Source organism: Lissotriton vulgaris, chromosome 6 (assembly GCF_964263255.1).
Source record: "Lissotriton vulgaris chromosome 6, aLisVul1.2, whole genome shotgun sequence".
NCBI lineage: Eukaryota > Metazoa > Chordata > Amphibia > Caudata > Salamandridae > Lissotriton > Lissotriton vulgaris.
In genome coordinates, this window is record NC_141694.1 from 1,827,753,350 (window position 1) to 1,828,041,707 (window position 288,358).

Here is a 288,358-nt window from a genome sequence, read left to right on the forward strand (position 1 = left end):
ATTTATATATGTCAACTCTCACATGTACTGTGTTTTACATATGTACTTACTTTGACATGTAGCACTGAGATATCCATTCACTCACCAATACACTCATGCGCACAGTCAACCGCCCATACAGCTGTTTCCACATGCACTTTTGAAACCATACATCTAGTGAATCAACTGCTCACACATCTATGCACAGAGTCATACACCTCCCAGCCACCCACACACACACTCAGTCTCCCATACAAATACTTGGGCAACCAATCAATAACCCATATAGTTACTCATATAGCTACTTATCAACACATGCAACAGTTTACAGAACAACAGACATAATGATGCACAAATTAAGACAGTTTAGTCACTAACCCATGCACTCAGTGAGACACATTTAATCACTCACTCATTACAGTCAGTCATGCACCTACTAAATCCTTCATCCAGACACTTATACATCCACTCATTCTTCAATATGTAAGACATATTTTAACTTTACAGAAACATACAGTCACTGGATGTTGTCATCAGTGATGTCATCAGTGATGTCATTTGAGATGTCATCAGTGATGTCATCAGTGATGTCACTGACCATGTCATGAATGATGTAATATGTGACATCATCAGCAGTGGATTGCGGGTGCGCGATATATAGTTAGTGCAACTAACTATATATGGAATTTCAATGGTTTTGTGTGAGTAAAATAAGGTTTTGTAAATGCGAATTCCTAACTATATATGGTCTATAACCTATGGTTTTTTCAGTGAATTTTCAAGGTTTTGTAAATGCTAATTCCTAACTATATATGGTCTATAACCTATGGTTTTTTCAGTGAATTTTCAAGGTTTTGAAAATGCTAATTCCTAACTATATATGGTCTATAGCCTATGGTTTTTTCAGTGAATATATATATATATATATACATACATATATAAACATATATCATCTGTATATCTATATAAATACAAACATAAATGCATGCATACATATACTTATATGCATACAGATGCATGTTATTTACATGAAAGTTGAAAAAACACTAATAAAAGCAAAGCTAAAAAGCCACCTCATTACAAACAGAATGGCTTTAACTTAAACGAGGGCGAGATCTATTGCATTTTCAATGCTTGTTTACTTTGGTTCCATCAAGAAGGCATTCAGATGTGTCACACATTTGCCATAAATTCTGAATGTTAGCACTCTAGTTGCACATTAGATCACTGTAGTAAAGCTACTGCTCACCAGGGACGTCTGCTGCTGGTATTCAAAGTGCATGTTTCAGTCTGCATGTCAGAATTTTTTTAATGAAATAGAAGAGGATTTGAGAAGTCACTCAAAATGATCCCTAATTTTTCTTTCTGAAGCACTAATCATACTTTCTATGGCAAAATTAACCCCCTCATGTTGTTCCTTTTTAAATTGAGTGTTTTCAGACTTACCACTTCATTCCAATCAAGATGGCTTCTGGTGTGCCATACTTTTGTCATAAGTAAGACTGTTAGCGCTCTAGTTGTTCTTTAGAACACTCTGGGACATTCTGTCATTGGGCTATACTTGGGGTACATCTGGGTGATATTTGGGCTACATTTAGGCTCTTTTGTCTCTGGTGGCCATCTTGGGAGACTGTATGTCAGAATTTTTTAATGAAATTGAAGAGGGTTTGAGAAGTCACTCAAAATGTGCCCTAATTTTTCTTTCTGCAGCACTAATCATAATTTATATGGCAAAATATACCCCCTCATTTTGTTCCTTTTTAAATTAAATGTTTTAAGAGTTACCACTTTATTCCAATCAAGATGGCTTCAGGTGTGCCATACCTTTGTAATAAGTAGGACTGTTAGCGCTCAAGTTGTTCTTTAGAACACTCTGGGACATTCTGTCATTGGGCTATACTTGGGCTACATCTGGGTGATATTTGGGCTACATTTGGGCTCTTTTGTCTCTGGTGGCCATTTTGGGAGACTGCATGTCAGAATTTTTTAATGAAATAGAAGAGTATTTGAAAAGTCACTCAAAATGTGCCCTAATTTTTCTTTCTGCAGCACTAATAATACCTTCTATTGCATAATATACCCCCTCATGTTGTTCCTTTTTAAATTAAATGTTTTAAGAGTTACCACTTTATTCCCATCACAATGGCTCCAGGTGTGCTATACCTTTGTAATAAGTAGGACTGTTAGCGCTCTAGTTGTTCTTTAGAACACTCTGGGACATTCTGTCATTGGGCTATACTTGGGCTACATCTGGGTGATATTTGGGCTACATTTGGGCTCTTTTGTCTCTGGTGGCCATTTTGGGAGACTGCATGTCAGAATGTTTTAATGAAATAGAAAAGGATTTGAGAAGTCACTCAAAATGTGCCCTAATTTTTCATTCTGCAGCACTAATCATACTTTCTATGGCAAAATATACCCCCTCATGTTGTTTCTTTTTAAATTAAATGTTTTAAGAGTTACCACTTTATTCCAATCAAGATGGCTTCAGGTGTGCCATACCTTTGTAATAAGTAGGACTGTTAGCGCTCTAGTTGTTCTTTAGAACACTCTGGGACATTCTGTCATTGGGCTATACTTGGGCTACATCAGGGTGATATTTGGGCTACATTTGGGCTCTTTTGTCTCTGGTGGCCATTTTGGGAGACTGCGTGTCAGAATGTTTTAATGAAATAGAAAAGGATTTGAGAAGTCACTCAAAATGTGCCCTAATTTTTCATTCTGCAGCACTAATCATACTTTCTATGGCAAAATATACCCCCTCATGTTGTTTCTTTTTAAATTAAATGTTTTAAGAGTTACCACTTTATTCCAATCAAGATGGCTTCAGGTGTGCCATACCTTTGTAATAAGTAGGACTGTTAGCGCTCTAGTTGTTCTTTAGAACACTCTAGGAGGCTGCAGTAGAACACAAAGGAATCAACTGACAGTCTCTGTCCTTGTTGGATGTACATGTTTTACTGAGAATGTCAGACTTCATTTTCACATGACTGAGAAAGATAATGTGAATTTACAGAAAATATGCTTTCAGTTTAGCTTATAGATCCCCTTCCAAACCACTGTGGGAAAATCATGAGATATTAGTTTTCTTTCAAACAATATTCATGATATCACAGCAGAAGGTTTTTTCACATGGTAAAATCACCTTAGAACCCACCACAATTCCTAAAACGAGTATGGTACCATCAACAAATTATTTATAATGTAACTAAAGTCCTTAAACCCTCTATTAACTACAATGCTTTTTAATGAGGTGCTATCATGTATATTGGTCCCAAGATGGCTGCCAACACTTCTTGGATGAAGTGCTGACAGCCAATCAGATCAGATGTGTGGTTAGGCTCCGCCCAGATATATATCTTTTTTTGAACCTAAATTACTCAAAATCCACTGGAGCACATATATTGAGACCTAGCAAAGGCACATCGGGCTAACAGTCCCTACAATTTTGCCAAGTTTCGTGCAAATCCATTCAGCCGTTCGAGCTAAAAGTGAGGCCAACCGCCCTATGGAAATTAACATGGGAAAAACGCGTTTTGGGACCCCCCTTTTTTCTCGGCCCCCCCTTGATGAAACCCCCCCAAATTGTCAGGGGCTGCTCAGAAACAAAATGTTCCATTTTCCTGAAAATTTCAGCCAATTCCGTCCACAAACGCCAAAGTTATTAGACATAGAATTTTCAAAAATCCCATAGAGAAAAAATCCTAACTATATATACCTACTGGCGACCGCCAGTAGGTAATATATATATATATATATATATATATATATATATATATATATATATATATATATATATATATATATATATATATATATATATATATATATATATATATATATATATATATATATATATATACTGCAAGAACTCGTCTCAGTCTCCCAAACGAAACCGACAGCCAGAACACGCAAAAGACGAGGTAGACCCAATTCGGTGCTTCTTTTTTTATTTTGCTTTACAGTGCAACCACATCAGCCACGACGCGTTTCGGCAGATCCCTGCCTTGATCACATGACAACAGTGTCGTGGGATGCACTTCCTTTTAAAGTGCAAGTGCGTGAATTGACATAGAAAGTTTACTATTAACAGATTTCTTTCTTTCTCGTGTGATACGTAAAATACAGGTAATAATTGTAAAATACATTTTCCAAAAAATTATGCATAAAAGTTGAACCACAGAAATTTCATGTATAATACATTAACTTATTGTCAACTGTATTTCAAATATCCATTCACTGAATACTAAAGTGCATCACCGTGAATCCAATAAAGAGAAATTGAGACTAAAACATGAATCATAACGTGATAAAGAAAACCTCTTTTTTCCAATAGACAAAAATAATACCCTATGTGAAAAACAAATATAATAACACAAAATAGTACCCTACCAAAAAACAATTCATTTTCTTTGAAAAGATAAATACAAGGAAAGACATATATCTAAAGGGTTCTTCCAATTAACTGCAAACCAATATAATTTTCTAATGAGTGATTCCCACAATTGACAAACATCAAAAAATTCATTATTTGTGTTGTTCAATCCACTCATGGTTCATTTAAAATTGCATAAATAATTAAAACCCTTTTAGTATCAAATATATATATATGTTAATCTTTCATCTTGTAAAATCCACTATTTACAATATAAACAAGCTAACAAAGTATTTACATCTAAGAAGTTACGGATATTTCAAACATTACATTATATTGCATTGTATTGATGAAGACCACATGGAATTCTAGTGCAAGCTACCAAACCGTCATCCTAATAATCATTCTAAAAATGTGTATAAGTCTTCAGTCATAATAAGGCCATTTGGCTGCTTGGTATCTAAGGTTAGAATGTAGTGTGTTTCAAGCCTGCGGAGCATACCTTCCCTATCCCCTCCTCTTCTCTGTATGGGGACTGTGTCGATGATGTAATACCTTAGATCTTTCAGGTTTCCACCATGGACATCATGGAAGTGCCTCGCCACAGGGTAATTAGGGTCATTGTTGTTAATCGCCCTAATATGCTGTAGGATCCTCTTGTGGCTTGGAAGCTTGGTACTGCCTACATATTTTAGATTACAAGTGCACTCTAGTATGTAAACCACAAATTCACTTCTGCATGTTAAATGGAATTTAATGTTTTGTGGTTTCGAGCTGAAGGCTGTTAGATAGGAGGTTTTATTTACCCCATATGAGCAAGCCTTACAGCTGGAGCATTTGTAAAAACCTTTCCGCGCTAGGGACAAACCTGTGTTTTCCTTGTACTCTGGGCTGCTTTTTACCAACAAATCCCCCATTGAAGTGGCTTTTCTATATGTAATTGATGGGTATTCAGGGAGAGTATCACCTATTACAGGGTCTTCCTTAACAAGGTGCCAGTTGCGTTGAATGATTTTGCGCAGTTCCCTATGCTGGCGATTATAGCTCATGCTTAATCTGGGTGCCTCCTCAGATATTGTCATGCTACCCGTGTTTTCTAACATAGGGGTTTCTGTGTTGCGCAAAAGTTCATCTCTTGATTTTAATCTTGATTTGGCCATTGCCGCATCAATTGTTTTGGCACTGTAGCCTCTTTCCAAGAATCTGCACTTGCTCTCCTGTTGATGTCTTCTTAATTCTCCCTCATCACTACATATTCTGCGTAACCGCAGCATCTCCCCGTACGGGATGCTGTGGATAAGATGGCTGGGATGTGCACTGCTTGCGTGTAGCAGGGTGTTCCCTGCAGTTTGCTTTCTGTACAAGGTGGTCATGATTTTGTCTTCATCAATCTTAACTAAGACATCTAGGAAGGAAACTTGACTATTACTTATGTACGATGTAAAGCATAAGTTAATATCATTGACATTGATGCTATCGATGAAAGCCTGTGCGTCTTCTTTGCTGCCATTCCACACTATTATCAAATCATCAATGTACCGTAACCAGGATACAATGTTATTCGTACAGATGTCCCGGTATTCCCCCCTGAGGACCAGCTCCTCCCACCAGCCCATAAATAAACAGGCATAGCTGGGGGAGAAGCTAGCCCCCATGGCGACACCTTGAACCTGACAGTACATTTGTTTATTGAAAAGGAAAAAATGATGGTCTAAACAAAATGATAGCATGTCAATAAGCATTCTGTTATGCATTGTGAATTCAATGGGTCTCTTGGATAGAAAATGTTGGACAGCTTTCACTCCATCCATATTCCGGATACACGTATATAATGAGGAAACATCAAGGGTTATTAGGTGATATCCATTTTCCCATCTAACCTTTGCTATTTTTGACAAAAAGTCTCCAGTGTCCTTTACATATGACTCCAATTTAAAAACATGTTCTTGTAAAAAGAAGTCTATGTACTGTGACAGATTTTCAAGAGGACCATCACATGCCGCGATGATCGGTCGTCCTGGAGGTGTTTCCTTGTTTTTGTGTATCTTTGCTATGAAGTAAATCACTGGCGTGCGAGGATGTTCTTTTTTTAAAAATTTAAACTCCTCCATATTCAAAAGTCCTGAACTTTTCCATGCCAGTAGTTTACTGCCCAATTCATCCTGCATCTGTTTGTACTTAATGGGAGAACTGTGGTGGTAGCATTGTACATCGCTGAGCTGTTTGTTTGCTTCAGTGAGATATTGTGAAAGGGGCCATAACACGATGTTTCCTCCCTTATCTGAGTTTCTTATCACCACTTGGTTCTCTTTTTTTAGTTTTTCCATTAAGAGATCATACTGAATTTGTTCCTTTGTTCTTCTTTTCTTTGTCATTTGAATTTTAGTGTGTAGTTTTTTTACTTGGGCAACCACAGTGTCATTGAAGACATCTATTGAGTCTTTGGTTGTAATGGGCACAAATTTAGATTTTCTTTTGAATGGTGTTTCCGGTTTTTTATTTACCAGACTCCTAGCTTGTTGGGAGTTGAGGATTGGAAAATCCTGCGAACTTTCCATATTCCGTGACTCCATATCATTCTGGAAACTGTTTCGTGAATTAATTATGCCTTGGACAGAGGTTAGCAGCTCATAGTCTTCGGCTGCCAGGTTTGGAGAATCTGCCGGTTGGTCTTCTCTGGTCTTGTTTTTTGATTTATTAGCAAGTTGGGTTTTGTGGAACTTTCGCAATTTTAATTTGCGTATAAATTGGAACACATCCGCCCTGGTTTTAGTATAGTGAAAGTTACTTTCAGGGCAATACGATAGCCCTAGCGACAACAACTGTTTTTCCGCCGTTGTCAAGTCAATATTCGCCAAATTTATTATTGTATTGGCGTCTGTGCTCATCTTTTGTGTTCCTACGTTTTTTTCCCCTGTTTGTTCTTCCAGGAACCCCGGCCCCGTCCCCCTCGCTTTGTTGCGTTTCCTCTGGGCGGCCCTCCGCTCCCGCCTGCTCCTTGTCCGTTTTTTGCCGGTTGTTGTTTGCCTGCTGAGCGTAATGTATCACGCCTGGTCTTGCTGATATATTCTAACTCCTCACCCATGGTTAATCTTGTGGTGTCTTCATCACCATATTCTGATCCACTTTCCGTATACACACTGGAGCCTGATGCAGAGGACATTTCTAATTGCGGTTCACTCTCAGCTTGTGCAGAATTAGAGGGTTGCGGGGTTTGGCGCGTTTTTTCAGTATTTGGTTTACCAGAATTGTTTTTTCTCATAGAGTCATATTTCCTAGAAAATGTGAAAACCCTTCCGTTTTCATAGTCCTCTTTGTCCCTCCTAAATTTGTATGTTTTACGATTTTTTATTTTGTCTTCTTCCTTTTTCAGTTTGTGTTCCATTTCCTCCTCGAATTTTACCTTGGAAGCTTGTGGGTCACTCATTGCTTGAATTTCGCTGCGCAAAGCATCTATTTTTGGAAGATTTTCCCCTCTATCATTTTCTGCATGCTTCACTAATAACTCCACTAGTTTTCTTGAGGAGTCTAGATTGCATTGCGCCCACTCCGCCATTAATACCGGATTTGGAGTGTCATATGTGGGCGCTATCATGATCCTTAAACCTCTGGGAATTCAATTCACCTCGAGATACCGACTGAGGGATTTCGCCTCCCACCATTTGACCATTTCAGTGCGCATAAGCTTCTCGAGTGCCTTATATTTATCTTTTAAATCAGTCCCTTCAGGCAAGTTTTTATCTGTGCCTGTAGTCTTTGTTTTTGGTCTAGTTGCCTCATTAGAGAACACTTCCTTCGCAGCGCTCTCTCGATCCTTCACTGTTGCCGCTGACATGGTTGCACGTTTGTTTAATAAATATTGTTAATTTTCACCCGTTGCATTTGTATTGCTTTTAAGAAGGTCCGCTAGTTATCAGCTTCCTTTCCGCTTTCATACAGCTCACACGGGTTACTTTTTAGCACATACCTCCCACCTTCCGATCCATATCGGGGTTGCCAGGTACCTGATAGAGTTCGTTGTCCGCTTTCACCGTCCTACACCCGCTCCTCCGAGCTGCGCCGGACCGCTTCACGCAGACGCCTTCTCCTCCACAGACCTCGGCAATGCTTCCACCGCGGAAGGGGGTTGAGCAGGTTTCCGGTGCTTTCCGAATGGACGCCTCGCTCCGCAAAACCATCCGCAGAGACTCGGCTACCGCTGCTTTCCTTCTTTCCGCTCAACCACTTGCTGTGAGGGGGTCTACGTCGCTGGGAAAAGCAATCCAGCGAAATATGCTGCAAGAACTCGTCTCAGTCTCCCAAATGAAACCGACAGCCAGAACACGCAAAAGACGAGGTAGACCCAATTCGGTGCTTCTTTTTTTATTTTGCTTTACAGTGCAACCACATCAGCCACGACGCGTTTCGGCAGATCCCTGCCTTGATCACATGACAACAGTGTCGTGGGATGCACTTCCTTTTAAAGTGCAAGTGCGTGAATGGACATAGAAAGTTTACTATTAACAGATTTCTTTCTTTCTCGTGTGATACGTAAAATACAGGTAATAATTGTAAAATACATTTTCCAAAAAATTATGCATAAAAGTTGAACCACAGAAATTTCATGTATAATACATTAACTTATTGTCAACTGTATTTCAAATATCCATTCACTGAATACTAAAGTGCATCACCGTGAATCCAATAAAGAGAAATTGAGACTAAAACATGAATCATAACGTGATAAAGAAAACCTCTTTTTTCCAATAGACAAAAATAATACCCTATGTGAAAAACAAATATAATAACACAAAATAGTACCCTACCAAAAAACAATTCATTTTCTTTGAAAAGATAAATACAAGGAAAGACATATATCTAAAGGGTTCTTCCAATTAACTGCAAACCAATATAATTTTCTAATGAGTGATTCCCACAATTGACAAACATCAAAAAATTCATTATTTGTGTTGTTCAATCCACTCATGGTTCATTTAAAATTGCATAAATAATTAAAACCCTTTTAGTATCAAATATATATATATGTTAATCTTTCATCTTGTAAAATCCACTATTTACAATATAAACAAGCTAACAAAGTATTTACATCTAAGAAGTTACGGATATTTCAAACATTACATTATATTGCATTGTATTGATGAAGACCACATGGAATTCTAGTGCAAGCTACCAAACCGTCATCCTAATAATCATTCTAAAAATGTGTATAAGTCTTCAGTCATAATAAGGCCATTTGGCTGCTTGGTATCTAAGGTTAGAATGTAGTGTGTTTCAAGCCTGCGGAGCATACCTTCCCTATCCCCTCCTCTTCTCTGTATGGGGACTGTGTCGATGATGTAATACCTTAGATCTTTCAGGTTTCCACCATGGACATCATGGAAGTGCCTCGCCACAGGGTAATTAGGGTCATTGTTGTTAATCGCCCTAATATGCTGTAGGATCCTCTTGTGGCTTGGAAGCTTGGTACTGCCTACATATTTTAGATTACAAGTGCACTCTAGTATGTAAACCACAAATTCACTTCTGCATGTTAAATGGAATTTAATGTTTTGTGGTTTCGAGCTGAAGGCTGTTAGATAGGAGGTTTTATTTACCCCATATGAGCAAGCCTTACAGCTGGAGCATTTGTAAAAACCTTTCCGCGCTAGGGACAAACCTGTGTTTTCCTTGTACTCTGGGCTGCTTTTTACCAACAAATCCCCCATTGAAGTGGCTTTTCTATATGTAATTGATGGGTATTCAGGGAGAGTATCACCTATTACAGGGTCTTCCTTAACAAGGTGCCAGTTGCGTTGAATGATTTTGCGCAGTTCCCTATGCTGGCGATTATAGCTCATGCTTAATCTGGGTGCCTCCTCAGATATTGTCATGCTACCCGTGTTTTCTAACATAGGGGTTTCTGTGTTGCGCAAAAGTTCATCTCTTGATTTTAATCTTGATTTGGCCATTGCCGCATCAATTGTTTTGGCACTGTAGCCTCTTTCCAAGAATCTGCACTTGCTCTCCTGTTGATGTCTTCTTAATTCTCCCTCATCACTACATATTCTGCGTAACCGCAGCATCTCCCCGTACGGGATGCTGTGGATAAGATGGCTGGGATGTGCACTGCTTGCGTGTAGCAGGGTGTTCCCTGCAGTTTGCTTTCTGTACAAGGTGGTCATGATTTTGTCTTCATCAATCTTAACTAAGACATCTAGGAAGGAAACTTGACTATTACTTATGTACGATGTAAAGCATAAGTTAATATCATTGACATTGATGCTATCGATGAAAGCCTGTGCGTCTTCTTTGCTGCCATTCCACACTATTATCAAATCATCAATGTACCGTAACCAGGATACAATGTTATTCGTACAGATGTCCCGGTATTCCCCCCTGAGGACCAGCTCCTCCCACCAGCCCATAAATAAACAGGCATAGCTGGGGGAGAAGCTAGCCCCCATGGCGACACCTTGAACCTGACAGTACATTTGTTTATTGAAAAGGAAAAAATGATGGTCTAAACAAAATGATAGCATGTCAATAAGCATTCTGTTATGCATTGTGAATTCAATGGGTCTCTTGGATAGAAAATGTTGGACAGCTTTCACTCCATCCATATTCCGGATACACGTATATAATGAGGAAACATCAAGGGTTATTAGGTGATATCCATTTTCCCATCTAACCTTTGCTATTTTTGACAAAAAGTCTCCAGTGTCCTTTACATATGACTCCAATTTAAAAACATGTTCTTGTAAAAAGAAGTCTATGTACTGTGACAGATTTTCAAGAGGACCATCACATGCCGCGATGATCGGTCGTCCTGGAGGTGTTTCCTTGTTTTTGTGTATCTTTGCTATGAAGTAAATCACTGGCGTGCGAGGATGTTCTTTTTTTAAAAATTTAAACTCCTCCATATTCAAAAGTCCTGAACTTTTCCATGCCAGTAGTTTACTGCCCAATTCATCCTGCATCTGTTTGTACTTAATGGGAGAACTGTGGTGGTAGCATTGTACATCGCTGAGCTGTTTGTTTGCTTCAGTGAGATATTGTGAAAGGGGCCATAACACGATGTTTCCTCCCTTATCTGAGTTTCTTATCACCACTTGGTTCTCTTTTTTTAGTTTTTCCATTAAGAGATCATACTGAATTTGTTCCTTTGTTCTTCTTTTCTTTGTCATTTGAATTTTAGTGTGTAGTTTTTTTACTTGGGCAACCACAGTGTCATTGAAGACATCTATTGAGTCTTTGGTTGTAATGGGCACAAATTTAGATTTTCTTTTGAATGGTGTTTCCGGTTTTTTATTTACCAGACTCCTAGCTTGTTGGGAGTTGAGGATTGGAAAATCCTGCGAACTTTCCATATTCCGTGACTCCATATCATTCTGGAAACTGTTTCGTGAATTAATTATGCCTTGGACAGAGGTTAGCAGCTCATAGTCTTCGGCTGCCAGGTTTGGAGAATCTGCCGGTTGGTCTTCTCTGGTCTTGTTTTTTGATTTATTAGCAAGTTGGGTTTTGTGGAACTTTCGCAATTTTAATTTGCGTATAAATTGGAACACATCCGCCCTGGTTTTAGTATAGTGAAAGTTACTTTCAGGGCAATACGATAGCCCTAGCGACAACAACTGTTTTTCCGCCGTTGTCAAGTCAATATTCGCCAAATTTATTATTGTATTGGCGTCTGTGCTCATCTTTTGTGTTCCTACGTTTTTTTCCCCTGTTTGTTCTTCCAGGAACCCCGGCCCCGTCCCCCTCGCTTTGTTGCGTTTCCTCTGGGCGGCCCTCCGCTCCCGCCTGCTCCTTGTCCGTTTTTTGCCGGTTGTTGTTTGCCTGCTGAGCGTAATGTATCACGCCTGGTCTTGCTGATATATTCTAACTCCTCACCCATGGTTAATCTTGTGGTGTCTTCATCACCATATTCTGATCCACTTTCCGTATACACACTGGAGCCTGATGCAGAGGACATTTCTAATTGCGGTTCACTCTCAGCTTGTGCAGAATTAGAGGGTTGCGGGGTTTGGCGCGTTTTTTCAGTATTTGGTTTACCAGAATTGTTTTTTCTCATAGAGTCATATTTCCTAGAAAATGTGAAAACCCTTCCGTTTTCATAGTCCTCTTTGTCCCTCCTAAATTTGTATGTTTTACGATTTTTTATTTTGTCTTCTTCCTTTTTCAGTTTGTGTTCCATTTCCTCCTCGAATTTTACCTTGGAAGCTTGTGGGTCACTCATTGCTTGAATTTCGCTGCGCAAAGCATCTATTTTTGGAAGATTTTCCCCTCTATCATTTTCTGCATGCTTCACTAATAACTCCACTAGTTTTCTTGAGGAGTCTAGATTGCATTGCGCCCACTCCGCCATTAATACCGGATTTGGAGTGTCATATGTGGGCGCTATCATGATCCTTAAACCTCTGGGAATTCAATTCACCTCGAGATACCGACTGAGGGATTTCGCCTCCCACCATTTGACCATTTCAGTGCGCATAAGCTTCTCGAGTGCCTTATATTTATCTTTTAAATCAGTCCCTTCAGGCAAGTTTTTATCTGTGCCTGTAGTCTTTGTTTTTGGTCTAGTTGCCTCATTAGAGAACACTTCCTTCGCAGCGCTCTCTCGATCCTTCACTGTTGCCGCTGACATGGTTGCACGTTTGTTTAATAAATATTGTTAATTTTCACCCGTTGCATTTGTATTGCTTTTAAGAAGGTCCGCTAGTTATCAGCTTCCTTTCCGCTTTCATACAGCTCACACGGGTTACTTTTTAGCACATACCTCCCACCTTCCGATCCATATCGGGGTTGCCAGGTACCTGATAGAGTTCGTTGTCCGCTTTCACCGTCCTACACCCGCTCCTCCGAGCTGCGCCGGACCGCTTCACGCAGACGCCTTCTCCTCCACAGACCTCGGCAATGCTTCCACCGCGGAAGGGGGTTGAGCAGGTTTCCGGTGCTTTCCGAATGGACGCCTCGCTCCGCAAAACCATCCGCAGAGACTCGGCTACCGCTGCTTTCCTTCTTTCCGCTCAACCACTTGCTGTGAGGGGGTCTACGTCGCTGGGAAAAGCAATCCAGCGAAATATGCTGCAAGAACTCGTCTCAGTCTCCCAAATGAAACCGACAGCCAGAACACGCAAAAGACGAGGTAGACCCAATTCGGTGCTTCTTTTTTTATTTTGCTTTACAGTGCAACCACATCAGCCACGACGCGTTTCGGCAGATCCCTGCCTTGATCACATGACAACAGTGTCGTGGGATGCACTTCCTTTTAAAGTGCAAGTGCGTGAATGGACATAGAAAGTTTACTATTAACAGATTTCTTTCTTTCTCGTGTGATACGTAAAATACAGGTAATAATTGTAAAATACATTTTCCAAAAAATTATGCATAAAAGTTGAACCACAGAAATTTCATGTATAATACATTAACTTATTGTCAACTGTATTTCAAATATCCATTCACTGAATACTAAAGTGCATCACCGTGAATCCAATAAAGAGAAATTGAGACTAAAACATGAATCATAACGTGATAAAGAAAACCTCTTTTTTCCAATAGACAAAAATAATACCCTATGTGAAAAACAAATATAATAACACAAAATAGTACCCTACCAAAAAACAATTCATTTTCTTTGAAAAGATAAATACAAGGAAAGACATATATCTAAAGGGTTCTTCCAATTAACTGCAAACCAATATAATTTTCTAATGAGTGATTCCCACAATTGACAAACATCAAAAAATTCATTATTTGTGTTGTTCAATCCACTCATGGTTCATTTAAAATTGCATAAATAATTAAAACCCTTTTAGTATCAAATATATATATATGTTAATCTTTCATCTTGTAAAATCCACTATTTACAATATAAACAAGCTAACAAAGTATTTACATCTAAGAAGTTACGGATATTTCAAACATTACATTATATTGCATTGTATTGATGAAGACCACATGGAATTCTAGTGCAAGCTACCAAACCGTCATCCTAATAATCATTCTAAAAATGTGTATAAGTCTTCAGTCATAATAAGGCCATTTGGCTGCTTGGTATCTAAGGTTAGAATGTAGTGTGTTTCAAGCCTGCGGAGCATACCTTCCCTATCCCCTCCTCTTCTCTGTATGGGGACTGTGTCGATGATGTAATACCTTAGATCTTTCAGGTTTCCACCATGGACATCATGGAAGTGCCTCGCCACAGGGTAATTAGGGTCATTGTTGTTAATCGCCCTAATATGCTGTAGGATCCTCTTGTGGCTTGGAAGCTTGGTACTGCCTACATATTTTAGATTACAAGTGCACTCTAGTATGTAAACCACAAATTCACTTCTGCATGTTAAATGGAATTTAATGTTTTGTGGTTTCGAGCTGAAGGCTGTTAGATAGGAGGTTTTATTTACCCCATATGAGCAAGCCTTACAGCTGGAGCATTTGTAAAAACCTTTCCGCGCTAGGGACAAACCTGTGTTTTCCTTGTACTCTGGGCTGCTTTTTACCAACAAATCCCCCATTGAAGTGGCTTTTCTATATGTAATTGATGGGTATTCAGGGAGAGTATCACCTATTACAGGGTCTTCCTTAACAAGGTGCCAGTTGCGTTGAATGATTTTGCGCAGTTCCCTATGCTGGCGATTATAGCTCATGCTTAATCTGGGTGCCTCCTCAGATATTGTCATGCTACCCGTGTTTTCTAACATAGGGGTTTCTGTGTTGCGCAAAAGTTCATCTCTTGATTTTAATCTTGATTTGGCCATTGCCGCATCAATTGTTTTGGCACTGTAGCCTCTTTCCAAGAATCTGCACTTGCTCTCCTGTTGATGTCTTCTTAATTCTCCCTCATCACTACATATTCTGCGTAACCGCAGCATCTCCCCGTACGGGATGCTGTGGATAAGATGGCTGGGATGTGCACTGCTTGCGTGTAGCAGGGTGTTCCCTGCAGTTTGCTTTCTGTACAAGGTGGTCATGATTTTGTCTTCATCAATCTTAACTAAGACATCTAGGAAGGAAACTTGACTATTACTTATGTACGATGTAAAGCATAAGTTAATATCATTGACATTGATGCTATCGATGAAAGCCTGTGCGTCTTCTTTGCTGCCATTCCACACTATTATCAAATCATCAATGTACCGTAACCAGGATACAATGTTATTCGTACAGATGTCCCGGTATTCCCCCCTGAGGACCAGCTCCTCCCACCAGCCCATAAATAAACAGGCATAGCTGGGGGAGAAGCTAGCCCCCATGGCGACACCTTGAACCTGACGGTACATTTGTTTATTGAAAAGGAAAAAATGATGGTCTAAACAAAATGATAGCATGTCAATAAGCATTCTGTTATGCATTGTGAATTCAATGGGTCTCTTGGATAGAAAATGTTGGACAGCTTTCACTCCATCCATATTCCGGATACACGTATATAATGAGGAAACATCAAGGGTTATTAGGTGATATCCATTTTCCCATCTAACCTTTGCTATTTTTGACAAAAAGTCTCCAGTGTCCTTTACATATGACTCCAATTTAAAAACATGTTCTTGTAAAAAGAAGTCTATGTACTGTGACAGATTTTCAAGAGGACCATCACATGCCGCGATGATCGGTCGTCCTGGAGGTGTTTCCTTGTTTTTGTGTATCTTTGCTATGAAGTAAATCACTGGCGTGCGAGGATGTTCTTTTTTTAAAAATTTAAACTCCTCCATATTCAAAAGTCCTGAACTTTTCCATGCCAGTAGTTTACTGCCCAATTCATCCTGCATCTGTTTGTACTTAATGGGAGAACTGTGGTGGTAGCATTGTACATCGCTGAGCTGTTTGTTTGCTTCAGTGAGATATTGTGAAAGGGGCCATAACACGATGTTTCCTCCCTTATCTGAGTTTCTTATCACCACTTGGTTCTCTTTTTTTAGTTTTTCCATTAAGAGATCATACTGAATTTGTTCCTTTGTTCTTCTTTTCTTTGTCATTTGAATTTTAGTGTGTAGTTTTTTTACTTGGGCAACCACAGTGTCATTGAAGACATCTATTGAGTCTTTGGTTGTAATGGGCACAAATTTAGATTTTCTTTTGAATGGTGTTTCCGGTTTTTTATTTACCAGACTCCTAGCTTGTTGGGAGTTGAGGATTGGAAAATCCTGCGAACTTTCCATATTCCGTGACTCCATATCATTCTGGAAACTGTTTCGTGAATTAATTATGCCTTGGACAGAGGTTAGCAGCTCATAGTCTTCGGCTGCCAGGTTTGGAGAATCTGCCGGTTGGTCTTCTCTGGTCTTGTTTTTTGATTTATTAGCAAGTTGGGTTTTGTGGAACTTTCGCAATTTTAATTTGCGTATAAATTGGAACACATCCGCCCTGGTTTTAGTATAGTGAAAGTTACTTTCAGGGCAATACGATAGCCCTAGCGACAACAACTGTTTTTCCGCCGTTGTCAAGTCAATATTCGCCAAATTTATTATTGTATTGGCGTCTGTGCTCATCTTTTGTGTTCCTACGTTTTTTTCCCCTGTTTGTTCTTCCAGGAACCCCGGCCCGTCCCCCTCGCTTTGTTGCGTTTCCTCTGGGCGGCCCTCCGCTCCCGCCTGCTCCTTGTCCGTTTTTTGCCGGTTGTTGTTTGCCTGCTGAGCGTAATGTATCACGCCTGGTCTTGCTGATATATTCTAACTCCTCACCCATGGTTAATCTTGTGGTGTCTTCATCACCATATTCTGATCCACTTTCCGTATACACACTGGAGCCTGATGCAGAGGACATTTCTAATTGCGGTTCACTCTCAGCTTGTGCAGAATTAGAGGGTTGCGGGGTTTGGCGCGTTTTTTCAGTATTTGGTTTACCAGAATTGTTTTTTCTCATAGAGTCATATTTCCTAGAAAATGTGAAAACCCTTCCGTTTTCATAGTCCTCTTTGTCCCTCCTAAATTTGTATGTTTTACGATTTTTTATTTTGTCTTCTTCCTTTTTCAGTTTGTGTTCCATTTCCTCCTCGAATTTTACCTTGGAAGCTTGTGGGTCACTCCTTGCTTGAATTTCGCTGCGCAAAGCATCTATTTTTGGAAGATTTTCCCCTCTATCATTTTCTGCATGCTTCACTAATAACTCCACTAGTTTTCTTGAGGAGTCTAGATTGCATTGCGCCCACTCCGCCATTAATACCGGATTTGGAGTGTCATATGTGGGCGCTATCATGATCCTTAAACCTCTGGGAATTCAATTCACCTCGAGATACCGACTGAGGGATTTCGCCTCCCACCATTTGACCATTTCAGTGCGCATAAGCTTCTCGAGTGCCTTATATTTATCTTTTAAATCAGTCCCTTCAGGCAAGTTTTTATCTGTGCCTGTAGTCTTTGTTTTTGGTCTAGTTGCCTCATTAGAGAACACTTCCTTCGCAGCGCTCTCTCGATCCTTCACTGTTGCCGCTGACATGGTTGCACGTTTGTTTAATAAATATTGTTAATTTTCACCCGTTGCATTTGTATTGCTTTTAAGAAGGTCCGCTAGTTATCAGCTTCCTTTCCGCTTTCATACAGCTCACACGGGTTACTTTTTAGCACATACCTCCCACCTTCCGATCCATATCGGGGTTGCCAGGTACCTGATAGAGTTCGTTGTCCGCTTTCACCGTCCTACACCCGCTCCTCCGAGCTGCGCCGGACCGCTTCACGCAGACGCCTTCTCCTCCACAGACCTCGGCAATGCTTCCACCGCGGAAGGGGGTTGAGCAGGTTTCCGGTGCTTTCCGAATGGACGCCTCGCTCCGCAAAACCATCCGCAGAGACTCGGCTACCGCTGCTTTCCTTCTTTCCGCTCAACCACTTGCTGTGAGGGGGTCTACGTCGCTGGGAAAAGCAATCCAGCGAAATATGCTGCAAGAACTCGTCTCAGTCTCCCAAATGAAACCGACAGCCAGAACACGCAAAAGACGAGGTAGACCCAATTCGGTGCTTCTTTTTTTATTTTGCTTTACAGTGCAACCACATCAGCCACGACGCGTTTCGGCAGATCCCTGCCTTGATCACATGACAACAGTGTCGTGGGATGCACTTCCTTTTAAAGTGCAAGTGCGTGAATGGACATAGAAAGTTTACTATTAACAGATTTCTTTCTTTCTCGTGTGATACGTAAAATACAGGTAATAATTGGAGGGAAGAAAATGCGACATCATTCTGCACCACAGGTCCCATAAGGCAATTCGTCATCCAAGGAAGTGATTTTCTCATAAAACTCCATCAGAGGAAATGGATTCAATTACAAACAATGGACCTGGGAGCAGAAACGGCATGTCGATGATGTAAGGCGTACCTTTGAAAAAGTTCCATGGGTGAACGAAACGGGTCAGGACATCGCCATATGCTGTTGGAATCCTTCATTAAAAACGGCAAAAAAAAATATATATATATATATATATATATATGCAGGTCCACAGAACGTAGCAAAACTACGTAAAAATGCACTCCCCTTGAAAGACCAGGAATCAAGATATCCTCAGCAAAGTGCGCTTTTCCAAAATTTCATATTTATTTAAAGTGCAGCATCGTGACAAGTCATGGAATCACAAAACCCAACGCGTTTCAGCGAGGAACTCGCCTTGATCACGGGTAGTTACAGATCCAATGAACAAACATTTAAATAAAGTTTCACCTGGTAAGTGCAAAATAAACAAAGGACTCAAAGCTTGTGAATATGGTGGCCATCTTTGAATGGAGTATAGCCATTAGTCACATAGTTCAAAAGAATAATACAAAAGAATAAATGTCTGGTTCCAAGGCACCTAATTAAACAAATTATATGTGGCCTAAATGAGCCTAATATTGTCACATTTGTGTCTTTATAAAGGAAAATAAATGCGTAACGTTATTTGCACTTTTCTTAATTCGGTCGACATCATGACTTAAAAAATAAACCGGTTATTATAATTCAAATCCACATTAAACGTAAAATTGACCAAAGGCATCAAATTGTAAAGTTACCGATCACGTGTGAACCCCCAGTGAGGTTTTGCAATTGCCCTGATAGGTATAACAGGTCAACCAACATGCATTCTCGGTCTCTATTTGACTATATGTGGCTTCAGTGAAAAGTTACGATGTACAACTTCACAGTTGACATAGCAGAAAGGTGCCCAATACATACAGTGCCTTGCATTCTACATATGGAATCCCAAGTGAGGTAATACGTTTAAGGCAGTCATTCGTGTCAATCCAAGTCTATAGAGGCTTAGGTGGATGTCTCTCACTGTGCATCATAACAAGTCAGTACCTATAAAAGAGACACAAAGGAAAAGAGAAGGTGCAGGTCAGAATCTGTATCATGCAAATGCAGAGACTAATAGTTTAAGCTAAGAGTTTTAAACTAAGTGAGTGATAGTGATGAAACAAAATTAAATTTACACATTATGATTAAAAACAGCAGCAGGCACTTAACAAGACTAAGGGCTAAAAATCAATTACATTTACATTCACATCCAAGGCAAAGAACTAGGTCATAAAATCCAGATAACAGTCATCATCAGTCTCCTAGATGCCATTTCATTTCCTCTTCCGAATTTAAACCTCTAGGCATCAGGGTGTCGAGCTCAATGATATACCTGTTCTCCATTTGCCTTAATTTGCGGATCTTATCTCCACCTCTCTTCATGGCAGGGAGCTTGTCAATAACGAAGAACTTGAGCAGATTTCTGTTGCTCTTGTGTTGTTCCTCGAAATGACGTGCGATGGGAGAAGTTTGATCCTTGTTCTCAATGGATCTCATATGTTCAAGAACACGTTTCTTAGCAGGGAACATAGTGCTCCCTACATATTTTCTCGAACATGGGCATGTCAGAACATATACACAGTATTCAGATAGGCATGTTAGGTGCTTGTTAATCGGTTTTTCAACCGCTTCTACAGGAAAAAAGACTTTTTTGATGTTTTGACTATACCTGCAAGCTTTGCATTTCATGCAGGTATAGAAGCCCTTAATGTCACTGGGTTTAGTTGTAATCATGCTTACCTCATTTTTGCTCAGTTTGTCCTTAAGGGAATGTGCTTTCCTGTATGTCATGCTGGGATTCTCACCTAGGACTTCAATCAGAGTGGGTTCAGTTCTCAATACATTCCAATGGCGTTTGAAGGTCTTAAATACTTGCCATGACTTGGAATGATAGGTGGAAATATGCCTAACTACTTCTGTCGTTTTAGCAGTTTCAAGACATGTATTGGACATAAGCAGGGATTGATGGCTGATTTCACTGGCCTTCGTGAAAGCAGCATCTATGATTGAGGATTGATATCCCCTTTCAACAAAGCGCTTTCTCATGTTAATGCTTTCAATCCTGAAATCTTCATCCGTACTACAATTCCTCCGAGCCCGGAGGAATTCCCCAAATGGAATGCTCTTAATCAGGGTTTTAGGGTGACCACTGTCTGCGTGTAACAACGTGTTACCAGCAGTTTCCTTCCGGTATAGGGAGGTCTTAAGTTTACCATTCAGAACCTTTACCTGTAGATCCAGAAAAACCATTTTCTGGGTGTCCATGTGGCCCTCTAGCCTGACATTAAGATCATTACCGTTCAGGTCAGCTACAAACTTCTCTGCTTCACTCTGTGTACCATCCCAAATGATGAAAAGATCATCAATGTAACGTAGCCACATTTTCACATGGCCACGGTACATTGGATGAGTCCTCTCTACTTGCTGCTCCCAGTCTGCCATGAAAAGATTAGCAAAACTGGGAGCAAAACAAGTTCCCATCGCCGTCCCCTGCCGTTGTCTGAAATAGACATCGTTGAAGACGAAAAAATTGTGTTCCAGACAAAATCTGATCATTTCGATTATCATCTCAGAATGATTCAGATAGGAAATGGATCTGGTGCACAAGAATTTCCAACACGCTCCAATACCATCCTCATGTCTAATAGACGTATACAAACTGCATACGTCTAATGAGATAAGAAGATAGCCTTCCTGCCAATCAAAGTTGGTGATTTTATTGATAAAATCCCTACTGTCTTTTAAGTACGAAGGTACATTCTCAACGAAAGGTCTCAGAAAATAGTCAATGTACCTTGACGTGTTCTCTAATAGAGAACCAATCGAAGATACTATCGGCCTGCCAGGGGGGTTTTTTGGGTCTTTATGTAACTTAGGCAGTACATTCCACATTCCCCCCTTTGTCAGAACATTGAACCAGCAAGTGAAACTATTGGTGAAATAGAGTCACTTATTGCTATGAAGGATTTGGAGTTTGGTACACCTGTAAACACCCCTAATAACGCTACTTCTTTGGGCTATAGAATAGATTTGAATTGTCCAAATCATTTCAAATCTAAATCGACCTTTAATCCTACTATACCTGCCTGTAGCATTGACACCTTTGAAACCCTTGTCATTAATGACCTTAAAAACTTGGCCAAAAACAAATGCTGGTTCAAAGACAATCTGAGTAAAGCAAAAAGAGTAGCCATAAAATCTTTGGAAGAGGACCCCTCCATTGTCATTCGTCAATCTGACAAAGGGGGGAATGTGGTTGTGATGAATGTTAATGACTACATTAATGAGGGCAACAGACAATTAAGTATAAAAGAGTGTTATGAAATCTCATCTTTACAACAGATTGAAGAAAGCAATAACAAATATTTTGGAATGTTAACAAACTGGCGGACAAATGGTATCATCGAATGGGATGAGTACTCCTTTTTGTTAAACAGACATCCGAAAGTGGCAGTTTTATACTTACTGCCTAAGTTACATAAAGACCCAAAAAACCCCCCTGGCAGGCCGATAGTATCTTCGATTGGTTCTCTATTAGAAAACACGTCAAGGTACATTGACTATTTTCTGAGACCTTTCGTTGAGAATGTACCTTCGTACTTAAAAGACAGTAGGGATTTTATCAATAAAATCACCAACTTTGATTGGCAGGAAGGCTATCTTCTTATCTCATTAGACGTATGCAGTTTGTATACGTCTATTAGACATGAGGATGGTATTGGAGCGTGTTGGAAATTCTTGTGCACCAGATCCATTTCCTATCTGAATCATTCTGAGATGATAATCGAAATGATCAGATTTTGTCTGGAACACAATTTTTTCGTCTTCAACGATGTCTATTTCAGACAACGGCAGGGGACGGCGATGGGAACTTGTTTTGCTCCCAGTTTTGCTAATCTTTTCATGGCAGACTGGGAGCAGCAAGTAGAGAGGACTCATCCAATGTACCGTGGCCATGTGAAAATGTGGCTATGTTACATTGATGATCTTTTCATCATTTGGGATGGTACACAGAGTGAAGCAGAGAAGTTTGTAGCTGACCTGAACGGTAATGATCTTAATGTCAGGCTAGAGGGCCACATGGACACCCAGAAAATGGTTTTTCTGGATCTACAGGTAAAGGTTCTGAATGGTAAACTTAAGACCTCCCTATACCGGAAGGAAACTGCTGGTAACACGTTGTTACACGCAGACAGTGGTCACCCTAAAACCCTGATTAAGAGCATTCCATTTGGGGAATTCCTCCGGGCTCGGAGGAATTGTAGTACGGATGAAGATTTCAGGATTGAAAGCATTAACATGAGAAAGCGCTTTGTTGAAAGGGGATATCAATCCTCAATCATAGATGCTGCTTTCACGAAGGCCAGTGAAATCAGCCATCAATCCCTGCTTATGTCCAATACATGTCTTGAAACTGCTAAAACGACAGAAGTAGTTAGGCATATTTCCACCTATCATTCCAAGTCATGGCAAGTATTTAAGACCTTCAAACGCCATTGGAATGTATTGAGAACTGAACCCACTCTGATTGAAGTCCTAGGTGAGAATCCCAGCATGACATACAGGAAAGCACATTCCCTTAAGGACAAACTGAGCAAAAATGAGGTAAGCATGATTACAACTAAACCCAGTGACATTAAGGGCTTCTATACCTGCATGAAATGCAAAGCTTGCAGGTATAGTCAAAACATCAAAAAAGTCTTTTTTCCTGTAGAAGCGGTTGAAAAACCGATTAACAAGCACCTAACATGCCTATCTGAATACTGTGTATATGTTCTGACATGCCCATGTTCGAGAAAATATGTAGGGAGCACTATGTTCCCTGCTAAGAAACGTGTTCTTGAACATATGAGATCCATTGAGAACAAGGATCAAACTTCTCCCATCGCACGTCATTTCGAGGAACAACACAAGAGCAACAGAAATCTGCTCAAGTTCTTCGTTATTGACAAGCTCCCTGCCATGAAGAGAGGTGAAGATAAGATCCGCAAATTAAGGCAAATGGAGAACAGGTATATCATTGAGCTCGACACCCTGATGCCTAGAGGTTTAAATTCGGAAGAGGAAATGAAATGGCATCTAGGAGACTGATGATGACTGTTATCTGGATTTTATGACCTAGTTCTTTGCCTTGGATGTGAATGTAAATGTAATTGATTTTTAGCCCTTAGTCTTGTTAAGTGCCTGCTGCTGTTTTTAATCATAATGTGTAAATTTAATTTTGTTTCATCACTATCACTCACTTAGTTTAAAACTCTTAGCTTAAACTATTAGTCTCTGCATTTGCATGATACAGATTCTGACCTGCACCTTCTCTTTTCCTTTGTGTCTCTTTTATAGGTACTGACTTGTTATGATGCACAGTGAGAGACATCCACCTAAGCCTCTATAGACTTGGATTGACACGAATGACTGCCTTAAACGTATTACCTCACTTGGGATTCCATATGTAGAATGCAAGGCACTGTATGTATTGGGCACCTTTCTGCTATGTCAACTGTGAAGTTGTACATCGTAACTTTTCACTGAAGCCACATATAGTCAAATAGAGACCGAGAATGCATGTTGGTTGACCTGTTATACCTATCAGGGCAATTGCAAAACCTCACTGGGGGTTCACACGTGATCGGTAACTTTACAATTTGATGCCTTTGGTCAATTTTACGTTTAATGTGGATTTGAATTATAATAACCGGTTTATTTTTTAAGTCATGATGTCGACCGAATTAAGAAAAGTGCAAATAACGTTACGCATTTATTTTCCTTTATAAAGACACAAATGTGACAATATTAGGCTCATTTAGGCCACATATAATTTGTTTAATTAGGTGCCTTGGAACCAGACATTTATTCTTTTGTATTATTCTTTTGAACTATGTGACTAATGGCTATACTCCATTCAAAGATGGCCACCATATTCACAAGCTTTGAGTCCTTTGTTTATTTTGCACTTACCAGGTGAAACTTTATTTAAATGTTTGTTCATTGGATCTGTAACTACCCGTGATCAAGGCGAGTTCCTCGCTGAAACGCGTTGGGTTTTGTGATTCCATGACTTGTCACGATGCTGCACTTTAAATAAATATGAAATTTTGGAAAAGCGCACTTTGCTGAGGATATCTTGATTCCTGGTCTTTCAAGGGGAGTGCATTTTTACGTAGTTTTGCTACGTTCTGTGGACCTGCATACAACGAAGGGGGACCTTTGCCCCTACATGCACCGCGGTCACGGTGTCCCGGCGTTACAAAGGATGTGGATCTTATATATATATATATATATATATATATATATATATATATATATATATATATATATATATATATATATATATATATATATATTCACTGAAAAAACCATAGGTTATAGACCATATATAGTTAGGGATTAGCCTTTTCAAAACATTATTTTACTCACACAAAACCATTAAAATTTCATATATAGTTAGTTGCACTAACTATATATCGCGCACCCGCAATCCACTGATGATGATGTCACATATTACATCATTCATGACATGGTTAGTGACATCACTGATGACATCACTGATGACATCTCAAATGACATCACTGATGACATCTCAAATGACATCACTGATGACATCTCAAATGACATCACTGATAAAATCACTGATAACATCTCATTTGACATGACTGATCACATCACTGATGATATCATTCATGTGATAATACCATGAACCTCTTCAGACTCTAATATAACCTTAGATACAATCAGTGTAAACAGACAGTCACAGATTCCATGGAGTTACTCACACACCTAGTCAGTTATGCAAAAAATCAATCACACCTCCATTTTCTCAACTATACAGTTATACACACCTTACTTATTCAAACATATACTAACACATATTTACTCTCTTATATAATTCCTGATACATGTTCACAATGATCCATACAGCCACTCACACATTCACTGGCTCTTATGCACAGTTATTTATATATGTCAACTCTCACATGTACTGTGTTTTACATATGTACTTACTTTGACATGTAGCACTGAGATATCCATTCACTCACCAATACACTCATGCACAGTCAACCGCCCATACAGCTGTTTCCACATGCACTTTTGAACCCATACATATAGTGAATCAACTACTCACACATCTATGTACAGAGTCACACACCTCCCAGCCACCCATACACACACACTCAGTTTCCCATACAAATACTTGGACAACCAATGAATAACCCATACAGTTACTCATATAGCTACTGATCAACATATGCAGCAGTTTGTAGAACAACAGATATAATGATGCACAAATTAAAACAGTTTAGTCACTAACCCATGCACTCAGTGAGACACATTTAATCACTCACTCATACAGTCAGTCATGCACCTACTAAATCCTTCATCCAGACACTTATACATCCACTAATTCTTCAATATGTAAGACATATTTTAACTTTACAGAAACATACAGTCACTGGATGTTGTCATCAGTGATGTCATCAGTGATGTCATTTGAGATGTCATCAGTGATGTCATCAGTGATGTCACTAACCACGTCATGAATGATGTAATATGTGACATCATCAGCAGTGGATTGCGGGTGCGCGATATATAGTTAGTGCAACTAACTATATATGAAATTTCAATGGTTTTGTGTGAGTAAAATAATGTTTTGAAAAGGCTAATCCCTAACTATATATGGTCTATAACCTATGGTTTTTTCAGTGAATTTTCAAGGTTTTGTAAATGCAAATTCCTAACTATATATGGCCTAAAACCTATGGTTTTTTCTGTGAATTTCAATGGTTTTTTAATAGCAAATATCAAAAGCTGTAAAATGTCAAGTACGTGATAGGTAAAAACTTTTTCGTGTTTATGCACGCTGATGTGCTTTGAACGCTGCCCCCCCTCCCCTCTTTTCTCTTAGTAGTACTCTCTCTTTGCAGATAGTGAAGAGTAGTTAACGCAGGCCTTTACCCCCGTTGTAATCCGTCGTGCCTGCTTGTCTCTCCATTTGATTGATTGTTATCCAAGCATTTACTGTTTTACAATTGATTCTCTTTGGTTCATTCTCTATTTACAAACAAGCACAAAGTCGCAATACTCTGTTTAGTCTTTGCAGATAGTGAAAAATCGTGAAAAATCATGTAAAAAAATTAAATTAATCGAGCAAAATCAGTAGGCCACTAATTGGATCTCTTTTTGACCTCGCTAAAATAGAAATATTAGGAACAACCCTTCATGAGAAATACGAAAATAGTGAGATGAACTGAGCTCCACACCATGAGGGCTGCAAGACAGCACGGCTCCGTCACCCACCCCGCCCAAAATAACGACAAACCCTATGCAAATATTAAAAATATATTCAACACACCAGCAAAGTAACAGGGTAAAACATTTTATTAAATAACTATTTACATAACTATTTTATACTTTTTATTGCCCGATCCGGCTAGCTCAATCGATCGAGCATGAAACTCATGCACTCTGATAGCAAGCGTTGCTACTGATGCTATGCAGACCAAAACTGTTTTTCAGTTTGTACATTTTTCTAGATTTTTCCATCCAAGGTTGGTTGAGTTTGTAGAACGATGGCTTCAGATTTTCAACATACGGTGTGGTGGCGCGGACTGGGAGGGGGCGGTTCCCCCCTGCCCCCTCCCCAAGTAAGATTTTCATACGTGAAAGTACGTTAATGGTTTTGGTCCCTGAGTTGCTTCGATGTCACTGCCATTCTCAAATGGCATAAGTTCTGGATGTTGGGTGCCATAGTTCAGAGTTCTGAGCAGCGCTTGTAACACTGTCTGAAGCTTATTTCCACCTACTGCAGCTTCACTATTCTCAAAGTAAGTGAGGGTCGTTTGTGGACCTGACTGCATTTGAAAACAATGTGATATGGTACCTCCCTAAACCGCTTGACGGAGGCCCCCGAGGGGCGGTGTGATGGCACGGACTCGGAGAAGACGCTTGGCTCCGACCCCCTCCCCAAGTCTTATAGCACCGGTTTAGCCTGAGATCGCCCCGACATAGGCGGCCGGCTCCCGGGGTCCGGCGGAACTTTTTGCCTTTTGATGACTCTTCTATTCTGGACCTTGTCCCACAATCCGTTTGACCTGAAGACACGCTGTAGTGGGGCGCCCCTTTACCGTTTTAGTTGCCATTCCGCCCGCTTTTGCTACACTGTGCCTCTTCCGCCATTCAGCTGTTTACCGCCCGCTCTTGCGACTACAGCGTCTCGCTCACCATGTAGTTGAGTTGCTCCCGCTCTTGCGATGCAACGATAAGCGACTGCCACAGGACTCTCAAAATGGCGGCCGGCTCCTCAGATTTGGGCGTGGTCCACTAAAATGGCCCTGGGACACCTTGGAACTCGGACGCTTGCCTGCTAGGGCTTGGGTCCCATTCTCGAAAGCGTCCCCTCAGCCGTGAATATTCTACAAAAGTCTTGGGGGCCCCCGACTCCCGCAGGCTTCTGGTGGGGAGCGGCTGCCATGTTTGCTCGTGGAATGGCCACGACGGACCTACGAGATGGTAGTGCTCTCATGCTGACGCCAGCTTTAGTCTGAAACATCCAGAAACACTGTAGACTACCAATTCGATCAGTTCCGGTAGCGCCCCAACATGACCCGGTAGAGAAGAACTTGCCCTCCCCTCTTTGACTGATGGTTCTTGTTGCCTGTCCCCTCTGTTGTCATTTAACAGAACTTTTTGGACTGCTGAAAGGGGTTGTGTTCCGAACGCTGGTTGGTGGAGACATTTTGACTATATTCTTGACCTACGTTGTCGCATAATGCGTTATATGACACGCCGCGTTAGTGCACCCGGAAGTGATCCGGGGCGCGGCGCGCAGCGCGTAACGTAAGCATAACAGGTCATGTGACTTGTTAATAAAACTTTTTATTGGTTCATTTTACTTTTGTTATTTTAATAATGAAAAGCTTGGTCATATGACCTAAAAAATACGCTTTTTATTGATTTCGAACTTTTTTTTTTTAAACATATATGTTATAATATTCCAGGCTAATGTACTTTCCCGGAAAATTTACAACTGTCCTGCAAGTAAAATATATTCCTTTTTCGAGAAAAAGGGCGTTTCTTCGTTCCATGACGGAGCCGTTGAGTAAAAGAGACTCGGCCTGCTGTCTTAGTCGCCGATACGCCTGATTATCAGATTCTTATCGATCACTTTATGTTGCAGGAGTGGAAAACACAACTGCCCTTGACCATTTATCTTTACTGCGTTCTTACGTATTATACCTTTTATCCGTCATGTAATTGGACTGCTTTATTTCACTTGCCTTTTACTGATTCGAAAACAGTGACTAAAAGTAAAAACTTTACCAATGTAAATACTACTACCATGTTTTGTTTTAAAAACCTTTATTGTGAAAATGTCAGTATACAAATACGGGCCTATAACCACGTGGGCCGGCCACGGAGCAAACTGAAATCGTATATGATGAGGAGACATTTACATTATAGAGGAACGTAACGAGCGGGCCATTAGGTTGCAAGAACTAAGGTGTCTAACAGTTGCGGAATCGGTGGATGTACATTTTGTAATTAAATTACGACAGGGCCACTTACAAAAAAATCATCTAGATATACATTTGCGGGCAAGTACCATGGGTGACGTTAATTCGAACTTTCAATACTACAGTAATCAATAACACATCAGAACTTAATATCAATAGGGATGTCAAAATATTCAATCAATTCTCGTCCCCGCCCGCCATGAGCATCAAAACTGCATTCATATCTCGTGATATCAAGGTTGTTTAACCAGTACACAACAAGGAGTTACGAGTCCCATTTATACCGGCGCCATTTTGGGCGAGGCCGGGCAGGTCCAAGATATAGTCAAAATGTCTCCACCAACCATCGGCCAGACCAGAACCCATTTCGGCGCTTTATGCTACAAGATGATGTCTTCCATTCAGAAAATATTGTTGGCAGCATTTTAAAAGGAAAGATAAACAGCCGTTCTCCTAGTGAGTCTCACATTGTTACATTCAGGAAGAATGTTGAAGAGTAGTTTGTGGAAAATCTGAAGCCATTTTTCTACAAACTCTCAATCAGCCTTGGATGGAAAAAAAAATCCTGAAGAATGTACAAACTGAAAACCAATTTTTGTCTGTATAGCTTCAACAGCAACGCTTGAGTCAGCTTTGTGTGAAGCCGCCATTTTGATTCAATCAATAACGTCCCCCTGCACACATTCAGGGACCTGGTCGTGTCTTCAGGTGAAACGGATTGTGGGACAAGAAGCAAAAAGAAAAAGGAAAAAAGTTCCGCCGGACCTCGGGAGCCGGCCGCCTATGTCATGTGCGATCTTTGGCCACACCAGGGCAATAGTGAAGCTGCAGCAGGTGCAAGTAAGCTTCAGACAGTCTTACAAGCACTGCTCAGAACTCTCAACTATGGCACTCAACATCCAGGACTTGCCATTCGGATCTTGGCGCCTTGTGCTGGTTCCGACCTATTCACACATCGGTCCACTACTGACATCACCTCATAAGCCAACGGGGCACCCCACGCCGACTTTCGGCGCAGCATTGTAGGATGGCCACACCAGTGCGGCAACTTGCTGGACACCACCTCGGTGCCATCCGGATCTCGGCGCGTTCGAGTCACTGTACCGCAAGAGTGACCGCAACTCAGCTGGACACGCCGTCTTTTGGCGCAGCATTGTAGGATGGCCACACCAGTGCGGCAACTTGCTGGACACCACCTCGGTGCCATCCGGATCTCAGCGCGTTGTGCTGCCTTCGGCCTACTGTAGCCGCAAGTGCGGACGCAACTCAGTTGGACGGCGAGTGAAACGCTAAGGGGCGCCCCACTGCAGCCGAGGAGCCTCCATCTTGGGGGAGACGCACAGCCCCCACTGACTGACGCGACCTCACAGGCCAACGGGGCACCCCACGCCGACTTTCGGCACAGCATTGTAGGATAGCCACACCAGGGAAGCAACTTGCTGGACACTAACTCGGTGCCATCCGGATCTCGGCGCGTTGTGCTGCCTTCGGCCTATTCGCACATCGGTCCGCTACTGACGCCGCCTCACGTGCCAACGGATTTTCTACGCTTTTTGTAGCCCTATGCCGCATAACAGGTCATGTGACTTGTTTATAAAACTTTTCATTGGTTCATTTTACTTTTGGTTTCCTAAAGATGGAAGGCTTGGTCATATGACCTAAAAATAACACTTTTCATTTGTTTAGAACATTTTTTTTTCCCAAACAATGAAAGCCCCACCTTGTTTCTGGATGATTCAGACTGAAGCTGGCGTCAGCATGAGAGCACCACCATCTCGTGGCTCCGTCGTGGTCATTCCGCGAGCAATCATGGCAGCCGCTCCCCACCGGAAGCCTGCAGGAGTCGAGGGCCCCCAAGACTTTTGTAGAATCTTCACGGCTGAGGGGACGCTTTCGAGAATGGAGCCCAAGCCCTAGCAGGCAAGCGTCCGAGTTCCAAGGTGTCCCAGGGCCATTTTAGTGGACCAGACCCAAAACCGAAGAGCCGTCCGCCATTTTAAGAGTCCTGTGGCAGCCGCCTATCGCTGCACTGCAAGAGTGGGCGGAAGTCAACTACATGGTGGGCGAGACGCTGTAGCCGCAAGAGCGGGCGCAACTCAGCTGGATGGCCGCCACCTGGGGAGGCCCGTTCACGCCGCCTCCCCCACGCCCCCCCCGGGCTGCCCCACGCCAATTTTCGGAGCAGCATTGTAGGATACCAAAACCAGTGCGGCAGTTTACTGGACATCACCTGGGTGCCATCCACATCTCAGCGCGTTCTGCTGCCTTGGGACTATTCGCACAACAGACCGCTACTGACGAGGCCTCCCCCTGCACCACCCGGGACGCCCCACGCTGTTTTTCTGAGCTGCATTGTAGGAAACCAAAAACCAGTGCGGCACCCAGGTGACATCACCTGGGTGCCGTCCAGAACTCAGCACGTTGTGCTGCCTTGGGACTATTCGCACAAAAGACAGCTTCTGACCATTGTTGCTTTTTTTTGTCAAAAAATGTTTAAATGTATTTACAGTTTTTGTTGCGTTCGTTATATTTAAAAGTTAATAAAGTTTTATAATCCTACTTTGTTGGAGTGCTATATATTTTTAAAAAATCGGGTGAATGGGGCCTTGAATCGGGTTATTGTCATGTGTGGGCTTTGCAAGTGTACTGCTACAGGATCGGACATTTCAAACTCAAATGCACGTTCTTTTTCTTACCTTTCCGAAGCATGGAGCGCAATAGCAGGCAGAGAAAGGGTGATGCAAGTGTTGAACACTGCCTGGCCTGGCAAGTTGCTGGCAGTGCCCCCCCCCCGCCCGCTCCTGAAAGAGGGCACACACACACCGCCGCCCCGAGTACTTCACAGATCTTTAAAAGACCATGCGCTTGTTCATGAGGCTTAAATGGTTTATCACCCCTTCTAGAACCCCTGCATCGACCCTCTGACGTTTCCTGGAAGAATTACCACGTAACACAATACCAAGCCCTGTCAGCTGAAACCCCCGGGGAATCGTGGGGCATATTATCAAGGGGGTTTATCTCCGCTTTTTTGGCTTTAAAAGCCAAGAAAGCGGAGATAAAATTATCTCCCTATTACCAAGCTGTCGCTAACACCAGTTAGTGACAGCTAAAAGGAGATAGCGACCATCTTGGGCCCCGCTTTGCATGTCAGTGATATTTATCACTAATGACATGCATAGTGGGCGTGCCAAGATGTTAGCGACTGGAAACAGTCCCTAACATCGCTATCTCCTATTACCAACTTTTGGAGATATTCGCGCTAAGCGCGAATATCTCCAAAAGCTAACACCTGCCCTGAGCAGTTCTTAGCCATGTTATCCAATGGGAGGTGGATAACATGGCTAAGAGCATTTGCTCGATAATGCATGAATATCGCTGACTTTTCAGCGATATTCATGCATTGCGGCCGTTTTTTATCGCATTTGCGATAAACCTTGCTAATAGCAAGATTTATCTGCGATAAAAATCGCCGATGTGCGGCGATAATTTTTGTCTCTAAACAAGTTAGAGACAAAAATTATCGCTAGTTGTTGGTAATATGCCCCCGGGTTTTTGCTTGCAGAAATCGGGAGGCGGGAGACTAGCACTGAAATCAGTAGTCTCACGCCTCAATCGGGAGGGTTGGCATGTCTGGATTCTCTACAGCTGGGGCCATAAACTACATCCGCAGGGCGAGGTGATAGCCTGGGACCGGCCTGGCATCTAAAATGGCTGCCGTGCACGACAAAATTGTGGCATTGGAAAAAAGGCAAGATGGCGCAGACAATGTTTATCAATAAGGATTCATTTATAACAAAATATTTTATCGCACTGACAAATTGGCGGTCAACACTTCCTGATTTCCATCGAATCGAACGTTAACAGACGTCACGCAGCAAAAAAAAAAAAAAGCTCACGCACAGCCGCTGGAAGACATGTATCAACATATATGAGCCTCCTCAGCCACCCTCAGAAAACATAAGGGATCAGGATACGTCTCCTGCACCCCCTTATACCTAGTAATTTAATTAAAACGAAACACAAAATGGCGAATTCCCGTTTCGCTACCAGTTTGCGGCCCGGGAAGCGCTTCTACCGTGAAAAATCAATTTTTTTTTCCCCACGGGACCCTTTAATAACCCCAACATCATTCCTAGGGGGTCAAGAGGGGAATACCTTGCCCCCTTTCATTAAATTCCCCCTTCGTTTTTCACCTCTTCTCTCTCGATCCTACCGAGAGACAAGATGGCGCACGCACAGCCGCTGGAAGACATATATCAACATATATGAGCCTCCTCAGCCACCCTCAGAAAACATAAGGGATTAGGATACGTCTCCCCACCCCCTTATACCTAGTAATTTAATTAAACCAAAACACAAAATGGCGAATTCCCGTTTCGCTACCAGTTTGCGGCCCAGTTCGCGGCCCGGGAAGCGCTTCTACCGTGAAAAATAATTTTTTTTTTATTTTCCCCACGGGACTCTTTAATAACCCCAACAACATTCCTAGGGGGTCAAGAGGGGTCTACCTTGCCCCCTTTCATTAAATTCCCCCTTCGTTTTTCACCTCTTCTTCTCTCTCGATCCTACCGAGAGATAAGATGGCGGCCGCTCCGGACTGTTTAGAATGTTGACAGACACCGGAGAGCCAATCAGCTTCGCATCGCAAAGTTCCGTTTCGCGAAAAGTAAGCGGACCGGAGCGCAGCCCGGAGCGCTGTTACAGATATATATCTTGTTTTGAACGTTAATTTCTCAAAATCCACTGGAGCACATATATTGAGACCTAGCAAAGGCACATCGGGCTAACAGTCCCTACAATTTTGCCAAGTTTCGTGCAAATCCATTCAGCCGTTCGAGCTAAAAGTGAGGCCAACCGCCCTATGGAAATTAACATGGGGAAAACGCGTTTTGGGACCCCCCTTTTTTCTCGGCCCCCCCTTGAGGAAACCCCCCCAAATTTTCAGGGGCTGCTCAGAAACAAGATGTGCCATTTTCCTGAAAATTTCAGCCGATTCCGTCCACAAACGCCAAAGTTATTAGACATAGAATTTTCAAAAATCCCATAGGGAAAAAATCCTAACTATATATACCTACTGGCGACACGCCAGTAGGTAATATATATATATATATATATGTATAATATATATATATATATATCTGCCTTGATCCCGACGATGGCACCAGCTCCTGAGTGCTCCCCCTGCGATGAGGCAATTATATATATATAAATATCCCAAAGACGCCACATCGTAGTATACTGCGCAACACACACTCCATCCAGAAATAGATACTGCAAACTTAAAATAGATTCCTTAGTGAGTTTAGTTCATGGCCAAACAAGCCGTGTTTCGGCGTCTATATTGGTGATATATATATACATCCACAAAAAAGAACTCCATCACCGGGGGCCTCCAACCCTGCAGGCCAGCTTCTGCCTTCAGGAATGGGGAATCCTGTTACAGCATGCAATGCGAAAGAAAATTGCAGAAGCCCAACTCCGATTTAAAACCATGCTGTTAATTTATTCATCATAAAAGTGGCAACAAGTTCACTCATTCTGTCCTGACGCGATTCGGCAATCGTCCCTTGTTCACGGGTGGGTCCATTTAAATGACCTAAAATACCAGTACTTAAATCCATGTGCTCACGTGGCCTGAGGTACCCTCCCACAGGTCCCAGAATGCACCTATAATGTTTATCCAAATTTGTTCTGTGGTGCACTATTCAATATTGCCTAATAGCTTCTCTTTAACACCAAAGTTCGAATGATAATGATTTTATTTTCAGTGCAGACTGTTCAATTTAAAAATAGCTAAGTGCATATTGTTGCTGCCACTGAACCTCGTTTGCACGGGATACGGAATCTCCAGAGAGAGGAAAACCTCCCTCTTCGCCCTTTCTCACCTGCGTAATCAGAAATACAACAGAAGTCCAATGCCTGGTACGCTACCAAGCAGGTCATGCCCCCTCATTAATGTCCACAAAAAAGGACTCCATTACCGGGGTCCTTTTTAGTATTTTACTTGTGAGATTAGTAAATTAAATAAGAAAATTATAATATAAATTATAATTATTTGTACTTTTAGTTTTAATTTATATATGCATACATCAACATACACATATAAATATATGTGTGTGTTTAAATAAGTATTTTATTACCTACTGGCGTTCGCCAGTAGGTATATATAGTTAGGATAAATTCCCTATGGGACTTTTGAAAATTCTATGTCTAATAACTTTGGCGTTTGTGGATGGAATCGGCTGAAATTTTCAGGAAAATGGCACATTTTGTTTCTGAGCAGCTCCTGAAAATTTGGTGGGGTTTCGTCAAGGGGGGGCTGAGAAAAAAGGGGGGTCCCAAAACGCGTTTTTTGCATTGAGTTTTCCATAGGGCGGTTGGACTCACTTTTAGCTCGAACGGCTGAATGGATTTGCACGAAACTTGGCAAAATTGTAGGGACTGTTAGCCCGATGTGCCTTTGCTAGGTCTCAATATATGTGCTCCAGTAGTTTTTGAGAAATTAACGTTCAAACCAAGATATATATCTGTAACAGCGCTCTGGGCAGCGATCCGGTCCGCTTACTTTTCGCTTATCGGAACTTTGCGCGCAGAAAGCTGATTGGCTCTCCGGTGTCTGTCAACATTCTAAACAGTCCGGAGCGGACGCCATCTTGTCTCTCGGTAGGATCGAGAGAGAAGAAGAGGTGGAAAACGAAGGGGGAATTTAATGAAAGGGGGCAAGGTATCCCCCTCTTGACCTCCTAGGAATGTTGTTGGGGTTATTAAAGGGTCCCGTGGGGAAAATAAAAAAAAAATGATTTTTCACGGTAGAAGCGCGGCCGCGAACTGGTAGCGAAACGGGAATTCGCCATTTTGTGCTTCGTAAATTAAATTACTAGTTATAAGTGGGTACGGGAGACGTATCCTAATCCCCTATGTTTCCTGAGGGTGGGTGAGGAGGCTGATATATGTTGATACATCTCTTCCAGCGGCTGTGCGTGAGCTTTTTTTTTTTTTGCTGCGTGACAGTCCGGAGCGGCCGCCATCTTGTCTCTCGGTAGGATCGAGAGAGAAGAAAAGGTGAAAAACTAAGGGGGAATTTAATGAAAGGGGGCAAGGTATCCCCCTCTTGACCCCCTAGGAATGTTGTTGGGGTTATTAAAGGGTCCCGTGGGGAAAATAAAAAAAAAATGATTTTTCACGGTAGAAGCGCTTCACGGGCCGCGAACTGGGCCGCAAACTGGTAGCGAAACGGGAATTCGCCATTTTGTGCTTCGTTAATTAAAGTACTAGGTATAAGGGGGTGCGGGAGACATATCCTAATCCCCTATGTTTCCTGAGGGTGGCTGAGGAGGCTGATATATGTTGATATATCTCTTCCAGCGGCTGCGCCATCTTGCCTTTTTTCGAATGCCACAATTTTGTCGTGCACGGCAGCCATTTTAGATGCTAGGCTGGTCCCAGGCTATCACCTACCCCTGCGGATGTAGTTTATGGCCCCAGCTGTAGAGAATTCAGACATGCCAATTCTCCTGATTCAGGCGTGTGAGTACTGATTTCAGTGCTAGTCTCCCGCCTCCCGATTTCTGCAAGCAAAAACCCGGGGGCATATTACTAACAACAAGCGATAATTTTTGTCTATAACTTGTTTAGAGATAAAAATTATCGCCGCACATCGGCGATTTTTATCGCAGATAAACCTTGCTATTATCGCAGAAAAGTCAGCGATATTCATGTATTATCGACCTAATGCTCTTAGCCATGTTATCCACCTCCCATTGGATAACATGGCTAAGACCTGCTCAGGGCAGGTGTTAGCTTTTGGAGATATTCGCGCTTAGTGCGAATATCTCCAAAAGTTGGTAATAGAAGGTAGCGATGTTAGGGACTGTTTCCAGTCGCTAACATCTTGGCACGCCACTTTGCATGTCATTAGTGATAAGTATCACTGACATGCAAAGCCGGGCCCAAGATGGTCGCTATCTCCTTTTAGGTGTCACTAACTGGTGTTAGCGACAGCTTGATAATAGGGAAATAATTTTATCTCCGCTTTCATGGTTTTTAAAGCCAAAAAAGCGGAGATAAACCCCCTTGCTAATATGCCCCACGATTCCTTGGGGGTTTCAGCTGATAGGGCTTGGTATTGTGTTACATGGTAATTTTTCCATGAAACGTCAGAGGGTCGATGTAGGGGTTCTAGAAGAAGTGATAAACCATTTAAGCCTCATGAACAAGCGCATGGTCTTTTAAAGATTTCTGAAGTACTCGGGGCGGCGGTGTGTGTGTGCCCTCTTTCAGGAGCGGGCGGGGGGGCACTGCCAGCAACTTGCCAGGTCAGGTAGTGTTCAACACGTGCATCACCCTTTCTCTGCCTGCTATTGCGCTCCATGCTTCGGAAAGGTAAGAAAAAGAACGTGCATTTGAGTTTGAAATGTCCGATCCTGCAGCAGCACACTTCCAAAGCCCACACATGACAATAACCCGATTCAAGGCCCCATTCACCCGTTTTTCAAAAAATAGATAACACTCCAACAAAGTAAGGTTATAAAACTTTATTAACTTTTAACGATAATGAACAGAACAAAAACTAAAAACATTTAAACATTTATTAACACAAAAAGCAACAATGGTTAGAAGCTGTCTTTTGTGCGAATAGTCCCAAGGCAGCACAACGTGCAGAGTTCTGGACGGCACCCAGGTGATGCCGCCTGGGTGCCGCACTGGTTTAGGGATCCTACAATGCTGCTCCGAAAATTGGCGTGGGGCGTCCCGGGTGGGGCGGGGGGAGGCCTCGTCAGTAGCGGTCTGTTGTGCGAATAGTCCCAAGGCAGCACAACGTGCAGAGTTCTGGACGGCACCCAGGTGATGTCGCCTGGGTGCCGCACTGGTTTAGGGATCCTACAATGCAGCACAGAAAAACAGCGTGGGGCGTCCTGGGTGGTGCGGGGGGAGGCCTCGTCAGTAGCGGTCTGTGTCCAGTGTCACATGGCTGACACAACATGTACGACAGGCACCCAGGTGATGTCCAGTAAACTGCCGCACTGGTTTTGGTATCCTACAATGCTGCTCCGAAAATTGGCGTGCGGCGGCCCGGGGGAGGGGGGGCGTAGGGGAGCCGGCGTGAACGGGCCTCCCCAGGTGGCGGCCATCTAGCTGAGTTGCGCTCGCTCTTGCGGCCACAGCGTCTCGCTCACCATGTTGTTGAGTTGCTCCCACTCTTGCAGTGCAGCGATAGGCGGCTGCCACATGGCTCTTAAAATGGCGGACAGCTCCTCGGTTTTAGGCCTGGTCCACTGAAATGGTCCTGGGACACTTTGGAACTCGGACGCTTGCCTGCTAGGGCTTGGGCTCCATTCTCGAAAAGCGTCCCCTCAGCCGTGAAGATTGTATAAAAGTCTTGGGGGCCCCCGACTCCCGCAGGCTTCCGGTGGGGAGCGGCTGCCATGATTGCTCGCGGAATGACCACGACGGAGCCACGAGATGGTGGTGCTCTCATGCTGACGCCAGCTTCAGTCTGAATGATCCAGAAACAAGGTGGGGCTTTCATCGTTTGGGAAAAAAAATGTTCTAAACCAATGAAAAGTGTTATTTTTAGGTCATATGACCAAGCCTTCCATCTTTAGGAAACCAAAAGTAAAATGAACCAATGAAAAGTTTTATAAACAAGTCACATGACCTGTTATGCGGCATAGGGCTACAAAAAGCGTAGAAAATCCGTTGGCACGTGAGGCGGCGTCAGTAGCGGACCGATGTGCGAATAGGCCGAAGGCAGCACAACGCGCCGAGATCCGGATGGCACCGAGGTGTTGTCCAGCAAATTGCCGCACTGGTGTGGCCATCCTACAATGCTGCGCCGAAAGACGGCGTGTCCAGCTGAGTTGCGGTCACTGTTGCGGTACAGTGACTCGAACGCGCCGAGATCCGGATGGCACCGAGGTGGTGTCCAGCAAATTGCCGCACTGGTGTGGCCATCCTACAATGCTGCGCCGAAAGACGGCGTGTTCAGCTGAATTGCGGTCACTGTTGCGGTACAGTGACTCGAACGCGCCGAGATCCGGATGGCACCGAGGTGGTGTCCAGCAAATTGCCGCACTGGTGTGGCCATCCTACAATGCTGCGCCGAAAGACGGCGTGTCCAGCTGAGTTTCGGTCACTGTTGCGGTACAGTGAGTCGAACGCGCCGCGATCTGGATGGCCCAGATGTTGTGTCCAGCAAGTTGCCGCACTGGTGTGGCCATCCTACAATGCTGCGCCGAAAGTCGGCGTGGGGTGCCCCGTTGGCTTATGAGGTGATGTCAGTAGTGGACCGATGTGTGAATAGGTCGGAACCAGCACAAGGCGCCAAGATCCGAATGGCAAGTCCTGGATGTTGAGTGCCTCAGTTGAGAGTTCTGAGCAGTGCTTGTAAGACTATCTGAAGTTTATTATAAGAATCAGAGTAAGTTGAAGACTGTCTGAAGCTTATTTGCACCTGCTGCAGCTTCACTAGGTCCGGCGGAACTTTTTGCCTTTTCCTTTCTGCTTTTTTTCCTACAATGCGTTTCATCTGAAGACACGACCAGGTCCCTGAATGTGTGCAGGGGGACGCTATTGATTGAATGAAAATGGCGGCTTGACACAAAGCTGACTCAAGCGTTACTGTTGGTGCTATACAGACAAAAATTGGTTTTCAGTTTGTACATTCTTCAGGTTTTTTTTTTCCATCCAAGTCTGATTGAGAGTTTGTAGAAAAATGGCTTCAGATTTTCCACATACTACTCTTCAATATTCTTCCTAAATGTAACAATGTGAAACTCACTAGGAGAACGGCTGTTTCTGTTTCCTTTCAAAATGCTGCCACCAATATTTTCTGAATGGAAGACACCATCTTGTAGCATAAAGGGCCGAAAGGGGTTCTGGTCTGGCCGATGGTTGGTGGAGACATTTTGACTATATCTTGGACCTGCCCGGCCTCGCCCAAAATGGCGCCGGTATAAATGGGACTCGTAACTCTTTGCCCGCAAATGTATATCTAGAAAATGTTATTGTAAGTGGCCCTGTCGTATTTTAATTACAAAATGTACGTCCACCGATTCCGCAACTGTTAGACACCTTTGTTCTTGTCACCTAATGGCCCGCTCGTTACGTTCTTCTACAGTGTAAATGTCTCCTCATCATATACGATTTCAGTTTGCTCCGTGGCCGGCCCACGTGGTTATAGGCCCGTATTTGTATACTGACATTTTCACAATAAAGGTTTTTAAAACAAAACACGGTAGTAGTATTTTCATTTGTAAAGTTTTTACTTTTAGTGACTGTTTTCGAATCAGTAAAAGGCAAGTGAAATAAAGCAGTCCAATTACATGACGGATAAAAGGTATAATATGTAGGAACGCAGTAAAGATAAATGGTCAAGGGCAGTTGTGTTTTTCATGTCTGCAACATAAAGTGATCGATAAGAATCTGATAATCAGGCGTATCGGCGACTAAGACAGCAGGCCGAATCTCTTTTACTCAACGGCTCCGTCATGGAAGGAAGAAACGCCCTTTTTCTCGAAAAAGGAATATATTTTACTTGCAAGACAGTTGTAAATTTTCCGGGAAAGTACATTAGCCTGGAATATTATAACATATGTTTGAAAAAAAAATATTGTTCGAAAATAATAAAAAGCGTAATTTTTAGGTCATATGGCCAAGCTTTTCATCATTAAATTAACAAAAGTAAAATGAACCAATGAAAAGTTTTATTAACAAGTCACATGACCTGTTATGCTTACGTTACGCGCTGCGCGCCGCGCCTCGGATCACTTCCGGGTGCGCTAACGCGGCGTGTCATAAAACGCATTACGCGACAACGTAGGTCAAGAATATAGTCTAAATGTCTCCACCAACCAGCGTTCAGAACACAACCCCTTTCAGCAGTCCAAAAAGTTCTGTTAAATGACAACAGAGGGGACAGGCAACAAGAACGATCAGTCAAAGAGGGGAGGGCAAGTTCTTCTCTTCCGGGTCATGTTGGGGCGCTACCGGAACTGATCGAATTGGTAGTCTACAGTGTTTCTGGATGTTTCAGACTAAAGCTGGCGTCAGCATGAGACCACTACCATCTCGTAGCTCCGTCGTGGCCATTCCACGAGCAATCATGGCAGCCGCTCCCCACCAGAAGCCTGCGGGAGTCGGAGGCCCCCAAGACTTTTGTAGAATCTTCACGGCTGAGGGGACGCTTTTCGAGAATGGGACCCAAGCCCTAGCAGACAAGCGTCCGAGTTCCAAGGTGTCCCAGGGCCATTTTAGTGGACCAGGCCCAAAACCGAAGAGCCGGCCGCCATTTTGAGAGTCCTGTGGCAGCCGCCTATCGCTGCACCGCAAGAGCGGGCGCATCTCAACTACATGGTGAGCGAGACGCTGTAGTCGCAAGAGCGGGCGGAAAACAGCTGAATGGCGGAAGAGGCACAGTGTAGCAAAAGCGGGCGGAATGGCAACTAAAATGATAAAGGGGCGCCCCACTACAGCTTGTCTTCAGGTCAAACGGATTGTGGGACAAGGTCCAGAATTGAAGAGTCATCAAAAGGCAAAAAGTTCCGCCGGACCCCGGGAGCCGGCCGCCTATGTCGGGGGCGATCTCAGGCTACACCAGTGCTATAAGACTTGGGGAGGGTGTCGGAGCCAAGCGTCTTCTCCGAGTCCATGGCCATCACACCGCCCCTCAGGGGCCTCCGTCAAGCTGTTTAGGAAGGTAACATATCACATTGTTTTCTAATGCAGTCAGGTCCACAAACGACACTCACTTACTTTGAGAATAGTGAAGCTGCAGTAGGTGGAAATAAGCTTCAGACAGTGTTACAAGCGCTGCTCAGAACTCTTAACTATGGCACCCAACATCCAGAACTTATGCTATTTGAGAATGGTAGTGACATCGAAGCATCTCAGGGACCAAAACCATTAACGTACTTTCACGTATGAAAATCTTACTTGGGGAGGGGGCAGGAGCGAAGCGCCCCCTCCCAGTCAGCGCCACCACACCGTATGTTGAAAATCTGAAGCCATCGTTCTACAAAGTCAACCAAACTTGGATTGAAAAATCTAGAAAAATGTACAAACTGAAAACCAGTTTTGGTCTGCATAGCATCAGTAACAACGCTTGAGTCAGCTTTGTGTCAAGCCGCCATTTTGATTCAACAAAGCACAGGCATTGAAAAAGGCTGAAATTCAGAACTCTAAACTATGGCACCCAACATCCAGGAGCTTGCTATCCGGATCTTGGAGCCTTGTGCTGTTTTCGATCTATTCACACATCGGTCCACTACTGACATCATCTTATAAACCAACGTTATGTAAATAGTTTTTTAATAAAATGTTTTACCCTGTTTCTTTGCTGGTGTGTTGTCTATATTTTTAATATTTGCATAGGGTTTGTCGTTATTTTGTGCGGGATGGGTGATGGAGCCGAGCTGTCTTGCAGCCCTCATGGTGTGGAGCTCAGTTCATCTCACTATTTTCGTATTTCTCAAGAAGGGTTGTTCCTAATATTTCTATTTTAGCGAGGTCAAAAAGAGATCCAATTAGTGGCCTACTGATTTTGCTCGATTACTTTTATTTTTTTACACGATTTTTCACTATCTGCAAAGAATAAACAGAGTATTGCGACTTTGTGCTTGTTTGTAAATAGAGAATGATCCAAAGAGAACCAATTCTAAAACAGTAAATGCTTGGACAACAATCAATCAAATGGAGAGACAAGGAGGCACGACGGATTACAACGGGGGTAAAGGCCTGCGTTAACTACCCTTCAGTATCTGCAAAGAGAGAGTACTACTAAGGCAAAAGAGGGGAGGGGGGGGGGTAGCGTTCAAAGCACATCAGCGTGCATAAATACGAAAATGTTTTTATCTATCACGTACTTGACATTTTAAAGCTTTTCATATTTGCTATTAAAAAACCAATGAAATTCACAGAAAAAACCATAGGTTATAGTGGATATATAGTTAGGAATTTGCATTTACAAAACCTTGAAAATTCAATGAAAAAACCATAGGTTATAGGCCATATATAGTTAGGAATTAGCATTTACAAAACCTTATTTTACTCGCATAAAACCATTGAAATTCCATATATAGTTAGCTAACTATAAGCGCTAACTATATATCGCGCACACGCAATCCACTGCTGATGATGTCACATATTACATCATTCATGACATGGTCAGTGACATCACTGATGACATCTCAAATGACATCACTGATGACAACTCAAATGATATCAATGATGACATCTCAAATGACATCACTGATGACAACTCAAATGACATCACTGATGACATCTCATTTGTCATCACTGATCACATCACTCATGTGATAATACAATGAACCTCTTCAGACTCTAATATAACCTTACATACACTCAGTATAAACAGACACTCACAGACTGTCACTCATCCATGGAGTTACTCACACACCTAGTCAGTCATGCAAAGAATCAATCACACCTCCATTTCCTCAACTATACAGTTATACACATCTTACTTATTCAAACATATAATAACACATATTTACTCTCTTATATAATCCCTGATACAAGCTCACAGTGATCGATACAGCCACTCACACATTCACTGGCTCTTATGTTCAGTTATTTATATATCTCAACTCTCACATGTATTGTGTTTTACATACGTACTTACTTGCACATGTAGCAATGAGAAATCCATTCACTCACCAACACACCCATGCACAGTCAACCGCCCATATAGCTGTTTCCACATGCACTCTTGAACTCATACTCCTAGTGAATCAACTGCTTACACATCTATGCACAGAGTCACGCACCTCCCAGCCACCCACACACACACTCAGCCTCCCATTCAAATATTTGGGCAACCAATCAATAACCCATATGGCCACTCTTATAGCTACTGATCAACACATGCAGCAGCTTACACAACATCAAACATCCTGATGCACGAATTAAGACAGTTTAGTCACTAACCCATGTACTCAGTGAGACACATTTAATCACTCACTCATACAGTCAGTCATGCACCTACTAAATTCTTCATCCAGACACTTATACATCCACTCATTCTTCAATATGTGAAACATATTTAAACTTTACAGACACATACAATCACTGGATGTTGTGATCAGTGATGTCATCAGTGATGTCACTGACCATGTCATGAATGATGTAATATGTGACATCATCAGCAGTGGATTGCGTGTGCGCGATATATAGTTAGCGCTTATAGTTAGCTAACTATATATGGAATTTCAATGGTTTTATGCGAGTAAAATAAGGTTTTGTAAATGCTAATTCCTAACTATATATGGCCTATAACCTATGGTTTTTTCATTGAATATATATATATATATATATATATATATATATATATATATATATATATATATACATATACATATATATATATATACATTTATTTGAATATTATTTAATTAACATTAGACTAATTTTACAAGGTAAATATTTACTATTTTTAAACTATATATGTATTTATTAAGAAACTGTATTTTTGTATACATTTTTCTGATATTAGTGTATAACAATATTTTTTTTCTGAAATATTTTTGTACTTACTATTATATGTATAGAAAAGAGATATTTTTGTGATCGATATTTTTCGCAGGATATTTTGGTAGCACGATATTTAGGGTTTCCACGTACTGTCAGTGAACCATCTGGGGCTACGTGTGAACTTCACAGATCCATGATTAATATTCCAATGCTGGCCAAGGGCCAGCTAGTCCAAGGATCAAGAAGAGTCACTAACATTTTCTTTGTGGATTAACTGAAGTGCTGCTCCAAGGAGTCCACGTCAGTCAAATGAAAAACAGAACCCACCTGCACAGGCAGACAGGTCTAAAACTGTGTGCAAACCATTTCTTAAGCCTTTTCTTCTTGTCTTAAAAAGTTTGACGCAATAGGACCTGACCTGGGTTTATACTCTAGCTTTGAAGGCGGATTTCTATTTGGCAGAGAAGAGAACTATGAAGTTAAGCTGTTGCACAATCTAATATAATAAGCTCATTATCGAATATTAAATGCTCAACAAAAGCCCTGCTGCCAGACAACATGAACCACACAGAGCAGATACAGGCTGTTAGATACTTCCCATAGGCGAGATCTATTGGCTTTTTGTCCAAAGTTCCTTTAAGGCAACCTGAGTCACTTACTGTTTGCCTCTGTGTTTTTCATATTTCTATGGTTGTTTCATTAGCTTAGCTGTCATTTTAAACCTTAAAAGGCCAAATCTGTCTCTTTCACTGTAATTCAACAAAATAGTTGCACTTGTCCGATGCCTTACTCCTAAGATTTGTGTCTCTGTGTTACTTTCTTTTTGTCATTCAATGTTTGATGTTTTACGCCACCCATCTTTCCTTTTAACAATTGTTCTTATTGGAGACACAACACTGTCACAGTAACAATAATTAGGTGCCCAAATACGGCTAAAAGAAATTCTGATTCACAACGACAATACCTCGGACCTTGGGCATTGCCAAGACCTATTGGCTTTGCCTGTGCTTGTTGGTAGTACCAAATGTGTGTAAATAACACAGCTAATGGGGTTAGGAGACACTTGGTGCAAGTTCAGAAAAATTATCTTTAGGATAATTACTGTAATAAAGGAAGATGCACAGTCCACTGTGTAAGAAGGATTCTTTATTCTTAGTTTCTTCCAAGATGTTAAGTACAGGAGTAGACCCCACCAGGAGCCAGCTGTTAGCAGCTCAGCCTCAGATGACCAACTGCCAAGTAAGTTATAGAGAGCCACTGAGAGCCAGAGGGACACCCAGGCATTCTATGATGTCATAGTACAGTCTATCTAAAGGAGAGCAGTGGAGAGGACATTTACTACACATCCTCTTCCCTTATGGAGAAAGAACAGAATAAGAAACAATTCGGCAAAGTACTTTAAAGGCAACAAGTACTGCATGAGATAACATTAGCATGAACGGATACAATAACATGCTAGATTTTAAATGAACAAAAACAACTAAATGCTACTATATGCCACATCCCCTTCCCTTAGAGTAAAAGCATGGTTCAAAATGAAAGAGAACCAAAGTAGCAAAGAAAGGTGGTCATGCTCACAAAAGGGTACACCAGAGAGTAAACACCCTGATAAACAAAGGCGAGCGTAGACACAAACCCTTCACAAAACAAGGTGACAGTGAAGAAAATGATAAAACTTCTTACAAAGTCGCACCGACATGAAACCCTTGGCCACGAATCTCAGGCAGGTAGACTTAAATAGAAGCAGAGTGTCAAAAATAAATGATGTTTAACAATCTCCACCCAAAAAAAAAAACACAGGGTACTAACCCTTTAAAATCACAACCACCTCAAAGTAGGGTACACCAGAGTATAGCCAACCAAGGAAGTGGAACGGGGCATTGACTACACACAAAAGAACAACATCCCCTAAGTAGGGTACACCGCAGGATAGTAAACCTGGGAAATGGGCATTGACTACCCACAAATACATCACCTACCTAATACACAACTTCCCCTAAGTAGGGTACACCGCAGGGTAGTGAACCTGGGAAGTGGACATTGACTACCCACAAATACACCACCTACCTAAAACACAACTTCCCCTAAGTAGGGTACACCGCAGGGTAGAAAACCTGGGAAATGGGCATTGACCACCCACAAATACACCACCTACCTAATACACAACTTCCCCTAAGTAGGGTACACCGCAGGGTAGTGAACCTGGGAAGTGGGCATTGACTACCCACAAATACACCACCTACCTAAAACACAACTTCCCCTAAGTAGGGTACACCGCAGGGTAGAAAACCTGGGAAATGGGCATTGACTACCCACAAATACACCACCTACCTAACACACAACCTCACCTAAGTAGGGTACACCGCAGGGTAGAAAACCAGGGAAATGAGCGTTGACTACCCACAAATACCCAACCACACTCAATAGGAGCACGACTAAGAATACACACCCTTGGAACTCAAATCAACAAGGTCCCCTAGAGTACACCATAAGGTCCTACATGACCCTAGGACACAAACATGGGCATTGACTACTTCAAAGACGTGTTACACAAAGCGCCCACACAAGAGTCAACAACAAATACTAAGTGCCCCCACACCTAACTGACAAACGAGGTCAAGCAGGCAACAGAAAAGTTGTACTCAAACTTTCACTCAATGGATGCCCCTACCCTCTACACACAAAACAAAAGAAAGAAGGCATAGGAGACAAAAACACACTGTAAGACTCGTCTCAATCTTTCTCATCAAGTCCACCCAAGACTTTACGACGACGCGGTCCAACACGAACCAAAACGTCAGCACACACCAAACACACAGCAAAAACAGAGCATGCAGTGAGGTGAGAGATTCAAGCGTAAAATAAGATAAAGAAAAACACAGCTCCGGTGAGCGATCTCTCACCCGAGGTCTTGAAAGGAACTGACTTCGGGAACAATTCACCAGTGTGTAGGCTATCCTTGTCCCTAACGGAGTCCTGAAGGAACACTGGAACAGTGATGACTTCTGCAGGGTTGTTGAGTTTGAAAATCCTTTGCCCAGGTCCCACCTTTGCTTAGCCAGGTGCACATCATTATACAAGAGGCAGAACTCCACAAGAATGCTCTTGTCAAAAAAACATAAACAACAGCACCAAACACGCTCGTAGCGATTACAGGAAAAGCACTGAACAATCCAAGATGGCGGCACGCTGTAACGCTTGCGCCGCATGGCTCACGGCGAAGACGTCCAGAGCAAAGCGTGCACCAGGAAGAGGCAGCGTGATGATGCGCTTAACATGTCTTCGCAGGGAAACGTCACCAGAAGAAGGAATTGGAACGCGAAGATCCTCGCCAACTCCCCCCAGCATACCAAAGACGTCATCATTCGGATGGGAGGAGAGGAGCACAGAAGAGCACTGCAGACCAACCGTCAGCTAACCGTCAAATGAGGTAGGAAAGTGAACGCCGCACTGTGCTGCAAATACAACAAACTGGGCAGTTTACCTCAAATAGCGAGTTAACCTCTGCACACTACAGATCTGCCCACAAGGGGTGTGTGTCGGAAATACCACAAGAGAGAGTGGTTAGCGAAAACGTGCCACAGAAGTCAAGTCGGGCCGGTTGGAGACTGAATATCCCCGATGTCTCGTTAGTCCGGTTTCAACCAACAATAAATTAGCTCACCTTCAGAGCGATATGTTTAAAGACGTGGCAAATACAAGGGATGATGCTTGAAGGAGGTTCAAAAGACGTTGAGAGACAGCAGGGTGATCAGGCCAGCTGGAACTCCAACGCTTTTTAGGCTGAAGCAGTCAAACACTTTTGTGCCTTAAAACACCTTGTTACTTCAAAGCAATTGGCTCCTTGACAAAAGAACGCAGGTTGCAGGCTGTCCATAGACAAATATAGACCAAAGTAAAGACGCACGCCCAGGGTGCAGGCTGTCTAGATGGAGCACGACACTGGTGGGGTCAGCTGGGCATTACGTTTTGGTTTAAAATCGAATTTCTCCACAGTTCATGATGCTTTGGGTTCTTTTGTTTGTAGTTGCTAGGTTCCTTAATCTTAACTGCACGCGTAGGTTAATCCACTTCAAAATGTCGCCAAAATGTAATAAAGGAAGATGCACAGTCCACTGTGTAAGAAGGATTCTTTATTCTTAGTTGCTTCCAAGATGTTAAGTACAGGAGTAGACCCCACCAGGAGCCAGCTATTAGCAGCTCAGCCTCAGATGACCAACTGCCAAGTAAGTTATAGAGAGCCACTGAGAGCCAGAGGGACACCCAGGCATTCTATGATGTCATAGTACAGTCTATCTAAAGGAGAGCAGTGGAGAGGACATTTACTACAATTACCTCATCACAGTAGAGCAAACAGAACGTTGAAACTTACTTTTGTTTAAAAGAGGAAGTGGTGGGGCAAATAAGGAGTGGGGGAGGGTAGCAAGTAGAGAGGAGTAGGAGGATAACATTTTCATCCTCACCTATGCAATGATAGTTAGTTTCTAGGGGGAAATAAGAGAAGCCTGTCAGTTTGAATTAAAACTTACTTGCGGTCGTTAGGGCACACATTTTTGTTCAGAATGTAGGGCATTACTCATTTGGTCTATGAAGACCAGTGTGGGATCAGACCGGGCAGAGGGAGATACATGAATTTGAGGCGAATCTCCCACATTTTCTTAAAACACATTAGAGAGGCAACTTCAGGCAAACACATGAGTAAAAGCAATGTGCTAAATGTTCAATGCAGATAGATGAATTGAGAGGTAATTTTCTTCGTTTTTGCAATTCTTTATTCAAGATCTTCTGACTGGAGAAAACAATTCACCGCAGCCAACGCATTTCGCCCAGTAATGGGCTTCTTCAGCTCTGAAAACATATACAGAAATGGCTTACAATATTTTCTTGTACAAACAGTGCGGTTTATATTTAATCCCTACATAAATACAATCAAAGAAAAACTTTTTTTAATACAATAATCGTCGCACACCAATAATTTCTGAGCCCATAATTTCACCAAGATAACAACAAATAAACCAACACCTCACCCACCAACCCATAATGTGGGAGGGTTCAAATGCTTCAAACTGGGACAGGGGTACACACATCACGTGTGATGTCCTCATATCTTATTACGTACAGAAAGAGAGAAACCAAACCATCTAAAATGAACCCAAACTTCAGGGTAAAAATAGAGGCATTCAGAAGTGAAATGGTATTGTGTATGGGCGCTTAGTTCAGCGTCCCAAACCCCGACTCTAAAGGTTTTACCATGCAGGTTAACTATTTCAGTTCACTTACTCCAAAAAACAGTCATGTATTCATTTTTTTTTTAAGTTTGTTTTTATTGCAGAATTAGAAACCATTGCATACAATTGCTCAACCAGTACACTCATGGTGTCCCCCCGCATCAATCGTAGGAGCTTAGATCATACACAGCCATTCAGCCCGCATCCCGGAGGCCGGGCGGCACAGCGTCCCAGTTAGTAGCAAGACATCATGGTGAGCGTCCCTGAGGGACAATGGTCGAAATCGCTTTACGTATCTGCATTTTACCCCCCAACCCCTAACCTATCCCCAACATCAGCCATCCTAGTCCAACATTCCAGTGCTACGGAGCCGCTGCAGTCCCGTTCCCCGTTCCCTACGAGGGCCTCATCATGTCCGTCCCATGCTCCCCTGCCGCCCCCCGCTATCCACCCACTCTCCACAGACCCAGTAAGCAGTCCCAATCCAGAATCGCTGCCGTATCCCATCTGCCTCCCGGCTCCTAGCCCACCCCTCAACAACCCCTAAACAACCCCTCGTCCCACCCCGCCTGCACCCGCTAATGGTGTGTGCCATGTTCCTGACCATTGCTTGGGTCCCGCTACAGATCCGCTGATACCACCGTACCCGTAAGCCTCGCGGTGTCCTCGAGTCCTATCCATTCAGTCCTCATCCTCCACCAATGAATCACGCAAGGCTTGCACTATCAATTCCCATGCACGCGCTGATTCTAAGGTCTTTTCATTATCAAGCTTGACAGCCTGCCTCATTCGGAGCACACTCTCGCACTCGGACCACCTCAACAAGTCATTCGTCCACCTCCTCACAGACGGTCCCTCCCTGGACTTCCAGTGCCAGGTAATCTCTCGCTGCGCCAGTATCAGCCCTAGGTCAATAAACTTACTTGTCACCTTAGTGTGTTTGGTGTGTGGGAACCAGAGCAACAAGCACGCCGCCATATCAAACTCCACCTCCCTGTCGGTCACTGCATTGAGAAGTTCCCCTACCTCCGCCCAGTAAGCTTCTAATTTCGGACAGCCCCAGAGCAGGTGATCCATATCTGCCTCCGACGCCAAACACCTCGGACACCGCGCTTCCTGCACCTGGAAGTACCGTTTGATCTTCTCCGGAGTCAAGTAGGCCCTATGTAATACAAAGAAGTGCACCTGCTGGAAGCGCGCGTTCCTCGTGCCCTTCCACGTGCGCTTAAGAATATGGCTCCACACCGTGTCCGGAATGGGCCTACCTACGCTCGCCTCCCATTTCGCTTTCAGCCCCAGGAGCGGTTCCAGCCCCTCATGCAGCATCCTATTATGTAGGCAGGTCACCGCCTTAAAGGTGCCAGCGGCCATCACTACGTACTGGCATGCCATAGTCGTGTCCGGTTCAATGAGCCCCCCTTTCCAGTGCTTCTGAATGGCCGCCACCACCGCCGCATGCAAGAGGAAGCTCCCCTCCGGCAACCCAAACTGTTCCTGTAGTACCCCGAAGGGCACCAAGGTCCCGTCAACATACAGGTCCCCTACCACTTGCAGTCCCAACTCCTCCCATTCCGACAGTGGGGACCAATCGCCCCCGTGCGGCAGTGCAGTCAACATGCCTATCAGTATCTCCGGTGCATACGGTCGGGTCGCCTTCGCCCTCCTCAGACTCCTCTGCCAGCACGACCTGAGCGTCCGCTCCTCCATAGTGAGGCCTCGCAACTCCAGTTTCTGCTGCATAACGATATAGGCCAGGACATGACGTTGTATCCCCAACTCTCGGTCGCACTCCGGCCCTCTGAACACCCTAGCCACGTGCTGTGTAAGAACCTAAAGCTGCGCCGCCAGGTAATACAACTCAAAATCAGGGACGGCCATCCCCCCCTCAATCTTGGGGCGAAGCAACGTGTTCAGTGCCACTCTACGGCGGCCATGCCCCCAAAGGAAGTCAATAACCATCGTCCGCAAGTCCCGAAAGATCCTCTGAGGAATCCAGATGGGCAGCGTTCGAAAATAATACAGGAGTCGTGGGAGCGCTACCATTTTCAACAGAGCAATCCTACCTAACACCGTCAGGGGGAGGGATGCCCAAAGGGACATACAACCTCTCAGCGCCCGTACGCACCGTCCAATATTGCCCTCTAATAGGTCCGCGGCCTCGTGGTAGATACGGACTCCCAAATAAGTAAAGCAAGATGGCTCCCAGACCACCCCCAAGTCACGTGCGGGGCAAGGTGCATCCGCTCGAAGCGGAAAGACACAGGTCTTCGCCCAGTTAACCCTGAGGCCCGACAACCGGCCAAACTCAGACAGCATTTCCATCGCCCCTTCCAGAGCCCGTTCCGTGTTCTCCATATATAGCAGCAGGTCATCCGCGTACAGGGGGATGTGGTGCAGCTGCCCACTGCTTGCAATCCCTGCATACCCGTCTCCCGACCTGGCACGCACCGCCAAGGGTTCCATCGCCAGTGCGAACAAAAGAGGGGAAAGGGAGCACCCCTGTCGCGTTCCCCTACCAACTGGATAAGACGCGGACACCAAATTGCCCAGGCGTACTCGCGCCGTTGCCGAGGAATACAGCACCTTCGTCCACCTGCGGAACCCTTCACCAATACCAAACCTCACTAGCACTTCATCCAGATAGACCCATTCCAAACTATCAAAAGCCTTCTCAATGTCTACAGACAACACCGCCTGGGCACCATCCGTATCCACTGTACCATCCAGTATCCCAACCAGGCGACGAATATTTAACGCCGTGCTTCTCGTGGGGATAAACCCCGCCTGGTCCCTGTGCACCAGGCCAGTCATATGTGGGGCCAACCTGGTGGCCAAAATCCGGCTCAATATCTTGTAGTCCACCGTCAGCATGGACAATGGCCTGTAGGACCTCACATCAGTCGCTTCCCTGCCGGGTTTTAGCAACGGCACTATCAGTGCTTCCCTCATTGACCCGGGCAGACCCCCCAACCTGTAAGCCTCCGTGTACACCACCAGCAGTCTGGGCGCCAAACTATCAACGTACTTCTGATAGAACTCTATTGGTAGGCCATCCACACCGGGCGTTTTATTTCCGCCATGTGCTTAATGGCCGTCCTGATCTCGGCCAGCGTGATAGGCCCACCTAAGTCTTTTGCATCGTCATCGTCAAGGACCGGAAGCTGCCCTGACTCCAGATACGCCGCGATTTCGTGGGCCTCTACTCCCAGCTGACTCTCGTACAGCTCCGCATAATAGGCCCGAAAGCACTCCAGCACCGCCGTTTGGGAATACACCGTTTCCCCCTGTGCATTTTTGATGCTTAGGACCGGGCAGCCTCTGAGTTCGGGATTAGCAAGCCTGGCCAGGAGCGTACCCACCTTATCCCTTTCGGCATGCGCTCTAATGGCGTGTTGTCTGTAGTCATAGCTCCAGAGCCGTTCCGTTTCGGTGGCTACCACCTCCTTCGCCTCCATCAACCGGGCCTGCAATTCCGGTCGGGTCGGCCTACGCCGCTCCAGTTCCCTCAGTTTTTCCTCCGCACTGGCAAGCGCATTCAGCACCGACAATCAAGCATTCAAAAACCTACCCAAGAATACACCTCTCACCACCACTTTCATCGCATCCCATTCAGTGGACCTGCATATAGCTGTACCCTCATTCTCACTGAAATACTGATCAATGCCCTGTTGGACTGCGTCACTGAACACCGAGTCCTCCAGCGTGTCGGGCCGGAGCCGCCATGTTGGAATCGCAGAACGCTCCCGCTGCCATTGGACATGCACCAGCAGAGGATTGTGATCCGAGATGGTCCTGGCCAGATACTCCGTGTGAGAGACCAATGGGGCTAGGGACCCGCTACACAGTACCGAATCAATTCTAACATGTAGAGCATGGAGTGCTGAGAAAAAGGAGTAGTCCCTAACATTCCTGTGTTGTTCCCGCCACACATCCAACAGCCCCCACCTATCCTGCCAATCCTTCCTATGCATGGCAAGCTTGCGTACCGGGGAGTCAACCAGGGGAGGGTGATATCTGTCTAAGGCCACATCCGTGACCGAATTAAAGTCCCCCCCCAATATCACAGGGCCCGCTAGGAAGGAGGCCAAGGACCCGGATAAACCATCGAAAAAGCGGGCCTGATCAACATTTGGAGCATATATACAGCTGAGAACCACATCCCGACCATATAACCTCCCCTCCACCGCCACATATCTGCCCTCGGGATCCACCACTTGATTCAGCACCTGAAACGGTATCCCCGCCCTCACCCATATCAGTACCCCTCTAGCGAACGCTGAGTAAGTGGTGCCAAAAACCTGACCCCGCCATCTCTTCTGTAGTGCGGTGCATTCCTGTTTCGTTAAATGAGTCTCCTGCAACATGGCAACCTGAACTCCCCTCCTCACCAAATACGCATGCACTTTGCGGCGTTTGACCATAGTTCGCAGCCCTCGGACATTCCACGTCAGGCATTTCAAGTTAGGTAACGTCCCCATACCAACATAGAGCGATCCAGTTCAAATGCAGCCAGTCAATGTCCACACCATAGCAGTTGCCCCCCCAGAACAAACTACTGAAAAGAAAACTCCCCGAACCCCACTCCCCCGGACAGAGCCCACAAACCCGGTGTCAGCCCCGATCCAAACCTGAAACCAAACACACATCTGACTAACCTGTGGTCGCCACCACAGAAGGCCTTAAGGGCCCTGGGGGGGGGGTGAGTTATCGCCGACCCCGGCAAGCGGAGCCCGCGCCCTGCGCTCTCCATCCCGCCATGCCAACGCGGCACCCTGCCCTGCGACCCACCCAGATCCAACAGGATGCCATCCTACCAAAAATCGTGTCCAAGTCCCAATGAAAAATCAGCCATGAAAAATCTCATCAGATGTCTGGGGGGTGACCACCGGCCCCTTCGAGCTTTCCGCCTCCGAAAGTTCCTCACCGGTCCTGCCGCCGTCGTCGCCAGAGTCCGTCGCTGCCAGTTCACTCTCCGGCTGCGATCTCGTAATGGCCGCCGTCGCTGCAAGCGCCTCTCTCTTGTCCGCAGCCATTTGGGCCTCCCGTTTCTCTCGCTGGCGCCTATTGCGGGAGCGGATCCTTTGGGACTGCCGGACCTGAGGCGGTTTAGGCCGATCTCGCCGACTTTTGTGATTCCTGTCCGTGCCAGCTCTGTATGATTCCAACCACAGCCATGCTTCATCCGGGGTCTGAAAAAAGTGCGTGGCCCCATCCAGGATTATCCGCAGCTTGGCCGGGAAGAGCAAGGAGTACTGGATGCCCTCCTCCCTCAGTTCCTTTTTCACTGCCAGAAATGATGCCATATTCTTCTGGACCGCCTGAGTGTAGTCCGGGAAGATCGTGACCCTGCTGTTTTCCACCTCATATGGGACCGAAGCCCGAGCTCTCTGGATTAGGAGGTCCCGGTCCTTATAATGAAGGAGCCTCACCACCATCGGTCGGGGGGGGCGGCCAAGCGCTGGCGGGCGAGCCGGCCCCCTGTGAGCTCGTTCCAATGTAAAGAAGGAAGTAAGTCCCTCCGGTGCTACCACAGTCCGGAACCATTCCTCCATGTAGGCCACCGCATCCTCCCCCTCAATCCGTTCCGGCAGGCCTACGACCCGCACGTTGTTCCTTCTGTTGCGGCTTTCGGCATCCTCCGCCCGTCGTTTCAGGATGCCCAGCCGGGTCAGGATGTCTGTTATCTTATGTTCCGCGGTCACCACCGCCGGTTTCAGGTCCAATAAGAGCTGTTCATGGTCCTTCACCTTATCCGCCAACTTGGCGTGATCCGCTCGCAGGAGCCCCAGCCCCGTAGCGACCTGCGCAATGTCCTGCTGCAATGCCTCCTTGGTCGAGGTGATAGCATCCAGTATGGCATCCAAGCGTCGGTGTAGCCTCTGCTCCTGATCCATCATCGGCGGGGGGCCCTCGCCGACTTGGGTTAGTGTGGCCATCTCCTCCTGGCCCTGCTCCGTGGTGGTCGCTCCCCCAGCAGCCGCCATCTTAGGTTGCCCCGTCGCCTCTGCACGGGCGGAGGGCCTCGCCCAGTCCCAACAACCACTGTCCAGTGGGACGTGCGTCTCAGCAATGATCGCGACAGAGTGCCACCACAATGCCCGCAACTCCAGGGAGCTGGAGGACCGGCGCCGTTCACCTCACTGCCACCAGGTCCAGGGGGTGGGGGAGGGGGAGAAGGAGTAGAGACGAGTAGCCGCCCCCAGTTGCCCTGAACAAATGCTGGGCACCCAACTCCCCGCCTTCAGGACCGCATCTACAGCTCCCACAACTCCGATCTCGTAGAAGCGGGCCACCCCGCCAGTCGAAGCCAATTCCGCTCAGTTTCGGTTTCCGAGGCCATCGGTCCGCGCCGCCGCCATTTTCTTCACACTCCGGGCGACACCTCGGCCGTCGTCTTACGAGGTCTCCACGGGGCCAGCGAACCCCAAAAGTGCTTTCCGCCGCTCCCCAGTGGCTCCCCAACTCTTCGTAGGGCAGTCAGACCGACCAGGGGTCGCTCTGGGTGCTGATTTCAGGAGAATTAGCGGGACCCTGCGTGGAGCTGCAAGCTCACGCCGCCATCCCGATCGGCGTCCAAGCCACGCCCCAAAACAGTCATGTATTCATCTTCAATTTCTAGAGGAAGTCTTGTCCATCAAGTACTCTAAATCCATACATATTTTCGGTACATGAATTCTGTTGACCAAGAAATCAAAATCCACACGGAGTGCTATCGCCTACTTCCCATATTATAATAAGGATTCAGCGCAGTCCGTATTCTCTACATCATTGGGGTCAAGTTATGTTTAATAACATTACTACTTCCATTATTAGGCAAAAATGGGAACTAGTACATCAAGAAATCTTAACAGATGGGTTATCTCCAATATCGCCCAAATGTTCCCAAATAGAATGTACAGCTATCTACTTTAAAAACATGTGTGAACCATAAATCGTGCAGTAAAACCAATTTCTATAGAAAAGAGGAGGGGGAGGCCCAGGTACAAGTGTGAGTACATACACTGCTGAGCATATTGCCCAGCAGCATAGTTGGACCCTCCACATTTTATCAGGACTATTTCTGTTTAGTTTGCCCAGTCATCTCAGCTGTGTGAACACAGAAAATAAACATGTGCATCGGTTAAAAATTGCCAAGACCTCACGTATATGACACGTTTAACCCGTTGGCCATGGCGCGAATTCCGCCGCGGTGCGGGCATTTTAATGTTTATGTTTATGTTTATGCGATTTTTATAGTGCACAACTACCCGGGGGTGTCTCGGCGCTCAGAATACAGAACCGTCACTGTGGCAGAAATTATACTGAAAAAAAAAGGTTTTTAGTTTTTTTCTGAAGCTGATGAGAGTGGGGGCGGGTTTGATGTGAAGGGGTAATGAGTTCCAAAGTTTGGCTGTGGAGATAGTGAAACATCTGTCACCCCAAGTGGCCCTTTTTGTACGCGGGACTTTCAGCAGATGAGCTGAGGATGAGCGTAGTGTTCTTGAATGTTCAAGCGGGCAGAGTAAATTTTTGAGAAACTGTGGGCCTAAATTGTTAATGGCTTTGTATGCGATGCAGAGTGCCTTGAATTTTGTTCGGCTCCTGATTGGGAGCCAATGCAGCTGTCGAATGTAAGGGGAGATGGAAGTGAACTTAGGAATGCTCAGTAGGATTATGGCTGAGGCATTTTGGACTAGCTGCAGTCTGTTGAGGACTTTTTCCTGGGCACTCAAAAGAAGGGCATTGCAATAGTCTGTTTTTGAAAAAACCAAAGTGCTAATTAGGGTTTTGCCAGCCGAGGAGGGGAGGTATGGCATCAGTTTCTTTATTTTTCTCAAGATGTAGAAGGATGAGGAGACCACGGAATTGACATGTTGATGAAAAGTCATTTTATTATCAAATATGACTCCAAGGTTACGAACCTTGGTGACAGGTTGAGGAGGGGCTCCCATCTCAGATGGCCACCATAGGGGGGACCAGATTGGTTCCAGTTTCCCGAATGTCATCACCTCTGTTTTGTCAGAAATTAATTTAAGACAGTTTGATGACTTCCAGGAACTGATTGCCCGCATTCCCTCTTGGAAGTTTGCCGCAACTGATGTGCCATTGTTGTGTACAGATAACACCAGTTGGGTGTCATCAGCGTATGTTGTAAGGCGATTCCGTAAGATTTTATTACCCTCGCTAAGTCCGAAACATAAATGTTAAAAAGTGTCGAACTTAGCGAGGAGCCCTGTGGAACCCCGCAGGGAAGGGTAAAGGTGTGGGAGGTGTACTGATCCATTTTTACTGTCTGTGGGCGGTCAGCCAGGAATGAGGCGAGAAGTTCTTTAGCCTTATTCTGGATTCCTATTGATGAGACACGGTCGATCAAGGTGACATGATCGACTGTGTCGAAAGCAGCAGAGAGATCTAGCAGTATTAATACTGCCGATCCTCCCTTATCTAATGTCATCCTTATTTCATCTGCTGCTTTTAGTAACGCAGTCTCGGTCCCGTGACCCTGTCTAAACCCAAATTGGGTGTCGTCCAGTAGGTTGTTATTGTCTATAAATTTCGATAGCTGTGTGTTCATTATTTTTTCGAAGATTTTTGCTGGAAACGGAAGACATGCAATGGGTTGATAACTGGCGGGGAGGAGGGGATCGAGAGTGGATTTTTTTAGAAGGGGTTTGATGATAGCTTCCTTCCAAACTGATGGATATATGCCTGTTGTGAACATAGCATTGCAGATGGTAGTGAGGACAGGGGAAATAGCTTCTGGAATGAGGTTAAGGATGGCGGGAGGACAGGGGTCTAGAGGTGATCCTGATTTTGTGCCGGAGATAAGTCGTTGGACTAGTTCCTCCGTAGCAGTTTCGAAGGCTGAAAAACTAGGTGCATTACTAGGAGGAGGTGGCAAGATGGTGACAGCAGAGTGAGAGTGGGTGAAGGCTGAGAAGATAGTGGTAACTTTGTCTTCAAAGAGCTTGGCAAGAGAGTTACAGAGATCCTGTGATCCGTCAGAGCGGGGGGTGGGAGGGTTAGAAAGATGGGTAACCACCTGAAACAGTTCTCTTGCGGATTTCTTTGCCTGATTGATTTGGGCGGTGTAGTAGCGTGACTTTTCCAAGGTGATGAGTGTTTTATACTTAGAAAGGGCACTTTTATAAGCAATTCTGTCTGTGGAATTGTAGTGGCGGCGCCAGTGCCTTTCCAAATTCCTGCAGTGTTGTCTCTGCAGTCGTAAGGATTCTGTGAACCACGGGGCCGTGGGCAGTTTTCGAAGAGAGATTTTAAGGGGAGCTAGAATGTGACAAGCTCTGTTTAAGCAGTTGAGGTAATTGGTGGACGCTAAAGAAGGATCATGTTCATTAGTGGTCAAGCTGTCTAGCAGCATAGCCGATAATTTAGGGGGGTCGATATTTTTCCAATCTCTGAAGGAGATGGGTGAAGATAATGATGAGGAGAGTGGAAGGGGGGTACGATTTATTGTAAAGCAAACGGCTGAGTGATCAGTCCAGATAAGAGGGATTACAGTCGTAACCAAGATGTGAGGGTTGCTGATAAATAGCCCATCTAATATGTGTCCCGCTTTATGAGTAGGCTGATTGACAATTTGCTGGAGACCGGCAGCTGCTAGGTCATTTATAAGCACCGAGGTATCGGGATCGTGAGTTGCTTCTAGGTGGGAATTGAAGTCTCCTAAAATAGTGAAATGAGGCGTTCCTGCTGATACCTAGAGTAGACTGTTAAGGTTGTTAAGGAATTTCAGTCTGGACCCAGGGGGGCGATAGAGTAACATGCCTGTAACTGATTGATTACCAGAGATGCTGATGGCAAAGAAGAAAGCCTCACAGTCACTGTATTTGGAGTCCGTAATTTTGACTTTGAGATGGTCCTTATATATGATGGCTAACCCTCCTCCCTTCCGCTTTATTCTGTCCAGTCTGCAAACGCAGTAGTTAGGCGGCGTTGCTACTTTGAAATCTGGGCCAGAGGAGTCATCGGCCCAGGTTTCAGTGTTGAATAATAAATCTAGATTATGTGATTCTATGAAATCTGAGATTTCAATTTTATGTTTAATCAGTGAGCGGGGTTCGAAGGGCCCACAGCCGTCCTCCTCACACGCCCACTGTCACGTGGGATGGCCAGGGGCTGTCCGCAGCTCCAAACGAGTTAATGGATTTCGTAAAAGTACATTCTTGTTTTCATCATACAGTGCTTTACATCAGGAAAGACTCAGCATGATCAGGCAAGGAGTACTTCACCACCCTCTGCCCACATTTGGAGAGCCACGTCATACATTCAAATTGTTACGACCTCACATATATGACAAGTTTAACAGACTTCAGGCAAGTATGTGCTCGTTTATAACATACAGTGATATACATCGGGTAAAACTCAGCATGATTGAATGAGGAGCACCTAGCCACCCACAGCCCGCATTTGGTGAACCACGCCATATATTCCTCGTAGGTCAGTCATATTATATTATATCACCCACTCCCTGTTGCCATGGCATACGTTCAACAAGTCAAAAGAATAAGCAGATCCCTTACTACTCTTTTGTGTTCGGCCATTAAAGTCGCATCCATGCGAATTTGGCATCTTGGAAAGTTTGTCAAACCGACATTGTTTTTGGGGCTGGCTTAAACACCCAAAAAACATTTCCCGCCATAACAACTAGACCGTGAGTTCGACCTGCTATTGAGCCTGAGTAAAGGTGCCAGTTCTTGTGAGATCCTTGCCTATTGCGCGTATGTTATCGTTTCAGGGTCTTGACTACGTCGGGAAAAACTCAGCATGATTGAATGCGGAGCACCTAGCCATCCGCAGCCTGCGTTTGTGAACCACGCCATATATTCCTCACACTGCCTCGTAGGTCAGTCAATATTATATCACCCATTCCCTGTTGCTGGGGCATACCGTCAACAAGTCAAAAGTATAAACATGCCAGCTCTTGTGAGATCCTTGCCTATTGCGCATATGTTACTGTTTCAGTGTCTTGTCTACTAGACCGCTGACTCTTTCCCTTACTGCGCATGCGTACATCCTACGTTTTTAGGTCGAGCTTATAGCGGCAGTGCACATGCGCTGCTCGCTTTACGAGGCATGCAGTAATGGAGTATGGAGTGGAAACTCTGTGGAAGCTCCGCCCACTCTCCTCACATGTTTTTAATTGGCTCGTGTCATTGTCTTTTGTAAATGCTGCCTTCTGATTGATTATGAGTCTTGTTAGTCCCTCCTTATTATGGCTATGTCATCATTTGTAGCCTTCCATTGCTACTGGCCCCTTTACTACAAGTGTTGCACAGTATGTGTTATTTCGATTGTGAGCACTATTTTTCTTTAATAAGGTTCTCTTACTACACAGTAAACGGAAGGAAAGTTCAGTGGCTACAGTTCTATATATTTTATATACACAGATTGGTAGTGGTGTTTCCAAAAAGTTGGAAAGGACCGCACATTCACTAGTATTAGTAGAAAATAGAGAGCAGTACTGGACAGTCAATGGAATCTTTCTCAATATCAAAGACGGAGTGCTACATAGACCAATATCCCCCACTACCAGGAAGGAACACAACTTCTCAAGCCAAAGGATTGACAAGTAAACATGTAGGCAACGGTGATCAGGAGAGCACAATTCTATAATGTAAATATATTATGGACTAATACAGTGTAAAGTCCAGGCAACAACAAATCCAAATGATGTCAGTAATTCCAAATAGGATGCAGGACAAATAGATAAGTAAAGTTCATGTTTTGGTTCATCTTTTTCTTTATTGATTTCTTAAAAGTGATTATCCAATTGATAAAACGACAGCCGACACGTGTTTCGTCCGTGAATTATGTACAAGGACTTTTTCAAGGCTGTAAAGACATGACAAAGAAAATATATACATGAAATTACCAAATGGCAGACTTGAGTGATTAACAAAAATAATAAAAATTGAAGAGGGCCTGAGCAGAAACCAGAGAAAACCAAAAGTGCTAAAAGTGAAAAGTATACCAGAAAGACAAAAATAGATGTATGAATTAAGAAAGGAAGAATACTTGGAATGCTTTGACCAGGACTCATGCGGTATGTTTATTTCCGAAATCTAGTATATTTTCACATTTTTTATCTTAACTTTTTTATCTAAATATTGTGCTGCCAATTGGAGTCCATAATACAATAGGCACTCAGGCTCGTCTTCTGTGCATTTACAAACTTGAGCCATGTACTGCCGATAGGGTTTTTATGTTATATTGGGCATATATGTCTGATTTATTTTAGGAATGATACTAGCTTACCATGTGAACACTGCTGTTTAACCATGGTTTATAAGCAATTTCATGCTCCCTTATTAATTCTTGGTAGGGTTACCCTATGATTACATTGTACTGTATATATGATGTCGGATTATTTTCCGTTGTTTTTCTCACACAGGCAGTCTACTTTTTATCACCTCAATCCTCTTGCCCGACTGTATTAGTTCTTGGTAGAGTTACCTTATGATTACATTGTACTGTATAAATGAAGTCGGAATATTTTCCGTTGTTTTTCTCACACAGGCAGTCTACTTTTTATCACCTCAATCCTCTTGCCCGACTGTGGAACATATTTAGCTAACTACTGGTGAGCTTCTGAGTTCTGACTCCCCGCGATGAATATACTGATGTTGTGGATTCACTTTTGATACTGCCGTATTCTTATGGTATAGAATCCATCTATTTGGTTGCAGGAGCTAATTTTGGCGTTTCATTCACGTGCGTTTCACCAGATTAAATAAATACCATCTACATAATATGTGAGAATTCTTTCTCCCATTTTAAGGCCTCCTTTTTCTTTACTTGGAGACTTTTTAAGTAACTTTGCTAGATTTATTAATCGAATTGCCGTATCTACTATCGTTGGTGCTTACCGGCATATATCTGTTTTCATTTACCTCATAGAACTGATGGTTAAAAATCCCCAATTTGATATTCATCCAGCAGCATACTTTTCAAACTATTTAATCGGGCCATTTGGACTGTGATTACTTATGGTGAGATTTCTTTATTGAAACAACATTCTCTTGTTGTTTTTCTGACCATCTCTAGACTAATATACTTCCCTAAAACAACGAGTTTGATCAAGTGGTGACATGTTTCTTATTGTGGACCACTACCCTGTATTCTAAACTTTACAGGATATTATATGTTGATACAACTATACTTGTACATGACTTACTACCATTTTACAGCCGTTTATTTACATATACTATTTTCTTCCAGCATTCAGGAGCATCAAGTTAATTATATTTTACACGTGATTTGGCAATACACATGCGGTAATACCTTACCCCATTAGGTCAGTTTAAATTTTTACTATTATTTTCCTTGGTGGTTGCTACTATTAAACCACTTTACACTTTGGACCCATTTGGGAGTTTTAACACAATCACATTTCTGGTGTTTCAACTACTGGTGTTCACTTTTTAGTCACTTAAGTTCTTTTACTTTACTTTTCTTCTTCAGATTCTTTCGATTCACCATCGTTTCACCATCTGATCACATCAGACTTCTATTCTTCCTTTCTTAATTCATACATCTATTTTTGTCTTTCTGGTATACTTTTCACTTTTAGCACTTTTGGTTTTCTCTGGTTTCTGCTCAGGCCCTCTTCAATTTTTATTATTTTTGTTAATCACTCAAGTCTACCATTTGGTAATTTCATGTGCATATTTTCTTTGTCATGTCTTTACAGCCTTGAAAAAGTCCTTGTACTAATTCATAGTACAGACGAAACACGTGTCGGCTGTCGTTTTATCAATTGGATAATCACTTTTAAGAAATCAATAAAGAAAAAGATGAAACAAAACATGAACTTTACTTATCTATTTGTCCTGCATCCTATTTGGAATTATTGACATCATTTGGATTTGTTGTTGCCTGGACTTTACACTGTATTAGTCCATAATATATTTACATTATAGGATTGTGCTCTCCTGATCACCGTTCCCTACAGTTCTATATATTTGCAGTTTTTAAAGTGTAACAGTAGCTTGCTGTGGACTGGCTTGCTGCCTATGGGTGAATTGCGGCTTCGTTCACCTCATGTTCTTATTGGAAGCTGAGCTGTGGGCAGCAAACGTCAAACAGACTATGAGGCCGCAGTGGAACATGTGTGCTCACATCATGAGAAAAACCATATCGGGCACCAGCACTAGACGGAGCGGGACTACACTTTTTTAAGGGGGAACTCAGAGGAAGGAAGTACTGCTTCACAAATAAATACACTTTTCAGCGTAATGGAGCTATGTCACACGCCTGTGCGCTCCATACATAATTTTTTCAATACGAGGAGGAAAGGCCTGTACACAAAGGTCTCAATTTAGCGGGCATTTGGGTGCAATTTAACCGCTGTCCAGCACTGATCGATTAAGAAACATCTGGGTTCAGCCAGAAATGTTCAGAAATTTCATTTAAGAACCATGTTTTTCAATTAATAAGAAGGCACACAATTCCCACATGGATGCCGTCTTGTAAAAGATGTTAATGCACAATATAGTAACTGCGCAAGGTGCTCTGGGCTGTCCGCACAACAAGCGTGTGATTTATTGGCTTTAAAGGCGAGCAATTATCGCCCTTCCAGGTGTCTCCTATTGTTTTCATAGGCACTTGTCCCCAAGGAGGACTCGCGCCTCCACAGGGGGGCTTGAGAGTGAAAAGAGGTCTGTTTAGCACCCCTTCTGGAAAGGCTAGCACTGTATTTTGGTTTCTTTACAGACATGGAAACCTATAAATAGTAGAATGGGGGGCTGAAGAGGAGCAGTGCTGGCAGGATTCCTGGGATTTTCTATGGCTTATCTATTGCTCCCAGGAGTCTAAGACCTTGCAAAACAAGCATTTGCAATGCAATAAGTCATGCAATTCCCCAAGTTTTAGCTATGGGCATTGTAAATGATAATGTCTTTTATTTATGTTTTGGTTTTTAAAACATTAATAAAAGGCATTGTCATTTACAATGCTAATTGCTTGAACAACCGTAAATGCGAGACCGATTGAATTGCAAATGCTTGTCTAATCGATAATCATTACTTACAGTTACATACCCGCACAACCAAATCTATTGTTTTCCATACCATATTAACAAGATCTCACAAAACATGTTCAGACCTCCTATAAATTCCAGTAATCCCTTGGTGTGCGGAACCGAAATTCAGAGCTCAGCACTAAGAAGTGCCACCACTCTTAAGAACAATTATATATAAGCAAAGGACATCTTAAATTAAAAATAACCTTATCTTCCTATTTCACATGTCTTGCAGCTTGAGCTTGTCACAGAAGAGATTTTACCACTCATTATTTCAACGTGAGAAATGAACCCTGTACACCTCTAAACATTAATCACTTATGCATCCAGGATTTGGCATCACTTTTCAAAGAATTCATCACTCATTGTTTTATAATTTCAGATGACCTCTAAACCTCGCTAATCATTAATCAGTTATACTTCCAAGAATGAGGATCATTCTTCAAAGACCAGTAGATCACACACAAATCACGATCCTACTCAGAAAATAATGAAGCTCATGGTCTAAGTTGAGCCCTTCATTAATTGATCTCAATTCACCGATCCACTTGGCTTCTAACTGTCAGAGGAAAGTTCTTGTTTCCTCTTCTCCGATTAGGAAGGGCTAGATCTTTGGCATGAAATTTGAAATTGGCTCTATTCGTCCCTGCAGTGCATTCATGTGAAACTAAGGAATGTAAATGATCCCTATTTAGCCAGGTCCTGTGATGTTCCATAATTCATGTTTTAAGTGGAAGCATAGTGCACCCCACATAGATCTTACCTTAGACACACATAATTGCATAAATAGCATAACATGATTGACAATTTATGTAGTGTTTGATGGTGCGTTTTCGTTTGGTGTTTTATTCGAACTTCATAGTTTTTTGTCCCAGGTGACACATCTTGCAATTACCACACAGAAAAAAAGCCGTAGGCAGTTGTAGCCAAGTTTCCTGTGATTTCGGATCAAACGAGTAACTGAGACAGCTCATTTCCCTGATGGTCCTTCACCTTCCATAAGTTATGCAAGGTCTCTTAGTGAGAGGTTGACCTAACCCAGGCACAGCTTTTAACAATGCCAAGTGTCTATTAAAAATCTTAAAGACTTCTTGGTTTATACAAGAGTACCTGGTGATGAACGACAGACGTTCCATTGTATTCTGATCTCTAACCTTCAAAGTGTCACTGCATTTAACATTTCAGCGTCTGGCTGCTGCTTTTTGATGGTCATTTTCCTTGTAACTCCTATTATTAAGCCTCAGGATTACTCGGTGGGTTTGTCAAATAGTTTTTCCTCACTGCAATTTCTACACATATCAATCATTTCTCCATATGGAATAGCCCATTTTGTACACGGAGGGTGTGCACTTGACAATGTTGTATGCTATTAACTGATGTTTCCTTTCGGAACAGGGTACTGTGTACGGTATTGTCTTGTGCATAGAATTCCACATCCAGGAACTGAATACAGGTTTGGGACATATTCAATGTGAATTTCATGTTGAATGGGTTATTGTTTAAATATTCAAAATAATACCTAAAACCCTAACCTGTGCCTGTCCAGACAAAAATATTATTGTCTATGTATCATCCTCAGTAGTGAACATCCTTTGACTAGTGTGAAGCTGACGAAGTGTGAGAAAGTGCCCTCTTTCTGCATGGTAGAACCCACGTTTTGCTGAACTGCTGATGTGCTTTGACTGAGTGTGCCCTGGGCTCCTGTCAATCAGGTACCTAGGGCCTATGTTTTCTTCCCTAAAACTGCATTGAAAACAAAACCCAATTGGCATTTCTGACCACAGGTCAGTCCCTGGTAAATGGTACCTCAGGTACCCAGGGCACTGTGACCAGAGAAGACCCCTAAGGGCTGCAGCACTTATTGTTCCACCCTTAGAGGCCCTGTACCACTACACCCACTCAGTGCCTTTGCAGGGTGCATGTTTTGGTGCAGAACAAAGTGAAGAGTCGACATGGCACACATCCCTGTGTGCCATGCCTACAAACAACTGTCCTGGCATAGACCAGTCACCCCTCCAGCAGGGCAAACTATACCAGTGGTGAGGGTACAGGTGCATGAACCCTGTACCACTAAAGTGTCTAAGTCCACTCTTAGACATTGTAAGTACAGCACTGCCATCTAGAGTATATAGTGCTGAGAGTTTGTCATTATGAACATCACAACACCATAATGGCTACACTGGAAACTGAGACGTTTGGTATCAAAATTCTCAGCACATTAAACCCACACTGATGCCAGTGTGGGATTTTCAGCTGCCACCACCAGACATATTTCTGGACCCCTGGTTCAAGAGCCTGCTGCTCTCGGGGCCTGAAACAATGCACATCCAGGGACAAGCCTCCTCCCCCAGGATGGGTAGGGTCCATGAAGGGGTAGCTTGAAAGTCTTGCTGCATTTGAGAGCTTCCCCAGGCCACATGCTGCTTTCAGCAAATGGTCCCCACTGGTTCTGAACCCGACTTTAGGTGAGAGAACGGCGGGAAAAGCAGGTGAGGAAGAGAGGTGTGCCTACCTCTGCCAACTCCATCCCTCAGGTGGGGGGGCGAGGTGAAACACAACTCTTAGTCCCTGCCATCTTGCAGATGGGGGACTCAGCCAACTAGGGAAAGCTTATGCTCCCCTCCCAGGGAGGGGACCCATTAGTCCCAACATTTTACCTACCTGTAACGCCCCTAAATCTACTATTTAGGGGCACCCCTGAACCTTGCTTCCTCCGACCAGAACCTGCAGGAAGAAAAAAAGAAGAAGGACCAAACAGCTGTGCTGAACAAGAGGAGGACGCTCACTGACTTGGCCTCAGCCTTACCGGCCTGTCCCCATCTCAAACCTGCTCCAGCAAAATCCCGGTGTTTCCTGCAGCCAGCAACCTTGACAAAGCTGGAGGTCTACTCAGCGATCCTGACCCAAGAACCGGTGACCCCTGACCAGCCTCAAGCCTCCAGCTGACGCCTGTAGCCTCAAACCGGAAGGTCCCCCCAACCGCGACCAGGAGCTGGTAAGAAGATCCGTGTTAGGGTTTGTGCACAGCAAAGAGCATGTCCTCTCTCATTGCACTAGTGGTCTCTGTAATAGCTCTCTTTAAACCTACTACTGAAAGCCTTTCTTGTTATCTCAGCCCCTCCCTAAGACTTCTGTGTATGTTGCTCAATGTATTCACAAGTTTGGACATTGCTGTCTTGTTTGCACATTGGACCTTGCTTTTACCAAGGCTTATTTAGAAAACATTGGACCTTGCTTTTACCAAGGCTTATTTAGAACACTCCTTCCTAGTCCATGTGTTAATTCAAGTTATTAGCATAATAACTGAAGCTCTGCACACCTGCTTGTGAGAACCACACCCAGTTCTTCAAACCACACCCAGCTCTTCGAACCACACCCAGCCCTGTCTATAAAAGGCAGCCCCTGAGCCTCACCAGTGCTTGTGCTTGTCTACCTTCCACTTACCTGAGAACAGATTCTTCGGCGCTGGCACTCATGCTCTCTTCAGACCTTCATTGACTTCAACGGGCTCGGCTTCTGGCTCTTCCTTCTTCTGGTTTCCGGATACTTCTTGCCTCAGCCCCTCTTCTGTCCACTGCAATCGACCTGTAAAAGAGAAAGAGGTCAAGGTTAGACCGATCAGTATCCCTTTTCAGCAACAAGTAAGTTGAAAACCTTTTATTACCTGAAAGAACTTTATCTGCGATTTCTGGATTCATGTAAAGACAATTTGGAACAAGATATCTCCCACGAACTTTGTGGTTTAAACCCTTTGTTACAAGAATACTTTGTGGAACTTTGTGAAATAAACATTGTTTTACATAGAACTTTTTTAAGAATCGAACAGAGGAAACCATTGACAGCAAGGCAAACAGTAAATCAAGGACTTGCACAAATTACCTGCTGTATTTTGATGTCAAAGTACAGTATTTGTATTATAAAAAGTCTGGAAATGTGTGAAAAGTGAGTTTGCTATTAAGAATTTAGGCTTTAGTTATATTAAGGTGAATGTTAGACGTTGGTAATTCTGATAATGATATTAATTTGATTTTACAGAAGTTTTACAGTAATAGAAAGCACATCCGAGAACAGTTACACATTCCAAACCTGGAAGCTTGAGACCAGGATCCTAGTGGTACTTTTAGAAGAGAATTTCTAATAAGATTAAGGTTTAGTCAGGAATACATTTAGGGATAGGTTGCACTTATCTGTTCTTTGTTTATGTTTCATTAGGCACCAGTTTCTACAGAAGTCAGAGAGGGCCACAGATTTTAGCAGCTCTTCTACAGTGGAAACGCAAGAACGGTGTTGTCTCTCTTTTTTTATTTTATCCACTTCCCCCCTTCCCTTGAGCTTCTGGTTCTTAGTGCACTGTTTTAATACTAGTGTGCTGGAACAAGCAGTTTCAGGGTGGGGTTGGACTGTCTTCAACCTCCATCAGAACTGAACAGAAACTCAGGTGAGCTAGGCTTTGACAGAAGCACAAGCCTTTAAAATATTCAGTTCTGTTGGACGATGAATGCTGGGGAAGAAACAGAGGGCATTGACGCCACGGATATGGCGCAGGCCCTCAACGAGGACTTGGTATCTTGCAACATATGCAAGAGGAAATAGAGAAATTAAAGTTGGAAAACACCTTTGTAAAGCAGGATTTAAGCAGGTATAAACCTAGGGAATCTCAGTGGAACACAGCTTTTACGCCTTTGTTTAAAACCTCTTCAGAGACAGGGGCGCAAGCAAAACATGCAACTTTCCTCCCCCCCCCCCCCCCCCCCCCTCCCCCAGTTGAGGTTACTGTTAATATTGCTGTGCCTTTAGCAGCACCTGAACTTTTTCATGGAGATAGTAACAAATTCCATGTTTTTATCAATCAATGTCAATTACACTTTGTTTGCAAACCACAACAGTTCCCTACTGATGCTACGAAAGTGGCATTCGTCTTGTCTTATTTGGGCGGTACAGCAGCCAATTGGCCAATTCCTTTCGTGGATAGAGATGATCCCATCCTCCGTAATTGGAATCAATTTAAACGTACTATGACCAACCTTTTTGCAAAACACACTTTTATGCAGGCAAGCGATAATGAGCTTTTAAATCTTAAACAAGGTAACAAGGATTTATTGACCTATCTCACTAGTTTTAATCGTTTACTCACCGAGACACGTTGGGCAGAAGAAAAGCGTGTCTCCCTTTTTTTTTTTGTAAAAGTTGTTTTTATTGACAGTTTGATAAGAACCAAAAAAGAAAAGCGACAATCCCGCTCAACTTCCCTCGCACAGGGGTACGGTATCAGGCACATAGATAGCAGTGAACACAGCGAACATGTGCATCTGGACGAAGAACGCCCTCAAGCTAAACAACAAGTTTGGGAATGCAGTCTAGGCTAGAAGCAGGAAGGCAAGGCCTTCGGAGGACTACAGTCCGGGGCGGGCGTACCTCCTAGAGCATAGATTAGCCAGCAAGGACATCTATATTCTGCCTCCTCCACCGTCCCGCTAAACTACGCTGCGGGTGTCGCCAAAACCCAACCCACAACACCCCTACCTACCCCGCTCCCCCCGCTCCCACCCCGTACCCCAGTGGTGGTAACCTACACACACACTTACAGTCAGTCAGGCAGAGTTAATCAGGTCTGGAATAGGTGAAGGGCCCGTAATGAGGGCGGATAAACCGCAGAGGGCAAGCCGCTGGAGAGGAAGCGGACCAGAGGACCCCATCGGAAGGAAAAGTTCTTAAAATCGCCCCGAAAAATGTCTGCCATCCGTTCCATACTCAACAGCTCCCATAACCTTGCATGCACAGGCTGTTGCTAATGTCAGCTTGGCCGCCCCCGTACATAGCCAAAAATTCTTTTTGTCAGCTCGCGTCTGATGCTCAAGGTCGGAGTCCCAAAGCCCCAGAAGAACATGGTCCAATGTGTCCTTGATAGGATAGCCCAAAATCTCCCTGATGTGGGACAGAATTTCAGCCCAGTAGAGACGGATGATCGGGCAATCCCACCAGATATGGCGAAAATCACCCAGCAGTCCGCAGCCTCTCCAGCATCTATCCGAGGAATCCGGAAAAATTCTCCGTAATTTAGCTGGGTACAAGTACCAATCCATCATAGTCTTAAGATGGGCCTCCCTAAGGTCTAGTTAGTGGTTGTGTTTCGCTATGTCATGCCACAGGTGGGACCATTCCTCGTCCGATATGGAGCGACCTAGGTGTTTCTCCAGAGGCCCATGTACTGCGGTCTAGGAGAAATAGAAGTAGAGAGAAGGAGGCCATACAAAAAGGAGATGGTACCTCGCATGGTGGAAGTTTTAGCGAGGAAAGCCTCAAAAGGAGTGGGCGGCCTGGTGGCTGCATCTCTAACCGCTGGCAACGGCGCCCAGTGGAGTAGCTGGGTGTGGTGGAATTGCTCTAGGTGCGAGACCGAGTAGTCCTGCACACAATTGGCAAATGTGAGTGGGGAAAATCCATCGAACAAATCTGTAAGGACGAAGCAGCCCCCAGCTCTCCAGGCGTCAAAGGGACCTTCTCGCTCTGCATGGGGAAAAGCCGGGTTAAAGTGAATCGGTGTGTATGGGGACGGGAAGGATGTCCAACGTTCATCGTGGGAGACCGAGTCCCAAACCTTCAGGGTGGTGCTCGTGGGGGTACTGATGTACGCATTTTTGGGTCTATCCCCTTTGGGTTTCCACACTAAGTCCCAAATCGTCCTCCCCGCCACCGACCGGTCCATATGCAACCAATGCTTCTCGGAGAGGGGCTGGGACCACTCTACTAGGACCCGCAGCTGTGCCGCCTTATAATATGGGTGCATATCCGGGAGGCCCAACCCCCTCCTTCTGTGGGCGCCGGAGGATGACGAAGGAGAATCGAGCCCGACCTCCCTGCCAGATAAAGCAGAGCATCATGGACTTGAGACGACTAAAGAAATCGCTCTCAAGGACGATGGGCAAGGCCTGGAAAAGGTACAACAATTTAGGTAATAGGGACATTTTGATCGCGTGGACCCGTCCCAGCCAAGACATAAACATAGGTTTCCAACGGGCCAGGTCGCTCTGAATCCTCATCAGGAGTGGGGAAAAGTTGGCGGCAAACAGTTTCCCAATAGTGTGGGTCAGGTGAACCCCTAAATACACTATGGAGGTGAGGGACCACGGGAGGGGCGACAGTGGGCGTAGGGGGTCCACTTCAGCCGAGGGGAGCGTGAGGCTAAGAATGTAAGATTTATTGTAGTTGACCTTAAAGCCTGCCACTTTCTTGAAACACAATAGGACGTCCTGGACTTAGGGAAGGGAGTGAGCAGGGTCCGCTAGGGACAGCAAAACATCGTCCGCAAAGAGAGAGATCTTATGTTGTTCCCCCGTGAAGGGCAGGCCCCGAATGTCTGGGTTCTCCCTCACCGCCAGCATGAGTGGCTCAATGCTCAGGGCGAAGAGCAGGGGCGAGAGGGGACGGCCCTGCCGAGTGCCGCGGGAGTGTGGGAAGAAAGCAGAGCAGTGACTGTTCACCGTGACTCTCGAGCGGGGGCTACTGTAGTTCGCTTCTAACATCGCGAGAAACCTAGCCGAAAAACCAAACGCCGATAGGGTCCGGAACATGAAGTTCCACTCCACACGATAGAAGGCCTTCTCGGCATCGCGGCCTACCAGGACCGCCGGGATCCTAAAGCGGTTGGCCTTCTCGGCTAAGGGTGTCTCTTGGTAGCAAGCCCTGTCCTTTGTATCTATGGCTCAAGAGTGCTGACCTTGAGTAGGCGCTGGGACGGGCGGCATGGTCTGCCCCTGGTCCCGGCCGGTCGCGGACGAGCGCAGCGGGCGCGTCGACGGCGCGTCGAAGACGCGCCTAAGACAAGCCCGTCTGCGCCCGTCCGCGACCGGCCGGGACCAGGGGCAGACCATGCCACCCGTCCCAGCGCCTACTCAAGGTCAGCACTCTTGAGCTATAGATACAAAGGACAGGGCTTGCTACCAAGAGACACCCTTAGCCGCCTTTGCTCCAATGGCATCCTGTCCCAGGGCTGTCATTTAACCACCCCGACGCTACAGCATACGCAGAGAGACGCACCCCCGCCACCGCTCACAATCCTCTACCTAAACACTCGCTCCCTGGTCAGACACCAGTTGGACATATTTCTCCTATTAGATATAGAGAAACCGGACATCCTCCTACTCACGGAGACATGGCTAAACCCTGACTCTGCCCCTGACATTATTGCGGCACTACCTCCCAACTATTACATCATCCACGCTGACCGCACCAGCGGGAAAGGGGGTGGAGTTGCGGCTATCATTCGCTCCAACCTCTCCGTCACCCACCTCGCTGGCCTCTCGCTGGAGGGATCAGACAATCTTGTGCTGAAAATCACCACTTCGAACTCGACAATTACATGTGTTTTACTGTACAGGCCCCCGATTTCAATGCCTACTTTTCCCATGAACTTGGCCGACCAACTTGCTAACCTAGCACTCGAGCACCCCAAAATGTTTCTGATTGGAGACCTAAACTACTGGTACAAAGACCCCCTAGAGGGCCCCCACTCAGCCGAACTGTCGGACCTTCTCACCAATCTTAATCTCACCCAGCTAGTCTCCTCTGCTACTCACTGTAAGGGCCACATCCTCGACCAGCTGTGGTCCAATACCACCTGCACCACCGCTCCCACTATAACACCATGCATTTGGTCTGATCATGCCCTCCTGCAATTTAACCTCTGCCTCCCCCCTATGACCACCGCCACTCCTGCTGGAGGCGGTTCAGCCAGGAATTGGAATCCAACCAATAAATCTGCTTTTTTGGAGTCCTTAGCCAACACCATCCCACCTACGCAAGACGAGATCAACCCCTCGGTCTCCTCGCTTACCAGCTGGCTCAACACAGCCAGGGACTCTCATGTCCCTCTCAAAAAAATCAAACGGGCAAGACTCGCTGACGCCAACCGATGGTTCTCCACTGACCTCAAAGTAAAGAAATTGGCCCTACGACAACTCGAACGCCAATGGCGTAAGAAGTACGACCCTGACTTAAAAGAGACCTTTACGAAAGCTAGGAAAGAATACATGACAGCTATCCAGACGGCGAAAGCATCCTACTTTTCCTCGAAAATTCTGGAATCCACAAATAAATCTAAAGAGATCTTTTCCATCCTCAACGATCTTACAAACCTCGACACAGTCCGTCCTAAGATCACCCCGACCCAGACGCTATGTGATTCACTTAACGTCTATTTCATCGATAAAATACAGGACATTAAAGCCAGCATCCCTCGACCAGTGTGTCTTCTCACTTCTGGCATGTCAATTAAACCTAACCACCATATCCTGAGCAGTTTCCCACCCATCACACAGGACCAATTTCAAGAACTTTTATCTAGAGTAAAATCTGGCGCTCCTTCAGATAGTTGCCCGCCCCACATTTTAAAAGAGTGTTTCCTGGCCCACCCAACTCCTGCCCTTACAATTTTGAACAAATCCCTGACTCTTGGCCTAGTTCCGACAGCCTTCAAAGAAGCCATAGTCATCCCACTCCTAAAAAAACCGGGGGCTGACCCAGCCTGCAAGGCCAACTTTCGCCCGATCTCACTGTTGCCCTACCTGGCAAAAGTCCTTGAGGCACATGTGGCCAAATGTTTGTCCAATTTCCTCGAGGAATCCTCCTGCTTCAACCCCCATCAGGCAGGCTTTCGGCCGGCCCACTCAACCGAAGCAGTAGTCACGACAGTCCTGGACACCCTGCGCGACTGTGCGGACAGACGCTCTCCACAAGCCCTGGTGCTCCTAGACCTCTCGGCCGCCTTCGACACGGTCGACCACAACATCTTGGTCGACCGTGTCGAACAAGCCGGCGTCAGGGATCTTGCAGCCGGTTGGCTGAGATCCTTCTTGACTGGCCGTAACCAAACTCTACGCCTTGGTGACTTAATGGGCACCAAACAGGACATCACCTGCGGAGTGCCACAGGGCTCCTCCCTATCCCCTCACCTATTCAACCTGTACATACTCCCTCTGATCCAGACCTTGAGAGACAATCAGGTGAGAGTCTTCAACTACGCAGACGATTTACAGCTGCTGTTCACCATCGACAACACCGAAGACTCTATACGGCACTTCCAGTCCACAATGAATTTCATTAAAACCTGGATGGATCAAAACCAGCTTAAATTAAATCCGGGCAAAACGGAACTAGTCCTGACCGGCGAAAGTAGCAAGTTCTGGGGCCCGCATTACTGGCCCCCCGAACTAGGCCAAGCCCCAACACCCTCCTTGTCAGCCAAAACACTAGGAGTCACTGTGGACCGTGACTTATCCCTCAAAACTCAAGTTGGTCAAGTGGTCTCCAAGTGTTTCTTCCAACTGAAGAAAATTCGGAAGGTACGCCGCCTGCTTACATCCGAGGCACTCACCCAAGTGATGATCGCTACTGTATTGTCCCATCTGGACTACGCTAACTCCATCTACCTAGGTCTTCCCAACTACCTAGTGAAGCGACTCCAGATGGCACAGAATCATGCAGCAAGGTTAATTTTGAACCAACCTAGGCGCCAGGCAGCCACTCCCCTCCTTAAGAAACTACATTGGCTCCCTGTGGCCCAGCGATGTGCCTTCAAAACCGGCTGTATAATCTTCAAGTCCTTACACCACAAAAGCCCATTATTCATCAACAACCTGATTTCCAAATACACCCCATCCCGCAACCTTTGCTCACTCCACCAGAACCTCCTGCAGCCACCTTCCTTCAACTTAAAACGCGCAGGAGGCCGCAGGTTTGCTACTCTTGCCCCCCGCCTGTGGAACTCCCTTCCGTCGGAGACCCGGAATTGTCAGGATCTCCTCTCTTTCCGGAAAGCCTTGAAGACCTGGCTGTTCAGACAAGCATTCCAATAATCCTCTTCCCTCTATGTTCATGTTATTACTGATCATAGCGCCAAGCAACCAATCGGTGATAGTGCGCTCTAGAAATACTTTTATAACATAACATAACATAACTTCTCAATGAGGTGGATCACCCTCCTGGTATTGTCGTGTGTTTGATGGCCCTTAATGAAGCTGGACTGATCCGGATGGATAAGGGCCGGCATTAAGTCCTGGAGTCTATGTGCTAGAATAGAGGAGTACAGTTTGGCGTCCACATTAAGTAGTGCTATGGGCCTATATGAGGAGCATACGGTAGGGTCCTTCCCCGATTTAGGGATGACCGATATGACAGCCTCTGCCAAGGAGCTTGAATCAATCCCGTCTACCCCATTGTATTGAACAACTGCACCAAGAATCCACTAATGTCCGAGGTGAAGGTTTGGTAGAACAGCGCGGTGAACCCATCCGGCCCTGGCGCTTTATGAGGTTTCAGCGCTTTAATAGCCGCCCGTACCTCTTCATCCATAATGGGGGCCGCGAGAAGGCCGTTCCACTCTGTGGAGACCTGGGGTAGCGGGTGCGCCCGCAGGTACTCCTCCTGATCTTCGGAGGACAGAGCCTCTGCCGAGTAGAGAGCGGCATAGAAGTCCCCAAAGAGGTCCGCCTTAGCCCCATCTTGGTGTGTTATAGTGCCCGCCGGGCCCTGAATACCTCCTATGTAATCCTTCTCCCTCTTGTCCCTGAGTTGGCGGGCCAGATGTTTCCTGACTTTGTTCCCCTGGGAGTAGGAAAGGCGCCTTAGCCTCAATAAAGTAAACTCCGCCCGATTATTGTAGTGGGCTCTAAGTTTGCTCCTGACAGCCGTCAGGGGCTGCAACGTTGCCCTAGAGGGGTTCTGTTTATGCGCCCGTTCAAGAGTTGAGAGTTCACGTTCTAGTTCGTCCCATTCTGCTCGTCGTAACTTGTTAAGAGCGGAGTTGAGGGCGATGCACTTGCCACGTATGGTGGCCTTGAAGGCGACCCATAAAGTGAAGATAGAGGTGTCTCCCTCGCGATTGAGGTAAAAAAACTCACGAACAGCCTTACGCAGTTCTTTACAGTATGTGTCGCCCCGGGTTAATGATGGTGGGAAATACCATCTGAGGTGGACCGTCGTTCCCGGGGACCATGTCAGACAGAGCGCCAGCAGACTGTGGTCCGATACCGATAGGGGAAATATGCCGCCCTCCCAAAGATCGCCGTGCAGGGATTGACTCACAAAGATATGGTCTAACCGAGAATAAGAGTGATGGACATGGGAAAAGAAGGTGTAATCCCTAGCGTGAGGGTGAAGGGCACGCCACCCATCCAGAAGGCCTAAGTCCACATACATGTCCTGAGTGTCCGCGGCAAAGAGGCCGGTGTCGGACCTCTGGTGGTGGGAGCAGTCCAAGTCTCTGTCCCAGATCAAATTGAAATCCCCTAAGACAACAAGTTCACCTTCCACGAAATCCCCCACCTCCCGCAGTAGGTCCAGCAAACACCCGTTTTGACCAATATTTGGGGCGTAGAGGACAAGGAATGTGCAAGATCTGCCGAGGAGCTCCCCTTGACCATTAGCCAACGTCCCTCCCTGTCACTCCGGACCCCCAGAGGTTGAAAATGGAGGGTGGAGCGAAACAATAGGGCCACCCCTCTATGCTTTGTAGCAGCGGAAGATCGATAAATAAGGGGGAATTGTTTATGCTTGAGACGGGTTTCGTCTTTACGGGCAAGGTGCGTCTCCTAGAGGCCCAGCACATCTAAGTGATGGTCATCTATGTACTTCCAGACTTTTTGACGTTTCTGCGGGAAGTTCAGACCTTTCACGTTCCATGTGCCTATGATTAGAGGCATTACATATCAGGAATCCCCACTTGCTCTCCCAGATGGCCCACAGCAATCCGCTCAGGACCCTTCAACTCAAGGCAGACACGCAGCAAGTCCACACACATCGAATCATGACCGTCACTTCTCAGCACCACACAAATGACAGCGCAGTGCAGCCAGTGCGCAAAGTCCGGTCTCCACCCCCCCCCGCCCCGTCCCCCATCACCCCGCAGCCAGCCTCGAGCAAACACGGATGCCACCCGACACCCCTCCTCCCACCCACACCATGCCACCAAACCACCGCCATCAGCAGGATAAGTCCCACATCTCTGAAGCCCCGCGGTTTATATAAAATCCACCTCGGTGAGCAGACCACAACTATACCATAGACAGCAAGATGGAATGCACGCACACATACACACCCCAGTTACCACCCATTCCTCCCGGCCCCCCAACAGGCCCCCTCCCTTCCCCCCACTCCCAAAAACAGAAACACACAAACCAAAAGGAGAAAAGGAACCGAAGGACCCAAGAGGCGTGCCACTATAGGTACCTTCAAAGCACGTGGGTCAAGTCCACAGTCAATGTTCCTCCAGTTCCTCGGACCGTGGTGTCCTTCCAGAGAGAACATATTATCCCACAGTACCTGAAGGGTGAAGGGGGTCCCCCCGACGCCAAACAGTTGCCCCTCTCGGGATCAGGCGGCCGACGAGCTGTGTAGCGAAGGTGCCACTGTTACTGTCGCCACTGCGGCGACTGCTGCTCCTCGCTCCTGTAGGCCCGCCGCGGGGTCCGGCCTCACCGGTGCCGCCGAGCCCCCCACTCTCTGCCAGGATGGGGAGCGCCACCGCCGACGCGAAGGGGAGCTCCCACCCCTCAGGGAGGAAGTGGTGTCATCCAAGCCAAGGAGGTCCTTGGCAGCCTGTAAGGACCTGATTTGGACCAGCTTATTTTACCACCTGAAAATAAGCCTGAATGGATGGCCCCAAGAGTAGGCCACATTTTGATCACGAAGGAAGGCCGTCACTGGTCGGAAGTCACGTCGCTTCTGGAGCGTTGAGGCAGCCGGATCCTGGAACAGCTGGGGACGATGGTCTCGAAATTGCAGGGTGGGAATCCCTCGGGCTTTCCGCAGTATCCGCTCCTTTAGCTGGAAGTCATGGATGCATACTAGGATGTCTGGAGGCGGCGCCCCCGCTCCCCTCGACAAACCCACTTTGTGGACCCTGTCCATACGGATCTCTCAGAGATCATCTTCACCCAGTATCTGCAGAAATAGGGCCTCCACATAGCCCCGCAGGTCTCCAGCCTCACCCTCACATGGTACTGCCCAGATGCAGATGTTATTCTGGCGGGACCGGTTTTCTAAGTCCTCAGCGTGAGCTTGGAGGTCTAGATTCTGCTCCGTGAGTCTGAGCACATCTTGCTGTAGTTGATGCACATTGCCAGCTAGGCCCAGATAGTGTTCCTCGAGTGTTGCCACCCGCTCACCTATGCCATCCACGTCCCTCCTCACCTCGCGGAGATCCGAAGCAAGCTGGGAGCGGAGTTCCGAGATGTCTTCTTTTATGGCCGAAAAGAGTTCCAACATAAAGGCCTTGGTAGCCGGTGCATCATCGTCCTTCTGTTTAGGCGAGGAGCTGGGTCCTGGCGAGGACGACGACAGGGTTCCTCTAGGCTGGCCATCCTTGCCCGACTTGTCCTTCTCTTTCCGAAGTCTGGTGGCCATCATGCAGCCCCCGGCAGGCCACGCCGGTCAGGATCCAAGGTAGAGCGCGCCCCACACCTCGCGAGCAGCACCCCACTGGGCAGGGCACGTGGGGCCCCCTCCAGTCAGGCAAAGAACTTCAGACTTCTCAAGCATCGGGTATTCCAGGCCCCAGGAAGGCCGCTGCTGTAGTACTGGTCAGTGGGGGGGGCACCGGCAAAGATGGTCCAAGGGGCAGACAGACCCCAGTAGAGCCACGCAACTCCCCCCTGCGAGCGGTGCGCCGGAGCGGCAGCCGCAGTACATCCCACAGCAGGGCCAGTTGGAGGCAGGCGGGGGGTAGACCCTCTGCGGCAGTCGAAGCGAGCCGAGTTAAGAAGGCCGGAATCACCCCAGCAAGAGAGGCAGGGGTCGCCACGCACCTCCGGTCGCAGGTCGGGTCCGCGCCGGCCACACAGGTGGCGGTTCGGGCTCAGCGCTCCCTCTAGACCACCCCGGGGGTGGGCAGGCAGCAGAAGCGATAGGCGTCCCCCTCAGGGGTAGGTAGGCGCCAGCAGTGACCCCGGAGCACCCAGCCTTACCCCACTGCAGTGGACAGCACCGCAGGCCCTAGGGGTGGAAAGGATCAGCAGGCCAGGAGTCCTCGGGCTAAAGTTCGCCCCAGCGAGTACTGTTCCCGGCCTCGTATGGCAGGTGCCCTGCCAAAGATCCAATCTTCCATGCAGACGCACTCCCGTCTAGGCCGCTCCGCACCTCCAGTAACCCATGGCACCACAGAGGCCGGGACCTCAAGGCAGCACACAGCCCACGCAGTACATGGAGGTCCGCACCAGGCAGGTCACACTTCTCGGTGAGCAAATCGAGGCGGCAGTGCTCCAGGAGGCCTCAGGCAAATGCCCCACTCATCCGCCGCAGTAAAGTTTCAGCGGTTGAACTCGGCAGAGGGGCCCAGCAAAGCCTGACTTGGCAATCTCTACGCCGACCAGGCCTCACATCCCCGGTCTCAGGTGGCTCCATCCGCCGGTCCCCTCGCTCCCGACCGCAAGGCTGAACAGCGAGCAGGGTGCCCCAGCCACGGGAGTCATGGCACCAGCTCGGCTCACCAGCCGCTCGATGTACGGGGGCAGCAACCTCACCGCCGGACCATGGGTCGGAGATCGCAGATATCAAGGGCGGTATAGCGGCCTCTCCGCCGCTCCCCACACTTCGGGGTTGACACGCCAGAAGACCAGCAAGTAGGCCGCAGCCGCTATCTCCTCGCTCCGGGCACCGGGGGACACCGGAAAGGTACCAATCGAATCCACGCAGCAGCGCGGAGCTCCCTCAGTCGACCCAACGGTGAGTAAAAGCCCCGAGAGGGCGCCAGGCAATGCTTTAAGTGTTGTGGCGCCGGAGGGACCTGGAGGAATGTCCTACTCCGTCGCCTTCTTGGACACGCCCCTGTGTCTCCCTTTTTTATAAAGGTTTGAGAGACAAGTTAAAAGACGCGCTGGTTCATATCGTTGATTTGCCAGAAGACTATTCTGACTTTGTAGATTTAGTCGTGAAATTGGAACACAGACTAGGAGAAAGAAAGGGAGATAAATCATAACTGGAATCGCGGTTAACTTTTATTAGACATGAGAAGAAAGACACAGATAATAAACTCCCTGAACCTGAGCCTATGCAAATATGGACGCTCAGAGGTCCACCCACGTCAGAGGAAAAATAAAGAAGGAGAAAACTTCAATTATGTTTATATTGTGGCAAGGCAGGTCATTTTGCCAGAGAATGTCCAGTAGAACCTAAAACTTCACGAAAGGGTACTGTTTCCTCTATCTCCTCAACTGAGTCGGGAAACGATTAAGCTCGACAAGGGGGAGGTTACTTATTCAAGAAAACATCTTAATCAAACCTCTAATTCTGCAGCCTTCATGGTACCGCACATACCTAGACATTTCATAATTCAGATCTTTTTAATTGTTACTACCCAAGTTAGACATTCTCTCCCTGTCTTACTGGACTCAGGAGCAACAGGAGATTTTGTGGATAATAAGTTAGCTAAAACATTAGGTCTTCCTGTTTGCCTAAAGCCTTGTCCAGAAGCAGTATTTGCAGTGGATGGGTCAGAATTGACCTCTGGATTTATCACAAAACAAACAAGTCCCCTTGTCATGGTCTGTCAAAACGGGCACACAGAGATGATTAGCTTTGATCTGATAGATACCCCTAATATTGGCTTGATTCTCGGGGTACCCTAGTTAACAACTCATAACCCAAAAATTGATTGGGTGAACAGAACAGTTACTTTGGATTCCTCATTCTGTAGAACCAATTGCTATCAAGAAGCAGGTACAGAACAGAGCTCAGTAATACACTGTGCTAGTGTTACACAAGACGAACCAAGTCTCCCTCCTGAATATTCTGACTTTAAAGACGTTTTTGATCCAGTGAAGGCTAGTGCGTTACCCCCACATCGGTCATATGACTGCCGTATAGATTTCATCCCAAGGGCCCCTTTACCTAAAAACAGAGTATATGCTTTGACTGACGAAGAGACCAAATATTTAAGAACCTACCTAGACGACCTACTACAGTCTGGGTTCATCCGACATTCCACATCTCCGGTGTCATTTTCACTTTTTTTTATCCCGAAGCCGGTTAAATCTCTGCGCGCGTGTATCGACTTTAGAGGACTAAATAAGGCTACAATAAAAAATAAATATCCTCTTCCTCTAATACCTGTGTTGTTGGATCAATTAAGACATTCTACTGTATACACTAAACTAGATCTGCGGGTAGCTTACCACCTGGTCTGAATAAAATAGGTGGATGAGTGGAAGTCAGTTTTCAAGACAAAGTTTGGTCTATTTGAGTACACAGTAATGCCCTTGGGGTTGTGTAATGCCCCTGTGGCCTTTCAATTCTTTATAAATGAGGTCCTACACGAATTCCTGGACGTTTGTGTCATAGTATACATAGACGACATCCTCATTTACTCTAAGAACCCGGAAGAACATACCCAACATGTTCGTGCAGTATTATCAAAGTTAAAAGAAAATCATCTCTTTGCTAAATTAGAAAAATGTACTTTTAATGTCAGCAAAGTGGACTTTTTAGGATACTGCCTGTCACCTCAAGGAATAATTATGGATGAAAAGAAAATTAGTGCTATTACTGATTGACCAGAACCATCATCTGTGAAGGATGTTCAGAAATTTCTGGGTTTCGCCAATTTCTATCAGAGGTTTATTTCTCATTTTCAGACATTGCGGCCCCAATAACCACCGTGTTGCGGAAAGGGCAACGATTTCTTTGGTCTGATGAGGCGGCTCAAGCCTTTCAACTCCTGAAACAAAAGTTCACTTCAGCCCCAATTCTGAAACATCCTGATCCTGACTTTCCATTTTTTGGCGAAGCGGATGCTTCACAAGTAGCTTTAGGAGGAGTTCTCTCTCAGCGAGATGCAGTAGATGGCCAATTACATCCTATAGCCTTCTATTCCAAAAAGTTATTACCAGCTGAACAAAATTACACCTTGGCTGAAAGAGAACTATTAGCTATCAAAGTAGACTTTTCTGAATGGAGGCACCATTTAATGGGAGCCAAGTACCCTGTTACCATCTTTTCTGACCATAAGAACCTACAGTTCTTTGGATCACTAAAACCATTAACTCCACGTCAGATGCGTGGTTAAATTTTTTTGTACATTTGACTTCGTTATAACCTATAGACCAGGTGCACAACAAATTCAATCTGATGTGTTATCTAGATAAGGACATACCTCAGACATGAAACAAGACAAAAAAGGAGAACCCATTCTTCCTCCCAAAAAACTTTTGGTACCAGTACAACAGAAGGATTTCATCACATATCTATATAATGCACACATGCAAATGGCACCTCAAGATTGGTTAAAGGATTCCCATAACTCAATACAACGAGGTTTATTGTATCACGACAACATGCTGTTAGTGCCCACCACAGAATTACAAACACAGGTGATAATTTGGCATCACGCCTCACCGTTTGCAGGTCATCCTGGCTGGGTAAAAACCCTGGAAAATGTGCGAAAACACTTTGGTTTGGACAATATGAGTAAGGACATTAAGCAATTTGTCACTACCTGTCCAGTTTGTGCAAGACATAAATCTTCTCATAAGGCCCCTGACGGTTTGTTAATACCAATGCCATCACCCAAACAACCTTGGCACACTGTGAGTGTAGACTTTATTGTAGGTTTACCACCATTAAAATCCTTCACAACAGTACTAGTGATAGTGGATTTTTTGTCTAAAATGGCAAATTTTGTACCATTACGGAAATTGCCAATTGCGGCAGAATTTGCCGATATTTTTATAAGAGTAATTGTGCGTTTACATGGTTTGCCAAGTAAAGTGGTTTCAGACCGAGGTAGCCAGTTCAACTCTAGATTTTGGAAAAAATTATGCGAAAAAATGAAAATAGATGTGGTATTATCCACTGCTTTCCATCCAGAAACAGATGGACAAACTGAACGAATGAACAAAACCTTACTTCAAACGCTATGTTGTTTATTGGCTGACTATTCTAGTGAATGGTTGGAAGCTCTCCCTGTAGCGGAGTTTGTTTATAATAATACTGAGCATGCAGCTCTACTTTGCTCACCATTCTATTTCATGCAGGGGTATCATCCGAGAGCTATACCCATTTTATTAGAAGATTCCCTGTTGCCTACAGTAACAGATAGACTAACGAGATTAGGTGACATACAAGACAAGGCCAGGAAACATTTATTAAAGTACAAAGAAAGCATGAAAAAAAAAGCAGACAAACACAGATCTGAGGCCCCAATGTATAAAATCGGTGACAAAGTATGGCTCTCCACAAAGAACCTAAATATAGACGGATCCCGAAAGCTGCAACCACGTTTCATTGGACCCTTAAGTATAACTGCCATAGTAAACCCGGTAACAGTAAAATTGGACTTACCAAAAGAATACCAAGTACATGCTACATTCCATGTGTCCTTGCTTAAGCTGGTCAACCCAAATACCCGACCCGAACCACCACCTCCACCCATACCAATTAAGGGAAATCTAGAATATGAAGTGAAAAGCATAAAGGACGCAAAAAGAATTCATGGACGTCTGTTTTATTTAGTAGAATGGAAAGGATATGATGAAACTGAGAATTCATGGGAACCAGTGTCCTATGTACATGCCCCACGGTTTATTAGACAGTTTTATCTAAAACATCCAGGGAAACCCTGTCCAGTAGGAGGGCCTTTGAGGGGGGCGACTGTTAGGGTTTGTGCACATCAAAGAGCATGTTCCCTCTCATTGCACTAGTGGTCTCTGTAATAGCGCTCTTTAAACATACTACTGAAAGCCGTTCTTGTTATCTCAGCCCCTCCCTAAGACTTCTGTGTATGTTGCTCAATGTATTCACAAGTTTTGACATTGCTGTCTTGTTTGCACATTGGACCTTGCTTTTACCAAGGATTATTTAGAAAACATTGGACCTTGCTTTTACTAAGGCTTATTTAGAACACTCCTCCCTAGGTCATGTGTTACTTCAACTCATTAGCATAATAACTGAAGCTCTGCACACCTGCTTGTGAGAACCACACCCAGCTCTTCGAACCACACCCAGCCCTATGTATAAAAGGCAGCCCCTGAGCCTCACCCAGTGCTTGTGCTCGTCTACCTCCCACTTACCTGAGAACAGATCCTTCAGCGCTGGCACTCATGCGCTCTCCAGACCTTCATTGACTTCAACGGGTGCGGCTTCTGGCTCTTCCTTCTTCTGGTTTCCGGCTATTTCTTGCCTCAGCCCCTCTTCTGTCCACTGCAATCGACCTGCAAAAGAGAAAGAGGACAATGTTAGACTGATCAGTATCCATTTTCAGCAACAAGTAAGTTGAAAACCTTTTATTATCTGAAAGAACTTTATAATTTATTGGCGATTTCTGGATTCATGTAAAGACTATTTGGAACAAGATATCTCCCACGAACTTTGTGGTTCAACCCCTTTGTTACAAGAATACTTTGTGGAACTTTGTGAAATAAACATTGTTTTACATGGAACTTTTTTAAGAATCGAACAGAGGAAACCATTGACAGCAAGGCAAACAGTAAATCAAGGACTTGCACAAATGACCTGCTGTATGTTGATGTAAAAGTACAGTATTTGTTTTATAAAAAGTCTGGAAATGTGTGAAAACTGAGTTTGCTATTAAGAATTTAGGCTTTAGTTATATTAAGGTGAATGTTAGACGTTGGTAATTCTGATAATGATAGTCATTTGATTTTACAGAAGTTTTACAGTAATAGAAAGCACATCCCAGAACAGTAACACATTCCAAACCTGGAAGCTTGAGACCAGGATCCTAGAGGTACTTTTAGAAGAGAATTTCTAATAAGATTAAGGTTTAGTAAGGAATACATTAAGGGATAGGTTGCACTTATCTGTTCTTTGTTTATGTTTCATTTGGCACCAGTTTCTACAGAAGTCAGAGAGGGCCACAGATTTTAGCAGCTCTTCTACAGTGGAAACGCAAGAACGGTGTTGTCTCTCTTTTTTTATTTTATCCACTTCCCCCTTTCCCTTGAGCTTCTGGTTCTTAGTGCACTGTTTTAAAACTAGTGTGCTGGAACAAGCAGTTTCAGGGTGGGGTCGGACTGTCTTCAACCTCCATCAGAACTGAACAGAAACTCAGGTGAGCTGGACAATCCGACCCTGAAAGCCACCCCTGCACCCGACTCCCCATGGCCTTGGGGGCCCCAACTGACGGTGCCTAACCAATCCACAAGATTCCAAGTAACCTCTCCAATTGGTGGTCGCACCCAGAAGACCTTCGTCCCCGAGCCTGTAGTGTTTTTGCAAACCAGAGACTCTCTATTGAAAGCTATAGGGCTTCCAACGCCAAAACAGCACTCTGAGGGTGCATCGTTTGTGCTGGCCTAAACTCCCATTTGCCCTGAGCTTAAGTCCAGGAGCTTTGCTCCGACAACCCAGTGGCCTGCTCATCAACAGCCACCAACCCTATCCCCCGTTGGATAACATTGGGCCGCAACACTCTGCACCCGTCCGCTCTAGTGCCGCTGTGGGATTAACAAGAGTGCATCCATGACCCTGGGGAACCCCTGAGCTAACCTGAGAACAGCAGCTCCCACAACAAAGTACTTACTTTTAAACCAATAACACTATTTTCCTCCATAGGATCACATTGACTGTTTTTTTATGAAAAGTTTCTAAGGGCCAGATATAGGTTGCCAATTACCGGTCGGTAACGGCCGAATTCGGCCGTTACGGACCGGTAATTGGATTTTGAGATGTAGGGTCCTTTATTTTACAGATTCGGTAAATTTACCGAATCGGTAAATTTACCGATTCTGTAAAATCCCGAATCGGTAATTTGACCGATTCGGTAAATTCCAGATGTAGGTAGCGCTGTTTACAGTGCTACAGGCCTTCAGAATTCAGTATTTTACCACCCAATCCAATTGGGTGGTAAAATACCGAATTCAGGTGTACAGCACTTCTATGTGGAGTGGGAAAATCTAAAGAAAATCTTTACCATTTTACTGAATAACAAAATCACTTTTACTTACTTGTTTACAGGAAATGTCCCAGTGCAGTCTCCGGGTATACTGGACTGTGTAATAAAAGTAATCTGAAAAGTAACTTACATGATATTCTATGAAAAATCCTATACAAAGTATATGTACTGTATTCTGAAAAGCATTGATTATCAGTAACACTACTGTAATCAAATCAATGTACATTTATAATTGCAATTCAAATGATTTACAAACTGCATTACTACTGTAAAGTATGTATTGCTTACCTGAGCCAGGCTTGCTTGGTTCTAGAAAAGTAAACAACTAAAATGAAAAATTTTACAAAAACAATTGGTCTAAAGTTCACTCTGTAAGTGTGTGAATTAATTTGCTGACTGAGTGTGTACAACAAATGCTTACCACTGTCCTCTAATAAAGCCTCACTGCTTGACCACACTGCCAAAAATAGAGAGTGAGCTGCTTTCTATTTACCTCTGCCTACATTTTGGGTTCCACTGGACTCCGTGCACACTACACCTCACTTTGGTATAGTATGTACAGAGCAAGCTACCTACATGGAGCCCAAGAATGGACAAATTTTACCCACCCCATATGAGGGGGCAAATTTGGACCCCATCGCTGTACCTTGGAGCTGCTGGAACCATGTGTCATCATACAGAAAGAAGTTCTTAGGTAGAATGAGTTACACCATCTCTAGTAGCATCTTGCTGTGTTCGTGGTAGTTTTCCCTGCATTAGAGAGGAAAACAGTCTTCTGCCTTGTATCCATACTCGATCCTGGAGATAACCCATATGCTAATATTCCTTGATGTACTGGTTTAATGTTTGGCTAATAATAGAAGTAGTGATGGCATTACACATCACCTGACGCCAATCATGTAGAGAATAGAGATTTTGTTGAATCCTTTTTAGGTCTCGGCTATAACCCGCTGAAAAGCGCGTTCTCGCCAGAGAACTATTGTCGGCGTCTCAGCAGTCTGAGACGCCGAAGTGAGACAAGACCTGGACGCGTGCAGCGTTTTCCCATAGGATAACGTTGTGCGCGCGGCCAGGTCTTGTCTCCACAGCATTCCAGGGCTGACCGGATCGCGTTGCGCGCCTCTCTGGAATGCAGGGGGAGTCTGCAGAGAGGTGCACGGCGCTGATAATCAGCCGTGCCTCATGATGTGACACTGTTTTTTATGTACCGTATCAGCAGGCAATGATTATTTTGAAAAAGTGTAGGATTACATTCTACCTTTCTGTACTAAGTGTGTGCCTGTACAAAAGAATTCTACAAGAAACAGTGCTGAACACGCTCCTGCTTCATTAACACCAGCAACTGACAGCTCGTGAGTTGAGCAGTATTTAGTCACCCACTGTGCTACATCCCATTAAAATCGAGCATTCTGTACAAATGTTGGGTATTTTTGAAACGCAGCTATCAGCAGTGCAGCAGGTCAGTGACACCAGGCCCAGTTCGCCAGGTATCAAGTCAAGTCAAGTCAAGTCAAAATTTATATAGCGCACTACACACCCAGAGGGTCTCAAGACGCTTGAGGAAGGGGGGGAGGTTTACTTATCGAATATCCAGGTTTTAAGCTGTTTTCTGAAGGCTAGATGGTTTTGAGTAAGGCGGAGGTGGATGGGAAGGGAGTTCCAGGTTTTGGCCGCTAAGTAGGAGAAGGATCTTCCCCCCATGGTGGCTTTGTGGATGCAAGGAACAGCGGCGAGGGCTTGGTTGGACGAAGGCAGCAGGCGGGTGGGGGTGTAAAGAAAGGCGCGTGTTGAGACAATCGGGTCCAAGTTCGTAGAGGGCTTTGTGTGCGTGGGTGAGGAGACGGAACGTTATCCTCTTGTTGACAGGAAGCCAGTGAAGGTCTTTCAGGTGAACGGAAATGTGGTCTGTGCGAGGGATGTCTAGTATGAGTCTGGCTGAAGCATTTTGGATGCGTTGGAGTTTTTTCTGCAGTTTTGCGGTGGTACCGGCGTACAGGGTGTTTCCGTAGTCCAGACGGCTTGTGACCAGTGCGTGGGTGACCGTTTTTCTTGTTTCTGTGGGGATCCAGCGAAATGTTTTTTTGAGCATGCGTAGGATGTTGAAGCATGATGATATGACGGCGTTGACTTGTCTGGTCAGTGAGAGTGAGGAATCCAGGATGATGCCCAGGTTCCGTGCGTGGTCCGTCTGTATGGGAGCTTTTCCTAGGGCCGTTGGCCACCAAGAGTCGTCCCAGGCGGAAGGGGATGCACCTAAGATGAGGACTTCCGTTTTGACCGAGTTCAGTTTCAGACGGCTGTGCTTCATCCACTCAGCTACTTCTTTCATCCCTTCATGTAGGTTGGTTTTGGCGGTGTTTGGGTCTTTGGTGAGTGAGAGGATCAGTTGAGTGTCATCAGCGTAGGAGATGATGTTGAGGTTGTGTTGACGTGCGATGGTTGCGAAGGGGCTCATGTAGATGTTGAAGAGGGTAGGGCTGAGAGAAGAACCTTGTTGGACGCCGCAGATGACTTCGGTGGCCTCTGACTTAAAAGGGGGGAGGCGGACTCTCTGAGTTCTTCCAGAGAGGAACGAGATGATCCAGTCCAATGCTTTTCCTTGAATTCCGATGTTGTTGAGGTGTTGTATCAGGGTGCTATGACAGACTGTGTCGAAGGCTGCAGAGAGGTCAAGGAGGATGAGGGCGACTGTGTCTCCGTTGTCCAGTAGTGTTCGAATGTCGTCTGTTGCTGCGATGAGGGCGTAGTCTGTGCTGTGTTTGGCTCGGAAGCCAGACTGTGAGGAGTCGAGTGATTTGTTGGTTTCGAGGAAGGCGGCGAGCTGATTGTTGACGGCTTTCTCAATGACTTTGGCAGGGAATGGGAGGAGCGAGATGGGGCGGTAGTTTTTGAGTTCGGTGGGTTCTGCTGTGGGTTTCTTCAGAAGTGCGCTGAGTTCGGCGTGTTTCCAGCTTTCTGGGAATGTGGCGGAGTTGAGGGAGCAGTTGATGACATCTCGGAGATGGGGTGCGATAATGGAGTTTGCTTTGTTAAAGATGTGATGGGGGCATGGGTCTGTAGGGGATCTTGAGTGGATGAAGTTCATCAGGCGAATGGTGTCTTCAGTGGTGATTGGGTCCCAGTCGAAAAGGTTATTCGGAGGGGGTACAGGTTCGGAGGTGAGTGGGGTGGACTGGTTTACGGGTTGGTTGTCAAAGCTGTTATGAATGTCGGCGATTTTGTCATGGAAGAATGAGGCGAGGGAGTCGTATAGCCTTCTCTTACTACCCAACAGAGGAGCTAACGTCCTTGCTTACTTTAAGATGCACGTTGCGCTTGCTTTGTCACTGTGCTCGATGTTATGACTAACATCAATAAAACAGATTTTTTTTCAAAAAGGTGGCCACAGCTCAGTGCATATATTGTGCTCCCTTGTCCACAAAGGGTGATGTGAATGTCTGCATTGATTGACGGTACGTTTAATGAAAAGCTTTAGGGAGGTGCATGTGGATCGCAACAGTAAAATATTAATTTTGAATTCAGTAAAGATTTGAGAACAGAAAAACACCATCCTATACCGCGACCTGCAGATACGATGACACATTACGGAAATCAGTTAAAAGATCGCGGACTACATGTGATCTGTATACTAATTTGTTAATATATACCTTTTCCATTTGGCAGCACGAGTGACTCCTTGCTAACCGTGGTACCATTATCAACCCAACATTGGCAAATTTCTCTGATCTATTAGATGAGCAGGCCCATTTTTTAAAAGGATCTGGTTGCCCATATCTTTGATGGGGTACATTTTTGTGGCACCGCTGGGGACTGGCAGTAATCGCCACCAGCTGATAGCCTTTCCTGTTTCGTGGTCAGCAGAGGGATTGTCATTGAACCAGCAATAGGGCCCACCTTCTCTTGGTGGAGAGGAGCCGCACTACCCCTTCCCAACATCCCTTATATACACAGCAAAATACAGCCACTAGCGTCCTTCGCACGGTCCGCTTCTCTTCTGTAAGGGTCGTCCTTTAAAACTCTGTTAAGTGGCAGTCATGCACCACGTGTAGGCACATAACGCCTAATGCTACCACATGTGCCATGCTCTTACCCAGTCCTAACACCTACTCTGTGACTTCTTTGTTGCTCGTGTTTTTCCCCCATCCCAACCCACCCAACCCCCCGACTACCTTCCAACTCACCTTGCCGCCATTTTCTCTCTTTTCCCCTTCCTCTCCTTGCACTGCATACCTTTACCCTGTCCCTCACTCATCTACTCACCCCACAGACACCACCACTGCCATACACACACGGACACCACCACTGCCATGCACACACAGACACCACCACTCCCATGCACACACGGACACCACCACTGCCATGCACACATGGACACCACCACTGCCATACACACACGGATACCACCACTGCCAAACACACACGGATACCACCACTGCCATGCACACAGACACCACCACTGCCATACACACACGGACACCACCACTGCCGTGCACACACGGACACCACCACTCCCATGCACACACGGACACCACCACTGCCATACACACACAGACACCAACACTGCCGTACACACACGGACACCACCACTGCCGTGCACACACGGACACCACCACTCCCATGCACACACGGACACCACCACTGCCATACACACACGGACACCACCACTGCCATACACACACGGACACCACCACTTCCATGCACACACGGACAACACCACTCCCATGCACACACGGACACCACCACTGCCATGCAGACACGGACACCACCCGTGCTTAATTTGTAAAAAAAAAAGTGCCAAGGGCTTTCATTTGTAAAAAATTAAGTGAAAAGGCACTTGTCAGGAGGCTACTGTAGTTTGCCATACACATTGCCCCTGCCAGCATTGCCAATGCTTTTAACAACACAACTACTAACATCAAACCCCTTACAAGTGTGTCAATGTGGACTATTTCAGGCTGCCAAACCTATAAGAATGGCTTGGTCGGTAAGTAATTTTTGATATATATTGAATTAATAATGTACTGTTGTTGTGGTCATCTCTAAATTGGCCAGACAGCGCTGCCAGACAGCGCCGCCATGTGGCAGACTGTCACAAGCACCAGTGCTGACAATTAAGTGCTGCGTGGAGCACCGGAAACCACTGGCTCAAATTAAGCAGGGTTGGCAAGACTAAGTCAGAGGGGTCTCTAGAAATACCACAGGCACCTCTCACGCATTGTCTGTCTCCCATTCTCTATCCTTTCATACACTGTATAGTCTACTTTTTTCTTTCCTCGGTTACACTACCTGTCACTTTCCGTTTTCACCTCTATGTGCTTCTTTTCAAAAACATTCTGTGCTGGACTAGTTGCATATTATGCGAATCCGCCGCATGTACACTTTAGCACCGATTAACCACAACTGACATAATGGCTGACACTGCAAGAGTGCAATGGTCCACGACAGTTAATTAAATTCGTAGTTGCCAACATTTGAAAACAAGCATGTGCAATGTAATAGGTCTTGCATTTACGCTACTTTCAGCTATTGGCATTGTAAATAACAATGACTTTTATTTATGTTTTGGTTTTTAAAACATAAATAAAATACCTTGTCATTTACAATGTCAAGACCTTAACCTCGCGTTCATTTACAATGCTAATAGCTCCTACTTTTGCAATGCCGAGACCGTTGCATTGTAAATGCTTGTTATAATATTGGAACTAGGTGATAGCACTTATTGTGGATTTTTATTTCTTGGTCAACAGAATTTGTGTACCCAAACTATGTATGGATTATGAGTATTGATGGACAAGTCTTCCTCTAGAAAATTGAGGATGAATGCACTACTGTTTTTTGGGTAAGTGAAATAAAATAGTTAACCCATAACATAAAACCTTTGTAGTCGGGGTTTGGGATACGGAACTAAGCATCCATACACAATACCGTTTACTTCGGAACGCCTCTTTTTTTCCCCCTGAACTTAGAGTTCATTTTAGGTGGTTTGGTTTCTCTCTTTCTTGAAGTAATAAGATATGAGGACATCACGTGTGATGTGTGTAAACCCCCAGTTTGAATCATTTGAACCCTCCCAGATGATGGGTTGGTGGGTGAGGGTGTTGGGTTATTTGCTATTTTTAAAATTTTGAATAATATGGTACATACTTATTTGAGGTGATAATAACATCATATAGTACTTTTTCAAGCACATTTTTTAACATTCCATTCTAATAACACAATGTGGAGAAACCTTGAAACTGGTCTTATACTGGTGAGAGTAGTAAAAAAAATGCCAATATAAAGAAGATATAATTAATGATGACTTGAGTCTTGGATTTAGCTTGTAAACAATGGACAAATAATGTCTTATATAAAATGGTCTAATGCTCGAGAGTCAAGAAATATTTAGGAAATTTGTTGTACTGTGCAAAATTTGGGTGAAATGATGTGCTCAGAAATTATTGGTGTGCAGCAATTAATGTAATAACCTCTTCGTGCGTCTTCACGGTGGGCATGTGCGTTGGATGGCTGTTCGATTCGAGCACACGTAGAATTCGCCTGCACACCAGGTAAATGTGCGCCGCAGCAAAGTGGTTAAGAAGAGTTTGTCCTCTATTGAATTTATGTGTGTAGGGATTAAATGTAAACCGCACTGTTTGTACGAGAAAGTAATGTAAGCCATGTCTGTATACATTTACAGCCCTGAAGAAGACCATTACCGGGCCCTGGACATCGAAAAAGCATTTGAGACTTTAAGCTGGTAATACCTCCAAGAGAACCTGGGGAGGATGGGATTGGGCCAAGAAAATATTTCCTGGGTTTGGCTACTTTATGAACTGCCGATAGCATGGGTCTGCAGGGGTGGTGTGATCTCAGAGATCATCCCCATAGAAAGTGGCACTCGACAGGGCTGTCCGCTGTCTCCACTTCTTTTTGCCCTGTCAATGGAGCCTTGGGCTGTACAATTGCACTGTGATATGGCCCAATTTGGATCTTGGTAGGGGGCTAACTCATGTTGTCTGTTTGTATGCAGGCAACACATTGCTCCATGTTTGCTACCTGGAGAGGTCAGAACCCGAGCTCTTGTTATCCTCATTTGGAATGGTCTCAGGCTTTCATGTTAACCACAGGAAGTCAACCCTTTTCCCCCTGGCGGGACTGGTCGGGGTGAATGCTGCCACTCTCCCTGTGGTAGCTCTGTAATGGGAGCATGACCCATTTTGCTGTTTGGCTATACAGGTCACTCATAAGGCGTAGTCAAATGGTACGCTGAACATGGGAGCAGTCGTTATGGGTCTAACTGCCTCTTTCCTATTCTGGAACTGCCTCCCCTTTCTATTATGAAGCGAGTGGCCCTCAATGAAATTGTTCTACTTCAGCGCTGCCTCTATGTGCTTTAGAACTCCCTTGGCTGCATTCCACTGAGTACCTTCACTGATTTGAATAGTCTCCTGGTTTCTTTGATGTGGGCTGACAGACACAGGTTCCTCCTGATTACCCATTCATAGTCCTCCAGGTCACAGGGGTTTGGGAATGGGTAGTTTCTTTGGTTCTCCGCAGGACCCCATATGCTCTGCAGATCCCCCTTTGGGTTTTAAGCAGTTTCTGGTGGATCTCACACAGTGGTACACTTGGAGTTGCTTGACGTCTGGGATCCGGTTAATATTGGTGCATTCCTCTCATTTGATGATGCAGGGGAATGTTAGCAGCTGCCATCTGGTCAGTTCCATCAACATGCAAAAGTTTCCACCACCGCTCACGAGCTGTGAGTGACTTTTCCAGATGAACCGGAAGAATCACATACATTGCAGTTGTTGCTTGACTCGGGCTGCACTAAGGGATTCATTCCACACAAATAAATAAAACTCTGAAGGCTGACCACACTGTCGACTTAAAGAAGATCAGGGACAGATGGTTGGCAGATCTGCCGCTGCCCCTCTAGGAGGGGACGTTGCGGTGAGCATTTGCACAGGTCTGTGACGTTGCCAGGAACACCCGCTTCAAGCTCACACAGCGACTGTCTTTCAATGCTGCACATTGGCACACTCTAGGTGTGGCCTGGAAGCAATGACGTTCCCTCACATGACTTGAAGTGAAGTGAAGAACAAAGTTTATTTAGACAATAGTCTATAAACCATGCATAGAACAATGGATCTCACATAGTGATAAAATATTTAAAACCACAATTCATTTTACACATTTACAATACTTATAAAACCATAAAGCATAACATTGGGATACTCTGTAATTTTAAACTCTCCCACTCTCCTTTATTGCCTCCATTACATATTCTCTTGTCGCTTTCAGAAATTTCCCCAACGCAATTGTAATATGACTTGAACCTGCGTGTGACAGCAGGATTATTGGACAGAAACACTGAGGAGGTTGTGGGACGTTAGAAGGATCCTTATTGAGCCCTCAATGAAAACTATGTTTTAGGTGTACTTCCTGCCCCACTAACTGGGACACAAATCTGTCATAAGTTGACCCTTTTTGGACTTGTATTAGCCAAATGCCGTATTGCAATACACTGGATGTGTCCCACCCCCCAACCGGATAACTGGAGGGCAGACCTGAGAATGCGACCAAACACTGTTTGGTCACATACTCTCATTTCTCAGTAGGAGCTTGTGTTACCCATTAAATGGGAGGTGTTGTTCATCCCTGCACCCTAAGGTGACTGCCACGGGTGCAGGGATCAACGAGGGCGCAATAGGTGCCCCCTTGCCCCCAACCAGAGACCGCGCACCTAAGGGGCCCCTCCTGTGGACCCCCAAACACACTTTTCAACATGGTTTTTATGTTGGGCAGGCTGTCATGAAACCATGCCGGAAACTGTGCATCGTGACCCCAAGGCAAATGCCCACCCTTTGGGATTAAGAGCCAGTTCCGACTGGCTGACGGGCTCTTTGAACCCATCAGAAGCCAGCAGGAATAACTGGCCGGTTTACTTCCTGACCACCTGCATTATAATGCAGAGGTCCGAAACTAAACCGAGCAGCCGATGGTCAGAGCCTTTACGGGTCGCATAGAATCAGCCCCTAAATCTCTTACCAGTGGCAAAACAAAAAAATTGTAAATTATCAATATCTTACAAAATCAAGTGATGATTTGCTTTTTAAAAACTTTACTTTCATCTAGTCACATGTTCCCTTTTGCCCATGCCATGGGTAACCACTTCCCAAGTCCTGGATTTTTATCTAAGAGAATTATGCATTCTGAGACTGTACATTTGTGCTTGGAAATCAAACATGCAAAGTGATTTAATCAAAAATCTAGGGCTAGCTAAATGGGTTTCAAACAATACAGAGTCATTTTGCAGCAGTGTGGCTGCATGTCAGATGTTTGGCTGCACATCAGCTGTGTTCACTACAGTACACGTGGTTGCCAGTATATATTTGCCTCTGTGCCCTCATGTATGATGATGTGCATCTTTCCCGCGATTTCATTTTGGCAATTAGTTATGAATGACCACGCAGGGGCCTAAAGTCGTGTGTTGATCTATGTGTTGTGCTTTGTGTACATATGCGGTGTGCCTGTACTATACAAACATCACCCCCACTGGTGTTGTTGATGATGTTACCTTAAGTACTCAGTCTATACCCTTGCCCTACTTTTCCCCCTAAGGGTGCACTGTATATTTTTGTATGCTAAGTCTGTTGTGCACAACATAGTACAACCACAGTAAAAAGACTGCCCATTTGCATATATCAATGCAAGAATAATACAAGTTTATTGAATAACAGAGGATTTTTTTTTTATTTGGCAGGGCCCAGATAGTCAATGCCAAATTACAGCTAAAGAGATTAACATGCCTGGGCATATTACTGCCTGTGAAGTCCAGTCGAAAAACAGAATGTCTTTTGAACTTGCTGCCAAATCCAACGAAGAAAAATATTAGACTTCGTGTATTTTTTTTAGTTTATTGAACAAAAATAGGGCAGCTATTTCGACAAGCATCAGACCTTCAGAAAGGGTTTACAGGCGACCATCAGCCTGATTCATCATTCTCCCGTTTTGTGAGCCCCTAATAGCGATTCATAGCGAATCGCTATTAAGGACTCGCAAAACGGGATTCATGTAAAAATTGCATAAAGAAATGCGATTCCTACGTATTCCTTATTTGCGATTAGCAAATTGCTAATCGCAAATAAGGAATAACTCGCCATTCATTCCTATGGGCCAAAAGGCCCATAGGAATGAATGGGGAGTATTCCTTATTTGCGATTAGCAATTTGCTAATCGCAAATAAGATAGCGATTTGAAGGGTGACAGGGGTGTCCAATGGACACCCTGTAGCACCCCTCAAATGAAATTTTACACAGGTGTTGCACACACACATGTCCAAAGGACATGTGTGTGTGTAACATGCAACTCAGAAAAATGCATTTAAATGCATTTTTCTGAGTTTTCGCAATTTACCACGAGGTCTGACCTCGCGGTAAATTGCGGCCAGAAATTGCGAATTCGCAAAAAAAAATTGGATGATGAATTGCATTTAAGGAATCTCAAAAAGAGATTCCTTAAATGTAATTCCTTGCAAAATAGCGAGATCGCAATTAGCGATTTTTGCATTTGGGATGCTGAATCCCAAATGCAAAAATCGCACTTGCAAAGGGCCAGATTCTCAGAATCTGGCCCTTTGCGAGCGCAATTTTCTTTGATGAATCGGGCGTCATGTCTGTTGAAATAGACACTTCATAATATGATGAGGTGCCACACTTCAAAAGGAGAACAGGAAAATTGTAACAAAACTTTACAAAAAAAGTGCAACCTTTTGTCTAGTTGGTGCATGGGAAGTTTCAGAGTAAGCCGTCAAACAGTGGTCGAGAAAATGGGTAGGTCCCAGTGCTTCCAGTAGAGAGAGAGCCACAGCGGTGAGCAGCTGCAGTGAGGAGCGAGGTCTAACTTTAATAGAAGTAAAGTTAGACTTTTAGTCCAAGTTTAGACCAAAAGACTAACTTAGACCAAAAGTCTAACTTAACTGCTAGTAAAGTTAAACTTTTGGTCTACATTTAGACCAGAAGTCTAACTTAGACTAAAAGTCTAACTTTAGTAGTAATAAAGTTAGATGTTTGGTCTAAGTTAGACTTTTGGTCTAAGTTGACTTTTGTGAATAAAGCCCTATGTCTTAGTCTTTTGTTTAACATTTTTTATCGCACAAATTTCAATATTAACAACTATGTTAAAAGAAAAACTCTTAGACACATCATACATATGTATTTTTTATTATATGTTTAATAAACATTTTTATAAAAATCCCTATAATTAAACATTGCATTGTGTGATTTACTGAAATGTACACTAGACTTAAAATATTGGGAATTTTTGGAGAAAAATGATACTAGGGTCACTTTTTATATTTTGGTATTCGTACTCTTTAGCAAAGTCAGTAAGTCTACCTGAGTGCAGCTAGGATCTGCGAGACCAACTACACGCTGTGCATGCCAGAAGGCCATGTGTGGCGTTGGGTTGGCTGTTTACAAGTGGTGGGACTCAGGGCCTGGTCGCAGGGCCGGTCTTGTGGTCTATCTCACGCCAGAGTAGGACTGGCTGCTGACTGGGGGTTGGATGCAGGGCATGATTGCTGGTTCTGCTGCCAACACCGTCACGCATGGGGGTTTGCTTTATGTATGTTTATAAAATATTTGCGTTAAACTCTAGAAATTCACTGAAAAAAACAAAGGTCAAAGTGAAATTATAATTAGGTGAAAAGGTCAGTTTAAAGATTCCAATATAGATGTATAAAAACACTGAAATTCACCCACTATAGTTATCTCAAGTAACTATCACTCATGCCTTAAGTTAACTATAACTAGCACCCTCGTCATGCAATGCTAATTTCTCCACATATTATATCACTCATGACATGATCTATAACATCAGCAATAATATCACTGCCACATTTGGAATAAAATTATAGATGAGAAAACTGTGCAAAGTGGGAGAGTGAGTTCTAGTTACTTAAGATAACTATAACTGGTGAATTTCAGTGTTTTTTTATGTTTTAAGCAGCATATTGCAACTGATATTTTCTCCTAAGGATAATGTTACTTTAACCTTTGTTTTTGTCAGTGAATTTCTAGTTTTTTTTTAACTTAAAGTAATATTTTATTACCGTATGTATAGCCATCCTTCACCATGCATAGCCTACATCCACAGGGCCTTGCCACTGTGTAGCTATATTTAGGTCAGTGTTTTTATAGGAAGAATGTTTTTTTTGTGCTAAAAACTCTGGGGCAATTCGATGAATCTTCACTAACCTTTCAAAAATACAAGTTCATCCACCTCAGCACCTTCCTGGAAAACTGTAGGGTGATTCATCAAGAAGGTTCTGACAAAAAGGGAGGGGCCTAAAATAACTTTTCCCTTGTTATTTGCCACAGGAATTGTAGACAGCATTTTAGAAAAAATGGCTGAACAGAGTTGCATTAAATTTGGCAGAAAGCTAGATCTCTATGGATAAAGCCTGTTTTTTGTAATTTAATATAAATCTGCTTTTAAAGCGGTTTTCGTGAATTTAAGGTTCAAAAGTTAGTGATACCTTGACGGCTGGCATCCAGATATTCTGATTGGCCACATTAAAGGGGACTAGTCAATCCTGACTGGCTGGTCACATACTGAACAATATGTTGTGGCAACCATTACAGGACTCAGTCAGTCAGTCAGCCAAAGTACTTTATTCGGTTTGTTTTAAAACCATAAAAGCATACTATAATTGTGTACAAAAGATTATAGAACCATTCATTACAAGTTAAAAATAATAGCAATTTACATGAAATTTAAGACACAGTGCAATATAATCAAGTTTGTGTTGTGCGAATCTAATAAAACTATATTACTGAACAATGGCGTTACTGTCATTTATTTAATTCAGTTAAGTGCATTTGGGCCAGTTAATCTTAGCCTACATTTTCTCATCATTCATACGGCTGCGGTGAGGAAACTCGCAACAATAAAAATTTCCACACATTTGATAGTAGCTGGAGATATAGAAGTGCAAGCTTCGCCTGAGAAAAACCTTTATTGGCTAGGATTGGGAGGATGAAACGCTTCCTGATGACGGTAAAGTGCTTGCAGAAAGGAATAAAATGCATTGTATCCTGAGTGGAAGAGTTATCACGCGGACAAACCCTCAGATCTTCCACCCTCTTCCATCCCGGAGACTCTGCAAGCAGGAAATGGACTTGGTTCAACCTAAATCTGGTCAGTAAAAATCGGTGATTGGGGTTTGTAACAATAACCAGATAGGGTTCAATGGTCAAAACAGTTTTTCTCAATTGATGGGCTCTTACCGTCGGCTTAACCAGCTCCCTATCTTCTCTGGCTAAAGCGGCCATTGAGAGATATGAATCCTTGCCCCATTTAATATCCCCCTTTGACAGCTTCTCGGGTGAATTATATAACTCAGGACGACGCAATGACACTGTCATATTATAGACATATCTGAGCCACGGGATACGATTCCCATGGTCAAGAGCTAAAAAAATCTTTAAAGATTTCCTGGTTCAGCCCCAGTTCTGGGTTCAGCCAGGTCGAGATCCATTTTAAAAGGGGTGCCATGGTAATTTGATCCTCCACAAAACTAGCACCACACTCCTGATGGACAATATAACCAGCTGTGGATTGTGGAACGCATAAAATTTTCCTGAGAAACTTATCCTCCACCGCCTGGATTTCTTTCACATTCCTGATTCCCCAAATATCAGCATCGTACATTGCGAGGGAGACGCATTTCGCACCGTATATTTTCAAGAGGGCTTGCATGGGTCTTGCCCCCAAATTACGTGCAAAGCCCAAAACAGCAGAAGTCGATCTCGCTAACACGTTGCAAAGTTTTATCCCTAGTGGTCTTCGGATCAATTCTCATTATGTGTGATTTGGAGAAGTTGACACTAAGGTCCAATGATTTAATAAAGGCCACAAAGGAATTTAAAAGTGATTGTAGGCCCACTGCAGTTTGTGCTAAAAGAGTGGCATTATCCGCGTTAAGTAGTGCCGGGATCAGGCGTTGCCCAACAAGCGGGATGTCTTTACACGAATCACATAATGCAGAGTCTAAACTATTAATGTAAAGGGTAAACAATAAAGGGGCCAGAATGCACCCCTGCCTGACACCATTTGTAATACGTATTCCTCCAGTGCAGTTGCCCTGTTGATCATAGCGCACGGTGGCAGATAGATCTCTATGTAGGTCTGCAAGGAAATATACAATATTGCTATCAGCTCCTAATTTCAGGAGTATGACCCACAGTTTGAACCTATTCACCCGGTCAAATGCCAAGGAAAGGTCTATAAATGCCAGAAAAAGTACTCCCTTCTTGGCAACTGTGTATTTCCCAATCAGTAGGTTTAGATTGAGGCACTGATCTGACATGCCCCTGCCCTTCCTGAAGCCGTATTGCAGATCTGAGAGGGTTTTTGTTTCCTCTATCCATTCCGTGAGTTGGCTAAGCACCACCCTTCCGAGCACCTTGACTGAGGAATGTATGAGGGATATCAAACGATAACAAGTAGGATCCCCTCTATTACCTTTTTTAAATATCGGCACTATTACAGGACTCAGGAACATGGTCCCTTTGTCCTGAAAATAAATTACAAAAAACAGGAGGCAGGGTGAGCGCAGCCTGACCCTATTGTACCGAAAACCTGTTTTTGATGGTCACAAAAAAGAGCACATATAAATAGTGACACAATTTTAATCATTTGTGGGTGGCACTTTGCAAATATATGGAAATCTATTACAGTAAGTTTTACTTCTTTAGGCAAGGCTCAACAAAACTAAGGTTTTTTCACTTTGTGTTTTACATAAAGCCGGACAAGGAAGGGTACGCTTCTCCAGCAACTCTCAACAGAGCTACTATCAACCATCCGTTTACATGCCCAGACTTCTGGACATACTTCAAATTTCAGAGACAAGCCAGGATATGCTCCTTTCTACCTGCAAAAGGAAAATAATTACAGAGGTCGATAACAGCGAGGTAGAGGGAGATCCCAAGCCAATTAATGTTGGTCACATTGTTTAAATATTTTTTTCCCCAAGAAAGTTGGGTGACAGACTGGCACTCTTTCTCAAAAACTGGAAACTCATTACCCTTTCACCAGTGGGTTTTGCAAACAAATGAAGGTTATCAGATAGAATTTTATTTCCTCCCATCTACAGATGATTCCCCCCCGACCAATAGTATTCAGTGCTCCGGAATTCAAACTAATTCTGCAAGAGGTTCTAGACTTGTTATCCAAAGGAGCAATTCAGGAAGTTCCGATCCAATATAAAATCGACATGTTATTGATGGCCAAGTCCAAACAATTACTTCTTATACAGATCCGGTTTGCAATATCCTTCCTTCAAAACTAGGGATTTTTGATGCGTTCAAAGAAATCTATCCTAATCTCTTCTCAGTCAATTCAGCTTTAGGGGTTTATCATTGATTCAAAGAAATGTGCTCTCTTTCTTCCTCAAAATAAGATCCAGCTGATCAAGAAAGAGATACGGTTGGTCCTAAGGCTAAGCAAATCTTTTTTCTGTAGGTTTGCAAGGATTGTTGGTCTGCTAGCAGCTTTCATTCAAGCAATTTTTCTCTTACCTTTTCATTATGGAGCACTTCAACCTCTAAAGGCCGTCATATTCGCCTGGGTCTTCCCAACTCATCATTAGTCTCCCTTTCCACAGAGGCTCAGGAGAAGTTGGAGTGGTGGCTCTCCCAAGAGGAAGCTTGGAAAGGAAGTTCTATTTTTGGTCAGGCCCTATATATCACGCTAAACTCAGACACCAGATGAACAGGTTGGAGAGCAAGATCTGGAAATATTGTAACAGAAGGAAAATTGACTCCAGACGAAACTTAGTATCATGTAAATTGGTTAGAACTGCTTGCAGTTTCTTTTGCCATAAAAAGTTTGACTCCTTCGAAATCAAACTGTTGCATCCTTCTGCGGATGGACAATGTCTCAGTGGCACGTACATAAAATATTTAGGAGGGACAAAATACAAAGGACTGGCAGAAATTGGCAAGTACTTATGGTAGTATTGGCAAAAAGGGGAATTATCCTCAAAGCAGAATGTATCCTAGGCCTCTCCAATTATTTTGCAAATTGGGGATCCAGGTTCCTTGTCAACAGCAGTGATAGGTCAGTTCCTCCCAATGTTTTCTGCAGGTTTCTTCATGTCTGGGGACATCTATAAGTAGATCTGTTCGTTTTGTGTCTGAACAAGATCCCTTGCTTCTTCAGCTGGAGACCAGATCCAGAAGCAGAAGTGGTGGTGACTTTCCTACAACCCTGGAGTTTTCCCGCTGTACTCTTCCTCATGTTAGATGGGACTGAGCCACATTGGTGATAGTAACTCCCTTTCAGCCCTATCTTGTGCGGTTCCCTCAATTTCTGGAACTCTCTGCAGATTTTTCAACACTTGTTCATATCTCCCCACAACTACTAACTGAATGCCGAGAGTAAAACTCATGATCTGATACTCAGGGGATATCTTCTTTTAATGGCATGGAAGATTTCAGATGGGTTGGCATGTTTCAGACCTGCTGATACCCCTGGCTTGCCCTTTACTATCCATGGCCACAGAGGTGGCAAAGGCAGTGCCTGGAACGCAGGGAAGCTCTTCCTAATGTACACTGGTTGGAGCTCCACTTACCTGGTTCCTGTCATTTTTATCTTATACAAATAATGAATAATATTATTCACTATTAGTGAAATAAATAATGGAGTACATTAGCTGGAATATGAACCTGTCTGGAAGCTAAGGTATGCATGCTTGCAGGTGAGAGTGTTTTATGTGCGCTGGAGTGTGTGAATGTGTTAGTATGTGTAAACATGTGTATGTGTGAGTAAAAGTAAAGGTCAAATGGCAGGCTATGTCACTTCCACTACCCCAAGCATTTTGGTGAATTGACGTCCATATCCAAAACCTAATTACTCTACCCTCTGGGATTTAAAGGTAGTACTGGAATTTATGCTCTTTTGGCCTCACAGTGAATTTCTTTGATTGAAACAGTTACTTACAAAATAAACTAGGCTTCTATTTTTGTTATTGTTTAGAAGAGTGTCAGGTGCTAAAGCCCTTAATGTTGATAATAAATCTTTTTCTCCACAGGGAGTACCATTTTAACTTACAAAGCGTATAAAAGACTACGTTTGTCCAAATATTTTACTCTTCTTTTCATGAAGGTACAAAGAAAGTGTTGTCTCCTGTCTTCATTGTTACGAACCCCACACTTTTCCTTCTTCAAGGAGTAAATCAATTACTGATATCTTTCAAGAAACCTTAAGCCCCCATGTCCCCATCTACTTTGGCCACTTGGCTTAGACGGATCATGGCTCAAACTTGTATGGACTTTTCCATGTACGGAGCCAACTTGGTTAGAGGAGCTAGAGAAGCTTTTGTTTCAGCAGGACGCCTGCAAAAACTTTAAACTAGCTGATTGGTTGAGAGAACCCACTTTTTGAACCATATATTTCAAACTAATAGAACATGTTTCTTGTAATGTTATTGCACAGCTTTACCCTTGTCATAATCAAGCCTCCGGTCTGGTAATAGAATGCAAATCTCTACCAGTAACGTGACAAGAGGTTTGGATTCTGTTAAAGAAAAGGAAGCAAAGATTACCCCTCCTAGGTATTCAAATGGTATTTTTCTCTTCCAGTTTGAATTCAGTTGGCTAAACCTACAACAGAGCCGGATTTGGAAATATTTCTTCTTATTAATCTACTATTTCACATTTGGATGTTTTCCATCATTGCAGTTCGAGTTTTGAGAGGAGTTTTGTCTGAGTTGACTTCCATGAAACTTTAAGTTGGTAAGTTGGCAAAGGCGTGAGGGATATTGCTCAGCAGACATAAATATACTATGCACTGTATCCTGATTGGTGGACTCTGCATGAGGTCACAGCTGATCTAGACAGCTGACCTTTCCATGTTGTATGTATTGTTTTCCTTCCACATTGCACTGTTGTTTTGTTCCTGGCTACTAGAGATTTTCTCAGAGATTAGGTATGGAAGGTGCTACATAAGCTAAAATGAGATCATATTTTCTTTAAATTCATACTATCTTCTTCAGCCATGTGAGAATAAAGTCTGATGATGTGATTAAAACATGTACTTCCAACAACTGCAGCACCAGTCGGTTGGTTCCCCTGTGTCCTACTGCTGCCTCCCACAATGATCTAATTAACAACAAGGTTGCTAACATTCTTATTTAGGACAAAAGTGTGGCACACCTAAAGTCACCTTTATTTGAATCAAAACTGTAAAACTTTACACGTTTCCCTTTGCAATTAAGAACATTAGGATGGTCGTTTTCTCACAGAAATATTGGTTAGATCTGTAGAAAGCAAAATTAGGACACATTTTGTGTAACTTCTCAAATACCTTCTCAAAAACCTTCCTCGTCCATTTGAATAAAACATTCTGGCATGCAGACTGAAACATTCTTTCAACACCAGCAGCAGCCGACCAGTTAACTCTCTGGTGATCAACTGCATCACAGTGTTCTAATGAGAAGCTAGAGCGGTAACATGTTGTATTCATGACAAAAGTGTGGCACCCATGAATACCATCTTGATGGAATCAATGCTGGAAATATGATCTGAAACATTTCCTACGGAGGATAGTGTAGTAAATGAAGAAATGAGGAATCTTGATAACACAAAAATCTATCAAGATGGCCGCCGAGAAGCAAAGTCCCAAATGTAGCTCAAATCCCCTAATGTAAACCAAATATATACCAAGGATACAAGTGTACAAAATACTTACATAACTCTTGCAACAAATAGGTGACTAGAAGAGCTGTTTACTTGTTTTTCTTAGCTTAAAATGTACTAGAAACCTAGCTTGCGCTAAGGTAATCTGTGTTTACATTACCCTCCATCTTGAAATAATGTTGCAGAACACCATGTGATGATTAGTCCTGTTGTTTCTCAGTTATACATAAAGTATTGTGAGCTTTGCACCCAACACGGTGAGCGTTTCCAGAAGCTTCTTATCATGCTGCACCTAACCAAGGCCATCCCAGCTATCCCAGGCTATGAACTGAACAACGTGACAATGAAAGCACTTGAAAAAACTGTGAGAACTGCTGAGTTCAATGCAATAATATTATGAGAGAATATTTGAATGAATTTTATAGTAAAATACGGGAGGAGGCGGACTCTCTGGGTTCTTCCGGCGAGGGACGAGATGATCCACTCCAGTGCCTTCTCTTGGATTCCGATGTTGCTGAGGCGCTGCACTAGGGTGCGGTGGCAGACAGTATCGAACGCTGCGGAGAGGTCCAGGAGGATGAGGGCCGCTGTTTCCCCGTTGTCGAGCAGGGTTCGGATGTCATCAGTGGCTGCGATGAGGGCGGTCTCGGTGCTGTGATTGGCTCGGAAGCCGGACATTGAGTGGTCGAGGGATCCGTTCGTCTCGAGGAAGGCGGCCAGCTGTCTGTTGACGGTCTTCTCGATGACTTTGAAGGGAAACGGGAGCAGCGAGATGGGGCGGTAGTTCTTGAGGTCGATGGGGTCTGCCGTTGGTTTCTTCAGGAGGGCGCTGAGTTTGGCGTGCTTCCAGCTCTCCGGGAAGGTGGCAGTGTTGAAGGAGCAGTTGATGATGTCCCGGAGTTGGGGTGCAATGACGGAGTCGGCCTTGTTGAAGACGTGGTGAGGGCATGGGTCGGTAGGTGATCCGGAGTGGATGGTGTTCATCGTTCGGATGGATGGTGTCTTTGGTGTTGACTGGGGTCCAGGCGCGGAGGGTGGTGGTGGGGGGCGTTGGTTCTGTGGTTGGGTGCGTGGACTGTTCACCGAAGCTGTTGTGTATGTCTGCGATCTTGTTGTGGAAGAACGTGGCGAGTGAGTCGCAGAGATCTTGTGAGGGAGTGTTGTCGTTGTTTCCGGCGCTGGGGTTGGAGAGCTCTTAGACGATGCTGAAGAGCTCCTTGCTGTTGTGTGCGTTGTTGTCTAATGCTGTCTTCTTGGTGGTGTGGATCAGCTGGTGGTGTTTGCGGGTGGCGTGCTTGAGGGCGGTCATGTTGTCTGTGGTTGGGTTCTTTCGCCAGGCTTTCTCGAGGGTGCGGCAGTTCATCTTGGAGTTCTTGAGGTCGTCGTTGAACCACGGGGCTTTCTTGCTTCCGGGCCTGCTGGGATGGGTTTTCAGGGGAGCGAGGTCGTCGGCGCAGTTGGTGATCCATTGTGCAAGGTTGTGGGCTGCTTGGTAGGGGTCCGTTGATCTGGCGGGAGGGTTCTGGTTCAGTGACGCGGTGAGCTGGTCGGTGGTGATCTTGTTCCAGTTCGGTCGGTGTGTATCTGGAAGTGAAGATGTTCGGCGGCTGTGAGGTTGTCTTCGGAGTTGGACGAGATGCAGATGGTGTTTTTGTGGACGATGGCGATGCCTCCTCCAGTCTGGTTGGCGCGGTCCCTCCGGATGATCTTGTAGCCGTCCGGGATGGCTATGGAGATGTCGGGCGATGAGGAGGCGTTCATCCAGGTCTCCGTGAGGAAGGCGACGTCCGAGGATGTGATGTCGAGCAGGTTCCATAGTTCCACGGCGTGTTTGTGAACGGAGCGGGTGTTGAGCAGGATGCACTTCAGGTGGTTGCTGTAGGTGCTTGGCTTGGCGGGTGCGGGTGGGTTGCGGGTCCGGATGCAGGTGAACTTGCAGGCTTGGCAGGTGAAGGGTCCGTGGGTGCGTCCTGGGGTGGCTTGGTGGCATCCGGGGAGGCGTCCGGTGTTGAGTGCGCTGAGGGTGGTGGCGTCGTACGTCTGGCAGGTGGATGGCTTCTGCGGGGGCCAGGGGGTCTGGCGTGGGGCGCGGTTCAGGCGTGGACGGGCGCAGACGGGCTTACCTTTGGCGTGCCTTTGGCTCGCATAGGGCGAGGGAGGAGCAGCTGGGAGGCGGGAGCGGGGTGGCGAGTGGGGAGGGGAGCGATGCGAGGAGAGGCTGAAGGAGTGGGGGTGGGACCGCGGGGAGCAGCGGCAGGGAGCGGGGAGCAGGGTGGGTCAGCGGGAGCATGGAGAGGAGAGTACCGGAATCCAATCAAGGGCACAACAGTGAACAGGGGGCACAACAGCACGGAGAGAGCAAAATACAATCAGGGGCAACAGCACGGAGAGAGCAGAATTACAATCATGCACAGTAGTGAAACCAGGGGGGGGGCATGGAGAGAGCAGAGTACAATCAAGGGCACGGAGAGAGCAGAATACAATCAGGGGCACAGAGAGAGCAGAATACAATCAGTGGCAACAGTCAGGGGCACAAGCAGGGAGAGAACAGAATATTATCACAGAATACAGGCAAGGCAAACAAAAGTTACTGGCAGTGGCGGCAGTGGCGGCGGCAACGGGGACTGGGCACACGCAGGTGGGCCACGTGGCGGGTGGAGCGACCGGCACTAACCAGGCCAGGTCAGGTCAATGGTTTTCGTGGTAATACATGGGTTGTAACAGCACTGCGTGGTAAAAGTTGCGTTGTAAAGGTTGCATACCGTATTGGTAGGATTGTGAACACACTAGTACAAAGATAGTGTGAGATTGGAATAAAGAGTGATTGAGAATTTGCTAGTTTGGGAAATCCCTTTAACTAAAAAAGAGAAATATGAAAATAAGGATGAAAAGTTTCTGCTGGAAAGTACACCATCCAGGGAGATGACAGTAAAGAAAGGGCTACACACATGCGTGTGGCTTAGCCAAAGGCACTGATGTACGTCTACAGAGAGCGAACTACTGCTCCCACTGAGAGGAACTCTCACTATTACCAGAATACACATTTGAGATGAAGGATGTACGATTTGAAATCTCAGCCTAGGTCCACACCGTTTGAGGCTTTAAATCTCTGGGAACAGGTGGCAAGCGTAAAGAAAAGGAAGATGTTTGCACGAATATCACTCCATTTGTTCCTTTGGGCCAAAAAGCCCCTAGGTGCAGATGGTTTTGCATTAACTGTTTTGCGATTACCTAATTGGTAATAGCAAATTAGGTAATGCAAGGCCACGGAACGTGGGGACCTGAGACCCAACTGAAGCACCCCAAACAAATAAATGTGCACATGTAAAGTGCACTCATGCCCTAAGGACATGTTTGCGCACATGGAACTTAAAAAAAATTCAGTTTTGTGCATTTTTCAAAGTTTGCACATGGTTACCATCGACTTGAAGTCGATGGTAATTACATTTTCCTAAATGCACAGTTTGCATTTGGAAAATGCTTCATACATGTGCTGAGGTAATTGCAATTAGCGATTCCCTATTTGTAGTCGCAATTTTAAGTAATTGCTAACAGGTAGATTCATGAAGCCAAAATCGTCTCGCAAAGGGCCAGATTCTGAGAATCTGGCCCTTTGTGAACGCTATTTTCGCATTTGGGATTCATCATCCCAAATGCAAAAATCTCAATTATAGAAATCGCTAAATTGCGATGAATTGCATTTAAGGAATCTCAATTTGAGATTCCTTAAATGCAATTCATGAACCATTTAAAAATTGCGAATTCACAATCTGGGGCCACTATTTACTGCGAAGTCTAACTACGTGGTAAATAGCAAAAACTTTGAAAAATGCACTAAAGTGCATTTTTCAAAGTTTCATGTTGTGCAAACACATGCCCTAGGGGCATGTGTGTGCGCAACATATGTGCACACATCAATTTCAGGGGTGTAACAGGGTGTCCTTTGGACACCCCTGCACCCTTGAAATCGCAATCTCAATTTGCGAATCGCTGAATGCGATTAGCAAATTGAGTTGGTCTTCCCATCCATTCCTATGGACCTCAAGGCCTATAGGAATAGATGGGGAGATATTCCTTAATTGCGACTCGCAATTTGCGAGTCGCAATTAAGGAATTATTAGAAATCGCTATTTTTGAATGGATTTCTTGATGAATAGCATTTTGCTATTCCTTAATAGCGAATCGGTATTTTTCGCTATTAAGGAATCGCAAAATGTGTTCTTGATGAATCTGGGGGAATGTTTGCCATTACTAAAAATTGCGACTGCAAAGCCTTTTATAAACCATAAAAGGCTATTTTGCATTAATCAACGGCCAATTTTACCAAATTGCAGTTTGTGAATGCAGAAAACCTTCACAAATGTGACCCTTAATGTTGCCCAACTGATATAGACTTTTCAGTACATTACAAACAGAGCACATTTCTCTACATGAGTAGAGAAGCAGCAAGGGTAGCACGAGAGGCACATGTGGGAATGGAGAAATTGGTGGATGAATGTGGAATAGATTTGCACACAGAAAAAGACATTGTAGAAAAATGTTAGTATGATGACAAGTCACAAGTGAAAAGGAATTGAAGTTGTTAAAGCCGAGGGAATTGCGAGCCCATGTAAGAAACTTAATTAAGAAAGTTAGGGATTGGAGTGAGACCAAGAAGTGTTGAGAATTGTGGTCAAAAAGAAAAAGATTAAGGTGAAACGAAAGAACGAGTTGCCAAAAAAGGATGAAGGAGAAGCTGCAGGAGAGGCAGTGAGGGAATACACTCTGAAGGAAGTTCAGGGACGAGCATATGTACATGCCCCTGGTCCCGGACAGATCTCTTCATCTCTACAAATCCTCATCCAAAGTTAAGGGAAAATCCAGATAAGTAGTATACACTGATGGATCACTCTTTGACCATTTCAAAGTTCCTGTGGGAGGATATGGATGTGCGGTTGAAGTGGGGCTCCCAAAGGTCCTATGGGCACAATGTAAGAGAGCAGTGAAATGGTCGACTCGGGAGCCCCCTAGGGTAGCAGGAACAAGAGCACCTTCACCCCTAGTCAAGACCAAATACAAGGAAGTCATAAAACACTTAGGGGCCAATTCCGATCCAGTAAAATCCCCCACGAATCACAGGATGGTCCGTTTTTCCCATATGATTCGTACACCTACATCGTCCCAGTACGTACAATGAAGTACGATCCTAACCCAAAGCAAATCTTCGTACGAATCGTACCAAATACCATACGAACCAAAAATATATATGATTCATATCCGGGTCACGCTGTACGCGCCGTCCATACGTAAACAGGCAGCAGTTTCAGGACCAGCAAGTACATTTCGTCTCGGCGACACTCCGTACGACCCTATTGCTACGGGAGCTGAAAACTACAGTAAAAGCAAAGTTCGGCCTGAACCGCACCCAGGTATGCGACAGACACGCCATGAACCCCATCGACCGTGTCATCCCAGTCCTGTATGCCTACGACCTGGTGCATAGAAACCGATGACATATTTACAACAAGGGGTGGTGAGGGACAGAGTCTCTGAATTAAGCAGGAAGCTCTCACCCAGTCAAGAGATCAGGGCTAGATCCAACACCGTTTTTTAGCTCACTGCACCATCCCAGTTTCAGAACCTGGCTGTATGCAAATTAGTCTGTTCCTGTCCCAGTGCATGATGGGAACAGGGCAAACCAAACTACAAAAGCCAATTCTTACACTGGGAAGGAAACAAGCTCCCGGGGACCGGTTTCTGGCATTACTGCCGTCTTCGGCCCGGTTTGCTTGAATCCTGATGGTGCAATGAGCAAGGGACTCATGTCTGAGTATACCCTTCCACGCTTAGGGTGGACAAAAATATTTACAACAAGGGGTGGTGAGGGACAGAGTCTCTGAATTAAGCAGAAAGCTCTCACCCAGTCAAGAGATCAGGGCTAGATCCAACACCGTTTTTTAGCTCACTGCACCATCCCAGTTTCAGAACCTGGCTGTATGCAAATTAGTCTGTTCCTGTCCCAGTGCATGATGGGAACAGGGCAAACCAAACTACAAAAGCCAATTCTTACACTGGGAAGGAAACAAGCTCCCGGGGACCGGTTTCTGGCATTACAGCCGTCTTCGGCCCGGTTTGCTTGAATCCTGATGGTGCAATGAGCAAGGGACTCATGTCTGAGTATACCCTTCCACGCTTAGGGTGGACAAAAATATTTACAACAAGGGGTGGTGAGGGACCGATGACGGCGCATACGGTGAGAACAACGTACCGCAACAACGGAAGTGTACATGTACGTGCGTCACACGCTCGCGTATATCACCATTGCAATGGTGATACAAGTCGCACACATGCCGTGAATGTTGGGGTATGGTGCGTCACACGCTCGTGTGTATATCACCATTGCAATAGTGATACGAGCCGCACACACGCCATGAATGTTGGGGTGCGGTGCGACACACGCTCCCGTATATCACCATTGCAATAGTGATACGAGCCGCACACAAGCCATTTATGTTGGGCTACGGTGCGTCACATCTGAGGGGTGTGTGGATATCCCTCCCAGCAGTGCCCAGACATAGGAGGGGTGGGTGGATATGACTCACAGCAGTGCCCAGGCATAGGAGGGGTGGGTGGATATGACTCCCAGCAGTGCCCAGACATAGGAGGGGTGAGTGCAGAGGACTCCCAACAGTGCCCAGACACAGGAGGGGTGAGTGCAGAGGACTCCCAGCAGTGCCCAGACATAGGAGGGGGTTGTGGATATGACTCCCAGCAGTGCCCAGACATAGGAGGGGGTGTGAATATGACTCCCAGCAGTGCCCAGGCATAGGAGGGGGTTGTGGATATGACTCCCAGCAGTGCCCAGACATAAGAGGGGGGTGGATATGACTCCCAGCAGTGTCCAGACATAAGAGGGGGGTGGATATCACTCCCAGCAGTGCCCAGACATAGGAGGGGGTGTGGATATGACTCCCAGCAGTGTCCAGACATAGGAGGGGTGTGTGGAGAGGACTCCCAGCAGTGCCCAGACATAGGAGGGGTGGGTGGATATGACTCCCAGCAGTGCCAAGACATGGGAGGGGTGAGTGGATGTCACTCCCAGCAGTGCCCAGACATAGGAGGGGTGAGTGCAGAGGACTCACAGCAGTGCCCAGACAAAGGGGGGGTGAGTGCAGAGGACTCCCAGGAGTGCCCAGACATAGGAGGGGCGAGTGCAGAGGACTCCCAGCAGTGCCCAGACATAGGAGGGGTGAGTGTAGAGGACATCCAGCAGTGCCCAGACATAGGAGGGGGGTGTGGATATGACTCCAGCAGTGCTAAGACATAGGAGGAGGGTGTGGATATGACTCCCAGCAATGCCCAGACATAGGAGGGGGTTGTGGATATGACTCCCAGCAATGCCCAGACATAGGAGGGGTGAGTGCAGAGGACTCCCAGCAGTGCCCAGACAAAGGAGGGGTGAGTGCAGAGGACTCCCAGCAGTGCCCAGACACAGGATGGGGGTGTGGATATGACTCCCAGCAGTGCCCAGACATAGGAGGGGGTGGATATGACCCACAGCAGTGCCCAGACATAGGAGGGGGTTGTGGATATGACTCCCAGCAGTGCCCAGACATAGCAGGGGTGTGTGGATATGACTCCCAGCAGTGCCCAGACATAGGAGGGGTGGGTGGATATCACTCCCAGCAGTGCCAAGACATAGGAGGGGTGAGTGCAGAGGACCCCCAGCAGTGCCCAGACATAGGAGGGGTGTGTGGATATGACTCCAGCAGTGCCCAGACATAGGAGGGGGGTGTGGATATGACTCCCAGCAGTGTCCAGACATAGGAGGGGTGAGTGTGCAGAGGAATCCCAGCAGGGTCCAGACAAAGGAGGGGTGGGTGGATATGACTCCCAGCAGTGCCCATACATAGGAGGGGTGGGTGGATATCACTCCCAGCACTGCCCAGACATAGGAGGGGTGAGTGCAGAGGACTCCCAGTGGTGCCCAGACATAGTAGGGGTGAGTGCAGAGGACTCCCAGCAGTGCCCAGACATAGGAGGGGTGGGTGGATATGACTCCCAGCAGTGCCCAGACATAGGAGAGGGTTGTGGATATGACTCCCAGCAGTGTCCAGACATAGGAGGGGGGTGTGGATATCACTCCCAGCAGTGCCCAGACATAGGAGGGGGGTGGATATGACGCCCAGCCGTGCCCAGACATAGGAGGGGGGTGTGGATATCATTCCCAGCAGTGCCCAGACATAGGAGGGGGGTGTGGATATGACTCCCAGCAGTGTCCAGACATAGGAGGGGTGAGTGCAGAGGACTCCCAGTAGTGCCCAGACATAGGAGGAGGGTGTGCGTATGACTCCCAGCAGTGCCCAGACATAGGAGGGGTGGGTGGATATGACTACCAGCAGTGTCCAGACATAGGAGGGGTGAGTGCAGAGGACTCCCAGCAGTGCCCAGACAAAGGAGGGGTGAGTGCAGAGGACTCCCAGAAGTGCCCAGACACATGAGGGGAATGTGGATATGACTCCCAGCAGTGCCAAGACATAGGAGGGGGTGGATATGACCCACAGCAGTGCCCAGACATAGGAGTGGGTTGTGGATATGACTCCCAGCTGTGCCCAGACATAGCAGGGGTGGGTGGATATGACTCCCAGCAGTGCCCAGACATAGGAGGGGTGAGTGCAGAGGACTCCCAGCAGTGCCCAGACATAGGAGGGGTGTGTGGATATGACTCCCAGCAGTGCCCAGACATAGGAGGGGGGTGTGGATATGACTCCCACCAGTGTCCAGACATAGGAGGGGTGAGTGTGCAGAGGAATCCCAGCAGGGTCCAGACATAGGAGGGGTGGGTGGATATGACTCCCAGCAGTGCCCAGACATAGGAGGGGTGGGTGGATATCACTCCCAGCAGTGCCCAGACATAGGACGGGTGAGTGCAGAGGACTCCCAGTGGTGCCCAGACATAGGAGGGGTGCATGCAGAGGCCTCCCAGCAGTGCCCAGACATTGGAGGGGTGGGTGGATATGACTCCCAGCAGTGCCCAGACATAGGAGAGGGTTGTGGATATGACTCCCAGCATTGTCCAGACATAGGAGGGGGGTGGATATGACTCCCAGCCGTGCCCAGACATAGGAGGGGGTGTGGATATCACTCCCAGCAGTGCCCAGACATAGGAGGGGGTGTGGACATGACTCCCAGCAGTGTCCAGACATAGGAGGGGTGAGTGCAGAGGACTCCCAGTAGTGCCCAGACATAGGAGGAGGGTGTGCGTATGACTCCCAGCAGTGCCCAGACATAGGAGGGGTGGCTGGATATGACTACCAGCAGTGTCCAGACATAGAAGGGGGGTGTGGATATGACTTCCAGCAGTGCCCAGACATAAGAGGGTTGGGTGGATATCACTCCCAGCAGTGCCCAGACATAGGAGGGGTGAGTGCAGAGGACTCCCAGCAGTGCCCAGATATAGGAGGGGGGTGTGGATATGACTCCCAGCAGTGTCCAGACATAGGAGGGGTGGGTGGATATTACTCCCAGCAGTGCCCAGACATAGGAGGCGTGAGTGCAGAGGACTCTCAATAGTGCCCAGACATAGGAGGGGTGAGTGGATATGACTCCCAGCAGTGCCCAGACATAGGAGGGGTGGGTGGATATTACTCCCAGCAGTGCCCAGACATAGGAGGTGTGAGTGCAGAGAACTCACAGTAGTGCCCAGGCATAGGAGGGGTGTGTGGATATGACTCCCAGCATTGCCCAGACATAGGAGGGGGTTGTGGATATGACTCCCAGTAGTGCCCAGACATAAGAGGGGTAGTGCAGAGGACTCCAAGCAGTGCCCAGATATAGGAGGGGTGGGTGGATATGACTCCCAGCAGTGCCCAGACATAGGAGGGGTGGGTGGATATGACTCCCAGCAGTGCCCAGACATAGGAGGGGTAGGTTGATATCACTCCCAGCAGTGCACAAACATAGGAGGGGGTGTGGATATGACTCCCAGCAGTGCCCAGACATAGGAGGGGGTTGTGGATATGACTCCCAGCAGTGTCCAGACATAGGAGGGGGTGGATATCACTCCCAGCAGTGCCCAGACATAGGAGGGGGTGTGGATATGACTCCCAGCAGTGTCCAGACATAGGAGGGGTGAGTGCAAAGGACTCCCAGCAGTGTCCAGACATAGGAGGGGGTGTGGATATGACTCCCAGAAGTCCCCAGACATAGGAGGGGATGTGGATATGACTCCCAGCAGTGTCCAGACATAGGAGGGGGGGGTGTGGATATCACACCCAGCAGGGCCCAGACATAGGAGGGGGTTTGGATATCACTTCCAGCAGTGCCCAGACATAGGAGGGGGGTGTGGATATGACTCCCAGCAGTGCCCAGACATAGGAGGGGGGTGTGGATATGACTCCCAGCAGTGTCCAGAGATAGGAGGGGTGAGTGTGCAGAGGAATCCCAGCAGGGTCCAGAAATAGGAGGGGTGGGTGGATGTGACTCCCAGCAGTGCCCATACATAGGAGGGGTGGGTGGATATCACTCCCAGCAGTGCCCAGACATAGGAGGGGTGAGTGCAGAGGACTCCCAGTGGTGCCCAGACATAGGAGGGGTGAGTGCAGAGGACTCCCAGCAGTGCCCAGACATAGGAGGGGTGGGTGGATATGACTCCCAGCAGTGCCCAGACATAGGAGAAGGTTGTGGATATGACTCCCAGCAGTGTCCAGACATAGGAGGGGGTGTGGATATCACTCCCAGCAGTGCCCAGACATAGGAGGGGGGTGGATATGACACTCAACCGTGCCCAGACATAGGAGGGGGGTGTGGATATCACTCCCAGTAGTGCCCAGACATAGGAGGGGGTGTGAATATGACTCCCAGCAGTGTCCAGACATAGGAGGGTGAGTGCAGAGGACTCCCAGTAGTGCCCAGACATAGGAGGAGGGTGTGCGTATGACTCCCAGCAGTGCCCAGACATAGGAGGGGTGGGTGGATATGACTACCAGCAGTGTCCAGACATAGGAGGGGGATGTGGATATCACTCCCAGCAGTGCCCCGACAATAGGAGGGGGGGGTGGATATGACTCCGAGCAGTGCCCAGACATAAGAGGGTTGGGTGGATATCACTCCCAGCAGTGCCCAGACATAGGAGGGGCGAGTGCAGAGGACTCCCAGCAGTGCCCAGACATAGGAGGGGTGAGTGTAGAGGACATCCAGCAGTGCCCAGACATAGGAGGGGGGGTGTGGATATGACTCCAGCAGTGCTAAGACATAGGAGGGGGGTGTGGATATGACACCCAGCAATGCCCAGACATAGGAAGGGGTTGTGGATATGACTCCCAGCAGTGCCCAGACATAGGAGGGGTGAGTGCAGAGGACTCCCAGCAGTGCCCAGACAAAGGAGGGGTGAGTGCAGAGGACTCCCAGCAGTGCCCAGACACAGGAGGGGGGTGTGGATATGACTCCCAGCAGTGCCCAGACATAGGAGGGGGTGGATATGACCCACAGCAGTGCCCAGACATAGGAGGGGGTTGTGGATATGACTCCCAGCAGTGCCCAGACATAGCAGGGGTGTGTGGATATGACTCCCAGCAGTGCCCAGACATAGGAGGGGTGGGTGGATATCACTCCCAGCAGTGCCAAGACATAGGAGGGGTGAGTGCAGAGGACCCCCAGCAGTGCCCAGACATAGGAGGGGTGTGTGGATATGACTCCAGCAGTGCCCAGACATAGGAGGGGGTGTTGATATGACTCCCAGCAGTATCCAGACATAGGAGGGGTGGGTGTGCAGAGGAATCCCAGCAGGGTCCAGACATAGGAGGGGTGGGTGGATATGACTCCCAGCACTGCCTAGACATAGGAGGGGTGAGTGCAGAGGACTCCCAGTGGTGCCCAGACATAGAAGGGGTGAGTGCAGAGGACTCCCAGCAGTGCCCAGACATAGGAGGGGTGGGTGGATATGCTTCCCAGCAGTGCCCAGACATAGGAGAGGGTTGTGGATATGACTACCAGCAGTGTCCAGACATAGGAGGGGGGTGTGGATATCACTCCCAGCAGTGCCCAGACATAGGAGGGAGAGTGGATATGACTCCCAGCCGTGCCCAGACATAGGAGGGGGGTGTGGATATGACTCGCAGCAGTGCCCAGACATAGGAGGGGGATGTGGATATGACTCCCAGCAGTGTCCAGACATAGGAGGGGTGAGTGCAGAGGACTCCCAGTAGTGCCCAGACATAGGAGGAGGGTGTGCGTATGACTCCCAGCAGTGCCCAGACATAGGAGGGGTGGGTGGATATTACTACCAGCAATGTCCAGACATAGGAGTGGTGAGTGCAGAGGACTCCCAGCAGTGCCCAGACAAAGGAGGGGTGAGTGCAGAGGACTCCCAGAAGTGCCCAGACACATGAGGGGAATGTGGATATGACTCCCAGCAGTGCCCAGACATAGGAGGGGGTGGATATGACCCACAGCAGTGCCCAGACATAGGAGTGGGTTGTGGATATGACTCCCAGCTGTGCCCAGACATAGCAGGGGTGGGTGGATATGACTCCCAGCAGTGCCCAGACATAGGAGGGGTGGGTGGATATCACTCCCAGCAGTGCCCAGACATAGGAGGGGTGAGTGTGCAGAGGAATCCCAGCAGGGTCCAGACATAGGAGGGGGTGTGGATATGACTCCCACCAGTGTCCAGACATAGGAGGGGTGAGTGTGCAGAGGAATCCCAGCAGGGTCCAGACATAGGAGGGGTGGGTGGATATGACTCCCAGCAGTGCCCATACACAGGAGGGGTGGGTGGATATCACTCCCAGCAGTGCCCAGACATAGGAGGGGTGAGTGCAGAGGACTCCCAGTGGTGCCCAGACATAAGAAGGGTGCGTGCAGAGGACTCCCAGCAGTGCCCAGACATTGGAGGGGTGGGTGGGTATGACTCCCAGCAGTGCCCAGACATAGGAGAGGGTTGTGGATATGACTACCAGCAGTGTCCAGACATAGGAGGGGGATGTGGATATCACTCCCAGCAGTGCCCAGACATAGAAGGGGGGTGTGGATATGACTTCCAGCAGTGCCCAGACATAAGAGGGTTGGGTGGATATCACTCCCAGCAGTGCCCAGACATAGGAGGGGTGAGTGCAGAGGACTCCCAGCAGTGCCCAGACATAGGAGGGGGGTGTGGATATGACTCCCAGCAGTGTCCAGACATAGGAGGGGTGGGTGGATATTACTCCCAGCAGTGCCCAGACATAGGAGGCGTGAGTGCAGAGGACTCTCAGTAGTGCCCAGACATAGGAGGGGTGAGTGGGTATGACTCCCAGCAGTGCCCAGACATAGTAGGGGTGGGTGGGTATGACTCCCAGCAGTGCCCAGACATAGGAGGTGTGAGTGCAAAGAACTCCCAGCAGTGCCCAGACATAGGAGGGGGTGTGGATATGACTCCCAGCACTGCCCAGACATAGGAGGGGTGAGTGCAGAGGACTCCCAGTAGTGCCCAGGCATAGGAGGGGTGGGTGGATATGACTCCCAGCAGTGCCCAAACATAGGAGGGGTGGGTGGATATGACTCCCAGCAGTGCCCAGACATAGGAGGGGTAGGTGGATATCACTCCCAGCAGTGCCAAACATAGGAGGGGGTGTGGATATGACTCCCAGCAGTGCCCAGACATAGGAGGGGTTGTGGATATGACTCCCAGCAGTGCCCAGACATAGGAGGGAGGGGGTGCGGATATCACTCCCAGCAGTGCCCAGACATAGGAGGGGGTGTGGATATGACTCACAGCAGTGTCCAGACATAGGAGGGGGTTGTGGATATGACTCCCAGCAGTGCCCAGACATAGGAGGGAGGGGGTGTGGATATGACTCCCAGCAGTGTCCAGACATAGGAGAGGGTGTGGATATGACTCCCAGCAGTGTCCAGACATAGGAGGGGATGTGGATATGACTCCCAGCAGTGTCCAGACATAGGAGGGGGTGTGGATATGACTCCCAGCAGTGCCCAGACATAGGAGGGGGGTGTGGATATGACTCCAAGCAGTGCCCAGACATAGGAGGGGGGTGTGGATATGACTCCAAGCAGTGCCCAGACATAGGAGGGGGGTGTGGATATGACTCCAAGCAGTGTTCAGACATAGGAGGGGGTGTGGATATGACTCCCAGCCGTGCCCAGACATAGGTGGGGGTGTGGATATGACTCCAAGCAGTGCCCAGACATAGGAGGGGGGTGTGGATATGACTCCAAGCAGTGCCCAGACATAGGAGGGGGGTGTGGATATGACTCTCAGCAGTGTCCAGACATAGGAGGGGTGAGTGCAGAGGACTCCCAGCAGTGCCCAGACATAGGAGGGGCGAGTGCAGAGGACTCCCAGCAGTGCCCAGACATAGGAGGGGGATGTGGATATCACTCCCAGCAGTGCCCCGACAATAGGAGGGGGGTGTGGATATGACTCCGAGCAGTGCCCAGACATAAGAGGGTTGGGTGGATATCACTCCCAGTAGTGCCCAGACATAGGAGGGGCGAGTGCAGAGGACTCCCAGCAGTGCCCAGACATTGGAGGGGCGAGTGCAGAGGACTCCCAGCAGTGCCCAGACATAGGAGGGGTGAGTGTAGAGGACATCCAGCAGTGCCCAGACATAGGAGGGGGGTGTGGATATGACTCCAGCAGTGCTAAGACATGGGAGGGGGGTGTGGATATGACACCCAGCAATGCCCAGACATAGGAAGGGGTTGTGGATATGACTCCCAGCAGTGCCCAGACATAGGAGGGGTGAGTGCAGAGGACTCCCAGCAGTGCCCAGACAAGGGAGGGGTGAGTGCAGAGGACTCCCAGCAGTGCCCAGATACAGGAGGGGGGTGTGGATATGACTCCCAGCAGTGCCCAGACATAGGAGGGGTGGATATGACCCACAGCAGTGCCCAGACATAGGAGGGGGTTGTGGATATGACTCCCAGCAGTGCCCAGACATAGCAGGGGTGTGTGGATATGACTCCCAGCAGTGCCCAGACATAGGAGGGGTGGGTGGATATCACTCCCAGCAGTGCCAAGACATAGGAGGGGTGAGTGCAGAGGACCCCCAGCAGTGCCCAGACATAGGAGGGGTGTGTGGATATGACTCCAGCAGTGCCCAGACATAGGAGGGGGTGTTGATATGACTCCCAGCAGTGTCCAGACATAGGAGGGGTGGGTGTGCAGAGGAATCCCAGCAGGGTCCAGACATAGGAGGGGTGGGTGGATATGACTCCCAGCACTGCCCAGACATAGGAGGGGTGAGTGCAGAGGACTCCCAGTGGTGCCCAGACATAGAAGGGGTGAGTGCAGAGGACTCCCAGCAGTGCCCAGACATAGGAGGGGTGGGTGGATATGCTTCCCAGCAGTGCCCAGACATAGGAGAGGGTTGTGGATATGACTCCCAGCAGTGTCCAGACATAGGAGGGGGTATGGATATCACTCCCAGCAGTGCCCAGACATAGGAGGGAGAGTGGATATGACTCCCAGCCGTGCCCAGACATAGGAGGGGGGTGTGGATATGACTCCCAGCAGTGCCCAGACATAGGAGGGGGATGTGGATATGACTCCCAGCAGTGTCCAGACATAGGAGGGGTGAGTGCAGAGGACTCCCAGTAGTGCCCAGACATAGGAGGAGGGTGTGCGTATGACTCCCAGCAGTGCCCAGACATAGGAGGGGTGGGTGGATATTACTACCAGCAATGTCCAGACATAGGAGTGGTGAGTGCAGAGGACTCCCAGCAGTGCCCAGACAAAGGAGGGGTGAGTGCAGAGGACTCCCAGAAGTGCCCAGACACATGAGGGGAATGTGGATATGACTCCCAGCAGTGCCCAGACATAGGAGGGGGTGGATATGACCCACAGCAGTGCCCAGACATAGGAGTGGGTTGTGGATATGACTCCCAGCTGTGCCCAGACATAGCAGGGGTGGGTGGATATGACTCCCAGCAGTGCCCAGACATAGGAGGGGTGGGTGGATATCACTCCCAGCAGTGCCCAGACATAGGAGGGGTGAGTGTGCAGAGGAATCCCAGCAGGGTCCAGACATAGGAGGGGGTGTGGATATGACTCCCACCAGTGTCCAGACATAGGAGGGGTGAGTGTGCAGAGGAATCCCAGCAGGGTCCAGACATAGGAGGGGTGGGTGGATATGACTCCCAGCAGTGCCCATACACAGGAGGGGTGGGTGGATATCACTCCCAGCAGTGCCCAGACATAGGAGGGGTGAGTGCAGAGGACTCCCAGTGGTGCCCAGACATAAGAAGGGTGCGTGCAGAGGACTCCCAGCAGTGCCCAGACATTGGAGGGGTGGGTGGGTATGACTCCCAGCAGTGCCCAGACATAGGAGAGGGTTGTGGATATCACTCCCAGCAGTGCCCAGACATAGAAGGGGGGTGTGGATATGACTTCCAGCAGTGCCCAGACATAAGAGGGTTGGGTGGATATCACTCCCAGCAGTGCCCAGACATAGGAGGGGTGAGTGCAGAGGACTCCCAGCAGTGCCCAGACATAGGAGGGGGGTGTGGATATGACTCCCAGCAGTGTCCAGACATAGGAGGGGTGGGTGGATATTACTCCCAGCAGTGCCCAGACATAGGAGGCGTGAGTGCAGAGGACTCTCAGTAGTGCCCAGACATAGGAGGGGTGAGTGGATATGACTCCCAGCAGTGCCCAGACATAGGAGGGGTGGGTGGATATGACTCCCAGCAGTGCCCAGACATAGGAGGTGTGAGTGCAAAGAACTCCCAGCAGTGCCCAGACATAGGAGGGGGTGTGGCTATGACTCCAAGCACTGCCCAGACATAGGAGGGGGTGTGGATATGACTCCCAGTAGTGCCCAGACATAGGAGGGGTGGGTGGATATGACTCCCAGCAGTGCCCAGACATAGGAGGGGTAGGTGGATATCACTCCCAGCAGTGCCCAGACATAGGAGGGGTTGTGAATATGACTCCCAGCAGTGCCCAGACATAGGAGGGGGGTGGATATCACTCCCAGCAGTGCCCAGACATAGGAGGGGTGGGTGGATATGACTCCCAGCAGTGCCCAGACATAGGAGGGGTGGGTGGATATGACTCCCAGCAGTGCCCAGACATAGGAGGGGTAGGTGGATATCACTCCCAGCAGTGCCCAGACATAGGAGGGGTTGTGGATATGACTCCCAGCAGTGTCCAGACATAGGAGGGGGGTGTATATCACTCCCAGCAGTGCCCAGACATAGGAGGGGGTGTGGATATGACTCACAGCAGTGTCCAGACATAGGAGGGGGGTGTGGATATGACTCCCAGCAGTGCCCAGACATAGGAGGGAGGGGGTGTGGATATGACTCCCAGCAGTGTCCAGACATAGGAGAGGGTGTGGATATGACTCCCAGCAGTGTCCAGACATAGGAGGGGATGTGGATATGACTCCCAGCAGTGTCCAGACATAGGAGGGGGTGTGGATATGACTCCAAGCAGTGTCCAGACATAGGAGGGCGTGTGGATATGACTCCCAGCAGTGTCCAGACATAGGCGGGGGTTTGGATATCACTTCCAGCAGTGTCCAGACATAGGAGGGGGGTGTGGATATGACTCCAAGCAGTGTCCAGACATAGGAGGGGGGTGTGGATATGACTCCAAGCAGTGTCCAGAAATAGGAGGGGGGTGTGGATATGACTCCAAGCAGTGTCCAGACATAGGAGGGGGTGTGGATATGACTCCAAGCAGTGTCCAGAAATAGGAGGGGGGTGTGGATATGACTCCAAGCAGTGTCCAGACATAGGAGGGGGTGTGGATATGACTCCAAGCAGTGTCCAGACATAGGAGGGGGTGTGGATATGACTCCCAGCAGTGTCCAGACATAGGCGGGGGTTTGGATATCACTTCCAGCAGTGTCCAGACATAGGAGGGGGGTGTGGATATGACTCCAAGCAGTGTCCAGACATAGGAGGGGGGTGTGGATATGACTCCAAGCAGTGTCCAGAAATAGGAGGGGGGTGTGGATATGACTCCCAGCAGTGTCCAGACATAGGAGGGGTGAGTGTGCAGAGGAATCCCAGCAGGGTCCAGAAATGGGAGGGGTGGGTGGATATCACTCCCAGCAGTGCCCAGACATAGGAGGGGTGAGTGCAGAGGACTCCCAGTGGTGCCCAGACATAGGAGGGGTGAGTGCAGAGGACTCCCAGCAGTGCCCAGACATAGGAGGGGTGGGTGGATATGACTCCCAGCAGTGCCCAGACATAGGAGAGGGTTGTGGATATGACTCCCAGCAGTGTCCAGACATAGGAGGGGGTGTGGATATCACTCCCAGCAGTGCCCAGACATAGGAGGGGGGTGGATATGACACCCAACCGTGCCCAGACATAGGAGGGGGGTGTGGATATCACTCCCAGCAGTGCCCAGACATAGGAGGGGGGTGTGGATTTGACTCCCAGCAGTGTCCAGACATAGGAGGGGTGAGTGCAGAGGACTCCCAGTAGTGCCCAGACATAGGAGGAGGGTGTGCGTATGACTCCCAGCAGTGCCCAGACATAGGAGGGGTGGGTGGATATGACTACCAGCAGTGTCCAGACATAGGAGGGGGATGTGGATATCACTCCCAGCAGTGCCCCGACAATAGGAGGGGGGTGTGGATATGACTCCGAGCAGTGCCCAGATATAAGAGGGTTGGGTGGATATCACTCCCAGCAGTGCCCAGACATAGGAGGGGCGAGTGCAGAGGACTCCCAGCAGTGCCCAGACATAGGAGAGGTGAGTGTAGAGGACATCCAGCAGTGCCCAGACATAGGAGGGGGGTGTGGATATGACTCCAGCAGTGCTAAGACATAGGAGGGGGTGTGGATATGACTCCCAGCAATGCCCAGACATAGGAGGGGGTTGTGGATATGACTCCCAGCAGTGCCCAGACATAGGAGGGGTGAGTGCAGAGGACTCCCAGCAGTGCCCAGACAAAGGAGGGGTGAGTGCAGAGGACTCCCAGCAGTGCCCAGACACAGGAGGGGGGTGTGGATATGACTCCCAGCAGTGCCCAGACACAGGAGGGGGTGGATATGACCCACAGCAGTGCCCAGACATAGGAGGGGGTTGTGGATATGACTCCCAGCAGTGCCCAGACATAGCAGGGGTGTGTGGATATGACTCCCAGCAGTGCCCAGACATATGAGGGGTGGGTGGATATCACTCCCAGCAGTGCCAAGACATAGGAGGGGTGAGTGCAGAGGACCCCCAGCAGTGCCCAGACATAGGAGGGGTGTCTGGATATGACTCCAGCAGTGCCCAGACATAGGAGGGGGTGTGGATATGACTCCCAGCAGTGTCCAGACATAGGAGGGGTGAGTGTGCAGAGGAATCCCAGCAGGGTCCAGACATAGGAGGGGTGGGTGGATATGACTCACAGCAGTGCCCATACATAGGAGGGGTTGGTGGATATCACTCCCAGCACTGCCCAGACATAGGAGGGGTGAGTGCAGAGGACTCCCAGTGGTGCCCAGACATCGGAGGGGTGAGTGCAGAGGACTCCCAGCAGTGCCCAGACATAGGAGGGGTGGGTGGATATGACTCCCAGCAGTGCCCAGACATAGGAGAGGGTTGTGGATATGACTCCCAGCAGTGTCCAGACATAGGAGGGGGGTGTGGATATCACTCCCAGCAGTGCCCAGACATAGGAGGGGGGTGGATATGACTCCCAGCCATGCCCAGACATAGGAGGGGGTGTGGATATCACTCCCAGCAGTGCCAAGACATAGGAGGGGGGTGTGGATATGACACCCAGCAGTGTCCAGACATAGGAGGGGTGAGTGCAGAGGACTCCCAGTAGTGCCCAGACATAGGAGGAGGGTGTGCGTATGACTCCCAGCAGTGCCCAGACATAGGAGGGGTGGGTGGATATGACTACCAGCAGTGTCCATACATAGGAGGGGTGAGTGCAGAGGACTCCCAGAAGTGCCCAGACACATGAGGGGAATGTGGATATGACTCCCAGCAGTGCCCAGACATAGGAGGGGGTGGATATGACCCACAGCAGTGCCCAGACATAGGAGTGGGTTGTGGATATGACTCCCAGCTGTGCCCAGACATAGCAGGGGTGGGTGGATATGACTCCCAGCAGTGCCCAGACATAGGAGGGGTGGGTGGATATCACTCCCAGCAGTGCCCAGACATAGGAGGGGTGAGTGCAGAGGACTCCCAGCAGTGCCCAGACATAGGAGGGGTGTGTGGATATGACTCCCAGCAGTGCCCAGACATAGGAGGGGGGTGTGGATATGACTCCCAGCAGTGTCCAGACATAGGAGGGGTGAGTGTGCAGAGGAATCCCAACAGGGTCCAGACATAGGAGCGGTGAGTGGATAGGACTCCCAGCAGTGCCCATACACAGGAGGGGTGGGTGGATATCACTCCCAGCAGTGCCCAGACATAGGAGGGGTGAGTGCAGAGGACTCCCAGTGGTGCCCAGACATAGGAGGGGTGCGTGCAGAGGACTCCCAGCAGTGCCCAGACATTGGAGGGGTGGGTGGATATGACTCCCAGCAGTACCCAGACATAGGAGAGGGTTGTGGATATGACTCCCAGCAGTGTCCAGACATAGGAGGGGGTGGATATGACTCCCAGCCGTGCCCAGACATAGGAGGGGGTGTGGATATCACTCCCAGCAGTGCCCAGACATAGGAGGGGGGTGTGGACATGACTCCCAGCAGTGTCTAGATATAGGAGGGGTGAGTGCAGAGGACTCCCAGTACTGCCCAAACATAGGAGGAGGGTGTGCGTATGACTCCCAGCAGTGCCCAGACATAGGAGGGGTGGCTGGATATGACTACCAGCAGTGTCCAGACATAGGAGGGGGATGTGGATATCACTCCCTGCAGTGCCCAGACATAGAAGGTGGTGTGGATATGACTTCCAGCAGTGCCCAGACATAAGAGGGTTGGGTGGATATCACTCCCAGCAGTGCCCAGACATAGGAGGGGTGAGTGCAGAGGACTCCCAGTAGTGCCCAGACATAGGAGGGGTGAGTGCAGAGGACTCCCAGCAGTGCCCAGACATAGGAGGGGGGTGTGGATATGACTCCCAGCAGTGTCCAGACATAGGAGGGGTGGGTGGATATTACTCCCAGCAGTGCCCAGACATAGGAGGCGTGAGTGCAGAGGACTCTCAGTAGTGCCCAGACATAGGAGGGGTGAGTGGATATGACTCCCAGCAGTGCCCAGACATAGGAGGGGTGGGTGGATATTACTCCCAGCAGTGCCCAGACATAGGAGGGGTGAGTGCAGAGGACTCCCAGCAGTGCCCAGACATAGGAGGGGTGAGTGCAGAGGACTCCCAGCAGTGCCCAGACATAGGAGGGGGGTGTGGATATGATTCCCAGCAGTGTCCAGACATAGGAGGGGTGGGTGGATATTACTCCCAGCAGTGCCCAGACATAGGAGGCGTGAGTGCAGAGGACTCTCAGTAGTGCCCAGGCATAGGAGGGGTGTGTGGATATGACTCCAGCAGTGCCCAGACATAGGAGGGGGGTGTGGATATGACTCCCAGTAGTGCCCAGACATAGAAGGGGTAGTGCAGAGGACTCCTAGCAGTGCCCAGACATAGGAGGGGTGGGTGGATATGACTCCCAGCAGTGCCCAGACATAGGAGGGGTGGGTGGATATGACTCCCAGCAGTGCCCAGACATAGGAGGGGTAGGTGGATATCACTCCCAGCAGTGCTCAAACATAGGAGGGGGTGTGGATATGACTCCCAGCAGTGCCCAGACATAGCAGGGGGTTGTGGATATGACTCCCAGCAGTGTCCAGACATGGGAGGGGGGTGGATATCACTCCCAGCAGTGTTCAGACATAGGAGGGGGTGTGGATATGACTCTCAGCAGTGTCCAGACATAGGAGGGGGTGTGGATATGACTCCCAGCAGTGCCCAGACATAGGAGGTAGGGGGTGTGGATATGACTCCCAGCAGTGTCCAGACATAGGAGGGGTGAGTGCAAAGGACTCCCAGCAGTGTCCAGACATAGGAGGGGGTGTGGATATGACTCCCAGCAGTCCCCAGACATAGGAGGGGATGTGGATATGACTCCCAGCAGTGTCCAGACATAGGAGGGGGGGGTGGATATCACACCCAGCAGTGCCCAGACATAGGAGGGGGTTTGGATATCACTTCCAGCAGTGCCCAGACATAGGAGGGGGTGTGGATATGACTCCCAGCAGTGCCCAGACATAGGAGGGGGTGTGGATATGACTCCCAGCAGTGTCCAGACATAGGAGGGGTGAGTGTGCAGAGGAATCCCAGCAGGGTCCAGACATAGGAGGGGTGGGTGGATATGACGGCCAGCAGTGCCCATACATAGGAGAGGTGGGTGGATATCACTCCCAGCAGTGCCCAGACATAGGAGGGGTGAGTGCAGAGGACTCCCAGTGGTGCCCAGACATAGGAGGGGTGAGTGCAGAGGACTCCCAGCAGTGCCCAGACATAGGAGGGGTGGGTGGATATGACTTCCAGCAGTGCCCAGACATAGGAGAGGGTTGTGGATATGACTCCCATCAGTGTCCAGACATAGGAGGGGGTGTGGATATCACTCCCAGCAGTGCCCAGACATAGGAGGGGGGTGGATATGACACCCAACCGTGCCCAGACATAGGAGGGGGGTGTGGATATCACTCCCAGCAGTGCTCAGACATAGGAGGGGGGTGTGGATATGACTCCCAGCAGTGTCTAGACATAGGAGGGGTGAGTGCAGAGGACACCCAGTAGTGCCCAGACATAGGAGGAGGGTGTGCGTATGACTCACAGCAGTGCCCAGACATAGGAGGGGTGGGTGGATATGACTACCAGCAGTGTCCAGACATAGGAGGGGGATGTGGATATCACTCCCAGCAGTGCCCCGACAATAGGAGGGGGGTGTGGATATCACTCCGAGCAGTGCCCAGACATAAGAGGGTTGGGTGGATATCACTCCCAGCAGTGCCCAGACATAGGAGGGGTGAGTGCAGAGGACTCCCAGCAGTGCCCAGACATAGGAGGGGGTGTGAATATGACTCCCAGCAGTGTCCAGACATAGGAGGGGTGGTGGATATTACTCCCAGCAGTGCCCAGACATAGGAGGCGTGAGTGCAGAGGACTCTCAGTAGTGCCCAGACATAGGAGGCGTGAGTGCAGAGGACTCTCAGTAGTGCCCAGACATAGGAGGGGTGAGTGGATATGACTCCCAGCAGTGCCCAGACATAGGAGGAATGAGTGCAGAGGACTCTCAGCAGTGCCCAGACATAGGAGGGGGTGTGGCTATGACTCCCAGCAGTGCCCAGACATAGGAGGGGGTGTGGATATGACTCCCAGTAGTGCCCAGACATAGGAGGGGTAGTGCAGAGGACTCCTAGCAGTGCCCAGACATAGGAGGGGTGGGTGGATATGACTCCCAGCAGTGCCCAGATATAGGAGGGGTGGATGGATATGACTCCCAGCAGTGCCCAGACATAGCAGGGGTAGGTGGATATCACTCCCAGCAGTGCCCAGACATAGGAGGGGGTTGTGGATATGACTCCCAGCAGTGTCCAGACATAGGAGGGGGGTGGATATCACTCCCAGCAGTGCCCAGACATAGGAGGGGGTGTGGATATGACTCCCAGCAGTGTCCAAACATAGGAGGGGGGTGTGGATATGACTCCCAGTAGTGCCCAGACATAGGAGGGGTAGTGCAGAGGACTCCTAGCAGTGCCCAGACATAGGAGGGGTGGGTGGATATGACTCCCAGCAGTGCCCAGATATAGGAGGGGTGGATGGATATGACTCCCAGCAGTGCCCAGACATAGCAGGGGTAGGTGGATATCACTCCCAGCAGTGCCCAGACATAGGAGGGGGTGTGGATATGACTCTCAGCAGTGTCCAGACATAGGAGGGGGTGTGGATATGACTCCCAGCAGTGCCCAGACATAGGAGGTAGGGGGTGTGGATATGACTCCCAGCAGTGTCCAGACATAGGAGGGGTGAGTGCAAATGACTCCCAGCAGTGTCCAGACATAGAAGGGGGTGTGGATATGACTCCCAGCAGTCCCCAGACATAGGAGGGATGTGGATATGACTCCCAGCAGTGTCCAGACATAGGAGGGGGGTGTGGATATCACACCCAGCAGTGCCCAGACATAGGAGGGGGTTTGGATATCACTTCCAGCAGTGCCCAGACATAGGAGGGGGTGTGGATATGACTCCCAGCAGTGCCCAGACATAGGAGGGGGTGTGGATATGACTCCCAGCAGTGTCCAGACATAGGAGGGGTGAGTGTGCAGAGGAATCCCAGCAGGGTCCAGACATAGGAGGGGTGGGTGGATATGACTCCCAGCAGTGCCCATACATAGGAGAGGTGGGTGGATATCACTCCCAGCAGTGCCCAGACATAGGAGGGGTGAGTGCAGAGGACTCTCAGTGGTGCCCAGACATAGGAGGGGTGAGTGCAGAGGACTCCCAGCAGTGCCCAGACATAGGAGGGGTGGGTGGATATGACTTCCAGCAGTGCCCAGACATAGGAGAGGGTTGTGGATATGACTCCCATCAGTGTCCAGACATAGGAGGGGGTGTGGATATCACTCCCAGCAGTGCCCAGACATAGGAGGGGGGTGGATATGACACCCAACCGTGCCCAGACATAGGAGGGGGGTGTGGATATCACTCCCAGCAGTGCTCAGACATAGGAGGGGGGTGTGGATATGACTCCCAGCAGTGTCTAGACATAGGAGGGGTGAGTGCAGAGGACACCCAGTAGTGCCCAGACATAGGAGGAGGGTGTGCGTATGACTCACAGCAGTGCCCAGACATAGGAGGGGTGGGTGGATATGACTACCAGCAGTGTCCAGACATAGGAGGGGGATGTGGATATCACTCCCAGCAGTGCCCCGACAATAGGAGGGGGGTGTGGATATGACTCCGAGCAGTGCCCAGACATAAGAGGGTTGGGTGGATATCACTCCCAGCAGTGCCCAGACATAGGAGGGGTGAGTGCAGAGGACTCCCAGCAGTGTCCAGACATAGGAGGGGTGGTGGATATTACTCCCAGCAGTGCCCAGACATAGGAGGCGTGAGTGCAGAGGACTCTCAGTAGTGCCCAGACATAGGAGGCGTGAGTGCAGAGGACTCTCAGTAGTGCCCAGACATAGGAGGGGTGAGTGGATATGACTCCCAGCAGTGCCCAGACATAGGAGGAATGAGTGCAGAGGACTCTCAGCAGTGCCCAGACATAGGAGGGGGTGTGGCTATGACTCCCAGCAGTGCCCAGACATAGGAGGGGGGTGTGGATATGACTCCCAGTAGTGCCCAGACATAGGAGGGGTAGTGCAGAGGACTCCTAGCAGTGCCCAGACATAGGAGGGGTGGGTGGATATGACTCCCAGCAGTGCCCAGATATAGGAGGGGTGGATGGATATGACTCCCAGCAGTGCCCAGACATAGCAGGGGTAGGTGGATATCACTCCCAGCAGTGCCCAGACATAGGAGGGGGTTGTGGATATGACTCCCAGCAGTGTCCAGACATAGGAGGGGGGTGGATATCACTCCCAGCAGTGCCCAGACATAGGAGGGGGTGTGGATATGACTCCCAGCAGTGTCCAAACATAGGAGGGGGTGTGGATATGACTCCCAGCAGTGCCCAGACATAGAAGGGACGGGGTGTGGATATGACTCCCAGCAGTGTCCAGACATAGGAGGGGTGAGTGTAAAGGACTCCCAGCAGTGCCCAGACATAGGAGGGGGTGTGGATATCACTCCCAGCAGTGTCCAGACATAGGAGGGGTGTTGTACATAAAAGAAGTCCTTGAGTCAGGAATATAATTCAGTTACTTTATTATTCATGTTGAGTTGTTGGTCCAGATCAAAAGATGGTAATATAAAGATCCCCACCAGGAGTGACCTCCCTGTCACTCATCCTGCCTGCCACAACTGCCCGTCCACTACAGGCCAAGCTCCCAACATTCTACGATGTCACCATGTATTCTAACAGTGACATGATGTGAGCGCCAGGGAAATCCCAACCAGGGGAAAAGAGACATATATCACATATAACATGGGGTAGTGCAGAGGACTCCCAGCAGTGTCCAGACATAGGAGGGGTGAGTGCAGAGGACTCCCAGCAGTGCCCAGACATAGGAGGAGGGTGTGCGTATGACTCCCAGCAGTGCCCAGACATAGGAGGGGTGGGTGGATATGACTACCAGCAGTGTCCAGACATAGGAGGGGGATGTGGATATCACTCCCAGCAGTGCCCCGACAATAGGAGGGGTGTGTGGACATGACTCCGAGCAGTGCCCAGACATAAGAAGGTTGGGTGGATATCACTCCCAGCAGTGCCCAGACATAGGAGGAGTGAGTGCAGAGGACTCCCAGCAGTGCCCAGACATAGGAGGGGGGTGTGGATATTACTCCCAGCAGTGCCCAGACATAGGAGGCGTGAGTGCAGAGGACTCTCAGTAGTGCCCAGACATAGGAGGGGTGAGTGGATATGACTCCCACCAGTGCCCAGACATAGGAGGTGTGGGTGGATATGACTCCCAGCAGTGCCCAGACATAGGAGGGGGTGTGGCTATGACTCCAAGCAGTGCCCAGACGTAGGAGGGTGTGTGGATATGACTCCCAGTAGTGCCTAGACATAGGAGGGGGGTGTGGATATGACTCTCAGTAGTGCCTAGACATAGGAGGGGTAGTGCAGAGGACTCCTAGCAGTGCCCAGACATAGGATGGGTGGGTGGATATGACTCCCAGCAGTGCCCAGACATAGGAGGGGTAGGTGGATATCACTCCCAGCAGTGCCCAGACATAGGAGGGGGTTGTGGATATGACTCCCAGCAGTGTCCAGACATAGGAGGGGGGTGGATATCACTCCCAGCAGTGCCCAGACATAGGAGGGGGTGTGGATATGACTCCCAGCAGTGTCCAAACATAGGAGGGGTGTGGATATGACTCCCAGCAGTGCCCAGACATAGGAGGGACGGGGTGTGGAAATGACTCCCAGCAGTGTCCAGACATTAGAGGGGTGAGTGCAAAGGACTCCCAGCAGTGCCCAGACATAGGAGGGGGGTGTGGATATCACTCCCAGCAGTGTCCAAACATAGGAGGGGTGTTGAACATAAAAGAAGTCCTTGAGTCAGGAATATAATTCAGTTACTTTATTATTCATGTTGAGTTGTTGGTCCAGATCAAAAGATGGTAATATAAAGATCCCCACCAGGAGTGACCTCCCTGTCACTCATCCTGCCTGCCACAACTGCCCGTCCACTACAGGCCAAGCCCCCAACATTCTACGATGTCACCATGTATTCTAACAGTGACATCATGTGAGCGACAGGGAAATCCCAACCAGGGGAAAAGAGACATATATCACATATAACATGGGGTAGTGCAGAGGACTCCCAGCAGTGTCCAGACATAGGAGGGGGGGTGGATATGACTCCCAGCAGTGCCCAGACATAGGAGGGGTGGGTGGATATTACTCCCTTCAGTGCCCAGACATAGGAGGGGTGAGTGCAAAGGACTCCCAGCAGTGCCCAGACACAGGAGGGGGGTGTAGATATGACTCCCAGCAGTGCCCAGACATAGGAGGGGTGGGTGGATATGACTCCCAGCAGTGCCCAGGCATAGGAGGCGTGAGTGCAGAGGACTCCCAGCAGTGCCCAGACATAGGAGGGGTGAGTGCTGAGGACTCCCAGCAGTGCCCAGACATAGGAGGGGTGGGTGGATATTACTCCCTTCAGTGCCCAGACATAGGAGGGGTGAGTGCAAAGGACTCCCAGCAGTGCCCAGACACAGGAGGGGGGTGTGGATATGACTCCCAGCAGTGCCCAGACATAGGAGGGGTGGGTGGATATGACTCCCAGCAGTGCCCAGACATAGGAGGGGGTGTGGATATGACTCCCAGCAGTGCCCAGACATAGGAGGGGATTGTGGATATCACTCCAAGCAGTGTCCAGACATAGGAGGGGGGTGTGGATATGACTCCCAGCAGTGCCCAGACATAGGAGGGGGTGTGGATATGACTCCAGCAGTGCCCTGACATAGGAGGGGGGTGTGGATATGACTCCCAGCAGTGCCCAGACATAGGAGGGGGGTGTGATTATGACTCCCAGCAGTGTCCAGACATAGGAGGGGTGTGGATATCACTCCCAGTAGTCCCCAGACATTGGAGGGGGTGTGGATATGACTCCCAGCTGTGCCCAGACATAGGAGGAGGTTGTGAATATGACTCCCAGCAGTGTCCAGACATAGGAGGGGGGTGTGGATATCACTCCCAGCAGTGCCCAGACATAGGAGGGGGGTGTGGACCAGGAGTGCCCAGACATAGGAGGGGGTGTGGGTATGACTCCCAGCAGTGCCCAGACATAGGAGGGGTGGGTGGATATGACTCCCAGCAGTGCCCAGACATAGGAGGGGTGGGTGGATATCACTCCCAGCAGTGCCCAGACATAGGAGGGGTGTGTGGATATGACTCCCAGCAGTGCCCAGACATAGGAGGGGTGGGTGGATATGACTCCCAGCAGTGCCCGGACATAGGAGGGGGATGTGGATATGACTCCCAGCAGTGCCCAGACATAGGAGGGGGTGTGGATATGACTCCAGCAGTGCCCTGACATAGGAGGGGGGTGTGGATATGACTCTCAGCAGTGCCCAGACATAGGAGGGGGGTGTGGATATGACTCCCAGCAGTGTCCAGACATAGGAGGGGTGTGGATATCACTCCCAGTAGTCCCCAGACATTGGAGGGGGTGTGGATATGACTCCCAGCTGTGCCCAGACATAGGAGGAGGTTGTGAATATGACTCCCAGCAGTGTCCAGACATAGGAGGGGGGTGTGGATATCACTCCCAGCAGTGCCCAGACATAGGAGGGGGGTGTGGACCAGGAGTGCCCAGACATAGGAGGGGGTGTGGGTATGACTCCCAGCAGTGCCCAGACATAGGAGGGGTGGGTGGATATGACTCCCAGCAGTGCCCAGACATAGGAGGGGGTGTGGATATGACTCCCAGCAGTGCCCAGACATAGGAGGGGATTGTGGATATCACTCCAAGCAGTGTCCAGACATAGGAGGGGGGTGTGGATATGACTCCCTGCAGTGCCCAGACATAGGAGGGGGTGTGGATATGACTCCAGCAGTGCCCTGACATAGGAGGGGGATGTGGATATGACTCCCAGCAGTGCCCAGACATAGGAGGGGGTGTGGATATGACTCCCAGCAGTGTCCAGACATAGGAGGGGTGTGGATATCACTCCCAGTAGTCCCCAGACATTGGAGGGGGTGTGGATATGACTCCCAGCTGTGCCCAGACATAGGAGGAGGTTGTGAATATGACTCCCAGCAGTGTCCAGACATAGGAGGGGGGTGTGGATATCACTCCCAGCAGTGCCCAGACATAGGAGGGGGGTGTGGACCAGCAGTGCCCAGACATAGTAGGGGGTGTGGGTATGACTCCCAGCAGTGCCCAGACATAGGAGGGGTGGGTGGATATGACTCCCAGCAGTGCCCAGACATAGGAGGGGTGGGTGGATATCACTCCTAGCAGTGCCCAGACATAGGAGGGGGTGTGGATATGACTCCCAGCAGTGCCCAGACATAGGAGGGGTGGGTGGATATGACTCCCAGCAGTGCCAAGACATGGGAGGGGTGAGTGGATGTCACTCCCAGCAGTGCCCAGACATAGGAGGGGTGAGTGCAGAGGACTCACAGCAGTGCCCAGACAAAGAAGGGGTGAGTGCAGAGGACTCCCAGGAGTGCCCAGACATAGGAGGGGCGAGTGCAGAGGACTCCCAGCAGTGCCCAGACATAGGAGGGGTGAGTGTAGAGGACATCCAGCAGTGCCCAGACATAGGAGGGGGGTGTGGATATCACTCCAGCAGTGCTAAGACATAGGAGGGGGGTGTGGATATGACTCCCAGCAATGCCCAGACATAGGAGGGGGTTGTGGATATGACTCCCAGCAGTGCCCAGACATAGGAGGGGTGAGTGCAGAGGACTCCCAGCAGTGCCCAGACAAAGGAGGGGTGAGTGCAGAGGACTCCCAGCAGTGCCCAGACACAGGATGGGGGTGTGGATATGACTCCCAGCAGTGCCCAGACATAGGAGGGGGTGGATATGACCCACAGCAGTGCCCAGACATAGGAGGGGGTTGTGGATATGACTCCCAGCAGTGCCCAGACATAGCAGGGGTGTGTGGATATGACTCCCAGCAGTGCCCAGACATAGGAGGGGTGGGTGGATATCACTCCCAGCAGTGCCAAGACATAGGAGGGGTGAGTGCAGAGGACCCCCAGCAGTGCCCAGACATAGGAGGGGTGTGTGGATATGACTCCAGCAGTGCCCAGACATAGGAGGGGGGTGTGGATATGACTCCCAGCAGTGTCCAGACATAGGAGGGGTGAGTGTGCAGAGGAATCCCAGCAGGGTCCAGACATAGGAGGGGTGGGTGGATATGACTCCCAGCAGTGCCCATACATAGGAGGGGTGGGTGGATATCACTCCCAGCACTGCCCAGACATAGGAGGGGTGAGTGCAGAGGACTCCCAGTGGTGCCCAGACATAGTAGGGGTGAGTGCAGAGGACTCCCAGCAGTGCCCAGACATAGGAGGGGTGGGTGGATATGACTCCCAGCAGTGCCCAGACATAGGAGAGGGTTGTGGATATGACTCCCAGCAGTGTCCAGACATAGGAGGGGGGTGTGGATATCACTCCCAGCAGTGCCCAGACATAGGAGGGGGGTGGATATGACGCCCAGCCGTGCCCAGACATAGGAGGGGGGTGTGGATATCATTCCCAGCAGTGCCCAGACATAGGAGGGGGGTGTGGATATGACTCCCAGCAGTGTCCAGACATAGGAGGGGTGAGTGCAGAGGACTCCCAGTAGTGCCCAGACATAGGAGGAGGGTGTGCGTATGACTCCCAGCAGTGCCCAGACATAGGAGGGGTGGGTGGATATGACTACCAGCAGTGTCCAGACATAGGAGGGGTGAGTGCAGAGGACTCCCAGCAGTGCCCAGACAAAGGAGGGGTGAGTGCAGAGGACTCCCAGAAGTGCCCAGACACATGAGGGGAATGTGGATATGACTCCCAGCAGTGCCCAGACATAGGAGGGGGTGGATATGACCCACAGCAGTGCCCAGACATAGGAGTGGGTTGTGGATATGACTCCCAGCTGTGCCCAGACATAGCAGGGGTGGGTGGATATGACTCCCAGCAGTGCCCAGACATAGGAGGGGTGGGTGGATATCACTCCCAGCAGTGCCCAGACATAGGAGGGGTGAGTGCAGAGGACTCCCAGCAGTGCCCAGACATAGGAGGGGTGTGTGGATATGACTCCCAGCAGTGCCCAGACATAGGAGGGGGGTGTGGATATGACTCCCACCAGTGTCCAGACATAGGAGGGGTGAGTGTGCAGAGGAATCCCAGCAGGGTCCAGACATAGGAGGGGTGGGTGGATATGACTCCCAGCAGTGCCCAGACATAGGAGGGGTGGGTGGATATCACTCCCAGCAGTGCCCAGACATAGGACGGGTGAGTGCAGAGGACTCCCAGTGGTGCCCAGACATAGGAGGGGTGCATGCAGAGGCCTCCCAGCAGTGCCCAGACATTGGAGGGGTGGGTGGATATGACTCCCAGCAGTGCCCAGACATAGGAGAGGGTTGTGGATATGACTCCCAGCATTGTCCAGACATAGGAGGGGGGTGGATATGACTCCCAGCCGTGCCCAGACATAGGAGGGGGTGTGGATATCACTCCCAGCAGTGCCCAGACATAGGAGGGGGTGTGGACATGACTCCCAGCAGTGTCCAGACATAGGAGGGGTGAGTGCAGAGGACTCCCAGTAGTGCCCAGACATAGGAGGAGGGTGTGCGTATGACTCCCAGCAGTGCCCAGACATAGGAGGGGTGGCTGGATATGACTACCAGCAGTGTCCAGACATAGAAGGGGGGTGTGGATATGACTTCCAGCAGTGCCCAGACATAAGAGGGTTGGGTGGATATCACTCCCAGCAGTGCCCAGACATAGGAGGGGTGAGTGCAGAGGACTCCCAGCAGTGCCCAGATATAGGAGGGGGGTGTGGATATGACTCCCAGCAGTGTCCAGACATAGGAGGGGTGGGTGGATATTACTCCCAGCAGTGCCCAGACATAGGAGGCGTGAGTGCAGAGGACTCTCAATAGTGCCCAGACATAGGAGGGGTGAGTGGATATGACTCCCAGCAGTGCCCAGACATAGGAGGGGTGGGTGGATATTACTCCCAGCAGTGCCCAGACGTAGGAGGTGTGAGTGCAGAGAACTCACAGTAGTGCCCAGGCATAGGAGGGGTGTGTGGATATGACTCCCAGCATTGCCCAGACATAGGAGGGGGTTGTGGATATGACTCCCAGTAGTGCCCAGACATAAGAGGGGTAGTGCAGAGGACTCCAAGCAGTGCCCAGATATAGGAGGGGTGGGTGGATATGACTCCCAGCAGTGCCCAGACATAGGAGGGGTGGGTGGATATGACTCCCAGCAGTGCCCAGACATAGGAGGGGTAGGTTTATATCACTCCCAGCAGTGCACAAACATAGGAGGGGGTGTGGATATGACTCCCAGCAGTGCCCAGACATAGGAGGGGGTTGTGGATATGACTCCCAGCAGTGTCCAGACATAGGAGGGGGGTGGATATCACTCCCAGCAGTGCCCAAACATAGGAGGGGGTGTGGATATGACTCACAGCAGTGTCCAGACATAGGAGGGGGGTGTGGATATGACTCCCAGCAGTGCCCAGACATAGGAGGGAGGGGGTGTGGATATGACTCCCAGCAGTGTCCAGACATAGGAGGGGTGAGTGCAAAGGACTCCCAGCAGTGTCCAGACATAGGAGGGGGTGTGGATATGACTCCCAGAAGTCCCCAGACATAGGAGGGGATGTGGATATGACTCCCAGCAGTGTCCAGACATAGGAGGGGGGGGTGTGGATATCACACCCAGCAGGGCCCAGACATAGGAGGGGGTTTGGATATCACTTCCAGCAGTGCCCAGACATAGGAGGGGGGTGTGGATATGACTCCCAGCAGTGCCCAGACATAGGAGGGGGGTGTGGATATGACTCCCAGCAGTGTCCAGAGATAGGAGGGGTGAGTGTGCAGAGGAATCCCAGCAGGGTCCAGAAATAGGAGGGGTGGGTGGATATGACTCCCAGCAGTGCCCATACATAGGAGGGGTGGGTGGATATCACTCCCAGCAGTGCCCAGACATAGGAGGGGTGAGTGCAGAGGACTCCCAGTGGTGCCCAGACATAGGAGGGGTGAGTGCAGAGGACTCCCAGCAGTGCCCAGACATAGGAGGGGTGGGTGGATATGACTCCCAGCAGTGCCCAGACATAGGAGAAGGTTGTGGATATGACTCCCAGCAGTGTCCAGACATAGGAGGGGGTGTGGATATCACTCCCAGCAGTGCCCAGACATAGGAGGGGGGTGGATATGACACTCAACCGTGCCCAGACATAGGAGGGGGGTGTGGATATCACTCCCAGTAGTGCCCAGACATAGGAGGGGGTGTGGATATGACTCCCAGCAGTGTCCAGACATAGGAGGGGTGAGTGCAGAGGACTCCCAGTAGTGCCCAGACATAGGAGGAGGGTGTGCGTATGACTCCCAGCAGTGCCCAGACATAGGAGGGGTGGGTGGATATGACTACCAGCAGTGTCCAGACATAGGAGGGGGATGTGGATATCACTCCCAGCAGTGCCCCGACAATAGGAGGGGGGGGTGGATATGACTCCGAGCAGTGCCCAGACATAAGAGGGTTGGGTGGATATCACTCCCAGCAGTGCCCAGACATAGGAGGGGCGAGTGCAGAGGACTCCCAGCAGTGCCCAGACATAGGAGGGGTGAGTGTAGAGGACATCCAGCAGTGCCCGGACATAGGAGGGGGGTGTGGATATGACTCCAGCAGTGCTAAGACATAGGAGGGGGGTGTGGATATGACACCCAGCAATGCCCAGACATAGGAAGGGGTTGTGGATATGACTCCCAGCAGTGCCCAGACATAGGAGGGGTGAGTGCAGAGGACTCCCAGCAGTGCCCAGACAAAGGAGGGGTGAGTGCAGAGGACTCCCAGCAGTGCCCAGACACAGGAGGGGGGTGTGGATATGACTCCCAGCAGTGCCCAGACATAGGAGGGGGTGGATATGACCCACAGCAGTGCCCAGACATAGGAGGGGGTTGTGGATATGACTCCCAGCAGTGCCCAGACATAGCAGGGGTGTGTGGATATGACTCCCAGCAGTGCCCAGACATAGGAGGGGTGGGTGGATATCACTCCCAGCAGTGCCAAGACATAGGAGGGGTGAGTGCAGAGGACCCCCAGCAGTGCCCAGACATAGGAGGGGTGTGTGGATATGACTCCAGCAGTGCCCAGACATAGGAGGGGGTGTTGATATGACTCCCAGCACTGCCCAGACATAGGAGGGGTGAGTGCAGAGGACTCCCAGTGGTGCCCAGACATAGAAGGGGTGAGTGCAGAGGACTCCCAGCAGTGCCCAGACATAGGAGGGGTGGGTGGATATGCTTCCCAGCAGTGCCCAGACATAGGAGAGGGTTGTGGATATGACTCCTAGCAGTGTCCAGACATAGGAGGGGGGTGTGGATATCACTCCCAGCAGTGCCCAGACATAGGAGGGAGAGTGGATATGACTCCCAGCCGTGCCCAGACATAGGAGGGGGGTGTGGATATGACTCCCAGCAGTGCCCAGACATAGGAGGGGGATGTGGATATGACTCCCAGCAGTGTCCAGACATAGGAGGGGTGAGTGCAGAGGACTCCCAGTAGTGCCCAGACATAGGAGGAGGGTGTGCGTATGACTCCCAGCAGTGCCCAGACATAGGAGGGGTGGGTGGATATTACTACCAGCAATGTCCAGACATAGGAGTGGTGAGTGCAGAGGACTCCCAGCAGTGCCCAGACAAAGGAGGGGTGAGTGCAGAGGACTCCCAGAAGTGCCCAGACACATGAGGGGAATGTGGATATGACTCCCAGCAGTGCCCAGACATAGGAGGGGGTGGATATGACCCACAGCAGTGCCCAGACATAGGAGTGGGTTGTGGATATGACTCCCAGCTGTGCCCAGACATAGCAGGGGTGGGTGGATATGACTCCCAGCAGTGCCCAGACATAGGAGGGGTGGGTGGATATCACTCCCAGCAGTGCCCAGACATAGGAGGGGTGAGTGTGCAGAGGAATCCCAGCAGGGTCCAGACATAGGAGGGGGTGTGGATATGACTCCCACCAGTGTCCAGACATAGGAGGGGTGAGTGTGCAGAGGAATCCCAGCAGGGTCCAGACATAGGAGGGGTGGGTGGATATGACTCCCAGCAGTGCCCATACACAGGAGGGGTGGGTGGATATCACTCCCAGCAGTGCCCAGACATAGGAGGGGTGAGTGCAGAGGACTCCCAGTGGTGCCCAGACATAAGAAGGGTGCGTGCAGAGGACTCCCAGCAGTGCCCAGACATTGGAGGGGTGGGTGGGTATGACTCCCAGCAGTGCCCAGACATAGGAGAGGGTTGTGGATATGACTACCAGCAGTGTCCAGACATAGGAGGGGGATGTGGATATCACTCCCAGCAGTGCCCAGACATAGAAGGGGGGTGTGGATATGACTTCCAGCAGTGCCCAGACATAAGAGGGTTGGGTGGATATCACTCCCAGCAGTGCCCAGACATAGGAGGGGTGAGTGCAGAGGACTCCCAGCAGTGCCCAGACATAGGAGGGGGGTGTGGATATGACTCCCAGCAGTGTCCAGACATAGGAGGGGTGGGTGGATATTACTCCCAGCAGTGCCCAGACATAGGAGGCGTGAGTGCAGAGGACTCTCAGTAGTGCCCAGACATAGGAGGGGTGAGTGGATATGACTCCCAGCAGTGCCCAGACATAGGAGGGGTGGGTGGGTATGACTCCCAGCAGTGCCCAGACATAGGAGGTGTGAGTGCAAAGAACTCCCAGCAGTGCCCAGACATAGGAGGGGGTGTGGATATGACTCCCAGCACTGCCCAGACATAGGAGGGGTGAGTGCAGAGGACTCCCAGTAGTGCCCAGGCATAGGAGGGGTGGGTGGATATGACTCCCAGCAGTGCCCAGACATAGGAGGGGTGGGTGGATATGACTCCCAGCAGTGCCCAGACATAGGAGGGGTAGGTGGATATCACTCCCAGCAGTGCTCAAACATAGGAGGGGGTGTGGATATGACTCCCAGCAGTGCCCAGACATGGGAGGGGGTGTGGATATGACTCCCAGCAGTGTCCAGACATAGGAGGGGTGGGTGGATATTACTCCCAGCAGTGCCCAGACATAGGAGGCGTGAGTGCAGAGGACTCTCAGTAGTGCCCAGACATAGGAGGGGTGAGTGGATATGACTCCCAGCAGTGCCCAGACATAGGAGGGGTGGGTGGATATGACTCCCAGCAGTGCCCAGACATAGGAGGTGTGAGTGCAAAGAACTCACAGCAGTGCCCAGACATAGGAGGGGGTGTGGCTATGACTCCAAGCACTGCCCAGACATAGGAGGGGGTGTGGATATGACTCCCAGTAGTGCCCAGACATAGGAGGGGTGGGTGGATATGACTCCCAGCAGTGCCCAGACATAGGAGGGGTAGGTGGATATCACTCCCAGCAGTGCCCAGACATAGGAGGGGGGTGTGGATATCACTCCCAGCAGTGCCCCGACAATAGGAGGGGGGTGTGGATATGACTCCGAGCAGTGCCCAGACATAAGAGGGTTGGGTGGATATCACTCCCAGCAGTGCCCAGACATAGGAGGGGCGAGTGCAGAGGACTCCCAGTAGTGCCCAGACATAGGAGGGGTGAGTGGATATGACTCCCAGCAGTGCCCAGACATAGGAGGGGTGGGTGGATATGACTCCCAGCAGTGCCGAGACATAGGAGGTGTGAGTGCAAAGAACTCACAGCAGTGCCCAGACATAGGAGGGGGTGTGGCTATGACTCCAAGCACTGCCCAGACATAGGAGGGGGTGTGGATATGACTCCCAGTAGTGCCCAGACATAGGAGGGGTGAGTGGATATGACTCCCAGCAGTGCCCAGACATAGGAGGGGTGGGTGGATATGACTCCCAGCAGTGCCCAGACATAGGAGGTGTGAGTGCAAAGAACTCACAGCAGTGCCCAGACATAGGAGGGGGTGTGGCTATGACTCCAAGCACTGCCCAGACATAGGAGGGGGTGTGGATATGACTCCCAGTAGTGCCCAGACATAGGAGGGGTGGGTGGATATGACTCCCAGCAGTGCCCAGACATAGGAGGGGTAGGTGGATATCACTCCCAGCAGTGCCCAGACATAGGAGGGGGGTGTGGATATCACTCCCAGCAGTGCCCCGACAATAGGAGGGGGGTGTGGATATGACTCCGAGCAGTGCCCAGACATAAGAGGGTTGGGTGGATATCACTCCCAGCAGTGCCCAGACATAGGAGGGGCGAGTGCAGAGGACTCCCAGCAGTGCCCAGACATAGGAGGGGTGAGTGTAGAGGACATCCAACAGTGCCCAGACATAGGAGGGGGGTGTGGATATGACTCCAGCAGTGCTAAGACATAGGAGGGGGTGTGGATATGACACCCAGCAATGCCCAGACATAGGAAGGGGTTGTGGATATGACTCCCAGCAGTGCCCAGACATAGGAGGGGTGAGTGCAGAGGACTCCCAGCAGTGCCCAGACAAAGGAGGGGTGAGTGCAGAGGACTCCCAGCAGTGCCCAGATACAGGAGGGGGGTGTGGATATGACTACCAGCAGTGTCCAGACATAGGAGGGGTGAGTGCAGAGGACTCCCAGCAGTGCCCAGACAAAGGAGGGGTGAGTGCAGAGGACTCCCAGAAGTGCCCAGACACATGAGGGGAATGTGGATATGACTCCCAGCAGTGCCCAGACATAGGAGGGGGTGGATATGACCCACAGCAGTGCCCAGACATAGGAGTGGGTTGTGGATATGACTCCCAGCTGTGCCCAGACATAGCAGGGGTGGGTGGATATGACTCCCAGCAGTGCCCAGACATAGGAGGGGTGGGTGGATATCACTCCCAGCAGTGCCCAGACATAGGAGGGGTGAGTGCAGAGGACTCCCAGCAGTGCCCAGACATAGGAGGGGTGTGTGGATATGACTCCCAGCAGTGCCCAGACATAGGAGGGGGGTGTGGATATGACTCCCACCAGTGTCCAGACATAGGAGGGGTGAGTGTGCAGAGGAATCCCAGCAGGGTCCAGACATAGGAGGGGTGGGTGGATATGACTCCCAGCAGTGCCCAGACATAGGAGGGGTGGGTGGATATCACTCCCAGCAGTGCCCAGACATAGGACGGGTGAGTGCAGAGGACTCCCAGTGGTGCCCAGACATAGGAGGGGTGCATGCAGAGGCCTCCCAGCAGTGCCCAGACATTGGAGGGGTGGGTGGATATGACTCCCAGCAGTGCCCAGACATAGGAGAGGGTTGTGGATATGACTCCCAGCATTGTCCAGACATAGGAGGGGGGTGGATATGACTCCCAGCCGTGCCCAGACACAGGAGGGGGTGTGGATATCACTCCCAGCAGTGCCCAGACATAGGAGGGGGTGTGGACATGACTCCCAGCAGTGTCCAGACATAGGAGGGGTGAGTGCAGAGGACTCCCAGTAGTGCCCAGACATAGGAGGAGGGTGTGCGTATGACTCCCAGCAGTGCCCAGACATAGGAGGGGTGGCTGGATATGACTACCAGCAGTGTCCAGACATAGAAGGGGGGTGTGGATATGACTTCCAGCAGTGCCCAGACATAAGAGGGTTGGGTGGATATCACTCCCAGCAGTGCCCAGACATAGGAGGGGTGAGTGCAGAGGACTCCCAGCAGTGCCCAGATATAGGAGGGGGGTGTGGATATGACTCCCAGCAGTGTCCAGACATAGGAGGGGTGGGTGGATATTACTCCCAGCAGTGCCCAGACATAGGAGGCGTGAGTGCAGAGGACTCTCAATAGTGCCCAGACATAGGAGGGGTGAGTGGATATGACTCCCAGCAGTGCCCAGACATAGGAGGGGTGGGTGGATATTACTCCCAGCAGTGCCCAGACGTAGGAGGTGTGAGTGCAGAGAACTCACAGTAGTGCCCAGGCATAGGAGGGGTGTGTGGATATGACTCCCAGCATTGCCCAGACATAGGAGGGGGTTGTGGATATGACTCCCAGTAGTGCCCAGACATAAGAGGGGTAGTGCAGAGGACTCCAAGCAGTGCCCAGATATAGGAGGGGTGGGTGGATATGACTCCCAGCAGTGCCCAGACATAGGAGGGGTGGGTGGATATGACTCCCAGCAGTGCCCAGACATAGGAGGGGTAGGTTTATATCACTCCCAGCAGTGCACAAACATAGGAGGGGGTGTGGATATGACTCCCAGCAGTGCCCAGACATAGGAGGGGGTTGTGGATATGACTCCCAGCAGTGTCCAGACATAGGAGGGGGGTGGATATCACTCCCAGCAGTGCCCAAACATAGGAGGGGGTGTGGATATGACTCACAGCAGTGTCCAGACATAGGAGGGGGGTGTGGATATGACTCCCAGCAGTGCCCAGACATAGGAGGGAGGGGGTGTGGATATGACTCCCAGCAGTGTCCAGACATAGGAGGGGTGAGTGCAAAGGACTCCCAGCAGTGTCCAGACATAGGAGGGGGTGTGGATATGACTCCCAGAAGTCCCCAGACATAGGAGGGGATGTGGATATGACTCCCAGCAGTGTCCAGACATAGGAGGGGGGGGTGTGGATATCACACCCAGCAGGGCCCAGACATAGGAGGGGGTTTGGATATCACTTCCAGCAGTGCCCAGACATAGGAGGGGGGTGTGGATATGACTCCCAGCAGTGCCCAGACATAGGAGGGGGGTGTGGATATGACTCCCAGCAGTGTCCAGAGATAGGAGGGGTGAGTGTGCAGAGGAATCCCAGCAGGGTCCAGAAATAGGAGGGGTGGGTGGATATGACTCCCAGCAGTGCCCATACATAGGAGGGGTGGGTGGATATCACTCCCAGCAGTGCCCAGACATAGGAGGGTGAGTGCAGAGGACTCCCAGTGGTGCCCAGACATAGGAGGGGTGAGTGCAGAGGACTCCCAGCAGTGCCCAGACATAGGAGGGGTGGGTGGATATGACTCCCAGCAGTGCCCAGACATAGGAGAAGGTTGTGGATATGACTCCCAGCAGTGTCCAGACATAGGAGGGGGTGTGGATATCACTCCCAGCAGTGCCCAGACATAGGAGGGGGGTGGATATGACACTCAACCGTGCCCAGACATAGGAGGGGGTGTGGATATCACTCCCAGTAGTGCCCAGACATAGGAGGGGGTGTGGATATGACTCCCAGCAGTGTCCAGACATAGGAGGGGTGAGTGCAGAGGACTCCCAGTAGTGCCCAGACATAGGAGGATGGTGTGCGTATGACTCCCAGCAGTGCCCAGACATAGGAGGGGTGGGTGGATATGACTACCAGCAGTGTCCAGACATAGGAGGGGGATGTGGATATCACTCCCAGCAGTGCCCCGACAATAGGAGGGGGGGGTGGATATGACTCCGAGCAGTGCCCAGACATAAGAGGGTTGGGTGGATATCACTCCCAGCAGTGCCCAGACATAGGAGGGGCGAGTGCAGAGGACTCCCAGCAGTGCCCAGACATAGGAGGGGTGAGTGTAGAGGACATCCAGCAGTGCCCGGACATAGGAGGGGGGTGTGGATATGACTCCAGCAGTGCTAAGACATAGGAGGGGGGTGTGGATATGACACCCAGCAATGCCCAGACATAGGAAGGGGTTGTGGATATGACTCCCAGCAGTGCCCAGACATAGGAGGGGTGAGTGCAGAGGACTCCCAGCAGTGCCCAGACAAAGGAGGGGTGAGTGCAGAGGACTCCCAGCAGTGCCCAGACACAGGAGGGGGGTGTGGATATGACTCCCAGCAGTGCCCAGACATAGGAGGGGGTGGATATGACCCACAGCAGTGCCCAGACATAGGAGGGGGTTGTGGATATGACTCCCAGCAGTGCCCAGACATAGGAGGGGTGGGTGGATATCACTCCCAGCAGTGCCAAGACATAGGAGGGGTGAGTGCAGAGGACCCCCAGCAGTGCCCAGACATAGGAGGGGTGTGTGGATATGACTCCAGCAGTGCCCAGACATAGGAGGGGGTGTTGATATGACTCCCAGCAGTGTCCAGACATAGGAGGGGTGGGTGTGCAGAGGAATCCCAGCAGGGTCCAGACATAGGAGGGGTGGGTGGATATGACTCCCAGCACTGCCCAGACATAGGAGGGGTGAGTGCAGAGGACTCCCAGTGGTGCCCAGACATAGAAGGGGTGAGTGCAGAGGACTCCCAGCAGTGCCCAGACATAGGAGGGGTGGGTGGATATGCTTCCCAGCAGTGCCCAGACATAGGAGAGGGTTGTGGATATGACTCCTAGCAGTGTCCAGACATAGGAGGGGGGTGTGGATATCACTCCCAGCAGTGCCCAGACATAGGAGGGAGAGTGGATATGACTCCCAGCCGTGCCCAGACATAGGAGGGGGGTGTGGATATGACTCCCAGCAGTGCCCAGACATAGGAGGGGGATGTGGATATGACTCCCAGCAGTGTCCAGACATAGGAGGGGTGAGTGCAGAGGACTCCCAGTAGTGCCCAGACATAGGAGGAGGGTGTGCGTATGACTCCCAGCAGTGCCCAGACATAGGAGGGGTGGGTGGATATTACTACCAGCAATGTCCAGACATAGGAGTGGTGAGTGCAGAGGACTCCCAGCAGTGCCCAGACAAAGGAGGGGTGAGTGCAGAGGACTCCCAGAAGTGCCCAGACACATGAGGGGAATGTGGATATGACTCCCAGCAGTGCCCAGACATAGGAGGGGGTGGATATGACCCACAGCAGTGCCCAGACATAGGAGTGGGTTGTGGATATGACTCCCAGCTGTGCCCAGACATAGCAGGGGTGGGTGGATATGACTCCCAGCAGTGCCCAGACATAGGAGGGGTGGGTGGATATCACTCCCAGCAGTGCCCAGACATAGGAGGGGTGAGTGTGCAGAGGAATCCCAGCAGGGTCCAGACATAGGAGGGGGTGTGGATATGACTCCCACCAGTGTCCAGACATAGGAGGGGTGAGTGTGCAGAGGAATCCCAGCAGGGTCCAGACATAGGAGGGGTGGGTGGATATGACTCCCAGCAGTGCCCATACACAGGAGGGGTGGGTGGATATCACTCCCAGCAGTGCCCAGACATAGGAGGGGTGAGTGCAGAGGACTCCCAGTTGTGCCCAGACATAAGAAGGGTGCGTGCAGAGGACTCCCAGCAGTGCCCAGACATTGGAGGGGTGGGTGGGTATGACTCCCAGCAGTGCCCAGACATAGGAGAGGGTTGTGGATATGACTACCAGCAGTGTCCAGACATAGGAGGGGGATGTGGATATCACTCCCAGCAGTGCCCAGACATAGAAGGGGGGTGTGGATATGACTTCCAGCAGTGCCCAGACATAAGAGGGTTGGGTGGATATCACTCCCAGCAGTGCCCAGACATAGGAGGGGTGAGTGCAGAGGACTCCCAGCAGTGCCCAGACATAGGAGGGGGGTGTGGATATGACTCCCAGCAGTGTCCAGACATAGGAGGGGTGGGTGGATATTACTCCCAGCAGTGCCCAGACATAGGAGGCGTGAGTGCAGAGGACTCTCAGTAGTGCCCAGACATAGGAGGGGTGAGTGGATATGACTCCCAGCAGTGCCCAGACATAGGAGGGGTGGGTGGGTATGACTCCCAGCAGTGCCCAGACATAGGAGGTGTGAGTGCAAAGAACTCCCAGCAGTGCCCAGACATAGGAGGGGGTGTGGATATGACTCCCAGCACTGCCCAGACATAGGAGGGGTGAGTGCAGAGGACTCCCAGTAGTGCCCAGGCATAGGAGGGGTGGGTGGATATGACTCCCAGCAGTGCCCAGACATAGGAGGGGTGGGTGGATATGACTCCCAGCAGTGCCCAGACATAGGAGGGGTAGGTGGATATCACTCCCAGCAGTGCTCAAACATAGGAGGGGGTGTGGATATGACTCCCAGCAGTGCCCAGACATGGGAGGGGGTGTGGATATGACTCCCAGCAGTGTCCAGACATAGGAGGGGTGGGTGGATATTACTCCCAGCAGTGCCCAGACATAGGAGGCGTGAGTGCAGAGGACTCTCAGTAGTGCCCAGACATAGGAGGGGTGAGTGGATATGACTCCCAGCAGTGCCCAGACATAGGAGGGGTGGGTGGATATGACTCCCAGCAGTGCCCAGACATAGGAGGTGTGAGTGCAAAGAACTCACAGCAGTGCCCAGACATAGGAGGGGGTGTGGCTATGACTCCAAGCACTGCCCAGACATAGGAGGGGGTGTGGATATGACTCCCAGTAGTGCCCAGACATAGGAGGGGTGGGTGGATATGACTCCCAGCAGTGCCCAGACATAGGAGGGGTAGGTGGATATCACTCCCAGCAGTGCCCAGACATAGGAGGGGGGTGTGGATATCACTCCCAGCAGTGCCCCGACAATAGGAGGGGGGTGTGGATATGACTCCGAGCAGTGCCCAGACATAAGAGGGTTGGGTGGATATCACTCCCAGCAGTGCCCAGACATAGGAGGGGCGAGTGCAGAGGACTCCCAGTAGTGCCCAGACATAGGAGGGGTGAGTGGATATGACTCCCAGCAGTGCCCAGACATAGGAGGGGTGGGTGGATATGACTCCCAGCAGTGCCCAGACATAGGAGGTGTGAGTGCAAAGAACTCACAGCAGTGCCCAGACATAGGAGGGGGTGTGGCTATGACTCCAAGCACTGCCCAGACATAGGAGGGGGTGTGGATATGACTCCCAGTAGTGCCCAGACATAGGAGGGGTGAGTGGATATGACTCCCAGCAGTGCCCAGACATAGGAGGGGTGGGTGGATATGACTCCCAGCAGTGCCCAGACATAGGAGGTGTGAGTGCAAAGAACTCACAGCAGTGCCCAGACATAGGAGGGGGTGTGGCTATGACTCCAAGCACTGCCCAGACATAGGAGGGGGTGTGGATATGACTCCCAGTAGTGCCCAGACATAGGAGGGGTGGGTGGATATGACTCCCAGCAGTGCCCAGACATAGGAGGGGTAGGTGGATATCACTCCCAGCAGTGCCCAGACATAGGAGGGGGGTGTGGATATCACTCCCAGCAGTGCCCCGACAATAGGAGGGGGTTGTGGATATGACTCCGAGCAGTGCCCAGACATAAGAGGGTTGGGTGGATATCACTCCCAGCAGTGCCCAGACATAGGAGGGGCGAGTGCAGAGGACTCCCAGCAGTGCCCAGACATAGGAGGGGTGAGTGTAGAGGACATCCAACAGTGCCCAGACATAGGAGGGGGGTGTGGATATGACTCCAGCAGTGCTAAGACATAGGAGGGGGTGTGGATATGACACCCAGCAATGCCCAGACATAGGAAGGGGTTGTGGATATGACTCCCAGCAGTGCCCAGACATAGGAGGGGGTGGATATGACCCACAGCAGTGCCCAGACATAGGAGGGGGTTGTGGATATGACTCCCAGCAGTGCCCAGACATAGCAGGGGTGTGTGGATATGACTCCCAGCAGTGCCCAGACATAGGAGGGGTGGGTGGATATGACTCCCAGCAGTGCCCAGACATAGGAGGGGTAGGTGGATATCACTCCCAGCAGTGCCCAGACATAGGAGGGGTGAGTGCAGAGGACTCCCAGTGGTGCCCAGACATAAGAAGGGTGCGTGCAGAGGACTCCCAGCAGTGCCCAGACATTGGAGGGGTGGGTGGGTATGACTCCCAGCAGTGCCCAGACATAGGAGAGGGTTGTGGATATCACTCCCAGCAGTGCCCAGACATAGAAGGGGGGTGTGGATATGACTTCCAGCAGTGCCCAGACATAAGAGGGTTGGGTGGATATCACTCCCAGCAGTGCCCAGACATAGGAGGGGTGAGTGCAGAGGACTCCCAGCAGTGCCCAGACATAGGAGGGGGGTGTGGATATGACTCCCAGCAGTGTCCAGACATAGGAGGGGTGGGTGGATATTACTCCCAGCAGTGCCCAGACATAGGAGGCGTGAGTGCAGAGGACTCTCAGTAGTGCCCAGACATAGGAGGGGTGAGTGGATATGACTCCCAGCAGTGCCCAGACATAGGAGGGGTGGGTGGATATGACTCCCAGCAGTGCCCAGACATAGGAGGTGTGAGTGCAAAGAACTCACAGCAGTGCCCAGACATAGGAGGGGGTGTGGCTATGACTCCAAGCACTGCCCAGACATAGGAGGGGGTGTGGATATGACTCCCAGTAGTGCCCAGACATAGGAGGGGTGGGTGGATATGACTCCCAGCAGTGCCCAGACATAGGAGGGGTAGGTGGATATCACTCCCAGCAGTGCCCAGACATAGGAGGGGGGTGTGGATATCACTCCCAGCAGTGCCCCGACAATAGGAGGGGGGTGTGGATATGACTCCGAGCAGTGCCCAGACATAAGAGGGTTGGGTGGATATCACTCCCAGCAGTGCCCAGACATAGGAGGGGCGAGTGCAGAGGACTCCCAGCAGTGCCCAGACATAGGAGGGGTGAGTGTAGAGGACATCCAACAGTGCCCAGACATAGGAGGGGGGTGTGGATATGACTCCAGCAGTGCTAAGACATAGGAGGGGGTGTGGATATGACACCCAGCAATGCCCAGACATAGGAAGGGGTTGTGGATATGACTCCCAGCAGTGCCCAGACATAGGAGGGGTGAGTGCAGAGGACTCCCAGCAGTGCCCAGACAAAGGAGGGGTGAGTGCAGAGGACTCCCAGCAGTGCCCAGATACAGGAGGGGGGTGTGGATATGACTCCCAGCAGTGCCCAGACATAGGAGGGGGTGGATATGACCCACAGCAGTGCCCAGACATAGGAGGGGGTTGTGGATATGACTCCCAGCAGTGCCCAGACATAGCAGGGGTGTGTGGATATGACTCCCAGCAGTGCCCAGACATAGGAGGGGTGGGTGGATATCACTCCCAGCAGTGCCAAGACATAGGAGGGGTGAGTGCAGAGGACCCCCAGCAGTGCCCAGACATAGGAGGGGTGTGTGGATATGACTCCAGCAGTGCCCAGACATAGGAGGGGGTGTTGATATGACTCCCAGCAGTGTCCAGACATAGGAGGGGTGGGTGTGCAGAGGAATCCCAGCAGGGTCCAGACATAGGAGGGGTGGGTGGATATGACTCCTAGCACTGCCCAGACATAGGAGGGGTGAGTGCAGAGGACTCCCAGTGGTGCCCAGACATAGAAGGGGTGAGTGCAGAGGACTCCCAGCAGTGCCCAGACATAGGAGGGGTGGGTGGATATGCTTCCCAGCAGTGCCCAGACATAGGAGAGGGTTGTGGATATGACTCCCAGCAGTGTCCAGACATAGGAGGGGGGTGTGGATATCACTCCCAGCAGTGCCCAGACATAGGAGGGAGAGTGGATATGACTCCCAGCCGTGCCCAGACATAGGAGGGGGGTGTGGATATGACTCCCAGCAGTGCCCAGACATAGGAGGGGGATGTGGATATGACTCCCAGCAGTGTCCAGACATAGGAGGGGTGAGTGCAGAGGACTCCCAGTAGTGCCCAGACATAGGAGGAGGGTGTGCGTATGACTCCCAGCAGTGCCCAGACATAGGAGGGGTGGGTGGATATTACTACCAGCAATGTCCAGACATAGGAGTGGTGAGTGCAGAGGACTCCCAGCAGTGCCCAGACAAAGGAGGGGTGAGTGCAGAGGACTCCCAGAAGTGCCCAGACACATGAGGGGAATGTGGATATGACTCCCAGCAGTGCCCAGACATAGGAGGGGGTGGATATGACCCACAGCAGTGCCCAGACATAGGAGTGGGTTGTGGATATGACTCCCAGCTGTGCCCAGACATAGCAGGGGTGGGTGGATATGACTCCCAGCAGTGCCCAGACATAGGAGGGGTGGGTGGATATCACTCCCAGCAGTGCCCAGACATAGGAGGGATGAGTGTGCAGAGGAATCCCAGCAGGGTCCAGACATAGGAGGGGGTGTGGATATGACTCCCACCAGTGTCCAGACATAGGAGGGGTGAGTGTGCAGAGGAATCCCAGCAGGGTCCAGACATAGGAGGGGTGGGTGGATATGACTCCCAGCAGTGCCCATACACAGGAGGGGTGGGTGGATATCACTCCCAGCAGTGCCCAGACATAGGAGGGGTGAGTGCAGAGGACTCCCAGTGGTGCCCAGACATAAGAAGGGTGCGTGCAGAGGACTCCCAGCAGTGCCCAGACATTGGAGGGGTGGGTGGGTATGACTCCCAGCAGTGCCCAGACATAGGAGAGGGTTGTGGATATCACTCCCAGCAGTGCCCAGACATAGAAGGGGGGTGTGGATATGACTTCCAGCAGTGCCCAGACATAAGAGGGTTGGGTGGATATCACTCCCAGCAGTGCCCAGACATAGGAGGGGTGAGTGCAGAGGACTCCCAGCAGTGCCCAGACATAGGAGGGGGGTGTGGATATGACTCCCAGCAGTGTCCAGACATAGGAGGGGTGGGTGGATATTACTCCCAGCAGTGCCCAGACATAGGAGGCGTGAGTGCAGAGGACTCTCAGTAGTGCCCAGACATAGGAGGGGTGAGTGGATATGACTCCCAGCAGTGCCCAGACATAGGAGGGGTGGGTGGATATGACTCCCAGCAGTGCCCAGACATAGGAGGTGTGAGTGCAAAGAACTCACAGCAGTGCCCAGACATAGGAGGGGGTGTGGCTATGACTCCAAGCACTGCCCAGACATAGGAGGGGGTGTGGATATGACTCCCAGTAGTGCCCAGACATAGGAGGGGTGGGTGGATATGACTCCCAGCAGTGCCCAGACATAGGAGGGGTAGGTGGATATCACTCCCAGCAGTGCCCAGACATAGGAGGGGTTGTGAATATGACTCCCAGCAGTGCCCAGACATAGGAGGGGGGTGGATATCACTCCCAGCAGTGCCCAGACATAGGAGGGGTGGGTGGATATGACTCCCAGCAGTGCCCAGACATAGGAGGGGTGGGTGGATATGACTCCCAGCAGTGCCCAGACATAGGAGGGGTAGGTGGATATCACTCCCAGCAGTGCCCAGACATAGGAGGGGTTGTGGATATGACTCCCAGCAGTGTCCAGACATAGGAGGGGGGTGGATATCACTCCCAGCAGTGCCCAGACATAGGAGGGGGTGTGGATATGACTCACAGCAGTGTCCAGACATAGGAGGGGGGTGTGGATATGACTCCCAGCAGTGCCCAGACATAGGAGGGAGGGGGTGTGGATATGACTCCCAGCAGTGTCCAGACATAGGAGAGGGTGTGGATATGACTCCCAGCAGTGTCCAGACATAGGAGGGGATGTGGATATGACTCACAGCAGTGTCCAGACATAGGAGGGGGGTGTGGATATGACTCCCAGCAGTGCCCAGACATAGGAGGGAGGGGGTGTGGATATGACTCCCAGCAGTGTCCAGACATAGGAGAGGGTGTGGATATGACTCCCAGCAGTGTCCAGACATAGGAGGGGGTGTGGATATGACTCCAAGCAGTGTCCAGACATAGGAGGGGGTGTGGATATGACTCCCAGCAGTGTCCAGACATAGGCGGGGGTTTGGATATCACTTCCAGCAGTGTCCAGACATAGGAGGGGGGTGTGGATATGACTCCAAGCAGTGTCCAGAAATAGGAGGGGGGGTGTGGATATGACTCCAAGCAGTGTCCAGACATAGGAGGGGGTGTGGATATGACTCCCAGCAGTGTCCAGACATAGGAGGGGTGAGTGTGCAGAAGAATCCCAGCAGGGTCCAGAAATGGGAGGGGTGGGTGGATATCACTCCCAGCAGTGCCCAGACATAGGAGGGGTGAGTGCAGAGGACTCCCAGTGGTGCCCAGACATAGGAGGGGTGAGTGCAGAGGACTCCCAGCAGTGCCCAGACATAGGAGAGGGTTGTGGATATGACTCCCAGCAGTGTCCAGACATAGGAGGGGGGTGTGGATATCACTCCCAGCAGTGCCCAGACATAGGAGGGGGGTGGATATGACACCCAACCGTGCCCAGACATAGGAGGGGGTGTGGATATCACTCCCAGCAGTGCCCAGACATAGGAGGGGGGTGTGGATTTGACTCCCAGCAGTGTCCAGACATAGGAGGGGTGAGTGCAGAGGACTCCCAGTAGTGCCCAGACATAGGAGGAGGGTGTGCGTATGACTCCCAGCAGTGCCCAGACATAGGAGGGGTGGGTGGATATGACTACCAGCAGTGTCCAGACATAGGAGGGGGGTGTGGATATCACTCCCAGCAGTGCCCCGACAATAGGAGGGGGGTGTGGATATGACTCCGAGCAGTGCCCAGATATAAGAGTGTTGGGTGGATATCACTCCCAGCAGTGCCCAGACATAGGAGGGGCGAGTGCAGAGGACTCCCAGCAGTGCCCAGACATAGGAGAGGTGAGTGTAGAGGACATCCAGCAGTGCCCAGACATAGGAGGGGGGTGTGGATATGACCCCAGCAGTGCTAAGACATAGGAGGGGGGTGTGGATATGACTCCCAGCAATGCCCAGACATAGGAGGGGGTTGTGGATATGACTCCCAGCAGTGCCCAGACATAGGAGGGGTGAGTGCAGAGGACTCCCAGCAGTGCCCAGACAAAGGAGGGGTGAGTGCAGAGGACTCCCAGCAGTGCCCAGACACAGGAGGGGGGTGTGGATATGACTCCCAGCAGTGCCCAGACATAGGAGGGGGTGGATATGACCCACAGCAGTGCCCAGACATAGGAGGGGGTTGTGGATATGACTCCCAGCAGTGCCCAGACATAGCAGGGGTGTGTGGATATGACTCCCAGCAGTGCCCAGACATATGAGGGGTGGGTGGATATCACTCCCAGCAGTGCCAAGACATAGGAGGGGTGAGTGCAGAGGACCCCCAGCAGTGCCCAGACATAGGAGGGGTGTCTGGATATGACTCCAGCAGTGCCCAGACATAGGAGGGGGTGTGGATATGACTCCCAGCAGTGTCCAGACATAGGAGGGGTGAGTGTGCAGAGGAATCCCAGCAGGGTCCAGACATAGGAGGGGTGGGTGGATATGACTCCCAGCAGTGTCCAGACATAGGAGGGGTGAGTGTGCAGAGGAATCCCAGCAGTGCCCAGACATAGGAGGGGGTGTGGATATGACTCCCACCAGTGTCCAGACATAGGAGGGGTGAGTGTGCAGAGGAATCCCAGCAGGGTCCAGACATAGGAGGGGTGGGTGGATATGACTCCCAGCAGTGCCCATACACAGGAGGGGTGGGTGGATATCACTCCCAGCAGTGCCCAGACATAGGAGGGGTGAGTGCAGAGGACTCCCAGTGGTGCCCAGACATAAGAAGGGTGCGTGCAGAGGACTCCCAGCAGTGCCCAGACATTGGAGGGGTGGGTGGGTATGACTCCCAGCAGTGCCCAGACATAGGAGAGGGTTGTGGATATCACTCCCAGCAGTGCCCAGACATAGAAGGGGGGTGTGGATATGACTTCCAGCAGTGCCCAGACATAAGAGGGTTGGGTGGATATCACTCCCAGCAGTGCCCAGACATAGGAGGGGTGAGTGCAGAGGACTCCCAGCAGTGCCCAGACATAGGAGGGGGGTGTGGATATGACTCCCAGCAGTGTCCAGACATAGGAGGGGTGGGTGGATATTACTCCCAGCAGTGCCCAGACATAGGAGGCGTGAGTGCAGAGGACTCTCAGTAGTGCCCAGACATAGGAGGGGTGAGTGGATATGACTCCCAGCAGTGCCCAGACATAGGAGGGGTGGGTGGATATGACTCCCAGCAGTGCCCAGACATAGGAGGTGTGAGTGCAAAGAACTCACAGCAGTGCCCAGACATAGGAGGGGGTGTGGCTATGACTCCAAGCACTGCCCAGACATAGGAGGGGGTGTGGATATGACTCCCAGTAGTGCCCAGACATAGGAGGGGTGGGTGGATATGACTCCCAGCAGTGCCCAGACATAGGAGGGGTAGGTGGATATCACTCCCAGCAGTGCCCAGACATAGGAGGGGGGTGTGGATATCACTCCCAGCAGTGCCCCGACAATAGGAGGGGGGTGTGGATATGACTCCGAGCAGTGCCCAGACATAAGAGGGTTGGGTGGATATCACTCCCAGCAGTGCCCAGACATAGGAGGGGCGAGTGCAGAGGACTCCCAGCAGTGCCCAGACATAGGAGGGGTGAGTGTAGAGGACATCCAACAGTGCCCAGACATAGGAGGGGGTGTGGATATGACTCCAGCAGTGCTAAGACATAGGAGGGGTGTGGATATGACACCCAGCAATGCCCAGACATAGGAAGGGGTTGTGGATATGACTCCCAGCAGTGCCCAGACATAGGAGGGGTGAGTGCAGAGGACTCCCAGCAGTGCCCAGACAAAGGAGGGGTGGGTGCAGAGGACTCCCAGCAGTGCCCAGATACAGGAGGGGGGTGTGGATATGACTCCCAGCAGTGCCCAGACATAGGAGGGGGTGGATATGACCCACAGCAGTGCCCAGACATAGGAGGGGGTTGTGGATATGACTCCCAGCAGTGCCCAGACATAGCAGGGGTGTGTGGATATGACTCCCAGCAGTGCCCAGACATAGGAGGGGTGGGTGGATATGACTCCCAGCAGTGCCCAGACATAGGAGGGGTAGGTGGATATCACTCCCAGCAGTGCCCAGACATAGGAGGGGTGAGTGCAGAGGACTCCCAGTGGTGCCCAGACATAAGAAGGGTGCGTGCAGAGGACTCCCAGCAGTGCCCAGACATTGGAGGGGTGGGTGGGTATGACTCCCAGCAGTGCCCAGACATAGGAGAGGGTTGTGGATATCACTCCCAGCAGTGCCCAGACATAGAAGGGGGGTGTGGATATGACTTCCAGCAGTGCCCAGACATAAGAGGGTTGGGTGGATATCACTCCCAGCAGTGCCCAGACATAGGAGGGGTGAGTGCAGAGGACTCCCAGCAGTGCCCAGACATAGGAGGGGGGTGTGGATATGACTCCCAGCAGTGTCCAGACATAGGAGGGGTGGGTGGATATTACTCCCAGCAGTGCCCAGACATAGGAGGCGTGAGTGCAGAGGACTCTCAGTAGTGCCCAGACATAGGAGGGGTGAGTGGATATGACTCCCAGCAGTGCCCAGACATAGGAGGGGTGGGTGGATATGACTCCCAGCAGTGCCCAGACATAGGAGGTGTGAGTGCAAAGAACTCACAGCAGTGCCCAGACATAGGAGGGGGTGTGGCTATGACTCCAAGCACTGCCCAGACATAGGAGGGGGTGTGGATATGACTCCCAGTAGTGCCCAGACATAGGAGGGGTGGGTGGATATGACTCCCAGCAGTGCCCAGACATAGGAGGGGTAGGTGGATATCACTCCCAGCAGTGCCCAGACATAGGAGGGGGGTGTGGATATCACTCCCAGCAGTGCCCCGACAATAGGAGGGGGGTGTGGATATGACTCCGAGCAGTGCCCAGACATAAGAGGGTTGGGTGGATATCACTCCCAGCAGTGCCCAGACATAGGAGGGGCGAGTGCAGAGGACTCCCAGCAGTGCCCAGACATAGGAGGGGTGAGTGTAGAGGACATCCAACAGTGCCCAGACATAGGAGGGGGGTGTGGATATGACTCCAGCAGTGCTAAGACATAGGAGGGGGTGTGGATATGACACCCAGCAATGCCCAGACATAGGAAGGGGTTGTGGATATGACTCCCAGCAGTGCCCAGACATAGGAGGGGTGAGTGCAGAGGACTCCCAGCAGTGCCCAGACAAAGGAGGGGTGAGTGCAGAGGACTCCCAGCAGTGCCCAGATACAGGAGGGGGGTGTGGATATGACTCCCAGCAGTGCCCAGACATAGGAGGGGGTGGATATGACCCACAGCAGTGCCCAGACATAGGAGGGGGTTGTGGATATGACTCCCAGCAGTGCCCAGACATAGCAGGGGTGTGTGGATATGACTCCCAGCAGTGCCCAGACATAGGAGGGGTGGGTGGATATCACTCCCAGCAGTGCCAAGACATAGGAGGGGTGAGTGCAGAGGACCCCCAGCAGTGCCCAGACATAGGAGGGGTGTGTGGATATGACTCCAGCAGTGCCCAGACATAGGAGGGGGTGTTGATATGACTCCCAGCAGTGTCCAGACATAGGAGGGGTGGGTGTGCAGAGGAATCCCAGCAGGGTCCAGACATAGGAGGGGTGGGTGGATATGACTCCCAGCACTGCCCAGACATAGGAGGGGTGAGTGCAGAGGACTCCCAGTGGTGCCCAGACATAGAAGGGGTGAGTGCAGAGGACTCCCAGCAGTGCCCAGACATAGGAGGGGTGGGTGGATATGCTTCCCAGCAGTGCCCAGACATAGGAGAGGGTTGTGGATATGACTCCCAGCAGTGTCCAGACATAGGAGGGGGGTGTGGATATCACTCCCAGCAGTGCCCAGACATAGGAGGGAGAGTGGATATGACTCCCAGCCGTGCCCAGACATAGGAGGGGGGTGTGGATATGACTCCCAGCAGTGCCCAGACATAGGAGGGGGATGTGGATATGACTCCCAGCAGTGTCCAGACATAGGAGGGGTGAGTGCAGAGGACTCCCAGTAGTGCCCAGACATAGGAGGAGGGTGTGCGTATGACTCCCAGCAGTGCCCAGACATAGGAGGGGTGGGTGGATATTACTACCAGCAATGTCCAGACATAGGAGTGGTGAGTGCAGAGGACTCCCAGCAGTGCCCAGACAAAGGAGGGGTGAGTGCAGAGGACTCCCAGAAGTGCCCAGACACATGAGGGGAATGTGGATATGACTCCCAGCAGTGCCCAGACATAGGAGGGGGTGGATATGACCCACAGCAGTGCCCAGACATAGGAGTGGGTTGTGGATATGACTCCCAGCTGTGCCCAGACATAGCAGGGGTGGGTGGATATGACTCCCAGCAGTGCCCAGACATAGGAGGGGTGGGTGGATATCACTCCCAGCAGTGCCCAGACATAGGAGGGATGAGTGTGCAGAGGAATCCCAGCAGGGTCCAGACATAGGAGGGGGTGTGGATATGACTCCCACCAGTGTCCAGACATAGGAGGGGTGAGTGTGCAGAGGAATCCCAGCAGGGTCCAGACATAGGAGGGGTGGGTGGATATGACTCCCAGCAGTGCCCATACACAGGAGGGGTGGGTGGATATCACTCCCAGCAGTGCCCAGACATAGGAGGGGTGAGTGCAGAGGACTCCCAGTGGTGCCCAGACATAAGAAGGGTGCGTGCAGAGGACTCCCAGCAGTGCCCAGACATTGGAGGGGTGGGTGGGTATGACTCCCAGCAGTGCCCAGACATAGGAGAGGGTTGTGGATATCACTCCCAGCAGTGCCCAGACATAGAAGGGGGGTGTGGATATGACTTCCAGCAGTGCCCAGACATAAGAGGGTTGGGTGGATATCACTCCCAGCAGTGCCCAGACATAGGAGGGGTGAGTGCAGAGGACTCCCAGCAGTGCCCAGACATAGGAGGGGGGTGTGGATATGACTCCCAGCAGTGTCCAGACATAGGAGGGGTGGGTGGATATTACTCCCAGCAGTGCCCAGACATAGGAGGCGTGAGTGCAGAGGACTCTCAGTAGTGCCCAGACATAGGAGGGGTGAGTGGATATGACTCCCAGCAGTGCCCAGACATAGGAGGGGTGGGTGGATATGACTCCCAGCAGTGCCCAGACATAGGAGGTGTGAGTGCAAAGAACTCACAGCAGTGCCCAGACATAGGAGGGGGTGTGGCTATGACTCCAAGCACTGCCCAGACATAGGAGGGGGTGTGGATATGACTCCCAGTAGTGCCCAGACATAGGAGGGGTGGGTGGATATGACTCCCAGCAGTGCCCAGACATAGGAGGGGTAGGTGGATATCACTCCCAGCAGTGCCCAGACATAGGAGGGGTTGTGAATATGACTCCCAGCAGTGCCCAGACATAGGAGGGGGGTGGATATCACTCCCAGCAGTGCCCAGACATAGGAGGGGTGGGTGGATATGACTCCCAGCAGTGCCCAGACATAGGAGGGGTGGGTGGATATGACTCCCAGCAGTGCCCAGACATAGGAGGGGTAGGTGGATATCACTCCCTGCAGTGCCCAGACATAGGAGGGGTTGTGGATATGACTCCCAGCAGTGTCCAGACATAGGAGGGGGGTGGATATCACTCCCAGCAGTGCCCAGACATAGGAGGGGGTGTGGATATGACTCACAGCAGTGTCCAGACATAGGAGGGGGGTGTGGATATGACTCCCAGCAGTGCCCAGACATAGGAGGGAGGGGGTGTGGATATGACTCCCAGCAGTGTCCAGACATAGGAGAGGGTGTGGATATGACTCCCAGCAGTGTCCAGACATAGGAGGGGATGTGGATATGACTCACAGCAGTGTCCAGACATAGGAGGGGGGTGTGGATATGACTCCCAGCAGTGCCCAGACATAGGAGGGAGGGGGTGTGGATATGACTCCCAGCAGTGTCCAGACATAGGAGAGGGTGTGGATATGACTCCCAGCAGTGTCCAGACATAGGAGGGGGTGTGGATATGACTCCAAGCAGTGTCCAGACATAGGAGGGGGTGTGGATATGACTCCCAGCAGTGTCCAGACATAGGCGGGGGTTTGGATATCACTTCCAGCAGTGTCCAGACATAGGAGGGGGGTGTGGATATGACTCCAAGCAGTGTCCAGAAATAGGAGGGGGGGTGTGGATATGACTCCAAGCAGTGTCCAGACATAGGAGGGGGTGTGGATATGACTCCCAGCAGTGTCCAGACATAGGAGGGGTGAGTGTGCAGAAGAATCCCAGCAGGGTCCAGAAATGGGAGGGGTGGGTGGATATCACTCCCAGCAGTGCCCAGACATAGGAGGGGTGAGTGCAGAGGACTCCCAGTGGTGCCCAGACATAGGAGGGGTGAGTGCAGAGGACTCCCAGCAGTGCCCAGACATAGGAGGGATGGGTGGATATGACTCCCAGCAGTGCCCAGACATAGGAGAGGGTTGTGGATATGACTCCCAGCAGTGTCCAGACATAGGAGGGGGGTGTGGATATCACTCCCAGCAGTGCCCAGACATAGGAGGGGGGTGGATATGACACCCAACCGTGCCCAGACATAGGAGGGGGTGTGGATATCACTCCCAGCAGTGCCCAGACATAGGAGGGGGGTGTGGATTTGACTCCCAGCAGTGTCCAGCCATAGGAGGGGTGAGTGCAGAGGACTCCCAGTAGTGCCCAGACATAGGAGGAGGGTGTGCGTATGACTCCCAGCAGTGCCCAGACATAGGAGGGGTGGGTGGATATGACTACCAGCAGTGTCCAGACATAGGAGGGGGGTGTGGATATCACTCCCAGCAGTGCCCCGACAATAGGAGGGGGGTGTGGATATGACTCCGAGCAGTGCCCAGATATAAGAGTGTTGGGTGGATATCACTCCCAGCAGTGCCCAGACATAGGAGGGGCGAGTGCAGAGGACTCCCAGCAGTGCCCAGACATAGGAGAGGTGAGTGTAGAGGACATCCAGCAGTGCCCAGACATAGGAGGGGGGTGTGGATATGACCCCAGCAGTGCTAAGACATAGGAGGGGGGTGTGGATATGACTCCCAGCAATGCCCAGACATAGGAGGGGGTTGTGGATATGACTCCCAGCAGTGCCCAGACATAGGAGGGGTGAGTGCAGAGGACTCCCAGCAGTGCCCAGACAAAGGAGGGGTGAGTGCAGAGGACTCCCAGCAGTGCCCAGACACAGGAGGGGGGTGTGGATATGACTCCCAGCAGTGCCCAGACATAGGAGGGGGTGGATATGACCCACAGCAGTGCCCAGACATAGGAGGGGGTTGTGGATATGACTCCCAGCAGTGCCCAGACATAGCAGGGGTGTGTGGATATGACTCCCAGCAGTGCCCAGACATATGAGGGGTGGGTGGATATCACTCCCAGCAGTGCCAAGACATAGGAGGGGTGAGTGCAGAGGACCCCCAGCAGTGCCCAGACATAGGAGGGGTGTCTGGATATGACTCCAGCAGTGCCCAGACATAGGAGGGGGTGTGGATATGACTCCCAGCAGTGTCCAGACATAGGAGGGGTGAGTGTGCAGAGGAATCCCAGCAGGGTCCAGACATAGGAGGGGTGGGTGGATATGACTCCCAGCAGTGTCCAGACATAGGAGGGGTGAGTGTGCAGAGGAATCCCAGCAGTGCCCAGACATAGGAGGGGTGGGTGGATATGACTCCCAGCAGTGCCCAGACATAGGAGGGGTGGGTGGATATGACTCCCAGCAGTGCCCAGACATAGGAGGGGTAGGTGGATATCACTCCCAGCAGTGCCCAGACATAGGAGGGGTTGTGGATATGACTCCCAGCAGTGTCCAGACATAGGAGGGGGGTGGATATCACTCCCAGCAGTGCCCAGACATAGGAGGGGGTGTGGATATGACTCACAGCAGTGTCCAGACATAGGAGGGGGGTGTGGATATGACTCCCAGCAGTGCCCAGACATAGGAGGGAGGGGGTGTGGATATGACTCCCAGCAGTGTCCAGACATAGGAGAGGGTGTGGATATGACTCCCAGCAGTGTCCAGACATAGGAGGGGATGTGGATATGACTCACAGCAGTGTCCAGACATAGGAGGGGGGTGTGGATATGACTCCCAGCAGTGCCCAGACATAGGAGGGAGGGGGTGTGGATATGACTCCCAGCAGTGTCCAGACATAGGAGAGGGTGTGGATATGACTCCCAGCAGTGTCCAGACATAGGAGGGGGTGTGGATATGACTCCAAGCAGTGTCCAGACATAGGAGGGGGTGTGGATATGACTCCCAGCAGTGTACAGACATAGGCAGGGGTTTGGATATCACTTCCAGCAGTGTCCAGACATAGGAGGGGGGTGTGGATATGACTCCAAGCAGTGTCCAGAAATAGGAGGGGGGTGTGGATATGACTCCAAGCAGTGTCCAGACATAGGAGGGGGTGTGGATATGACTCCCAGCAGTGTCCAGACATAGGAGGGGTGAGTGTGCAGAGGAATCCCAGCAGGGTCCAGAAATGGGAGGGGTGGGTGGATATCACTCCCAGCAGTGCCCAGACATAGGAGGGGTGAGTGCAGAGGACTCCCAGTGGTGCCCAGACATAGGAGGGGTGAGTGCAGAGGACTCCCAGCAGTGCCCAGACATAGGAGGGGTGGGTGGATATGACTCCCAGCAGTGCCCAGACATAGGAGAGGGTTGTGGATATGACTCCCAGCAGTGTCCAGACATAGGAGGGGGGTGTGGATATCACTCCCAGCAGTGCCCAGACATAGGAGGGGGGTGGATATGACACCCAACCGTGCCCAGACATAGGAGGGGGGTGTGGATATCACTCCCAGCAGTGCCCAGACATAGGAGGGGGGTGTGGATTTAACTCCCAGCAGTGTCCAGACATAGGAGGGGTGAGTGCAGAGGACTCCCAGTAGTGCCCAGACATAGGAGGAGGGTGTGCGTATGACTCCCAGCAGTGCCCAGACATAGGAGGGGTGGGTGGATATGACTACCAGCAGTGTCCAGACATAGGAGGGGGATGTGGATATCACTCCCAGCAGTGCCCCGACAATAGGAGGGGGGTGTGGATATGACTCCGAGCAGTGCCCAGATATAAGAGGGTTGGGTGGATATCACTCCCAGCAGTGCCCAGACATAGGAGGGGCGAGTGCAGAGGACTCCCAGCAGTGCCCAGACATAGGAGAGGTGAGTGTAGAGGACATCCAGCAGTGCCCAGACATAGGAGGGGGGTGTGGATATGACTCCAGCAGTGCTAAGACATAGGAGGGGGGTGTTGATATGACTCCCAGCAATGCCCAGACATAGGAGGGGGTTGTGGATATGACTCCCAGCAGTGCCCAGACATAGGAGGGGTGAGTGCAGAGGACTCCCAGCAATGCCCAGACAAAGGAGGGGTGAGTGCAGAGGACTCCCAGCAGTGCCCAGACACAGGAGGGGGGTGTGGATATGACTCCCAGCAGTGCCCAGACATAGGAGGGGGTGGATATGACCCACAGCAGTGCCCAGACATAGGAGGGGGTTGTGGATATGACTCCCAGCAGTGCCCAGACATAGCAGGGGTGTGTGGATATGACTCCCAGCAGTGCCCAGACATATGAGGGGTGGGTGGATATCACTCCCAGCAGTGCCAAGACATAGGAGGGGTGAGTGCAGAGGACCCCCAGCAGTGCCCAGACATAGGAGGGGTGTCTGGATATGACTCCAGCAGTGCCCAGACATAGGAGGGGGTGTGGATATGACTCCCAGCAGTGTCCAGACATAGGAGGGGTGAGTATGCAGAGGAATCCCAGCAGGGTCCAGACATAGGAGGGGTGGGTGGATATGACTCACAGCAGTGCCCATACATAGGAGGGGTTGGTGGATATCACTCCCAGCACTGCCCAGACATAGGAGGGGTGAGTGCAGAGGACTCCCAGTGGTGCCCAGACATCGGAGGGGTGAGTGCAGAGGACTCCCAGCAGTGCCCAGACATAGGAGGGGTGGGTGGATATGACTTCCAGCAGTGCCCAGACATAGGAGAGGGTTGTGGATATGACTCCCAGCAGTGTCCAGACATAGGAGGGGGGTGTGGATATCACTCCCAGCAGTGCCCAGACATAGGAGGGGGTGGATATGACTCCCAGCCATGCCCAGACATAGGAGGGGGTGTGGATATCACTCCCAGCAGTGCCAAGACATAGGAGGGGGGTGTGGATATGACTCCCAGCAGTGTCCAGACATAGGAGGGGTGAGTGCAGAGGACTCCCAGTAGTGCCCAGACATAGGAGGAGGGTGTGCGTATGACTCCCAGCAGTGCCCAGACATAGGAGGGGTGGGTGGATATGACTACCAGCAGTGTCCATACATAGGAGGGGTGAGTGCAGAGGACTCCCAACAGTGCCCAGACAAAGGAGGGGTGAGTGCAGAGGACTCCCAGAAGTGCCCAGACACATGAGGGGAATGTGGATATGACTCCCAGCAGTGCCCAGACATAGGAGGGGGTGGATATGACCCACAGCAGTGCCCAGACATAGGAGTGGGTTGTGGATATGACTCCCAGCTGTGCCCAGACATAGCAGGGGTGGGTGGATATGACTCCCAGCAGTGCCCAGACATAGGAGGGGTGGGTGGATATCACTCCCAGCAGTGCCCAGACATAGGAGGGGTGAGTGCAGAGGACTCCCAGCAGTGCCCAGACATAGGAGGGGTGTGTGGATATGACTCCCAGCAGTGCCCAGACATAGGAGGGGGGTGTGGATATGACTCCCAGCAGTGTCCAGACATAGGAGGGGTGAGTGTGCAGAGGAATCCCAACAGGGTCCAGACATAGGAGGGGTGAGTGGATAGGACTCCCAGCAGTGCCCATACATAGGAGGGGTGGGTGGATATCACTCCCAGCAGTGCCCAGACATAGGAGGGGTGAGTGCAGAGGACTCCCAGTGGTGCCCAGACATAGGAGGGGTGCGTGCAGAGGACTCCCAGCAGTGCCCAGACATTGGAGGGGTGGGTGGATATGACTCCCAGCAGTACCCAGACATAGGAGAGGGTTGTGGATATGATTCCCAGCAGTGTCCAGACATAGGAGGGGGTGGATATGACTCCCAGCCGTGCCCAGACATAGGAGGGGGTGTGGATATCACTCCCAGCAGTGCCCAGACATAGGAGGGGGGTGTGGACATGACTCCCAGCAGTGTCTAGACATAGGAGGGGTGAGTGCAGAGGACTCCCAGTACTGCCCAGACATAGGAGGAGGGTGTGCGTATGACTCCCAGCAGTGCCCAGACATAGGGGGGGTGGCTGGATATGACTACCAGCAGTGTCCAGACATAGGAGGGGGATGTGGATATCACTCCCTGCAGTGCCCAGACATAGAAGGTGGTGTGGATATGACTTCCAGCAGTGCCCAGACATAAGAGGGTTGGGTGGATATCACTCCCAGCAGTGCCCAGACATAGGAGGGGTGAGTGCAGAGGACTCCCAGTAGTGCCCAGACATAGGAGGGGTGAGTGCAGAGGACTCCCAGCAGTGCCCAGACATAGGAGGGGGGTGTGGATATGACTCCCAGCAGTGTCCAGACATAGGAGGGGTGGGTGGATATTACTCCCAGCAGTGCCCAGACATAGGAGGCGTGAGTGCAGAGGACTCTCAGTAGTGCCCAGACATAGGAGGGGTGAGTGGATATGACTCCCAGCAGTGCCCAGACATAGGAGGGGTGGGTGGATATTACTCCCAGCAGTGCCCAGACATAGGAGGGGTGAGTGCAGAGGACTCCCAGCAGTGCCCAGACATAGGAGGGGTGAGTGCAGAGGACTCCCAGCAGTGCCCAGACATAGGAGGGGGGTGTGGATATGATTCCCAGCAGTGTCCAGACATAGGAGGGGTGGGTGGATATTACTCCCAGCAGTGCCCAGACATAGGAGGCGTGAGTGCAGAGGACTCTCAGTAGTGCCCAGGCATAGGAGGGGTGTGTGGATATGACTCCAGCAGTGCCCAGACATAGGAGGGGGGTGTGGATATGACTCCCAGTAGTGCCCAGACATAGAAGGGGTAGTGCAGAGGACTCCTAGCAGTGCCCAGACATAGGAGGGGTGGGTGGATATGACTCCCAGCAGTGCCCAGACATAGGAGGGGTGGGTGGATATGACTCCCAGCAGTGCCCAGACATAGGAGGGGTAGGTGGATATCACTCCCAGCAGTGCTCAAACATAGGAGGGGGTGTGGATATGACTCCCAGCAGTGCCCAGACATAGGAGGGGGTTGTGGATATGACTCCCAGCAGTGTCCAGACATGGGAGGGGGGTGGATATCACTCCCAGCAGTGTTCAGACATAGGAGGGGGTGTGGATATGACTCTCAGCAGTGTCCAGACATAGGAGGGGGTGTGGATATGACTCCCAGCAGTGCCCAGACATAGGAGGTAGGGGGTGTGGATATGACTCCCAGCAGTGTCCAGACATAGGAGGGGTGAGTGCAAAGGACTCCCAGCAGTGTCCAGACATAGGAGGGGGTGTGGATATGACTCCCAGCAGTCCCCAGACATAGGAGGGGATGTGGATATGACTCCCAGCAGTGTCCAGACATAGGAGGGGGGTGTGGATATCACACCCAGCAGTGCCCAGACATAGGAGGGGGTTTGGATATCACTTCCAGCAGTGCCCAGACATAGGAGGGGGTGTGGATATGACTCCCAGCAGTGCCCAGACATAGGAGGGGGTGTGGATATGACTCCCAGCAGTGTCCAGACATAGGAGGGGTGAGTGTGCAGAGGAATCCCAGCAGGGTCCAGACATAGGAGGGGTGGGTGGATATGACTCCCAGCAGTGCCCATACATAGGAGAGGTGGGTGGATATCACTCCCAGCAGTGCCCAGACATAGGAGGGGTGAGTGCAGAGGACTCCCAGTGGTGCCCAGACATAGGAGGGGTGAGTGCAGAGGACTCCCAGCAGTGCCCAGACATAGGAGGGGTGGGTGGATATGACTTCCAGCAGTGCCCAGACATAGGAGAGGGTTGTGGATATGACTCCCATCAGTGTCCAGACATAGGAGGGGGTGTGGATATCACTCCCAGCAGTGCCCAGACATAGGAGGGGGGTGGATATGACACCCAACCGTGCCCAGACATAGGAGGGGGGTGTGGATATCACTCCCAGCAGTGCTCAGACATAGGAGGGGGGTGTGGATATGACTCCCAGCAGTGTCTAGACATAGGAGGGGTGAGTGCAGAGGACACCCAGTAGTGCCCAGACATAGGAGGAGGGTGTGCGTATGACTCACAGCAGTGCCCAGACATAGGAGGGGTGGGTGGATATGACTACCAGCAGTGTCCAGACATAGGAGGGGGATGTGGATATCACTCCCAGCAGTGCCCCGACAATAGGAGGGGGGTGTGGATATGACTCCGAGCAGTGCCCAGACATAAGAGGGTTGGGTGGATATCACTCCCAGCAGTGCCCAGACATAGGAGGGGTGAGTGCAGAGGACTCCCAGCAGTGCCCAGACATAGGAGGGGGTGTGAATATGACTCCCAGCAGTGTCCAGACATAGGAGGGGTGGTGGATATTACTCCCAGCAGTGCCCAGACATAGGAGGCGTGAGTGCAGAGGACTCTCAGTAGTGCCCAGACATAGGAGGGGTGAGTGGATATGACTCCCAGCAGTGCCCAGACATAGGAGGAATGAGTGCAGAGGACTCTCAGCAGTGCCCAGACATAGGAGGGGGTGTTGCTATGACTCCCAGCAGTGCCCAGACATAGGAGGGGGGTGTGGATATGACTCCCAGTAGTGCCCAGACATAGGAGGGGTAGTGCAGAGGACTCCTAGCAGTGCCCAGACATAGGAGGGGTGGGTGGATATGACTCCCAGCAGTGCCCAAATATAGGAGGGGTGGATGGATATGACTCCCAGCAGTGCCCAGACATAGCAGGGGTAGGTGGATATCACTCCCAGCAGTGCCCAGACATAGGAGGGGGTTGTGGATATGACTCCCAGCAGGGTCCAGACATAGGAGGGGGGTGGATATCACTCCCAGCAGTGCCCAGACATAGGAGGGGGTGTGGATATGACTCCCAGCAGTGTCCAAACATAGGAGGGGGTGTGGATATGACTCCCAGCAGTGCCCAGACATAGAAGGGACGGGGTGTGGATATGACTCCCAGCAGTGTCCAGACATAGGAGGGGTGAGTGTAAAGGACTCCCAGCAGTGCCCAGACATAGGAGGGGGTGTGGATATCACTCCCAGCAGTGTCCAGACATAGGAGGGGTGTTGTACATGAAAGAAGTCCTTGAGTCAGGAATATAATTCAGTTACTTTATTATTCATGTTGAGTTGTTGGTCCAGATCAAAAGATGGTAATATAAAGATCCCCACCAGGAGTGACCTCCCTGTCACTCATCCTGCCTGCCACAACTGCCCGTCCACTACAGGCCAAGCTCCCAACATTCTACGATGTCACCATGTATTCTAACAGTGACATCATGTGAGCGACAGGGAAATCCCAACCAGGGGAAAAGAGACATATATCACATATAACATGGGGTAGTGCAGAGGACTCCCAGCAGTGTCCAGACATAGGAGGGGTGAGTGCAGAGGACTCCCAGCAGTGCCCAGACATAGGAGGAGGGTGTGCGTATGACTCCCAGCAGTGCCCAGACATAGGAGGGGTGGGTGGATATGACTACCAGCAGTGTCCAGACATAGGAGGGGGATGTGGATATCACTCCCAGCAGTGCCCCGACAATAGGAGGGGTGTGTGGACATGACTCCGAGCAGTGCCCAGACATAAGAAGGTTGGGTGGATATCACTCCCAGCAGTGCCCAGACATAGGAGGAGTGAGTGCAGAGGACTCCCAGCAGTGCCCAGACATAGGAGGGGGGTGTGGATATTACTCCCAGCAGTGCCCAGACATAGGAGGCGTGAGTGCAGAGGACTCTCAGTAGTGCCCAGACATAGGAGGGGTGAGTGGATATGACTCCCACCAGTGCCCAGACATAGGAGGTGTGGGTGGATATGACTCCCAGCAGTGCCCAGACATAGGAGGGGGTGTGGCTATGACTCCAAGCAGTGCCCAGACGTAGGAGGGTGTGTGGATATGACTCCCAGTAGTGCCTAGACATAGGAGGGGGGTGTGGATATGACTCCCAGTAGTGCCTAGACATAGGAGGGGTAGTGCAGAGGACTCCTAGCAGTGCCCAGACATAGGATGGGTGGGTGGATATGACTCCCAGCAGTGCCCAGACATAGGAGGGGTAGGTGGATATCACTCCCAGCAGTGCCCAGACATAGGAGGGGGTTGTGGATATGACTCCCAGCAGTGTCCATACATAGGAGGGGGGTGGATATCACTCCCAGCAGTGCCCAGACATAGGAGGGGGTGTGGATATGACTCCCAGCAGTGTCCAAACATAGGAGGGGTGTGGATATGACTCCCAGCAGTACCCAGACATAGGAGGGACGGGGTGTGGATATGACTCCCAGCAGTGTCCAGACATTAGAGGGGTGAGTGCAAAGGACTCCCAGCAGTGCCCAGACATAGGAGGGGGGTGTGGATATCACTCCCAGCAGTGTCCAAACATAGGAGGGGTGTTGAACATAAAAGAAGTCCTTGAGTAAGGAATATAATTCAGTTACTTTATTATTCATGTTGAGTTGTTGGTCCAGATCAAAAGATGGTAATATAAAGATCCCCACCAGGAGTGACCTCCCTGTCACTCATCCTGCCTGCCACAACTGCCCGTCCACTACAGGCCAAGCCCCCAACATTCTACGATGTCACCATGTATTCTAACAGTGACATCATGTGAGCGACAGGGAAATCCCAACCAGGGGAAAAGAGACATATATCACATATAACATGGGGTAGTGCAGAGGACTCCCAGCAGTGTCCAGACATAGGAGGGGGGGTGGATATGACTCCCAGCAGTGCCCAGACATAGGAGGGGTGGGTGGATATTACTCCCTTCAGTGCCCAGACATAGGAGGGGTGAGTGCAAAGGACTCCCAGCAGTGCCCAGACACAGGAGGGGGGTGTAGATATGACTCCCAGCAGTGCCCAGACATAGGAGGGGTGGGTGGATATGACTCCCAGCAGTGCCCAGGCATAGGAGGCGTGAGTGCAGAGGACTCCCAGCAGTGCCCAGACATAGGAGGGGTGAGTGCTGAGGACTCCCAGCAGTGCCCAGACATAGGAGGGGTGGGTGGATATTACTCCCTTCAGTGCCCAGACATAGGAGGGGTGAGTGCAAAGGACTCCCAGCAGTGCCCAGACACAGGAGGGGGGTGTGGATATGACTCCCAGCAGTGCCCAGACATAGGAGGGGTGGGTGGATATGACTCCCAGCAGTGCCCAGACATAGGAGGGGGTGTGGATATGACTCCCAGCAGTGCCCAGACATAGGAGGGGATTGTGGATATCACTCCAAGCAGTGTCCAGACATAGGAGGGGGGTGTGGATATGACTCCCAGCAGTGCCCAGACATAGGAGGGGTGTGGATATGACTCCAGCAGTGCCCTGACATAGGAGGGGGGTGTGGATATGACTCCCAGCAGTGCCCAGACATAGGAGGGGTGAGTGGATATGACTCCCAGCAGTGCCCAGACATAGGAGGAATGAGTGCAGAGGACTCTCAGCAGTGCCCAGACATAGGAGGGGGTGTGACTATGACTCCCAGCAGTGCCCAGACATAGGAGGGGGGTGTGGATATGACTCCCAGTAGTGCCCAGACATAGGAGGGGTAGTGCAGAGGACTCCTAGCAGTGCCCAGACATAGGAGGGGTGGGTGGATATGACTCCCAGCAGTGCCCAAATATAGGAGGGGTGGATGGATATGACTCCCAGCAGTGCCCAGACATAGCAGGGGTAGGTGGATATCACTCCCAGCAGTGCCCAGACATAGGAGGGGGTTGTGGATATGACTCCCAGCAGTGTCCAGACATAGGAGGGGGGTGGATATCACTCCCAGCAGTGCCCAGACATAGGAGGGGGTGTGGATATGACTCCCAGCAGTGTCCAAACATAGGAGGGGGTGTGGATATGACTCCCAGCAGTGCCCAGACATAGAAGGGACGGGGTGTGGATATGACTCCCAGCAGTGTCCAGACATAGGAGGGGTGAGTGTAAAGGACTCCCAGCAGTGCCCAGACATAGGAGGGGGTGTGGATATCACTCCCAGCAGTGTCCAGACATAGGAGGGGTGTTGTACATAAAAGAAGTCCTTGAGTCAGGAATATAATTCAGTTACTTTATTATTCATGTTGAGTTGTTGGTCCAGATCAAAAGATGGTAATATAAAGATCCCCACCAGGAGTGACCTCCCTGTCACTCATCCTGCCTGCCACAACTGCCCGTCCACTACAGGCCAAGCTCCCAACATTCTACGATGTCACCATGTATTCTAACAGTGACATCATGTGAGCGACAGGGAAATCCCAACCAGGGGAAAAGAGACATATATCACATATAACATGGGGTAGTGCAGAGGACTCCCAGCAGTGTCCAGACATAGGAGGGGTGAGTGCAGAGGACTCCCAGCAGTGCCCAGACATAGGAGGAGGGTGTGCGTATGACTCCCAGCAGTGCCCAGACATAGGAGGGGTGGGTGGATATGACTACCAGCAGTGTCCAGACATAGGAGGGGGGTGTGGATATCACTCCCAGCAGTGCCCCGACAATAGGAGGGGTGTGTGGACATGACTCCGAGCAGTGCCCAGACATAGGAGGGGGGTGTGGATATTACTCCCAGCAGTGCCCAGACATAGGAGGCGTGAGTGCAGAGGACTCTCAGTAGTGCCCAGACATAGGAGGGGTGAGTGGATATGACTCCCACCAGTGCCCAGACATAGGAGGTGTGGGTGGATATGACTCCCAGCAGTGCCCAGACATAGGAGGGGGTGTGGCTATGACTCCAAGCAGTGCCCAGACGTAGGAGGGTGTGTGGATATGACTCCCAGTAGTGCCTAGACATAGGAGGGGGGTGTGGATATGACTCCCAGTAGTGCCTAGACATAGGAGGGGTAGTGCAGAGGACTCCTAGCAGTGCCCAGACATAGGATGGGTGGGTGGATATGACTCCCAGCAGTGCCCAGACATAGGAGGGGTAGGTGGATATCACTCCCAGCAGTGCCCAGACATAGGAGGGGGTTGTGGATATGACTCCCAGCAGTGTCCATACATAGGAGGGGGATGGATATCACTCCCAGCAGTGCCCAGACATAGGAGGGGGTGTGGATATGACTCCCAGCAGTGTCCAAACATAGGAGGGGTGTGGATATGACTCCCAGCAGTACCCAGACATAGGAGGGACGGGGTGTGGATATGACTCCCAGCAGTGTCCAGACATTAGAGGGGTGAGTGCAAAGGACTCCCAGCAGTGCCCAGACATAGGAGGGGGGTGTGGATATCACTCCCAGCAGTGTCCAAACATAGGAGGGGTGTTGAACATAAAAGAAGTCCTTGAGTCAGGAATATAATTCAGTTACTTTATTATTCATGTTGAGTTGTTGGTCCAGATCAAAAGATGGTAATATAAAGATCCCCACCAGGAGTGACCTCCCTGTCACTCATCCTGCCTGCCACAACTGCCCGTCCACTACAGGCCAAGCCCCCAACATTCTACGATGTCACCATGTATTCTAACAGTGACATCATGTGAGCGACAGGGAAATCCCAACCAGGGGAAAAGAGACATATATCACATATAACATGGGGTAGTGCAGAGGACTCCCAGCAGTGTCCAGACATAGGAGGGGGGGTGGATATGACTCCCAGCAGTGCCCAGACATAGGAGGGGTGGGTGGATATTACTCCCTTCAGTGCCCAGACATAGGAGGGGTGAGTGCAAAGGACTCCCAGCAGTGCCCAGACACAGGAGGGGGGTGTAGATATGACTCCCAGCAGTGCCCAGACATAGGAGGGGTGGGTGGATATGACTCCCAGCAGTGCCCAGGCATAGGAGGCGTGAGTGCAGAGGACTCCCAGCAGTGCCCAGACATAGGAGGGGTGAGTGCTGAGGACTCCCAGCAGTGCCCAGACATAGGAGGGGTGGGTGTATATTACTCCCTTCAGTGCCCAGACATAGGAGGGGTGAGTGCAAAGGACTCCCAGCAGTGCCCAGACACAGGAGGGGGGTGTGGATATGACTCCCAGCAGTGCCCAGACATAGGAGGGGTGGGTGGATATGACTCCCAGCAGTGCCCAGACATAGGAGGGGGTGTGGATATGACTCCCAGCAGTGCCCAGACATAGGAGGGGATTGTGGATATCACTCCAAGCAGTGTCCAGACATAGGAGGGGGGTGTGGATATGACTCCCAGCAGTGCCCAGACATAGGAGGGGGTGTGGATATGACTCCAGCAGTGCCCTGACATAGGAGGGGGGTGTGGATATGACTCCCAGCAGTGCCCAGACATAGGAGGGGTGAGTGGATATGACTCCCAGCAGTGCCCAGACATAGGAGGAATGAGTGCAGAGGACTCTCAGCAGTGCCCAGACATAGGAGGGGGTGTGGCTATGACTCCCAGCAGTGCCCAGACATAGGAGGGGGGTGTGGATATGACTCCCAGTAGTGCCCAGACATAGGAGGGGTAGTGCAGAGGACTCCTAGCAGTGCCCAGACATAGGAGGGGTGGGTGGATATGACTCCCAGCAGTGCCCAAATATAGGAGGGGTGGATGGATATGACTCCCAGCAGTGCCCAGACATAGCAGGGGTAGGTGGATATCACTCCCAGCAGTGCCCAGACATAGGAGGGGGTTGTGGATATGACTCCCAGCAGTGTCCAGACATAGGAGGGGGGTGGATATCACTCCCAGCAGTGCCCAGACATAGGAGGGGGTGTGGATATGACTCCCAGCAGTGTCCAAACATAGGAGGGGGTGTGGATATGACTCCCAGCAGTGCCCAGACATAGAAGGGACGGGGTGTGGATATGACTCCCAGCAGTGTCCAGACATAGGAGGGGTGAGTGTAAAGGACTCCCAGCAGTGCCCAGACATAGGAGGGGGTGTGGATATCACTCCCAGCAGTGTCCAGACAAAGGAGGGGTGTTGTACATAAAAGAAGTCCTTGAGTCAGGAATATAATTCAGTTACTTTATTATTCATGTTGAGTTGTTGGTCCAGATCAAAAGATGGTAATATAAAGATCCCCACCAGGAGTGACCTCCCTGTCACTCATCCTGCCTGCCACAACTGCCCGTCCACTACAGGCCAAGCTCCCAACATTCTACGATGTCACCATGTATTCTAACAGTGACATCATGTGAGCGACAGGGAAATCCCAACCAGGGGAAAAGAGACATATATCACATATAACATGGGGTAGTGCAGAGGACTCCCAGCAGTGTCCAGACATAGGAGGGGTGAGTGCAGAGGACTCCCAGCAGTGCCCAGACATAGGAGGAGGGTGTGCGTATGACTCCCAGCAGTGCCCAGACATAGGAGGGGTGGGTGGATATGACTACCAGCAGTGTCCAGACATAGGAGGGGGATGTGGATATCACTCCCAGCAGTGCCCCGACAATAGGAGGGGTGTGTGGACATGACTCCGAGCAGTGCCCAGACATAAGAAGGTTGGGTGGATATCACTCCCAGCAGTGCCCAGACATAGGAGGAGTGAGTGCAGAGGACTCCCAGCAGTGCCCAGACATAGGAGGGGGGTGTGGATATTACTCCCAGCAGTGCCCAGACATAGGAGGCGTGAGTGCAGAGGACTCTCAGTAGTGCCCAGACATAGGAGGGGTGAGTGGATATGACTCCCACCAGTGCCCAGACATAGGAGGTGTGGGTGGATATGACTCCCAGCAGTGCCCAGACATAGGAGGGGGTGTGGCTATGACTCCAAGCAGTGCCCAGACGTAGGAGGGTGTGTGGATATGACTCCCAGTAGTGCCTAGACATAGGAGGGGGGTGTGGATATGACTCCCAGTAGTGCCTAGACATAGGAGGGGTAATGCAGAGGACTCCTAGCAGTGCCCAGACATAGGATGGGTGGGTGGATATGACTCCCAGCAGTGCCCAGACATAGGAGGGGTAGGTGGATATCACTCCCAGCAGTGCCCAGACATAGGAGGGGGTTGTGGATATGACTCCCAGCAGTGTCCATACATAGGAGGGGGGTGGATATCACTCCCAGCAGTGCCCAGACATAGGAGGGGGTGTGGATATGACTCCCAGCAGTGTCCAAACATAGGAGGGGTGTGGATATGACTCCCAGCAGTACCCAGACATAGGAGGGACGGGGTGTGGATATGACTCCCAGCAGTGTCCAGACATTAGAGGGGTGAGTGCAAAGGACTCCCAGCAGTGCCCAGACATAGGAGGGGGGTGTGGATATCACTCCCAGCAGTGTCCAAACATAGGAGGGGTGTTGAACATAAAAGAAGTCCTTGAGTCAGGAATATAATTCAGTTACTTTATTATTCATGTTGAGTTGTTGGTCCAGATCAAAAGATGGTAATATAAAGATCCCCACCAGGAGTGACCTCCCTGTCACTCATCCTGCCTGCCACAACTGCCCGTCCACTACAGGCCAAGCCCCCAACATTCTACGATGTCACCATGTATTCTAACAGTGACATCATGTGAGCGACAGGGAAATCCCAACCAGGGGAAAAGAGACATATATCACATATAACATGGGGTAGTGCAGAGGACTCCCAGCAGTGTCCAGACATAGGAGGGGGGGTGGATATGACTCCCAGCAGTGCCCAGACATAGGAGGGGTGGGTGGATATTACTCCCTTCAGTGCCCAGACATAGGAGGGGTGAGTGCAAAGGACTCCCAGCAGTGCCCAGACACAGGAGGGGGGTGTAGATATGACTCCCAGCAGTGCCCAGACATAGGAGGGGTGGGTGGATATGACTCCCAGCAGTGCCCAGGCATAGGAGGCGTGAGTGCAGAGGACTCCCAGCAGTGCCCAGACATAGGAGGGGTGAGCGCTGAGGACTCCCAGCAGTGCCCAGACATAGGAGGGGTGGGTGGATATTACTCCCTTCAGTGCCCAGACATAGGAGGGTGAGTGCAAAGGACTCCCAGCAGTGCCCAGACACAGGAGGGGGGTGTGGATATGACTCCCAGCAGTGCCCAGACATAGGAGGGGTGGGTGGATATGACTCCCAGCAGTGCCCAGACATAGGAGGGGGTGTGGATATGACTCCCAGCAGTGCCCAGACATAGGAGGGGATTGTGGCTATCACTCCAAGCAGTGTCCAGACATAGGAGGGGGGTGTGGATATGACTCCCAGCAGTGCCCAGACATAGGAGGGGGTGTGGATATGACTCCAGCAGTGCCCTGACATAGGAGGGGGGTGTGGATATGACTCCCAGCAGTGCCCAGACATAGGAGGGGGGTGTGGATATGACTCCCAGCAGTGTCCAGACATAGGAGGGGTGTGGATATCACTCCCAGTAGTCCCCAGACATTGGAGGGGGTGTGGATATGACTCCCAGCTGTGCCCAGACATAGGAGGAGGTTGTGAATATGACTCCCAGCAGTGTCCAGACATAGGAGGGGGGTGTGGATATCACTCCCAGCAGTGCCCAGACATAGGAGGGGGGTGTGGACCAGGAGTGCCCAGACATAGGAGGGGGTGTGGGTATGACTCCCAGCAGTGCCCAGACATAGGAGGGGTGGGTGGATATGACTCCCAGCAGTGCCCAGACATAGGAGGGGTGGGTGGATATCACTCCCAGCAGTGCCCAGACATAGGAGGGGTGTGTGGATATGACTCCCAGCAGTGCCCAGACATAGGAGGGGTGGGTGGATATGACTCCCAGCAGTGCCCGGACATAGGAGGGGGATGTGGATATGACTCCCAGCAGTGCCCAGACATAGGAGGGGGTGTGGATATGACTCCAGCAGTGCCCTGACATAGGAGGGGGGTGTGGATATGACTCCCAGCAGTGCCCAGACATAGGAGGGGGGGTGTGGATATGACTCCCAGCAGTGTCCAGACATAGGAGAGGTGTGGATATCACTCCCAGTAGTCCCCAGACATTGGAGGGGGTGTGGATATGACTCCCAGCTGTGCCCAGACATAGGAGGAGGTTGTGAATATGACTCCCAGCAGTGTCCAGACATAGGAGGGGGGTGTGGATATCACTCCCAGCAGTGCCCAGACATAGGAGGGGGGTGTGGACCAGGAGTGCCCAGACATAGGAGGGGGTGTGGGTATGACTCCCAGCAGTGCCCAGACATAGGAGGGGTGGGTGGATATGACTCCCAGCAGTGCCCAGACATAGGAGGGGGTGTGGATATGACTCCCAGCAGTGCCCAGACATAGGAGGGGATTGTGGATATCACTCCAAGCAGTGTCCAGACATAGGAGGGGGGTGTGGATATGACTCCCTGCAGTGCCCAGACATAGGAGGGGGTGTGGATATGACTCCAGCAGTGCCCTGACATAGGAGGGGGTGTGGATATGACTCCCAGCAGTGCCCAGACATAGGAGGGGGGTGTGGATATGACTCCCAGCAGTGTCCAGACATAGGAGGGGTGTGGATATCACTCCCAGTAGTCCCCAGACATTGGAGGGGGTGTGGATATGACTCCCAGCTGTGCCCAGACATAGGAGGAGGTTGTGAATATGACTCCCAGCAGTGTCCAGACATAGGAGGGGGGTGTGGATATCACTCCCAGCAGTGCCCAGACATAGGAGGGGGGTGTGGACCAGCAGTGCCCAGACATAGTAGGGGGTGTGGGTATGACTCCCAGCAGTGCCCAGACATAGGAGGGGTGGGTGGATATGACTCCCAGCAGTGCCCAGACATAGGAGGGGTGGGTGGATATCACTCCTAGCAGTGCCCAGACATAGGAGGGGGGTGTGGATATGACTCCCAGCAGTGCTCAGTTATAGGGGGGGCATAATCATCACAATACAACAACTACATGGGTGTATGTTTACATCCCTAACCTGTGACAGTCCCGATAGTTCCAGAGCAACACATCACCTACAGCAGTGTCCCACTCCATGGAGGATGGATTTCTGTCACACACTGCGTGACACACCACATGTGGGTGTGATGTCAGATCCCACATGCATATCCACCCATGGAGTTTGCAGGCAACCTACACACCCTCCCATCATTACTCTATAGTGTATAGTCATGTTACCACCCACCAAACAAATAGAGCAAAGAGGAAAAACACATTGTCACGTATATTCTGGGCCTGATATGAATGTCCAGGTGGTGAAACATGTACTCTCTCATGGAAGGAACAGGGTTGAATCCCCTTAGATACAAAGCACTAAATTGTGAGTTGGATGCACAAATACCCTGCAGAACAAATCCAAACATAAGGGTAAGGCTGTGATCTTACATCGGTATAGTATGCAAAAGGCTGATGGTGTCCATGAAGGCATTACTACATACTACAAACACAAGTACAGTGAGTAGCATGGATGGCACAGACTAATGAGCACAACTCATTTGAGTGCAGGCATGGCCATTGCTGAAGGGAATGTTTATAAAAATAAGAAATTAGCACAAAAGTCACCACAACAATTGTGCAACTGTCTGTACTGAAGATCTCATGTGTCACTGAGTAAGTTACACTCTTTTGGACAATGTCTGGAGGCAAACTGAACACACACAAATCAAGATAATTAGCTGCTACATTGTGATGGCACATAGATACCATAGTCCACCTCATTACCATTAGAAAATACACATCGTTCACAATACCAAAACATTACCATGACACTATGAGTGCGGCCTTTGACATCGTAAACCACCTTACGCTGCTTCACCGGCTTAGGGACCTAGGTATCTACGGACTTGCCCTATCCTGGCTGAGATCTTTTCTACACAGCCGCTCGTTCTAGGTGGCTGAGGGGAATCACATCTCTAAAATGACCCTAGTACATTGTGGAGTTCCTCAGGGCTCATCCCTGAGCCCCACGCTCTTTAACGTGTACATGTCCGCCCTCGAAAAAATTGTCACTCCATATGGAATCAAGCTTTTGACCTAGCTCGTTGTGTTAAGCCAACAGGACCACTCTTCCATCGACCTGTATTCCTGTCTTGGTGACATATCTAGCTGGATGGACAGGTCCCACCTAAAACTGAACGGTGATAAGACGGAGACCCTGGTCATGGGCAACCCATCACAATTTCGCCCAGAGACCTTGTGGGCCCCCCTATATGGGTCCGCCCCGACCCCAAAATCTGACATCAAAAGCCTTGGGATCTGGCTGGACCAAGAGCTTATACTTAACACCCAAGCGAGGAAAACGGCCGGAGCTTACTACGGCCTCCTCCGTACGTCCCGCAAAATCTTACCTCTGCTCCCCACTCAGTCCAGGAAGCTCCTGATTCAGGGCCTAATACTGTCCAGACTGGACTATGGTAATGCCCTTTACCTCGGTGCCCCAAAGAAAGTGACATCCAAACTTCAGGTTGTGCAAAACACGGCTGCCCAGATCCTCACAGGCGCCAACAACCGCTGTTCGGCAAAACCAGCCCTCAGAGAACTTCACTGGCTGCCAATACTTGAAAGAGTCCATTTTAAGGCTCTTTGCACAACTCACAAAATTCTGCATGGGAAGACTCTCCCCATTCTAAAAGACCTCATTGTCCCCTATACAACTAACAGAATACTTCAGTCCACATATCTCCACTTGACTTTAACACCCAGGATCAAACGAGCTCGATCAGGAGGCAGTCTTTTCTCGTATAATGCCTCCTAATTGTGGAACTCACTCCCACTGGACATTCGTGCTCAGCCCAACCTTCTTTCTTTCCGTAAACTCTTAAAGACCTGGCTGTTTCCTTAATTCTTCCTTCTGTCTCGCTCGTTCTTATCATTAGCGCTGGGACGCTTAAGGGCAGCCATGCGCTCTAGAAATCTTTAAACATAAACATAAACAAACACCAACTCCTAGGCACACAGCACCTAAAGGAAGTACCTGAAATGCAATAGTTCAGAATGAAAAATAAAATGCTTTATTCAGCTCCAAAAACGAAACTTTGTTCATAAATGAGTCCAGGCTCAAATGAAGGCCAATGGCCAGTCCAGAATAAAGTTATAACGTTTTCCTGAATCTTGAATCTTGTGGAGGTTGTCACCCCAAAACTTACCTGCACATGATGGAGTTAAAGGTTAGTTGACCCATGGGGGGCATCATCTGGGTCAGTGACACATCTGACACATGAACACAAATTTATTTGTACACATTGGAACTCATGGCATGCATCATGAGTAACAGCCACATAACTCAGCATATATTTCAGACTTGTACTGCACAGTTGGTAAATACACAATGCTACTTGAACACAAGGATCCAAATAACAGATCAGGCCACAACTTGAGTGAGAGTCACACTGAGGAGGTCCTGGTTGTTCACATGAGAGCTGATCTATACAATGTAGTTATGCCACCTCAAGACCACAAAGAAATAAACAGTTGCGTTTCCCCTCAGGGCAAAGTAACACACCTCACTCCACAAGGTTACATCACTCCCAGAGCCCAGAAAGTAGTGTTTGTTGAAAAGTAATGGCATAAAATCTTAGCAGCTTGGGACTCTGCACACTTCACATATTCAACTTGTATTGCATGTTCAAATTGTCCATCTTGTGATCATAACACGTATGTGCCTGCATGAAAGATCTCTCACAAGGAAATGCACACAAACAACATAGACACATTTATTGAGACAGCTTGCACACTTCAAGAGAAAACACTGTTAGAAATAATTGACGTGGACCATATACCATATACATGGTCCAACGGAGGTCTTGATGGATTGACACACATTAGTCTGTACAATTGACAGCAAAGAAGTCTCAAGCACTCAAGACCACTGTGGGGACACATCTATGTAGATCAAGGCTCACCATTAACCACTAACACTGGCCTCATTCAAAACCTGCCAGCTCATTCAAAAACATTGCACATGTTGTGTGGTGTGCAACACCTTGTGAGACAACTATAATGCAGACTCATAAGTGTAACCTACACATTTTCTCATATGAACACAATCCAAACATTAACAACTCTCAACAAGTGTTCGGAGTTACTAGGGACATTGATCAATATGACATTACTTCAAATGTGTCACTACTCACAGGGGTATCTATCACCAGATCATACAGTTGTTAGCACATGACACACACTGGCTGTCATGTGAAGTGGCCCACATGTCCCAAATCACAACAATGCTTAGGCTAATGTGCGTGCAGTTGCGAAGATCCAAATCATTGCTGCATTGTATACACACCCTTAACCACATGGGAAATGTGAGCACTGTACTGTGCGCACTAGGACAGAACTGCGCAGCACCGCAACTACATACATGTTGCAAAAATCTTTGAGGAACAATCATCTCCGTAAGCAAACAACATAGCCTGTAAAGACCACAATGACAGCACTGTCCAGCATCACAGGGGAAGTGCATGGTGATAACTCTAACTCACAACTGACATCCACAGTTCACAACTGACAAGGCCAAACAGACAGGCCCATCACACCTCTCCTGCACAAGACCCCCATCACTCCATTAATGTGTTTGAAACAGCTCAATAAGTTAAACATCAGAATCTGGGTATCAAAAACTGTGCAGCAACTTTTTAAAATGTACAGCAAGGTCACCTCCTGTTGCTGGCAATCCATATTAGTCACAAACAATCAGCAACAGATTCTTGAGAATAGGCACACAGGCACTGCCCAGTGTGAGTATGCACAAGCTAAATCTTGTATCCATGGACAGTGTGCAGATGTAGCTAACACATGATAAATACAAAGTATGGCAGGGACCAATGCCACTGAGGCACACCCATGCTGAACCCACATACAATGGGCATAGTGTTGGATGACGCACATGATTAGGAGGCCAGGGTGTTTCAGGGTACTTTGGTGGGCACACAGATCTGTGGGTCAAGAATTAGCTGACTGTCTCATGAATAACCGTCTTGTCACTATGCATATCTTGCAAATGATGTACATCATGTATGAGTATGCAACATGGCTCATGCATGCTGGTAGGGTGTGAGTTATATAAATTGCACTCTTATGTTGATGCCCATGATCAGTGCAAACGAATATGAATGCCAACCACAGTGCACAGGTCGTGGCACAGGCAAGGTTACAACACATGTCACAGACCTCCCTCCCACATGATGCGCAAATCAATGTGCTGTCTAATTACCTTGCACCCTAGAAGTGCAGGTGCAAAATTTGAAACACAAAAACCAGGGGTCACATGTGGAGGAGGGGAAGGGATGGAAAAGAGCAGCCGATGAATATGGTGAATTTACACTACAATGCACAAATAGCCTGTCTGACCAGACCCCCAACTGTGGGAGTGTTCACAGGCTTCAATGCACCTCAAGTACCATGTGCCACACAACACTACAAACAGACATGTACCTACCCCCTCCTTGCTTATGTCCATCCTGCAACTGCCTCTGGAGGTCTGGAAAAACCACTTCCAGGACCCGGAGCATATGGGGGGTGAGGTGACGGCTGCCGCCATGCCGGCGTGGAGCTTCCAGCTTCAGCTGGACCAAGGCAATACGGCAGGTCCAGCACCGGTTGTCCTGCCACCTCTTCCTGATGTTGATCAGCCGACGGCGAGGACCCCCCACAGACCTGACAGCCCTGACAATGTCCGACCAGATCTCCCCTTCTCATAGGTAGTTGCCTGTCAGGAAGACAAAGTTAAACAACATCACTACACCTGCTGCATGCTCCTGACACACCCACTCGCACTACATTGATGATGTGAACAGGGTATAGGATGCTGACAGGACTTGCATCATTGTCCATCTGAATTTGCCCGGTGGGCACACACAAATGCATTACATTCCTTAGAAAGGCAACAGATGGCATAAGGGGTTCAACACACTCACTGATCATGGCACACACTGTACAACACATGCAACTGCAGGGTGTTGGACAGCATGTGACATGCTGTCACATATCCCACTACACCTACGAACCCTCAGCAGACCACACATACACACCCTGGCACAGATCACTTGCCTATCAGTCTCAACATTGTATACAACCCTCACTTTGCACATGTCACACTTGACAAAGAGGTGCCACAGGTGTTGGGCTGACTGTGCAAGTCATGCACCGATCACTGTATACCTGTTTCATCAGATGGCTACAGCTGCTGCTCACTCCATGCATCTGTGGTGCAAAACATCACATACACACTCAGCCAGGTGACAAGGAACATACACACTCTTCAATGTCCATGAGTTCAAACACAGCATATGTACAAAATCACCACAGGTCCAAAAAACCCAGAAACATCAGTGAGTACATTCAGCTGTCACTTGGGGTGAACACTATTACAAATCATTAAATTATGCCAAAAAAGCCTGCACGGTGTGGCACAGCAGAATGTGTAAATCAGTATGCATTGAATGTAACAGTTACCATAATGCAAGTAAGGAGTAAACAAACTTTTACTACAACATGCTCTGCATGGGAGACACCACAATGTACACACCCTGCACTCACTGCCAAACCACATTGCATGTCTGATCCACAAATGCACAATGACTTTAGTGACACTCACACAACAGGTGCACAGTCGACGCTAGTGCACTCATCACTCGCCTGCTCTCCTGGTCTCCCATACAGCTTGCTGTAGTTTGGTAGGAGTATTTACAAAAAGGGGTGGTGAGGGACAGAGTCTCTGAATTAAGCAGAAAGCTCTCACCCAGTCAAGAGATCAGGGCTAGATCCAACACCGTTTTTTAGCTCACTGCACCATCCCAGTTTCAGAACCTGGCTGTATGCAAATTAGTCTGTTCCTGTCCCAGTGCATGATGGGAACAGGGCAAACCAAACTACAAAAGCCAATTCTTACACTGGGAAGGAAACAAGCTCCCGGGGACCGGTTTCTGGCCTTTCTGGTAGTTTGGTAGGAGGGCATCCAGCAGGGCCTGGTTCTCCTCCTCAGTGAATGCAGGTGCCCTCTCCATGGTCAGCAAAATCAGAGTCCAGGGAATGCAGAGACAGCAGCAGTGTGGTCCACTCCAATGTTGTGCAGGCAAGTGCTCTGTCACAGATGCAAGCAGCCTTAAATCAGTGCTGCAGAGGGGCTTTCAGTATCAGGAGTACAGGAGCCACATTACTTAGCATCCTACGTTTCATCCAATGACTTTTAACATAAGGCCCTGACACACATTTGCATGATTCAAAATTTGAGCTTCAGCTCCACAACAACATTGCAACATTGTATAGTTTTGCCCAACTGACTTTTGCAGGACACCTGTAGCACACACTCAAATCTCAGTATCCATGACAACCAGCCTGCATTCTGACACTACTACTCGTAGCCTAGGTGTCCCCTATGTATTTTGTGGGATCCACACACAAGTCCGGTGCATTTCACATCGCGTATGGCACTTTTTTAATAGTGAAACGATGCGCACACACGCACGCAATGTCTGGGTACGGTTCGCTCGCATATGGCACGATTACAATAGTGAAACGATGCGCACACATGCACGCAATGTCGGGGTACGGTTTGCTCACGTATGGCACGATTACAATAGTGAAACGATGCGCACACATGCACGCAATGTCGGGGTACGGTTCGCTTATGTATGGCACGATTGCAATAGTGAAACGATGCGCACACACGCATGCGATGTCGTGGTACGATTCGCTCGTGTATGGCACGATTACAATAGTGAAATGGTGCACACACACACACGCAATGTCGGGGTACAATGATTTTACACAGTGCATTTCACACGCTGATGTGAATGCAGGGGTACGGTGCGTTTTACAGAGTGCGTTTCACACGCTGGAGTCAAAGCAGGGGGATGGTATGTTGCACACGCTCACGTATGGCAGCATTACAATGGTAATACGAGGCGCACACATGGCAGGGATGTGAAAGTACGGTTAACACAAGGATGTCTATCAAGTCCTTTTCATTGCATACTTACATGAGCAGGCCCTAGGTGTGCGAGGCACTGATATAGCACAGCATATCACTTAATGTTGCACAATTGATATGTGATGACCTGTTGACACATGTGATGTGTGATGGGGCACTATGTGGTACACATCACCTTTCCACTTGTCCCATTGGTATCATAATGCACATGTTGTCATGCACATAAGCACTGGGATTGCACAGTATTCACTTCCGGAACCTGTCTCACGACGCCAGGGCCTGTGGCAATTTCTCACTTGTCAATTTGACGATAATCAGGTCCCTATGTAGCAATGTAATGTGTGTGTAATTTTGAAGATTGCATTTGCAGTTTGGGTTCCTATAAAATGCATCTGCTGTTGGTGCATCTATAATGGGTCTGTGTTGCGAAATGACATGGTTTTGCATGTATGCACACCTTGGCACATGTGCCTTTTCAATGGCTTTTGGTTCTGATGGCATCATACATCATTTATCCACATTCATACATGTCTGCATCGTAAAAATTACTGTGGTGTTGCGTTGTCACATACACACCTCATTAGCTAGTTGTCTGATATGTCCAATAGATATTTCATGTGATCTGTGTCTGTCTCTTGCATTCAGCTGTCTGTATGTGATGACAACCTTATAATGCAGGTCTGGTGATGTGTGTCACTCCAGTGATATATTGCTCTACTCACTCAAAGCAGCCAAGCAGTTTTTTAGTGTGTATGTAATTTGTTTAACCAAAACTACAGATGTATCTTGGTTATTTTTGAAGTGCCAGGAAGCTGCCATATGTGTGCAGGATGTATTGCTTACACCAGACCCCATAGTACCTTGATGTGTAATAGCAATGTTGCATGAGCTATGTACATTGGAATAGTTTTTGGCTGACAGTTGTTCTCCATTCTTCAAAAATATGTCCTGCAAGGCACCGCCTCTACCAAGGCATTTTCCCGACTTGGAGACCATGAGGGAACATGATTGCATCCATCATTACAGATTCACTCGAGATTTGATTCAGAAATTGACAGACCGGCTGGAACCACATCTCCAACCGCGACACAGGTATCCAACTGCGCTGACACCAAAGCTAAAGGTGATGGCAGCCCTACATTTCTTTGCCACAGGTACGTTTCAATTTACCATTGCAGATGTGGGGGGTATGTCCCAAACCATGTTCAGCCGTGTCCTACGTGATGTCTTAGCTGCCATGTTAGAGCACATTGATGAATTCATCAAATTTCCGAACCCAGAAGAGTTGAGAGATGTCAAGGGTGAATTCTATGCCCTGGGAGGGATGCCACATGTCATTGGGTCCATTGATGGTACACATGTGGCTTTGGTGCCACCACAGGCTCAGGAGCAGGCCTACCACAATAGGAAGCATTATCACTCAATAAATGCCCTTGTGGTGTGTCTTGCTAACATGCTGATTTCACATGTTTGTGCACGTTTTCCAGGATCGTGCCATGATGCATTCATCATGAGGCATAGCAGGGTACCACAGATGATGGTGCAGCTGCGCAACGATCGGGCATGTCTTGTTGGTGGGTACACTTTGTTTGTCCTGTACGTTTAAATTTTTGTTTGCTCTGACGAATTTGTTTTACCCACATTTCAACATGCTGTATATTTGTAGGAGATGCAGGATATCCCAACATGTCGTGGCTCATGACACCGCTCCGCAACCCAAGGACAGCTGCAGACCAGCGGTACAACAATGCACTCGGGCAGACCAGGCGAGTGATTGAGCGAACGTTTGGACTTCTGAAGAGCCGATTCCGGTGCCTTGATAAGACTGTCGGATCACTCCCATACACCCCGGTCAATTGTTATGCTTGTTTACCTTTGTTTCAGATGTCCCTCTATGCTGTTCCCATCCTCTCCTTCCCTCGCCTGATCACCCTTTAGAGTCTGTCATTCATACTCAGACCAAGGGGCTATCTGAAGATGGACCCCTTTCAGCATCGCACAAATCGGAGGATCAAAGGTACCAACTGTCCCTGGCAGTCGTATGGAGATAGTTTCAGCAGCATTACAGGTACCCTCATTGCATTACAGTTATTTCCTTGTGAGGAATGCCCCTGACCATGTCCTTTGGCTAAATCAGCATGGCCTCAGAACACACTTGAACCATTTCTGTTGTAAAAGTATTCCTAAGTGTACATTGTGCCCCATTACTGTCACCGCAGATTTCTTTCCAGTGTGCATGCCTCATCTATGGCATACTTTACAATGATTGTGGTTATGTGTACTGGGGGAACATGCATGGTGTTTGTAATACGTCATGGACCATTATGTGATTGTCAAACATGTTTGTGTATGTATTGTTTTAGCTTAAAACCTACAACGGTCAGGCAACACATGCTGATGCTGTTTGTCCTTTGCCCCGCTTGGCCTTTTGGTGCCTGATCCTGTGGCCAACATATTTAGTGATTGTTCACCCATTTCCTAGCAGTGACCAATGAGTAACCAGACACTCCTTCCTTTCCATACACATGTAACATGCTGCTATGCAAATATCCTTGTCTTTGTGTGCCACTTTTCCATGGTGTCTCGCACCTTCTGCCATCTTGTGTTCAGAGATTCCTGATGCTGCATCCCCAGTGACACCGCAACACCCAGTGGCCAGATTCTGCATCACACACGCCTCCAATATGCTCCACCATCCATCAGTCCATTCTTAAGGCATACCGCAGATTGTACGTGCCACACTTGCACCACATCCATGACAAAGGCAGGCCTGTCAGCGCCTGCAACTTGCACAGTGCAAGGTCCTGTGGTCATTCAATGACACAGGTTACACTACAGACTCATGCTCCTGCCACCCTCCACACAGTGAACACCAGACAATCATGCACCTGATAGGGCAACCCCTAAGAGTACACATTACAGCTTCGCAGGCTGTGTGTGCAACTCATACTGCCAACCCCGCACTGCCACACATAACAGTGCATGTCCGTACAAGCAGGTGATGTGCGTCGTTCTGCATACATGCTACTTACAACAGCACAACATTAGACTCTGTTACCTCATCAACACAACAGCACAACACAAAACCATCATTACTGTGACCTGGTTGCACGTAAGCCCTGCACACAACTTCTACATTGCCATCACAGATGGATACTAGACCACCCGCAAGAACGACACCAACTTTACAGGAGTATGATTGTCAAAACTTTGTGAGGTACACCCCCAGAGTGACATACATCACCAAGGACCAATTGTGGTGATGCTCAAAATGTGTAGCTCTGACAGATCTTAGTTGATTAGAATCAGAAAATCCTCAGCATATGATATCATTTATACTCCAGATATGGCAATCTATTCAGCCAGTGTGGTAAAGTAATATTACCAAAGTCTGCGTGCTCTGAGCAGAGCCCTGCGGTATACCCCACTTCTATGTTTTGACTAATGAGTCGATGTTGTCGTTGCGGACCTGATGTGTGTAGTCAGATAGTTAGGACAATATCCAGTTCAGCACTGAGGACCACACACCTATGGTCTTCATGTGTTTCTGAATAATGTGATGGTCTACTGTGTCAAAAGCTGTAGACATGTCAAACAGCACCAACGCCGCCTTGGAACCTCCATCTCCCTCCCAGTGTATAGAGTCTGCCATTTGTATGAGGGCCACCTGTGTTCTATGGGTGGGGTGGAAGCTGGATTGTGAGTCATGAACGAGGCTATTACCTTCAAAAAAGTGCATCAGTTGCTTCCATTCAAATTTCACATAAATCTTTGCCAAGGCTGATAGATAGATCTTGCTGTATGATTGGAAGCTTAAACAGGATCTATGTTACATTTACTAAAGATGTGCAGGAGGAACGTGTGTTTCCACACATCTGGGTTAGAGACCAATCTGAGGTTCCACATGACATTTCAGTTTGATAGTGAATCTTTGCAAGGATGTTGTAGTGGTTTGTTGGCAGGGGGTCAGTAGGGGAAGTGGATTAACATATGATAATTGAGCTGAGAGGCTTCCACAAAATTGTGTTGAAACCTTAAACCACTGGGCTGCTACATAACTTTCCTGATTGCTCCTCAGACATTGGACTAGTACTTCAGCACGCAGGCCCACAGGTAAACCAAAAAAAAATGGGTCAGTGGTAGAGCAACTCCTGCCTGGAGGACAGACACACCACCATCCTGCATTGGTACATCAATGTTTGCATTTAGTACACCAAATTTCACACCATCGCTAACTCATGATGCAAGTCCATCCACATGCTACAACAGACCTTCAGATAGATCCACTCCTAGTCAAGACAGACAGCCAACCAGGTCCACAACAGCAGCCGGCTCAACTACAGCAACAACCTCTACACAGGAAGAAGAGCCAGACTCCAGGAGGACATGTGCACACCCAGGGTGCATGTGCACACCTCATCATCAACATCCCCTGCCACAGCCACATGACTGTCCACCTAAGATACCTACTAGAGTCAAGAGTGACCCTTGACCCTGCTTGCAGGCCAGGTCGCCCCACCTGCCACCAAACAGCTCCATCTGTTCCCTGCCCACTACTGCGTGAAGCCTGACTTTGCACCTGCTGTGCCCACCATTCCACTGTGCAGTTGCGGTTGCCTACTGCACTTTCCCCTGTGATTTGTAACTTGTATTATCTTTCTCCTCTGTGTACACTGTGCTCTTTTTTTCCATTGTAGCCGCTAAGGCGTGCACATGCAATTTTTTCACCCACCCACCCCCTTGCTTCTGTGCACCCCTTCCCGCCGCCCCTGCGGCAACGCCTCCTCGCCACCACACACCAGACTCCAAGATGCACCCCCCTCCCCGCTTTAAAATGGCGGGCGCTGTGTGGCTGCGCAGCGGACGTGCACAGCGGGTGCACCACTGGCGCACCAAAGGTGCACCAAAGTCAAGCCCATCTGTGCCCGTCTGCGCCTGGACCGCGCCCTGCGCCTGAACCCCTGGACCCCAAAGCCACCACAACACCAGCCTGCACTACGACTCCAGCACCCCCACGCACGCAACCCCGGACGCGATAACTCATGCTACAGTGCTACCCCAAAGCACACCCAAGGGACCTTCACCTGCCAGAACTGCAGCTTTAACAGCATCCGGCCCACCAAACCATCGAACAGAGAACTCACCACCTCCAATGCATCCTCCTCCTCACCTACTCAACCACCCCCGACGTCGCCTTCCTGACGGAGACCTGGCTGAACGTCACCTCGGCACAAGACATCGCCATTGCCATCCAAGAGGGCTACCAAATCTCCCGCAGGGACCACAGAGTGGGAGGGGGAATTGCCATCATCCACAAGGACATCCTCAGAGTCACAAACAACATCAACGACACCCTCACCACCGCAAAGCATATGCACTTCCAGATCCACACCAACCCCAACACCACCCTCAGAGTGACTCTCGTCAACAGACCACCCAGACCCCCACCACAGTTCAGTGACACCCTCGCCAACCTCATCAGCACCCACGCCCTCGCATCCACGGACTACATCCTCCTCGGGGACCCGAACTTCCACCTCAAAAACAACAATGATGCCAACTCCATCGCCCTGATTGACAACCTTGGCAACCTCAGACTCAAACAGCTTGTGACAACACCCACACACGCCACTGGACACACACTGGACCCCATTTTGTCCGCAAGTCCCCACGTCTCTGTCAACCACACCACCAAACATTACTGGACTGACCACAGATGCGTCCACTTCACCTTCAGGAAGCACACAAACACCACCACACCCAACAGTTGCCACACCACTGCTGGGGCAAGGTCACCAAGGACCAAGTGACCACCACCCTCGCCCTGGGACCACCCACCGACCCAACTAACCCCAACACCACCACCATCAACATCATAGAGTGGATCAACAACTGCCCCAACACCCTTGCTCCACTCAAGACCTCCACAACCAATCACAACAACAAGAAAGCCACTTGGTTCAACAAAGACCTCCAGCCCTCCAAGCGCACCTGTCGGAAACTGGAGAAGAACTGGCTCTGCTACTGAACACCACACAGCTACACAGCCCACTAGAACGCCACCCACAAACAACACCAACTTATCAGGACTACCAAGAGGACCGCCTTCAAGAACCGCCTATATAACAACACACACAACACCAAAGAGCTCATCAACATTGTGGTAGGCCTCTACAACCCCACCTCCGACACCAACGACATTCCCCATCACAAGACCTGTGCAAATAACTGGCCACCTTCTTTCACTGCAATATCACCGACATCCACGACAGCTTCAACACCGACACCCCCTCATCCACCACCAAGACCACCACCCCTGCCCCACCCCCACCCCCCACACACACCTGTCGCCTGACCACCTGGTCCAACGTCAGCGACGAAGACACTAGCAAGACCATGTAATCCATCCACTCCGGATCCCCATCTGACCCATGCCCTCACCAGGTTTTCAACAATGCAAGCACAGTCATCGCACACCATCTTCGAAAAACTATCAACATCTCCTTAGAGGCAGCAACTTTTACGGAGAGATGGCAGCACGCCGAGATCAACACCCTACTAAAGAAACACAAGGCAGACCCCAAAGAACTAAAGAACTTCCGGGCCATGTCCTTGCTCCCTTTCCCCGCAAAAGTCACAGAGAAGATTGTCAACAGACAGCTGACCCGCTACCTAGTAGACAACAACATCCTGGACCCATCCCAGTCTGGCTGTCGCAGCAACCACAGCACCGAGACCGCCCTCATCGCCATCACCAACTACATCTGGATCCTGATGGACAAAGGAGAACCAGCCGCACTCATCCTTCTGGACCTATCAGCAGCCTTCGTCATGGTCTGCCACTGCACCCTAACAGCACGCCTCCATGATGCAGGAATCCAAGAGATGGCCCTGGCCTGGACCACATCTTCCTCTCCCAGTACCCTGAACGTCCGCCTCCCACCCTTCCGCTCCAAGATCACCAAGATCATCTGCGGCGTTACACAGGGATCATCCCTCAGCCCGGCACAGTTCAATATGGCACCACTCGCCCACGTCACCCAACAACACAGCCTCAACATCATCTCCTATGCCAACGACACCCAAATGATCATATCCCTCACCAGAGACACCCACACCACCAAAAACAACCTCCACAGGGAAATGAAGGACGTTGCAGAATGGATAATGTACAGCAGGCTGAAGCAGAATGAAGACAAGACGGAGGTCCTCATCCTCAGCACCACCCCATCCACCTGGGACCTCTCCAGGTGGCCAACATCGCTAGGAACAGGCCCAGCACACACCGACCACACGCACAACCTGGGGGTCATCCTCAAATCCGCCCTCTCCATGACCAAGCAAGTCAATGCCGTCTCCGCGTCATGCTTCAACACCCTGAGAAAGCTCCACCGGATCTTCAAATGTATCCCCTCTAACACAAGAAAAACCGTCACCCAGGCCCTCGTCACCAGCAGACTGGACTGCGGGAACACCCTCCACGCAGGAACATCAACCAAGCTCCTGAGACGGCTGCAACGCATCCACAATGCCTCGGCACAACTGATCCTTGACGCCCCCCAACGCTGTGACATCACACCCCACCTGAGAGGCCTGCATTGGCTCCCAGTCAACAAGAGGATTACTTTCAGGCTCATCATCCACGCACACAAAGCCCTACACACCGCCATACCAGCATACCTCAATGACCAACTCAGCTTCTACACCCCCACCCGCAGCCTCCGGTCTGCTAGCCTTGTCCTCGCCAATGTTCGCATCCAGAAATCCACCGCTGGCGGCAGATCCTTCTCCCACCTCCCCACCAAGACCTGGTACACTCTCCCAACCAACCTACATCAGACCCAGGAGCTGTTGCCCTTCACAAAACTCTACAATACCTGGCTCTTCGATCCTTAGCAGCCCCCTAACTCTCCACCCAGCACCTTGAAACCATCACAGGTATATAGCGCACTTTGCAAATATCCTGTTTGATTGATTGTTTGAGAGTCCCACTGTCAACTGCAGGCAGACCTTCATACTCCTCAGCCACACTCAGTAGGCACTCCACAACCACAAACCAAAATAAAAATATGGACGTCTCCCATCCAACACCACGTTGCCTGTAGTCCGTCCAGCCGCCCTTGCCCTGGGCAACATTCATCACTTCCACAGTACAACTCCATGCGGGTGATAGTTATCCCACATCAAGAAACAGACCTGGTAGTCCCTCCCTGGACACCGACACATTACCCATGACCTGTACACCTTCATGAGACTCTTACATAACTGTCTGTCAGAGCAATATGGCAACCCCCCCCCTCAGCAGATAGTAACCATCACGTGTGAGTATTTCCCTCCATGGATGTAGTTGATTATACATTGTGACCTATGTGTGTCCACAACCAGACTCAGATCCCAGTTTATGGATGGCTTGTGTTTGTGACATATCCCGACACGTATGTTGTTGACTCCGGGAAAACTTACTTCAACACCAATACGTATTGTGTTTTTTTTTTATTCTCCATCTTGTGAGTGAAATGTGAGTAGGTGCTAGGTGCTGTACAAAAATAGGGGGAATCCAAATTTCACAGAAGGAGATGTGATGCCGTGCAGTTTCAGTCAACAGAGTACAGAGCACAGTGTTTGGCATCATTGATGACACTGCGACCAGCAAGTCCATGTGGGAGAGTGTGACAGTCAATAAGGTGATGCTGTTGCACACAAAGGCAAGACTAGGTGACCTGGGAGATGAGCATGGCCCTCAGCCTCTCAACGTCTTCTCCATGGATGAACCACCTTCCTTGGGGGACCCTCATATGCAGGCTTTGATGATGCCTGGGACTCTCTGTCGGATGGTTTCACCTCCTCCTCCCTCCCTGTGCATGTTGGCAGTCTTTGCCTGGATGTTTCTGGCCTAGTGACACAGGGAGGGTGCTGCATGTTGTCAGCAATCCGATGGAGTGAGTGGCTTATGTCCCTCTGCACCGCCAAGAGCTCAGCCAGTCTTGCCTCCATCCGTCCTTGGTGTCGTCGTTGACTGGCGTGTTGCTCGGCCTGCTGGTTTTGTAAAGCGATGAGGGCCCCCACTCCCTGGATGAACTCCCTGGTATCGCGCCGGTATCCCTCCATGATGTTTCTGAGTTCAGACATACCGGGCCCGTCAGCTTGCTGGTCAGGTTCTCGCCTCCGACTTGTGCCACTCCCTCCACCCCTGCCCACATGAGCCCAGCCTGCTGTTGTGGGCGCATCGGGTCGACGGGACCCCTCAGGGTTGACAGTGGTGGTGTTGTCTGCCTCCTCCTGGGTGTCCGACAAACCTTGACCCTCATTGTCAGACTGGCTCAGTTGTGGATTGTGGGCAGGGCTCCGAGCTGTCTGCTGGGATGTGGCAGGAGTGGGTGTGGTGGTTGGGGCAGATGCCCTGATCCAGCTGCTGCACGGGTTTGGGATCCAGAGGTACCATGTTGGTCTGTTTCATCCACGGAGTGGTGAGAGGCATCGCTGTTGGTGGGATCAGGGTCCTGTGGAACTTGCAACTGTGATCCTTCTCCCCCCTGGTTGGGGGTGGCTGTGAGAGACAGACATTTTTAATGCCATTTAATGCAAAAAATATTTTTCATATACATTGTCATTATCACTGCTACACCTGCTTTGGGATTTTCACACTGTTCACTTGTGGTGTCAGTTTGATCTGTGTTCAGGACACATTTTAATGTGAGGGTCTATTTACAATGAATGGCACAGCCAGGCATATCAGCAGTGATTTTGCAGTCATTGTGCAGCACACCTATGCCAGCATGGATGCAACACTTTCACAATGTGGATCACCATAGTGTGATAACAGTACAGCTGCGTCCCACATCTGTGCCATGGAAGTGGCACATTGCTTGAGTTGTGTAGCTGGTGCAACGCAGATCCAGCAATGCTCTGTGTGGCCCTATCTGCACAATTCTGTGTCAATCCTTATGTCAGCTTCAGGCATGCACAGGTTTTTGAGGCTGCATGCGCATAAAAGTGGTTGAGTGAAATTTTTAAGATTTCACTCAGCCACTTTTGGGAGGTGTTGATGTGCGTTGACGGGCAGCCACCACACACCACAACACAAACACACCTTGACCAGTCCACAGACTTCTGCTGCAGGGCTTTGGAACGTGACACATCTCCCAGGTGCATCACCTTGTTAATTCCCAGCACCATTACAGTAATATTTCTGCGTCCTCTGCGTCAGTAAGGTGTGGCTACGTCATCGTGGTATAAGTGCAAGCGACTTGGCGGCGTGAGGCGTGAAGAGCGACCGACCTGACCTGGTCAGTGCCGGTCGCTCCTCACACCCCATCGCTGCCGCTGCCCTCCGGAGATAAGTGCTGAGGCTGCATTGATCTGATATCGTGGCTGCATTGTTTTAATTACTTCGTCCTCCGTGCCCCTGCCAATACTGGTGCGCCTGCTTATTGTGCTTATTTACTGAGGCTGCATTGATCTGGTATCGTGGCTGCATTGTTTTAATTACTTCATCCTCCGTGCCCCTGCCAATACAGGTGCGCCTGCTTATTGTGCTTATTTACTGAGGCTGCATTGATCTGGTATCGTGGCTGCATTGTTTTAATCTCATCGTCCTCCGTGCCCCTGCCGATACTGTTGTGCTTGCTTATTGTGCTTATTTACTTTTGTGTACATCGCCGCTGCTCCCCCGCGGCCCCACCCCCGCTCCCTTCAGCATCACCGATCCCCTCCTCCCCACTCGCCACCCCGCTCCCGTTCCCAGCTGCTCCTCCCTCGCTCTGCCCCCTCCACTCTCCACTTATGGCAGAGAGGCAAATGCGCAGCGTCCACGCGCGGGACACGCCCCATGGTAAGCCCGTGTACGCCCGTCAGCGCCTGGACCGTGCCCAGTGCCAGACCCCCTGGCCCCCGCAAAGCCCACTCTACCCGCCTAACGTACAACGCCGCAACCCTCTCTACACTCAACACCGGCCGTCTCCCCGACTACCACCAAGCCGCCCCAGGACGCACCCATGGTCCCTTCACCTGCCAACTTCAGCTGCATCAAAACCCACACTACATCCACAAATGCCAAACAGAGCTGCGACAACAACCACCTGAAGTGCATCCTGCTCAACACCCGTTCGGTCCACAGACACGCCATTGAACTATGGAACCTACTAGACAACACTACGCCGGACGTTGCCTTTCTTACAGAAACCTGGATGAACGCCTCATCAGTGCCCGACATCACCATAGCCATCCCAGACGGCTACAAGATCATCCGAAAGGACCTCATCAACCAGACAGGAGGAGGCATCGCCATCGTCCACAAAAACACCATCCACATCACGACCCGCTCCGATGACACCCTCACTACCGCCGAACACCTCCACTTCCAGATACACACCGACCCCAAGACCACACTTAGAGGCACCCTCATCTACAGACCACCAGGACCCCGCACACAATTCACCGAAGACATCACTGACTTCATCAGCCCACATGCCCTCCCCTCCGAGAACTGAGGGGGCATCTGGGAAATTACCCAGGAACCTCGTGCACTGCGTCTATCACTCAGGTGAGTGTAAACATTATTTGTTCAAACAATGAAATGAAGATAGTAGAAAAAATCAACGACTTTAAACAACCATAAACATTCAGTACATCATTCAATGTAATTTAGATGAAATTGACATCATGAAATTGTTGCTCAATAAATTTTTAATATTGAGTGTGCTTCTTCTGAAATTGTTGAGTGTTCACAAATTCAGTTGTAGAGGGAACATATTCAATCAAACATCCCAATGCATTTCGGGCTGACCGAGCTGCCCTTCGTCAGGGGAATCTGTGAGGTAATAATGATGCGCTTTTCTAAACATTATAGGCAGTATTTTTAGGGCTAAACAGTCAAAGGGTACAGGTGTTATTACTATTACATTATCCATAGATGAAAATCATTGCTTGTGAGATTAACCAGACTCGGTGAAACAAAGCATAAGAAGGAACCAGATTCGGTGAAAAAAACGATAGAAGCCCATTATCAAGCACCCATATAGTGTGTTCAACAGGCGGAAAAATTAAAGTGGCTAAAAGTAAACCACGCAGTCAGGCTATCAATTGAAAGTACGTGTGCGGGAAAATGGGGAATGGAAAAGGAAACTGGTCGGGTTATTGACTTACTGATTTAGAAACTACGGGACGCGCTGTGGCCCATGGGGATTGTACTCCAATCGCTCTGTCAGCGGCGATAAAGTTGGTAAAAGCTGCAATGTGGCATGAAGTAAATAGGTTACAAATTGCGCGAGCCTGACATGCGCGCTAGCCTAGTGCTGCAAGAGGAAAGAGACTCACCCGATGTTATATCTCGAGTCTATGTGCCACGCAGTGTTGGAGAGGTCGTCCCTGTGAAGTGAAGCGAGTAGGGTTTGTAAGAATCGGGGCCACGGGCTCACACAAAAATATGTTAAGCTGTGTGAGAAAGCGCTGCTCACCTTAATCGAAAGCTAATCCGTGGTAGGTTTCCGACAGGATGCTTCACGCATTGCGAAAGCTTGCGGAGCTTCCTGTATTATGCTAAGGGAATAGAAAGCGGACTGCCTCGCCAGTCGCCATGTTGGATGAGGGAATAGAAAGTGAAGAAAGTAGAAGAGCTCAGAAAAGTTCACCGAGGGTGGTGTGGTTCAATGTAACAGTGTTGCTAACTGTAAATGAATAAAATGAAACACTTCAGGTTATGTCCAGTCTATGCTAAAATAAATCTGGGAAAATCATGAAAATACAACATCATATAAGGCAACAAGCAGTATGAGAAGCTGCCACTGCTGTGTGCACAATCTTCACGTTGGTGGTGAACTAGTGAACATTGTAATCATTTCAGAACATCGCTTTCTGCAAATAATGAAATTACAAGTAACATGCTAGTTCGAATTTATCATTTAACCCAGTCGGAGTTAAAGTTTGCATAAACCAAATCCAGTGAGATTCTCGCTGTGATAGTGTCAATGCTCTGTCGCATTCAGGGTTGGGTTCAATGACCTCCAAAATGCCAAATTTTAATTGGGCAATGTTATGTCTACACTTGAGCCAATGTTGTGCTATTGGGGAATTTTCATTCTGTGTGCGGATCCGGCTCTTGTGTTCAGTGATGCGAATGCGCAGGCTGCGTTCTGTCTTCCCTACATAATAGAGGTCGCAAGGACATTTGATTTAATACACCACAAAGTTACTATTGCAGGTCGCTGTGTACTTGAGGGCAATAGGTTTGCCTCACCTGGGATGATTGATAGTTTTTCCTGTGATGGCGTTATTGCAATTGGAGCAATTTAAACATTTTTGCAAACCTTTATGTTGTTGATTAGATTTGGGGAGGTTGGTTTTGAGCAGTTCTTTCAAGTTGCACGCTCGTTTGTATGCAAACAGAGGTGGGGAGCTGAATTGGCCCCCAAAGTCTGGTTCAGACTGTAATATCGACCAGCGATTTAGGATAATGGTTTTGACTGCTTTAGATTGTGTGGAAAAAGTGGATACAAACAATTCTCTGTTGGTCTTTCTGGGTATGGTGTTTTTCTTTAGGAGGGATTCTCGGGCAACATTAGAAGCTCGGGTTGCTGCTTGTTCAAGAATAGTGTCAGGGTAGCCTCTCTGTTTATATCTATCCTTGAAGACCTCAATGGTCTGCAAGCCAATGGTTTGGTTTGAATTGATGCGTTTAATACGCAAAAACTGGGAGTAGGGAAGGTGCCTTTTCAATGACCACCGGCGGAAGCTCTGGTACGCAAGTGCATTGTTCCTGTCAGTGGGTTTCGAGAAGATCGAAGTCTCGATCCTCCCTTGGGTTATGGTGATGAGAACATCCAGGAACGGTATTTGGGATGCAGCTATGTGATGTGTGAACTGGATTCTGGGATTTCTGGAGTTGAGCTGAGTTATGTTTCTTTCCAGATCTCGTGAGGAGCCTCGCCATATGATGAGAATGTCATCAATGTATCGCTTGAAAGCGAGCAAATGGTCACTCCATTGTGGTGTTGTGAGTATGTGTTCCTGTTCAAACTTCATCATGAAGATGTTAGCGTAGCTGGGGGCCCCTGAAAAGCCCAAGGAAGTTCCATTAAGCTGTTGGAAGTATCATCCTTGACAATTAAAGTAGCTGTGAAACAGACAGAAATGTAGAATCTCCATTAAGAAAATTTGATTTGCTCGTAAAGAGTCAGTCCTCAAAAGAGCCCATTCGATGGCCTCCATCCCTTCTAGATGGGGGATGGAGGTGTATAGTGCAACGACGTCAACAGTACACAGCCAGATCTGTTCGTCGTTGGGAATCGTGATTTCTTGCAATAGGTTGAGTAAGTGGGTGGTGTCTTGTATATACGTTTTACTGGACTGTACAATTGGTTGGAGGAATGTGTCTAAGTAGCGTCCCAGAGTGTCGTGTATAGACCCACAGCCTCCGAGGACTACATTCTCATAGGGGACCTCAACTTCCACCTGGAAAAGAACAATGACAGCAACACCACCACCCTTCTGGACAACCTTGCCAAACTCGGACTCAAACAACTGGTAAACCCCCCCACCCACTATGCCGGACACACACTCGACCCAATCTTCTCCTCCAGCAAGCACGTCTCCTTCAATCACGTCACAGGACTCCACTGGAGGGACCACAGCTGTGTCCACTTCAACTTCAGAAAGACCATGAACTACCACCACCCACAACAAGTCCCCCGCAGAAACTGGAACAAACTTACCACCGACCAGCTCACCACATCGCTAAACCAAAACCCTCCCGCCAAATCCTCGGACCCAAATCAAGCAGCCATCAATCTCACACAATGGATCACCCACTGCGCTGACAAATTAGCACCCTTGAAAAAGCAACACAACAAGCCAGGTAACAAAAAAGCCTCCTGGTTCAATGACGACCTCAAGAACTCCAAAAAGAACTGCCGCACCCTCGAGAAAGCCTGGCGAAGAAACCCAACCACAGACAACATGACCGCCCTCAAGGACGCCACCCGCAAACACCATCAGCTGATCGATCCACCAAGAAATCAGCATTCAAGGATCGACTTGACAACAACGCCCACAACAGCAAGGAACTCTTCAGAATCGTCAAAGAGTTCACCAATCCCAGTGCCGGCACCAACGACATCACTCCCTCTCAAGACCTCTGTGACTCTCTAGCCTCGTTCTTCCACAGAAAAGTCGCTGACATACATAACAGCTTCGGCGACCAGTCCACCCCCCTTACACCGAACTGAAGCACCCCACCACCACCCTTTGCGCCTGGAACCCGATCAGCACCGAAGACACCACCTGCTTGATGAACTCTTTCAGTTACCGGTGAGTCCAAAAATAGCTCTCAATCCTTGAGCTCGGCGTTCTTGATGATCGGGCCGTGGAGGAGCCAAGCAGGTCCCGAGATGGTCGGATGAAAGATGACGGTCCGCGGCGGAGCCTGCAGGTCCCGATGAAGATGACGGTTACAACGGTCCGCGGCCACGCCAGCAGATCCGGACGACGATGAAGGATGAAGGTTACGACGGCTGTGGCAGCGCCAACAGGCAGGATGATGGTGCACAGGACAGAGCTACGGCAGCGCCAGTAGTCTGTTCAGGATGAGTTCCTCTTTACGTCTCTCGACTCCAAGATACAACTGCCTTCCTGCTCTGGAGCTGCCCCAGTTATAGGGCTGGCGTGCTTTGATGTCCGGACCCTCGCACTTGGAGGTCGGGGGTCCGGGATGCGGGATTCCAGACACCCAGCAGGGGGGTGGAGCCAGCGCCCGGGGAGGCGATGGGCGAGCGGCACTTGGCGGGGGGAGCCATCGACACCTCTTTCTCCCATTGACTTGCCAAGTAGCCCGCTCACCTCCTGGGTGGATGGTGGTGCCGAGATGTCTGAGGCCGGGCCAGGCCCAGGGTCGGGGTCGATCGGGGGCCAGGCGACCTCGTGGTGAAGTGTCCAAGATGGCGGTTCAGGTTGGCCGCGTGGGCCGGCAGGGGATCGGGCCCACGAGGTTAGCTTGCCTCGCAGGCAGGGGCCCTGAGAGGGCAGCAGATGTACAATGATGATGCGTGGTACTGTCGTGGCGGCTCTCGGGCCTGGTTGGGCTGGGGGAGAGCGGCCCTTCATGTGGCCTGTCCAACATGCGTCCCCCCCAGCTGAAGGCGGGGAGAGTTACCCATCTTCCTGGGGACTCTCGTCGTCGAGGCGGAAAAACCGGGACAGGCCGTCTGCGTTGGCGTGGTCTGGTCCTGGCCGGTGTTCGACTGTGAAGTCCATACCTTGCAGGGAGATGGACCAGCGCAGCAATTTTGGGTTTTCCCCCCGCATATGCATCAGCCACTGCAGGGGTCGGTGGTCGGTCTGCACCCGGAAGTGGGTGCCAAAAAGGTAGGGCCGGAGCTTTTTGAGGGCCCATACCACTGCGAATGCTTCTCTCTCTATGGTGCTCCAGCGTTGCTCCCGGGGTAGGAGCCTCCGGCTGATGAAGGCCACGGGTTGATCAAGGCCTTCGGTGTTCACTTGGGACAGGACCGCCCCAATGCCCTGGTCGGAGGCGTCCGTCTGGACGAGGAACTCCCGGCTGTAGTCGGGGGCCTGGAGCACAGGAGCGGAACACATGGCGGCCTTCAATTGTTCGAATGCCGTTTGACACTCTGGGGTCCAGTTCACTTTCTTTGGTTGATTCTTTGACGTGAGTTCCGTGAGAGGCCCCACTATGGTTCCATAGTCTTTTACAAACCTTCGGTAATAGCCTGTGAGGCCCAGGAATGCTCGTACCTCGGTTTGGGTGATAGGGGGCTGCCAGTCCTGGATGGCAGCAATTTTTAGCTGTAGAGGGGCCACTAGGCCGCTTCCCACCTGGTGCCCGAGGTAGGTCACAGACCCTTGTCCAATTTGACATTTGCTGGCCTTGATCGTGAGGCCAGCTCGTTGAAGGGCTTGCAGCACTGCTCGGAGGTGGTGGAGGTGTTCGGTCCAGTGGTGGCTGTACACAGCGATGTCGTCTAGGTAGGCGGCGCTGAACCCTTCGAGCCCCGCCAGGACCTTATTGACGAGCCGTTGGAAAGTCGCTGGTGCATTTTTCATGCCGAAAGGCATGACCGTAAAATGATAGTGGCCATCGGGGGTGGAGAAGGCAGAACGTTCCTGTGCTCGGGGTGTGAGGCCGATCTGCCAATAACCTGCTGTCAGGTCGAAGATGCTGAGGTAGCGGGCAGCTCCCATTCGGTCGACCAGTTCATCTGCCCGGGGGATGGGATGTGCGTCCGTCCGGGTGACCTCATTCAGGCCCCGGTAGTCGACACAGAACCGGAGTTCTGGGGTGGTTCCGGGGGCGGCTGCTTTGGGGACCAGCACGACCGGGCTGGCCCATGGACTGTCTGAGGGCTCGATGACCCCGAGCGTGAGCATCTTGGCCACTTCCGCCTGGATGCAGGCCCGTACCCGATCAGGTACGCGGTAGGCCCGGTGGCGGATAGGAGGGCTATCTCCGGTGTCCACATCGTGCACACACCAGGACGTGACACCTGGGGTGAGGGAGAACAGGCTGGCGAACTGTGACAGGAGGGCTTGGCACTCTTGGCGTTGTTCTCTGGTGAGGGTCTCCGAGAGGCGGACCCCATCTATGGAGCCGTCTTGCTCCTGGGTCCGCAGGAGGTCAGGGAGAGGCTCGGAGTCGTCTTCAGCCCCGTTGTCTGTGGCCATCAGTAGGCTGAGTTCGGTTCGTGCAAAGTGAGGTTTCAGCCTGTTGGTGTGGAGGACCCGGAGTGGGTTCCGGGAGGACCCCATATCGATCAGATAGGTGGCAGGGCCCTTGCGCTCGATCACCTTGAAGGGCCCCGTCCATTTGTCTTGGAGAGCGCAAGGTTCTGTGGGGGACATTACCCATACTTGTTGCCCCGGCTCGAATTCAATGGATGAGGCGTTCTGGTCATACCATTTTTTCATATCCTCTTGACTGGCCTCTAGGTTGGCTTTTGCTAGGTCTCTGAACCGCTGTGACTGGTTGCGGAGGGTGAGGAGGTACCGGAAGACGTCTGGAGGGTTCTTGGCCGGAGGCATCTCCCAGCCTTCTTTGATCAGGCTGAGCGGCCCCCGCACTGGGTGCCCGTATAGCAGCTCAAATGGGCTGAAGCCTAGTGATTTTTGTGGGACCTCCCGGTAGGCGAAGAGGAGGCACGGCAGCAGTACATCCCACTGGCGACGGAGGGGCTCTTCCAATCCCCCGATCATCCCTTTTAGTGTGCGGTTGAACCGCTCAACCAGTCCGTTCCCTTGGGGGTGATAGGGGGTCGTGAATCGATAGGTGACCCCACACTGTTGCCAGAGTGATTTCATGTATTTAGAAATAAAGTTCGTGCCTCTGTCGCTGACGACTTCTCGGGGGAACCCCACACGGGAGAAGATCCCCATCAGGGCCCGGCCGACCACTGGGGCTGTCACGGTCCGGAGAGGTATAGCCTCAGGGTAGCGGGTGGCGTGGTCCACCAGCACCAGAATAAAGCGATGGCCTTGTTTTGTACGCGGGTCTAGGGGTCCCACAATGTCTATTCCGACCCTCTCAAATGGGGTCGTGACTACTGGAAAGGGTTGCAAGGGGGCCTTTAGTTTGCGGCCGCTCTTCCCACTGGCTTGGCACGTGGGGCAAGATCGGCAATGCTGGTGCACATCGTTTCTCATTTTGGGCCAGAAGAAGTGGGTCACTAGGCGGCTGTAAGTTTTATCTTGTCCGAGGTGCCCTGCCAGGGGGACATCGTGGGCCAAGTTTAACAGGAAGTCTCTGAAACGGAGGGGTACCGCTAGTACTCTGTTGGCCCCCAGCTCGGCGATTCTTTGCTCGCTGTACAGTAGATCATTGTCCCAGTAGACCCAATGAGTTCCGGAAGTATCCCCTGCGCCTTGGGCGAGCGCTTGTTGGCGGAGTCCCTCTAGGGAGGGACAGGTCTTCTGCTCCCGGCGAAATTGTTCTTGTGTGGGTCCCCCCTCTTGGGCCCACTGGTCAAGGTTAGCGATGTCGGAAGGTTGAGCAGGTTCGAGGGGGGTGTCATGGTCGGTGGTCTCGGCTGGGGCGACCGGAGGCGGCGGCGCCGGCCATTCTGGTTCTTCTGGGTGAGGGTTGGCCCGGGCGGCCATGGACCGGGTGGTGACGCACGCCCAGTCCGGGACGCCTAACATCCCCAAGTGTTCTTTTCGCTCCACGGCTGCCCACGGGGAGCTCTCCAGGTCATTTCCGAGTAGGCAGTCCACGGGGGAGTCGTCTCGGACCGTCACCTTCAGCATGCCGGAGACCCCCCCCCACTCAAAGGGGACGCAGGCCATCCGACACAGACTTTCCGAGTTGTCGGCTGATCGCACAGGGCAGAGGGTGTTCGGTAGATATTGTTCTGGGGTCACCAGGTGACAGCGGACGGCTGTCACACTGGCCCCGGTGTCTCGAAGGGCTTCGGCCCGTTGTCCATTGATGCTTACCCATTGGCTGTACTTCTGGGTGTTAGCGGGTAGGGGGACCCGCGGGACCATGTCTCTTCCCCCTAAGCACGCGAGAGTCATGGCGGCTGGCTCCCACTCTTGATACTCTTGCTGGTCTGTTTCTTGTTCCTCGGGGATCTGTTCTTCCCCTAGTGCCGCGGCGGCCATTTGGCGGGGTTTTGGACTCTGATACTGCGGGCAGCTTGGGTCATTTGCATAGTGGCCGACTCGCTGGCATCGGTGACATGTGACATTGGCTCTGTACCCCGGTCGCGCCGGGGTGCTGCCCCGGTTGGCCGGGGGGGTGGTGCTGGCAGCGGGGGCGGCCGGAGTGTTGTCTCTCCCTCGTCCTTGGCCCCCTCCCCCTCCTCTCGGTCGGTGGTGTCCATTGTTGTTCCTGTTTTGCTCGTAGGACCCATTCCGGCCCACTCTGGTTATCTCCCACCGGTCAGCTTCGGCTGCGAGCTGCCGGGGATCGGTCAACTTGCTGTCGAGGAGGTGTTGGCGTAGTTCGATGAAGCAATTGTTGGACAGATGCTCCCATACCATCAGATTGAACAGCTGCTCGTATGTCGTGACGTTGTTTCCTTTGATCCAGCCTTCGAAAGCTCTGCTAAAGTACGTTACATAGTCCACCCAAGTTGTACCCGGGATGCGTGTGCAGTCTCGGAACCTCTGGCGGTACATCTCGGGCGTGAGACCATAGCGGGTGAGGAGGGCCGCTTTCATATGGTCGTAGGAGGTCATCTGGTGGTCTGGGAGCTGTAACAGGGTATCGCGGCCCTCATTGAGGAATCTGCCCCATAGGCCGGCACCCCAGTCGGTTCTATCGATCCGGTGCGCAGTCATAGCGATTTCATAGGCCTTAAACCATTGTTGGATGTCGTCCTCTCGGAAATATTCTCGGACCACATCCTTGGGGATGTGTACTTTTTTCTCCGCGGTCCCCGGGGTGTGTGGTCTCTCGGGCACCCCTAACTCTTTATTCTGTTTGCGCAGGTTGATCTCGGCTATGTTCCGTTCGTGCTCGTACGCCAGTTTCTTTTCCTCGAGCTCCCTTTGTCTCTGTTTCTCTTCTCTTTCTTCTCGGAGACGTAGGTGCTCTAAGTTGATTTTTTGTTCGGCCAACTTGAGTTCTATTTCCATCTTGAGTCGGGCCATTTCTAGCTCGTGTAGTCGGATTTTTTCTCTTTCTTGGATCTCGTCTTGCGGGAGACCGGTTCTTTGCCCTTCAGGGGCTGTGGTGGTTTGCTCAGGGGCTTCGGTATCCCCGGTCTCTGCCCAAGATTGTAGGGCATGTTTAAAATCGTCCTTGGTGCTTAGTCCGGTGGTAGCGATACCTAGTTCGATGCAGAACTGCTTTAGTTCACGGTGGCTGTACTCCTCTAGTTTTTCCATTTGGAACTTCTCGGTTGATCCGCTTTCTTTAGTTGTCATTATGGTTCGTTGTGGGGTGAGCTATTTTCTGTACGTTATGCGGTGATTCGAATCGCGCCGCTGGCCACCAATGTTAGACGGACCGGGAGGGTCGGCCGAGGTACGGGGAGAGGTCTCCAGGGAGAGCCGTCTCCAACGACTGTACAGATGAATAACTTCCCCCCCACAGACGGACACCACACAAGACTGAAGGTTAACGAGACTTTATATGCAATTCTTAGGTTACGATGATATGGTACAAGGAGGTCTGGACTCAGGGGTCCCCTCTAGCTTAGTCTTTGGTTGAGGAAAAGGGTAGCGGGACAGTCTTTAGTTACCGGTGAGTCCAAAAATAGCTCTCAATCCTTGAGCTCGGCGTTCTTGATGATCGGGCCGTGGAGGAGCCAAGCAGGTCCCGAGATGGTCGGATGAAAGATGACGGTCCGCGGCGGAGCCTGCAGGTCCCGATGAAGATGACGGTTACAACGGTCCGCGGCCACGCCAGCAGATCCGGACGACGATGAAGGATGAAGGTTACGACGGCTGTGGCAGCGCCAACAGGCAGGATGATGGTGCACAGGACAGAGCTACGGCAGCGCCAGTAGTCTGTTCAGGATGAGTTCCTCTTTACGTCTCTCGACTCCAAGATACAACTGCCTTCCTGCTCTGGAGCTGCCCCAGTTATAGGGCTGGCGTGCTTTGATGTCCGGACCCTCGCACTTGGAGGTCGGGGGTCCGGGATGCGGGATTCCAGACACCCAGCAGGGGGGTGGAGCCAGCGCCCGGGGAGGCGATGGGCGAGCGGCACTTGGCGGGGGGAGCCATCGACACCTCTTTCTCCCATTGACTTGCCAAGTAGCCCGCTCACCTCCTGGGTGGATGGTGGTGCCGAGATGTCTGAGGCCGGGCCAGGCCCAGGGTCGGGGTCGATCGGGGGCCAGGCGACCTCGTGGTGAAGTGTCCAAGATGGCGGTTCAGGTTGGCCGCGTGGGCCGGCAGGGGATCGGGCCCACGAGGTTAGCTTGCCTCGCAGGCAGGGGCCCTGAGAGGGCAGCAGATGTACAATGATGATGCGTGGTACTGTCGTGGCGGCTCTCGGGCCTGGTTGGGCTGGGGGAGAGCGGCCCTTCATGTGGCCTGTCCAACAAGACCCCACTGAACTTAAGAACTACCGCCCCATCTTTCCCTGCCAAAGTCATAGAGAAGGCCATCAACAGTCAGCTCGCCACCTTCCTCGAATCTAACGGCTCCCTCGACCCCTCAGTCTGGCTTCCGAGCCAAACACAGCACCGAGACCGCCCTCATCGCAGCCACAGACGACATCCGAACACTACTCGACAATGGGGAAACAGCCGCCCTCAACCTCCTGGACCTCTACGCAGCGTTTGACACGGTCTGCCATAGCACCCTTATACAACGCCTCAGCAACGTCGGGATAAAAGGAAAAGCATTGGATTGGATCATATCGTTCCTCGCCGGAAGAACACAGAGAGTCCGCCTCCCCCTTTCAGATCAGAGGCCACCGAAGTCATCTGCGGAGTACCACAAGGATCATCGCTCAGCCCCACCCTCTTCAACGTCTACATGAACCCCTTGCTTCCATCACACGACAACACAACCTCAACATCATCTCCTACGCCGACGACACACAGCTGATCCTCTCCCTCACCAAAGACCCAAACACCGCCAAAACCAACCTACACGAAGGGATGAAAGACGTAGCCGAGTGGATGAAAACTGAATTCAGACAAAATGGAAGTCCTCATCTTAGGGTCATCCCCCTCCGCATGGGACGACTCATGGTGGCCACTGGCCCTAGGCAGCGCGCCCAAACCAACGGACCATGCTCGCAACCTGGGATTTATTCTAGACTCCTCTCTCTCGATGACCAGACAAGTCAACGCCATCTCATCATCATGCTTTAACATCTTACGCATGCTCAAAAAGATCTTCCGATGGATCCTCACTGAAACAAGAAAGACGGTCACCCAAACACTTGTCACAAGCCGTCTGGACTACGGAAACACCCTCTACGCCCGAACCACAGCCAAATTACAGAAAAAACTCCAACGCATTCAGAACGCCTCCGCCAGACTCATCCTAGACGGGGAACATCACTTACAAAGCATTTTTTACAACGCACTACCATTACATCGCAACCATTACAACGCATACCATTACAACGCATTGCGCTGGGGGGCGCTCTAGGATAGGGAATATATTTAATTTACTATCCAACACCTTCCCTGCTATCCACGGGGACTGGAGTTGGAATAGTAAATTAAATAATTCACTATCCAGCGCCTAAAAGCATTATGCGTTGTAATGGACTGCGTGGTAAAAACCGCGTTGTAAAGGCATGCGATGTAAAAGCATGCGTTGTAGTGACACCAATCCATCCTAGACATACCCCGCAACAATCACATATCCGGTCACCTGAGAGACCTTCATTGGCTCCCCGTCAACAAGAGAATAACATTCTGCCTCCTCACCCACGCACACAAAGCCCTCTATGACCTAGGACCCAAATACCTCAACACGTGCCTGACCTTCTACACCGCCACCCCCCAACTAATATCTTCCAATCAAGCCCTCGCCGCGATTCCACGCATCTGAAGAACTACCATGGGAAGATCTTTCTCCTACTTAGCAGCCAAAACCTGGAACTCTCTCCCCACCCACCTCTGCCTTACACAGAACAACCTCTCATTCAGAAAACAACTCAAAACTTGGCTATTTGATAAGTAACGACCCCCCCCCCCTCAAGCGCCTTGAGACCCTCCGGGTGAGTAGTGCGCTATACAAATCTTGACTTGACTTGAAACAGGCCTGTGCATTTTTTGCTTAAATGCTTCATCAGATTGTTATTTGTAGTGTTACGGGACGGTTGTGACAGTGGGCCACTACATTGCCTGTCCCAGCTGGCTATGTTTATGTAAGGGGTGTGTGTGACAAGCCGTGCTGGTAGTTGGAGTGTGCATTGGAACTGGGCCTCACTTATGGTGTGGCTGTCCCCCCATGGAGCATGCTGCCATAACCGTGATTGTGAGTTCCGGTTTAAGATATCTGACCTTGTTGTCCTGATGTTAGTGTTTGCACTGGTCACATGATGACCTTGTGCGGCATACACCATGGCCCAGTGTCAGCTATGTTGTCAGTACTTTCTCACTCCCTGTATATTGAGCATGGTCCATGGGTGTGCACCTGGACCATATGGGATGATTGCAATTGGGCTTGTGCGTACACAGTAGTGGTGATAGGGTTGTCCAAAGTTTAACCTTCTTCAACATCTCCCTTGCAGCATTCTGGCCATAAGCCTTGCACCAACCCCCATGCTTTTGACCACTGGTAGGAGTCATATCCACCCACCCCTCCTATGTCGCGGCACTGCTGGGAGTCATAGGCACCCACCCCTCCTACGTCTGGGCACTGCTGGGAGTCATATCCACCCACCCCTCCTATGTCTGGGCACTGCTGGTAGTGATATCCACACACCCCTCCTATGTCTGGACACTGCTAGGAGTCATATCCACACCCCCTCCTATGTCTTGGCACTGCTGGGAGTCATATCCAAATCCCCCTCCTATGTCGGAGCACTGCTGGGAGTCATATCCACCCACCCCTCCCATGTCCGGACACTGCTGGGAGTCCTCTGCACTCACCCCTCCTATGTCTGGGCACTGCTGGGAGTCCCCTGCACTCACCCCTCCTATGTCTGGGCACTGCTGGGAGTCATATCCATGCCCCCCTCCTATGTCTGGGCACTGCGGGGAGTCGTATCCACAACCCCCTTCTATGTCTGGGCACTGCTGGGAGTCATATCCATGCCCCCCTCCTATGTCTGGGCACTGCGGGGAGTCGTATCCACCCACCCCTCCTATGTCTGGGCACTGCTGGGAGTCATATCCACCCACCCCTCCTATATCTGGACACTGCTGGGAGTGATAATATCCACACACCCCTCCTATGTCTGGACACTGCTGGGAGTCATATCCACCCACCCCTCCTAAGTCTGGGCACTCCTGGGATCCTCTGCACTCACCCCTCCTATGTCTGGACACTGCTAGGAGTCGTACCCACACCCCCTCCTATGTCTGAGCACTGCTGGGAGAGATATCCACCCACCCCTCCTATGTCTGGGCACTGCTGGGAGTCCTCTGCACTCACCCCTCCTATGTCTGGGCACTGCTGGGAGTCCTCTGCACTCACCCCTCCTATTTCTGGGCACTGCTCTGGGAGTCCTCTGCACTCACCCCGCCTATGTCTGGGCACTGCTGGGAGTCATATCCACCCACCCTTCCTATGTCTGGGCACTGCTGGGAGTGATATCCACACCCCCCTCCTATGTCTGGACACTGATGGGAGTCATATCCACAACCATCTCCTATGTCAGGGCACTGCTGGGAGTCATATCCACACCCCCCTCCTATGTCTGCGCACTGCTGGGAGAGATATCCACCCACCCCTCCTACGTCTGGGCACTGCTGGGAGTCATATCCACCCACCCCTCCTATGTCTGGGCACTGCTGGTAGTGATATCCACACACCCCTCCTATGTCTGGACACTGCTAGGAGTCATATCCACACCCCCTCCTATGTCTTGGCACTGCTGGGAGTCATATCCAAATCCCCCTCCTATGTCGGAGCACTGCTGGGAGTCATATCCACCCACCCCTCCCATGTCCGGACACTGCTGGGAGTCCTCTGCACTCACCCCTCCTATGTCTGGGCACTGCTGGGAGTCCCCTGCACTCACCCCTCCTATGTCTGGGCACTGCTGGGAGTCATATCCATGCCCCCCTCCTATGTCTGGGCACTGCGGGGAGTCGTATCCACAACCCCCTTCTATGTCTGGGCACTGCTGGGAGTCATATCCATGCCCCCCTCCTATGTCTGGGCACTGCGGGGAGTCGTATCCACCCACCCCTCCTATGTCTGGGCACTGCTGGGAGTCATATCCACCCACCCCTCCTATATCTGGACACTGCTGGGAGTGATAATATCCACACACCCCTCCTATGTCTGGACACTGCTGGGAGTCATATCCACCCACCCCTCCTAAGTCTGGGCACTCCTGGGATCCTCTGCACTCACCCCTCCTATGTCTGGACACTGCTAGGAGTCGTACCCACACCCCCTCCTATGTCTGAGCACTGCTGGGAGAGATATCCACCCACCCCTCCTATGTCTGGGCACTGCTGGGAGTCCTCTGCACTCACCCCTCCTATGTCTGGGCACTGCTGGGAGTCCTCTGCACTCACCCCTCCTATTTCTGGGCACTGCTCTGGGAGTCCTCTGCACTCACCCCGCCTATGTCTGGGCACTGCTGGGAGTCATATCCACCCACCCTTCCTATGTCTGGGCACTGCTGGGAGTGATATCCACACCCCCCTCCTATGTCTGGACACTGATGGGAGTCATATCCACAACCATCTCCTATGTCAGGGCACTGCTGGGAGTCATATCCACACCCCCCTCCTATGTCTGCGCACTGCTGGGAGAGATATCCACCCACCCCTCCTATGTCTGGGCACTGCTGGGAGTCATATCCACCCACCCCTCCTATGTCTTTTTTTTTTTTTTTTTAATTTATTTTTCAAAATTTTCTCCCCATTTTACAGTATTTTCCATTCCATTATAGCACAAAACAACAAAAAAGGGAATTCAAAGTCATGAACTCATATTCATACAATACTTTTTTCAAACAAAAACATTAACAGCAGAATTACTAAAAATCGTAACTTTAGTCTTTGCTTTTCATCTCTGCTTTTCTCCCTGTCTACTTTTCCACTGGTCTAATGGTTGCCAAATTCTATCTCCCAATGCTCTCGCTCTCCTGCCCTTCCTTTCATAAATGGCTTTCTCCAGGTTATATATTGAAATCAATCTAGCTATCCATATTTGAAATGTTGGCGGGACCCTGTCAAGCCACGCCCTTGCGATTCCAATTCTATAAACCGCAGCTATCATAAACATGAATTCAATATGGCGAACCTCTGTTCCTCCCGACACCCCTAATATTATCATATCATCTGACAATTTGCTCTTAACTCCCAAAGAATTCTCCAAAAAATTTTCTATTGCTATTTTTAACGTATGTAATTGCGGGCATTGGGCGAACATGTGAACAATATCCGCCTCATTTGAATCACAACGCGGGCAGGTGATTCCTGTGTTTCCCCCCCATTGTGCAATTCTGGCTGGCGTGTGATATAATGTATATAGTGTCTTGAAATGTTGTGATTGGAGTGTCGCAGCGCAAAGAACTGTCTGCCCTAAATCCAGCGAAATCTGAAAATCCTCTGCTGTCACTCCCACCTTTGCCGCCCATTTATTAGCATATTTTTCTCTGTCATCCAATTTTAGTATATACAGTTCTGCATACAGCTGCCGGATTGTACAATGGTCCGCCTTCTCCAAATAGTCCATGATTCTACTGTGTTCAAACCCTATTGGTCCACCTATTTTAGTTAACAAATAACTTCTTATCTGTAGATATTTAAAAAAATTGTTCCCCATTATCCCGTGTTTTGATTGTAAGTCCTGAAATTGTCTAAACACCCCCTCTGTGTCCAGTAGATCCCCTATCTTCCTGATCCCCTTATTCTCCCATACCTTCATGATTGCGTCTCTAAATATATCTCCTGGAAGTGAGTGATTACCATATAGGCGTGTATAGTAATTATATCTTCCAATGCCAAGCTTTTTTGCTACCACTTTCCAAACGTTGAATGCTGCTCGCAGGGTCTTAAACTTAGTGTGCTTAAAGTAATTAAAATCAATTGTTTTCAATAGGCCATTCTCGGCTTCCTCTCCCATTAATACTCTATATACATTAATGTGCCTTACTCTGCCCTCTTGATTCTCTTTTCCTCCCCCACCTAATAATCCTTGTGTATATTGCAAAACTGCGGCCCAGTAGTAAAGTCTAAAGTCTGGGGCCCCCCAGCCTCCTTTCGTTCTCGGAAGTACCATATATCTGTATGCCCTTCTTGTCTTCCCGTGAGCCCATATCAATCTGTTGAGTATTGCTTCCAGTTTCCTAAACCAAGCCTGATCAAAGAATATGGGGATCGCTCTAAAAAGATATAAAAACTTCGGAAAAGTGATCATTTTAATGACGTTTATCCTACCCATTAATGTTAAATGTAAATTATGGATTCTTTCGGTATTTCTTTTTACTTTATCTAGTAATGGATTCATATTCAGTCCTACTAGACTATCTAAGTCCGTAGTCACCTTTATCCCTAGATATGTGGCTGCAGTGACTATTCTAGTATCTTGATATATTGTAAACTTATTCTGTACAATCTGGGTTTTGCCTTTATTAATCGAGTAGCCTGCTATTATCCCAAAATTAGAGGCCTCTTCCTCTACTTCCATTATAGATCTCCCTGGGTTTGGTGTTACAATAGCCACGTCATCCGCATATGCAAATAACTTAAATTCCACACCATGGAGCATAACCGGGTATATATTGACATTCCTTGCTAATTTCCTTAAGAAAGGGTCCAAGTATAGAGCAAATAGCAAGGGGGAAGCAGGGCAACCCTGTCTCGTCCCTCGTCTAATCTGTACTGCCTTTGTATAATTCCTATTTATTCTGACTCTTGCTGTTGGGTTTTCGTACAAGGCCTGAATTGCCTTAATATAACCCTCACCTATTCCGAACCACTTCATTACCCTCCACAGGTAATCCCACGAGACCCCTGTCAAAGGCCTTCTCAGCATCAAGAAATATCGCCGCGACAGGGTCTCGTGACACCTCGGCTGCATCCAAAATCGTGATCATTTGTCTGATGTGCTGTGTCGTGCCTTTCCCGGGTATGAAGCCATGCTGTATATTGATAACTAACCGTTCTATAACCTTACTCAACCTTTGAGCTAATGTTTTGGAGAAGATTTTTGTATCTGCGTTTAATAGGGTGATTGGTCTGTAAGAGCCTGGCTCTAAAGGTGTCTTGTCTTTCTTTAAAATCACTATTATATCGGCACCTGCCCATGACTGTGGTACCATTCGTCCTGTCTGTGCCTGTCTAAAGGTCTCTAGCATGTCCCCCCCCCAGTTTATCCCAAAATGTCTTGTAAAATTCGGCCGGTATTTGGTCTGGGCCAGTAGCTTTTCCCGCTGGGAGTTTTTTCACAGCCTCCCTAACTTCCTGTAGTGTTATTGGGAGATCTAATTCTGCTTTGGCTTCTGGGTCTAATGTTTCGCGTTGTATCCCTGCCAAATATGCGGTTATTTTCTCTTCTGTATTACTTATGTTTGAGTCATACAGGTTATCAAAAAAGCTCTTAAAAACCTCCTGTATTTTTTCTGGTGTAGTTACCTTGTTGCCCAAATTATCATTAATTTCATTTATATCCCCTTTTGATAAATTTTGTCGGGTACGTATTGCTAACAGATGTCCTACTCTTTCACTAAATTCATAACACTTTTCTTTCTTCATCAAGTAATTCCCGGCAGCCTTCTGTGCCAAAGTTAGCGCTGCTTCTGCTTTATTCAGTTCTATATCTAGTAATATTTCCTCTATAGGGTCTCGCTTACATATAGCCCTGATTAATCTCTCTTCTAAAATCTCCAACTCCCTCAACTTATTTTCCAACCTGATTTTCTCCTTCTTAGATCTATGTCTGGGCACCACTGGGAGTCCTCTGCACTCACCCCTCCTATGTCTGGGCACTGCTGGGAGTCATATCCCAAACCCCCTCCTATGTCTGGGCACTGCTGGGAGTCATATACACACCCCCTCCTATGTCTGGGCACTGCTGGGAGTCATATCCACACACCCCTCCTATGTCTGGACACTGCTGGGAGTCATATCCACCCACCCCTCCTTTGTCTGGGTACTGTTGGGAGTCATATCCACACACCCCTTCTATGTCTGGGCACTGCTGGGAGTCATATCCATACCCCCTACTATGTCTGTGCACTGCTGGGAGTCATATCCACACACCCCTCCTATGTCTGGACACTGCTGGGAGTCATATCCACCCACCCCTCCTATGTCTGGGCACTGTTGGGAGTCATATCCACACACCCCTCCTATGTCTGGGCACTGCTGGGAGTCATATCCACCCACCCTTCCTATGTCTGGGCACTGCTGGGAGTCATATCCACCCACCCATCCTATGTCTGGGCACTGCTGGGAGTCCTCTGCACTCACCCTCCTATGTCGGGACACTGCTGGGAGTGATATCCACACACCCCTCCTATGTCTGAACACTGCTGGAAGTCATATCCACCCACCCCTCCTATGTCAGGACACTGCTGTGAGTCATATCCACCCACCCCTCCTATGCCTGGGCACTGCTAGGAGTCCTCTGCACTCACCCCTCCTATGTCTGGGCACTGCTGGGAGTCATATCCACACACCCCTCCTATGTCTGGACACTGCTGGGAGTCTTATCCAGCTACCCCTCTTATGTCTGGGCAGTACTAGGAGTGATATCCAGCCATCCCCATTCTGTTGGGCACTGCAGGGAGTCCTCTGCACCCACACCTCTTATGTCTGGTGACTGCTGGGTGTCCCCCCCCATTTCACAAGAGTTGTTTGTATACTCACCAGGCTCCACGACTCCTGGAATTCCATGTACTCCCACCGGTGGTAGCAGGGCCATGACCTTCTCCTCCCAGGGCTGGTACTGTACTAGTCTGCCGGGACCATCACCTCCAGTGAATTGGCTATTGGCGTAGTCCTCATCCATCTTGCGTTTGACCAACCTCCGCAGATCATACTACCTGGCCTGGCAATCCTTCCTGGTGCGCCTGATGGGTGCAACAGCATTGACCCTATTAACAATCCTCTCCCACAGCCGGGTTTTGTCAGCTATGCTGGTCTGTCTGACCAATGCGCCAAACAGCTGTGGCTCTACTCTGATGACTTCATCTGCAAGGATCTCCATCTCCTGGTTTGGATTCTTTGGTGCAGACATGTTGTGGGGCGAATGGGATTGGGGTGACAGTGTGTATGGATGGGGGATTGTGGGTCTGAATGTGAAGGGGGTGTGTGGGTCTGAATATGATTGGGGGTATGTGTGAAGGTGGATGTGTGAGGTTGTTGGTGTGTCTCTGTAGGTAAATGTGTATGTTGCAAAGGATGCTGGTTTGTGTGTGTGGGCCATTTTTATTGGTCCATTTGTGGGTGTGGCTTGGTTTGAATTTTTGGGTGGGTGTGTTATAAGGGGTGGGTCTGAGTTGGCCCCTCTGTTTGCCACTTTGGATTTGGCCAGGACATTGCTTTACAATGGTTTGTACACAGGAGATATGTTTTGTGGTGTTGTGTGACTCTTTTGCACACTCCTTGTGCTGTCTTAGGGGTACGCGTGTGTTTTTATGAGGTGGGTTAGTTTCGTACTATATTGTGTGTCTATCATACACGACGTATTTACGGGGGAGGCGTGCACTTCGTAGAGGGGGGGTTCGTTTCGTACTTTTTTGTGTAGTTCTCTCCTACGTGACGTATTTGCGGGTTACACATGCGCTTCGTTGAGGGAGGTTTGCTTTTTATTTGATTGTGCGGTTCGCTCATACACAATGTTTTGCATACAAATCGCAGTTCATACGCGATGGACTTTGCCTGTACGAATCGCGTTCACGGTCTCCGATGAGGATCGTACTTGGCGGGTCGTACGCCATGTTTACAAATCGTACGTTCAGTAGCCAAGTCCGTATCGTACGGTTCTTCGCTAGTTTTTCGTACGGTTCGTAAGCATTCGGACAGAATCTTTGGAAACGGATCGTACTACGCAATTCCGATGGCTTTGTATGAATCGAACGGAAACGGCTACAAATACGAATCGTAGGACGGTTTTCTTTCCCGAATCGGAGATCGACCCCTTAATGTCTAAGGTTCTCCAAAGGGAAGTAAATTGGCCCAAGATTTTCTAAACCTCCCAAGAACCTAAGGAGTCCTTGTATGCATCATTTTAAAGGTTGATGAAGGTCTACAGGGAGTGTAGTAAACTAAATGATCCACTTGGAGATAACATGGGAGGGTTCCTTGCCTCCTATTTGTAAGAACTACGACTAAAATTAGCAAATAGGCTGGCCAAGGTGTTCCTTGTTGGCAGAGTAAAACCCCTGATGAAATACTGCAGTATGGAAAATATTGCAGTGACATATTTGAATAGAAGCTAAGCAAAAGCGGCTAAAGGAAAAGTAATTGATAGTCTAGACCCAGTTAGCACTAAACAGGACTGAAGGGATTTAATGTACCCCTGTAAGGGCCTCAAATTGCCTCCGCTATGAGGACGAGCATGCAAGGAGTTTCCAAGACATATGAAGGAAATGCCCTTGGAATAGAGAGAGGTTGATGTTGAGGTAACACACCAGTGTAAATAATTGGATTACCGGTTGATGGGGGTGAAAGCCTTCTCAAGCAGCAATCACAATTCTTCTCAGGGTGAAACCCTAAATCAACCTAAGCTCAACCGTCGAAACACTTGGCACAGATCTGGCACGCTTATCTCAGAGGCAATGTGTAAAGTATTTGTGCAATACTTCAAACAGTAACACAGTAAAAAACACACCACAAAAGGATCCCACAACAGATTTAAAAACATAGGGTATTTTTTTTATAAAAAACACAAGACCAAAATGACAATAATCCAATCAGTAGAACCGAATATATTCAATTTGAAAGATTTTAGTAAAAATACCACCAAAAGGCGTTAAGCGCCAACTGTAGCTATATGATCACACTGGGCTGGGACAAACTCACAAGTTCAGGCCAACTGCAATGGAACACGAGCCAGCTACAGGGACCCAGCTTGGCTAGATGAACAGAATACCTTAAATCCTGGTTTGGGGAGTAATGTGAAAGCTGCGGCACACAGCCGGAGCCATACGTAAGTTCTGATATGCAGCAAGGTGGCGGTTCGAGATTCTACAGCGTCATTGAGGATACTGTTGACAAGGTCCTGTCTTTAAAAATATCCAACGCTGAGAATGTGTTACATATTCAGGGTGAGGTGTTGGTTATGAGGAGCTGTGAGGCTGCAATGTGGAGTCCGACATCATCATTGACGTTGTTGTCGATGAGAGATCTGAGGGCCTGCTACGAGGATGCCTTATGTAGTGACTGTTCTGATGAGGGGACGAGCTGCAGTGCGGGTCTTTGCAATGGTTCTGATCCGCGCAGCAGCAGCGATGCAGCAGTTCTGCTAAGGGTTTCGCCACGCAGCAAAAGCGAGGCGTTAGTTCTGCTGGAATCAAAAGGCCTGGCAGAGCACGTTAGTCCCATGTCCAAGGGTCCAGGACTGGGGTGGCACCACTTGGAGGGTAGACACACAGATGCAACAGTCCAGGTGCTGGTGCAAGGTTTTTGGACACATGTTGTGTCCCTGAGGTGTCAGATCAGGAGGCCAGTCAACTAGCCCTTAGAGTCACTCTAGAGTTCTGGGTTCAAGAGATGCAGGTCCAGCCCTTCTCACCTAGGCAAGAGGACAGCAAAGCAGCAGTCCAGCAAGGCATTAGTCTAACAAGGCAGTAGTACAGCAGGGCAGCAGTCCAGCAGTGTAGCAGTCCTTCAGCAACACAGCAGTCCTTCTTCCTGGCAGAGTATCTACAGGTTCAGAAGTGTATTGAAGAGCTGCATCTGAGGTCCAGTATTTATACCCAGGAGTGCCTTTACCATGGGGGAGAAGCTTTTAAATGTTTACCTTTGAAGCTCCCCGGCACCCTGCCTTCCCTGTCCTGGCTCCAGACTTACTACAGATGGTATATGCGGCCCTTGAGTGGAGGCAGGACATAGCCTAGTCAAGTGTAAGTAGTGCTGAGCCCAGCTCCGTCGTCCCATCCTGCCAATGATGGCCAATCAGGCACATCTAAGCTCTATATTGTGCGTGGCTGTCTAGAAGGAATACACAAAGCACAAACGTCAGCTACACCCAGTCATGCAACCCAGCAAGAGGCTAGAGGCACTAAAGGCCAATGAAGGAAAGTGTCAACTTTCTAAAAGTGGCATTTTCAAAATTGTGATTTGAAATACGACTTCAACATACATGAACTGAGTACATGCTCCCATTTGAAAACTACAGCTCACTAAATGTAATAAGGTAACTCCAATGTTAGTCTACAGGAAAGGCAGGCCAATTAGTGGTGAAAAATGAATTAAAGGGATGTCCACTACCAGGATATGTAAAACTTAAAATTATATGTCCCGCTTTTTCAATACTTTCGACCCTCCCTAAGGGGCTTTTTAGGACCTACTCTATGGATGACTTATGTATATTAACAAGCTATAGAAATGCAATAGGTCTTGCATTAGCTTAAGTTAGAGCTATTGTCGTTGTATATGGCGTTGTAAATGACAATGTCTTTTAGCACATACAAACATTTAAAATGAAAGACCACGACGATTAACCCTTCGCTGTTAAGCTCTTCCCAAAGTACAACTTTTAAAATTTGGCCTACTTGGGAAACGTTGTCTGTTACAGGGGAACAACCACCACGATCGGCCAGTGGGTTTGTGTGCCTGCTATAGAGGTGTGTTTGTAATTTGAAGAACACAGGGCACAATCCTGACCATTTACTCTGCCTTTCTTCTTTCCCAGTAAATAAAAGGAGTACCACTGAGCTTGTAAAATGTCATAATAAAGTCTTTGTGGGGGTCCATCAGAGCTCTCCCAAAGAGGCTACTGGTATCCGATGACCGGCGGCGGATTAAATATGAACCCATCGATGGATTAAAAAGAAATTTCAAAAATATCTGTTCTGACATTATGCGATCCATGGAGAGCCCAGTAAACGAGCAGAGACTCGGTTGTAAATAACACAAAATGGGCTAAGATGCAGGGGGCGTTTAACTTTTCCCCCTCCCCATGCCAAGGAAGCTGTGTGCAAGAATGTAGCAAGGGGAGGCTGGGCACCAGGTCCAGATAATATACATACCATATAAAACAGTCCAAGAAGTGACAAACAACCCCCTTCACCCACCCCCACTCTTCTGGCTCTTCCTCCCCCTCCTCCCCCTCCCCCCACTCCTCTGACTCTTCCACCCCCCCTGATCCTGCAAAATGAGCCCATTGTTCTCCAAGGTTCCAGGGTGCAGTAAACAAGTTGCAGTGCCTTCCGGTGGCTAGCACAGGGCACTGCAGCCTGCCCTGGAGAAAAACAACTTTGATTGGCAGTGATAGTATAGCGAGAAACTGACAACCCCAGGAGAAAGGAAGGCAGGGATGTGAGACGGGGGTGAGTGCTACAGCAGAGGGCACCAAACTGCTGGAAACTAGACATGCTACTAAGAAACGACAATAAGTATTGGGGCCAGAATTTATATCAAGCAGATCTTTACTCTGAGCTGAAAAAGTATCAATTAAATCAATCACTGTTACCACAGATGGTCACCCCTTTGGAGAGGGGCACATGACATTTAACAGGCTGGCACACTTTTAAGGGATCTAAAGCACAATGGGGGAGTTTAGGAACAGAACGGCCACCGAATGAGGTGCCATTTGCACCGGTTATCAACACAGTGCTCGAAAGGCAAATCACTTTACATTTGGCAGCGGGCATGAGACAATTAAAACAGGGACGGGCTTGGCAAACACAGCGTGGAAGCTGGAGCCCAGTAACTGAATGCAAGGGAGGAGGGGGGAGTGAGAGCAGTGAGAGTGGGGTGGAGGAGCTGGGACAGGGACACAACATTGAAAGCATAACCAACGCTGTGCGCGCTGACAGAGCTCATACCTCAAGTTGTTCAGGGAGACAAGAGCCAATCCATGGCCATGGCAGCTGTGAGGAGCAGGGAAGGCACAAACAGCAGTGTCCCCTGCTCTGAGGTAAGCAGCACAGCCCTCTGCCTCATCCGCCTGCTGGCTCGGCTCTAGAGTTGGGAAAACAACCCAACTGTGAAAGCAAAACCAGTGCGGTGCTCGTGAAACGGGTGCCGCACTGATACATTATTTGTTGACTTTTATTCTTTATGTCCACAATTGTTAAATAAAGCTATCCATCACTTAACTTTTAGATTTAGAGAAGTTCACAATGGATACCCATCAACTCTAAACAAGCAAGCAGTCGCCATTGTGATAAAAAAGATAGTGCTAACCGACTAAATAAAAGACACTGGATAATGCCGCAAGTAAAAGATCCAGTCCGGGTGGGCGGGGCCAAAAGGAGATAGGGCGGGTACAAAAAAGCCTCATTTTCAATCGGAGGCCAGCGTTTTGCATTAATGATGACGCAGCCAATGGTAATGATGGGCGAGGCTTCAAGTCCTTTTCTCAAAGTGTATTGATAACAATAAGCCTTGCAGAGCGAGGAACGCATGCACGCTCCAGCGCTAGGTCTGCAACACCTAAAAAGAACAGTTTTGGCATGGCAAAAGGTTTGTTTTGCCAGGTAGAAATGGAAGTTTAAAACTGCACACACAGGCTTCAATGGCAGGCCTGAGGCATGTTTGGAGGGCTACTTAAGTGAGAGGCACAATCAGTGCTGCAGGCCCACTAGTCGCATTTAATTTACAGGCCCATGACACATGTAGTGACACATTACTAAGGACTTACAAGTAAATAAAATATTCCAAATAAGGATAAGCCAACATTACCATGTTTTAAGGAGTTAGCACATGCACTTTAGCACTGGTTAACAGTAGTAAAGTGTACAGAGTCCTAAGGTCAACAAGATCTGCAGAAATGAAGGAGGAAGACAAAATGTTTGGGGGACGTCTAACAGCCTGGAACCAGTATAAGTGTCCTAAAGAAGGTTGCCTCTTGCCACATTTGCAACAAGGTTGAATATTGGAAGCAAGAGTATCAATACAATCCTGTTCGTGCCACAATTAATGCCCAAGCTGCAAATTTTGTGGGGAAGGAAAAGCTTCCCCTGATTCCCAGACCTCCTATGTCAACTCCAAAGGTTACAAAATCAGATATGTTGTTAAATTCTCTTGGATCTATGCAAAAGCAGGGAGGAAGTCCACATTTTGAACCGAGCCATAGGGTTCCCCATAATCCATTGGTGATTCAGAATGCTTCATTCCCTTTGATGTTTGAGAGCTACGCAAGTTTTAATTAGGCCCAATGATGGTGCCTGAGGGGGAGGAGGAGTGTGTGCTTGGCACAGTCCTACAGGTGGACTAAAGTGGATCATATGTACATGGATAGTTTCACAAACATCCCAGTAATTTCTAGATAGACATAGTAGCCACTCACTCAACTGTTAGAACAGTGGAGGTCCCAAAACAGCCCCTCTCTGGTAAAGAGGTCCAAATTATATATATTACTAATCAGCAGCACACCAATCAGATTTGATTTGATTTGATTTGGACTTGTAGAGCGCATGGCTGCCCTGGAGCGTCCCAGCGCTGATCCTAACCTGAACCTAGTGAACTCAAGCGAGGGGCGGAATTAAGGGATGGTAGGGAAGAGATTACTGCACATGTCCCAGTAAAAATCGAAGACATCAAGGAACAACACCAGTTCAGGGTGTGTGATTCGATCCTGTAAGCTTGATAGGAAGGAATCTACTTAGTAAAAAACTCAACTGCATCATTTACTGTATGCAGGTTGGAGTTGGGATTGAGACCCAAACAGCAGATGTAGAGTTCAAGCTACAGACACCAGAACCTGGTGTCAAGCTTTATCTGGTTGTTACCAAAGAGGACTTACCCATTGATTTGAAGGCTACAGTCAGAGAAGAAGTGTGGGATTTCACTGGAATTGAGATTGGATTGATTGAGGAAGCTAAAGCCCTAAAGATAACCCTTTGGCCAATGCAGTCTTTCCTCAAATGCATCTGTGCAAGATGACCCCCAGAAGCCATTGCCAGAATTTTCCCTGTTATCAAGAGCATGATAGAACAGGGCATTATAAAGGAAGTCATCAATAGTAACTCTCCGATCATGCCCTTACAAAACATCAACAAGAAGTGGCGGATTGTGCAAGATCCTTGGAAAATTAAGCAAATTGTTGTTCCATATCATTGAACTTTGCCAAGCTTTCTTCCCAGTTCACCCTTCACCACGATGGCCAGTTTATCTTCATTTTTCGGTTTCATAAGAATACTCTCCTGAAGTGTTGCGCTCATCAATGGTATTTTGAAAGTCCATAATTTTTCAAAAACATACTTGAAAAGAATAAATAGTCTCTGCAGTTACCCTGTAGCTTGACCCTAATCCAGTACATCAATGACCTCTTGATCGTGCCAAAAACCAAGGATGCCTGTAGACAAGACACCTTAGCTTTGCTCAACCATTTGGCTGAGAATGGACATAAATATTCCCCCAAAAGAATTACAGTACTGTAAAAGGAATTCATGTATCTGAGACATCAGATAGAAAAGGGAATCAGGGGAGTGTCCCATGAACGTATTGAAACAATCCTTAAGATGAAGTTCCCAACCACAGAGAAAGAAATACAAATTTTCCTGGGCATGGTTGGCTATTGCCGCCAAAGGATCCCAAACTTTTTGGTTGTGGCAAAGCTTTACTGAGGCTGATGCACACCAATGTCAATAACCTGGTGCCAAAGAATGGTGAAAGCATGGAAGCCTTCCAGGAGTTCAAAGATTTACTTTGCAGCACAACCGCTCTTGGAATGCCAGTCCATACTAAGGACTTTATTCTCTTTTGCCATAGGAGAAATAGGTGTGCTTTATCTGTGCTAAGCATCTCATTGGGTACTTTTCAGTGACTCTTAATTCGGTAGCAGCAGCATTACCTAGTTGTCTCAAAGCAGTTTCAGTGGTGAGCCTTAGCATTCAGCAAAAAGTAGGTATAGTGATTAGCTATATATAATACTAAACTTTACAGAGGGTCAAAGGAGGACATCAATATTTAAAGACCCAGTTGTATCCTATCCTCCCGCCCATCTATTGCAAAACATACATGGATGCTAGTGGTCTAGTGGCGTGTGACTATGACTGAGGAAGCAGTGGTGGAACGTGTGTTTAGAAATAGATGTGATGATACACAGAAGGAAAAAAAACCATCAGCCCACCCAATGGCGGAGCATCATCATCTGGGATTTTATAAGAAAACTGGTATCTACTAGGTGTCTCACTGGGTGTTAACATGAGAGCAATCCTAGTATAGATCCACCAGTGATTAAAAGCCAAAGAAAGTAGTGTCGTGGTTTTGAAAAACTGCAGTGCTTGGATTTGTGACTATAAATCATAAATATGAGACTTCAAATTGACTATTATAATGCCAAAGAACCAATTTTATTACGGGGTTATTATAATGTCAAGACTAAAAACAGCGTGTAGATAGTATGGAAAAATAGTAACTATCATCTGGGTGAAAAGGTTGACATGTTTCAGCCATACAAGGTCGAAAAGTAGACCCGAGGCTTTCTTCAGGACCGGTTAGATAACACTACTGCAAAAATAATAATATAATGTGTATGAATTTAACAAAAGTTCATCCTACCATGTTTCAAATTCCAACGTGTAGGAGAATTATATCTGGAAATGTATTTCTTTCCTGAAAAGTAAACACATAAGTATATACACACGTAAACACAGACAGTACGTTAAAACACTACAAACATATAACAGCCACAGTAATTTTGCTTGTAAATTGTTGATATCAACTCACCCAAAGTTTCTTGGGGAAAGACCTCACCTCTCCTGGCGCTCGCTCAGGTAAGGAGGCCCCGCTCTACAAAGAAATTATATAAATGGTATGAATACTCATTGTCCTACCACCTTTTAATCATATTGTAATAAACCTTGGTGCCATAATTTGCGAACCAGAAAGCAGACCGAGGCGAACCCAGCATGTCCGATGTAAAGTCAAAAGTAGTGCGAGTGTATTTATCCATAAACTAAACAAATTGATGCTGAGCTAAAAAATGACTAGAATCCCAAAAAGTGAGTCTATAAGAAGATCGTGAATGTTTCATAGCATAAAAAACATGGATCTGGAGACTTGGTATAACAGCCGGTACCTTTGTGGTTAATAGGCTAAACTAGTCTCCAAATGCTAGAACGCTGATAATGATGCACCCCAGACTAAAAAGTGCTCGTTAGTAGAGTCCGCTCAGCGAGTGGCCAGAAGAGTCCCCGATGTGTTTGACCAGCATGGCAAAGTGAAAATAGTTGAGAAGGAGCCGTTCGTAGTGCCGCTTGGTCCCACCTGTCCGTCGGTACCCCAGGCTTAAGCCTAAGCTGAGGGGGAGGTACTGACGTGACAGGAAGGCAGGCTTTTATATCCGGTGTTCGCGCCATAGCTACAAGTGGCTGCAGACCAGATGGGGGCCTGTTAGTAAACAGGAAATGGAGACCATCTCCTGACCGCTCGCAAAACAAAGCGAGTGTGCATGTGTAATCGGACCAGATAGGGAGCCAGACTGGTGTGTAAACTATCAGTAGAGAGCGTGTAATTCGCTCCATGCATAAAGCAGTCATCAGGTCTCCTATTGGTTGTCAAGAGCCCGTCTAGCCAATCAGATTCTATAGGCGACAAATAATGGAAGGCTTACTGTTGATGGTTGTGAGCCAAAGCCTCTTTTCCTGTCAATGCCCAAACAAAGCCGATGCGCATATGTTAGGCAGATCAGCGAGAGGCCAACAATTAGACAGTAGTTAAGTGCATAAAAATATGTAGACACTCTTGACGGCGGACCAGAGAGGGAGCCAACTGGTGTAAAAACTGTCAATCTCCGCTATAGGTAGAAATCGTGTACTTCGCTCGGTGTATGAGGCAGTCAAAAGGTGTCCTATTGGCTGTACCAGAACCCCGTATGGCTAATCAGATTCTGTAGTAAATATGCAATGGAAGGCTGTCTGCTGCCGGTTGCGAGCAAGAGCCTCACTTAACATGTATAGCAAGAGGCTCCGCACAAGGTCGTATCTAAGAGCCCCATCGGCCGGGTGATGTATATGTTAGTAGCACCCTATCGCCACTGTAGTATGGAGAAGAACGTGCGTGCAGGGTGCGCCCCGCATAGTAACTACAATACAGGACTTGATAGCTATCCTATTGGTTATACATAAGCTCAGTGTAGCCAATCAAATTCTGTAAGCAAGGCTTGTCGTTGGCGGTTAAGAACAAGCGCCTTGCTTTATTTGTGGTGCAAAATGAGGCTCTGCAATTGGTCAAGAGGGGACCCTGCCGCCACTTTAGTAGGGACCGAAACGTGCATCAAAAGTGAGCCCCGCATAGTAACTATATTGAAGGGCTCACTTACTACATTGCTGATTGCAAGAAAAGGCCTTGCTACAAAGATGGAGCGTATTAAGGCTCTTCTATTGATCATGTATATATATACCGTCTTCGCCAGTCAAATGGAGGCAGTGCCTAACCCAAACGTTGTGTAATTACTGTTCACATAGACATCATATATGACCCCATCATATTAGGGGTACATATATATGGCCACCAAACGTACGGGGGGAAGATAACCTGCGACTGCCCAGATGTGATTTCTTTGTCGAGGCAGCAGGTGTCGGTGGTAAACACGAGCGACCTGTTAAGATCGAATGTTGTACACTACCAACGATGATGTATCACAGTGGAAGAGGTCTTTGTACATCTTCACACGAGACCACGAATACAGATACAGGGACCAGTTAACACACTATGGAACCTTCCCTCTGTCCAAGGCCATTATCCCTGTGGATCCTGTACCGCTTGCCCGCAGACACAGAAAACTCTGACAGTGGACATAGGGACCGAGAGACCTTGGTTATTGAAAAAATATACCAACTTTAACAGTGACAAGGTTATTTACTTGACTACCTGCCCATGTTCTCTTAAATATGTGGGCATGACAACAAGGAAAGTCAAGCTCAGAATTAACAAGCATAAAAGTACCATTAGATGCAACAAACAAGCAACACGGCTTACAAATCACTTCCTAAACAAAAAACACAAAGCCGAAGAGATGAGGTAGGTGGTTCTCGAAGAGCCATTTATCCCCCACCACATCAGTGATGTTACACGTTTCTTGCTCGCTAAAGAACAGAGATGGATCTTCAAACTCAAGTCTGACACAGAAGGCCTAAATGATGATATTCCGTGGGTATTGATCTGAGGTATCCTACGTGGATGTACAAAGACCTCTTCCACTGTGATACATCATCGTTGGTAGTGTACAACATTAGATCTTAACAGGTCGCTCGTGTTTACCACTGACACCTGCTGCCTCGACAAAGAAATCACATATGGGCAGTCTCAGGTTATCTTTCCTCCCCGTACGTTTGGTGGCCATATATATGTACCCCTTATATGATAGAGTCATATATGATGTCTATGTGAACAGTAATTCACAACATTTGGGCTAGGCACTGCCTCCTTTTGACTGGCGAAGACGGTATATATATACACGATCAATAGAAGAGCCTTAATACGCTCCATCTTTGTAGCAAGGCCTTTTCTTGCGATCAGCAATGTAACCAGCGAGCCCTTCATTATACTTACTATGCGGGGCGCACTTTTGATGCGCGTTTCGGTCCCTACTAAAGTGGCGGCAGGGTCCCCTCTTGACCAATTGCAGAGCCTTATTTTGCACCACAAATAAAGCAAGGTGCTTGTTCTTAACCGCCAACGACAAGCCTTGCTTACAGAATTCGATTGGCTACACTGGGCTTATGTATAACCAATAGGATAGCTATCGAGTCCTGTATTGGAGTTACTATGCGGGGCGCACCCTGCACGCACGTTCTTCTCCATACTACAGTGGCGACAGGGTGCTACTAACATATATCACCCGACTGATGGGGCTCTTAGATACGACCTTGTGCGGAGCCTCTTGCTATACATGTTAAGCGAGGCTTTTGCTCGAAATCGGTAGCAGACAGCCTTCCATTGGATCTGATAGTTTACACACCAGTCTGGCTCCCTATCTGGTCCGATTACACATGCGCACTCGCTTCATTTTGCGAGCGGTCAGGAGATGGTCTCCGTTTCCTGTTTACTAACAGGCCCCCAGCTGGTCCGCAGCCACTTGTAGCTATGGCGCGAACACCGGATATAAAAGCCTGCCTTCCTGTCACATCGGTACCTCCCCCTCAGCTTAGGCTTAAGCCTGGGGTACTGACGGACAGGTGGGACCAAGCGGCACTACGAACCGCTCCTTCTCAACTATTTTCACTTTGCCATGCTGGTCAAACACATCGGGGACTCTTATGGCCACTCGCTGAGCGGACTCTACTAACGAGCACTTTTTAGACTGGGGTGCATCATTATCAGCACTCTTGCATTTGGGGCTAGTTTCACTTATTAACCACTAAGGTAATGGCTGTTATACCGAGTCTCAAAATCCATGTTTTCTCTGCTAGGAAACATTCACAATCTTCTTATAGACTCACTTTCTGGGATTCTAATAATTTTTGAGCTCAGCATCAATTTGTTTAGCTTATGGATAAATACACTCGCACTACTTTTGAGTTTACATCGGACATGCTGGGTCCGCCTCGGTCTGCTTTCTGGTTTGCACATTATGGCACCAAGTTTTTATTACAATATGATTAAAAGGTGATAGGACAATGAGTATTCCATACCATTTATATAATTATTTTGTAGACCGGGGCCTCCTTACCTGAGCGAGCGCCAGGAGAGGTGAGGTCTTTCCCCAAGAAACTTTGGGTGAGTTGATATCAACAATTTACAAGTAAAATTACTGTGGCTATTATATGTTTGTAGTGTTTTAACGTACTGTCTGTGTTTATGTTTGTATATACTTATGTGTTTACTTTTCAGGAAAGAAATCCATTTCCAGAGATAATTCTCCTACACGTTGGAATTTGAAACATGGCAGGATGAACTTTTGTTAAATTCACACACATTATATTATTATTTTTGCAGTAGTGCTATCTAACCAGTCCTGAAGAAAGCCTCGGGTCTACTTTTTGACCTTGTATCGCTGAACCATGTCGACCTTTTCACCCAGATGATAGTTACTATTTTACCATACTATCTACACGCTGTTTTTAGTCTTGACATTGTAATGACCCCGTAATAAAATTGGTTCTTTGGCATTATAATAGTCAATTTGAAGTCTCACATTTATGATTTCTAGTCACAATTCCAAGCACTGCAATTTTTCAACACCACAACACTAATTTCTTTGGCTTTTCATCACTGGTGGATCTACACTAGGATTGCTCTCACGTTAACACCCAGTGAGACACCTAGTAGATACTAGTTTTCTTATAAAATCCCAGATGATGATGCTCCGCCATTGGGTGGGCTGATGGGGTTTCTTTCCTTCTGTGTATCAACACATCTATTTCTAAACACACGTTCCACCACTGCTTCCTCAGTCATAGTCACACGCCACTAGACCAGTAGCATCCATGTATGTTTTGCTATAGTGATTAGCTACCCACTGATGGTAATGATCTAATGGTCTCTCATTCAACTTAAATCGTCATGACTCACACATGTACACAGCATTTGACAAACATTTGCTTAAGCCACTACGAGTGGAACATTTTGGCTGCCAAGAATGTTTTTATCAGGAGATGTCATACCCTAAACCGTGCTTTTCTATTGCCAACTCCAGAGAGAGATGAGGAGGGAGACTTTGACCATGATTGTGTCAGTGTTATCAAGTTATCTACAAAATCAAGCCTGACTTTCTGGAAGTACCCATTTCCAAATCTGATTATACCCTTTTTACCGATGGGTTTTGTCTAAGATATGGACATGGCATTCTAGGAGCCACCTATGCTGTGTGCACCCTGAGTGAAGTTGTGAACGCATCCTACCTTTGCCATGTAACGTATACACAAGTAGATGAATTAATTGCCCTCACCAGAGCCTGCTGTATATCGAAAGGCTCTTGAGTTACTATTTATAGTGACAGCCAGTATGGGTTTGAGGTTGTGCATGACTTTGGGCAGCTGTGGTCACAGCGAGGTTTCATGACCCCCGCTGATTTCCCAATCAGAAATGGGTTGTATGTTTCCAATCAACTTGGAAGCTTTGCAATTATCAGAAGAAATCACAGTGGTGAAGTGTACCGCACATATAAGACTGGCAGTGAATTTGTCACCAAAGCCATCTGCTATGCGGACAAAATCACACAATATTGTGCAGCATCTTTCACCTGGATGAGCAATGCATTGCAGAGGAAGAAACTGTGTCAAATATGCTGTTAAACACTCTACATACGTTTAAATGAACTGTTATAATTGCAACATAATGCCCCAGAAATTCATAAGACTAAAAAGGAAAAGATGGCATGTGTAAAGGATGTTAGTGACTTTTGGGTGTTTTAGTGATGGGAAGCCAGTGCTCCCTAATTCGATGCTGCCTGTTATGGTACAACACATGCATGGTCTGACACATGTGGGAAGAGATGGGTTGGTGTCTACTTTTAAACTATATTGGTACAATCTCCATTTTCCAGCAATGGCAGAGAGTTTGTGTCAATGTTGCGCAACTTGTCAGAAACAAAATGTGGGCAAAAAGGTTGTAGTGACTGTCAGCCACATCAGGAGGTCTGATGGTCCCTTCAACTACCTCCAGATGTAACTAACTGAGGTATATCCTTGTAATTGTTTCTTAATTTTTCCTATGGGGCGAAGCAATATCCCATCAGGAGATGTGAGAGTATGACAGTCACCAAACTATTGTTGTGAGAGCTGACACCACAATTCAGGATGCCAGTTCATCTTGAATCAGATCAAGAAACCCACTTCAAGAATGGGATAAGGCAGTTCCTAAGCACAGTGTTAGGGATAGATCAGAAATGCCTGTGCAGTTATAGTTTCAACGCTTCAGGCATTGTAGAGAGGCTGAATGGGAAGATAGAAGCTAAACTAGCCAAGGACTGTGCTTCTGCTTCCATTAAGTGGTCTTCCTTTGTGTTGATGAGCATTCGAAGCGCCCACTGTAGACAAACAGGATTACCACCTCACGAGGTATAGATGGGAAGAGCCATGCAAAATCCTTCTGTTTCAGTGGCTGCTCTTGTGAATATCACAGCTGATCTGTTTTTCAAGTACCGCAAGGGATTGGCTGATGTTGTACGGTCTATAGCCCCTTAGGTTGTTGCTACTATTCCAGATGTCCGAGAGTCTCTAGGACATGGCCTGAACCCAGGTGATGTGGCACACATAAAGAAACACATCTGCAAGGCTTGTCGGGAGGAGTGCTAGAGAAGCACATATCAGGTGATCCTGGTAACCAACAATGCTGTCAAGTGTGCTGGTCTGCCGAACTGAGTGCATGCCTCCCATACCAAGAGGGTAAGACAAGAAGACAAAGACATGCAGCCAACATCTACCAATTTCTCAAGTAACTATCGGTTTGATATTTCTAAGGCCTCCAAAGATGACCAGTTTGAGGGCTCACTGTCTCCTTGAAAAAAGCTTCAACAGGAATGAGAGCCAGGCGATAGATTCATCATCCCAGCGACAACTGCAATCTCAACGACTGGGTTAAGAATATGCATTTACAGAGACACAAAACTTGTGGAAAGCTGCATCAACCCTGTCCAAGGGGAAACAACCTTTACAACGCACCTTTTACACCGCACTACCATTACAACAAATCTTTTACAACGCAACATCCATTACAACGAATGCATTTACAACGCAACCATTACAACGCATGACACTACAACGCACACCACTACAACGCATGCCATTACAACGCAGTCATTACAACGCATACCATTACAACGCATACAATTACAACACATAGTACCCTTACACTATCCAATACTTACCCTACTGTTGCAACCCATGGAGTTAGAATAGTAATTTTTACCCCTACACTATCCAACACTTACCCTACTGTTGCACCCCCTGGAGTTAGAATAGTAATTTTAACCCCTACACTATCCAACACTTACCCTACTGTTGGACCCCCTGGAGTTAGAATAGTAATTTTTACCCCTACACTATCCAATACTTACCTTACATGCAATGTAATGTTATGCGTTGTAATGGTATGCGTTGTAAATGTAGTATGCGTTGCAGTGGAATGCGTTGTAAAGGTAGTTTCAAAGAATTTGTTGTAATGGCATGCGTTGTAATGGCATGCGTTGTAATGGTATACGTTATAATGGATGTTGCGGTGTAAAAATTGCGTTGTAAAGGTAGGCGTTGTAAAAGTATGCGTTGTAACATCATACATCCCTGTTCAAGTGAAGACTCAGGAATCAGAGGGAGGTACAGCTAGAAAAGATTCCACCTCTGAGAGTTAATTGGCCTCATCAGAGCCAGGAATCACAAGCATTCTAAGAATCATGGCTCAACCGTAGAAGGCTAGTCAAGGACCACAACAAGCAAAAAAAGACTGTCAACGACTAGGAAAGGACTTGAGATGATAAGGGAAGTTACTGAATCAGAAGAACTAGAACCTGCTGAACAACCTGACATTGCAGATGAGAGCACAGATTTGACAGCTCCCACCTGACCTAAGAGAGATAAAGGTCAATCGAACATACTCAGGTCCAGATTGATAATATCTTACAAAGATCAATACCGAATCTTACTGATATTGACCAGCCTCCCTAAGGTCGGAGCATATCACCCAAGGAACTCACTTAAGCAAATCAATGACAAATGTTGAAAAAGATGATTAGAGCTAGGGTAATGATCAGAGGATAATAGAGCCTTAGACATTCAGCTGATGCAAAAAAAATCACTGTAGCTTTTGAGATAGGGTAGTGATGATACAGTAGAAATCAGAGGACTAATTCCTTCACTCTAGGAATATGATCTAATTCCTTGATCTGATTTAAGCTAAAATGGCACAGTAATGCAGCAAATTCTTAGTTTTAGTTCTGGCAGTTGCATACTGTTTCCATGGTTGGGTGGATGTTGGACATCTATCTGCTGGGTGAAGATATCCCTCATACTCCAGTAAACACCACAATTAAACTTGTTGTCAGTAACCCAGTGCATGAAAATAAAGTTTCACATGACCACAGCATGGTAGTGTGTATAGTTGTTACATCCATTAATAAAATGCTAGTTGAGCATGTGAACATTATGTAGGTCGAGATCTGTCTCGTCTGCTCCTACCTTCCAGCCTCTGGGGCTCAAGGGGCGGCATATTGTAATGTAGCTCTGTCCAACTCTTTCTCCTGTTCTGTCTTTCTCATCCTATGTTGTCAGCAGAATTCCATCAAGTTGGTTTATTTCGATTGTTAGAAATTGAGTTTCTGGCTGGCAGAGGTATGTAACCTGTCCAAGCAGGAACCACAATCGTAGTCAGGGTAAGTCAGATACACACCATAAATTAACCTGTGCTCACCCTCTAGCAGCTTGGCACAGAGCGGGCACGCTTAACTTAAGAGGTCATGTGTAAAGTATTTGTGCAACACTTTAAACAGTAACACAGTGGAAACACCACAAAAAGACTCCACATCTAGTTAAAAAAATAAGATTATGATTTTATACATAAAACAAGACCAAAACAAGAAAAATCCAATAAGTCAGGATATGACTTTTTAAATAATAAAAGTAAAAACAGAGCTCAAAAGCAATAAGCGCCTATGGGAGTTATCTGGTTACGCAACACGAGGCAAAGTCAAGAGTTTGGGCTGATTGTGATAGAGCGTGGGCCGAGAACAGGAGCCATGCAAGGCCTGCTGAACAAAAGTACCTTGATCCTGATTGCAACAGTGTGATGTGGAGTGCAGCCAAGCGATGCGTCGGTGATGATCCTGCAGTCGAGGTATTGTGTACATTTTCTCCATGCAACAATGTTGATGCGCTGAGATGTACTGGTTGCAAAGCAGATGCGTAGAGTTTCTCCTCGCCATCGAGGGGATGCACTGGTCATCTCTCCTGCAGTGGCGGTGATGCGGTGGTTCCCATGCATTGGTTATGATGGTGATGCACCAGTTCTGTTCCCACAATATTCGCGATGCACCGATTCTGCCTCACTCAGCAGAGGAAGCGTCGGTTCCACTTGAGCAAGCACCTGAATCCACTAGCCTAGGACCAGGGACAGGAGAAGTGGGTAAGACTTTGATATCCCTGAATCTCAGAACAAGAGGCAAGCCAGCATGCCCTTGGAGATCCCGCAGGGCTCAAGCAAGTCCAGTTCTTCCTCAGCACATGCAGACAGCAGGGCACCATAGCAGAAAAGCAGTTCTTCCAAAGCAGCAGTCCAGCAGAGTGGCAGTCCTGATAGCAGCACAGCAGTCCTTCCTTCTGGAAGAGTTTCTTCACAGGTCCAGCAGTGTATGATTTGGTGGGGTCAGAGACCCAATACTTTGAAGTGGAGGTGACTTCATATAGGGGCTTTGAAGTGCACAGAGGTCCTCCCTCCCAGCTCTGGCTCCAGACTCTCTACAGGGGGTGTGCAGCCCTTTGTGTGGTGACAGGACACTACTTAATTCAGGTGTACGTTTCAGCTCCTCCCTTCCATTCTGCCCAGGATGACTCATCAGGTTGTGGATGGGCACTCAGTCACACCTAACCTTCCTGTTGTGTGTGGCTGTCTAGAGTGATTGCACAAAGCCCAGCTGTCACTCAGACATGTACTGGAGAGCAGAGAAATACCATCTAAAAGTGGTATTTCTAAAATAATAATGATGAATTCAACTTGGTCAGCAAAGAGGATTTATCATTGCCATTCCAATGATAATAAACATGACAGGACTTTCTTTCTCAATCAGGAATTGCAGCTTATAAGTGGAACAAGGAATCACCAATGTTAAACTATGAGAGTGGTATGCCTTGCAGTACATGTCCTACCTTTTAAATACACAGCACCCTTACCCATGGGCTACCTAGGGCCTACCTTACGGATGGAGTATATGTAGTAAAATGGAAGTTTCAGACTTGGCAATGGGTTTTAAATGCCAAGTCGACATGACAGTGAAACGCAGTGCAGTGGCAGGCTAGAGACATATTTAAAGGTCTACTTGTGTGGGAGGCACAACAAGTGCTGCAGGCCCACTCGTAGCATTTGATTTATTGTGAGTATATGATGAAAATCTTTACTTCGATACCTAACATGAGCGCTCCTAATCAAAGCATGCATGATGTAACCTTTAGATTGTGACAGAATGATCAAGTTTTTATAGGTGTTTTGATAAAAAGGATAAGAGTTGAGGAATACAAAGGGTAAAATAAAGTTAGTTCACAATACATTATTGAAAGGGGCAAGGGGAATTTAGAGGAACACCTCCCCCCCAGGTTCAGCATTGATGTTGCCAGTAAGGGATCCTTATGTATGATAAGTAAACAGGAGAGAAACAAAACTGCTGAGCTATTGGGGTGTAACAAATGTGAGTACAGTTACTTGGTCAAAGGCAGGACCTTTGCTAAATTAGAGGTTAGTATCAAAGGCATCTTTCATGTGTGTAGTAAGTCAGCATATTTCCAGTTACTACATAACTGGGAGGGTAGTTGTTACACAGCTTTAGGTTTCCCCAGGAACTATCACACTAATGAGCTAGATCTATCCCTTGACCGCTACATAAAATGAAGTAAACAAAACTTTAAGCAGATCCTATGTGATATTTATGGAGCAGCCAGGCCTTCAGTAGGAGTTACATTAAACAATGTTAAGATGAGAAAGCTTTTGACAATAGTGGACCGGCTTGCTACTAATACAGCAGGAGCCCTAACCGCCATAAATAAAGAATTGCTTGCCTTGAGAGCTATGATTATGCAAGACTGCTTTGCGTTGGATTTGCTCCTCAAAAAGTAAGGCAGTGTTTGCAAAGTCATTTATGCTCGGGAATGTTGTGCATACATCGCAAAAACAGATAACAAGTTTGATAGTTATTTCACTAAAATCACAAATAATATGCATAAATTACCTGAAGTGGAAGAGACAGGTGCCAGGAAAGAAATAGGCTCTGTATTTGGGTCTACTAGAAGAGGCGGTCTGAAAGTGTGGGTAGAGGAATTTTGTTTTGTACAGTGTTCACCGTATTTTTTACACTCAAACTAATAAACATCTTGGAGCTAAAGAAACTGCTTTAAACTCCCCTTTTGATTATACTGATTGGAGCTTCGTGTGTGCTACTCTTCCTACATTTTTCCAAGGAATTTCATCAAGCAATGTGATGGACTGTGGGTTTAAGAAGCTCTCAGCAACGAGGGGAAGAACAAAAAAGAGGATTGAGGTAGAGGTTGAAGAGATGCAAAGCGATCTTGGGACCACCTGAAGGACTTGGGAGAATCCAAGGAAGAGAATCCAAAGAGGATGAATGCTGTGCGGTAATATAGATATAGAATAATGATTTAGAATCCATCAGAGGGGGGTTTGTGAGAGATGTTTTCTTTTTTTCTTAGCTTAAAATGTATTAGAAACTGAGCTTGCGCTAATATGATCTGTGTTAATAGTGTCATCCATCTTGAAATGATGTAGTAGTAAACCACATGATGATCAATACTGTTGTTTCTCTGTTCTAAATAAAGAATTTTGAGCTTTGCACCAAAAGACGGCTTTCACTGTAAAAGAGATTCTTCCCTTTCCCCGTTCTTACAGGGCAAAGCTCTGCTGGATTTTTCATTGAACTTTACTGAGTTCTCTGCACTTATGATTTAAAAACTTTACTGCTAACATTATTGATGGCATATTTAATATATTTCCCCTAATAATCCATTATAAAAACCTTTAAAAAGTGTTTGTCATTCTCGTTGCTGGGATCTATAGAGTTTGTGGGCGGTCCAAGGACCTGAGGTACCCAGAGCCAACAACTGAGCTGCACTGTACAACAGCTTTTCATTGTGTACTGAGTATAGATATTAACACAATGAGGTACCCCTGAAATGTATTACAGGGAGGGGGTAATCATATTTAGACAAAAATATGTATCCCTGTTTTTGTGAAGAGCGAGTTTTATTCGCTAAGTTTGTTGGTAAATGGGAATAGTCTAGCTTCAGTAAGGTACTAACTATCTGTACCCATTTAAATTAGAGACACAAAAGGCAAAGTGGACACCTGCACCAATGAGTAAATTTGAGTAAATATCACAAGTAAACTATAATTATAAAAAGGATCCAAAAATTTATTTATACCTCCCAACTGGGTTACAATCTTAAACATAAACAAATGGCAACAAAATTAAAAGTTTAAAACAACCACTGATAGTGGAAATACAAAGAGATTTTTTCAAGCAGTCAAAGTTTTAACTTTGACTGCTTATTATAAATATAGTTTACTTGTGATATTTACTCAAATTTACTCATTGGTGCAGGTGTCCACTTTGCCTTTTGTGTCTCTAATTTAAATGGGTACAGATAGTTAGTACCTTACTGAAGCTAGACTATTCCCATTTACCAACAAACTTAGCGAATAAAACTCGCTCTTCACAAAAACAGGGATCAGTACTGAGTATAGAGCAATTAATATGGTAAGGTATAAGGAGTGAAAAGGGGTATGAAGGAAACCTATGTATTTCTGAAATGTACACCAGACACAGAGTTTAGCAGCAGTGGGTATTTGTACATTTCTGAATTCGTGGGTACACTTAGTAGCATGTGATTCAGAGGGCATTTTTCAAAATGTCTTCTTTCTTACACACTGGTTTACATTAGGAAGGCACAAATGAGGAGAAATCCAAATGCTAATAACACATGTTCTAGTACTCTGTTCCAAAAGTCTCCTGATAAAAATGCTACCTCACATATGTTGGTAGGCCTAGTGCACACAACTAGAAAGGGCCCCAAATGCAACATAGGCACAGCACATTTTTTCACTGTAAACTGATAGTTTTTTGCAATGTAGGTAGCTGTGGATTTTGGGCTCTAGCTCATCCATCACCTAGAGAAACCTGGCAAACCAGTAAATCTTTTAAAACTAGACATCCAGGGAAATTCAGGGTGGGTAACTTGTGTGGCTCTCACTGGATCTTCTCACAGTTCTTGCACATCTCAAACTTTGACTAAAAACACACATTTTCCTCACATTTCTGTGAGGAAAAATCCTGGAATCTGCAGGGAGAGACAAAAATGTCTTACCACCCAGCATTTCTCAAAGTCTCCCTATAAAAATGATACCTCACTTGTGTGGTTAGGCCTAGTGCCCACAACTGGAAAGGGCCAAAAATACAACATAGACACATCACATTTTTCCACTGTAAACTGATTGGTTTTTGTTTTCTTTTGCAATATGGGTATTTGTGGATTTTAGGCCCTAGCTCTCAGGCACCTAGGGAAACCTAGTAAACCAGTAACTTTTTTAAATAGACATCTAATGGAGTTATGAGGGGTGGTGACTTGCGTGGATCTGACAAGGTGTTCTTACCCAGAAGCCCTGGCAAGTCTTAACCTTTGGCAAAAAACACATTTTCTTCATATTTCTGTTGAGGAAAGTTCTGGAATCTCGAGGGGGCCACAAATTTCCTACTATTCTAAGTTCCCACTTGTCTCCCGATAACAGCGGCACCCCACTGGTGTGGGTAGACCAAGAGACCACAACACTAAGGGCCACATGTATCAATCAATTTTGCTTTCGCAAAAGGGCGGATTTGCCGAATTGGCCATTTGCTAACACAAAAAAGTATGTTTACATGTATCAAACCCTATTTTGCAATTTGGTAACCTGTTACTGAATTGGAAAATGGGTTTGGGGTTCAGTATTTGGAAGGGGCGTGTTTTGAGCGTCCTTTCCGAATACTGAATCGAAGTGGTATGTATGAATGTTTTGTGATCCTGAATGCGGTCACAAAGCATTCACATTTTACCACCAATTTCATGTTGGTGGTAACCCATTCGCAAACAGGAAGGGGTCCCAAAGGGACTCCTTTCCCTTTATGAATGTTTGTAAAAGCATTTTTTAGGAGCAGGCAGAAATGAAAGAAAGACTTTTCATTTTTCTTTTTGTAACGTATCCCATTTTCCTTTAAGGAAAACCAGCTGCTTTACAAACAAAAGTGCTTTATTTAAAAGCAATCACCAACATGGTGGTCTGCTGATCTGTGATTTTTGCAATTCCTAATGGGTCGCAAATTGCGACCTCCCTCATTAATATTCATGAGGCAAGTAATTTGCGACCCACTGGGAATCTCAGACAGTGTTCAACATGCTTTCATACATGTTGTTGTGCGAGTTCCTAATTGCGAATCGCAAGGATTAGGGGCCAAACCCGGCCACCACCCATGAAAACCTTCCAACCACAAACATTTTTAGACAACTAGACAACCAGGAGATTCCAGTGTGGTGCACCTTGCATTGATCCCACAAGGTTTCCCTACCCCAGAATGCTCTGCAAACCTCAAACCTTGCCTAAAATCATGCATTTTCCGTACATTTCTGTGATGAAAACTTCCAGAATCAGCAGGTGTCAATACAATTACCCAACACACAAACTGTTCCAATAAAAAAAATGCCCACTTGTGGGGCTCGGTCTAATGCCCTCAACAGGAACATATTAAACCAGGGTTAATGGGAGTCCGCTCCCATTGATCCTTTCCTGTCGCCAGTAGTAAGCCCACACAAGTAGGACAGCATTTTTATTGGGACAAGTGAAGTAACAATGGGTGGTAGGAATTCTGTGCATTCCTGCTGATTCCGGAAGCAGAGCAGAAAAGAGCTCTCACAGAGTAGAGTAGAGCTCTCACACAACATGTACATTTTGATGCCATAATATGCTCTTTTGCTCTTTATGTAGTGACTAAATAGATGGTGCCCTTTCTTAAGGGGTCAAAAACTCATCAATGCCTATAATATTTCCACCAGTATAAATATCTGGAAACCTGGCAGACACATTTTTCCATGGCAGTCCGAATTTAGAACAGCCTATCATGGTCTGGATGGCCCAGGGGCAGGCACTGATCTCTGCTCATGGCCGGTGCATAGCTGAGTGTTACCTAAACCATGCAAGTAGACCAGTAGGACAGTGCGCTTTGTTTGTCCACTACCCCGTATTTGAGCGTAAGGCTCTGAAATTTCTTGAATTTTTCAAGTGAAGTGGGAGACAACTGGTGTGTCCTAGAAAGAAACCTTAGAGAGCATCCATGCTCCCTCAAAAAATGTTGACAGGCACATTTGTTTGTTGCACAATTTCCTCAAAGAAGTAAACATTCAAAAAGAGATGGAAATAGTCTACAGGCAAAACATTTACTGTGCCAACTTAATATCCAACGTCTGCAGTGAACAGGGGTATATGAGGCAGCACTAAATTGGGTGAGACCGCCAAGACCGCTTTCGGTCTGTGCTTGCCGCCGCACATGCCTTCTGTCCGGTCTGGTCTACCCTGCTACTGTCTCTCCACAGCACAGATTGTACTTGCAATGGAACATCACAACTGCTGTGACAATGTTCCCTCAGAATCAATTGAAGACAAGTCATCGGATGGCCCTCCGTCGACTGAAAAAGTACTTCCAGATTCTGCTACATTTTCTTCTCCCTCAGATGTTGTCTCAGTATCTGATCCTGCCTTAGAGTTGTCCTCCATGAATGGAGTTAGGGTCTGGCAACAGTCGTCCACCAAGACACAATCTTTTCACTGTCTAAAATCTTACTTCAAAAACACTGTCCTATGCAGAAGGCAGAAGTATGGTTCTAAATAAGTCAGTTGGTGTGTGCGTCTGTGAGATGTGTGCAACAGTAAAAAAGCAACAAAAATATTTAGCTCATGTATGTAGTTTCTCAAAAGACACTATAAAAAGAAGAAAGAAAACTGATTATTACGTCACCTTGCCATTTATCCAGTACCAGAGCATACGTCAAAGTATAAGAGGTGAGCACACTCCAGCCACTGATCATTATGACAGGGACATGCAGCAGAGATCATTTTAGGTGGGAGACAACTAAAATAAACATATCTGAGTCAGAGCGGGCCACAAACTAGGGTCTGGCAAAGCCAAAAGGCTGGCAGCGATCACCTTACCTTTTTGTCAATGCTTGTTTTGCCATGGCTTATCATTCCGTATGTTTTATTAGTTTGATCTCACGCCAATTAGGCAATACAAACCATCTATCTCAAAGCACACCAATAAAAAGATAATCTTCTAAGAAATTCATTGACTCAGCAATAAAACAACTCGTATTCACATATCGCGTAATGCCTCCGGTCAAGAAGCTGTAAACCGGTGCCATGATAAAAAAAAGAGTAACACATGACATGAAAAGGTAGTTACAGTACAGAACCCAGCCCCGATATCTGATGCATAGCTCCTTAAACAACACAGACCAAGGCCTAAGAATGCCGGGTATATACTATACAGGTACATTTAGCAATAAAGAAGAGGGACTTATAAAAACAGATCATGCAATACAGGCAAGGTATGCAAAACTGCATTAAACATCACACTTGCAGATTCATAAAGAAATCATGAAGAAAAGAGATGACGTATAGCAACAATTTGTGCAATGCAAGCAAAATGTGCAAGACTTTATAACAAATCTCACTTGTAGATTTAAAAAGAAATAACGACAGAATAAAATACATACAGCCCCGCGATCAAAACTGTTGTGCAAAGATCAGATAACGTTATTTTGTAAGGGAAAAGGTCCGCTTTTCGGCTAAGGCGGGCAGGAATTTGCCAACATATTATTACACTGCAGGATTGCCTCATTAGGTCACTAATGTGAAGAACCTGCAGCTCTCTGAAACCCGGCAGGAGCAGGCAGCGTCCAATCCTAGCAAAGGAAGCGCAAAAAAAAAATTGCGACTAATGACAATGCATCAAGATTACAAAAAGGGCAAGACGCCTTGTCCCACCCCACTGATAAAGGTGAGGACCTGGCCTAACTGGACCTTCAGGGTCCACCGCATAACAGATGTACTCCTAATATCCCTCAAGTAGGGTGGACTTAAACCGCTCTAATCTGCCTCCAATAGATGCTGCAAATTACTCTCTTGTAGATATCAGCAAAGTTGCTGTGTACCGCGCACTCTTTTATTAAGCGTTTTAATGCGTGTTCCCGTTGGAGCGCAGACATATTTACGGGGGAACACCAGGCAGGGAGATTAAGGGAAGCCTCCATAACCTGTATGTTATTTACCCACTGTCCTACATGCTTCCCTCGTAAGTGGAGTTTTATGAGAAGCCTCAAGGGTCCTTCTTCAGATTTGAAAAGACATACTCAATAATTGAGCAACCTCTGTCTATATTTAAAAAGAATATCAGTAAGGCTTCAGCTAACCACCTTTTCCATTCTGGATTGGTATCAAGCGCCAAGATGCTCCTTGGAGTGATAGAATGCGCTATAGAAAAACCTCTTTACATTACATCTTTACAAGGCTCACATATAGACTCAGGGCATTACTCACTGAGCCTGTGGGTAATCCCAATAATGTTTTCCAGATGTTTCTTTCTATGATTTGCAAATGGTTGAGATATTTTACCAGCAAAACCTTGCAACCGTAGAGTTACAGAGTAACTATTTTAGCGTTGTACACCTCTCTCAACACTTCTGCAGACGCATGTCCCAAAGCAGGAATCCAATCTCTGAAGATTGGCACTAGATTCTTGCAAGGAGACGTGAGCCCAGAAGTCTAGGTTGTGGCTAAATAACATACAAGTTACCTTCATTCATTTACCACCAAAACTTGGACACCACTCACCCACCACCTAAACCTCAGGGGGTGATTAATACCTTATGAGAAAAATGTGATGTTAGTTTTCGCCATACTGTTCTTTATATAATTTTTATTGCAATAATGTGAGAAAGCGTCAAGTTGTCACTGCAGCCCAACCAGCGTAAGATCTAATTACACTGTGGCATTCGCATAGAACAACGCGGATATAGATTCTGTCTGAAATTTAGGTGGGAAAGACTTGCCTTAGGCCTACCAAAGTGCCCGCTATGTATATTGAAAACAAAATCAGAGCCAAATGCATCCTTCTCTCAACCCATTGGGGGGGGGGGGCGGATCTTTTCTGGACAAGGCCCCATCCTCCCCAAGTTCCCCTCGAGTTGTTGAGCCTCCATGCAATTGGACTAACAACTTCAAGAGTCCCAGTGCACAGTTCCAACTGGCCATTGTTTCCCATAAAAGAGATCTATTTACAGAGTAAAACACAGTTGTCAAGTCGATATAAGACACGTAAAGGGGAAGTTTCAATTTGAGGGCATAATCCTCAAACAACAATTTTAATATCACACAGCAATCCCTACTTGAGTGCCCTTTCAAAAGCCCATATGGGTCAAAGGTAGGATTCTAGCGACAATCACCCAATATTCTAATAGACCCAACAGCTGCCTCGCATACATTTTACTTGTGATGTCCAACAGGGTAACCATACAGTAACTAGATGGCAGCGCCCTTTCTAAACAAAGGAGCCCTAACGCTGCCTTTCCATCTTTCCAGGAAGTTTGACCCCTAGTTATTTCTCCAAACAACGATACCAGGGTCTGTGCCCAGAGGTGGGGTTAAGATTCATAATCTTAGAGGAAATACCATCTGGCCCTGGAGCTTTTATCTTTTCAAACCTTTGATCTCTGCTTCAATGCCACTAACTGTGGGGATTAAGATGCTCTCTTCCCCCCCTCAACCTGCAGACGCGCCTGATGCATGCTCGAGGCACCCCAGCATCATCTTTGACTTTATACAAGTCTGCGATGTGACTAACCCAAGTATCTCCGGTGATTGAAACTGCTGTAATATGTGTAGCAAGCCTACGTATGCTGGTAGAAATGAGCCAAAAAAGGTTACCAGTCCACAGGGAGTAGATTTCCTTTGTCTTTATGATCTCTTTTTCCCTTCACCTAATTTTCTGAATTTCTTTTCTGAAGTCTTTCCTATGTTCCCACCCACTCTAAGCTCCTCCCTTATGTTCTTATTGGGCATTACTTTAGCCGGTCACCTTGCCGAACACAAAAGGTCCTTCCTAACCCTGCCCCTTTCCAGCCCTCCAGCGGCCATATCCCTTATAGAGGAAATTAATTTTTCGGAAGCCTCAGCTGTGTGGTGTCGGGTGAGCTGAATTGCTCACTTAGCAACTCCATCGTGTCATTTTTGATATGGTGATGTGGAAGACCACACAATTTCACGCTCATTTTTACATTACAGGGGCGGAGTATTGGGCCACATATTTCTTGGCTTAGCCACCCTAGACAGTGAAACAAAGAAGAGGCGTATGACGACTCCCACAAATGAAACCAAAAGAAAAAATCCTTCACCATCCCAATTACATAATCAATAAAAGACATTAGCCTCCCATTGTCAAACGTCCGCTGAGCGAATGTATGACATTTCAATGCATACATTTACAACGCATGCCTTTACAATGCAGTTTTTACATCACAACATCCTTTACAACGCATACATTTACATTGCATGCCACTACAACAAATTTTTTAAAACTACATTTACAACGCATTCTATTACATCGCATTATACCTTTACAAAGCATACCAGCAAAACGCATATCATTGCATTGCATTTATGGTAAGTGTTGGATAGTGTAGGGGTAAAAATTACTATTCTAACTCCAGGAGGTGCAACAGAAGGGTAGTGTTGGATAGTGTAGGGGTACAATGCGTTGTAACGACATACGATGTAATGCCGGCTTTGTAGTGACATGCGTTGTAGTGTCTTGCATTGTAGTGACATGCAATGTAATGACTGCGTTGAGGTGACATGCGTTGCAAAGGATGTTGGGATGTAATGACTCTGTTGTAAATGTAGTGCGATATAATGACTGCATTGAAAAGGTTGTTTCCCGTACGCTGAGCCTGCTGATATCCTGGACGCCTACCATTTATTATAGTCATGTTAAGGCCATTAAGTAAGATCTCCAGATGTCTACCAGATTTCTCCTCTCTCTGAAACCCCTAGACCTGACAGGGAATATTCAGTTTAATCTCTTTGTCCCTTTGGATACCATCAGTCGGCTGAATAAGGGGAATTTGTACATTTAAGTTACACATCAAACCAATAGGCACATAAGGAAATAGTAAGTAAGTAAGTAAAATATCTTTATTCGATTGTTTACATGTAACAATCATAAAAGTGCATATCATAAACATTAGTCACAAAGTACAGTTTGTGCAAAAAATAAAATATGTTACCACATCAACATAAGCATGAGCACAAGCGGAAATTTCAATATTATAGTTTAAAAACAGTAGAAAATATACAATATAAAAAAGAAGAGACACACCGGGAATAGAGTTGATTAGCCTTCCATGCTTTTCCTGTGTTTAAGTGCAAGTTTTAAGAAACTACATAAAAACAGGGTGCTGTCGCTATTTAGCATTTGAAGGTAATAAAGTGCCGGTCTGTATTGTGCAAAATGGAGCCGTTGTAGTAAGGGTTTTAAAAACAATTTACGAGGGACTATATAATATGAGCAGAAGAATAAAAAGTGTGCCAGATCTTGTGGAGAAAGGAAATAATAAATAAGTCTGGTTCAACAGAAGTGCCAATTCCTTGACTAGAATATTTTTGCCAAGGTTCAGCAGAAAGTATGTATTAATAAGAATCAGATCAGTGTATCCTGTTTGATCCCCCTCCATGTCATGGTAGATTGAAGCCCAAATACAGATAATGCAAAAGACTTTGTAGAATTCCTAGGAAGGACAGACACCACAACGTCATGCCTAACAGATACCAAAAGGGTAGACCCCCACAGGTCTCTCAAATTGCCCCTTACCTGCTTTTTTTTAGGTTAAAAACAAAGTAGTCAGGCAACACCCAATACTCTGTGTCCCAGATTTATTGTACGACTGCGATCACGCCTTTGTTATCCTTAATGACCTGCAAGAGTGACTGGAAGTTCCTTTTCAGTCCAGCTATATTCCAGGACAGGAAATTGACCCCGGTGGCACCAGGATCTATGAAAAGGGGGTTTTGAGAACTCCCTTTTTGAATTGATTGTCCGCGCATTCCAGTTCCATGCAGATTCACTCTTTTGCGGAGTCTCCTCCCGGTTAGTGAAGATTTGCCTGCTCTTATCCATCATGCCTTATCTAAAACTTTATTTTAGCTGCTGGGACATTTTCAGCATAAAAAGAATTTTAAATCTACCTTTGATCTCAAGAAGTACACATTCACATAGTAGCCCCTGCAACTTTAAGCGCCGGTGTGCTCCTTGTGAAAATTCACAGTACTATCACTCACAGGGAAGTTGGCCAATGGCAGAAGTAGCCAGATCCATCGCCCCATTGCTGCACTGGGTGGAAGAATAATGTGAATGACACAATAGACCAATGGATGAAAAGAGGGCTGTCTACAAACCCCCTACAAACATTTTTTAAATGTGTGTATTCTCATGGGATGCTGATCACACCCTCTTTTTTAAAAGCTAATCTAATTGAAGACTGCAACTTCATCAATTCTGAACATGATACCAACATACCACCTCAAAGGTGCAGTACATCTCCATACTGCAAATCACTTTCATAGTCTCAGGAATATCTTAATTTGGCTCACCCCATCGAAATAAATGACATAGACCGGAGAGTAGTTAGAACAGGTGGGAGCCAAGTCAGGTGGCATCAACAAAATGCTTAACAAAAAAGGAAAAGCAAGAAAAGGAATAACAAAAACTGTGGGTTTTTGTCCATCACATTTCCTCATTATATGGCATATAGACTGAGCCCTCACTCAGCATGTAAAGAATCCCCGCTGTGCCTCGTTTTGAACTCTCAGTTACCCAATCGTCTCACTAAGCAAAATGGACACTCCTGATTGAGAGACTATTGACTTATTTTGCACCATAGCAGTAAACGAAGGCTGCCACTCAGCAGGTGTGCAATTGAAAGGAAGGGGTGGGCCCTTAGGGGACGGAGGGTAGGTAGGGCCACAATAATAATATAAAACAAGGGGATTGTACCTATGCCTCCGGGATGTATTACTAAATCACTCAGTAAGACAATAGATAAAGCTAAATGAATTAGTTTTACCAAGGCAATTTATTTTGTCAGTATTTTTAGAATCAGTTTTTTAGATGATTATTTTTTAGGCAAGAGAATCAACATTATCAACTCAACCTCTAGCGACTGAATTTTCACAAAAGACTAATGTACAAATAACATACAAAAAACATTGAATTAATCATCAATAGACCTTAACAAAAAAGGACTAATGTACATGTGACATACAAAGAACATTAAATCAACATATATCATTTCATTCCAATTATCAAAAAACAGTTAATCATGGACAGAAAGAATTTGCCAATATTAAATATGCATTCAGTTTTCACAATGTGGTGCACTATTTCTTTTTAGAACCACATGAGTCAAAGTTTAAACATTCCTTTTAAACTTGAACATTCATATTAAATGTATTAACAAGAATTGTATGCGAACTAGTGCCGTAGCCGACGCGTTTCGAGTCCTGTTAAGAAAGTCACAGGGCTCTCATCAGGGCAGCATTAAATGGATTCCACGGGGAACTGTTATCAATGAAAAAAATGAAGGATCTATTTTTAGTAAGGGTTCCTCCAAATCCATCAAAAACCAACAACACTAAGCTAAAAAAGCATCCACTGGATGCGTCGTACCTGATTGAGGGCTTGAGTGCGACCTTTTATTAATAGTAGTGTGGCCGCCACTGTGTGTCTCACACTGCAACAGAGAAGGAATATATTCAAATGATTGTCCTTTAAAAAGAAGGTGCCCGCACGCACGCCGTGCTACAAAATAGGGAGTGAAATTACCTTAAGTGAAAGCCTCAAGGGTGGTCTCTTGTCAAGGCATTGTTTATTGTTCCAAGGTGACCTAAAGTGTGGATAAACGCTTTTATCAGTGTCCGCCTACATGTATTTATGCAATACCTTTGCATTACTTATGAGAAAAACATGGGGGTACTCACAAGTCTTCTCTATTCAGAAGCCAAACAGTCCACTGCAACTTCATCAATTCTGAACATGATACCAACATACCACCTCAAAGGTGCAGTACATCTCCATACTGCAAATCACTTTCATAGTCTCAGGAATATCTTAATTTGGCTAACCCCATCGAAATAAATGACATAGAGCAGAGAGTAGTTAGAACAGGTGGGAGCCAAGTCAGGTGGCATCAACAAAATGCTTAAAAAAAAGGAAAAGCAAGAAAAGGAATAACAAAAACTGTGGGTTTTTGTCCATCACATTTCCTCATTATATGGCATATAGACTGATCCCCCACTCAACATGTAAAGAATCCCCGCTGTGCCTCGTTTTGAACTCTCAGTTACCCAATCGTCTCACTAAGCAAAATGGACACTCCTGATTGAGAGACTATTGACTTATTTTGCACCATAGCGGTAAAAGGTGTGAGCAGATACAAACTCTTTCGCATGGCGGGGGAGCTGGACAATTATTCATGTTCATCACCCTTTTTATTATGATAAACGCCCATTTTGCTTCACTTGCCCACCTTTTGAGTCAGGAAAAGTAGAAGTCTGCTGAATCTGAGGATAGGTTGCACATTCAACTCCAGGAGCTCACCAGCATGCGCATTTCTCCAGATGTAGCAGATGAAGTATGCACACAATTCATGCATGGTTGCGGGTCTGACTTTTTGAGGGGACAGGTGTTGCATGAGTCAGGCAAGGCACTCCCAGGCTTCCTGACACTGGGACAATCTATTTAAATCTCTAGGGCATCAGATATGGAGAAGCTCAAACCAACACCCAATGGGATCAAAGGGAGAGTCTGCAGGTAACGGCAAAGCTTCCCACACATGGGTAGGTGACCAGCCAAAGGGAGAAGGTTGCGGAGTCTGCAGAAAAATCAACCCCTTTGCACAAGCCTACTGGTCAGGGTGCAGAAGCAAAAGCCCACCGAAGAAGCTAATAAATACACTTGAGTCCTCACAGAACCAGACCAGTGTAGGGGGCATGGACAACTATGAAGAAGAAGGTGCCAAGTCAAGTAGGGCAACAAATGATCACTTTCGTCACTGACACTGGTGCATCAGTCAATATCAGGACCCAAAGTCAATATGATATACTGACACTGCAACCCTATTCAAACCCAGCAAAGTGTTTGCTTTCAGAGACATGTCACTTCTACCTCTTTGTGTGGTGTTTACCATGCTGAACTGAATCATTGCGAGCAATCTATGACCACACACGTCTATGTCACTCAGAAAGGCGAAGGAACTTTTGAACTGTCAAACTGCCCAACAACTGAAGCTAGGCCGCCTTGCCTACAGTGTTCACACTAATTGTGTTTAATTGTGTTTTGTTGGCTGAGCACCAGAACCAGCATTGTCTACCTGAAACGCAAAGTCATCAACATATTGACGGATCAATTCATCCAGTCGCACTCAGCCACCAGCGAGTGGCATTCCATCGCTGACCAAACGTCGAGGCTGAACTACAAAGCTAGATAAGGCAGACATTATACAAAGAGTAGAAGGCCTTTCTTCTGTGTCTCGCCATTGTCCTCACCCAACAACCTTGCCAGCCAGAAGTATTAATCTGCATAGACATGCATCTGTTGAATCCTGCCATCTGGTGAGAGTGCCACCTAACACCCACAGTGCATGAGCTGGTAGCCACAGTTAATGCCTCGCAGTGGTTCTCCAAAATGGAGACATTTGCTCTTAGACCAATCATGTCCACCTTCTCGACTCTAAATGTCCTGGTCTGACAAAAACTGAATTTGTAATTTCAAGCACCGCAGATATGTTCACAAATACCATCAAGGGAGTACTATCTGGCCTAATCTGAATAATCAATGTGAGCGATGACATTCTGGCCCACTGTGTGTTATGGAGGAACACTATGCCCTTCTCAAGGGTCTCTTCCAAATGCTGAGCAAATGCTGTGGCCTTACTCTGAATTAAAAAGTGTGAAGTTCTTATTATTCTTTATATTTATAGTGTGCAAACTGTTACCTAAAAAGGGCATTCCAGCACTGGCCATCCTGACTACGTAAGAGGTGCAAGGGAGAAAGGTGCAGGGCACTAAGCCGTGTAGAGCCAGGTTTTCAGTTCTTTCCTAAAACCGCGAAGTTTACTGATGGCTCAAAGAGAAGGTGACAGACCATTCTGCTGATTACTGTTGCATCGATAAAGCTCACCCGCGTACTCAAACCCAACTGTACTTAGGAACCTTTAGAGGGTTGGCGTTAGCTGAAAACAGTGCTCTTTTGAGGACACTTACATAGCATTTGTTCTGCAGAGGGCATTGACCTACATGATAGAAAGCTCTGTAGGCCATGCAGCGAAATGTAAACAAAATTCACTTTGCCGCAGGGAGCCAATGGAGATACTCCAATGCAGTTGTGGTAGAGGAACCGCAGAGAAGAGAGCAAATTAGCTTTGCTGCCACTTACTTATACTTGCTCATTGCACCATCAGGATTCAAGCAAGCCGGGCCGAAGACGGCTGAAATGCCAGAAACCGGTCCCCGGAAGCTTGTTTCCTTCCCAGTATAAGAATTGGCTTGGTAGTTTGGTCTGCCCTGTTCCCATGATGCACTGGGCCAGGGTCAGACTAATATGCATACAGCCAAGTTCTGAGCTGGGATGGTGCAGTGAGCTAAAAAACGGTGATGGATCAAGCCCTGATCTTTGGACTGGGTAAGAGTGGTCTGCTTAATTCAGACACTCTGTTCATCACCACCCCATTTTCAGAATCATTTTTGTCCACCATAAGCGTGGAAGGGTATACTCAGATGTGAGTCCCTTGCTCATTGCACCATCAGGATTCAAGCAAGCCAGGCCGAAGACGGTTGAAATGCCGAAAACCGGTCCCCGGAAGCTTGTTTCCTTCCCAGTATAAGAATTGGCTTGGTAGTTTGGTCTGCCCTGTTCCCATGATGCACTGGGCCAGGGTTAGACTAATTTGCATATAGCCAAGTTCTGAGCTGGGATGGTGCAGTGAGCTAAAAAACGGTGATGGATCAAGCCCTGATCTTTGGACTGGGAAAGAGTGGTCTGCTTAATTCAGACACTCTGTTCATCACCACCCCTTTTCTGAATCATTTTTGTCCACCATAAGCGTGGAAGGGTATACTCAGATGTGAGTCCCTTGCTCATTGCACCATCAGGATTCAAGCAAGCCGGGCCGAAGGCGGCTGAAATGCCAGAAACCGGTCCCCGGAAGCTTGTTTCCTTCCCAGTATAAGAATTGGCTTGGTAGTTTGGTCTGCCCTGTTCCCATGATGCACTGGGCCAGGGTCAGACTAAATTGCATATAGCCAAGTTCTGAGCTGGGATGGTGCAGTGAGCTAAAAAACGGTGATGGATCAAGCCCTGATCTTTGGACTGGGTAAGAGTGGTCTGCTTAATTCAGACACTCTGTTCATCACCACCCCCTTTTCTGAATCATTTTTGTCCACCATAAGCGTGGAAGGGTATACTCAGATGTGAGTCCCTTGCTCATTGCACCATCAGGATTCAAGCAAGCCGGGCCGAAGACGGCTGAAATGCCAGAAACCGGTCCCCGGAAGCTTGTTTCCTTCCCAGTATAAGAATTGGCTTGGTAGTTTGGTCTGCCCTGTTCCCATGATGCACTGGGCCAGGGTCAGACTAATTTGCATATAGCCAAGTTCTGAGCTGGGATGGTGCAGTGAGCTAAAAAACGGTGATGGATCAAGCCCTGATTTTTGGACTGGGTAAGAGTGGTTTGCTTAAATCACACACTCTGTTCATCACCACCCCCTTTTCTGAATCATTTTTGTCCCCCATAAGCGTGGAAGGGTATACTCAGATGTGAGTCCCTTGCTCGTTGCACCATCAGGATTCAAGCAAGCCGGGCCGAAGACGGCTGAAATGCCAGAAACCGGTCCCCGGAAGCTTGTTTCCTTCCCAGTATAAGAATTGGCTTGGTAGTTTGGTCTGCCCTGTTCCCATGATGCACTGGGCCAGGGTCAGACTAATTTGCATATAGCCAAGTTCTGAGCTGGGATGGTGCAGTGAGCTAAAAACGGTGATGGATCAAGCCCTGATCTTTGGACTGGGTAAGAGTGGTCCGCGTAATTCAGACACTCTGTTCCTCACCACCCCCTTTTCTGAATCATTTTTGTCCACCATAAGCGGGGAAGGGTATACTCAGATGTGAGTCCCTTGCTCATTGCACCATCAGGATTCAAGCAAGCCGGGCCGAAGACGGCTGAAATGCCAGAAACCGGTCCCCGGAAGCTTGTTTCCTTCCCAGTATAAGAATTGGCTTGGTAGTTTGGTCTGCCCTGTTCCCATGATGCACTGGGCCAGGGTCAGACTAATTTGCATATAGCCATGTTCTGAGCTGGGATGGTGCAGTGAGCTAAAAAACGGTGATGGATCAAACCCTGATCTTTGGACTGGGTAAGAGTGGTCTGCTTAATTCAGACACTCTGTTCATCACCACCCCCTTTTCTGAATCATTTTTGTCCACCATAAGCGTGGACGGGTATACTCAGATGTGAGTCCCTTGCTCATTGCACCATCAGGATTCAAGCAAGCCGGGCCGAAGACGGCTGAAATGCCAGAAACCGGTCCCCGGAAGCTTGTTTCCTTCCCAGTATAAGAATTGGCTTGGTAGTTTGGTCTGCCCTGTTCCCATGATGCACTGGGCCAGGGTCAGACTAATTTGCATATAGCCAAGTTCTGAGCTGGGATAGTGCAGTGAGCTAAAAAACGGTGATGGATCAAGCCCTGATCTTTGGACTGGGTAAGAGTGGTCTGCTTAATTCAGACACTCTGTTCATCACCACCCCCTTTTCTGAATCATTTTTGTCCACCATAAGCATGGAAGGGTATACTCAGATGTGAGTCCCTTGCTCATTGCACCATCAGGATTCAAGCAAGCCGGGCCGAAGACGGCTGAAATGCCAGAAACCGGTCCCCGGAAGCTTGTTTCCTTCCCAGTATAAGAATTGGCTTGGTAGTTTGGTCTGCCCTGTTCCCATGATGCACTGGGCCAGGGTCAGACTAATTTGCATATAGCCAGGTTCTGAGCTGGGATGGTGCAGTGAGCTAAAAACGGGGATGGATCAAGCCCTGATCTTTGGACTGGGTAGGAGTGGTCTGCGTACTTCAGACACTGTGTTCATCACCACCCCCTTTTCTGAATCATTTTTGTCCACCATAAGCGTGGAAGGGTATACTCAGATGTGAGTCCCTTGCTCACTGCACCATCAGGATTCAAGCAAGCCGGGCCGAAGACCGCTGAAATGCCAGAAACCGGTCCCCGGAAGCTTGTTTCCTTCCCAGTATAAGAATTGGCTTGGTAGTTTGGTCTGCCCTGTTCCCATGATGCACTGGGCCAGGGTCAGACTAATTTGCATATAGCCAAGTTCTGAGCTGGGATAGTGCAGTGAGCTAAAAAACGGTGATGGATCAAGCCCTGATCTTTGGACTGGGTAAGAGTGGTCTGTTTAATTCAGACACTCTGTTTATCACCACCCCCTTTTCTGAATCATTTTTGTCCACCATAAGCATGGAAGGGTATACTCAGATGTGAGTCCCTTGCTCATTGCACCATCAGGATTCAAGCAAGCCGGGCCGAAGACGGCTGAAATGCCAGAAACCTGTCCCCGGAAGCTTGTTTCCTTCCCAGTATAAGAATTGGCTTGGTAGTTTGGTCTGCCCTGTTCCCATGATGCACTGGCCCAGGGTCAGACTAATTTGCATATAGCCAGGTTCTGAGCTGGGATGGTGCAGTGAGCTAAAAAACGGTGATGGATCAAGCCCTGATCTTTGGACTGGGTAAGAGTGGTCTGCGTACTTCAGACACTGTGTTCATCACCACCCCCTTTTCTGAATCATTTTTGTCCACCATAGGCGTGGAAGGGTATACTCAGATGTGAGTCCCTTGCTCATTGCACCATCAGGATTCAAGCAAGCCGGGCCGAAGACCGCTGAAATGCCAGAAACCGGTCCCCGGAAGCTTGTTTCCTTCCCAGTATAAGAATTGGCATGGTAGTTTGGTCTGCCCTGTTCCCATGATGCACTGGGCCAGGGTCAGACTAATTTGCATATAGCCAAGTTCTGAGCTGGAATGGTGCAGTGAGCTAAAAAACGGTGATGGATCAAGCCCTGATCTTTGGACTGGGTAAGAGTGATCTGCTTAATTCAGACACTCTGTTCATCACCACCCCCTTTTCTGAATCATTTTTGTCCACCATAAGCGTGAAAGGGTATACTCAGATGTGAGTCCCTTGCTCATTGCACCATCAGGATTCAAGCAAGCCGGGCCGAAGACGGCTGAAATGCCAGAAACCGGTCCCCGGAAGCTTGTTTCCTTCCCAGTATAAGAATTGGCTTGGTAGTTTGGTCTGCCCTGTTCCCATGATGCACTGGGCCAGGGTCAGACTAATATGCATACAGCCAAGTTCTGAGCTGGGATGGTGCAGTGAGCTAAAAAACGGTGATGGATCAAGCCCTGATCTTTGGACTGGGTAAGAGTGGTCTGCTTAATTCAGACACTCTGTTCATCACCACCCCATTTTCTGAATCATTTTTGTCCACCATAAGCGTGGAAGGGTATACTCAGATGTGAGTCCCTTGCTCTTTGCACCATCAGGATTCAAGCAAGCCGGGCCGAAGACAGCTGAAATGCCAGAAACCGGTCCCGGGAAGCTTGTTTCCTTCCCAGTATAAGAATTGGCTTGGTAGTTTGGTCTGCCCTGTTCCCATGATGCACTGGGCCAGGGTCAGACTAATTTGCATATAGCCAAGTTCTGAGCAGGGATGGTGCAGTGAGCTAAAAACGGTGATGGATCAAGCCCTGATCTTTGGACTGGGTAAGAGTGGTCTGCGTACTTCAGACACTGTGTTCATCACCACCCCCTTTTCTGAATCATTTTTGTCCGCCATAAGCATGGAAGGGTATACTCAGATGTGAGTCCCTTGCTCATTGCACCATCAGGATTCAAGCAAGCCGGGCCGAAGACGCCTGAAATGCCAGAAACCGGTCCCCGGAAGCTTGTTTCCTTCCCAGTATAAGAATTGGCTTGGTAGTTTGGTCTGCCCTGTTCCCATGATGCACTGGGCCAGGGTCAGACTAATTTGCATATAGCCAAGTTCTGAGCTGGGATGGTGCAGTGAGCTAAAAACGGTGATGGATCAAACCCTGATCTCTGGACTGGGTAAGAGTGGTCTGCGTAATTCAGACACTCTGTTCATCACCACCCCCTTTTCTGAATCATTTTTGTCCACCATAAGCGTGGAAGGGTATACTCAGAGGTGAGTCCCTTGCTCATTGCACCATCAGGATTCAAGCAAGCCGGGCCGAAGACGGCTGAAATGCGAGAAACCTGTCCCCGGAAGCTTGTTTCCTTCCCAGTATAAGAATTGGCTTGGTAGTTTGGTCTGCCCTGTTCCCATGATGCACTGGGCCAGGGTCAGACTAATTTGCATATAGCCAAGTTCTGAGCTGGGATGGTGCAGTGAGCTAAAAAACGGTGATGGATCAAGCCCTGATCTTTGGACTGGGTAAGAGTGGTCTGCTTAATTCAGACACTCTGTTCTTCACCACCCCATTTTCTGAATCATTTTTGTCCACCATAAGCGTGGAAGGGTATACTCAGATGTGAGTCCCTTGCTCATTGCACCATCAGGATTCAAGCAAGCCGGGCCGAAGACGGCTGAAATGCCAGAAACCGGTCCCGGAAGCTTGTTTCCTTCCCAGTATAAGAATTGGCTTGGTAGTTTGGTCTGCCCTGTTCCCATGATGCACTGGGCCAGGGTCAGACTAATTTGCATATAGCCAAGTTCTGAGCTGGGATGGTGCAGTGAGCTAAAAAACGGTGATGGATCAAGCCCTGATCTTTGGACTGGGTAAGAGTGGTCTGCTTAATTCAGACACTCTGTTCATCACCACCCCCTTTTCTGAATCATTTTTGTCCACCATAAGCATGGAAGGGTATACTCAGATGTGAGTCCCTTGCTCATTGCACCATCAGGATTCAAGCAAGCCGGGCCGAAGACGGCTGAAATGCCAGAAACCGGTCCCCGGAAGCTTGTTTCCTTCCCAGTATAAGAATTGGCTTGGTAGTTTGGTCTGCCCTGTTCCCATGATGCACTGGGCCAGGGTCAGACTAATTTGCATATAGCCAGGTTCTGAGCTGGGATGGTGCAGTGAGCTAAAAAACGGGGATGGATCAATCCCTGATCTTTGGACTGGGTAAGAGTGGTCTGCTTAATTCAGACACTCTGTTCATCACCACCCCCTTTTCTGAATCATTTTTGTCCACCATAAGCGTGGAAGGGTATACTCAGATGTGAGTCCCTTGCTTATTGCACCATCAGGATTCAAGCAAGCCGGGCCGAAGACAGCTGAAATGCCAGAAACCGGTCCCGAGAAGCTTGTTTCCTTCCCAGTATAAGAATTGGCTTGGTAGTTTGGTCTGCCCTGTTCCCATGATGCACTGGGCCAGGGTCAGACTAATTTGCATATAGCCAAGTTCTGAGCAGGGATGGTGCAGTGAGCTAAAAACGGTGATGGATCAAGCCCTGATCTTTGGACTGGGTAAGAGTGGTTTGCTTAAATCACACACTCTGTTCATCACCACCCCCTTTTCTGAATCATTTTTGTCCCCCATAAGCGTGGAAGGGTATACTCAGATGTGAGTCCCTTGCTCGTTGCACCATCAGGATTCAAGCAAGCCGGGCCGAAGACGGCTGAAATGCCAGAAACCGGTCCCCGGAAGCTTGTTTCCTTCCCAGTATAAGAATTGGCTTGGTAGTTTGGTCTGCCCTGTTCCCATGATGCACTGGGCCAGGGTCAGACTAATTTGCATATAGCCAAGTTCTGAGCTGGGATGGTGCAGTGAGCTAAAAACGGTGATGGATCAAGCCCTGATCTTTGGACTGGGTAAGAGTGGTCCGCGTAATTCAGACACTCTGTTCCTCACCACCCCCTTTTCTGAATCATTTTTGTCCACCATAAGCGGGGAAGGGTATACTCAGATGTGAGTCCCTTGCTCATTGCACCATCAGGATTCAAGCAAGCCGGGCCGAAGACGGCTGAAATGCCAGAAACCGGTCCCCGGAAGCTTGTTTCCTTCCCAGTATAAGAATTGGCTTGGTAGTTTGGTCTGCCCTGTTCCCATGATGCACTGGGCCAGGGTCAGACTAATTTGCATATAGCCATGTTCTGAGCTGGGATGGTGCAGTGAGCTAAAAAACGGTGATGGATCAAACCCTGATCTTTGGACTGGGTAAGAGTGGTCTGCTTAATTCAGACACTCTGTTCATCACCACCCCCTTTTCTGAATCATTTTTGTCCACCATAAGCGTGGACGGGTATACTCAGATGTGAGTCCCTTGCTCATTGCACCATCAGGATTCAAGCAAGCCGGGCCGAAGACGGCTGAAATGCCAGAAACCGGTCCCCGGAAGCTTGTTTCCTTCCCAGTATAAGAATTGGCTTGGTAGTTTGGTCTGCCCTGTTCCCATGATGCACTGGGCCAGGGTCAGACTAATTTGCATATAGCCAAGTTCTGAGCTGGGATAGTGCAGTGAGCTAAAAAACGGTGATGGATCAAGCCCTGATCTTTGGACTGGGTAAGAGTGGTCTGCTTAATTCAGACACTCTGTTCATCACCACCCCCTTTTCTGAATCATTTTTGTCCACCATAAGCATGGAAGGGTATACTCAGATGTGAGTCCCTTGCTCATTGCACCATCAGGATTCAAGCAAGCCGGGCCGAAGACGGCTGAAATGCCAGAAACCGGTCCCCGGAAGCTTGTTTCCTTCCCAGTATAAGAATTGGCTTGGTAGTTTGGTCTGCCCTGTTCCCATGATGCACTGGGCCAGGGTCAGACTAATTTGCATATAGCCAGGTTCTGAGCTGGGATGGTGCAGTGAGCTAAAAACGGGGATGGATCAAGCCCTGATCTTTGGACTGGGTAGGAGTGGTCTGCGTACTTCAGACACTGTGTTCATCACCACCCCCTTTTCTGAATCATTTTTGTCCACCATAAGCGTGGAAGGGTATACTCAGATGTGAGTCCCTTGCTCACTGCACCATCAGGATTCAAGCAAGCCGGGCCGAAGACCGCTGAAATGCCAGAAACCGGTCCCCGGAAGCTTGTTTCCTTCCCAGTATAAGAATTGGCTTGGTAGTTTGGTCTGCCCTGTTCCCATGATGCACTGGGCCAGGGTCAGACTAATTTGCATATAGCCAAGTTCTGAGCTGGGATAGTGCAGTGAGCTAAAAAACGGTGATGGATCAAGCCCTGATCTTTGGACTGGGTAAGAGTGGTCTGTTTAATTCAGACACTCTGTTTATCACCACCCCCTTTTCTGAATCATTTTTGTCCACCATAAGCATGGAAGGGTATACTCAGATGTGAGTCCCTTGCTCATTGCACCATCAGGATTCAAGCAAGCCGGGCCGAAGACGGCTGAAATGCCAGAAACCTGTCCCCGGAAGCTTGTTTCCTTCCCAGTATAAGAATTGGCTTGGTAGTTTGGTCTGCCCTGTTCCCATGATGCACTGGCCCAGGGTCAGACTAATTTGCATATAGCCAGGTTCTGAGCTGGGATGGTGCAGTGAGCTAAAAAACGGTGATGGATCAAGCCCTGATCTTTGGACTGGGTAAGAGTGGTCTGCGTACTTCAGACACTGTGTTCATCACCACCCCCTTTTCTGAATCATTTTTGTCCACCATAGGCGTGGAAGGGTATACTCAGATGTGAGTCCCTTGCTCATTGCACCATCAGGATTCAAGCAAGCCGGGCCGAAGACCGCTGAAATGCCAGAAACCGGTCCCCGGAAGCTTGTTTCCTTCCCAGTATAAGAATTGGCATGGTAGTTTGGTCTGCCCTGTTCCCATGATGCACTGGGCCAGGGTCAGACTAATTTGCATATAGCCAAGTTCTGAGCTGGAATGGTGCAGTGAGCTAAAAAACGGTGATGGATCAAGCCCTGATCTTTGGACTGGGTAAGAGTGATCTGCTTAATTCAGACACTCTGTTCATCACCACCCCCTTTTCTGAATCATTTTTGTCCACCATAAGCGTGAAAGGGTATACTCAGATGTGAGTCCCTTGCTCATTGCACCATCAGGATTCAAGCAAGCCGGGCCGAAGACGGCTGAAATGCCAGAAACCGGTCCCCGGAAGCTTGTTTCCTTCCCAGTATAAGAATTGGCTTGGTAGTTTGGTCTGCCCTGTTCCCATGATGCACTGGGCCAGGGTCAGACTAATATGCATACAGCCAAGTTCTGAGCTGGGATGGTGCAGTGAGCTAAAAAACGGTGATGGATCAAGCCCTGATCTTTGGACTGGGTAAGAGTGGTCTGCTTAATTCAGACACTCTGTTCATCACCACCCCATTTTCTGAATCATTTTTGTCCACCATAAGCGTGGAAGGGTATACTCAGATGTGAGTCCCTTGCTCTTTGCACCATCAGGATTCAAGCAAGCCGGGCCGAAGACAGCTGAAATGCCAGAAACCGGTCCCGGGAAGCTTGTTTCCTTCCCAGTATAAGAATTGGCTTGGTAGTTTGGTCTGCCCTGTTCCCATGATGCACTGGGCCAGGGTCAGACTAATTTGCATATAGCCAAGTTCTGAGCAGGGATGGTGCAGTGAGCTAAAAACGGTGATGGATCAAGCCCTGATCTTTGGACTGGGTAAGAGTGGTCTGCGTACTTCAGACAGTGTGTTCATCACCACCCCCTTTTCTGAATCATTTTTGTCCGCCATAAGCATGGAAGGGTATACTCAGATGTGAGTCCCTTGCTCATTGCACCATCAGGATTCAAGCAAGCCGGGCCGAAGACGCCTGAAATGCCAGAAACCGGTCCCCGGAAGCTTGTTTCCTTCCCAGTATAAGAATTGGCTTGGTAGTTTGGTCTGCCCTGTTCCCATGATGCACTGGGCCAGGGTCAGACTAATTTGCATATAGCCAAGTTCTGAGCTGGGATGGTGCAGTGAGCTAAAAACGGTGATGGATCAAACCCTGATCTCTGGACTGGGTAAGAGTGGTCTGCGTAATTCAGACACTCTGTTCATCACCACCCCCTTTTCTGAATCATTTTTGTCCACCATAAGCGTGGAAGGGTATACTCAGAGGTGAGTCCCTTGCTCATTGCACCATCAGGATTCAAGCAAGCCGGGCCGAAGACGGCTGAAATGCGAGAAACCTGTCCCCGGAAGCTTGTTTCCTTCCCAGTATAAGAATTGGCTTGGTAGTTTGGTCTGCCCTGTTCCCATGATGCACTGGGCCAGGGTCAGACTAATTTGCATATAGCCAAGTTCTGAGCTGGGATGGTGCAGTGAGCTAAAAAACGGTGATGGATCAAGCCCTGATCTTTGGACTGGGTAAGAGTGGTCTGCTTAATTCAGACACTCTGTTCTTCACCACCCCATTTTCTGAATCATTTTTGTCCACCATAAGCGTGGAAGGGTATACTCAGATGTGAGTCCCTTGCTCATTGCACCATCAGGATTCAAGCAAGCCGGGCCGAAGACGGCTGAAATGCCAGAAACCGGTCCCGGAAGCTTGTTTCCTTCCCAGTATAAGAATTGGCTTGGTAGTTTGGTCTGCCCTGTTCCCATGATGCACTGGGCCAGGGTCAGACTAATTTGCATATAGCCAAGTTCTGAGCTGGGATGGTGCAGTGAGCTAAAAAACGGTGATGGATCAAGCCCTGATCTTTGGACTGGGTAAGAGTGGTCTGCTTAATTCAGACACTCTGTTCATCACCACCCCCTTTTCTGAATCATTTTTGTCCACCATAAGCATGGAAGGGTATACTCAGATGTGAGTCCCTTGCTCATTGCACCATCAGGATTCAAGCAAGCCGGGCCGAAGACGGCTGAAATGCCAGAAACCGGTCCCCGGAAGCTTGTTTCCTTCCCAGTATAAGAATTGGCTTGGTAGTTTGGTCTGCCCTGTTCCCATGATGCACTGGGCCAGGGTCAGACTAATTTGCATATAGCCAGGTTCTGAGCTGGGATGGTGCAGTGAGCTAAAAAACGGGGATGGATCAATCCCTGATCTTTGGACTGGGTAAGAGTGGTCTGCTTAATTCAGACACTCTGTTCATCACCACCCCCTTTTCTGAATCATTTTTGTCCACCATAAGCGTGGAAGGGTATACTCAGATGTGAGTCCCTTGCTTATTGCACCATCAGGATTCAAGCAAGCCGGGCCGAAGACAGCTGAAATGCCAGAAACCGGTCCCGAGAAGCTTGTTTCCTTCCCAGTATAAGAATTGGCTTGGTAGTTTGGTCTGCCCTGTTCCCATGATGCACTGGGCCAGGGTCAGACTAATTTGCATATAGCCAAGTTCTGAGCAGGGATGGTGCAGTGAGCTAAAAACGGTGATGGATCAAGCCCTGATCTTTGGACTGGGTAAGAGTGGTCTGCGTACTTCAGACACAGTGTTCATCACCACCCCCTTTTCTGAATCATTTTTGTCCACCATAAGCGTGGAAGGGTATACCCAAATGTGAGTCCCTTGCTCATTGCACCATCAGGATTCAAGCAAGCCGGGCCGAAGACGGCTGAAATGCCAGAAACCGGTCCCCGGAAGCTTGTTTCCTTCCCAGTATAAGAATTGGCTTGGTAGTTTGGTCTGCCCTGTTCCCATGATGCACTGGGCCAGGGTCAGACTAATTTGCATATAGCCAAGTTCTGAGCTGGGATGGTGCAGTGAGCTAAAAAACGGTGATGGATCAAGCCCTGATCTTTGGACTGGGTAAGAGTGATCTGCTTAATTCAGACACTCTGTTCATCACCACCCCCTTTTCTGAATCATTTTTGTCCACCATAAGCGTGGAAGGGTATACTCAGATGTGAGTCCCTTGCTCATTGCACCATCAGGATTCAAGCAAGCCGGGCCAAAGACGGCTGAAATGCCAGAAACCGGTCCCCGGAAGCTTGTTTCCTTCCCAGTATAAGAATTGGCTTGGTAGTTTGGTCTGCCCTGTTCCCATGATGCACTGGGCCAGGGTCAGACTAATTTGCATATAGCCAGGTTCTGAGCTGGGATGGTGCAGTGAGCTAAAAAACGGTGATGGATCAAGCCCTGATCTTTGGACTGGGTAAGAGTGGTCTGCCTAATTCAGACACTCTGTTCATCACCACCTCTTTTTCTGAATCATTTTTGTCCACCATAAGCGTGGAAGGATATACTCAGATGTGAGTCCCTTGCTCATTGCACCATCAGGATTCAAGCAAGCCGGTCCGAAGACGGCTGAAATGCCAGAAACCGGTCCCCGGAAGCTTGTTTCCTTCCCAGTATAAGAATTGGCTTGGTAGTTTGGTCTGCCCTGTTCCCATGATGCACTGGGCCAGGGTCAGACTAATTTGCATATAGCCAAGTTCTGAGCTGGGATGGTGCAGTGCGCTAAAAAACGGTGATGGATCAAGCCCTGATCTTTGGACTGGGTAAGAGTGGTCTGCTTAATTCAGACATTCTGTTCATCACCACCCCCTTTTCTGAATCATTTTTGTCCACCATAAGCGTGGAAGGGTATACTCAGGTGTGAGTCCCTTGCTCATTGCACCATCAGGATTCAAGCAAGCCGGGCCGAAGACGGCTGAAATGCCAGAAACCGGTCCCCGGAAGCTTGTTTCCTTCCCAGTATAAGAATTGGCTTGGTAGTTTGGTCTGCCCTGTTCCCATGATGCACTGGGCCAGGGTCAGACTAATTTGCATATAGCCAAGTTCTGAGCTGGGATGGTGCAGTGAGCTAAAAAACGGTGATGGATCAAGCCCTGATTTTTGGACTGGGTAAGAGTGGTTTGCTTAAATCACACACTCTGTTTATCACCACCCCCTTTTCTGAATCATTTTTGTCCACCATAAGCGTGGAAGGGTATACTCAGATGTGAGTCCCTTGCTCATTGCACCATCAGGATTCAAGCAAGCCGGGCCGAAGACGGCTGAAATGCCAGAAACCGGTCCCCGGAAGCTTGTTTCCTTCCCATTATAAGAATTGGCTTGGTAGTTTGGTCTGCCCTGTTCCCATGATGCACTGGGCCAGGGTCAGACTAATTTGCATATATCCAGGTTCTGAGCTGGGATGGTGCAGTGAGCTAAAAAACGGGGATGGATCAAGCCCTGATCTTTGGACTGGGTAAGAGTGGTCTGCTTAATTCAGACACTCTGTTCATCACCACCCCCTTTTCTGAATCATTTTTGTCCACCATAAGCGTGGAAGGGTATACTCAGATGTGAGTCCCTTGCTCATTGCACCATCAGGATTCAAGCAAGCCGGGCCGAAGACAGCTGAAATGCCAGAAACCGGTCCCGGGAAGCTTGTTTCCTTCCCAGTATAAGAATTGGTTTGGTAGTTTGGTCTGCCCTGTTCCCATGATGCACTGGGCCAGGGTCAGACTAATTTGCATATAGCCAAGTTCTGAGCGGGGATGGTGCAGTGAGCTAAAAACGGTGATGGATCAAGCCCTGATCTTTGGACTGGGTAAGAGTGGTCTGCGTACTTCAGACACTGTGTTCATCACCACCCCCTTTTCTGAATCATTTTTGTCCACCATAAGCGTGGAAGGGTATACCCAAATGTGAGTCCCTTGCTCATTGCACCATCAGGATTCAAGCAAGCCGGGCCGAAGACGGCTGAAATGCCAGAAACCGGTCCCCGGAAGCTTGTTTCCTTCCCAGTATAAGAATTGGCTTGGTAGTTTGGTCTGCCCTGTTCCCATGATGCACTGGGCCAGGGTCAGACTAATTTGCATATAGCCAAGTTCTGAGCTGGGATGGTGCAGTGAGCTAAAAAACGGTGATGGATCAAGCCCTGATCTTTGGACTGGGTAAGAGTGATCTGCTTAATTCAGACACTCTGTTCATCACCACCCCCTTTTCTGAATCATTTTTGTCCACCATAAGCGTGGAAGGGTATACTCAGATGTGAGTCCCTTGCTCATTGCACCATCAGGATTCAAGCAAGCCGGGCCAAAGACGGCTGAAATGCCAGAAACCGGTCCCCGGAAGCTTGTTTCCTTCCCAGTATAAGAATTGGCTTGGTAGTTTGGTCTGCCCTGTTCCCATGATGCACTGGGCCAGGGTCAGACTAATTTGCATATAGCCAGGTTCTGAGCTGGGATGGTGCAGTGAGCTAAAAAACGGTGATGGATCAAGCCCTGATCTTTGGACTGGGTAAGAGTGGTCTGCTTAATTCAGACACTCTGTTCATCACCACCTCTTTTTCTGAATCATTTTTGTCCACCATAAGCGTGGAAGGATATACTCAGATGTGAGTCCCTTGCTCATTGCACCATCAGGATTCAAGCAAGCCGGTCCGAAGACGGCTGAAATGCCAGAAACCGGTCCCCGGAAGCTTGTTTCCTTCCCAGTATAAGAATTGGCTTGGTAGTTTGGTCTGCCCTGTTCCCATGATGCACTGGGCCAGGGTCAGACTAATTTGCATATAGCCAAGTTCTGAGCTGGGATGGTGCAGTGCGCTAAAAAACGGTGATGGATCAACCCCTGATCTTTGGACTGGGTAAGAGTGGTCTGCTTAATTCAGACATTCTGTTCATCACCACCCCCTTTTCTGAATCATTTTTGTCCACCATAAGCGTGGAAGGGTATACTCAGGTGTGAGTCCCTTGCTCATTGCACCATCAGGATTCAAGCAAGCCGGGCCGAAGACGGCTGAAATGCCAGAAACCGGTCCCCGGAAGCTTGTTTCCTTCCCAGTATAAGAATTGGCTTGGTAGTTTGGTCTGCCCTGTTCCCATGATGCACTGGGCCAGGGTCAGACTAATTTGCATATAGCCAGGTTCTGAGCTGGGTTGGTGCAGTGAGCTAAAAAACGGTGATGGATCAAGCCCTGATCTTTGGACTGGGTAAGAGTGGTCTGCTTAATTCAGACACTCTGTTCATCACCACCTCCTTTTCTGAATCATTTTTGTCCACCATAAGCGTGGAAGGATATACTCAGATGTGAGTCCCTTGCTCATTGCACCATCAGGATTCAAGCAAGCCGGTCCGAAGACGGCTGAAATGCCAGAAACCGGTCCCGGGAAGCTTGTTTCCTTCCCAGTATAAGAATTGGCTCGGTAGTTTGGTCTGCCCTGTTCCCATGATGCACTGGGCCAGGGTCAGACTAATTTGCATATAGCCAAGTTCTGAGCAGGGATGGTGCAGTGAGCTAAAAACGGTGATGGATCAAGCCCTGATCTTTGGACTGGGTAAGAGTGGTCTGCGTACTTCAGACACTGTGTTCATCACCACCCCCTTTTCTGAATCATTTTTGTCCACCATAAGCGTGGAAGGGTATACTCAGATGTGAGTCCCTTGCTCATTGCACCATCAGGATTCAAGCAAGCCGGGCCGAGGACGGCTGAAATGCCAGAAACCGGTCCCCGGAAGCTTGTATCCTTCCCAGTATAAGAATTGGCTTGGTAGCTTGGTCTGCCCTGTTCCCATGATGCATTGGGCCAGGGTCAGACTAATTTGCATATAGCCAAGTTCTGAGCTGGGATGGTGCAGTGAGCTAAAAAACGGTGATGGATCAAGCCCTGATCTTTGGACTGGGTAAGAGTGATCTGCTTAATTCAGACACTCTGTTCATCACCACCCCATTTTCTGAATCATTTTTGTCCACCATAAGCGTGGAAGGGTATACTCAGATGTGAGTCCCTTGCTCATTGCACCATCAGGATTCAAGCAAGCCGGGCCGAAGACAGCTGAAATGCCAGAAACCGGTCCCGGTAAGCTTGTTTCCTTCCCAGTATAAGAATTGGCTTGGTAGTTTGGTCTGCCCTGTTCCCATGATGCACTGGGCCAGGGTCAGACTAATTTGCATATAGCCAAGTTCTGAGCAGGGATGGTGCAGTGAGCTAAAAACGGTGATGGATCAAGCCCTGATCTTTGGACTGGGTAAGAGTGGTCTGCGTACTTCAGACACTGTGTTCATCACCACCCCCTTTTCTGAATCATTTTTGTCCACCATAAGCGTGGAAGGGTATACTCAGATGTGAGTCCCTTGCTCATTGCACCATCAGGATTCAAGCAAGCCGGTCCGAAGACGGCTGAAATGCCAGAAACCGGTCCCCGGAAGCTTGTTTCCTTCCCAGTATAAGAATTGGCTTGGTAGTTTGGTCTGCCCTGTTCCCATGATGCACTGGGCCAGGGTCAGACTAATTTGCATATAGCCAAGTTCTGAGCTGGGATGGTGCAGTGAGCTAAAAAACGGTGATGGATCAAGCCCTGATTTTTGGACTGGGTAAGATGGTTTGCTTAAATCACACACTCTGTTTATCACCACCCCCTTTTCTGAATCATTTTTGTCCACCATAAGCGTGGAAGGGTATACTCAGATGTGAGTCCCTTGCTCATTGCACCATCAGGATTCAAGCAAGCCGGGCCGAAGACGGCTGAAATGCCAGAAACCGGTCCCCGGAAGCTTGTTTCCTTCCCATTATAAGAATTGGCTTGGTAGTTTGGTCTGCCCTGTTCCCATGATGCACTGGGCCAGGGTCAGACTAATTTGCATATATCCAGGTTCTGAGCTGGGATGGTGCAGTGAGCTAAAAAACGGGGATGGATCAAGCCCTGATCTTTGGACTGGGTAAGAGTGGTCTGCTTAATTCAGACACTCTGTTCATCACCACCCCCTTTTCTGAATCATTTTTGTCCACCATAAGCGTGGAAGGGTATACTCAGATGTGAGTCCCTTGCTCATTGCACCATCAGGATTCAAGCAAGCCGGGCCGAAGACAGCTGAAATGCCAGAAACCGATCCCGGGAAGCTTGTTTCCTTCCCAGTATAAGAATTGGTTTGGTAGTTTGGTCTGCCCTGTTCCCATGATGCACTGGGCCAGGGTCAGACTAATTTGCATATAGCCAAGTTCTGAGCAGGGATGGTGCAGTGAGCTAAAAACGGTGATGGATCAAGCCCTGATCGTTGGACTGGGTAAGAGTGGTCTGCGTACTTCAGACACTGTGTTCATCACCACCCCCTTTTCGGAATCATTTTTGTCCACCATAAGCGTGGAAGGGTACACTCAGATGTGAGTCCCTTGCTCATTGCACCATCAGGATTCAAGCAAGCCGGGCCGAAGACGGCTGAAATGCCAGAAACCGGTCCCCGGAAGCTTGTTTCCTTCCCAGTATAAGAATTGGCTTGGTAGTTTGGTCTGCCCTGTTTCCATGATGCACTGGGCCAGGGTCAGACTAATTTGCATATAGCCAAGTTCTGAGCTGGGATGGTGCAGTGAGCTAAAAAACGGTGATGGATCAAGCCCTGATCTTTGGACTGGGTAAGAGTGATCTGCTTAATTCAGACACTCTGTTCATCACCACCCCCTTTTCTGAATCATTTTTGTCCACCATAAGCGTGGAAGGGTATACTCAGATGTGAGTCCCTTGCTCATTGCACCATCAGGATTCAAGCAAGCCGGGCCGAAGACGGCTGAAATGCCAGAAACCGGTCCCCGGAAGCTTGTTTCCTTCCCAGTATAAGAATTGGCTTGGTAGTTTGGTCTGCCCTGTTCCCATGATGCACTGGGCCAGGGTCAGACTAATTTGCATATAGCCAGGTTCTGAGCTGGGATGGTGCAGTGAGCTAAAAAACGGTGATGGATCAAGCCCTGATCTTTGGACTGGGTAAGAGTGGTCTGCTTAATTCAGACACTCTGTTCATCACCACCTCCTTTTCTGAATCATTTTTGTCCACCATAAGCGTGGAAGGATATACTCAGATGTGAGTCCCTTGCACATTGCACCATCAGGATTCAAGCAAGCCGGTCCGAAGACGGCTGAAATGCCAGAAACCGGTCCCCGGAAGCTTGTTTCCTTCCCAGTATAAGAATTGGCTTGGTAGTTTGGTCTGCCCTGTTCCCATGATGCACTGGGCCAGGGTCAGACTAATTTGCATATAGCCAAGTTCTGAGCTGGAATGGTGCAGTGAGCTAAAAAACGGTGATGGATCAAGCCCTGATCTTTGGACTGGGTAAGAGTGATCTGCTTAATTCAGACACTCTGGTCATCACCACCCCCTTTTCTGAATCATTTTTGTCCCACCATAAGCGTGAAAGGGTATACTCAGATGTGAGTCCCTTGCTCATTGCACCATCAGGATTCAAGCAAGCCGGGCCGAAGACGGCTGAAATGCCAGAAACCGGTCCCCGGAAGCTTGTTTCCTTCCCAGTATAAGAATTGACTTGGTAGTTGTGTCTCCCCTGTTCCCATGATGCACTGGGCCAGGGTCAGACTAATTTGCATATAGCCAGGTTCTGAGCTAGGATGGTGCAGTGAGCTAAAAAACGGTGATGGATCAAGCCCTGATCATTGGACTGGGTAAGAGTGGTCTGCTTAATTCAGACACTCTGTTCATCACCACCTCCTTTTCTGAATCATTTTTGTCCACCATAAGCGTGGAAGGATATACTCAGATGTGAGTCCCTTGCTCATTGCACCATCAGGATTCAAGCAAGCCGGTCCGAAGACGGCTGAAATGCCAGAAACCGGTCCCCGGAAGCTTGTTTCCTTCCCAGTATAAGAATTGGCTTGGTAGTTTGGTCTGCCCTGTTCCCATGATGCACTGGGCCAGGGTCAGACTAATTTGCATATAGCCAAGTTCTGAGCTGGAATGGTGCAGTGAGCTAAAAAACGGTGATGGATCAAGCCCTGATCTTTGGACTGGGTAAGAGTGATCTGCTTAATTCAGACACTCTGTTCATCACCACCCCCTTTTCTGAATCATTTTTGTCCACCATAAGCGTGAAAGGGTATACTCAGATGTGAGTCCCTTGCTCATTGCACCATCAGGATTCAAGCAAGCCGGGCCGAAGACAGCTGAAATGCCAGAAACCGGTCCCGGGAAGCTTGTTTCCTTCCCAGTATAAGAATTGGCTTGGTAGTTTGGTCTGCCCTGTTCCCATGATGCACTGGGCCAGGGTCAGACTAATTTGCATATAGCCAAGTTCTGAGCAGGGATGGTGCAGTGAGCTAAAAACGGTGATGGATCAAGCCCTGATCTTTGGACTGGGTAAGAGTGGTCTGCGTACTTCAGACACTGTGTTCATCACCACCCCCTTTTCTGAATCATTTTTGTCCACCATAAGCTTGGAAGGGTATACTCAGATGTGAGTCCCTTGCTCATTGCACCATCAGGATTCAAGCAAGCCGGGCCGAAGACGGCTGAAATGCCAGAAACCGGTCCCCGGAAGCTTGTATCCTTCCCAGTATAAGAATTGGCTTGGTAGTTTGGTCTGCCCTGTTCCCATGATGCATTGGGCCAGGGTCAGACTAATTTGCATATAGCCAAGTTCTGAGCTGGGATGGTGCAGTGAGCTAAAAAACGGTGATGGATCAAGCCCTGATCTTTAGACTGGGTAAGAGTGATCTGCTTAATTCAGACACTCTGTTCATCACCACCCCATTTTCTGAATCATTTTTGTCCACCATAAGCGTGGAAGGGTATACTCAGATGTGAGTCCCTTGCTCATTGCACCATCAGGATTCAAGCAAGCCGGGCCGAAGACAGCTGAAATGCCAGAAACCGGTCCCGGTAAGCTTGTTTCCTTCCCAGTATAAGAATTGGCTTGGTAGTTTGGTCTGCCCTGTTCCCATGATGCACTGGGCCAGGGTCAGACTAATTTGCATATAGCCAAGTTCTGAGCAGGGATGGTGCAGTGAGCTAAAAACGGTGATGGATCAAGCCCTGATCTTTGGACTGGGTAAGAGTGGTCTGCGTACTTCAGACACTGTGTTCATCACCACCCCCTTTTCTGAATCATTTTTGTCCACCATAAGCGTGCAAGGGTATACGCAGATGTGAGTCCCTTGCTCATTGCACCATCAGGATTCAAGCAAGCCGGTCCGAAGACGGCTGAAATGCCAGAAACCGGTCCCCGGAAGCTTGTTTCCTTCCCAGTATAAGAATTGGCTTGGTAGTTTGGTCTGCCCTGTTCCCATGATGCACTGGACCAGGGTCAGACTAATTTGCATATAGCCAAGTTCTGAGCTGGGATGGTGCAGTGCGCTAAAAAACGGTGATGGATCAAGCCCTGATCTTTGGACTGGGTAAGAGTGGTCTGCTTAATTCAGACATTCTGTTCATCACCACCCCCTTTTCTGAATCATTTTTGTCCACCATAAGCGTGGAAGGGTATACTCAGATGTGAGTCCCTTGCTCATTGCACCATCAGGATTCAAGCAAGCCGGGCCGAAGACGGCTGAAATGCCAGAAACCGGTCCCCGGAAGCTTGTTTCCTTCCCAGTATAAGAATTGGCTTGGTAGTTTGGTCTGCCCTGTTCCCATGATGCACTGGGCCAGGGTCAGACTAATTTGCATATAGCCAAGTTCTGAGCTGGGATGGTGCAGTGAGCTAAAAAACGGTGATGGATCAAGCCCTGATCTTTGGACTGGGTAAGAGTGGTCTGCTTAATTCAGACACTCTGTTCATCACCACCTCCTTTTCTGAATCATTTTTGTCCACCATAAGCGTGGAAGGATATACTCAGATGTGAGTCCCTTGCTCATTGCACCATCAGGATTCAAGCAAGCCGGTCCGAAGACGGCTGAAATGCCAGAAACCGGTCCCCGGAAGCTTGTTTCCTTCACAGTATAAGAATTGGCTTGGTAGTTTGGTCTGCCCTGTTCCCATGATGCACTGGGCCAGGGTCAGACTAATTTGCATATAGCCAAGTTCTGAGCAGGGATGGTGCAGTGAGCTAAAAACGGTGATGGATCAAGCCCTGATCTTTGGACTGGGTAAGAGTGGTCTTCGTACTTCAGACACTGTGTTCATCACCACCCCCTTTTCTGAATCATTTTTGTCCACCATAAGCGTGGAAGGGTATACTCAGATGTGAGTCCCTTGCTCATTGCACCATCAGGATTCAAGCAAGCCGGGCCGAAGACGGCTGAAATGCCAGAAACCGGTCCCCGGAAGCTTGTTTCCTTCCCAGTATAAGAATTGGCTTGGTAGTTTGGTCTGCCCTGTTCCCATGATGCACTGGGCCAGGGTCAGACTAATTTGCATATAGCCAAGTTCTGAGCTGGGATGGTGCAGTGAGCTAAAAAACGGTGATGGATCAAGCCCTGATCTTTGGACTGGGTAAGAGTGATCTGCTTAATTCAGACACTCTGTTCATCACCACCCCATTTTCTGAATCATTTTTGTCCACCATAAGCGTGGAAGGGTATACTCAGATGTGAGTCCCTTGCTCATTGCACCATCAGGATTCAAGCAAGCCGGGCCGAAGACAGCTGAAATGCCAGAAACCGGTCCCGGTAAGCGTGTTTCCTTCCCAGTATAAGAATTGGCTTGGTAGTTTGGTCTGCCCTGTTCCCATGATGCACTGGGCCAGGGTCAGACTAATTTGCATATAGCCAAATTCTGAGCAGGGATGGTGCAGTGAGCTAAAAACGGTGATGGATCAAGCCCTGATCTTTGGACTGGGTAAGAGTGGTTTGCGTACTTCAGACACTGTGTTCATCACCACCCCCTTTTCTGAATCATTTTTGTCCACCATAAGCGTGGAAGGGTATACTCAGATGTGAGTCCCTTGCTCATTGCACCATCAGGATTCAAGCAAGCCGGTCCGAAGACGGCTGAAATGCCAGAAACCGGTCCCCGGAAGCTTGTTTCCTTCCCAGTATAAGAATTGGCTTGGTAGTTTGGTCTGCCCTGTTCCCATGATGCACTGGACCAGGGTCAGACTAATTTGCATATAGCCAAGTTCTGAGCTGGGATGGTGCAGTGCGCTAAAAAACGGTGATGGATCAAGCCCTGATCTTTGGACTGGGTAAGAGTGGTCTGCTTAATTCAGACATTCTGTTCATCACCACCCCCTTTTCTGAATCATTTTTGTCCACCATAAGCGTGGAAGGGTATACTCAGATGTGAGTCCCTTGCTCATTGCACCATCAGGATTCAAGCAAGCCGGGCCGAAGACGGCTGAAATGCCAGAAACCGGTCCCCGGAAGCTTGTTTCCTTCCCAGTATAAGAATTGGCTTGGTAGTTTGGTCTGCCCTGTTCCCATGATGCACTGGGCCAGGGTCAGACTAATTTGCATATAGCCAAGTTCTGAGCTGGGATGGTGCAGTGAGCTAAAAAACGGTGATGGATCAAGCCCTGATCTTTGGACTGGGTAAGAGTGATCTGCTTAATTCAGACACTCTGTTCATCACCACCCCCTTTTCTGAATCATTTTTGTCCACCATAAGCGTGGAAGGGTATACTCAGATGTGAGTCCCTTGCTCATTGCACCATCAGGATTCAAGCAAGCCGGGCCGAAGACGGCTGAAATGCCAGAAACCGGTCCCTGGAAGCTTGTTTCCTTCCCAGTATAAGAATTGGCTTGGTAGTTTGGTCTGCCCTGTTCCCATGATGCACTGGGCCAGGGTCAGACTAATTTGCATATAGCCAGGTTCTGAGCTGGGATGGTGCAGTGAGCTAAAAAACGGTGATGGATCAAGCCCTGATCTTTGGACTGGGTAAGAGTGGTCTGCTTAATTCAGACACTCTGTTCATCACCACCTCCTTTTCTGAATCATTTTTGTCCACCATAAGCGTGGAAGGATATACTCATATGTGAGTCCCTTGCTCATTGCACCATCAGGATTCAAGCAAGCCGGTCCGAAGACGGCTGAAATGCCAGAAACCGGTCCCCGGAAGCTTGTTTCCTTCACAGTATAAGAATTGGCTTGGACGTTTGGTCTGCCCTGTTCCCATGATGCACTGGGCCAGGGTCAGACTAATTTGCATATAGCCAAGTTCTGAGCTGGAATGGTGCAGTGAGCTAAAAAACGGTGATGGATCAAGCCCTGATCTTTGGACTGGGTAAGAGTGATCTGCTTAATTCAGACACTCTGTTCATCACCACCCCCTTTTCTGAATCATTTTTCTCCACCATAAGCGTGAAAGGGTATACTCAGATGTGAGTCCCTTGCTCATTGCACCATCAGGATTCAAGCAAGCCGGGCCGAAGACAGCTGAAATGCCAGAAACCGGTCCCGGGAAGCTTGTTTCCTTCCCAGTATAAGAATTGGCTTGGTAGTTTGGTCTGCCCTGTTCCCATGATGCACTGGGCCAGGGTCAGACTAATTTGCATATAGCCAAGTTCTGAGCAGGGATGGTGCAGTGAGCTAAAAACGTGATGGATCAAGCCCTGATCTTTGGACTGGGTAAGAGTGGTCTGTGTACTTCAGACACTGTGTTCATCACCACCCCCTTTTCTGAATCATTTTTGTCCACCATAAGCGTGGAAGGGTATACTCAGATGTGAGTCCCTTGCTCATTGCACCATCAGGATTCAAGCAAGCCGGGCCGAAGATGGCTGAAATGCCAGAAACCGGTCCCCGGAAGCTTTTTTCCTTCCCAGTAAAAGAATTGGCTTGGTAGTTTGGTCTGCCCTGTTCCCATGATGCACTGGGCCAGGGTCAGACTAATTTGCATATAGCCAAGTTCTGAGCTGGGATGGTGCAGTGAGCTAAAAAACTGTGATGGATCAAGCCCTGATCTTTGGACTGGGTAAGAGTGGTCTGCTTAATTCAGACACTCTGTCCATCACCACCCCCTTTTCTGAATCATTTTTGTCCACCATAAGCGTGGAAGGGTATACTCAGATGTGAGTCCCTTGCTCATTGCACCATCAGGATTCAAGCAAGCCGGGCCGAAGACGGCTGAAATGCCAGAAACCGGTCCCCGGAAGCTTGTTTCCTTCCCAGTATAAGAATTGGCTTGGTAGTTTGGTCTGCCCTGTTCCCATGATGCACTGGGCCAGGGTCAGACTAATTTGCATATAGCCAAGTTCTGAGCTGGGATGGTGCAGTGAGCTAAAAAACGGTGATGGATCAAGCCCTGATCTTTGGACTGGGTAAGAGTGATCTGCTTAATTCAGACACTCTGTTCATCACCACCCCCTTTTCTGAATCATTTTTCTCCACCATAAGCGTGGAAGAGTATACTCAGATGTGAGTCCCTTGCTCATTGCACCATCAGGATTCAAGCAAGCCGGGCCGAAGACGGCTGAAATGCAAGAAACCGGTCCCCGGAAGCTTGTTTCCTTCCCAGTATAAGAATTGGCTTGGTAGTTTGGTCTGCCCTGTTCCCATGATGCACTGGGCCAGGGTCAGACTAATTTGCATATAGCCAGGTTCTGAGCTGGGATGGTGCAGTGAGCTAAAAAACGGTGATGGATCAAGCCCTGATCTTTGGACTGGGTAAGAGTGGTCTGCTTAATTCAGACACTCTGTTCATCACCACCTCCTTTTCTGAATCATTTTTGTCCACCATAAGCGTGGAAGGATATACTCAGATGTGAGTCCCTTGCTCATTGCACCATCAGGATTCAAGCAAGCCGGTCCGAAGACGGCTGAAATGCCAGAAACCGGTCCCCGGAAGCTTGTTTCCTTCACAGTATAAGAATTTGCTTGGTAGTTTGGTCTGCCCTGTTCCCATGATGCACTGGGCCAGGGTCAGACTAATTTGCATACAGCCAAGTTCTGAGCTGGAATGGTGCAGTGAGCTAAAAAACGGTGATGGATCAAGCCCTGATCTTTGGACTGGGTAAGAGTTATCTGCTTAATTCAGACACTCTGTTCATCACCACCCCCTTTTCTGAATCATTTTTGTCCACCATAAGCGTGAAAGGGTATACTCAGATGTGAGTCCCTTGCTCATTGCACCATCAGGATTCAAGCAAGCCGGGCCGAAGACAGCTGAAATGCCAGAAACCGGTCCCGGGAAGCTTGTTTCCTTCCCAGTATAAGAATTGGCTTGGTAGTTTGGTCTGCCCTGTTCCCATGATGCACTGGGCCAGGGTCAGACTAATTTGCATATAGCCAAGTTCTGAGCAGGGATGGTGCAGTGAGCTAAAAACGGTGATGGATCAAGCCCTGACCTTTGGACTGGGTAAGAGTGGTCTGCGTACTTCAGACACTGTGTTCATCACCACCCCCTTTTCTGAATCATTTTTGTCCACCATAAGGGTGGAAGGGTATACTCAGATGTGAGTCCCTTGCTCATTGCACCATCAGGATTCAAGCAAGCCGGGCCGAAGACCGCTGAAATGCCAGAAACCGGTCCCCGGAAGCTTTTTTCCTTCCCAGTATAAGAATTGGCTTGGTAGTTTGGTTGCCCTGTTCCCATGATGCACTGGGCCAGGGTCAGACTAATTTGCATATAGCCAAGTTCTGAGCTGGGATGGTGCAGTGAGCTAAAAAACTGTGATGGATCAAGCCCTGATCTTTGGACTGGGTAAGAGTGGTCTGCTTAATTCAGACACTCTGTCCATCACCACCCCCTTTTCTGAATCATTTTTGTCCACCATAAGCGTGGAAGGGTATACTCAGATGTGAGTCCCTTGCTCATTGCACCATCAGGATTCAAGCAAGCCGGGCCGAAGACGGCTGAAATGCCAGAAACCGGTCCCCGGAAGCTTGTTTCCTTCCCAGTATAAGAATTGGCTTGGTAGTTTGGTCTGCCCTGTTCCCATGATGCACTGGGCCAGGGTCAGACTAATTTGCATATAGCCAAGTTCTGAGCTGGGATGGTGCAGTGAGCTAAAAAACGGTGATGGATCAAGCCCTGATCTTTGGACTGGGTAAGAGTGATCTGCTTAATTCAGACACTCTGTTCATCACCACCCCCTTTTCTGAATCATTTTTGTCCACCATAAGCGTGGAAGAGTATACTCAGATGTGAGTCCCTTGCTCATTGCACCATCAGGATTCAAGCAAGCCGGGCCGAAGACGGCTGAAATGCAAGAAACCGGTCCCCGGAAGCTTGTTTCCTTCCCAGTATAAGAATTGGCTTGGTAGTTTGGTCTGCCCTGTTCCCATGATGCACTGGGCCAGGGTCAGACTAATTTGCATATAGCCAGGTTCTGAGCTGGGATGGTGCAGTGAGCTAAAAAACGGTGATGGATCAAGCCCTGATCTTTGGACTGGGTAAGAGTGGTCTGCTTAATTCAGACACTCTGTTCATCACCACCTCCTTTTCTGAATCATTTTTGTCCACCATAAGCGTGGAAGGATATACTCAGATGTGAGTCCCTTGCACATTGCACCATCAGGATTCAAGCAAGCCGGTCCGAAGACGGCTGAAATGCCAGAAACCGGTCCCCGGAAGCTTGTTTCCTTCCCAGTATAAGAATTGGCTTGGTAGTTTGGTCTGCCCTGTTCCCATGATGCACTGGGCCAGGGTCAGACTAATTTGCATATAGCCAAGTTCTGAGCTGGAATGGTGCAGTGAGCTAAAAAACGGTGATGGATCAAGCCCTGATCTTTGGACTGGGTAAGAGTGATCTGCTTAATTCAGACACTCTGGTCATCACCACCCCCTTTTCTGAATCATTTTTGTCCCACCATAAGCGTGAAAGGGTATACTCAGATGTGAGTCCCTTGCTCATTGCACCATCAGGATTCAAGCAAGCCGGGCCGAAGACGGCTGAAATGCCAGAAACCGGTCCCCGGAAGCTTGTTTCCTTCCCAGTATAAGAATTGACTTGGTAGTTGTGTCTCCCCTGTTCCCATGATGCACTGGGCCAGGGTCAGACTAATTTGCATATAGCCAGGTTCTGAGCTAGGATGGTGCAGTGAGCTAAAAAACGGTGATGGATCAAGCCCTGATCATTGGACTGGGTAAGAGTGGTCTGCTTAATTCAGACACTCTGTTCATCACCACCTCCTTTTCTGAATCATTTTTGTCCACCATAAGCGTGGAAGGATATACTCAGATGTGAGTCCCTTGCTCATTGCACCATCAGGATTCAAGCAAGCCGGTCCGAAGACGGCTGAAATGCCAGAAACCGGTCCCCGGAAGCTTGTTTCCTTCCCAGTATAAGAATTGGCTTGGTAGTTTGGTCTGCCCTGTTCCCATGATGCACTGGGCCAGGGTCAGACTAATTTGCATATAGCCAAGTTCTGAGCTGGAATGGTGCAGTGAGCTAAAAAACGGTGATGGATCAAGCCCTGATCTTTGGACTGGGTAAGAGTGATCTGCTTAATTCAGACACTCTGTTCATCACCACCCCCTTTTCTGAATCATTTTTGTCCACCATAAGCGTGAAAGGGTATACTCAGATGTGAGTCCCTTGCTCATTGCACCATCAGGATTCAAGCAAGCCGGGCCGAAGACAGCTGAAATGCCAGAAACCGGTCCCGGGAAGCTTGTTTCCTTCCCAGTATAAGAATTGGCTTGGTAGTTTGGTCTGCCCTGTTCCCATGATGCACTGGGCCAGGGTCAGACTAATTTGCATATAGCCAAGTTCTGAGCAGGGATGGTGCAGTGAGCTAAAAACGGTGATGGATCAAGCCCTGATCTTTGGACTGGGTAAGAGTGGTCTGCGTACTTCAGACACTGTGTTCATCACCACCCCCTTTTCTGAATCATTTTTGTCCACCATAAGCTTGGAAGGGTATACTCAGATGTGAGTCCCTTGCTCATTGCACCATCAGGATTCAAGCAAGCCGGGCCGAAGACGGCTGAAATGCCAGAAACCGGTCCCCGGAAGCTTGTATCCTTCCCAGTATAAGAATTGGCTTGGTAGTTTGGTCTGCCCTGTTCCCATGATGCATTGGGCCAGGGTCAGACTAATTTGCATATAGCCAAGTTCTGAGCTGGGATGGTGCAGTGAGCTAAAAAACGGTGATGGATCAAGCCCTGATCTTTAGACTGGGTAAGAGTGATCTGCTTAATTCAGACACTCTGTTCATCACCACCCCATTTTCTGAATCATTTTTGTCCACCATAAGCGTGGAAGGGTATACTCAGATGTGAGTCCCTTGCTCATTGCACCATCAGGATTCAAGCAAGCCGGGCCGAAGACAGCTGAAATGCCAGAAACCGGTCCCGGTAAGCTTGTTTCCTTCCCAGTATAAGAATTGGCTTGGTAGTTTGGTCTGCCCTGTTCCCATGATGCACTGGGCCAGGGTCAGACTAATTTGCATATAGCCAAGTTCTGAGCAGGGATGGTGCAGTGAGCTAAAAACGGTGATGGATCAAGCCCTGATCTTTGGACTGGGTAAGAGTGGTCTGCGTACTTCAGACACTGTGTTCATCACCACCCCCTTTTCTGAATCATTTTTGTCCACCATAAGCGTGCAAGGGTATACGCAGATGTGAGTCCCTTGCTCATTGCACCATCAGGATTCAAGCAAGCCGGTCCGAAGACGGCTGAAATGCCAGAAACCGGTCCCCGGAAGCTTGTTTCCTTCCCAGTATAAGAATTGGCTTGGTAGTTTGGTCTGCCCTGTTCCCATGATGCACTGGACCAGGGTCAGACTAATTTGCATATAGCCAAGTTCTGAGCTGGGATGGTGCAGTGCGCTAAAAAACGGTGATGGATCAAGCCCTGATCTTTGGACTGGGTAAGAGTGGTCTGCTTAATTCAGACATTCTGTTCATCACCACCCCCTTTTCTGAATCATTTTTGTCCACCATAAGCGTGGAAGGGTATACTCAGATGTGAGTCCCTTGCTCATTGCACCATCAGGATTCAAGCAAGCCGGGCCGAAGACGGCTGAAATGCCAGAAACCGGTCCCCGGAAGCTTGTTTCCTTCCCAGTATAAGAATTGGCTTGGTAGTTTGGTCTGCCCTGTTCCCATGATGCACTGGGCCAGGGTCAGACTAATTTGCATATAGCCAATTTCTGAGCTGGGATGGTGCAGTGAGCTAAAAAACGGTGATGGATCAAGCCCTGATCTTTGGACTGGGTAAGAGTGGTCTGCTTAATTCAGACACTCTGTTCATCACCACCTCCTTTTCTGAATCATTTTTGTCCACCATAAGCGTGGAAGGATATACTCAGATGTGAGTCCCTTGCTCATTGCACCATCAGGATTCAAGCAAGCCGGTCCGAAGACGGCTGAAATGCCAGAAACCGGTCCCCGGAAGCTTGTTTCCTTCACAGTATAAGAATTGGCTTGGTAGTTTGGTCTGCCCTGTTCCCATGATGCACTGGGCCAGGGTCAGACTAATTTGCATATAGCCAAGTTCTGAGCAGGGATGGTGCAGTGAGCTAAAAACGGTGATGGATCAAGCCCTGATCTTTGGACTGGGTAAGAGTGGTCTTCGTACTTCAGACACTGTGTTCATCACCACCCCCTTTTCTGAATCATTTTTGTCCACCATAAGCGTGGAAGGGTATACTCAGATGTGAGTCCCTTGCTCATTGCACCATCAGGATTCAAGCAAGCCGGGCCGAAGACGGCTGAAATGCCAGAAACCGGTCCCCGGAAGCTTGTTTCCTTCCCAGTATAAGAATTGGCTTGGTAGTTTGGTCTGCCCTGTTCCCATGATGCACTGGGCCAGGGTCAGACTAATTTGCATATAGCCAAGTTCTGAGCTGGGATGGTGCAGTGAGCTGAAAAACGGTGATGGATCAAGCCCTGATCTTTGGACTGGGTAAGAGTGATCTGCTTAATTCAGACACTCTGTTCATCACCACCCCATTTTCTGAATCATTTTTGTCCACCATAAGCGTGGAAGGGTATACTCAGATGTGAGTCCCTTGCTCATTGCACCATCAGGATTCAAGCAAGCCGGGCCGAAGACAGCTGAAATGCCAGAAACCGGTCCCGGTAAGCGTGTTTCCTTCCCAGTATAAGAATTGGCTTGGTAGTTTGGTCTGCCCTGTTCCCATGATGCACTGGGCCAGGGTCAGACTAATTTGCATATAGCCAAATTCTGAGCAGGGATGGTGCAGTGAGCTAAAAACGGTGATGGATCAAGCCCTGATCTTTGGACTGGGTAAGAGTGGTTTGCGTACTTCAGACACTGTGTTCATCACCACCCCCTTTTCTGAATCATTTTTGTCCACCATAAGCGTGGAAGGGTATACTCAGATGTGAGTCCCTTGCTCATTGCACCATCAGGATTCAAGCAAGCCGGTCCGAAGACGGCTGAAATGCCAGAAACCGGTCCCCGGAAGCTTGTTTCCTTCCCAGTATAAGAATTGGCTTGGTAGTTTGGTCTGCCCTGTTCCCATGATGCACTGGACCAGGGTCAGACTAATTTGCATATAGCCAAGTTCTGAGCTGGGATGGTGCAGTGCGCTAAAAAACGGTGATGGATCAAGCCCTGATCTTTGGACTGGGTAAGAGTGGTCTGCTTAATTCAGACATTCTGTTCATCACCACCCCCTTTTCTGAATCATTTTTGTCCACCATAAGCGTGGAAGGGTATACTCAGATGTGAGTCCCTTGCTCATTGCACCATCAGGATTCAAGCAAGCCGGGCCGAAGACGGCTGAAATGCCAGAAACCGGTCCCCGGAAGCTTGTTTCCTTCCCAGTATAAGAATTGGCTTGGTAGTTTGGTCTGCCCTGTTCCCATGATGCACTGGGCCAGGGTCAGACTAATTTGCATATAGCCAAGTTCTGAGCTGGGATGGTGCAGTGAGCTAAAAAACGGTGATGGATCAAGCCCTGATCTTTGGACTGGGTAAGAGTGATCTGCTTAATTCAGACACTCTGTTCATCACCACCCCCTTTTCTGAATCATTTTTGTCCACCATAAGCGTGGAAGGGTATACTCAGATGTGAGTCCCTTGCTCATTGCACCATCAGGATTCAAGCAAGCCGGGCCGAAGACGGCTGAAATGCCAGAAACCGGTCCCCGGAAGCTTGTTTCCTTCCCAGTATAAGAATTGGCTTGGTAGTTTGGTCTGCCCTGTTCCCATGATGCACTGGGCCAGGGTCAGACTAATTTGCATATAGCCAGGTTCTGAGCTGGGATGGTGCAGTGAGCTAAAAAACGGTGATGGATCAAGCCCTGATCTTTGGACTGGGTAAGAGTGGTCTGCTTAATTCAGACACTCTGTTCATCACCACCTCCTTTTCTGAATCATTTTTGTCCACCATAAGCGTGGAAGGATATACTCATATGTGAGTCCCTTGCTCATTGCACCATCAGGATTCAAGCAAGCCGGTCCGAAGACGGCTGAAATGCCAGAAACCGGTCCCCGGAAGCTTGTTTCCTTCACAGTATAAGAATTGGCTTGGACGTTTGGTCTGCCCTGTTCCCATGATGCACTGGGCCAGGGTCAGACTAATTTGCATATAGCCAAGTTCTGAGCTGGAATGGTGCAGTGAGCTAAAAAACGGTGATGGATCAAGCCCTGATCTTTGGACTGGGTAAGAGTGATCTGCTTAATTCAGACACTCTGTTCATCACCACCCCCTTTTCTGAATCATTTTTCTCCACCATAAGCGTGAAAGGGTATACTCAGATGTGAGTCCCTTGCTCATTGCACCATCAGGATTCAAGCAAGCCGGGCCGAAGACAGCTGAAATGCCAGAAACCGGTCCCGGGAAGCTTGTTTCCTTCCCAGTATAAGAATTGGCTTGGTAGTTTGGTCTGCCCTGTTCCCATGATGCACTGGGCCAGGGTCAGACTAATTTGCATATAGCCAAGTTCTGAGCAGGGATGGTGCAGTGAGCTAAAAACGTGATGGATCAAGCCCTGATCTTTGGACTGGGTAAGAGTGGTCTGTGTACTTCAGACACTGTGTTCATCACCACCCCCTTTTCTGAATCATTTTTGTCCACCATAAGCGTGGAAGGGTATACTCAGATGTGAGTCCCTTGCTCATTGCACCATCAGGATTCAAGCAAGCCGGGCCGAAGATGGCTGAAATGCCAGAAACCGGTCCCCGGAAGCTTTTTTCCTTCCCAGTAAAAGAATTGGCTTGGTAGTTTGGTCTGCCCTGTTCCCATGATGCACTGGGCCAGGGTCAGACTAATTTGCATATAGCCAAGTTCTGAGCTGGGATGGTGCAGTGAGCTAAAAAACTGTGATGGATCAAGCCCTGATCTTTGGACTGGGTAAGAGTGGTCTGCTTAATTCAGACACTCTGTCCATCACCACCCCCTTTTCTGAATCATTTTTGTCCACCATAAGCGTGGAAGGGTATACTCAGATGTGAGTCCCTTGCTCATTGCACCATCAGGATTCAAGCAAGCCGGGCCGAAGACGGCTGAAATGCCAGAAACCGGTCCCCGGAAGCTTGTTTCCTTCCCAGTATAAGAATTGGCTTGGTAGTTTGGTCTGCCCTGTTCCCATGATGCACTGGGCCAGGGTCAGACTAATTTGCATATAGCCAAGTTCTGAGCTGGGATGGTGCAGTGAGCTAAAAAACGGTGATGGATCAAGCCCTGATCTTTGGACTGGGTAAGAGTGATCTGCTTAATTCAGACACTCTGTTCATCACCACCCCCTTTTCTGAATCATTTTTCTCCACCATAAGCGTGGAAGAGTATACTCAGATGTGAGTCCCTTGCTCATTGCACCATCAGGATTCAAGCAAGCCGGGCCGAAGACGGCTGAAATGCAAGAAACCGGTCCCCGGAAGCTTGTTTCCTTCCCAGTATAAGAATTGGCTTGGTAGTTTGGTCTGCCCTGTTCCCATGATGCACTGGGCCAGGGTCAGACTAATTTGCATATAGCCAGGTTCTGAGCTGGGATGGTGCAGTGAGCTAAAAAACGGTGATGGATCAAGCCCTGATCTTTGGACTGGGTAAGAGTGGTCTGCTTAATTCAGACACTCTGTTCATCACCACCTCCTTTTCTGAATCATTTTTGTCCACCATAAGCGTGGAAGGATATACTCAGATGTGAGTCCCTTGCTCATTGCACCATCAGGATTCAAGCAAGCCGGTCCGAAGACGGCTGAAATGCCAGAAACCGGTCCCCGGAAGCTTGTTTCCTTCACAGTATAAGAATTTGCTTGGTAGTTTGGTCTGCCCTGTTCCCATGATGCACTGGGCCAGGGTCAGACTAATTTGCATACAGCCAAGTTCTGAGCTGGAATGGTGCAGTGAGCTAAAAAACGGTGATGGATCAAGCCCTGATCTTTGGACTGGGTAAGAGTTATCTGCTTAATTCAGACACTCTGTTCATCACCACCCCCTTTTCTGAATCATTTTTGTCCACCATAAGCGTGAAAGGGTATACTCAGATGTGAGTCCCTTGCTCATTGCACCATCAGGATTCAAGCAAGCCGGGCCGAAGACAGCTGAAATGCCAGAAACCGGTCCCGGGAAGCTTGTTTCCTTCCCAGTATAAGAATTGGCTTGGTAGTTTGGTCTGCCCTGTTCCCATGATGCACTGGGCCAGGGTCAGACTAATTTGCATATAGCCAAGTTCTGAGCAGGGATGGTGCAGTGAGCTAAAAACGGTGATGGATCAAGCCCTGACCTTTGGACTGGGTAAGAGTGGTCTGCGTACTTCAGACACTGTGTTCATCACCACCCCCTTTTCTGAATCATTTTTGTCCACCATAAGGGTGGAAGGGTATACTCAGATGTGAGTCCCTTGCTCATTGCACCATCAGGATTCAAGCAAGCCGGGCCGAAGACCGCTGAAATGCCAGAAACCGGTCCCCGGAAGCTTTTTTCCTTCCCAGTATAAGAATTGGCTTGGTAGTTTGGTTGCCCTGTTCCCATGATGCACTGGGCCAGGGTCAGACTAATTTGCATATAGCCAAGTTCTGAGCTGGGATGGTGCAGTGAGCTAAAAAACTGTGATGGATCAAGCCCTGATCTTTGGACTGGGTAAGAGTGGTCTGCTTAATTCAGACACTCTGTCCATCACCACCCCCTTTTCTGAATCATTTTTGTCCACCATAAGCGTGGAAGGGTATACTCAGATGTGAGTCCCTTGCTCATTGCACCATCAGGATTCAAGCAAGCCGGGCCGAAGACGGCTGAAATGCCAGAAACCGGTCCCCGGAAGCTTGTTTCCTTCCCAGTATAAGAATTGGCTTGGTAGTTTGGTCTGCCCTGTTCCCATGATGCACTGGGCCAGGGTCAGACTAATTTGCATATAGCCAAGTTCTGAGCTGGGATGGTGCAGTGAGCTAAAAAACGGTGATGGATCAAGCCCTGATCTTTGGACTGGGTAAGAGTGATCTGCTTAATTCAGACACTCTGTTCATCACCACCCCCTTTTCTGAATCATTTTTGTCCACCATAAGCGTGGAAGAGTATACTCAGATGTGAGTCCCTTGCTCATTGCACCATCAGGATTCAAGCAAGCCGGGCCGAAGACGGCTGAAATGCAAGAAACCGGTCCCCGGAAGCTTGTTTCCTTCCCAGTATAAGAATTGGCTTGGTAGTTTGGTCTGCCCTGTTCCCATGATGCACTGGGCCAGGGTCAGACTAATTTGCATATAGCCAGGTTCTGAGCTGGGATGGTGCAGTGAGCTAAAAAACGGTGATGGATCAAGCCCTGATCTTTGGACTGGGTAAGAGTGGTCTGCTTAATTCAGACACTCTGTTCATCACCACCTCCTTTTCTGAATCATTTTTGTCCACCATAAGCGTGGAAGGATATACTCAGATGTGAGTCCCTTGCTCATTGCACCATCAGGATTCAAGCAAGCCGGTCCGAAGACGGCTGAAATGCCAGAAACCGGTCCCCGGAAGCTTGTTTCCTTCACAGTATAAGAATTTGCTTGGTAGTTTGGTCTGCCCTGTTCCCATGATGCACTGGGCCAGGGTCAGACTAATTTGCATACAGCCAAGTTCTGAGCTGGAATGGTGCAGTGAGCTAAAAAACGGTGATGGATCAAGCCCTGATCTTTGGACTGGGTAAGAGTTATCTGCTTAATTCAGACACTCTGTTCATCACCACCCCCTTTTCTGAATCATTTTTGTCCACCATAAGCGTGAAAGGGTATACTCAGATGTGAGTCCCTTGCTCATTGCACCATCAGGATTCAAGCAAGCCGGGCCGAAGACAGCTGAAATGCCAGAAACCGGTCCCGGGAAGCTTGTTTCCTTCCCAGTATAAGAATTGGCTTGGTAGTTTGGTCTGCCCTGTTCCCATGATGCACTGGGCCAGGGTCAGACTAATTTGCATATAGCCAAGTTCTGAGCAGGGATGGTGCAGTGAGCTAAAAACGGTGATGGATCAAGCCCTGACCTTTGGACTGGGTAAGAGTGGTCTGCGTACTTCAGACACTGTGTTCATCACCACCCCCTTTTCTGAATCATTTTTGTCCACCATAAGGGTGGAAGGGTATACTCAGATGTGAGTCCCTTGCTCATTGCACCATCAGGATTCAAGCAAGCCGGGCCGAAGACCGCTGAAATGCCAGAAACCGGTCCCCGGAAGCTTTTTTCCTTCCCAGTATAAGAATTGGCTTGGTAGTTTGGTTGCCCTGTTCCCATGATGCACTGGGCCAGGGTCAGACTAATTTGCATATAGCCAAGTTTTGAGCTGGGATGGTGCAGTGAGCTAAAAAACGGTGATGGATCAAGCCCTGATCTTTGGACTGGGTAAGAGTGGTCTGCTTAATTCAGACACTCTGTCCATCACCACCCCCTTTTCTGAATCATTTTTGTCCACCATAAGCGTGGAAGGGTATACTCAGATGTGAGTCCCTTGCTCATTGCACCATCAGGATTCAAGCAAGCCGGGCCGAAGACGGCTGAAATGCCAGAAACCGGTCCCCGGAAGCTTGTTTCCTTCCCAGTATAAGAATTGGCTTGGTAGTTTGGTCTGCCCTGTTCCCATGATGCACTGGGCCAGGGTCAGACTAATTTGCATATAGCCAAGTTCTGAGCTGGGATGGTGCAGTGAGCTAAAAAACGGTGATGGATCAAGCCCTGATCTTTGGACTGGGTAAGAGTGATCTGCTTAATTCAGACACTCTGTTCATCACCACCCCCTTTTCTGAATCATTTTTGTCCACCATAAGCGTGGAAGAGTATATTCAGATGTGAGTCCCTTGCTCATTGCACCATCAGGATTCAAGCAAGCCGGGCCGAAGACGGCTGAAATGCAAGAAACCGGTCCCCGGAAGCTTGTTTCCTTCCCAGTATAAGAATTGGCTTGGTAGTTTGGTCTGCCCTGTTCCCATGATGCACTGGGCCAGGGTCAGACTAATTTGCATATAGCCAGGTTCTGAGCTGGGATGGTGCAGTGAGCTAAAAAACGGTGATGGATCAAGCCCTGATCTTTGGACTGGGTAAGAGTGGTCTGCTTAATTCAGACACTCTGTTCATCACCACCTCCTTTTCTGAATCATTTTTGTCCACCATAAGCGTGGAAGGATATACTCAGATGTGAGTCCCTTGCTCATTGCACCATCAGGATTCAAGCAAGCCGGTCCGAAGACGGCTGAAATGCCAGAAACCGGTCCCCGGAAGCTTGTTTCCTTCACAGTATAAGAATTTGCTTGGTAGTTTGGTCTGCCCTGTTCCCATGATGCACTGGGCCAGGGTCAGACTAATTTGCATATAGCCAAGTTCTGAGCTGGAATGGTGCAGTGAGCTAAAAAACGGTGATGGATCAAGCCCTGATCTTTGGACTGGGTAAGAGTTATCTGCTTAATTCAGACACTCTGTTCATCACCACCCCCTTTTCTGAATCATTTTTGTCCACCATAAGCGTGAAAGGGTATACTCAGATGTGAGTCCCTTGCTCATTGCACCATCAGGATTCAAGCAAGCCGGGCCGAAGACAGCTGAAATGCCAGAAACCGGTCCCGGGAAGCTTGTTTCCTTCCCAGTATAAGAATTGGCTTGGTAGTTTGGTCTGCCCTGTTCCCATGATGCACTGGGCCAGGGTCAGACTAATTTGCATATAGCCAAGTTCTGAGCAGGGATGGTGCAGTGAGCTAAAAACGGTGATGGATCAAGCCCTGACCTTTGGACTGGGTAAGAGTGGTCTGCGTACTTCAGACACTGTGTTCATCACCACCCCCTTTTCTGAATCATTTTTGTCCACCATAAGCGTGGAAGGGTATACTCAGATGTGAGTCCCTTGCTCATTGCACCATCAGGATTCAAGCAAGCCGGGCCGAAGACCGCTGAAATGCCAGAAACCGGTCCCCGGAAGCTTTTTTCCTTCCCAGTATAAGAATTGGCTTGGTAGTTTGGTCTGCCCTGTTCCCATGATGCACTGGGCCAGGGTCAGACTAATTTGCATATAGCCAAGTTCTGAGCTGGGATGGTGCAGTGAGCTAAAAAACGGTGATGGATCAAGCCCTGATCTTTGGACTGGGTAAGAGTGATCTGCTTAATTCAGACACTCTGTTCATCACCACCCCCTTTTCTGAATCATTTTTGTCCACCATAAGCGTGGAAGGGTATACTCAGATGTGAGTCCCTTGCTCATTGCACCATCAGGATTCAAGCAAGCCGGGCCAAAGACGGCTGAAATGCCAGAAACCGGTACCCGGAAGCTTGTTTCCTTCCCAGTATAAGAATTGGCTTGGTAGTTTGGTCTGCCCTGTTCCCATGATGCACTGGGCCAGGGTCAGACTAATTTGCATATAGCCAGGTTCTGAGCTGGGATGGTGCAGTGAGCTAAAAAACGGTGATGGATCAAGCCCTGATCTTTGGACTGGGTAAGAGTGGTCTGCTTAATTCAGACACTCTGTCCATCACCACCTCTTTTTCTGAATCATTTTTGTCCACCATAAGCGTGGAAGGATATACTCAGATGTGAGTCCCTTGCTCATTGCACCATCAGGATTCAAGCAAGCCGGTCCGAAGACGGCTGAAATGCCAGAAACCGGTCCCCGGAAGCTTGTTTCCTTCCCAGTATAAGAATTGGCTTGGTAGTTTGGTCTGCCCTGTTCCCATGATGCACTGGGCCAGGGTCAGACTAATTTGCATATAGCCAAGTTCTGAGCTGGGATGGTGCAGTGCGCTAAAAAACGGTGATGGATCAAGCCCTGATCTTTGGACTGGGTAAGAGTGGTCTGCTTAATTCAGATATTCTGTTCATCACCACCCCCTTTTCTGAATCATTTATGTCCACCATAAGCGTGGAAGGGTATACTCAGATGTGAGTCCCTTGCTCATTGCACCATCAGGATTCAAGCAAGCCGGGCCGAAGACTGCTGAAATGCCAGAAACCGGTCCCCGGAAGCTTGTTTCCTTCCCAGTATAAGAATTGGCTTGGTAGTTTGGTCTGCCCTGTTCCCATGATGCACTGGGCCAGGGTCAGACTAATTTGCATATAGCCAAGTTCTGAGCTGGGATGGTGCAGTGAGCTAAAAAACGGTGATGGATCAAGCCCTGATTTTTGGACTGGGTAAGAGTGGTTTGCTTAAATCACACACTCTGTTTATCACCACCCCCTTTTCTGAATCATTTTTGTCCACCATAAGCGTG